Consider the following 242343-nt stretch of genomic DNA (forward strand, 5'->3'; position numbering starts at 1 on the left):
AACAAATCATGGGACATATTTTTTAAAACCTTGTGCCTTTTGCTCTTTTGAAGAGATGAGAATGCTGCTAGTCAGGAATTACTCATTAAATTTGCAAGTTGCCTTTTGGTGAGTGAGAGTAATGAAGCTGCTTCTGTTTGAAAGGGCTGTTTTGCATAATTTATGTGTTTTTTATTACCAAAAGTCATATGCTACGTTAATATTTTGTTTTCCATATTGCTGTGAAAAGATCAAGTTCTCAGAAACAAGGTGGCTCCTTGCATTTCTCATGCTATTGGGCAAAAATCCATATCTAGAGAAACCCAAGAATTTCTCTCATTCCTATTGCTTTTTGATTTGAAGAGGAGACTATAGTGAGCTGTGGGTGATTCAGGGGGTGTCAAAGGTGGCCCTTTTCAGGAAGAGCTCTTTTCTTGGCTATCCTGTTATCTGCCGGCCTTGGCCTTAGCTTTAGAGCTGATGAAATCCAGACAGTGCAAAGATCTGTTTGTCCTGTGCTGAATTTCCTAGTGTTTTGCTCTTGTCTGTGTCAGCGAAGGATGGGCTCGCTGGCTGGGGAGTGAGGAGGATGATGCTGCTTTTGTGGTCTTCAGCTCCTTTGGCCAGCAGCACTGCCCGATACCCCTGTGCAGCACCCACAGTTTCTCCTATTCTGTGGCGCTGAGTCTGTTTCTAACCCCATTTAAAATTTATACGTGAAAAATGTAACTAAGTGGAGACCTAAGATGTTCATTACTTGGCCTGGGGCTGGTTGCTGGCTGCCGTCCCCCAGAGCAGTGTTTCACTGAGCAAATGAGGTCTGTGGGGTGTGCGTGATGGATGCTTGGGGTGTGCACTGGGGGATTTCATGTGCCTCCTTTTTGGGCTGCAGGCCTTGGGCAGCAGCCTGTAAACCGGCTGCCCTTCAGCTTCGTTTGGAAATAGTCTTTTAAATCCTTCTCCGGGCTGGAAAACCACACCGCGGGTTTCACTTTGGTATAAAACAATCCTCTGAGCTCGGCGGAGCCGGCCGGGCGGTGGGGCAGCAGGAGCGGTCGCTCTGTGTGTCGCTCTCCGTGAAGAAGCCCGGTGCGCGGAGCGAAGGCCCCGCGGGCCCGCCCCGGGCCCCGTTACCCGCCCGCAGGGTGGGGCGGGCCCGGCCCGGCCCCGCTGCCCACTGGCGGCGGGCGGGGCGGGGCGGGGCGGCTCGGGGCCGGTGTGAGCGCGGGCGGCGGCGGAGCGGGCCCGGCCTGGAGGTGAGCGTGGGGCGGTGGCTCCGGGGCCGAAGCGGCGGCCGGAGCGCCGGGAGCGGGTGCGGGGAGGGGGCTGGAGCGGCGCCCCCGGGCCGGGGGCTCGGTCTGCCCCGCCTGCGCGGCCGCGCTTCCGCCGCTGCCGGGCGGTGCGGCCCCGGGCCGGGCGCTCGTGTGGGAGCCGCGCCGGGGAAGGGATCGCGGTCTGCGGCCCGCGCTCTCTTGGCCCCGGGACGAGGGCTCCGGCTCGCCGAAGTCTCCCGGCGGCTGCCGGGGCCTGCGGAACGGCTTCCTCGGGGTTCCGAGAGCGCCTTCGCTGGGGGCTGCCGTAGGTCGGGCCTGGGCGGCTTGGCCACTGCCCTCTCGGGCTGGGAGTGTGTGAGCACCCGCGGCCCGGCACAGCCCGTCCCCTGCATCCGCCTCCGTGCGAGGAACCTGGCCAGAGGAGCGCTCCTGAAGCACCGCTCACCTGGCAGGGACCGGCTGCGGACATTCCCCGCTGTCCCCGCCCATCCAGCCCCTTCCAAGCCAGCCGTGTGGCCGTGCAGCTCTGCAGGGGAGAGCCATGAAGCCCTTCCAGGCCGTAAGGAACAGCGGTGGTCGTAGGGCAGAGTGAGGTCGCAGGGGGACAAGTTGCTCCTTCTCACAGCTGGGCCCTCGGAATCTTCATCCCTCTTCATTGCGGTGGTGTATTTATTCCTGGTGCATCATTTGGTGTCAGCTCAGTGTTGCAAGGCTAAGGGGTGGCTATGGCTTAGTGGGAAAGTTAAAAAAGGAATGTTTGCTTTTTTGTACTTCCTTGCTGCTCTGTGTGTAGTGATCTCTTCCCTTGGAAGGTGGGGACCGCTTGGCAACTGGGACACTGGCTTCACTTCAGATCTGCCTTCTCCATGGGTGAGGGATGGAATACAGATCCTGCCACTGTCCAAAAGACACCGTGCTCAGAGGAGCTCCTTTGAAAGCTGCTGATATCATCCAACTGGGCAAAGCCAGATTGAATGGGGTTCGAAGTAAACTGGTCTAGTGGAAGGTGTCCCCACCCATGCAAGGGGTTGGAACATGTTTGCCTTTAAGGCCCCTTCAAACCCAAAGCACTTGATGTTTCTATGATCTTGCATATCCTCAGGTATAAGGTGCCTTTCCAGATTTGCTGGTAGCTGAGAATGCTGTCTTGCTTCTGAAGAATAAGTCTATTCCATCCATGTAGAAGATGAAACTCATGGTGACTAAAAGGCTATTTCAAAAAGTACCTGGTACAAAAAGTAAAAAAAAAAAAAAAGATTATATACAGCTACCCAAGTATTTTAAATTTTGTTTTCCTCCTTCATTTTGGACTGAGAGCAACACTCATTCAGTCACTGTGCTTCAGGGAGCAGATTTAGCTTTACTGCCTGGTCCTGGTTTGTAAGAAATTATCAGGATAAGCACAAGGTGCAAGCAAGTTCAGGGAGAGGCAATGCAGGGAAGATTTTTTTTCCCCAGAACACCAATGTTGTGGTAATACTACATTTTAGTTTTGCATTGTTGAGACCTTGTTGTGGCTCACCCATGGCAGGAGGCTCTCGGTGTAGTGGGACGCTGTGCTCTGCCTGTAGAAATTCTGTGTTCTTGGAGCTTGCAGCCTGTCTATAGTTCATTTTCCTCCTCTTTCCATGTAGTCAGCCCCTTGGACTGAAGTATTTCCTAAACCACAATGTTATGGTTTTTGTTCAGAAATGCCATATGTAGTCAGAGTACTTAAAACATGATATGTAACTCTGGTGACAAAACTGGAAATAGTGCTCGGCTTGGTTAGCTCTCCTCACACATTGGGTGTTGAAGGCAATGGGAGCAGACCGGACTGTTTGGGGGTTGTTAATAGTTGTGTTGGCATTATGGGGTGCCTTGGGAGGGAACAGGATGTGGCATGGGGGAGATGCTCCCAGCTGGCACAGCAGGCCACTGCTCTTCTGGAGCAGAGCTTCTTGCTTCTGCACATCATATGCTCTGCCTAGTGCTCGTTTCGTCTTTAAATCTGAATATTGGCTGGCGTAAATATTTTTCGGAACAAGTCATCAGTAGGACACAAGGTCAAGCCCCACTGAGTTCACTTTTCTGGTTACCACCTGTGGGGAAGGACTTTCACATGTGCAGTTTCTGTTTGATATGACTTTGGTCTCTCCTGGCTGGTGACCAAAGCTAGAGAAATACCCAGGAGCTCCTCATGAGTCTGGCCTTGGGTGGCCTGCCTGCCTTGCCCTGGGGAAGCAGCTGGCTCCAGCTGGAGGGGAGGCTGCTGAAGTCTCTGCTGCAGGGCTGTTCCTTGTGCTGCCTTGGCTGCTGCTGCTTGCATTTTTTTCCTTTTGAGTAACTGCTGTGTGTGTCTCTTCCAGGAGCTGTTTATTCAGAGGTGAATGAGTGCTCCTGTAGCACTTGTTTTAAGAGCATGTGGCTAATAAAGAGCCTCGTGAGGAGTATGGCTGATCATGGGCTGCTCCAGTTGCTCACGGGCTTCTGAATGCCAACAGCAAAAATTCACCATGTGATTACCTGATAAGGGTCACAGTATCAAGGGGATGCAGATGACCAGATCAAGCTCTGGTTTCTCTTCAGAGTAGCAGTTAGAGGTGTAACCTGGGTATCTCTTTCCCTTGAATTTTGTTGTTAGGGTGGTTTTAAAATTCTTGACCTGAAAGTTTTTCTCCTTGGCTGTGTGGCCACACGTACCAAGAAGTTTAGCCAAAGAATATGCACAAAACACCCCAAGAAAGAAACTTTCTGATTATTTGTCACCCAAAGCTGGGAGGTTGGCACTGCACACAATGTTAAGCTCATCCTTCATGCTGTGTTTGGTTTTGGGTTCCTGCATGTCCAGAGAAGGGCAGTGGAGCTGGGGAAGGGTCTGGAGAACAAGTCAGATGAGGCACAGCTTGGGGGACTCAGAGAAAAGGAGGCTCAGGGGGAACCTTCTTTCTCTCTGTAACTCCCTGACTGGAGGGTGCAGACAAGTAGGGTTTGGGCTCTGCTCCCAGGGAACAAGGGGCAGGACAAGAGGAAATGGCCTCAAGCTGTGGCAGAGGATGTTTAGAATAAATATCAGGGAAAATGTCTTCACTGAAAGGTTTGTCAGGCATTGGAACAGGCTTCCTAGGGCAGTGGTGGAGTCCCCATCCCTGGAATTGTTCAAACGTGTGGGTGGGGCACTTGGGGACATAATTTAGTGGTGGTGTTGGCCCTGCTGGGTTAGGGGTTGGACTTGATGATGTCAGAGACTTTTTCCAGTCGTCAGGATTCTGTGATTGTCGCACTTCCTCGTTGCATGTTGCCAGCTGGGAGGCTGGCAGTGTCTCTGGGTGGTCTCAGCTGTGCTGCTTGGGCAGGGCTCTGCAGAGGCTCAGAGGCTGCAAAAGTCTTGTGGTGGGTGAGATTAGTTGGGCAGGCATCTGTCTGCCCTTCTGGGATAAATTTATCTCTACAGGGATCTACAAGTATAAAAATAAAACCCCCAAAATGTTAAAAGGTAATGGGCTGCAAGCTAGGAAGACATTTGACCAGTCTTGATGTGTGTGCATAAACCACCCCCAACTACTTTGTAAGGACACATGGGGCTGGCTTCATTCAAATCCTTGGAGCAGGCTGCCTACCTCCTCTGAGCACAGAGAGACAAAGGAGTGTTTTCATGAGATGCTTCACTTCTTTTCTGACAAAACACATTTATTACAAAACAATAACCTGTCACTCCTTTGGATGTGGAGCTGTGTGAAGGCTGTCCCACCGCAGTACCCACATACTCTGGACTGCTGAGACACAGTGTGGTGTTTGGGTAATTCACCCAGGGAGCCTCCCTGTGTGTTCCTGCTGGGTGCCTTTCACCTTGCTGTCAATACGTGGTGCCAGCAGTGGGCATGGGGCAGAGGCTGTGCTGCATTTGGAGCACACAGGCCTCACCTTAGTGTACACCCCACTGTGATTCCCTGTGCAAATATCCCCACTGCTCTGGTGGCATGAGAGAGCTGGGGAGAGCTGCATGGGACTTTTTCTCCATGTCAAATGAAACATTTGCTCTGCACAGCTGCCAGCAAGCTGTGACAGCAAGACTCATGCTGTAGGAGTCAGCCTACCTTCACTAGTGTCCATCTCTGTAACTGAGATTTTTGCCCGCTGATTTAAACTGGGTGTGGATTTGCTAGTGAGGTGATGAACTGTTTCCTTGTAGCAGTGCCTGATGAAGGCTCCGAGCTGCCAGCAGTTAAGGTTTTGCATGAGTCATCATTTTAGGGATGCAGGAAGTTAATAGTTTTCGTTATCTGGGTGTGCAGTCAATGGGATGGTTGGGTATCCTGAGAGGTACCTGCCTTATCCTTCTCTGTCCCCAGTGCTCATGCTGCTGGTGGTAGGCAGCAAAACTCACCAGAAACTCAAATGTTCAAGTTGGGAGGGCAGAAGGCACAGGTTTGACTATCCCATTTCTTAACCATGCTTCAGAATTTTTAGTTTTTCTTCCTGCTTCTTCCCAGCTGTTGGATTTTAGCTATTATAGAATGGTTTGGGTTGGAAGGGACCCTAAAGCTCATTTTGTTCCAACCTCTCCCTTGGGCAGGGGCATCTTCCACTAGACCAGGTTGCTCCAAGCTCTATGTTTCATTAACCTTATTACTGTTCTTGCTAGTGGAATTAAGAGTGTTAAATAAGGATTTTGTGGTAGTGCTTCAGTGGGTAGTATTTTCATGTCTGGAAAATCTTTCAGGCTGTAACCCTAACCATCCATTTTCTTCCATATTTCTACAGACTCTGCCTGCTGTTGGAAGATGGGAGAGATAGAAGGTACATACAGAATTCTGCAGACACCAGGCTCTCGTTTGGGTGCCCAGAAGAGCTCAGGAGTGAGTACCTTGGAGCCAGGACAGAACCTCTTGACTGCCATGGCATCATCACCTGCCAAAGTGCATGAGCGTGACCTCCCCATCAAAATAAAGATGTTGGACAACACAGTAGAAGTACTTGACATTGAGGTAAGAGATATTTAAACCTGATTCCAAATACACTGAGCCTCTGATAACTTAAAGCTCACAAGGGTGTACCTCTAGAGACATTTTGAGGCACCATCTGAATGAAGATTCCTGTTGGGATTTTACCTGCTTACAAGTAGTGATGTCAATTGCATGGCTTGTTTTTTAAAATACTTTAACAGATGTTTTGTCTTTTTAAGACTTTAAATACAAGCACATACTGTAAGGAGAGTCTTTATTTGTTTTTTGTTTTGGGGAAACACCAACCATCTCCTGCCAAAATGTTCTTGTTTCCTGAACCACATGCAGCTTTGTCAATTTGGCAGCTGGGAGAGCAGAAGAGCTTTGCCTTAGTTACTGATTTATATTAATTATTTTAATGGTTTGTATCCTTTCCAAGTAAACTTGCTCCTGTTTCAAAGTCTTCGCTTGCCAGCACACCTTCAGAAGGATGCACTAAAGCAGTGTCAGTTCAGTGTTTCTGAAAATGTTTATTTAAAAGTATGCTTGGGAAAATCTGCCATAAAACATAGGAGCCATGCACAAATCAGAGAGATTCTGCTTGTAAACAATTCTTTTTTTCTTCCAATTTTTGTTACATTTTCAGCATTAACCTCAGAGTTTAATTCTAGTTCGTCTGAGATCAGTTGTTATCAGTTAATCTACATTAGTATCAAACTAATCTGTAATTTATAATTAGCACTTGGAGCCTTGATTTGTTGCATGGACTTTAAAAGGATTTTTTAAATAGAGTGAAAAATATATCTGTGGAACTCTGAGGAAATAGTGGATTTGGGGATGTCTTCTACAGATTCTCTCCAGCTGTTCAAGTCTCAGACATGGAATCTGCTTTTTTTTTTTAAGACTGAGGCCATGCCTGTATCCTTCCACTTGAGTACACAGTGTATGATACTGCAAACCCACCCATCCCTCATGTACTGCATAGAACACAAAAGCCTCTTTTTTCCCCTTTACATTATGTTAGAATATTTTTTTAGAAAATCCGCTGACTTTGGTTCTTTTGAAGTATAATTTTATTTATTTTTCCAAGTTGATGTAGATGGTGTTTTTGTGTTTTGATTCAGAGAAGAAAAAAAAACAACCAAGCAGCACCCTCAGCTCTATAATTTTGAAATTCAGTGCAAAAGCAGGTTTATGGGGCTTTCAGCTGGTTATGTTGTATGTGTTTCCCATAATTAGGAGTTATCTTAGGTTTTTTTTTTAACCTGCAAAGTTCTCTCTGATTATGGCTACCACAGAAACACCCAAATTTGGGCACCACCATGCTGCAGCCATAATTAATATTGTGCTGCTTTTCTTTATGAGATCAGTTGGAACTGAAGAACTTAGAAACCTCATGCCTGATGCTGTGAGTGATGAGGAAAAGGGGTCAGCCTTGGGTCAGCTTCAGAGCATTGAGCACAAAAAGGTCCAGAGTCAGCAGCTGTGACATTACAGTCCAGCTAACACTGCTTCCATTGCCTTTCAGTTTTGGCTAAATAAGGTAGCAAATGATAGAAAATAGTCATGAGGTATTAAACTGTGACCCTCTGCCTGATTTCTTCGGTGAGCTGTTGGGATAGCAGGATCTGCTGACTGCTGTTTATCATGGAAAATGGGAATTTTTCACTTGGGATGGAGGGCAGGACTCAGGAAATGGCATTGACATTGCTGAATAGGTGGTGTGTGCTAGCACAGTAATTTTTCAAAAAGCATTTAGAGAAACTGATGGCCAAGCAGCTATCCTAGAAGAGTGGAGGTTCAGACTGCCATGCCACTTCCCCACTTCTCTTTGCTTTGGTAATTTTTGTCACTAAATGTGGAAACAAGGTGTGATGTTGTGGGGTTTATGTTTGATTCAGGTCAGCAGTAGTTTGTCAGTGCAGTGGGACACAGCCTTTCCCATGGGGTTTTGGCACTGCCTGTTCAGGGAGATGTAGGTATCACAAAAAATGGCTTGAGGTTTTCCCCCCCACATTCAAAATATTTTCTCTTCTATCTGTAAGAACTATGGCAAGTGACTTTTTACTGGGAAAAATGGTGTATCAATGGAAGGACAGACAGACACTCTTCAGTGCCTGGAGAGAGCCTTCCCTGTGCAGTGTGGTGGGGGAACCTGATGCAGTAGCCCTGTTTATTGCCTCCCTGCCTAAAGTGAGTCAGAGTAGCATTTTTAACCATATGGGATAAACAGAGTAACCACAGTAACAACTTAATCCATGCAGCTTTACCTTGTCATCCCTTCCTTTCTCCAAGATGTGTTTAAAACAGTTGCTTCTCTCCAGGCAGGAGTTGATGGTTGCCCATTTGATTTTTCAACTTGCCAAAGAGCAAGAGACGAGACTGACAAGAGTGATGTAATGGATGGGGAGAGAACAAAATGGGAAAGGACAGTCTTTTCTTTGTGTTCCTGGTGTACCTGGAACAGTTTGCTAAAAGTTCCACATAGCTGCATCCTACCACCTTTTAAGTTCACTGTCTCTGTCCATTTTCCCCATCTGTTTCATAAGGCTTAATTTCTAAGTAAGAATTTTATTAATTACTAAGAGGGAATTATTCTTTAAAGTATGTTGGGCAGAGCCTTTCTCCAGTAAATCTGATTTGAATGTTAGGGAATGAAGAAATACTCAGCATTTTCTAGAGTTTAAAAAAGCTGAAAATGGGCTATTCATGGTTTCTCCTTTCTCTTCCAAAACAGAAGAGAGAATGAAACATATCCATTCAAAGTTAGGCTGCAATATTCATTATTTTAATGAGCTGGTTTCTTTCCCTTTTTACTGCTAGCTTGTTTAGTCAGCTCAAATCTTGCATGATTTTTATGGGGTACCTGTCCTCTTTTCCCCAAACTAAGTCTGTCCAAAGGGTGATTTTGCAGTCTATGAGATAAATGACTTTCAAATTCAATTTAGTTCAGACTGTGGGCACACTACAAAGTAATCAGAGTTTTACAGTAGTAGTTCTGCCAGCTTTCCAGATTTTCTGAAGAGATTAAACTTGGAGGCTTTTCATCAGCACAAAAATGTGGCAGACTCTTAAGTAGGAGGGTCTGGGCTGGGTTGAATTCACCAAAATGACATTTAATGGAATTGCTGCCATCATATGATGTTTAATATTTGGTCTATGTGTTGGTCCTTATGTAGGAAATACATGCCATTTGGGAAATCATTTTACATTAATTATGCTCTATGCTATGAGGAAGTGCCCCAGAAAAAGAAGTTTGCAATATTGCAATTCAAGTTTACTGAATTGTTTGGGGAGTACTTGGTGCTTCTTCAGTGGCATGTGCTTCCTCTTCTTCTGCTTGGATGGCAAATGAAATCTGGGAGTCTGCCTGCCTGCTCCACTCTAAGGGAAAATTTAACCTGGATTTTTTTTCTTTTGTGCTAATCTTTGTTGTGTTGTTTTGAGAACAGGTATTTTCTTTTAAATTTTTTTTTTAATGCAGTGAAGTGATGATGTTCTGTATCCTTGCCACACTGTCTGAGGTGTCTCTCTCCCTCTGACACTGGTGCACTGCTAGTAGGGAGATGCTCCACTCCACTGCCGTTCTTGAGAACAGACTAGTTAGATAAGTTTACACTGTAATTCCCTCCTTTATTTTCTTATTAATTAGTGCCCTCTCACTGCTCATCTACTTTGGTGTTCATTGATGTACCTTGCAAAACTATTACATTACTACAAAACCAAAGTGGCTTAGCTATACTAAGCTGAAAATTGATGATTACTCTGATAGTGATACTGTCTTTGCTGGGCACTTCCTTGGCTTATTGAAATTTATAAATTGCATTAATAAAAGTGCAAAGCTACTCTCCATCCCTGTGTTTAGAATGGAATAGAATAACTCTGATTTTTCTGGTTTCTGTGCAGTTTGCAGTTATCTGTGATTGAAAAGGTGCAGTGAAAGTGACTTCCCCTTGGATGCCCGTTGTTTTTGACCTGGCATTGGAGACCCTGAAATCAGGAGCTGGGCTGGGGCTGCAGGAGGTTTTTGGGATGGCAGAGGAAGCAATCTGACTGCAAGATCCTTTCCCATGGTTTGGAGAGAGTGTTTCCCACTCGTGCACATAGCAAAATGCTGCTCTCAGTAGCAATGTTTTGTTAGTGTTAGTGCCCCCTAGAACTTTCATGGGGGTGATGCAGAAATTATTTTAGCAGCACTTTTGACTGCTGTTATTGAGCAATTTGAAGTAAGAAATACATGTGTGTTAAAAACTGTGATAGTGCTGTGGGCACTGAAAAGCACTTGCTGTGTGCCGTGAGGAGCCTCGGGTGCCCAGTCCCAGCTCTGGCACTGCCCTTCTCTCTCTGCCTTGCTCTGCCTGTGCCTGCTTAGACCTTCCCTCCATGAAAGCTTTTCCCCTCTGTGCTGTGAAAGTATTAACAGCTTAAATATGTGAGGAGTCAAGGGATAGTCTGCTGCTGAATCCTATTAAGTGCTGTGCTGGAGGAATTGAGGTGCTGTTGGTCAGCTCAGTGTTTTTCTTCCCTAGCCAGGAAGAAATAGTCAAAATTCCAGAAAGAATCATAGCCAGATGTTTGTCATTGCTACGGTTTGAGTCTCCTAAATATGGCAAATAAGCTGCCTTAGGACTTATTTTTATCTGACCTCAGAAGAGAAAGTTAGTAATTCACTATTTTAAATTTGCAATTATTATAGGGTTTAAAAAGAAGGTAACTAAAGCTTTGCATTTTGTGTACCATTTGATTCCACTATATATTTTTTAGGTCTGTTGTGTTTGGAAGCTTGACTTTTTTTGATGCCATGTAAGAATGTGGTATTGGGTGGGGAAAGGTGAAACCACAACCATTTTATTGACAGACATTTAGGGTGTGTGTTTTGTTCATTTGAGTGTTTTTAGGTTTTGGGTTTTTTCTTTTAGGAAAAATGTGAACTTAAATTGTATAAGCAAAAGTTATACAATTATTATTTTACAAATTATTAAATACAAATATTATTTTACAGTTCTCTTGACCTTACTTGTCATATTATGTGTAAAGAAAATTGAGTTGTACTGCAGTACAGAAAAAACAGTCTGAATATCCCTGTACAAAAAGTTGATTATGTGCATATGTCTTAAAACACAGAAACCATTTAGGAAAATGGTGATCAAGTGTTATTGCAGTCATTGAAATATTAATGTAGTGGATTGAGTTAATAATAATTTGTATGGATAGGCAGGTTTTCCTTTCTGTTTTCATAATCTAGTGATGTAGGACAGTGAAAATCAGTTGAAATCAGTCTTATGCCATTCAGCAGAAATGACTGTAGGAAATGCTGTATTCCACAAAAATACCAAAAACAGGAAGTCCACTGGAAACCTTTTTAACCTTGTTTGGGTGTGGGTGACATTTAAGTTTTGGCCCACATATGGGTAATTCTATAAAATATATGAAGACTGAAAGGGAAGAAAACCAAGAATCAACCCACAGGCAGCTAAAGACAGCTACAGAAATTGTGTGGTAAGAGGCAGATCAAAGAAATTTTAGGTTTGTGCCTACTGGAAAAAGGGACTTGGATTTGAGCAAGGGTGGTGTGTCAAGGAGCTCTCAGGGTTCAGAGCAGCACAGACTTGGGGATGTGCATTTAGCTGAACAGGGTTGCAGAAGCACACCTGTGTGTCAGCCCTTTCTCCTTGCAAACAAATTCATGTTTGGAAAGGGCAGTGCTGCCTGCTTGGGTAAGAGAGAGACTGTATGCATTGAATATTTAAAAAGCTGTGCTATGGTGGCAATACCATGAGAGATTTACTGTTCAAGGCTGGAGTGTTGGTTATGGGAGGGGGGTGGGCCTCTCTCTGACAGAGCAGTCATTCATTAATAAAAACAAGAATTAGGAAAGGGAAAAAACCACAAAGCTTTGTAGAGACTCTATTAAAGCTGTCTGACAAGTCTTAAACTGAAATAATTAAAGAAAAGTGTTGCTGTGCCCTCAGGCAGATAGCCTGAAGCCAGTGGTGTAGGAAACTCCTGCTGGCAAGGGGGAAGTTAGAAAAGCTTGGCCTTATCTAATCTGGCCTGTAGGTATTTATTAACCCATCACCATGTTATCAAACCTCTGCTCAAAGTACAGTGGAGAGTGATGTTAGGACAGCTGGTACAATTTCAGTTTTGCACAAAACAAAAGGGAATTTTTGCCTTTTCTGTAAAAATTTGTATTTGTACCCAGTTTGTATTTGTCTTTTGTGCAGTCTGTCATAACTGTCTTCTAGATGTTTTAAACTATTTATTTTGGGCATATTTCCTCAAAGCAGTGTGTTAGCCTGGAGTGGCCTAACGCCTTGCAGGGCAAGTGCAGTACCTGGGTGCTGTAACACCTCTCCTAGGAGAGAAAGCTGGGAGAATTGGGATTGTGCATCCTGGAGAAAGAAAATCTCTGGGGAGACCATATCACTGTATTTGAACACCTGAAGGGGCTCCAATAAGGCTGGAGAGGGACTTGGGACAAGGTTCTGGAGTGACAGGACAAGGGGGAATGGCTGCACACTGCCAGAGGGCAGGGTAAGATGGGATACTGGGAAGAAATTGTTCCCTGTGAGGGAGGTGAGGCCCTGGCACAGGGTGCCCAGAGAAGCTGTGGCTGTCCCATCCCTGGAAGTGTTCCAGGCCAGCTTGGACAGGGCTTGGAGCAGCCTGGGACAGTGGAAGGTGTCCCTGCCCCTGGCAGGGGGTGGAATGGTATGGTCTTTCAAGTCACTTCCAATCTAAACCATTCTGTAATTCTATGAAAGCCCAGATCAAATCTGGTGAATGTGGGCATGGATGATGGTTTTGAGGCAAAAGCTTAATAAATGGAGAAAGACTTGCAATTTTAGTGAGGTGTTGCTTTTCTTTTCTATGAACAGAGGAAAACAAAGTACTTTCTGTGTTTAAAATGACTTAAAAAAAAAGTTTTATGAAATGAAGCTGTGCAAGTTGCCAGAAGCACTGACAGCCTGAGTGTGTGGAGTGGCCAGGCCTGTCTGAGGGAATGGCTGTAGAAAGGTTCAGGGGTTTGTGCAAGTAATGAAGTTCAAGGGGAAAAAACTCAGATCAGTCTCCTGACTTCTATTTCCTTCTCTTTATTAGCTTGTGTCAACAGTGGAGGTGCTTGGATTTTCTGTTATGAACCTGAATTTGGGATCAGCTAAGCAGCTCCTCTCTGTGCTACTGCCACTGTTGTCACCTGGATGTTCAGTTATTAACAAGGAGGAACCCTGGTGCCATCATCCAGCAGTACCTGTGAAACTCTGTCCAAGGATGTGGCCCACGGTGTTAATTTATGCCATTTCCTTCTTCCCCAAGTAACCTACAGCAGTTTTATTCCAAATAGTCCCGGTATTTCAGCACAGCATCATTTCTAAAAACTTAGGACCATTTTTTCTCTCTACCCAAGAGATTTTCTACATTTTCCAATCTCTTTTGTGTAATTCCCTCCCTCTTGGGAATGCTTTCCCATGTCAACCAATTGTTGTTTTCCTACTTTCAGGCACAGCAAGTCCAGGTGCTCTGGAAAAGCTTGTTTGTTGGGTAGAGCTGGTTCATTTGGCAGTGATATGCTTTGACACTGCCTTATATGATCCTTTAAATGATTGTAATTTTAAAGCTAGCCCTAATTAAATGAGCCAGAGGCTTCCATTTCTAGAATAATTTGTCTGGCTGTGGATTCTGCTAAAAAAACACCAACAAACCCACATCAAAAGCAACCACTGAAATCTTAGGACAAAAAAAAAAAAAATCATGGGGAGGGAGTCTCAGAATTTTATTTTTTTTTCCTAAACAAAAAATGTATTAAACTTCAGTATGGAGTGTAATAATGGAACTTAAAATAGCTCTGAGATTTTTATTTGGATTTGCAGCTTCTATAGTTGAGTAAATAGTATTTCAACGCTGTGTGGAAATACTATAACACAATAATTCTTCTTTCTGTAACATAATAACTTATTATTAAAAAAGAAGAACCTTCAAGAAAGTGCACTCTATCTCATTTTGTGATAATGAAGCTGCATCCTGTGCTCTGTAAGTTGTTAAATGCTCTGCAGACTATTCTTGATGTGGTTTTAGTAAAGTAACCTGAGCTGGGACCTGTCAGTATAGAAGGGTGGATAAAATAAATGTATTTAAAATACCATTTTCTTCACAAGGAGTTAACAGAAGATTTGAAGCTTGAAGTTATTGTTAAATGTTCAGGTGATTGAAATAAAATAGTATTTAAACAATTTGGCTGAGCACATGGAAACAGTGTTTGACAGAGTTGTTACCTGGTCCTTGTTTTTGTGGGGAGTATTTTCATTGGAGTTACTAGTTGCAATCAAAATTTAGAAAACTAGTGAAGTACTTTAAAGGAAGGCAGTTGTTTCTTGCTTTTCCAGTCTGCAGATTGAGTACTAGATATGGAACTGTAAGGTCATCTTGTTTCAGCCATGAAAGCACAAAGTTAATGACTGCTAGTCCTTGCCATCTTAGATTATTTCCTTCTTTCTATTAAAGATTCTAATGTCCACCCTGTATTCAGAAATGCAGTTTTGTTTATATGTGGCATTAATGATGATTATTAACAGGGAGTTTTGAGGGTGTTTTTTCTGTCTCATGCCTCATTTGGACAGAGATCTAACAGATTACAAAAGGGTTGGAGATAAACAGAGCTATAAACTCACCAAAGTGTTTGCATATTTCTGATTAAGAAAGGAAATAACAAGTCTATGTTTAGTTGCAAATTGTCTATATTTTTTTAATTTTAAAAAAAATGAAAAATCACTTTTTTATTAGGAAGACTTTTAAAGTGCCCAGAAGCAGAAAAAACAATAAAAATCTGTGTTGAAGTGGCCTTTATCTAAATCAGTTTAGTTTGCCTTGACCATTCACAGGGTGCTCCATGTTGCCTCTGTGTTGGCTGCTTGTGAGCGATGACGTCAAATCTAAACTTCTGCCTCATGCACATCCACTATTAACTAGAGAACTTGGTCTCCTGACAGTCACAGATTATTATGCCACAAAAATCCAAGGTGCTGGTGCTTGGGTCCAGTGGCTCTGGCTGCACAAGAGTTTCCATTCTATACCTCAGCTTTATAATGCTTTTTTTTCCAAACTCTTGACTTCTGGTCTGATTTTCCCTTCCAGCTTATCTGCTGCCAAAAGTGGATTTCTTTTTTGGAAAGTTGGAGCAAGGGCAGCTTGCCAGTTTTGGAAGATGAAAATACTGCTCCTTATGAAAATACTGAGGTTTTTTTTGTTTTTAAATTAAAATATGTAGAAGCAGAAAGTTAAGATGTTCTGGAAGACAAGTTTGGGAGATAGAGAGGAGGTGTTGATTTTGATAATATTGAGCTATGGTCTACTGAAAATCCTAGACTATGAGTTTGTTTTTTCTCTCTTCCTGAGCTCTGACATTATTGCAGAGGGGGAATCTGCCGTGTAGGGAGTGATATTTGAGAACATAGCAAATAACACATGGCTTGATTCTCCCCCTCTGCTCTGCTCTGGTGAGATCCCATCAGAAAGACAAGGACCTGCTGGAGTGAGTCTGGAGGAGGCCATAGAGCTGCTCCAAGGGCTGGAGCCCTTCTACTCTGGAGCCAGGCTGGGAGAGCTGGGGGTGCTCACCTGGAGAAGGTCCAGGGAGACCTTAGAGCCCTTCCAGTGCCTTAAGGGGTTCCAGGAGAGCTGGAGAGGGACTGAGGACAAGGGATGGAGGGACAGGACAAGGGGGAATGGCTGCACACTGCCAGAGGGCAGGGTTAGATGGGATAGTGGGGAAAAATTGTTCCCTCTGAGAGAGGTGAGGCCCTGGCACAGGTTTCCCAGAGAAGCTGTGGCTGCCCCATCCCTGGAAGTGTTCCAGACTCCAGGTTGGATGGGGCTTGGAGCAACCTGGAATAGTGGAAGGTGTCCCTGCCCCTGGCAGGGGGTGGAATGAGATGAACTTTAAGGTCCCTTCCTACCCAAACCATCCTTTGATTATATGGTTCCATAAAACAAAAGTAATTGCTGTTATTACTTTTTTAAAAAATTATTTATATTTCTTTCCTCTGTCTTAAGCATTCCTAATATTAAATATGTTTATTCTTCTTATAAAGTAAAAAATACAGATATCTCCTTGAAGCAAGAAGCTTCAGCTGTGAATGCTTGTTCCTGTTTGGTGCTGTCTTAGCACTGATGAGGGTCTGAAGGTGTAGCTTCTTTTGCCATACAGGGCTCTCCATGCCTTTACTGCCTGTCATGGTATCCTGCAGGCACTTTCACAGCTCTTGAGGGAAATTTTAAAGCTTGATCTCACTAGAAATCAATTTGAAATAAATCTATTCTACTGAACCGTCTCCTAATGATGACTTGTTAAAATTATCTACATTACAGGTGGAGCAGGGTTGACAAGGAAAGCTGTTGTTATCTGCCTATTTAGTATTTTTACCCTATTTTTTCTTCCTTTTTTAAAAATGTGAAATAATTCCGTAATATCAGTAGTCATTGTCTTGGCAGAAAATAAAGAGTAATTGAGAGGTTTGGAATGCAAAGTATGCCATGTTGTGAATTTGTATTGAAAGCAGGACCTTAATGAAATGCATTCATGCAGCTACTTGCCCTGATGTCAAAATTACAGTAATTTAGAAATTACTTCAAATATTTTGCTTTGTGCTGCTTTTATGCAAATTAAACAATGACATGGAACTGCCCACTATGTTACTTTCATTTCTGTCTACTTCAAAATGTTCATCTCTTTGAAAAGGATGGTTATAAATGTAATAAACAACTTGAGGAACCAAATAGTTCTAGGAGGAGTTTTTCCAAAGAATTTGAGGCATAAAAATAAAAGACTATGTTCTGTCTCAAGCTTTTGAACCCCATTTTTATTTTAAAATAAAATTAATACTGTTCTTTCAAAATGTGGTATTTATCTTTTGAAGGATGCAAAATGATACTGAGCTTAAACTGGGTTTTTTCTTTATTTTTCATTGTAAATGGCTCCCAAAATTACAGTTGGTAGCCAAAGCAAAATTACTTTTCGTTTTTAACATTTGGATGGCACCTTTATAATTTAATCGGTTGCCAAGTACTTCCAGCTTTAACCATCTAAATTTCTTCATCTCCAGATTCTCTTGGAGGAGTGTGGACTTGAGACTGGAAGGAGAGAAGTGCCTGGGATCTGTGCCATACAGCCTGTTTTTTGGGAGGGATGAAGGCAGCTAGATTGTCTTCAGGCACGGAACTTGATGGAGCCAAGAGACGTGGCTCAGTTTAAATGGAAGAAAGCTTATTACAATCCAGTTGGGATAATTTTAATGCCTGTATGGAGCTAGCCCTGCACACAGATTCTTTGATCAGTGCAGCACACAGTTTGGGCTGTAAAACATACCTGATAGTTATCAGGCATCTTTCATGAGTTAATCCAAGTGCATCAGTTCTAAAAGGAGGTGGTTGGAACCAGAATCGTTTCTTGTTTCGTGAATGAGAACTCAGGGATCTGGGTCACAGCACAGGTCCTGTTCAGAGGCTTCTAAAGGTTTATAGATGGCAAGGTTCTTGTCCCATTTTCTGCACATGAGGTTGGTCAGGGTATTGCTACCTCCCCACAAACATTGCTGGCTGAAAAGTGTTTCCTTCTTAGGTCTGTGGGGTTTGGGAAAAGGAGGTGTACAGTAACAGATGTGTGGGTATGAACCTTAAAAAACAAGGGTCCTACTATATTTGAGGATATTTTCTTCTGTTACTATTTGAAGATTTATGCACAAGTCCATAGCAGGAAATGTGTTTCAATTGGAATTAAAAAATTTAATTTCCAAAATGCTCCAATTTCTCCAGGCATTTGTGTCACCTATGGCAGAGTCTGTAACCTGCATGGGAAATGTGCAGGAGACAGCAGAGAAGGAATGTAATTTACTGGAGATGTGGCTTGCCATTACCTGTATAATTCCTTATTTCATTGTCATCACTTAAAAACCAGAACCATACCCACAGAGTCTTCTGCAAGCACAGATTTTGGCTAAAGAAGTTCAATCGTATTCTTACTAAGAAAATTCTTATTTAGACATTACAAGACTTGTTCAGAAAAGAGATGAGTACTCATGTTCATGTACCATGTCAGCACCCAGCCTGGCATCTCTGTACCATCTGCAGTCACTGAGAACTGGATCATTTCTCCTGACTTGCAGTTGTATTTGGGGGTTTCAGCATTAGTGGCCTGAGCCAGTGTGATACCAAGAAACTTTTTGAACTACTTCTGTTTGCACTAGATGAATTCACCTGTCTGAAGCTGTGGTTGCTCTTACAGGTACCATGGCTGGGGAAAGCCTGAGTGAGAGGTACAAACCCATCTTGTGTCGTTCTCTGTCCCCGCTTCTGTGCTTTTCTCTGAGGTTACAGGGTTGGATTCAGTCAGCTTTGCTCACACCATTGCAGATACCAAAGCTATTTCTCATTTCCAGTGCTGCAGGGCTGTCAGACCTTTTATCTATGAAATTTTGGGATTTTTTAAAGTAGAGGCATTTGTACAATTCTAAAAACAGCGACAGTTTATATCTTTTTCCTATAAGAGGCAATTACTTTTGAATTTTTTATGCACCTCAGTCATGTGAAACTATTTCCCCAATGTTCACCTTATTTTTTTATCTTTTAAGCTTAAAATAGCACATTCTTGCTCTCAGGTATTTTAATTTTCATTGTATTAAATTATTCTATTCTAATTATTCTAATTCTATCACTAATTTGGCTTTAAACTGAAGAAGGGTAGATTTAGATTAAATATTGGGAAGAAATTCTTCCCTGTGAGGGAGGTGAGGCCCTGGCACAGGGTGCTCAGAGAAACTGTGGTTGCCTCTGGATCCCTGGAAGTGTCCAAGGCCAGGTTGGACAAGGCTTGAAGCAACCTGGGATATAGTGGAAGGTGTCACTGCCCATGGCAGAGGGTGGAACAGGATGAGTTTTAAAGTCCCTTCCTACCCAAACCAAGCAATGATTCTGTGATAATTTATTATAATGCCTAATACTTTTATAGATGGTACTATACTGAGTGTATAGAGTCATTACAGAACACTGTGCCTGCTTTGATGGGAAAGTCATAGAGTCTTCCATCACTGGACTGTTCCAAATAGACAAAACCCTGGTGGCACCAATGGTGCCAGTGTGTTCTGCTGGATAACCTGGCCAAGCAGAATGCTGCCACACCCTGTCACCACAGCTGGGGGACTGCTTCATGGCCCAAGGTGGAGCTTGGTGGCCACACAGCCTCCCACTGCACCCTGCTAGGTTTTGCATGTTGCTGGAATGGGCTGTGCCAGCCTTTTGGATTCTTTCCTGTGTGATGCAGATGGATTGATGTGTGGGTTCATAAATGCTGTTTTTCTCCTGGTGCCTCACACAGTGAGAGATGCTTGAGAGCAAGCTGGGTGATTGAACCAGCAGCCCCAAGTGTCGCTGGTTTGGGTGTGTGTCGCACTGTATTAGGAACAGTGATAGTGATGACACAGACTCTCAAGCTTAGTTGCAAAGAGAGCCAGTTTTATTCTTCCAGATCCTCTTTATAGACAGTTCTGAGAAGGTCTGAAAAGATAAAGCTTTCATTTGCCATCAAACCAACACATCACCATCACTGGACAGTTAGGAACAGCACCCCTGGACTGCTTCTTGCAAGGAAACAACAAGGAGACAACCAACACCTGCAAAGGTTGTTTTCCTTCTCCACGGACTGTTTGAGTTCCTCCTCACAATTTCTCAGGCCAGTGTGAGAAAGTTATGTGACTTAGTTTCACACAGATGCTGTGCTACCTGCCTGATCTCTCGCATTCAGCATCCACAGGATGTGTTGTGGAAGTTTTCTGTTCTCTTCTGTGTTGCTGTTGCTGCTTTCTGCTGATGTTTGTGGCTTTGCCCCTAACTTGGCTCTCAGAAAGGGTTAATGAGTGAGTTTCTTGAGGGAGAGATTCATTGAAGGGATTCCCCAGCAAGCGTGGTGTGAGAGGAGGTTTGGTTGGGTCCACAGGCATTTCCAGCCTGGTTGATGCAAAGGCTGTGTGTGGCCCTGGGGTTCCTGCTGTGGGAAGGAGTGAGGGGTCTGTGTGGAGCAGGGATTTGGCAGCTCCTGCTCTGTGTGCTGCAGCTGAGGCAGGCCACAGCATTCAGCTACACAAACAAATGTGTGGGTTTATTGAAGGAGCCGCAAATAGCCAGCAGCTGCTGTCCTCAGCTCTCTGCTGACCCTGCTGTGAGCAGGAGACTGGATGTAGGTGACCTCCAGTGGCCCCTTGCAACTTCAGTTCCTCTGGTTCTCAGAAGGATTTTTTTATGGAGTTTTGTCTGTATGTTGGATATTTGTGTTACAGTGACAAGAACAATGTGAAAGAGCTTTGTGATATTTTTCTCCAGTTTATAAAGATGCCATTTGTTTTTGCTGTAAACTTATTCTTGTTTATTCTTATTAATCTCACTGTAACTTCTTTTTCTTACTTCCTTAGTCAAAATGTTATGGCCAGACGTTACTGACGGAAGTTTACAAGCATCTGAATTTGATTGAATCAGATTACTTTGGAATTGAGTTCCAGAATATCCAGTCATATTGGGTGCGTACAGTTCCCTGACAAATCTGCTCTAATAAAAAAGTTCGGTGAATGCAGTTCCTTGAGTGACAAAAATTTCTCAGTCTGCTGCAGTTTCCTGTAGTCTCCTGTGGGATTATCTCTTGGATTCTTGTAAATCTGTTTCACTCACCAGAATGAGGAGAGTTGTTAAAGCAGAAGGGAGGAATCAGATCCTGCTTCTTGTTAAATCTCAGAAATTGTAAAAAGCAGTTAAATAGCTGCTGATGTTACCACTTGCAGGGACAGAAATAAAATCCTACTTTACTTTGAAAGGAGAAACATGAACTCAAAGTGTACTCTGCAGAGCACTTCTAAAATCAGATTATGGTGTGTAATTTTGGTAGTGTTTATATTTATCCTGAGTTAATTCAGTCTTCAATTAATTTTCCTGAAGAGCCATTACAAACCTTTTTCTAATCAACACAAACCTCAGCAGGCACACAGGCCTGCAAGCTTTTTAAATCATTGATCTAGATCAGTGCTGACACCTTTAAGCCTCCTAGTCACTTATCCTTGCAAGGAGGACAGTGTGACTTCTAAACTAGAGAATGTTCTCCAAACTTTCCTTTTATTTTGTTTTGGTTTGGTTTTTTCAACTTATTTCAAAATTACTTTTTATATTTTTAGGACTCACATGCAGAGAATATGACTGAGAACATAGGGAATGCTAATGGCAATAATCCATGCTGCTCTCAAGCTGAGGAAATAGACTAAAGCTTGTTTTGTTTCTGTTTCTTGTGCATGGTGCCCAAACTGTTCCTGCAGCTAGTAAGGCTCTTTAAATCCTCAGCTGTCTCACAAACAGAGCAGTAACTTGTAAGGACCAAACATAATTGTCTTGTAACAATTTTCTGTTTGGAAGAGTGGAGAAAAGGTTGAGCTTCCAGAATATTTTGCATTATCTTTATGGATGCTCCTTTTACTAGATCAATAGTCTTTCTTTTAAAATATGATTGTCAAAAGAGAAAAAATGGTGGGAAGTTAATATTGAGTAAAACCCTTAAGAGTGACAGAAATAGCATGGAAGGGAAAAAAACATTGGACCTTTTCATGTTCTGCAGACTTTCTGTAATTCTGCAGCCTGGCTCCTGTCAGACTGTGAGTTTTGGCACGACTCCTGCCCTCTTGGCACTGGGGCTCTGCTTTTGCTAACTTGACTGTTCTTCTGTCCAGATGAGCTTTAAGCACAGATCAATGGCTTTTCTATTGAAGCATGAGAAATGTCAATTCAAGCAGATAAATACACTTTTTGTAAAGCAAAGGAGTTACTGCATTGAGGAAGAAATGCTACTCATAAATTACTGTTTAATTTGAATTTACTTTTGATGTTTTCATATTAAATAAGAATGTAAGTTTGTAATTTTTTTCTCTTCAATTTCAGATTTGGCTGGAACCTATGAAACCTGTTATTAAACAAGTACGGAGTAAGTAGTTTTAAAAAAGGAAGTTTTCCTTAATTTGCATCTTCTTTATGTGGGTTGCTTTCACAATTGCTACTTGATTTACTGGTTATGCTTCCCTGTAGAATACACATGGCAGGGGTGAGAGTGGTTCCTGCTGGGGCATGCTAACCTGACATTTTAATAGGTAGTATGTGGTGGGTGGAATGGAAACTTCCTGTGGGTAGGGCTCTTTCTCTGATAAATATCTGGATAGGTTGGGTCAGCTGGTGTTACTCTGAAGTGAAATATAACACTTGCTGTGTTAGCTTTTGGGAGTTGTGCTATCGTACCGTGAGAAGAAAAAGGAACATTTTGGCTGATTCCCATGTCAGCTCTTTGCACATGCTCAGGAGCAGCTTTCCTGGAAGAGCAGAGGTGGGGATCTCCCACCTGGGTGGTGGCTGCAGTGTCAGAGCCTCTGCCTTGGCTGTGAAGTGTGGTTGTGCTGCCTGGCCAGGAGGATCCTGCAATAGTGATGCTGTCTTTTCTTTATACCACCTAAAAATTGTTAATGTGGCAGGCACTTTAAAGGCCCAAATTAGTTGAAGAATGCAGGATGCTGGTTGGTTCTTCAGATGTTGAAAGATTAGATCCAACTTTTTGTTTTTTCTCTGTAGAACACAGTTAAGCAATTTGTTTGTTTTGTGGTTTTGATTGTAGAGGCTTTGTGGAAGAACAAGATCAGGATGATGTGGTGGATTCCTACTCCTTTCCAAATCTTGATTGAAATATGTTGAAAATGAATACTGGGAAGTAGCTTTTAGCTACTCTTCCATCTAAAATTGATTGCCAGAAAATATGAAGTCATCAGTTCTAATTTTCTAACTTTAAGGTCATGATTTTTGACTTTTTTTCAACATTGTTCTTTAAGCAGAAGAGCCAAATCATCTATACAATAAAGCTCCCTTAGGAGAGTACAGAATATTTTTACTCTACTTTCCCTGCCAAAAAGATGCTGGGACTGCTGTCTTTTTATATGCTCCTGGCTAGAAGGAATTAAAGATGCAGTGGATCATAGATCTGCAGTGCTGCTTGGTTATTCCTTCTGTATCCTCTCCTGCACTAGATAAACTGTGGAATCTAGACCACAAAAAGACCACAGTTCCCTGATGATACAAATACTGTTGTAAAATCATGGGGATGTACTAAGATTTATGACTGCTTTACAGTCTACCACCCATGTTGTGTTGCCAGTGAAACTGAAAGATTTACTTATTTTTTTAAATTAATATTAGTCTGTAAGAGATACCAGTTAGTTGTCTGGCAAATGTTCATGTTCTGAAATCAATTTTAAATTGACTGAAATGTCCTATTTTCTATATATTAGGGTTTTTGTTTGGTTGTTTTGGGGTTTTTTTCTGTAGAATGTAATGATTTTGAAGTTAAACTACTAACTTTTAGTCCAGTGGCAGGGAAACACAGATGTTATGGGCTTTAAGGGGATCTTACTCAAACTTGTTGGCTGATGTTGCTGGTGATTGCTGTCTACCTGCAAAAAGGCACTTCTGAGTCTTTGACATCCTCTCTAAAAATGAAAGTTCTTGTTTTACTCCCAGTTAGTTTGGGCTTTGTGACACCCATTGAACTTTGTCTTATGTGATAAGGTTTGGAGTTTTTAAATTAATTTCAAATGAATGCAATCAGTTTTACTTCTGAACCACTCCAGATGGGAAGGAGTTTGGAACCAAATTTTCAGCCTCCTAACAGGCACACAGTGTCAGGTTGACATTTGGTTACCTTCTCTGAGGTGCTACCACTTAACATAGCACAGTGTTGTATTCACCATTCCTGTCTGGGTGATTTTTCCTCAAATCCTTTTTGTTTCTTGCTTTTGCTCAGACTTGGCTGCTTAAAGTAAATTCTGCATCTTAGTTAAGAGTGGGCAAGTGTTCCTTTTCATCATTTGAGTGGAACTTGTTCACAGAGGAAAGTCAAGACTGGCCAAACAAAAAGGAAGGTTGTGCTATAGAAGCAAATATGCAGTATTATGTTTTTAATTTTTTTATATTTATTATCATTTAATGTAAGTGATGCTTAAAACACTTCCAACATTGCTCTCACATTAATACTTCCACTTGATCGGCATCAGCAATGTGCAGGACTGTTCTTAACCTTGTGAAGGTCTTCCAGAGGCTCAGGATATTTTCAAAAATTTGATGTAAAGTTTTGATCTTTTACCTGCTTTTAAACTATTTATTTTCCTCGCTTGTTCTGTCTCTAGAACTGTAGAGTCCTTAGTCACTGCCAAATGTGGGCTTTCTGTGTTATTATAGAGTGTTATTTCCAGCCTCCTTTCATTTCTAGATACTACACTGTAATTAGGATGTGGATTTTAGTTGTTTCCTTTTTTTGCTCACCAAAGCTTTGGTAATTTTGGAATTGGAGCTGCTTTTGTCACAGCTGTGATAGTCTGTGAGTTCTCCCAGCTACTTGTCAAAAAGCAAAGTTTGTTATTCTCTCATTAGCAAACGAGAGGATGAGTGAAGGAATGTTTGGCCTGTGGGAATCAGGTATTCCAGACAGCAGAAATCAGTGTACTTTGGGGCTGATGGGGTTAAATTGGACTTAGTTAAGCTTTAAGAGGTCTTGGTGCTTAAAATAAATTAAAACAGGCTGCCTGTGCTCCAACAAGTTTGATTTATTTACAATTTGGCTGTGTTTACTTTGAAACAGCAGTGACATGGGGAGTCCCAGGGGGCACTGCCTGGCTGTGGTCCAGAGGGTGCCTGTGGACATCAGGTGGAAGCTCAGCAGGCTCCTGTAAGCACAGGCTGGCCAGTGCTTTGCCTGCCTCTAGAATACTCGGCCTCATTTGCTTTCAGGCAGGAAAAACAATGGAAAAACAGTGGTGCCCAGTCCTGGCGTGGTGAGAGACTGTTGCACCCTGTAGTAATTCCTTCAGAAATCCAGGTGAAACTGGGATTGTGGTTCCACAGGCTGAGTTGTGATGCTGGAACTGTTAATTTAGAGCATTGTGAACTGTTCCAAATAGTGACCACGGGTTCTCTTTAATTTTGAAAGTTAAGTTAGTTTTCTGCCTGTTGTTGAGAGGTACAAGAATAGTGTTGAAAGTGGGAGGAAATGGGTATTACCAGGCATGCTGGGAGCAGGCTGCAAAAACCCTTTTATCTCCATGGGGAGCCAGCCAGGTCTGCTGGCATCAGTCCTGGTGGTGGAGGTGGGTGTTGGGAGCCTGTGGGATGTGTCTCCCTGCTGAGACCCTGTCCCTCAGTCACCTCTGATGGTCTTTTATGGATCCAAGTAGCTGCTTTGGTGTGTTACAGATTTCACTTTTTTTCCAGATTCCAGTCTTTTTCACAAGACTCACCTTGTCAATGGTATCCAAGTTCCTCTAGATTACAGCTGCTTTGTCTCTCTTGACATGAACAATCTACACCAGAGCCTGCTGTGGTTAGCTGGGATTTGAAATCTGGCTAGAATTTCTTTGTCTTGTTTCTCTTCCTGTTGGCAAACAGAATATGCATGTGTTTATTTAAGAACACAGGGGGTTTTTTTTGTGAAATGACCAAGTTTTCTTCTAGGACCAAAGACTACAATGCTTCGTCTGGCTGTAAAGTTTTTCCCTCCAGACCCAGGTCAGCTTCAAGAGGAATATACTAGGTAAAGTATTTTTAGAACTATTGGACTTGCTTTATGTACTGAATTAATGGAGTAGGAAGGCAGCACAGCTACTTCCAAGCAAAACTGAGGCAGAAGATGAGTGAAAGAGCACTTAGAGTGAATGTTACAGTTTCAGCAGACATGTGTTAGCAGATGAATGCTATCAGAAATAAATACTTTTCAAAAAAAGGAAACAGCACAGGTTAGGGCTTTCCAGCATCATGGTGTCAAGGGAGTCACAGTATATAGAGAATACTTATGTTTATAAGCAGTGTCTAAAAGAAAGAAATATAAAATAATCTGTATATACTTTGATAAGTGATTTAAACTTCCAAACACACTTTCATACTTGCAAACGCAATTTACTGTTCACAATTTTAACCATGCTCACTGTGGTGTTTTTTTTGTGGATTGCTAATTGATCTGTGGTCAGTTAAGCAGCCATATCCACCTGCTATCACCTGGGGACCTGGTTTGAAGTCTGTGCCTCTAACAAGGACATTGATGTTGGTGTTTAAAGAACTCATTTAGTGCTTTTCACAGCTTCACTACTTTTAATTGAAATTCCTCTTGGAGAGGTTCCTCATTGTCTTTCAGAAGTGCTTAAGAACAAACCAGCATGACAATTGTTGTGATTGTCTCTTGTAAAGAGAAGTACTATCTAGATATTTCCTTTGCACCGAATTTTCTAAAATGATGTTTCATATAGGAAATTCATTAGGAATACAGATGTTTAGAACAGGAACTGTATTTTGCCTATTTATTGAGTATTTATGGTCTGCATTTAGAACATCTAGCAGATGATGAAAGCAGAGCATACTTTTTGAGAAGCCTTTAATTCATATTTACAATACTTAAAAATTAAAAAAAAACCCCTATCATTCAAAATTTATAACTTTTAGTATATTTTACTTTAGGAATAAAGTTTTAAAATAAATCCTTCTGTTAAAAAATCTTACTGCTATCTCTCAGGGTGCAATTCAGTAAAGAAAAAGGATCAGTCAGTTTGAGGGTTTATAGTAGTGAGTTGTTGCTTGTTTACTGTAGTCCTTACTGTACCATTTTCCAAGTAAAAGGAAATGATTCCTCTTTAACAACTGAACGGGAAATATTTAAGTTAAACTAATATAGCATTGTAAGAAAAGTAAATTGAACTTCTTACTGTCTTTGTAGGCTGCTAATATAGTTCTGGAAAATACAACTGCTGAGTAGATCAGTTGAGTGCTAACAGAAACGCTTATCAGTTTTCCTAATAAAATACTGGAATCAATAATGTTCTTCCAACTTTTTCTTTCTAATAGATAATATCACTTGAAGTGTTCTTTAAGTTTCTTTCCAGCAAAATATGACAGCTGCTGTTATGTCACAGACAGAGACTGCTTAAAAAATGGTTTTCCTTCTGCTTCCTTGTTCCTTTGAGCCTTTTTGTGCTGATAAATTGCACTGGAATAGTCACAGGTTATTTTGGTTTGATTTGACACTTCTTGGTAGCCAGGCTATTGTGTTATTTGGAGAGCAGAAGGATCAGGAGATGCTGCTTTTATAACCTCCTGCTCAGTTGTTCTGTTGTCCTTTCATGTGTCAGGATGGTCTGTGTAGCTCCAGCTCTTTTACTTCTCCTCCAGGTACCTGTTTGCATTGCAAATCAAGAGAGACCTGGCAGAGGAGAGACTGACCTGCAGTGACAACACGGCTGCTCTGCTGGTCTCCCACCTTCTGCAGTGTGAGTATCCCAGCTGGGCTGACAGTGCTGATTGTGCCAGTGCTAAGCCACATTCAATCTGACATAGAAGCTTTGGTAACTAAAAGAGCTGTCTGTCTCTCACAGTATTTACTTCTACACACACTCTAAATATGTTGGTTTTCAACCCTGGGACGGTCATCAGGGCTGTCTTTGGGAGGAACAACTGGTACCTATGTATGAGCTAAATTTGTCATCGGGGGGTCAGTACTAAACCATCCCCTTGCTGTTTCCCTGGCTCTGCAAGCTCTGTTGCCAGCACTCCACATCTTCCAGACAGCTGTTCCCACCTGTCTAGGTGCTCCCTCAGCTTCACTTCTCACTTTCCCTGTACCTGGGAGGAGATGGCTGAACAGGAGCTGGGCTGAAATACAGCTAAGAACCATGCTGGAACAGGTTCTGCAGTGGGGCTGTCAGCAGCTTTCCTCTTCACTGGGACTGAAAATGGAAATGGGAAGCAGTTTATTTGGAAGCACTCCATGCTGCTGCTGGCTCAGTCTGTACATGCTTAAAGGTCTAAAATGTGGCCTTTGAGACAGGAGGAGGTTGGAAACTTTGAGTGAGTTCAGACACCAGATTGCTGGAGCAGCAGCTGAAATGTTCACAGGTCTGCATCTCAACCTGGAGACAGGGCCTTTGGTGACTCTTTGCTGGTTGGAAGCAAAAGCTGATCAATGATGCTTCTTCACATGTTACTGTTTGTCTAATTCTGCAATGCAATATAATAATACAGTTATAAAAGTATTACTTCTGGTGATTTTATTGGGAGAGCAAATCTACCTTGTGTGTGTGCCATCAGTGAGTGAGACCATTGAAACCTGCTCATGATTTTCCAGCACTGTGGAGCTGATGAGTGAATCTCACCATCAGGCCTTGCTTAGCCTGATTTTGCTCTTCTGGAAAATAGGCTGTGAGAAAGAACAGGTTTATTTTCAACAGAAATTATTTTATAAAAACACCTTTCAGTATTTTTTACTTGCTCTTTCATGTGCTGGCTAGATTTTAAACACAATTTGCTGTGTTCTTGTTAAGAGCAAGCCCTTTCTCTGACAGTAGCTGATTGCAGATGCCCTCAGACACAGAGCAAGCATATAGCAGGTCTTCCTTTGCTGCATCCATCCCATAATCACTGCACATACAGCATCACAGACTTACTCTGCAACCCTGTTTGGTTGCCCTTGTATTTGTCTAATTTTTGAATTTGCTTATATTTTTGGCATCCTTCCACAGAGATGAGCTTCACAGCATCATTTTTGGGAAGTTTTTTTGGACAACATATGTCTTTTTATATTTTAAAACCTGTTGTTTTGGAAATTTAATATTGGAACTTCATACTTTTTATCAGAAAAAGTAAATGGCTTCTTAAAATTTATTTATTCAACTTGTAATTTTGATATACATTTGCCATATGTTCTGCCTGCCTTGTGCTTTTATATTCCAAGCCAAAGACTTCTGATCATTTCGTTTTTTATCAGGTGGAAGCTGTTCTGCACTTTACAGTAATGCTTTTTTCTTCTGTAGAATCTTCTTAAATTCACAGCATTGCATCTGAAAGACATGGATATGTGGAGACAAAAATCCCAGATGTAATTTGCCATCTTCCCAAGTAGCCTTGGCTATTACTATTTTACATATATAGTGGAAACTAAATTGAAGTATGCTATTTGGTATGAGGTATCTGTAAGGAAGAAATGTTCAGACCACCTCACAGGTCTTATACAAGTCTCACACCTTGCACCCTTAAGAATTCTAAATTTTCCAGTCAATGTTCAAATACTGTTATAATCCCCAGGAAATCAGCTTGGGATAAATGTGAGTTTGGCAAAATGAATGTGCAAAGCATCATGCACAAATTTGAAGCACTTAAAGGCTTTTCTGGTCTCTCCAATTCCTTTTTAAAATTCCTTTTCTCATTCCTTATTTTCTGTTATTGTTCCTTTTCTGTTGTTTCTTCTTACTCTAACATTGTTTTGTTTTTCTTTTGTAGCTGAAATAGGGGATTTTGATGAATCAGAAGATCGAGAACACCTTAAAACAAACCGGTATTTGCCAAACCAGGAAAAACTTGAAGGAAAGATCCTAGAGTTTCACAGGAAGCATGTGTAAGTGAGGATCCTAGAGTTTCACAGGAAGCATTAAAGGTGTAAAGCACCTTTAATAAGGCACCAAAGAAAAAGCTATCATTTAATAATGGGTTAAGGCAAAATAATTCTTCAGAATTTTCCATTCTACATAGTTTAAGCTCAGTTTTGCCTGCATATGCAGAGCTCTTGCTTTTGTCCAAATAATTAGAAATCAATTGCATTGTATTCTTTTGCTACACATTAAGCATAAGGGAGATGGAGAAGGATGGAAGGAGTGGGGAAGAAATAACTTCCATCAGAATTCATGCAATACCTTACAGCTGGGTATTTTTGAAGTAAGGGAAGATTATTGGTGACAAAGAAACTCTGCCACAAATAAAAAATTAGTTCCAACATGGAGTCAGAAACTGGAGGAGCTTATTTTTCTGTAATTTTTGAGACCTTGCATATCAGGATTTGGCAATTTGAAGTTATTTTCTAAATTGTGAAAGTCCACACACACATTTTATTTCATGGTTCTGTGTTTTAATCCAAACCTAGATTTTCCTTTGCTCTCCATGGGTGAACTCGTGGATTGTTGCTGATTTCCTTTTAAGACAGAACAAAGGTTTTTCAGGGCAGCATCTGTGTTTAAAGACACATCCTGTAGTGTTGGAAAATTAATTCCTGAGAATTTCAGTAATTAACTATTTGCTGTTTATGATCAGTCATTTTGATTTGTTCTGAAATTATTGCTAATGATGAAATTTCAACTTCATCAATTCTTCATGAAATCAGGTGGGTACTTTTTTCTGCTTTTGAACCTTTGAGGTGCATGTGGAAATGATGAAGAAACAAAAAAAATGTTTTTAAGTGATGTAAAGTAATTTTGAAGCAAATTAAAATATATGCTAGGATTCTTCACCTTGGGAGAAGGTAGCTGGAGGAGGGAAACCATTAATTTCATTCTTTTTCTCTTGACTGAAGAAAAATGCTGAAATAATTAGTAATTTCAAAGCTGATTAAAAGGGGGAACCTTTTCACAGAACTTGTAGTGACATTGTGATACTGCTGCAAGGTGCTGTGGAGCCTCAAGCTGCAAATGGGTCATGCAAGGTTTTGATGACACCATGCAGGGTAGGCTGATGGCTCTCAGATTTGAGGTAAAATGTGGGGTTTTTGGATCTAACCCCCAGAGCATGGACAGAACAGCCCAGTGTTAGTCATATACCAGGGTTCTGTTGAGTTGCTTCTGCTTGTGGGGAATTTTCCTGGTTTGCTTCTCTTGATGGAAAGGTTGTGACTGTCTTCTGAGTCAGGGACTGGTAGTTTTTTTAAATAGATTTGAACTTATTTTTCAAACTAGTTACTTCTAATCATTGGCCGCAGTATGGAAAGTTTGTATTTTTGCCTGTCAGGAAGGAGTCAGAAGAAGGTTAATAGGTTAAGATTCCTTGCTTCCTAAATGTGCTTTTCAAAATTAGTTTAATGAGAATTGCATTCAATGCAGCCATATTATTAAAATGATTGTAAATCTTATTTTAAGGCAGTGTTGTAGAAAAGTACATACAAGCCACATTCAGATTAACAGCAGAGGCACAAAGTTAGAAAAGGTTACCTTTGATTGTTAGCAACACCTGGGTACCTTGAAGGCACGTTTCAAATTTCCCCTGCGCCTTTGGAAACATTTTTGTTAGAGAGATGGCATTTTGTAGGCAGTGCAGTCTTAAAATTAGCTGTGGCTTCTATGGTTTAACCCCAGCTCAGCCCCATGCTGCTGCTGGCTCCCAGTTTGTGGGTTGAAGGAGAGATTTGGAAGGGTGAAAGTGGGAAAATTCATGGCTTGAGATGGTTTAAATAGGTGAAGTAAAAGCCACACACACATGCAAAGCAAAGCAGGAATTCATTCCTTACTTCCCACTGGCAGGCAGGTGTTCAGCCATCCTCAGGAAAGCAGGATCCCATCATGGGTGACAGTGACTTGGGAGAGCAAAGACCATCACTCCAAATGTCTTCCCTTTCTCCTTCCCCCAGTTTTATATGCTGAGCACGAAGCCATACGGGATGGAATATCCTTGGGGTCAGTTGGGATCAGCTGTCCTGGCTGTGCCTCCTCCCAAGTCCTTCCTCCTTTCCCAGCCCCTCCCTGCTAGAGCTGTGTGTGGAGCAGAAAAGGCCTTGCCTCTGGCTGAGCTTTGCTGGGCAATAAGGAAAACACCCCTGGGTTATCAGCACATTCCCAGCTCAAACAGAGATCTCAGCCTGTTACCAGCTACTGTGAAGAAAATTAACCTCAGCCCAAATTAGCACACACATCCTTTCCCTCTTCCCTTCCTCGGGGAGTATTGACCACCCTTTCCCAACTTCAGCAGTTGAAGAGAGTTCTGAGTTTTCTCAGTGTAGACACATTTTTCCTCATTTCTGTTCCAATGAGCAGGCAGGAGCAGGGACCTGGACATTTGGCTTTTTCCTGGTGATGCCTAGTGCAGTTGGACAGACAAAAATGCTTCTTTCTCATATTATCCTGGTGTGTCATATTTTTCACTTTTTCCATTTAGTTTAATTTTTTATTTCCTTTAATTTACCTTATTCTTCCCCCACTTGCCTTTAGTAAACTTATATTTTTGAGGCCAGGTTGGGTGGGGCTTGGAGCAGCCTGGGGTAGTGGAAGGTGTCCTTACCCACGGTAGGTGGAGGGGACTGGATGATCTTTAAGGTGCTTTCCCACCCAAACCATCCTGGGATTCTGTGATTCTTCCACTGATGATTGCTCCTGACAGAGATTTCTTGTACAAACCAGGTGTCCAGGAAGAGAAACCCACTTCTGACAGGGTGGCTCATCTCCTCCAGATTGTTTCTGGGGCACTTTCTTTTTGCCCATTTTCCCTTTCTGTTTTTTTAAATTGCTTCACTGTAGCTATTAGAAGTGGTAGAACGTCATCACCCTCAATAAAACAGAACCTGTGTATCCAACCCATTCAGTAAATAGAGAATGTTGTAATTGGAAGGATGGCAATTGAATGCTTATTTTCTATTAAACATATTTTTTTTCTTTTACATTTGTAAATACTTTCTTTGACTTTAAAAAATAATAGGAATATGGTTTCTATACTTTGCACATGTAGTAACGGTAAACAAAATTAGTTATATTTTTGGTGTAGCACATTAGTTATTGCTCCAGCAAGAACCTGAATTAACTTATTTTATTTCTATGGTTTTTAAAAAAAAAAAGATGTATGTTTTGTAGATGGTGTATTGGTGCTGGTGCAGTTAATTCCTGACACTCAGACACTCAAAATACAATGTTTTCTGCCTTCCTGTGAGTAGTAGAATACTTGCTGTGAGGTGAGTGCAGGATTCAACATGACAAGTATTTCCTGTGTTCATGTCTGTGGTTTGTTTGTCTGTACATACATAAACCAGTAAAGAAGTAGAAAATTTAATAGATTGATATTTACATTTACTGTTATCCCTCACATCCTTTCACTCAACTAAGCTCTTGTTAGTTTAGTTGTCCATGAATTTAAATCCTTTAAATTGTGTGTAAATTAGAAAAACTCTAACTTGACACTTCATCTTTAAAGTTCTATATTAATCACTAGGTTTAAATGCTCTGTAAATCACCTGACACTTGACAGCATTTATTTTGAGTCCATTGCCATGGGAATCTTATATCACAACCAATATTTATCTATCTGGATGGCTGTAAGGAACCTCTACACTAACACCTATTGCACTGACAGCAGTTTTTGCTGGAAATACTGATATTAGTGTGTTGTCCATTGACCTGGGGAAGATTAAGTAGATTTATCTGCTTAATGGCTGAACAAAATTAGAGCAGATTGTTTTGGGGCTGGGCTGTGCAGTTAAGCCTGCAGGCAGCATCTGAGGGCAATTTCTGTAGCTGCTTCTCTTTGTACTTGTCTGTGGTAAAGGCAGAGCTGCCTGGCTCTGCTCCCAGCTCCTCCACACCAGGCTCAGCCTTTTCTGGTGGGTACAGACAGGTTGTGTGCAAGGGAATACTCTTAAAATTGGCTGGTATCTTACTTCTATTTTTTTTCCTAAGATATGCTGTGCTTTGGGTCATATCTAATGGTACACGAAATAACAGTCAGTGGTTCTACATCAGTTACACCAGACAGTTCATGAGGAATTTTTAGTACTGTAGAGCTCAAATTTTCTAGTTGCCATTTTTTGGTTTTGCCTTCCTTCCCTTCCAGCCCTCCTTCCCAACCTCAGCACCCTCTTTAAAAGACAAAGCCCTGCTTTCATTCTTAATGTCGCTGTATTCAGAAGAATTATAGCAGGAATTAGTGTGGGTGGGAGTTGCACACAGTGCTCTCAGAGTGTAACTCAGGAAGCCCTGGCCAAAAGTAGGATTTATGATCTACCTCTTTTGTCTTGTATATGTTTAATAAATAGGAACCATGGTACTCCAGCTTTTTTGACGTAGTTAAGGAATCTGTGGTGGAAATGGAAACAACAGTTAAAGTTAATATTAAAGGCACTTACTCCAGTGTTACTCATTTCAGTGAAGGGAAGACAAATCTGCTTTACCAGTTGAAGCTCTTAGACATGACTAGTACACATAGCAATAACTCTGGTAGAAATGCAGCTACAAGACTCTATGGTTTGGCATTTCTGTTTCCATTTGAAATGAGGTTTTTGTGCCTCTTATGTTCTTCCCTTTATATGACATGGTCACAGAATACTGACCTTTGGATAAGGGTGGATTACAGACTGAGCTTGTAAAGTCAGGAATGTCACTGAATCCCTGCCTTCTGCAGCTGGCAAAATAAATTTGTGATTTCCTGCTGTAGTGTTTTAGATTCTTTGTTTTCCCCTCCAGAATGAACAAGGCAACAGAATGCTGTTGTCAAACGTGTGCATTCAGGCTTTCTTTCTCAGGGCATTTTGTGTACATGTGTATTTTACACTAAAGAGAATTTTAGTAAGTATAAAAGAAGCATTGCTTTTTCTAACAACTTCAATTTTTAAAACGGTGGCATATGAAATAAGTTTCATAATTGTATTCTGAATTGTAGAGACAGTTCCTACTTGGAGTTAATTTGTATCATCCCTAGTTCTGTTAAATTCAAATGGAGTAATAATTCACTTCAATATTGTCTATTTGTATTTTAAAAAAATCTGTATGGTGCTAAACAATTGTTTAACACATTACTCTAGGTAGGTAGAAGGAGGTATTTTATAGGAGTATGACTAGAAAAGCCAATTGAGGAAGCAGGAGAATTTATTTATTACCTATGTTGTGGTTGGCAGTGTGTAGTACACAAAAATAGGTAATGCTAAAAACAGTTTGTCATCTGTTTTACTAAAATGAAATGCAGGTTTATGGAAGGAAGGCCATTATCTTCTTGAAAAAAGAGGCTTGTAAAATTTGCTTAGTCTGTGTGTGCAGGAATCTAATCCGGTTTCAGCACTGACTGTTTGTAAATAGAATAATAATTTTTTAGCAACTGTATCTTCCTTGTATCATTACATTTATCCTGGTGAACTTGCACATGAAAGTAATTTGTTATTTATTATTTCTAGTCATTGTCAGTAGTGATGTAGGGGGTCAGTTTATCCAGCTGTGGCTGATGCAGCCTCACTGCTCTGAATGCCCCAGCAGGTCCTGTGCTGTGCTGATGTTTCACAGAATTCCATCATGGTTTGGGATGGAAGGGACCTTAATCTTGCTTTGACCTGCTGCCATGGGCAGGGACATCTTCCACTATCCCAGACTGCTCCAAGCCCTGTCCCACCTGGCCTTGGACACTTCCAGGGATGGGGCAACCACAGCTTCTCTGGGTAATCTGTGCCAGGGCCTCAGCACACTCACAGGGAAGAATTTCTCCTAATGTAATCTTAATTTCATCTCTTTTAGTTTAAAACCATTCTCCCATGTCCTATCTTCTATCCATATTAAAACTCCCTCTCCCTCTTTTTAAAAAGCCCTTGCTAAGAACTGAAAGGCCACAATGAGGTCTCCCCACAGCCTTCTCCTCTCCCAGCCTGTCTCCAGAGCAGAGGGACTCCAGCCCTTGGAGCATCTCTGTGCCATCCTCTGCTCTTGACTCATCTTACAGAGTGTCCACTTATGCTGGGGACCCCAGATCTGGAGGCAGTCCTGCAGTGGAGTTTCCCTGTGGTTAGCATAGGAGAAGGTTCTCCTGCTTTTCCTGGTTCTCCTGGACCATATTATGCTTAAAACTGGGTGGCAGCATTTTCTTGCAAGGTGTTTGTAGCTCAGAGACCTACTTGGGTGACATGCTTATGTTTGTGATAAAGACTTTTTTGCTTTGTAGTGCAACTGAGGCATGATCAATAGCAATGGTTGGACTTGATCATCTTCAGTGTCTTTTTCAGCCTTAATGATTTTATGGTTCTATGATTCTAAGAATTCCTTCATTTCCACAGCACCATTTGCTCGTTCTTGGAGGATCTTGTCAGGACCCATGAACTTACAGAGTGTTTTGAATTACAGGGAAAATCTCTTGTCAGTACAAGTACCCACTGAAAATGCACTACAATCTAATACACTCCCTCTGATGGAAAAAAAACAACAAGGGGGATTGAGGAAGTAAAAGGACTGTTTTCATGGAGGAGAGCAAAATGTTAGTGAGGGCTGAAACTGATAGGTGTGTGCCAGAGTCATGACTAATCTCTCTGTTCTGGACTTTGTGCAACCTTACAGAGCAGTTACTCCTGTCTGTGTACAGCTTTCTCTTGTTTTTAGAGTAATTTTGACAGCATATGAGATTTCATTTTAAAGATCCTTCTCTGGATTCCTTGGCAGGGAGGGAATTATCCAGCCAGTGGCTGGTGGGGGAATGTGTTGCACCTGGTAGTAATAGAGTAATAATTTTGTGGTCCCAAAACCTGACCTGAAAAGGGTCATTCTGTTGCAATATTTGCATTGTTTCTCTTTTGCTGGCTATGCAACTTCACCACTTCTCACTCCTTATCTTAGTTAATGCTGATGTGTACACAAGCAAGCAGAAGGAGGAGTACTGGGTTGAATTTGGATTTGTTCAACTTTATAGTTTCTCAATTGGAAAAACTCTGAGCTAATTAATATATCTTTCAGCATCTGTCTTGGGATGCACTTGACACTGGCCATCGGCTGTGTCATTACAGAACTTTGTGTAACACATGACCTGTAGTGAAACCACCCAACTAGATGAGACAGAAAATTCTAATTTAGTGCTCAAGTTCAGACTTAAGTGTGTTAGCCATGTCAGCAGTGTTGTAGAATCAGATTGTTCTTAAAACTTTGTTTTAATTCCTCATTATAGGAGTCAAACTCCTGCTGAATCTGACTTCCAAGTGCTTGAAATTGCCCGGAAACTGGAGATGTATGGCATCAGATTCCACCTTGCCTCCGACCGTGAGGGCACCAAAATCAATCTGGCGGTTTCACACATGGGTGTGCTGGTGTTCCAGGTACGGCAGGGATGGCAGACTGTCTGTCCTTTAGCATGTCTTGGAGTAAGTCTCTCATTTTAACATCAGGTGTCTTGAAAATTTAATGTGTTCTGTGCTCAAGAAGTGTCATTTAAGCCCCCAGAGAATACTGTTTGGTGCAGCTTGTTCTTGTGCAGAGGGCAGAGCATCAAAACCAGGTGACAGTAAAGTAGAGGGGCTTTGTTTGAAGGTAGGTATGTGATCAGAGAAAAACATCAATTCATTTGGAACAGCCCTGGAACAGGTCTGTCATCCTGGAATTTTGGTTTGGTTTCTCTTCCTTTAATGTTCCAGTGGATTTTTGCTGGGATAATGTTGCTATTATTATATAGGAATGCTGATTGATTGGAGTGATTGGACCAATTGGTGTTACTTTGTTTGTTGTATTAAAGAAGCTGCTCAGAGTCCTGTTTATGAATGCAATGATAGAGTTTTTCTCTCCCCAAAACACAGAGGCTGCTGATTTACTGAAATATTTCTGTTTGGCAGCTCAGCTGTGTCTTACCTGCTCTTTGGTTACTTTGGGGCAGCTTCTTTTGGAGGTGGATCAGCCCCTGCAGTCCTGCAGTATCTCTCAGACTGCTCAGTGGCCTCTCTTGTTGAAGAGAATATTGTCACCAGAACTAAAAATCCAGCTGGATGTGTCCACATACACATCTATATACCCACAACAGAATTTTGTTTGAAACTTTTGCTAACATTTGATCATTCTCATTTTAATTCAGGGTAACACGAAAATCAATACCTTCAACTGGTCCAAGGTCCGTAAACTGAGCTTCAAGAGGAAAAGATTCCTTATTAAGCTCCACCCAGAGGTCTGTGTAACTTTTACTGTAATATAGACTGGTCTGTTGGAAAAAATACCTGTGCTTCATTTTATTATGAATGTTTCTGGAGTTTGTGATTTTATAGAATAGGCTCAGCAGGCAGGCTTGGCTGCATCATTCAAGTGTAGATCTTTCCTTTCTCTCCCCACAAATTAGGATCTTTAGGTTTTGTGTTTCAATATCAACTTATCCTTGACACAAGCTTACACATGTATAAATATAAGACAGAACCAAGTATTTGGTGCACCCTGTCTCAGTACTTCTGCTTTGAAAAAGTTGCACCCACGTTCTTGATTCAAATGAGAATTACCTGATACATCTCAGGTAGGAATAGGTGGCTGAAGCTAAATTGTTGTAGCTTAATTTTAAGGATGGTGTAATTACTCTTGCTTCATCTTTTCTATACATCTCTATAGCACAAGTGTTATTTTTCATACTTAGCTAATTTACAGTAGATGTTTTTGATTGCAAATGTCATCAAAATCATTGCTTGCACACTGACTAAATTACATTCAGTTTTTAATTTATATTAAAATAGAGGAAAAAATCAACTTTGCACATAATATAATTTCATGTATCAAGGGTACCTGAAACAGGACACACTGCTTATGTAGCAATGTGTCTCACAAAGAGACCCTCAGAAATTTAATGTGATAACTGTACTCTGACATATGCAGTATTTTCCAGCTTTGTCTAGATTTCCAGGAGACAAGCATCAGAATTCCTAAAAAAAGGAATAGTATTTTAAAACAGCTACTATTTCACTTAAATATTTAAATTTCTTTGAACTTTCTAAAGGTGGGTTATATTGAGCATGTTTCTAAATTCAAGTGATTTTTTTAAACACTTTTACAGTTTCAAGGTAAGCAAGCATTTTTGACAGCTATTAAATATTTTTTAACTGCATTCAGAATCACTCCCATTGTTTTAAGGCAGATGAGAAGTGATTTAGCAAAATCCTGCATCTTGCTGGACTTCAGCTGTTTTGTTGGCACACATTTGTGCCTTCCTGTTCTCTTTACTGTCATTTTAGGAGCCACTGAACTTCTATGTTTTTTCCCCAGGGCCCTTATCAAGATACATTGGAGTTTCTTTTGGGAAGTAGGGATGAGTGTAAAAACTTCTGGAAAATCTGTGTTGAGTATCACACGTTCTTTAGGCTCTTTGACCAGCCAAAGCCAAAGGCTAAAGCAGTGTTCTTCACCAGAGGCTCATCCTTCAGATACAGGTAGGGAGAAACAGAGCACACTCATTGTGTCTTAGAAAATGAGATAAAAAGGAAGAAGTATGCTAAAGACATTCCATCTCTGATGCTCATCCCCTGTGTTTGATAACCTTTGTACTTCTGTGGGTTCACAGTGGGCGAACACAGAAACAACTAGTGGATTATATTAAGGACAGTGGGATGAAGAGAACTCCATATGAAAGGTAAGATGAAATAGCTTTGTAAGGCAAAACATAACTGAGACTTTCACAGTGTCCTTATTGCCTAAATTTCAGTATTTTAATACTGCTTGGAGGCAGGCTCATTCTCAGGTACCTAAGGTAGCTAAACTAAAACGTTTAGCTAAAAAATAAAAGTATTATTTTGTGATGATAAAAGAAGCTTAGGAAAGTTTTGGTACCATGGTTTGATGTCTGTGGACAATGTGTGGCTTAGCTGTCTGAAAGTTCAGCATGTACTGAAGATTCCATAATGTCAGTGAGGACCTGTCTGTGCCACTGTAGCTGTGCCATCAGCAGAGCACATAGTGGAACTTGGGATCTGCAAGTTTGAAACTGTGACCTTAAATACTCAATTGTTTCTAAACATATAAATATATAAATTAAAAATATGTGTTTTCATTATAAAATTGTTTTTTCCTTACTTGACTCCAAAGCTGACCAGTCTACATGTGGGAAATTCCTCCTACTCCAAATCCTAATCCAAATGATGTGTGGGAAACTCTCACTCCTAATCCAAAAGATTATACGGATTTAATAGTAATTTAAAAATTTTTGCATTAATCTATTATTCATTTTATTAATGTCTCAGACTCCAGTTGAGCTCCTTTTCTATTTGAAAATTTGATTTTCTATGTAATTATTGACATAGAATTAATCTAACCATGAGTGTAATGAAGGATACCACTTTTTGGGGTCTAACATAAAAAATTTTATATGGTTGAGTGAATTTATAAAATTGTTGTGGATTAGCTCATTTTGGTTCTGAAACCATTCTTCTGTTGATGTTTATCATAATGATGCATTTAAATTAAAATGTGCTGTTTAATACTCAGTTAGTATTCAGCCCCAAATTGTTCTTAAAGTCTCCTTCAGTGGTACCAAGAAACCCCCACCAGCCAGGTGGGGGTCAGTCTCTACTCCCAGGTAACAAGTGACAGGACAAGAGGAAACAGCTTCAGGTTGTGCTATGAGAAGTTTAGGTTGGACACTGGGAAAAATTTCTTCTCTCTAAGGGTGGTCAGGCACTGGCACAGGCTGCCCAGGGAAGTGTTGGAGTCATATCCCTGGAGGTGGTCAAAAAACATGGAGATAAAGCACCTGGGGACATGGGTTAGTGTTGGGGGAACAGCTGGACTTGCTGATCTTAGAGGCCTTTTCCAGTCTTAATGATTCTCTGATTCTGTGAATGATCTGGATCTTTATTCCATTTTGGTACATTTCTTACTCATGCATCATTTAATTTATAACTCTTTTGACCTTTTAAAACTCAAACTAGTTATTAACAAAACCCGATAAAATAGAGCTTGAGATGTTTCTATTGGCTACTGGCTCAGCCATAAGTGGTGGGGGAAGGAATGAGGCTGATGCATGTCTTGGATGCTGACAGGCTGCTCTGTTCCACAGGAGGCACAGCAAGGTCAGAGCATCCACTCGCACCTCGAACACAGATGTGCCAAAGCAGGTCAGTTCTGCAGCACTCTTGGTGTTGTGGTCAGGGGCATGGACAAACAGCTTTCTGAGCTGATAGTGGAGGAGTCAACTCACCAGAATTGCTGCCACTGTTTGCTCTTTGTGTGGCTGCACGGTTTATTTCATTGGTGTTACTGATTTGATAGTTGTAGTCAGTGGAGTGTGAAGTTAATATTTAACTCAAAGTTCCGCTGAACTGAAAAGGAAGTGTTGGACTTTCTAGGATGTTGTTATTTCAGAGGATTCGTTTATCTCCAGGTACTCTCTGACTGCTCTCTGGCAGTCTCAGAGCTGTTGTAAGATGCCTTCTGCAGGATGGGGCAAGAAACAATCCTTTCACTGAATGCTCTTGTGTTACATGCGAGAGGTTCAGGAAGCATCACAGAATTTCACTGTCATTTTGGTTTTTTTCTTTGTGTATGCTTGTACAGTTATAAAATAAATGCTTATAACTTTCCATCCAGTTATCAGAATTAAAGGAAAAAGCCTCTGCCTTTTACATGGGCTGCTGGATCAGGTTCTGTACAGTGTCTGCTGTAAAGCGAGCTCCTGTGAAGTGTAAACTCCTTCTGCATATGGATGTAACTGGATGTTACATTTGTTTTCATGTATTCCAAAAACCTTTTTATCTGCTGTGTTTCTGCTTTTTTTTCCCCTTTTAGAGTGTCCCATTCACTGAGGGCTTGAGAACTCCAGGGTCTCCTGCCTTAACAGCTGCCCCTTTCCACTCGGTTCACTCTTTGGCCAGTCCCGCTTCTATTCTGCCCATGTTTGCTGAATCCAGCCCTTCCTCCTTGGACCCCCGAGCAGCGTACACGAGGACTCCAGACAAAAGCACTGCAGCACCAGTGGAAGAAGCGGGGAGGAAGCTGATGCAGCGGCCTGGATCTCCTGTGCTCCAAGGTGTTGGGTTTGGTAGTGTTGCAGAAAACTGTGACCCGTCTTGTCCTGTTGCTGAAAGTGGTTGCGGTGTAGATGTAGATGTAGAGAGGAGTAGTAAGGAGAGCAGGGTTGCTGGTTGTAAAAATGACAATGATGAGGATGACTTTACCACAGGTGTATTCATTGCTGAAAAAGAGCAGCAGCATGGCAGCCGAGGTGCCCCTCTTTTCACACTGACAAATTCCCCGTTACAGGTGTCAGAGGAGTTCATTGATGATGACCCAGCAGAAATGTCCTTTTTTGCTGGGGGCTCTGAGGCATTTTCCTATGTGTACAGTGGGTTAGAATTAAAAGGTTCTGAGTTTTCTAAGTGTCTGTCAGAGTCAGCTGGTTTAACTGCACATGCCCTCCAGCAAAACACAATCTCTGCTCAGTCGAGCCCTGACAGGTACTCAACCGAGGCCGTGGATATGAACATGGAAGAGTTTGAATTTGAAGAAGGGAGCGATTTCAACGGCAATGAGAGGCCATCAGATACCTCAGAGCTGTTTGAGGTGAAGGCCCAAGCCAGCAGAATGCAAAGCCTCCTGAGCCCCTCGGAAACGAGCTCCCTCATCAACAACCGCTCCGAGAGCAGCTCCCTCAACAACCTGCCGCTGAACGGGACCTCCTCGCTGCACACCTACGGCTCTGCCAACCATTCCGAGGCCAGCTCCATGCTCAACTTCCCCGCCTACTCCGTGCGCTCCGAGTCCAGCTCAGCCTTCCAGATCACGGACATTATCGACCAGCTGGAGCAGCTGAGCTGTCCACCCACCACCACAGAAGACTCCAGCAGCACCGACACCGACTCCTGGGACTCGGAAACAGCTGCGCCTCCAGATGTGAACCTTTTCTTTAGTAACCCCTTTGCTCAAACCACGGGTGACAGCTATGCCTTTGACTTTCAGAATAATTTAAAAAATCTCACGCAAGAAGACTGGACAGAGAAGACACAAATCAATTGATTAGTCTTGATTTTTTGTGATGGATCCCCCTGTATGCTTTTCAGGCTTGGAAGTCAATAGGGTGTGATATGAGTCAATCCAGTGGCTGGATTTTAAATCAGATAACATAGTTGATTTTTAAATTTTTTTAAAATTTCTGTGCCTCTTCAATGTCTCTCAAAGCATCCAAGTTTGGATGCTGTGTTTCTGCATCACACTACGTCAAGAAGGGGTTATAATAGGCTACAATGTTGGAAAATACTACATTTGGGAAAAAAACCACTGATTTCAGGGAATTGTAACTATCAACTGGCTCATGCAGACATCACAACTTACAGTCTACTAAAGGATTTCTTCAGCTGTAAATTTGTCTGTAAGAGTCTCATATAATACGCTGTTCCTCCAAAATCCAAATAAAACAGTCACTTTTGCACATGCTTGTTAACCTGCAGCTGCATCCACTAAATTGCCTGTTTTCCTGTGCTGTAGCAAGATCCTCATTTTGGGTTTCTTTTTGTTCCCATAATCAAAAAAAAGCCCTGAACAATCTTCAAATCATCTCTGAAGGACAGTTTTAAAATACCAACCTATGCAAAGGTTCAACCTTCAAAACATCTGTGGTATTCTTTGAAGAATAAATTGCCTATACCTACCTTGGAAGGTAGTTTGGAAGAGGGAATGTGTATACAACCAGATGGAAATAGCAGTTTCCAAACTTCTTGTGAAGACAAGTTTATTTGCTGACTTCCAGGTGTCTTCAGCAATCCAGCAGCAAACATTTTGCAGCACTTTGGAGATACACAGAGACTATAAAAGCACTTAATCCCCATCACATTTCCCTTCTTTCTCATTATTAATCACTCTGCATAAAAATCCTCACAAATTAATTCAGAAAAGTGTCCTGTATCTGTGGAGAACAGCTGGTGGTAAATCTGGTGTTGCCTTTAACTTTTTCTTTAAAATATGGACTGTATTCAGAAAAATACTGTAATTTTTCTGAGAAATTGAGTTGTTAGGAGAGGTAAATACTATAGACAACAGTCAGAGCTTCAGGGCTTTTGTAAATTCTTTTAGACAGAGAACTTTGATGTGAGGCTTGAGCTGTAAGTTTGGAAGTGTAATGGAAAGACAACTGAATTGTTGCTTAACTGGTCACATTTAATTTAGCAACATTTATTGAAACGAAGCAACAAAAGGTGTGAAATGACCTTCCCAACTGCCATGGATTGTGGGGGTGAAATTCTGTGCTTGTAAGAACATTTTTTACACTATACACAAGCAAGAATGGGAAATCCATAGCACCTGACCCAAATCTCGTGATGGAAAGCATCATCTCCTTCAGCCACTTGGTTCTGGGGTTCCCTTCTGCCTAGTTTTCAGTCCTGTGCAGAGAGACTGCAGTACTAATACAGCTGATGCCTCCAAAATAAGCAGCTTAGTTACAAACATAACTTTATGGTCAATATTATTGCTACCACTTTAAATATGGTCTTGATATATCATTAAAGACCTTCACTGTTTACTCAGACATTTAAAAATATACTATTGTTTCTCAAAATTCTGATCACTAAAACTTTGATGGAATACTTTTCAACATGAGGCAGAACTCGAGGAGATAAAACCTCCTTTAGTCATCCATTTCTTACAGGTTAGTTTTACCAAGGTATAACTATTCTGCACAGTGCTTGCTTTTATCTTGTGCTTGAGTGGAATGTGTGCTGTCCCATGGGAATCCTGTCCCCTTTGCCAGCAGCACAGAAAGACAAAACACATTGAGAGCAAAGTATTAGCTCAGACCTCCAGTAATGCACTACAAGGTGCTCTTTTTTTTTTGCTGTATGTTACCTCTATTTTATTTCTTTCCTGTTGAATGTGTGTTTTGGCTCTTTGTGGGACTTTATTCAGGGCTGTGGAGATGATGTTGTGGGTGTGTGGTGTGACATTTTGAAACAGGACTTGGAGGAGGTCTGCAGTGGTGTAGAGAGCCTTTAAGTATGTTTCTGTGTGATTTGTCTGATTTCTTCCCAGAATGAACTACAGTATGTAACCTAAGGAAGATAAAGAAAATCAGCAAAAAGACAGAATTTTGTCTGCAAATTCTATAACAGGTGGTAGCATCAGGGACAAGTATATAGCTAAAGATGTAGAGAAAGGCTGTTGATATCTTTGATCTTTTAAAAAAATAATCAGGATTCAGCTATGACATAGAACTGTGTCTGCCTCTGTTTCATGTCCTGTGCCCCAGTCACAAGCATTCCTTTAAATGTGTTAGAACAGGGAATAAATCCAACTAAACTCCCTTAGTTTTCAAAAGCCCTTGGGAAAAAGCTGCCTTTTTGCTGTATTTTCAATGTACAGGCTTGCCAATTTGCCTTCTTGCATCATAGTTAATTTGAAAAGGCATCTTCAGTGTTTTTCTTCCTTTGAAATTTTAAACTGTGCAGATCTTTATTGGCAGTTCTAACTCTCAGGGATTCTTTTTTTTTCCAAGAAAACAATAAGATTTCTAACATAGTGCCCTTTTTGTTTTCCAAAGGAATGGTAGTGACTAGGATTTCAATCTTCTATCTTAGGGCAAGCTGTGTGGATCTACAGGTGAGGAAGAGTTGAGAGAAGCTTTGACCCTGGTACAGATCTGTTTAGATGAAGGTTTTAGGTACAGAATGAGAGTTCAGAGCTGCTGCTGTTCCTCTGTTAGTTCTATGTGCTCTGGCTGACTGATAGCATAGAGCTCTCATGGTTTCCTTCTGTGCTTCACTTGATTTCCAAAGCCATATGGCCTCTGATGATATCTTTGCATGCTGAGCTGTGCTGTTTTGTTCAAGGTTTCCCAACAGACAGAAAAGAGCAGAAAAATTGGTTCATAAGCAGAGCTTTTATTATAGCAAGAAAGCTGTGAGCAAAGGTTCTTCATCATTTCCTTCAGAGACATAAGTTCAGATTCACTTCCCAGCGGAGATGGAGAGAAAATCTGCTGCCCTCAAGGGAGCGTGGCAGCTCAGACCTTCTCAGGGAGCTCGAGTACCATGTGTGGGTTATTTCAGTGCAGTGGAGCTGTCCTCTTCTCCCCAGGCTGTCTCCTGAGGTGGTAGAAGATGAGACAAGGAATGTCTTTCCCTGCTCTGTCCCCTTCATTTACTTTTGTGTAGCATGAGGGGAGTGATGGCCTGGAGAGCAGCGTGGAGTCCTGGCAGTGTCACTTAATCCAGTGTTATTCCCTGTGGTTTGTTTTATTTTCTTGTTATGGTGTTGATACTAAAACTTAGTTCCTGGTACTGATTTCAGTTTATTTCCTGAGAAATAGGAAAAAAAAGCTTTCCTTTCATGAGGGTGAGTGGTGAGCTGGCAGTGTGAGGGCCAGGGAGCCTTGCAGACCCTAGGCACTGACCTCTGCTGTGGGAACCACAAGGGCATGGAAAACAAGGGAAATGACTTAGGAAAAATGGCCAGATCAAGAAGATCTTTGTCAAGTATCACATGCAAGAAAGCAGCATTTGAGGAGCTGTGGTAGAGCAGATAAAACCTAGGTGTAAACTTTATGAGTCTGTGGCCAGCAAGCAGTCATCCCCCTGCCCCTCTGCAGGTACATCCTTGCACATTTGCTTTGTGCCTCCCAGCCCGTGGAGAGATGGGGACACACACAGGTACAAACATTTCTAACCAGTGCAGAGGTTTTAGTGCTGTGTTTTTCCATTAGGAGAACCACAGGGCTTTCCAGGTGTGCTTTACACAGTGCTCCCAGCAGCTGTTGCAGCGCTGGCTCAGCAAAGGGAGTGTGCCAGGAACCCACAGAGAAGCAGGACTCCTTTCCATCCTTCCATGTCTCTCTGTTCAGTTTTAGCAAACACAGGCAGCTGTAGGATGCATGCCAGTATTAGTGGCTTTTCCCAGTGAGTCAGGCTGCTGGGCTTAGCTCTCTGCAGTGCTCAGCTGAACGTTGCAGTGTGACTGAAAGAAAGCAAAATGGGTTTTGAGTGAGCAATTTAATCCCCACCTGTACTTCTCTATGTGTGTACTTACAGCCCTTCTGATGCTTAAACACGTTTATTAAATGGAAAGTGCTACATCAGAGCATTTTTGTTTGTCATCTATGCAGTTAATGAAACTTAATTTGCACAAAACATGGGTCATGGAATATTCTCTGACCTATCCACCACCTGGTTAAGCTTTGTTAAGTTTACTAACCTGTGTTATCTATTTTGCGTAGACTTTGTAATTTTAAAGTATTCATTAGTAAAGTAATACATGCTGTATATTCCCAGGACTTGCCATATTTTATCTTAGGGTGGAATAGGGCAATATATCAATCTACCCTCAACTTTCACTTTAATTTCCAGTAAATTTCAGAGTTGCTGAATAATCTGGATAATACCAAGTATTGATCTCCTTTTTCCTGTGCTTATTTGTATTGTGGTCATAGGTGATTTTGTTTAAGGGATTTTTATTTTGGTGTTTTTGGTGGCTTGGTTATGGTATTGGGTGTTTTTATTTGGTGGTGGTAGATTTTGTCTAGTTGCAAGTCTTGGTAGGAGTAAGATTTTGTGAAGACACTCTTAAAAGTTGTTATAATTTTACGGTTATTTTGGTGCAAACCTGTCGGTAAGTCATTCCCATTATTGTCATTTTACAAAATGTTCTAAGCCATAATTACTCAGTACTGAATGAGTGTAATCACAGGTCTCAACATAGTCCTTTAGCTGTCATTGGCTGTCATTTTTAGGGACTCTTACACCTCACTTGTCACAAGGGCTGTGTGTATATGTATGTCTGTACATATACATTCTCTCTCTGAAGATGGGGAGACTTTACATTTCCAAACGCAATCATTAATTACTCTTAATTAATTACCTTCCCATGGGCTCCCATAGGATTGTTCCAGTGGGTGAGCTGGAAGTTTGCAAGTTCAAATTTGGAACATGATTAATTGAACCTGGTCTGTGGGAAGGTTTCCTGTACATTTTCAAAAGTCATAATGTTCTGCAGTTGCTCGAATGCCAAATTTCCTGTTTATCGGTACATACAGGGGTACGTGTGCCTTGGTTAGAGGGACTCCCCAGTTCCATAGGTGCTACTCTTGCCAGGAAAAGATTACATTCAAACAAAGAGAGCTGGAATTTTTTAATTGATCTCTTGAACTTTTATCTTTTATATGGTAAATGTTTATTGAATTCTATGTTGGGGTTTTGAGTATCTTTGTGTCTGTTCAGATTGCCAATTATGAACCTACAGATTTGTACTAATTCATAATTTTAATTGTTTATGCAATAAAACAAGGAAAACTTTGATATAAATGACAACACGGGCTTTTTAGCTTTATTTTCATTTCCCTTACCTTTGAAATAGAATAAATACTTGTTCTCCTAGCCAAGGCATCTTATCTGTTTTATTCCCAGCTTTTTCCACACAGTTTTCCCCCCCTGTAGCACTTAGTTGAAAATAGAGCACAGTAGGCAAACACTGGTGTGTGGGTTTCAAATTCCTGGTTTGTGCAGATCGTTTGCTTGGGATACAAACAGGTCTAGAAGCTCAGATTTCTTTGTAGGAATTATATTTATTGTGGAGACCTTTTCTTTTAGACTGGATATATCCCTTGAACTCTCTTTCCTGTATATCTGATTCCATTGGAAGATTGTCCTGTTCTGCAAACATAGCATGTGAAGGTGATTGCATGTTTTCTAGCTTCAGGTGTCTGTGGCCAATGTTTAGGTAGATCCTTTCCCCTGCAAACAGGGCTTTTACAAGGTGGAAAGGTGGCAAAAGAAGGGTGGTTGGTTTGGATTGTTTCACCTGTTTTATGGGCATCACCATAAAACCAGGGCCAACCTTAGGATTCTGGTAGGTTGGAGATGTGACTTCACAGGTACACAGCACTGGGGCACACACCAAGTGCTGTAAATGTGCTTTAATTTTCACTTTTTTTTTTTTTTGAGGATAAAAAGAGACCTTTAAATTTAAAGTCTCTTGCATAGGTTCTTTAGGTTGTTAGATAATTTTTGAGATTCTCTTATCTCCCAACTACTTCTCATCTTTTTAAATGGAAGATTTTTGCAGAGGGGAAAATCTGCTAAGTTGTCATGTTTTGAAATAGGGAAAATATCCAGGATTTTACTTGTAGTACATCAGCTTGCTCATGACTTCACTCTACTGTGTATTTTCACTCTAGAAATAACCATTTGGTCTGTGCATGTGATGGATTCAGCAGGGCATTGGGTGGAAAGAAGGCTCAGAGCAGGCTCCCATTGTCCTCTAGTCAGTCTCTGCAGGGCTTTAGCCTGAAAATCATCTCAGCTTTTGAAGCAGTCATAATAGCAATGATATAATAATAAAGCTGTATCTCCAAAGGTTTTCTGTGACATGCAAGAGACACTCCATTTGATAAGGAGCTGTTGCTGACATTTGACCCTCACACAGCTTTTGTCCATCCCATAATGTTCAGTATTATTGGGGTACTATTTTACTAGTCTGAATTATTTAAAGCATCCAGGCATCAAGCTTACAGAACCTGTATTTTTTGTTTTGGCCAGCCTGTACACTCAAATCTGGCTTTCTGTGTAGGAATTGAATTTAGATTGAAGAATGGAAATACCTGCTGAAAAAATAACTGGAAAGTGATTCCAAAAGCTTTTTATCTTATTATTCTGCTTGTTATCTCAGTGAAAATTAAATGGAGCCTGCTTCTACATGACCAATATTGCACAGTAGCTGTGGAGGATATCCTCAGCATTCTCACCAGATTCTGTAGCTGTGCTCTTGCATACTACAGAGCTTTTGGAATGTTTTATTGATTAGTTTTTATTTTTTATTTCTATTAGGTGTATGCTGGTCTTTATGAAACTGTGGGTTTATTTGCTTAAGGATACATTTCTAACTGTGTGGTGTGACTAAGAAGTATTAGTATACTTGAAGATCTTTGAGTATGTGGAATATTATACCATACTGATGCATTTTTGGATGTTGCCTTAAGTGCATTTGTGTGTGATGTGGAGGCAGAAATTTCTTGTGTACAGGATTCAAGCCATGTCTGACTGTCTGGGCTACAGCACTGAATTCCCACATCATTGCATGGAGGCCTGGCTTGTGCTTACAGCATTTACAGACACCAATTTGGGACGCTTGTGTGACTTATAGAGAACAAATTTCCACTTCATGCAGAATATTGAAACACAGAAATATCCTTCTGAAAGAATAATCCATTTTAATGTAACTGGAGGATGCTGCCTGTGGGGAAGGGAGGACCTTGCAATACCAAGGTTTGATGTCAAAGGGAATCATTCACATGTTTTGATCTTCACATCAATATTTCTACCTAATTAGGAGTTTTCTACATTGAACAGCTGTTGAAATAGCTTCTCCCCTTGCCATCCTTCTCAGTGAGAATTGCTGTACATCCTACCTTCTTGCCCAGAGTCTCCCTGTGTTTCACTGGTGGAGAAAACTTGGGTTATGAGAATGAAAATTGCAGTCCTCGCTTGTAACACCATCTGCCAAGACACCATCGCACTGAGCTTACATCAAGTATTTCATTAAGCAAATGTTAGCCAAAAAGTGAACTTGAGCTGTTCTGTGACTTCTTAGAGCCTCTTCTAGAATAAAAAAAAAAAAAAAAAAGAAAGGAAGTGACAGGACAAGAGGGAATGGCCTTAAGCTGAAGGAGGGAAGTTTTAGATGGAGTAAATTCTTCCTTGTGAGGGAGGGGAGGCCCTGGCACAGTTTGCCAAGCAAAGCTGTGGCTGCTCCATCCCTGGAAGTGTTCAAGGCCAGGCTGGACAGGAATTGGAGCAGCCTGGTGCAGGGGAAGGTGGCCCTGGCCCTGGCAGGGGGTGGGACTGGGCAGCCTTTAAGGTCCCTTCACTCTCAAACCATCCTATGATTCTGTGAATGTGCCTCTCACTTCCATTAGGCACTCTGGCTTTGGGGAGGGGATCTTGCTTTCAGATTCAATGTTTGCAATTAATTTACTGGCCATCTTCTGTTGGGAGAGAAAAAAGGTAGAACAACCCAATCAAAAAAGCAGGGTGCTTTATAGCAAGTTATATTTCATTTGCTTTCAAGCTGTCTGGAAGCAATTCAAGTTACAGATTCTGGAATTTGTTGCTACTTCATGTTAAATTCCAAGAACTTAAGGAAACTCCTCACCCCTGCAAACTCATTTGTTTGGAAGCTGTTTTTTCAGCATTCCTGGCATTTAAAAGCAAAGTTGAATCCTGTGCCTGGATAGGTGAAACAAATGCTTTTTTTAGTGTTGCTTTCCTGGGGTGATGTTAAAAGCAATGTGAATGGACAAAATGCTCAGAGAGAAGCAAAAATCTGCTCCAGAAGTGGTGCTGGACTAGTGTACAAATAGTTAACTCAGCAGCCTGGATGATCTGAATCTCTTCCAGGTGACCGAGTGCAGCTCTGTTTAGCTTCCTGCGTTTGTCCATGTGGAATTACAGGCTGGGGCTGCCTCGCCCTGGGTGTGCTTTCCAAGCCTCAACAGCTGGCAATCAAAACTCCTCCTGCAGCACCCATCATGGTGTGAGGAGATACTGGATATCTGGAAGGGCTGATATTTTTTAAGCAATATTTTTTTTTTTTTTTTTTGTGATGATTTCTAAATAGTCTGGGAAATGATGATTTGGCAGTTTGGGGTTGGCTGTTGATTTCCCCATTTTTCTTTAAGTGGGCGGTTTAGCATTTGTGACACGACAAATCCTGCTGGGGAGGCTTGGGAAGGTGTTTAAGTTGTAGTTGCTTAAGTGCTGATAGCTGTTTAGTTGACTGATAGGAAAAAACTCAATTATTTATGACAGGGAATATCAGAAAAATAATATGTGAGGTTAGGAGGAATTCTGTGGGTGTAGTGTATCTGTTACCTTCCTTTGGTCCAAAAAAGCTGAAAAGAGAAGGCTTAAATTCACTGTGATGTGTCAGAAATCTGGAAAGAGTCCACAAAAAAAATAATAAAAAAAAATTAATAATAAATTAAAATATATTTCTGAATATACTTCTAACATAGTTTGTCTTCTGGAGTGACAAATCATGGAATAATTTGTCCTAGCTTTTCCCTGTGTTGAAAAGTGACTCTTACATTGAAAGCAAAAATTAAAAGCTGTATTCCTGTCCCTGCAGTATAACCCTGTGTTGTGAACTGTGCTGCTACTCAGCAGCATTTTTTCCTTGGCATTAAGCAATTTATCCTTCCCTTAGCTGTGGTTGTCGGTGTGTCTGTCCTTACTGCACTGCCCTGGGATGCAGGGAACACTCCCTGTGCTGTGAGATACACACTGAAACCTTTGGATTTTTATGCCTTTTTGCTCTTTCTCTTTTCTCTTTTTAAAAATAATTGAGATTGCAATTCTGGTTTGCTGTAACAGTGGATAATCACATTATTTGCACTGTGTTTGAAATAATTTTCTCTCCTTTTCCACTCCATTTTCTCGTTGTCTTCCCACCCAGGCCTCCCTGTGGACCAGCCCCAGCTGTCCTCCCTTGTGCTGAAGAGTCCCCTAGGCTTGACCCCAGCCTTTCAGGTGAACCTGAATGCAGCCACTCAGGGCTCATCCCCTCTGCTGAGCCCCGTCCTCAGCGATGCTGGTGGGGCCAGGATAGAAGAGGATGACGAAATGAAAAGGAAGGTAAGATCATGGAGCTGGGGAATGATTGTGCCATGTGGGAGCTGTGCTGGGCACTGAAGGTGCCAGGTGAGGAGCTGTGCTTGCTGGGTGCTGAATGCCAATTGTGTTTTATTCCGTGGCAAAACTCCAGTGCTGAAGGTTGGTTGGATGGTGTGGCAGGAATTCCCAGTGCCCTCCTGGCATCTTCTTGTGTCTTCTTGCCATGGCCACTGGGACCACCTCCCTCTGTTTTAGCAGGAGCAGTGTATCAGGCAAATGTGTTCAAAATCCACATTTTGTACCCCAGAATGGAAACGAGTTCAGGTTGGATATTTGGGAAAGGTTCTTAATCCCGAGGCTGATCCCTGGAGCAGTTCCCTAGGGCAGTGATCATGACACCAAGCCTAACAAAGATCAAGGAATATCTGGATGATGCCCCTAGTCATATTGTTTATTTTCAGGTGGGTCTGGGAGCAGTGGGGAGCTGGACCCAATGATCCTCAGAGATCCTGATTTGTTAATGTGTAAGGTGTTTGTTTCCTGGGTTCCTTCCTTCCCGTGCAGTCTCATCATGGTGTCACTGATCCATCTCACCATACATTGTTCCTGCAGGTCATGCTTTCTGATCATGGCAGGACCTTTAGAGGGGTCCTCAGGTGTTCCCCTTGAACCCCTGAGCTCAGTGTGAATTCTCTCACATACATTTCATCATTTTCATTAGCAGAGCTGCCAGTGTTGTTGAAGTTGTCCTCTCCATAGCTGACCCTTCTGTCTGGAGAGTGGTTCTGGCCTTGCAAAAGTTTGATTCTCACTTTCTGGAAAGAGGGGGACAAAAATACCCCAGACTTTTTGCAAGTCCAGTGAGTCTCAAACCAGGAACAGCTTTGGGTCTTCAAAATGTGCTTGTGTCTGGGCACTGCTCCATACCTGGGCTGCTTTCTTTCTGCCTACCAGTGAGCACTGGTTGCTTTAACCAGGCACTCCCCCACATGATGTGGGGTTTTCGTCACCCCCATGTAGAGCTCAGGATTTGCTGCATTTCTTCCACCAGGATAAAGAAGTCCACTCCAGCAGTAGATTGTTTTTTCTGGAAGACTCTCTGCTCTCCTTTCCTTGCTTGCTGAGAGGTTTGTTGGCTCTGGTGCTTGTGAGGGATCCAGGATGTTCCATTAGAGTGCAAGGAAGGCTCCACTGTCCAAACTCCGTTCCACATGGAGTCAGTAGCCACACTGGGATCTACTGTTTTCCAAATAGCCACAAAGAAGATACCACTTCGTGTGGTTTTTGCTTCAGCTCTTCTGCTTGCCCCATCCAGTGCTCTGGTTGTCCTACCTCTGTCAGGATCAGGGTCCTCAAGTAAGGAGGTCACAGGCCCCTGCTCTTTGGTGTTTTTACCATGTTCTTGGGCATCTCCAGGCACTTCTGTGATGCTGTTGAGAAACACCCATGGTGTAGACATGATCTAAGTGCCAGAGAGAGGAAGGTTTAACTAGTGAATGGGAGCTGAGCTGCAGACAACCCACCCAGCTGGCAGCTTCCCTGTCTCATTTAGACTTTTTGAAGTGGAGTTTATAGCTTTGGCTGATCACTCTACTATTAGTTTCCATAGTTATTTTAAAAATAACTCCTGTCAGTTATCCTTATAGCTTGGAAATTATGAGCAGAGACTCTGTTAGCTGACTTAAACTTGAAGCCCAGCCCTTTCTGCCACATTCTGCAAGGTCTGGTGTTTTGGCAGCTTGTGTTCTTCAGGCTGAAACTGATTTATGAAAGTGAGACTCCTTAGAAGGGAACTTCTTTTTATTATATTGATCTTAAGCTTGATCAGCTCCTGAGTATTCCAGGGCTTTGATGTCTATTCAGAGATAATGTTCTAAGTGAAAGAGATGCAGGAGGAAACCAGTGTTAAATTGGTTACATTTCACAGGAGCTTTACAGCTTTGTTGTACAAGAAAAACGTAATCTTGCACTATCTCTCTGACTAGAGCTCTGATTTGAAGGTGATACTGTTCTAGTTCCATCTGGTTAATCAGGGCATGTCCTGCAAACTCTCCAGCCCTCACAATGTGTGCTCTCTGCTCACTGCTGCCGTGCTGTTGCTGGTCCAGTACTGATACCTTGAGAAAGATGAGGTTTTTTTCTTTCTTTTTAAATCTCTGTGCTTTTCTTTCATCTTACTGGTAGATTTCTCCCTGTTCCTTTTCTAATGGAGGTTGGTTGTAGCAACCCACTTTAAAAAGGGCTTTTTGGGGGAGTTCCTCCTCTCAGAGTTATTTTTAACACTTCTGAACCCTGGTGTTTGAAGTGAAAAGTTAAACATTTTTGGCCATTACAAGTTCAGAGTAGAGCTCTTCACTCCCCACAAGCTGGGGTTGCTGCATCTGGTGAGTGTTGAAGGTTTCCAGGTGGGATTGTTTGTACATTATATGGTGAAATACCAGTTTTTCCAAATGGAAATTTGCCTTGATGCCTGCTGTGGTTGTAGAAATATTTTCTTTGCACTCTAGAAGGAGACTGCCACCTCAGAGAGTTCTTGTGTTTGGCTTGTGAGGCATGAGCGGATTTTCCTTCCCCTTGCAGAGCCTGAGCAGCAGTGAAGGTGTTTGGCAGGGCCCCTGTGCACTGACAGCCTTTCCACTCCTCTGCCCAGCAGCTGCTGCCAGCACTCAGCACAGGGGATGCAGTTAGGACTGGTGCAAGACTGAAAAAAAAAGCAAGTTAATGGCACTAAATTCCACCAGGAAGCGATTTGGAAAGAGCAGGAACTTCTGAGAATAAACAGGGCTGATGTGTTGGGGAGGGAGGAAGGAAGAGAAGGTGTCTGGGAAAAGAAAAGCCCTCTTGTACCCCAGGTTAGCACACAGTCAGCTGGAGAATGAAGCAGAAACCTGCAGAAATGCTCAGAGGTGGAGAAAAACACCATTCATGCAGGCTATGAGAAGTGACAGGTTATGACCATGGTGTGTTTTTAGCTTTTGAGAAGGTTCCCCCATCTCTACCTGCCTGTGTAAAAGTCATGCTCCCATGTTTTCACACACCTTAATGCTCTGTAAGATTTCAAAGAGGTTCAATAAGACCCTGGACATAGTCCAGAAGGGGATGTAGCCAGAGCTGTGTAAAAACATCCCTGATAGCAGAAACTCTCCTGTCATGTAAGGAACTGCTGAGGGGAAGCCCTCAGTAGCTGTGCTGACAGCACTGGAGGCATCTCAAAGTGAATCTATAAAGAGAATTTTTAATTAACTCAGAACATACAAGGAAACAGAAGAAAGAATTTTCAAAGCAGTGTTTCCCTCAAGAGGGGCAGAGATGGAGGAGACTAAATTTTGACATAGCTCAGTGGCATTTTGCATGGAACTGCAGCACAGCATAGTGAGCTAAGGAGAAAAAGCAACTCCTTACCTTGAAGAGTGACTAATTTCTTAATATTACATATTTTTTAGTAATACATGTTTTCAGGCTAATGCTGATTTTGTGTTGCAACTGCACAGCATCTCTTACCACCACTGCATTCCTTTGTTCTTCCATATCCATTCTGTCTTCTCTTTAAAGAATGGCCCAGAGCAATCAGGCAGCCAACAACTGCTGTGGTTTGATTTTCTTTTTTTCTTAGTTAATTAATATGGTCTTCAAAGGAGCAGCTTGAGTGAAAGCTGTAAGTGGAAATAAACAGTTTTGGGAAAGGGCTGTTTGCAAATCTGTTGGGCTGTGTTTGGTTAGAGAAGTGTTTAAAATCTAGGAATCTTGGGTTAAGTGTTTCCATGTTTCTGTAAAGTTCTCCCTTGATTTGAGGTGGAAGTTCATGTAATGGAAGTGTCCAAGGCCAGGTTGGACAGGGCTTGGAGCACCCTGGTGTAGTGGAAGGTGTCCCTGCCCACAGCAGGGGGTGGAATGAGATAAGCTTTAAGGTCGTTTCTAACCTAAACCATCTGTGATTATATGATAATTGACAGTAATTTTTAGTACTCTTTCAATATAAAGAATATTTTATAGTAAAGTCAGTATGTGAGAATGTGATACCGAATGAAGAGATGTCCTGTTGGTAACGAGCTGCTCCATTTGCACACAGCAAGGGGAAGTGGCTGTGAGGTTTGGGCTGATGGCCAGTAGGAAATAGAGGTTTGTGTTCCAGTATTTACTGATGGCTGTGTGTCCTTTCAGCGCTACCCCACCGACAAGGCGTACTTCATAGCAAAGGAGATCCTTGCCACAGAACGCACCTATTTAAAGGACCTGGAGGTTATTACAGTAGTAAGTGGGTTTGACTTTATTTCTTTTCCCTTTTTTAACAGATTTGTGATTGTTAGGTTGGAAAAACTTGGAATTTCTTCTTGTGATGTAGCATAATCCAGGAGCCAAGTAGCTGTCCCCTTCCTTGTTCCGTAGCTCCTTCTGTGGGAGAGCAGATGCCTCCTCTGGACTTCCATCATTTGCTCCAGCAGCTACATCCTGTGCCATGCTGATGACTTTTGGTCTAAAAACTGTGAACAAGGAAAGCCTAAAAACATTTTGCATTCAGTTTCAGTGATATTTGCCACCTCTGCTTATAACCTGGCTGTCTTCTCTGTGGTTTTCCTTGGGAAGCTTTTATCCTTGTGCCTTTGGATCTGTGAGCAGATGACAGCTGCAAAGGCCATTGAACCTGTCGGGGTTTGAAGAGATTTTTCTTTTTTGTTGCTTCTGTTTCTGCCTCCTCCTTTCACCCAGAATAGACAAGTGACTCCAGGTTTGGAGGGCAGCATGAATTTCCAGTTCATGTGCTTCTAAAAGAGCTTTTTTGTTCATGAGCTCCGTGTTTGAGCACTGTGACTGTTGCCTTTCTATAAGCTGTTGTTTTAATTTCATCAAAGAAAAGCTTGAGTCCCTTAACACTGCATGGCCTCAGTGGAGGTGTTCTCTGCAAGCTCATTGAGCACCATCTCACTCCAATTCCTCCTACAGGCTTCCCAGAACTTCTCCTAACAGAAGGGGGAATACCTCAGAAAAATCTCAGAGGATTTTTGTAATATCCCTGTCAGAAAGCGGGGAAGGAGGAGTGTGACCTGCAGCGAGATGTCTTCAGCTGAGGGACTTGCACAGGGCTCCAGGCCTCTGACAGCAGTTTTATCTGTGTGGAAGTGGAAGCAGCTGGGGCAGCCACTGGGTAACTGATTGTCACTCAGCTGTCCCCAACCATCCTATCATTGCATTCAGAAACCAGCTTGTGCCTAGAGCCAGCCATGAGCCTCATCTTCCTCATATCTTATAGATGCTAAATGCCAGCAGCATGCAGGGAGCACAGTGCCTGTGGAAAAGCAGGCTGCATAACTTTTTCAGACTCACCTGGGAAATCATAAGGAGGAATCAAAACAATCCTCAGAGATAAAAAACAGCCTTGCAAGTGTTGTTTGTCAGTTCCTTGTTTTCTTGCAAGAGAAGGTGGAGGGGTGGTGTACCCCCCTGACCAATGATAGTGATGTGTTAGTTTACTGACCAATAAGAGTTTTACCTTTCTGGATTTCGTGTATCAGTCTATAAAAGAAGATCTGAGGTAATAAACCTCAGGAGCTCTCCTGTTCAACTCACAAGAGAATCCATGTCCTAGTGCCTCACCATTCCCAATATAGTGCGACAATACCTGGCAAAGAAAAAAATCCCATCTTTTCATTTTTCACAAATTATGTCTTCCCTAAATATTTCTTCTTCCTTCCTGCTGTTTCCCCATGCATACTTTCTCATCCCCCATCACTGCAGGACTAACACTGAATTTCTGAAACAGAGAAATTGATGAGAATTTCTGGTTTTCTGGCAGTGGTTCCGCAGTGCTGTGATCAAGGAGAATGCCATGCCAGAGGGTCTGATGACACTGCTCTTCTCCAACATAGACCCCATCTATGAGTTCCATCGAGGCTTTCTGAAGGAGATTGAACAAAGGCTCTCACTCTGGTAAGCAAGCAGGGGGACCTTTTTCTACATCCTCACGTCAAAACCAGACTACAATTGGTATTTCTGCATCATTAGAAGCAAGGAGAAATCTTTCATGGTATTAATGCTATTAAAAAAGTACTAAAAAGTATTAAAGCCCATTTTCCAATATAATAATGTCCTGCAGTTGTATGACTTGTGCACCAGACCGAGGGTTTTGTAATCACAGAATCATTTAGGTTGGAAAACACCTTGAAGATCATCAATAGTTGATATAATCTGACAGTGTCTCTCAAGCCTTAGAAAAAGGAAGGAGAACAAGATCAAAAAGATGATGTGTGTGTTTTTTCCACACCTTCCACTTAATGAATGTCCAGATGAAAATCTAGGAAACATTTTTGTGATTAAGGTGGGAGTGTGGTTCTTGCAATGCAGTTTATTTCACAGATGATGTTTTTAGTCTTTTCAACTTTGTATTATTTTCTCCTGAGGTGACATGTTATATATTACAGTATAACTGCCTTTCAAAAGGAGGTGGTCAACATGAACAAAGTATGAACAAAAATAAATTCACAGAATCAGGTGGGATCATGTTATGACATTTATGTGGAGGTCTGAAACTTAAAACTCTCAAACAGACTTTCACACAAGTTCCTTTCTAGTCCTTTCTCAGTTTTTTAAGCATATCTTTGTGTTTGCTGTTTTGTAGAGCATCCATATTTAATGTACCAAATTTGCAATTTGAACAGTGAAATAGGAATGCCAAACGGCTAAAGATTATGTCCTGAATTACAAGGGAAGATGGAGGGAGAAAACAGAAATTTCTTGATCCCCCATATATGTTGCCTTCTTCTTTCCTCCCCGTGTTCCAGGGAAGGCAGAACCAATGCTCACGTGAAAGGGGAGTACCAGCGCATCGGAGATGTCATGCTCAGGAACATGCGCACTCTGAAGGTAGATACAGGATTCAAAACATGGAATTTGGGGATTATTGAGGTGTTTTGATTTGTAAAGGATCAGTGCTCAGGGTTAATATTTCCATTAATCACAGAATCCCAGGAGGATTTGGGTTGGAAGGGACCTTAAAGCCCTTCTCATTCCATCCTCTGCCATGGGCAGGGACACCTTCCACTATCCCAGGTTATTCCAAGCTCTGTCCAGCCTGGTCTTGGACATTTCCAGGGATCCAGGGACAGCCACAGCTTCTCTGGGCACCCTGTGCCAGGGCCTCACCACCTGTTACAGTCTGGTTCATAAAATTATTAGAAATTATTAGAAATGCCTCTGCTTCCATTAAGGTGCAAATGAGACTATATGCCAAAGTCAATAGTATGGGCTTTGTTTAATAATAAATATCAGAGAGAGAGAAAAGGAAGAGGAAGAAATAGAAAAGAGATGGGGGGACAGAAAGAGAGGAACAGAGACAGATTAAAGAAAATATCACCACTCCATGCATCCTACCAGCGTCCTGATGATCCTGTCCAGCTGCTCTTCTTGGTGGTGAGGGTTCCCCAAAAAAGTATGGAATCCAATGGATTAATATATGCTCAGGCCAGGTGGAATGCCCAGGAATCTCTCCTAGAGGAGATTTACACAGTCTGTTGCAGCAGACTGAATCACTTTGTATCACGTGCAGTCCTGTGGTGCAAAGCCACAGGAATAAGTCTGGGGAGCACTTTGCAGGGGTCTTTGGTGGATTATGCCACTCTCTCCCACATGCATGTCCCATGGATGTGGCCTTCCCAGGGTTGGGGGGGTTTTGCAGCTGATGCAGTTTGTGTAAGGGAGGATGGGTGTTCACTGTCTCTGACTGGAGGTTTTGCTGCACACACAAAACTCTCCTCCTCTCCCCTTTGTTCTGGGGTTCTGTGCAAACCTGGGCTCTTTGCCTATGGCCTCCCCCACCCAAACCCAGCCAGCAATGATTTTCTGTTGGGTTTGGCTATCTTGGGCATGCATTCTTTTCTCTCTGCCTTGTTTACTTCTCCCTAGACCTAAATGATTATTGAATAATAGCATTCCCTTTATCTTATCAAGGCATCTCAACTCACAGTCCAAAGTTCCAGTCAGGCATCTTCAGGAAGGGCTGGACTTCTGAGGCTGTAGCTTCTTTATACAGTTTTGCCATAAGAGGCAAAAGTTTCCTAACAATATTTAAGCCATGAGCTATCAGATTCTAGTGGCTGACATCTTCCTCACAGGGAAGAATTTCTTTCCAATATCTCATCTAAACATATCCTTTTTCAGTCAGTCTTGAAGTAACTTGCAAACAGTTATTGCTGAGAAGCAATTTAAAAGGAAAACAGTAAAATAATTGCAGGAAGGTTTTGTATCACTGTTGCTTATTTAGTAACCTACATTTACCTTGAGAAAAGGTGCTTGTTGGTTATTCAGCAGGAAACAAAACTTATTTACCTCCCCTATTGAGACCTTGATTCACAAGGTTATTTAATTTAAAAATACACATATTTTTTAAAGGCAGAATAATTTCTTCTGAAATGAAGTCAACTTTATTTGGAGCAGAGTGCCCATGTGGGACAGTTACATTAGTGCTGCAGGAGTGGAATAATTATTTAATTAAAACCAGTGGCTTGAAGGGGAGTGCAGGAGTGGGGGACTGCTGTTTCCACCACCAGCATTAGTATTCCCAGGAGGCACAATGGCACACAGACACCTACTTTGACCTTGGCTGGGAGCTGCCTGCCACTTCCTTTAATTATGAAAGACAGTTTTCCTGCGATCTAAGTGACTTTTTGTCCAATTCCACAGGAGTTCACCAGTTACCTGCAGAAGCACGACGAGGTCCTGACGGAACTGGAGAAAGCAACCAAACGCCTCAAGAAGCTGGAGATGGTTTATAAGGAGTTTGAGCTGCAGAAGGTTTGCTACCTGCCCCTCAACACCTTCCTGCTCAAACCCATCCAGAGACTGATGCACTACAAGCTGATCCTGGGGAGGCTGTGCAAGCACTACACAGCAGAGCACCACGACTTCGCCGACTGCCGGAGTGAGTGAGCGCCCAGCCACACCCCTTTCCACGGGCATCCAAAACTCTGAGCCCTGGGAAGACAAGAACTATGGAATCAGAGAAGACCAGAATGGTTTGGGTTGAAAGGGACAATAAAACTCATCTCATTCCCCTTCCACCATGGACAGGGATACTTTTACTAGACCAGGGTACTCAGAGCCTCATCCAACCTGGCCTTTGAATACTTAGGTTCACTTATGTTCAATTATGTCCATAAATTCAATGTAAGTGCTTCTTTTTCCTGGCATTCCAGGAAGTGATTTTCTCATGATAGATCCCAGTGCTTCAACCAAAGCTGGAAAATTGGTCCTTTTCTTGTCTCCTAGCAGGGGGAAATAAAAGAGTAGGTTTTTTTACAAACTTTTTGTCATTTAGATGTAAAAATGTGACCAAAAAATGCTTGATTTGTAGCAACAGAAGTGTGTGTAGTAAATTCCATTCATGACAAAATAATCTTTGGCAGAAATAGTTTGATTTTTTAAATTTACTTTCAGTTACATGGTAACACTTTTTGTTTAAGCAGAATCTGAGCTTGACAATTTCCAGAAGCATAGGAAATGCTGTGAAGTTGCTTGCTTTATTTACCCTACTCTAAAATACACTTAAAGAAGCTGGCAGTTGGACTGGGTGATTGTTTTAGTTCCCTTTCATATGAACCATTCTGTTCTAAAATTTGCTATAAATTTGAGATGTAAATTTCAGATTCAGTTTTCCAGGGGTGAAATGGGTGGCCTGGGTTGCTGTGCTCTGCTCCCATTGCTGCTGTTCTCCTCACAGATGCCCTGAAGGAAGTCACAGAAATGACCTCACAGCTACAGCACAGCCTCATCCGCCTGGAAAATTTCCAGAAGCTTACAGAGCTGCAGCATGACTTGATTGGGATAGACAATCTGACAGCACCTGGCAGGGTAAGTGCCTCTGCTTAGTGTTTAGAGACTGTATTGGTTTTATTTCCATCCTTTGAAGCATGGATTTGCCATCGCTGCCCCCCAAGTCTATGGGACAGCTGTAAAGGCTTCATGAAACTGTCTCTTAGTGAATGCCATGGATGATGGGGTCATCACCTTGGTGATATTCTGAGGAATATATCAGAAATGCTTCTGCTTAAACTCTGGCTGCAGTTTTGTGTTTCCAGTGCAGATTCTGGGTATGCTGGGGTATGAGTGGTACTCTGTGTGTGAGTGGGAACTGGTGTGTCCCACTCGAAATCCACTCCCAGCTCTACTTGTGTCTGCCTGGTGCAAACTCAGAGAATGGAGGGATGGCAAGAGCCACAGCACTGGGCTAAACTGGTGTGGGTGCCTCTGCATTACAGGAGTTTGTGCAGTTCCTGCCTGGTTTTTTGTTTCTTTGTTTTTGATAGATGTACTGGGCATAAATACAGGAGCATCACATGTGCTTTGGGGATGCTATGGCAGTCACTACAGTGGGATGTAAGTGTGATAGGTGAACTGCTGGTGTCCAAAAGGAATTCTACTCCTTTCCCTTCTCTTCCTTCACTGATTTAAATGCTGGCTGCTGCAAGGAGCTGATCCATGTCACAAAAAAAGACAGGAAAGTGTCATTGGGCCTCTGAGAAATCTGTTAGTGATCACTGCTGGGCACCAATCAACATCTGTGTACTCTGGCATGAAAATAAAATTCCCCCAAGTCAGGAAAGTCAAACATTATCTAACTTTTTCTTTTCCACTGCAGGAGTTTATCCGGGAAGGTTGCTTGTACAAGCTCACTAAGAAGGGCTTACAGCAGCGGATGTTCTTTCTGGTGGGTGCTGCTTCTGATTTTTATAAACCCAAAGTCTTCAAGAGAGAGTTGTTGAGGGAAGTGTGTTTTCATGTTCTTGCGCTGAAAATCAGCAGCTGAAACTGAAAACTCACTCTGAGCAATGCTTTTATAGAGTGTGGCTGTGGCACTACTCTCTTGGTTCTATAATGGCACAGAGTTGTAACAGAATTAAAAAAAAATAATTTCCTCTTTTATAAGTAAACAAAAGAGAGGTTTGAAGGCTAGTTGGCCAAACTGACTGAGAAATCACATTTTTCATGTATCTACGGTGGCCTTTAAACAACAGATTTTTAAGGAGATGTCAAAAAATCCTTGTCCCTGCCTGCTGCTTTCAGAACGCTGATTGTTCTCTTCCTGCCTTTCCAGTTCTCAGATATGTTACTGTACACAAGCAAAGGGGTCACAGGGACAAATCAGTTCAAAATCCACGGACACCTCTCTCTGCATGGCATGTTGGTAAGTGGCTCCATGTTGCATCACAGGGTTAAGGAAATGGCTTTGCCTAAGGCAGGTTGAGGAAATCCTTCAGGGCACAAGGACCAAGGCCACAAATTGCTCCAAGGTCAATCTCAGCAGCAATTTGACCTTGAGTGTGTCAAACAAAGCTTTCTTTATCTGCAGGTGAGGAGTTCCTTCCTTCCACATTAGCAAAACAGCTGGAGCACACCCTGTTTCCCATTCATTTTCACACTGCTGTGAGAGGCTGATCTGGAAACAGGGATTTATTTACCCTGGTGTTTTCTCCCCCTGCACACACCTCAGCATGTAATCAATCCTTCTGCCTGCCCACACCTTTTCTAACAGGATTGTTCTTTCTGTCTTTGGTTTGCAGCTGATAGTGCTCGACCCTCCGGTGAGTAAGGAGCCAAATCTGCTCCTGCCCCTTCCTTTCCTTGCCCTGTTGTGCCCCTGCAGTAGAAACACACCATAGATTTTCATATAGAGCCAAAATAGACTTGAAAGTAAGTGGTATTCATCAAAGAGTTGCTGTTCTGCACTTCCTGCTACCAGGTTGGAATCCTGTTTGCCTCAGTCCCAGCCAGCACATGACAGTTTTAGTATTTATTGGTGACTGAGCACTGATGAGAAATAATCTTTTCTTTTCCTGCAGGTGGAGGAGAGTGAGAATGAATGGTCTGTCCCACACTGCTTCACAATCTATTCTGCACAGAAAACCATAGTGGTGGCAGCCAGGTAATCCTAGTTTTCCTGTGGCTTTGATGGATTCCTTCTCCAGAAAGTTACTGCTCAAATGGTGCAGAGCCAGAGGGGTATTTCATGCATCCTCTGGACCTCAAAATAAGCCCAGGACTCTTAACAGCTCCTTTTTCAGTGTTGAATTTTGGGAAAGAATAGTTTATCTTGGGCTGATCCCCAGTGTGGGCAGCAGAAAGGGATTGGGATTCTGCCCCTGTGCTCAGGTGAGACCCCACCTGCAGAGCTGCCCCAGCCCTGGGGCCCAGCACAGGGAGGACGTGGAGCTGCTGGAGAGAGTCCAGAGGGGGCACCAGGATGAGCAGAGGGATGGAGCAGCTCTGCTGGGAGGAAAGGCTGGGAGAGTTGGGATTGTTCAGCCTGGAGAGAAGCTCTGGGGTGAGCTCAGTGTGGCGTTGCAGTGCCTGAAGGAGCCAACAAGGAAGATGGAAGAAGACTTTGGACAGGGGCCTGTAGGGATAAGACATGGGGGAATGGCTCCCCACTGCCAGAGGGCAGGGATAGATGGGATACTGGGAAGGAATTTTTCCCTGTGAGGGTGCTGAGGCCCTGGCACAGGGTGCCCAGAGGAGCAATGATGTGGCTGCCCCATCCCTGGAAATGTCCAAGGCCAGCTTGGACAGGGCCTGGAGCAAGCTGGGATAGTGGAAAGCATCCCTGCCCTCATGGGGTAGGATGAGATGAGCTTTAAGGTCTCTTCCCACCCAAACCATCCTGTGATTCTGTGTTTCTTTCTGACCCAAAATACAAACAGTAGCAATAAGGTTGCCATTGTTTTTGTTTATTTGGGAGTTGCCAGTGTCATCCTTCAAACCACTTCAGGAGACAAAATCTAAACAGAAATATTTTAGAGACCCAAAAGAATTAAAGTTCAGAACATTCAAATTGCTGTGAGGAGGGGAGAGTTCCTGCAGAATTTCATGGAGGAAGCTGGGGAGAGGAAAAATTAAAGGCTGACTTGGAAATAAAAACAATCTCTTTTCAGCCTAAATTACCCCTGTACAGTGAGTTTGGTGCCTTTTTGTAATTAGGATGTCTCCTATACCTGGTGTCAGGATCAGCTTTAGGAGTTTTTGTCTTTCTGTAAGTCTGTGAAAAGGCAGCAGGAATCAGGAATGCAAACAATGCAGGGTGGGAGCACTAAATCTCAACCTTAAATCACAGGGCTTTTTACTGCTTGATGACCTGTTCTTGAAAAATAACCACTACAGTGTATTTATAAATCAGATGTGTAATGGCACAGGAGTCAATACATTTGGTATGCAGATGTATTTTTTTTAAATTCCAACATAACACCTGAGAATGCAACTTTTTTTTAAGATCAACCACTTCTCAGCAGCTGTGAGTCATAAAGTGCTTGAAAGATTATTAAATTTGGAAAAATAAATAGAATTTTTACCTTGTCATGACTTTAAATAGCTCCAAGGTTACCTGCCAAAAATAAAAATTGCTGCTAGGCTTTAGACCACGTGTGGAATTTTCAGTCTAAATTAAAAACTTTCAGAAAAAAGAGATGGTTACCAAAACAAAGAAATGTTTTGGTGTGTCTAAAGCCAAACCTTCCACTGTTGCATCCCCATGGATACAGATACACCTTGAAGGGCTGTGAAGGTCTCACCTTGTAGTGGATCCTGGGAGGGGGAAGGAATCTTCCTGCACTCTGGGTTTTATTTGCTTGTGATGTCAGGTACATCCCAGATGCCCTTTAAAATATGGGCTCTGCTTCAGGTTGCCATTTATCCTTCAAAAAAATCATTGCTCATATCCTCCATCTCCAGAATTCCTCTTCTGAGCCCTGCCAGCTGTCTGTTCATTATATTTTCTGTAAAGTCCAAGTGTTTAATTGCTAGTTTAGTCTTGTTTCAAGGCTTGTATGTAGAGGTGGAGGCTGTAGGAGGTCAGTTTCCTCTCTGGAAAGCTCCTGCTTTGGAGGAATTCTAAATTTGTTTTTATTTATCTAATGGAAGGATTCTGTCCCTTGTTTTGGGCAGTGACCTGTGCCTCCAGCACACGGGCACAGCTCTGGGCTGGCAGATCCCCATTCCCACTGCTTCCCTTGCAGTACCCGCCTGGAGATGGGCAAGTGGATGGAAGATCTAAATGTGGCAATTGAAATGGCCAAGAAATCTACTGAGAAATCCGAGATGCTTCTGGAAAACTCCGTGTGCAACCGCTCCAACAGTAAGTGGTGTTCCCTGCCTCCTTCAAAAGCAGAAGTTGTCCTGTCCTTTCTGCTTTTCCTTTAGTGAGTTTGATGACATAAATGACATTTTTATAATTTATAATTTATAATTTATAATTTATAATTTATAATGTGATAATGGAGAATTAATTGGGCTTTGGTTTTAATCAAAAGAGATATGCTTGTCTTCCTAGACTGATGTTCAAGGTAGCTTTAAATGCAGCAGAGATTCTCCCATTGCAGAGTTGTTAATTTTATAATATAAAGTGCTTAGTCACTCTTTACATAGATTTTTCTCAGTTTAACCATGTGGTGAATTTTTTGGTCCAAATTGTAGCATCTCTGGAGGTCAGCTTTTACAGCCCAGTATTCCTGTGCCTGTCTGGTGGTTTTATGGCTGTGCTGAAACATGGAGTATTTTTTCTTGGAGAGCTCAGTTCTGTTCGTTGACTCAAGATGAAGTTTGGTCATTTTTGTTTGTTTGACACAGCACTGTCTCAAACCACTCTGTACTTTTATTCTAGTGGAAGGTGCCCCTGCCCATGGCAGGGGTTGGAACCAGATGATTTTTAAGGTCCCTTCCAACCCAAACCATCCTTTGATCCTGAGAGTCAGCTGCCCCAGGCAGAAGTGGATCATGAAATCCAGACTGATGTGCTTAGAGTGGTTGTTGGAGCTGTGTAACCAGCTGAGCTTGACGTACTTAAAACCACACCATGGCAAGAGAAAACCGCCTTTCTCAGGAATCCCAGCTTCTCTTGCATTTTTGTATTGCACGGTTTTCTTCAATCACTCCCCAATTCTCCTCCCCCAGGATCCTCTGATGAGGTCTCTGTAGAACAGGAGTCCGAAGATGACATTCACTCCTCTCGTAGCTCCCTGGACAGGCAGAGCCACCACCGTGCCAACACAACCATGCACGTGTGCTGGTACCGCAACACCAGCGTCTCCATGACCGACCACAGTGTGGCCGTCGAGGTACCGAGGGCGCAGCTCTGGCCCCACTCTGTCCATCCTGCCTTGGCCTCCATCTCCCATTTGGCCTTGGCAGTGGTTCTGTGTCCAGGGAGAGCTTGGGCCATCCAACACCACTGCATGCTGTCCTCTCTGTGCCTGTCTGTGTGTCCGTACTCACGCTCCGCTCCCCGTGCAGCAGGGCTTTGCTTCTCAGCGGGGTCAAAGCAGGGAAGGTTTAAAGGAAACCCAGGATATCCTGGGACTGAATCGCTCCTTTGGGTTTCACTTTGCTTGCTGGAGGACTGAGCATCCCCTGTGCTGGGCACTGCTGATGTGACTCAAATGCTGGGGTCAGTCTGGGGCCCCTCATGACAAGAAGGACATTGAGGGTCTGGAGTGTGTCCAGAGAGTGACAGTGGAGCTGGGGCAGGGTCTGGAGCACCTGGTGGGGCTCAGCCTGGAGAAAAGGAGGCTCAGGGGGGACCTTCTGGCTCTGCACAACTCCCTGAAAAGAGGGGGCAGCTAGGTGGGGGTCAGGCTCTGCTCCCAGGGAACAAGGGGCAGGACAAGAGGGAATGACCTTAAGCTTGCACAGTGGAGGTTCAGGTTGGGAAGCAAAAAGAATTTCTTCACAGAAAAAGTGGTTAAGCATTGAAACAGACTGCCCAGGGCAGTGGTGGGGTCACTGTCCCTGGAAATGTTCAAAGAGTATGTGGATGTAGCACTTCACCAAATTGTTCAGTGGGATTTGGTCAAAGGTTGATGATTTGGAGGTCTTTTCCAGCCTTAATGGTTCTATGATTGTAAGTTCTCTAACCATGATATTTTCCTTTCGAGGTTGGCTGTGCTGTACTGAGCTCTGGTTAGCTGCTGTACTGCACCCAGAATTAAGAGGAAATTCAGTTGGAATTTTCTGTCTTCCCCTTGCGGACAGGACTGCGCATCCAAGTGTCTTTTCATGGCAGCATCATTTTATGCTGAGCAGAGATGTTTGTTATGTGCCCATGGAGGTGTTCAAGGCCAGGCTGTGTGAGAATCTGAGCAACCTGCTTGAGTGGAAAGTGTCTCTGCCCATGGCAGAGGTTGGGACCAGATGATCTCTAAGGTCCCTTTCAACCCAGACCTTTTTGGGGTTCTATGAGCCACTGGTACCTCTGGTCTTGCTGTGACTCACAGTGCAAGGAAGCATTGGTGGCACATTTGGGCACTGAATCCTGCAGATTTCCAGACTGATCAGCTCAGCACTCCTTACACTGCTTGCACCAACTCTACAGTTTTACTTTAGGCAGTTTGGCAGGGTAGGACACCTTCCTGGAGACTGGCATGCTTAGAAGAGTTCCAGAAGCAGGAAGGACCTAAATAACATGGAGAGAAAAAGGACCTGACAAAAGCAATGGGGCAGGGGGCTGCAGCCTGTGTCTGTGCCTGCCTGTCCTGCTCTGCTCTTGAGGCACTTGCTTAACTGGAGTTAAAAGGTTGGGCACTGGAGCTCCTGTGTTTTTCTGACAGAGAGACCTTGTTGATCAGCTTGGTGAGGGAAGTGCTGTAGATGTGACCTGGGCCTGAGGTACAGACATGGGGCACTTGAGCTGGCTTCTGTTGCGATTTCTGTTGGAGGGGATGGGCCTTTCCCTGCTGACACCTTGGGAAAGACACCAGTTCACAGTTCTGTGCATGGATAACAAGCCCATCCTGCTACAGGTTCTGGGATTGAATGTGTGAGTTCTTGCACTCGCTCTCACTCTGATCTGTTCCATGTTCTAACACTATCATTTTTTTCACAATCCATTTTCCTTTGACAGCCACCTTTCTTGCATCACTCCTCTCACCCTAACGTTCTGTTTTTCTCTTTCTCTCCCCCTTTCTCTGCTCAGTTTTCTGCTCTCTTGCTGTTTCTCCAGAGCTTCCTCCTCGCTATTTGCTGGGCCAGGCCCAACGGCCCAACACAATCACCCATGTTTGTTGGTACCGGAACCAGAGCCTTTCCCTGTCTGATTACTTGTGCATGATCCAGGTAAAGATGCCTCTCACATTTTGTGCTGGTGGGGAGGAGCCATGGGATTCCCAGGAAAATGTCCTGCTTCTAACTGCTCATGTGAAGATCCTCGTCCTCAGAGGCAGACATGTACCATTGCCTTGTTAAGACAAGATTTCTTCCTATTTATGCCTCAAAAAATGGTTTTCTCTGTAAATCTGCCAAATACCTTTCTTTTTCTCAAATGTTGAATGTCATTTTCTCAAATTACAGAATTCCTGCACTGTCATGCCATAGGTTTCCCTATCCTACTGGCTGATTCCAAGGCAGTGGTGTTCCCCTCCCTGCAGCCCCCTTCCACGCCAGCTTTGCTTCGTGTAGCTGCCACGTGTTGTTTATCTCCCAGCTCTGCAGTCCTCTGTTTCCTCTCCTGCTTTATTTCCCTTCTCACACAGTGTGTTCCACGTGGGTTTCCTGCATGTGAGAAAGGGTGGCTGAAAGGGATGGGCCCTGGTGGCTGTCACCATGGCTGGGAGCAAGCGCAGGAGCAGTGCTGGGCTGCTCACCTGCAGCAGGATGGCAACCTGCGATTTCATGGCACTCCTCTTTTCCTTCTGTGCCAGAACCAGCTCTCTGGGTACTTGCTGAGGAAGTTCAAGAACAGCAATGGCTGGCAGAAACTGTGGGTCGTCTTCACCAACTTCTGCTTGTTCTTCTACAAGACACACCAGGTGGGCAGGTGTATGAGGGGATGATGGTCAGGGTGTTGGGGGGGACCTGGGGATCCTTGACTTTCAGCTCCAGGGGCAAATCCCTGCTGTGTGAAGGAGATCAGCAAGGGGAAGAGGAGGTAGTTCATAATGAAACTGGTCTCTGAAAGGCTCTGGGCACTTCTTGTGCAATTTAATCAGAATTTCCAGTTCAGACAGTACTGACCTTCTGTGGGTAAGGGGGAAACTTCTCCTCATGCAGTGACTGAAGGATGTGAGTGACACAGCAGCATTTGTATCTTCTTTGCCCACTTCTCTGTGCTGGTGCGTTCAGGAACTGCTTGATAATGAACCATGGTGCAGTGCAATCTTTTCATCTTATTAACCAAATAAACTGTGTTTATTAACCCAGTAATTGGGTTATTCTGCCTTCTTGCCTTGAGGGCACATTTCTTTTGTGAGAGTTACTTTACCTTTTTTTTGTCAGACCTGTGCTTCGAGTTCCATAGAAAGGGTGCAGAGAAGGAGGAGGGAGCCCAGGAGGCAGCGTTGGGCAGAGGAGCAGAAGCAAATAACTATAAAAGAAATGAAAGGAGGTGGGGAAAGGTTTAATTAGAAGCTGTTGGTGGCCTTGCAGAAGAGTTCTCCTGTTGTCTCCTGAACAAGAGTGCACAGCCCTCCCCTGTGCTACATGGGCTGCATGGCTGGGGTGCCTTGCACTCAGGGCTGCGCTCTTGGGTCTCTTGCAGGATGATTATCCCCTGGCCAGCCTCCCCCTGCTTGGCTACATAGTCAGCTGCCCTGTGGAGGCAGATGGGATTCAGAAGGATTATGTCTTCAAGCTGCAGTTCAAGTCCCACGTGTATTTCTTCAGGGCTGAGAGCAAATACACCTTTGAGAGGTAATTTTCTGTTTTCTGTTTCTTGGCTTATAACCTGCTCTAAACTCAGTGGTTGGTCATCCCACCCTCTCTTTCCTCCTAGTCTGAGTGATCTTCCAGCACATTTTCAGGAATAACATTCCCTCCTTCTCCCCACCGATGATATTTGGAGAACCCTCCTCTGTGTGTGGGAGAGCTGGGGATACACCTAGAGCTGTGAGCTGTGTGAGCCCCAGGAGTCTGGGGCTTCCCTGGAGCCAAGGAGGAATGAGGGAGGGGAAGGGCTGTGGCCCCACCAGCTCTTGGGAGTCACATTTCCAGGTTCTATAAAGAGTTTCTTGGTTTTCATCTTCCATCTCTGGGAGCAGAAGTTACAACACAAGGCTGAGAGTAACAAGTACAGGGTTCCCTTTCACTTGTCTGGTTTCTCTGTAATTACATTTTATTATTATCCTCTATAATTACAATTAATTGCTCTTAGGGGCTTCTGCAGAGGGTCTAAACTGTGTGTGAAATGCACCACGTACAAAACTCTGCTATGTTGAGAACCCTGCACTTGGTCCTGCCATGCAGGGTTGTATTGGTTGTTTTGGAATGTGGTTTGACTGAGGTGTCACATGTTCCCCTTCCTTGGGAGAGTGTCACGCACTTGTAAACAGCTGAGGTATCAGCTACCTGAGCCAGAAGTTGTGCTCTTTAATGCACTGGGCTCATGCAGGGATTTCAAGGGAAAAATACCCAATGCACAGTGGATTTGTCTTGCTTTTTTCACTGTTGCTTTGCTTTCTTTCACAAGAGCAAGGCTGTTACCTATTTCCTAATTTATTATTAAGAAAAGCAGTAATTATTGTCAGCTTGTCATCCTTGATAACACTGAGAACACAGTGAGCTCTCGTGAGAGTTCTCTGGAGCTCAGAGCACTGTAGACTTGGACAGGCAACCACATTCTGCAGGGTGTTTACCACATCTCAAGCTTGGAAGAGTTCATTTTCCAGAAGACGTGTTAAAGAAAGAAAATGGCTGTTTTGGGAGGTTTGGGAAAGGGGTACAGCTCATAACAAAGGATAAGATTACCTGTGAGTGAGGGTTAAGCATTTCTCATGTCTTTTCTTGGCAGGTGGATGGAGGTGATCAAAAGAGCCACCAGCTCCCCGGCCAGGTCGAGCCTGCTGCTTCCCAAGGAGAAGGACAATCACACAGACTGATGTGAGGCAGAGCTGGATCTCTGCTGGCAACACCAACAAAAGAAGCAGGTGGGAACAGGAGTCTCTGGAGTTGACAAAGCAAAGACCCAGGAGGCTCGTTTCCCCCAGTATGGGAAGTGGGAGTGAGGGGGCAGCAGACAGAGATCACATCCGTTCCCGATGGTGTGGAAGAGGGTCAAGTCTGTTCCAGCTGAACCTACTTAGAGACCCCAACAACAGCAGTGCTCCAGTGTGCACACATCGTGGAAGGGTTCCATTGTACCTGTACAGTGACACCTTCACCTGCCCTGAAGGCAGGTGCCATCCTCTTTTTACATTTTGACTGGATGATCAGCACACATGGGAGAAAACCAGCAGCTTCCAGTAGTGTAGCTGGCTGGGAGCAGCGGGTGCCAGGGCTTCCAGACACCCCCTGTCCCAGCTGCTCTGTGGGGCTGGTGGCAAAATCCATCCTGCTGCTGGAAGCATCAGCTGGCACAGCTGCCTCAGACACACAGGAACACATCATGTGTTGGCTCTTTGTGAAAAGACACTGCAGCTCTCCCAGAACAGCTCTGCTCCTCGGGAGCTGCCAAGGCAGCAGTTTTCCAGGGAAGAAGGAAGACTGAGTCTCTGCTGAGCTGTCGAGGTGTTGGTGGATTGGTGCAGAGGGGTGCATGGTTTGTCCTCTGAACTCAATCACTATTCTCATATCACAGCTCCAGTTTCTTTATCCTGTAGTAGGAGTTAAGTAAGGCACAGGATGGCAAACACTCTCCACTCTGGTGTGGGTGTTGTTTTCAAGGCATTTAAGCACTGTAGGAGAACAAGCCTCTGAAAGTCACTGTTGCTTGTGCTTTTGTCATGCAAAGACTTCTGAAAATCCCTCATCCTCTATTTCAGTTCAGGGTGGGATCCAGCTTCTGTTTCTCATGAAGGTGTAAAAGTCACTGGATTCCAGATGGAGCATTAGTGTCTGTGGACTCTATTAAATTTCTGTATTAAATCTGAAATGTTTGCAGCTTGTTCTCTTTTGTAAAGCTGTCACTTTTGGGTGCCTCCACAGAAGGACTGACAGATGCTAAGTGCCACAAGATGCTGTTGGATGTGGCTTTGATGGGCTGTGGGGACTGATTTATATTAGATAGAAAAGTGTTTGTGTACTAACAGAAGGAACAATGCAGTGAAGCAGTGAAAGCAAAAGGAAAGTGTTGCATGCTGTGAGGATGGAGCAATGTGGAGATCCCATGGAACAATGGGAAGGACAGAGGCCAGCATGGGTGTTCAGTTATGGTCTCAAGCAGATGCAGGATGAGGACTGAAGGGAGGGGGAATCCAGAGGGATTTTCTTGCTTGGCATTTGCATCCTAGAGGAGTAACTGCAGATCCAGCCTTTGCCACCGGTGACAGGAAGACCATTGTCCCAACTAAGTTAAATGTACTTAATTTATTAGTGTCTTCATTTATTATTTTTTTAATTACCTGTTGTAGGTGTATCCATGTGGATTGATTAGACATGTTATACTGAATATGACTGTTCAAAGTAAATAGCATCTTGGTATAAAACTCTCTCAGCCTCTTATTCCTGAGCTCACCATCCCTATTCCTGGGCCCACCATCCCAGGGTCAAGTTTCTCAGTTTTCCAGGACTCTGGCTCTCAGCTCACCCTGTACCAAGAGCTCTCCATCCAAAGTGGGGATAGTGTGGAGGAGGTGGCAGAGCTGCCTTTGTGGAACTTGAATGCCATTTATCCCACAATGAGCAAGAGTCTTCCCTTAAAGTTTGTGGGCTGGTGAGTGAATGATCCTTCAGCTGCTTGTGCTGAACCTGCAGCTCAGCATCTCTCTTGAAGATGCAACTGCTGAGGTGGGGACTCTAAACCAGGAGCCTCTGGAAGGACAGGTAGCAAAAGTCCCTTCTTGGATTCAGAATGCTGAGCTCAAATGTCTGTGCATTTAAAGTGCAGGAGCTCAGGCTAGAAAGGCCAAAAACATTGCTATTCCTAGCAGCTTACCTCAGTGAACTTTAAAAAAGGTGAAGATTTCAATGGTGTATCAGTTCTGTGAAATATTTTCTTTTTCCAGAACTCTCCAGGAGTATTTTTGTCTTAACTAAAGGCATAAGAAGTTTCCTTAACAGGAGCATTAGGGAAGAGCAGAATTAAAACAGGTCCTTGCACATTAGTTTCTTGCTAAGGTGTAAGGGGGAGATGCAGTTGGGACTGCACAGCTCCATAACCATGGTCTCATTATTTCAAAGACCATCCAGTTCCACCCCTTCCCCTTCCCACCATGGGCAGGGACACCTTCCACCATCCCAGGTTGCTCCAAACCCCATCCAACCTGGCCTTGGACACTTCCAGGGATGAGGCAGCCACAGCTTCTCTGGGCACCCTGTGCCAGGGCCTCCCCACCCTCAAAAGAATTTTGTTCCAGTATCCCATCTAACCCTGCCCTGTCAGTATGAAATCATTCCCACCTTGTCTCACACCCTGGAGCCTTCTCTTCTCCAGGCTGAACAACCCCTATGCTACGAGTTTGGCCTCTTCATGCGTGACCTTCATCTAGGCTAACACAGTCCTGCTTCATTGCTTAAGAAAGCAGACTTTGTGCAGTAACTCCTGACACATTTAATGTAACAGACTGGAGCTGTTCTGGTGATGGCTCCCTTCTCCTCCCTGCTCAGAGAAGTGATTCTGTTACACCAGTGAAGTCCTTAACACCCACCCCAGCTTTAGCTCTACTGAAGCAGCAGCAGGCAGGGGCTCCAGGCCTCCTGTGCCTGGCAGTGCTCACACCATGGCTGTGCCAGTGGACAAGGGCTGCTGTGCCAGGAGCCAAGGCCTCTGCTAGGCAGGGTTAGTGCCTGATTGGTAAGCAGCTGGAACCAATCCTTTTCCCCTAATAACACAGTTACACCAGCCTCATTTGTTTTGTTACTTTATTGAAAGTGGCAGATCCCTTTCAATGTTTTTGAAAACGAAACCCATTGTTGCTTTGAATATTGGACAAAGGGTGTGGGGATTGTTTCCTTTTTAAAAGTTTACTCGTTACACGGCAGAGCATGCGAGTAACGACACAGGTACCTCATCAACAGGGTTTGCTACTGCTGTGAACAGCAACTTTAAAAGCAGCAGGGGCCCTTGTGCTGGCCTACAGCCTCTGCCTTCACCCTCTCCATGCATCTTGTCTATACATGAACTTCTCCTCCTGAGGGAAAAGTGGGCTTGTTCTGTTCCTCCTAACTGCAAGCTCTGAGCTGGCTCTCACCACAGAACACTGCTCTGCATCAGAGAGCCAACAGCAGCACCTCTTCTCTACTGTACAAGTTCATAGTGTTGCTGAGCCTGCATTTATCCATCAGGATAAATAAAGCATAGTGAAACACCATACACCAGGATCAGGGAACCTATGGTCCCCCCTGAACTACTTGCAGCCCAGCACTTAAAATCTGCAGGTCTGAATTTAAGTACCAAAAATCAAGCCTTGTTTCTAACCAAGTGGCCTGTCATTAAAAAAAGTGCTGAACAGCTGTGTGGAAACCACTGCAACAGCTCCAGCCTTTGTTCTCAGTGGCTCTGGGGTGAGCCATATCATCCACATACAAACAGCCAGACAGAAAGATCTGGATACTGAGTTCTTGCTGACTTCATGGGAATCTCTTTTCAGTTAGAGAGCAGCTCTCTAAGCAACCAGCTATCAGGGGTTATTTTCCTAAATCTTGTTTTTCTAGACCTTTAAAATGTAGATTTAATATCCGTGTGCTTACCTGAATTAAAGATTTGCTTTATAAACTAGCATGATACAGAAAACCAAGCTCCTGGGGACAGCTCTTCTGGAATACCTTAAGCAGCCAACATAGCAGAAGATGCTTTACTTTCTCTGCTACCAAACAGCACTCCAGCTTGTTAACTGGAGCAGAGCCCTGGCTGCAGCAAGTCTGGATCCCAGGCTGAAAGAGGAGCCAGAAAGGGAAGATTGAGAAGGAGAGGGGGGCCTAGAGCACCTTTTGGGAATCCCCAGCCCTACAACACTGCTGTGAGCCAGCCAGTTTTTGTCTTCCTGTAGAGCACAGGTTCTTGCATCAAAAACTGCTATGTAGTGCCCCTCTGCCTTGTGAGCCAAAGCCCTGCTGATGTCTGCAGCTCTTGTGTTCCCCTCACTCCCCTTTTTAGCCCTTCTGCCCCATGTGGGCCTGCACAGCTCAGACCAGCACTGCCCAGCCTGCCTGTGGAACTGCTTCAGCTGCCAGGAGCGCCAAGGACAGGAACTCCACCAGCTCCCACAGCAAACACACACACTTTGCCTTCTGCTCCCTGGAGACCCAAGGCAAGTTCTGCTGTTGCTTGAAGTAGATGAACTAAGGCCTAATACAAAATGATATCCCAGAGCCAAAAAAAGAACAATCAGCAAAACCCATCATCCTATGGAATGACAGGCTGGGAAAGAGCAACTGTGTATCAGCTCAGTTGCTGCAGCACTGGAAAGCACTGTTACTTGTGTGTGAAGGGCTTGAAGTGATCCTCCAGAACATCTGGAGAGCTGGTCTCACTCTCCCAGAGGCCCTACATGCCTGGAGAGCTTCCCAACATCCCTGCACTCACACATGACTGCTCACAAACACTTCTTTACGAAGGGCAGGAGACTAAACCCATCAGACTTGCCTGTGAAACATATATCAGTGGAAGAGAATCTCCCTTTTTCCAGCAGCCAGGCATTTACCAGAAACAAGCTGCGAATCAAACCAAGCCAAAATGGACACATCCATTGTAGGAAAACAATTAAAAACTGCATTGATTACATTGTAAAAACAATTAGACCACCCATCTCGGGTTCTGCAAAAGGTCTAAATTGTACTTGCATTGCAAACGCCACCCTGGGTTATCATGGAAACACGGTAACATGAAGGCTCTGAAATGTCCTGGGGTCCATCACAATGTCACATCCAACGGCAGATGGTGGTCTGGATTAGAGATGTAGTTCTTATGAAGCTGGAAAAAATCCTTCCCCCCTGACAACAACAGCAGGGAATGTGAGTGTCAGCGGGCAGAGGTCAGGTGGTTCCGACTGTGTGAAAACCTGCAAGGAAGAATTAACAAGGCAGAACTGGTCAGCACTGGCTGGTTGAAACTCTCACTTGGAATGGTTTGACACTTCTTCAGGCTTTCAAGATTCAGTTTTGACCTAATAAGTTTTCAGCAGTAGTGTTTTATGGTAAGAAAGCAACCACATCTTTGAGGTTTTGCAAGCCCCTCCTCCTCCCAAACCAAGTACCTTGTGCTTCTGCCCTGTCCAGCAGTGTAATTTCTGGGCTGACAGAAGTGAATGATGCTGAAACAACTACCTGTCTGCAGTCACCCACACACATCCTCCTGCTCAGTCAGAGGCTCAGGTTTTACAGGTATCACAGGACACCTTCTGTGACCTCTATGGGTCAGCCAGAAGAATGAGTTTTTTCCTCCTGGCATTAAGTGATTATTAGGTGAGGGTTCTACTCAGTCCCACACATATTTGCTTGGAAACTCTAATGACATAGAAAGAGAAGCCCTCTAGGGTGGCCATTATTTTTGGTCCTTAATATCTACAGCTCTTCTTTCCTTTACAGCAGAATGTAGAGGCCAACCAGGGGGTCACAGAGCCAGACTCAGGGTTTAGGAAAGGTGGGTCCTGCATGACCACAATCTGATCTACTGTGACCAGGTGACCTGAATTAGTGACAGAGGGGAAGGCTCTGCATGTGATTCACTATTTCAGACAGCATTCTCCTGGAGAGGCTGCAGCCCATGGCTTGGACAGGTACACATTTTGCTGGCTTAAAAACTGGCTGGATTGGCTGAGTCCAGAGAGCGGTGGGGAATGAAGTTACATCCAGCTGGGACCAATCACTATGAGGGTTCCCCAGGGCTCAGTTTTGGGACTAGTCCAGTTTAATATCTCTATCCATTATCTGTACAAGGAGATGGAGGCCCCCCTTAAGCACATTCACAGGTGACACCAAGTTGGGTGGGCATGAAGGCTCTGCAGAGGCATCTGGACAGGCTGCCCCAAGACAAATGGTGTGAGGCTCACCAAGGCCAAGTGCCAGGCCCTGAACTGCAGTCACAACAATTAAGGTGAACAGCAACATCTTTCTGTGCCCTACAACATACATCTACACTACAGAAACCTACCCAGTGTAAGGAAAGACTTCTGAGGCAAAAGAACTGTTTCCATTAAATGAAAGCAATTAAAAGAAGTGTCATAGGAACTCATGTGCCATCAATATTCACTTTTGTCTCTCTTGACTGCTCAGCCCTGACCTTTGCACAGCAGTGGAGCACAAGAGACACATGGTTCAGTGCTGGCTCTGCCCCAGCTCACACTCAGGACACTCACTCACCTTTGGACCCGCTCCACCATGTGTGCTATCAGTTTATCAGAGATGCCTGGGCAGGACTCCTCGGCCAAGCTAAAGGCATTCTCCAGCTCCTCCATGGCTCCCACGTTGCCTCCAGTCTGCTTGTGCTTATCTTTGAGCTGCAACCCAGAAACAAGGCACTAGGTCATTTTGTTGCACAAAGCACTGGTCAATAAATGCAGCACTGACATTAAAGCCCTTTCCCTCTTATTATGACTCCACCAGGGTGTAGGAGGACACATACATTCCACTTAAATAAAGAGCTCATTTGTAGGTCAGGAAAGTTGAAGTCCAATGTCTGGGGTTCAAATCTGCCTCCAGGTACTAATGGCAATTGAAGCCCTTACCTACCGGATGTACTCTAAAACTAAACGTAATAAGAAATGGACCCACAGCCCTGAAAACTCATCAGTAGCAACAGCACAAAGAACTCCAGGTGTGTCTGAAGCAGTACAATCACCTTTGCTGCTAATGACAGCCCAGCACCCAGACACACACAGGCTCACAGGCAGGTTGGGCAGAATATATCCAACGCCAGGAGTTAGTCACCACCACTTTTAATAACCACAAAAAAAGACTTGGGTTGCTTCTAGTGACTGGGAAAGCAGACAACTGCCACACCAGAGATCCTGAGCTTCTTGGCCTCCAACACTCCTCTCTAAGAGAGCTTTACCCAGGGGAGGCAGGGGAAGAAAGTCCACACACCAAGACCTGCACACACAGCACCTGCCTCAGTTTGCATCTCTCATGGTCAGTGCACTCTGACTTGGCCTCTACTTGCACATGTTTCCAGCTGGAAATAAAGTTGAAATAGCTACAGCTCTGTTGAGAAGGAATGCCTGACAGGTGCTGAGCCTGAAAGAGTCCCTTGTTGGAAATCCTACATTTCCAGCCCCAGCAGCAGTTCCTCCCACAAGGGGCTGATATGACAGCCCCTTCCCCATCACACAAGGAGCTAACAACAATCAAGCATCCTGTTGAACAAGCAACATCTGCCAGTTTACCACTGTCCAGTTCAATTAAGCTCTCATTAGGCCCTGCTGATTAAAGGGCTTTACATCATCCCCAATTGTAGGATCAGCCCTTCCTGTTGTTGGAGCTTACCTTTTCTTGGAAAGCAGAACAATGTGAATGCTAATCCCCAGATGCAGTCATTCCTGTGCACTAAGTCCCCTGGTGGGAACAAACAGTTCCCAGCCAAAAAGGGCCACTGTCTCCTCAGTGGGGCACCCTTTCCCTACCACAAAGCTGTGGGAACAATCCATGCACAACTCTGCTCAGTCAGAAGTGGCACAGTCATGGAGGGCAACTCAGTTACACATCAAGGATATAGATTTCTTAGGCCAAAAATAGTTGTGATGCTAAAGCCAAGGATTTAATGTGTACCTACCAAAGGCTGCTTCACCTCAGAATAAGCACAGGGTCTATCCTGAAGGTAAGATGTCAGTTTATCATCAGCCTTTGATGCCAAGCCCCTGACCTTCAGCTTGCCCAGCAGCCTGTGATGGGAGCAGTGTGTGCTGGGCTGCCTCTTCCCACTGCAGAAGAGCTCTCTGGAGGCTTGCAGGAATTAGAGCACTGCACTGAGCTCAACCTTACCAGGCCTGAATGTCATTTTACCTCCCTGCTCCACCATGTTTCCAGATTTGCAGCTGTCCACACTTGCTAATGACTCCTCGTGGGCCATTTTCAGTATGAACATCCAATAACACACATGCAGGGATGGTAGATGAAAAAAGATAACAAAGAACATCTCAGTCAGACTTCCATTCACAAAGCCCAGCTTCAGCCCCTTTAGAGAAAGGGGGGATCAAGCCTAGCTGGTTTAAGATGCAATCATACAATAGTGAGGAGGACAAAGTTTTCAGTCCTACTTTTCCACCAATAGCAAAGAATAATACATTCAATCAGCAGCAAAGCAGATTTCCAACCTGAAGAAGTCTTTCAAGCCCCCTCTACTGCACACTAAAGTCAGGTTATTTCAGAGACTGCCCAGAACCCTTTCTACTCCCAATTTCATTCAGTGAGATCTGCAGAGCCAGCAAAAGTCTAATCAAAGGAAAAGGGGATCAAGAAACTGGGGCAATGGAGTCAAACTAGCAGAAATGAAATGAATGTCTGAGAAGCCACTTCCTCCCTGGAATTGGTGCAGTAAGATGAGCAAGGAAAAGCACAAAAATGCATTTATAGTCACAGCCCTAAGCACTGGAGGCCTCTAAACTGAACAGAGACCCAGGCATCAGTGATTGTGCTGCACAAACAAACTGCATCACAGACCAACATGGTTTTAATGTGGTTTCATCTCATAGCTCTGTGCCTACAAGAGCCTGGTCACTGGCCTCAGAAAGTCAAGCCCCATGGAGCACAGAAGAGGCCAGTTAGATAACCTCTCAATTTCCAAAGCAGAGTGGTCCCAAGAGCCTGCTTGTCAGCATGACCTCTGCTTCCTGCTGTGCAGCAAACCCTCTTTCCACATACTCCACGTAGCAGTAGACCTGAGAAAAGAGACTTAAGTCTGGAAACTGTCCCTGGAATAGCACAGCTCTCTGCTGGGCCATGCCATCAGGATCCAGAAGAATAACTCCTCAGGACCACAGAAAGGGTGTCTGTCACCAGCATCTCAAGAATAGAACCCTGACATGCAGCATCTAATTGATTTCTTCTAAAGCATAACCTCCTTTCCTATCCTTCTGCTGGAAAGAGCAACCAGAGCTCATAGCCAGCAGCCCCCTTATGATTATCCTCCTCTTCTCTGACATCAGCACCCAGCTGGAAAGGTGAGCTGTCACCTCTGCTGATACAGACACCATCCTATTGTTAATGGCAGCTCTTACTTCAATACCACATCCCCATCCAGACCACAAGGCAGGGGAATTAAATGTGTTTCTAAACACATATTCTCTGCCTGCCTTCCAGAAGCTAGGTGGCAGGGAATATCTTGGTCTTGGCATTCTACCAATAGCAGTCTGTACAGATCAAGACATGGCCTAGTAACCAGCAAAGGCAATTCCTGCCCTAACCCACCTACCTTCCCCTCAGTGACTCTGCTGTGGACATGCACAATGACAGGTCAGCTCAAGTACCTACCTGCTCTATCAGGAGCTGCACTTCAGCCACAGACATCAGAGTCTGGAGCTGGCATCAGCAAGCCTAAGATACAGGTAAGAGACAGATACCTCTCTATCAGATCCTCACCAGAACACAGAATACCAGAAAGATAACACCAGAATACCAGCCTTTCTTCCAACCACAAATGTTTTCAGGAGGACACACCAGGGACAAACTTACTTTCCCCATATATGGCCTAGCCTTCTGAACTGGTACAAATGCTTCAGAGTCCCTTAACCCTACTAGACACCTCACCACACCTCCCTTCTCCAAATCCTTCACATTTACTTATCTGTGTCAGGTATCTCTTCATCTCCAGTCAGCAGAGACACCAAGAAGGTTCTACTCACCTCCCCAAAAACTGGGTGAACAAGTGTGGAGAGACACTGTGACCGTGGTTGCCGCTTGATGGGCTCAGTAGGCTGGAAAACAAGGAAAGAAGTTACAAGCACAGGCACAAGCTCCCAGGGCACATGAAGCCTTTGGTGAATTCACAGCACCTCCATGGCAATCCCATCACCAGATCTTGGGTAAAACCACGAGTCACAGTACCCTGATGACGTGGAAGAGGCAGCTCTGGAGCACCAGGCCTTGGTGCCAGACTGAAGTAAATTTCAGACAGAAGACGAGTGCCTGGTGGCTTCCCCAAGACACTCAAAGCTCACGTTAGTTCAGTCCACTTCAGAAAGACCAGAGAGCACACAGACCTTCTGGGAACCATGAAGAGCCATTCCTTTGTGCAGCTTGCTCAAGGAATTGGGGCGAATGGTTGGTGGGAATGTCCAGATTGGACCCTGATCTCCATCCTCTGCATCTCCATCACTGCAAATGAAAAGTGGAAAGTCAAGACAAAGCCCCAGCTCCATACACTGGGGGTTTGCCCATACTTTCCCAGAATCACAAGTTCTCCCCACCTGACAGCTATATTGCTGCAGGCCTTCAGGCTTTTCCCTATTCCAGAAAAAGTTCTGAACAGAAACCACCCTAGTCTCTACAGCACATATACAGCATCAAAGAGATCTGAGCTAAGTACTAATCATGTTTCCAAATCACCACATTCACCTCTCTGATCCAGCCAGCTTAAAGAAGTTTCCAGTGCTAGTTAAATTTAGGAGAATTTCAAGACAACCCAAGTTCACAATGTGAGGGGCCAGTCTTAGATGTTACAAGCCAATCTCCCTAAGTCCTTGGTCACTTGAGTCGCTGCCACTACAGGTAAAGAGCAGCTCTGTGACACTATTCTGCCCATGAAGTGCCCTTTCCACACCCAAGGCCCATAACTTGACTGTCCTGCATGGCAGTGCAAAGATTTACCCCTGAGTACACATACACACCAACACAGCCTGGAGCTCTTGTAGTTAATGAAAGATGCATAAAATACAGGCAACAAGAGCCCTGTTCTACTGGTGACACACAGACTAAATGTTTTGTGTCAGTACTCTGATTCCTTACACTCAGCAAAGAGGCTCCCACAGGTTAAGACTAGAACAGAGAACTGAGTCCCACTGAACAGGAGGTAACAGCTTGGCTCTTCAGGCAGCACTCACTTGCACAAACAAAAGCTCAAAGGTAAGATCTCAGGTGGGGAAAGGACATGAGCTGTTTGCAGTAGGTTACCCTGGGGCAAGCAGGGACATCCCTCCATGTAAAACACGTACGTACATATCGGAATCACCGGAGCTGGAATCTTCTCCATGGCCCTCTGACTTCCAGCGTTTGAATCGATCGATCAGCTCCATTAGGAATGAGGTTTTCTTGGTGTAGCGTGTGATGAACTTGTGCTTTAGCAATTCTTTAGCTGTCGGCCTCTGGAGCAGATAAGGAAAAGCATGTCACATCCAACCATCTCACACAGGCAACTCACTGACTTCAACTGGAATCACAGAATATCCTGAGCTGGAAGGGATGCACAAATCCAACTCCTGACCCTGCATAGGACAGCCCCCAAAACCTACCAATCCCCAACAAAGTGCCTGAGAACGTTATCCAAATACTCCTTGAACTCCTGGCAGCCTTGGGGCCATGACCACTGCCCTTAGGAACTTGTTCCAGTGCCTGACCACCCTCTGGGGGAAAAGCCTTTTCCTAATACCCAACCTAAACCTCCCCTGCCACAGCTTCATGCCATTCCCTTAGGTCCCATTGCTGGTCATCAGAGAAAAGTGATCAGCGCTCGCCCCTCCACATCCCCTCATGAGGAAGTCCTGCCAGGCTCACGTGTCCATCCTGTAAGTTCAGCAGTTCGCTCTCTCCAGGATTCTGGAACCTTCCTGTTGAAGGAATTTTTGACCTCTGCTGATTTTTACCCAAATTCACAGGTAGGCAGCAATACTCACAAATCTAGGATCTTTATTGAGGCAGGCTTCCACAAACTCCTTGAAGGGCTTGCTGTGGTGACCCTCAAGTGTTGGGGGGTTGTTTTTGGGGATCAAGAAGAGAACCCTCATAGGATGCAAGTCAGAATTTGGAGGCTCTCCCTTTGCTAGTTCAATGGCTGTAATCCCAAGGGACCAGATGTCTGCCTGGAAAAGAGAAGAAGAACACAGAACAGCAAGGAGCAATTCTACAGCATGAAAACACAGTTTTAGGACAGCTAATCACATAAATCAAATGAGGCATTTCATGTCTGATACACAGACTTCTCCAGCAGACTCTGCATCATAACAGAAAAGAATAATTCCTGCAGTTAACAGCACTTCCAATCCCTCTTTCTGTCCTAGCACCACCTCATGTACAGTAGCCCCAAGCAGCAAGCCTCCTGCTCCCAGCTTACCTTGAAGTCATAAGCAGACTGTTTGATGACCTCTGGTGCCATCCAGAATGGAGTCCCCACAAAGGTGTTTCTCTTGATTTGGGTGTCTGTCAACTGTCCAGCCACCCCAAAGTCAGCCAGTTTCACATCCCCTTGTTCTGAGAGCAGCACGTTGGCAGCTGTACACACAGATAAGCAATTAAATCTGCTGGCCTCTGAATCACCTCCAACCCACACAGAACTGAATACTGAGAAGACCCCTCCTATGGCACTCTCCTTAAACCCAGTGATAACTCTCAGCCTGGATTTCCAGCTTCAGACTCATTCTCATGCTTTGAACTCCACTAGGTAATGCAGGAAATAGATGGGAATGGCCACACCATCAATTAGATGTGATTCCTGGCCACACAAAGAAGGACGGGTAACACAGTCTCTAATACTCTTGGTGTTTTTTTCCCAGAGTAGCATTCAGCACAGGTGAAATAGCAGTTCCTTCTAAAGAGCTCAAGTTCCACTCTTGTACTAGTTCTCACTCACTCCTAAGACTGTAACTTTGTGAAAGTCTGGGAATGGAGGTTTTCCACAGGACTGTTCCTTCTGAGACCCTACCTAACAGCTTTCAGCATTTCCCCACCACTGGCAGCCAACACCCCTACACACCTTGCAATGCTAGAATTGTGCAGTCTTACATACACAATGAAATCTTTTCTCCCAATCTTCATGAGGTTTCTGGTAGCCCTGCCTGCTCACACCCCCTCCTGCAGTGGGTTGGAGTACTGAGCACCCGGCACTGGCCCAGCTCCACAACACTGTCCTCCCATCCTCCTGCAGTACTTTGATGCTCTGGGCTTGCTGGGACATTGCTCTTTGAGAGGCAGATGCCAGCACTCTCTACAATACACGTGGCCAGTGACTATAAAAAACACCAACACGATAAGCTGACACAAGCTGCCCTAATTTTCTAGGACTGTGAACCCTGCATGAGGACAGCTCACTTCTGTGAGCTACAACCACAATAACCAGGACACACACCCTTGGAGTCTAGTAGCAAAGCAAATGTCCAGACACAAGTCAGCTAATATCTGAGCATGCCTTTCATTGACTCCTTTGCTTTAGCTCCCTGACTGTCCAAACTCCAAGTGCCAGAGGACAGCTACAAATCCTGACTGTTACTCTAAACCATACAGACATGAAAAGCATGAATTGTGATACAGTGACAAGCATCAGATTCAGGAAACAGCAACCCAACTAGAAAAGCAGCACTGAGAAACAGTCTTTGAAACCTTGAGATTACAGTGAATATAATATCTCTGAGTATTATGTTACTAACATCCCTTACAAGAAACGGAGCTGAGTTCGCCAATCTTACCTTTGATGTCTCTGTGGATCTTCCTCTCTGAATGTAAATAATCCAAACCCTTTAGGATTTCTCTCAGGATAGTAGCTATGTAAGTCTCCTCCAGCGGTCCTGGCTTCAGCTGATAAAAGGCAGAAAGATGACTTAAAAGAGGGTGACTGATGCCTTGGATTTTCCAGGCTCTCAGCTGGTTACTTGGAAACCTTGGCCAAGCAGGTCATACTCAGCAGGAAGCACCTTCTTGCACACCTGATGCATGTGCTACAAGCAGAATGCAGCTGGCAGCATTCAATGGAAAAACTTTGGGGGATTTTCTGCTAGTCTATCAGTCTGTTAAAGGCTTCCCAAACCAACAGAAGTTTATCTCTCCCTTTGGCCTGGAAATACATTGGCCAAGAGAACATTTTAACAGTTTCTCTTGTTCAGGTCTCTCTGCTGGCATGCAAGTACTAAATTTCAGCCTCTGAGAAATCAATACTCAGGCTGTGGAGTAGTGCATCAAAGCTCTTCTCCCTTCCATCAGTTCTCCTCTAACGAAGTCCTGCCTTCTCAGTGCAATAACTGAGGTTCTGACACTCAGAAAACTTCTGCTGATGACAGCCCACCACTACACCTTCCTCCAAGTCACTGCAAGCTCAGTGATGTTTCTGATGTTTTCCCTACATCATTAGTTACCTCTCTGGAAAAATGGGCATTATTGTCCTAAAGAGAAGGGAAAAATGCTGTGACAGAATACAGTGCAGCAGACCTTTGCCTGTGGGTAAATTCTGCATTTGTATTCTCTCAAAATCTGGGGTAACTTAATCACAGACCATGTCTTTACTGAGCTATGCGAGCACTGAGCAATACCATGACTGATGAGGTGAAGTCCAGATTTGCAATGCTCAAAAACAACTGCCTGTGCTCACTTTTCAGTTCATTGGCTCTTTCCATCATAGAGCCAGAACAGCATGCTGGACAACAGTGCTGGGACAGCTGAGCTCCATAAAAACATTCCCTCTGTCCTGGGATAAGCATAACCAACATGTCTGTCCTGCTTACCCCTCGGGCACAGGGCTGCCAAAATGATGGTGTGTGCCAAGTGAGTGTCTGGCTTATGAGCATTTCACAGACCAAGTCTTCAGCCAGTATTTTTCATAGTCCAAAACTTGCCACTTACCAAATCCAGGGCTGAACCTCCTCCCAGGTACTCCATGATTATCCACAGCTTAGTGCCCTGCAAGCAAAAACACAAATCAAGAGCAAAGATGGTAATAAAAGCAGACAGAAAAGTGAAACACTCATGAGGCAGCAAGACACAAGAGTACTCCTGTACACAATCCAAGAGATGCTGCACACTGCAGCTCTCAAAGGCTTAAGGAAGGAGCCCCAAGCTCCCTCTTTTCTGCTGACACAGCAATTACAGGGGTGGACCTGCCTCCAGCACATTTCTAGCTCTCAGTCTGCAGTTTTACCTGGACAAGTGCCCCTACAGGCACCAGGCTTTCCAGCCCACAGGTAAGCTTATTCCCAGGTTGGACCCCTTTAACATCCCTCCAACAGCTCATCCAGCCTAAGTCCTTCTTGGCAATGGCAGGGGAACACTGCAGCTTTTGATCTCATTAGAAGGGCTGCCAGCTTGTAGAGTACAATTGGCAAGACACTCTTACTCCTCAGAGAAGAGAGTCCATGCTGAGGCTCACAGGGTCCCAACAGAAGATAAGCAGCAGGTCCATGAAACTACAGCAGAAGGCTGAGAAAATGCATTATGGCCTTTGAAAAATAAGAGAGGAATATTCAGGATCCAAAGAGCTCAGGAGTTGTTTGCTGCAGTCCCACTGCTACATTCATCACCAGCAACCAGCATGCATAGGCCACTTCTGCTCAACACTACTTTCATTAGGGATTCCTAAACCTGTTCTCAATGGAAGCAGTACTAGTACTCCTCCACAGACTCAGTTCGTATTTTTTTCATCACTTCTGATGAAGTAGTTTCAACTTCCTCTTTTTTTCAGAGGCACATATCCCTCAGTGGTACTGCCTTAAGACTGTGCTATTCTAGAAAAGTACTCCATCAACTTCCCTTCCAGAATTGTCAGACCAGGGAAAGTTCAGTCTTCAACAAATAATTTGCTCTCCAATGAAGTGCCCTTTCCTGGTACCACAAAGTATAGGGCACTTCATCTCCATGTGCTGAGCAAGTGCCTTAAAGCCCAGTCTGCTATTAAGTGCACATCAATGCAGTGGGCAGAGACACCACTGTTCCTGCTGCCATGCTGCCACTCACACATCACTTTGTAGTGCCATGTGCCACCATCCACTGATGAGCCCTCCCCATTCCCAAACTACTGGCAAGGTACCACCACGGTTTGTCCTACCTTCAAATAGGAGCCATAGTACCGGGTAATGTAGGGACTATCACACTGGCTGAGCACTGTGATCTCCTGCTGAATGTCCTCAATCTCATCCTCAGCCTCCTCCAGATCAATGATCTTGATAGCAACCACTTCCTTGGTGCGGTTGTCGATCCCTTTATACACTTCACCGAACGATCCTTTGCCGATCCGCTCCAGCTTGGTGAACAGCTCCTCAGGATCCACCCTGGAGTGCTAAACCATGAGGCAGAGATGGGAAAATTCCATTAAGTTCCTGGGCTGCAGAGCACCACACATACTCATACAGCTCATTTTCATATCTGTGCAACTACTACATTGATAAATTCACCTGAAACTCATGTATCCTAAACAGTCTTAGAAACTTAGCACAGAATATATTCAAGATTAGAACTAAAGAAACCTTTTCCACAGGCTTTCCAACCCTGCAGACCACAGCGGGGGAAGAAAAGGAGGGAAGCCCAGCATGAGAAGGTCAGCAAATATTGCTATGGAAAGTGTCAGCTCCATGTGGGACAGGGCTGCTCAACTGCAGGCACCAACTGGCACCAAAGCAGCTCCATGAGCAAGCATCTGTTCACACTTCAATACAAACCAGCAAGGGGTACCAAAACCAGCTTTCTCTTGGAGATCTGCATGAGAAAATGGGCACAAGAAAGAGGCCATAAAAATGTTTCCCTAGTTAGCCTTCCTGCAGTCAAAGACTGAAGTGATTAGAAAGATCTTCACCCTTTCCTACTTGTCTGGAGGATGAAATATTACAGTTATATGAATTCACATTTACTGTCTTCTCTGCTGCAGCCTGATTTCCAGGCAGCACCCAGCCCAGCTCTCCTCAGACATTTGCAGATGGAGCCTCACATCTTTTGGAAGGTCAGCAGCAAGGAGGAGGCAGGAGAGCAGAAAGGACACATCCATCTACCTGACCTGCTTTTCTTTTTTTTCCTGCCTCTTCTCTGGCTGGTAGACCCAGATGCAAAGGCAAATAGCATCTCCAGTTATTAACAGAGAAATACTGACTTTTTAACAGCAGCTGCACAGTTAATTTTTTATTAAGGTGAGTATGGGTAAGAAAGGGAATAAATCACAGTCACTTTCTCATGCTACTTAATTCAGTCCACCTGCAACCAGGAGGTCCTTCATGCTACTAAAATGCTCTTCATAATTAGTTTTCCTGTTTTGTTTTTTTTTTTCTTAATAGTTTGAAAAAAAAATAAAACCCTGGAAAATATGGCCTGACCTTAGGAAGCAGCCAAGCCATTAGAAGGAATTTTCCACAACCAGAACTTCTCAGTCTCACCTCCAACACATCACCCAGTGAGAGTGCTCTCTCACAAGGGCCTTGAGTTGGCAGATTTTATCAGAGAACATGAAAGCTGCATTTTTCAATCTCACACCAGGTTCTAGCAGCAGGCCATTGTTGAGTAGCCTAAGGTGTTGCTTAATGATTAAACCAGCCTGTCATCACAGGTTGTTTGCCTTCTGTGCATTGCTCTAAGCCAGGCCCAGGTGAGCTTTACAGGCAGCTCACCCAACAGGATTTCCACACAAACTCCAGTCCAAGATACAGAAGGACAACCAAATATCCTTTTGCATCCATAGCAACATCCAAACAGCCTGTACTTTGAACAAATGAACTGAAACAGACTAGAAGGGATATTCATAGATAAAAAGAATTGGAGATACATAGCAGAGACTGGAGAGAGGGTGGTGAGGGGAAGAGGATTTGAGCTTGAGAAATATTAGGGGACAACATGAGATTGATGACTGCAGGTAGGGAGAACAGTCTGACTAGTACAGGCTCACTCCAGACCAGGAGCAGTTTCTACCTCTTGACTGACTTGGAAGAAGGAGCAAGAAAGTGACCCAGACATTACAGTGACCTACTGCACCCTAAAAATGCCTATCAACATATCAGCTACTCCCACACATCAGAGAGAAAGGAGAGAAAGAGGATCATCTCCTAGAAGCACCTGCTCAGCTCAGGAAAGAAACACTACCCAGGTGAATACTGCAGGGAAGCAAACCTTCAAGAAAACATTCCTCCCCTCCCATGTAACTTTTCCATGAGGTAAGAAACAGCAAGGTGGAAGTAACTGCTCCCCCTTCAGCTTGGTATGGCACATAAGAGAATCAGGATTGATTTCTCTAGCTCAAGACATCAAACATAAGGGCACCAGCTATGGCAGGCAGCTTTTGAGCAAACCACCACTTTATGTGGCAGGCTCTGTAATCATGGACAGCTTTGTAAACAAGCTTCCAGACTTGGATGTTGGTTTATCCTGTTTTCAGTAGAACAAAGAAGTTCAGGTAGGTTCGGTCAAGGAGACAAAGCTTCCTGACAAGCAGACAGAAATTTTGCCCGAGGGGCTCAGGAAAACAATGTAATTGATGGGCAGATGAGACAGGCCCACCCCCATTAGAGTGGAAACATTAGGACACTTCGTTTGCAGGTACTGGATTAACCTTCCCAGTCCTGACCTGGAAATGCTTTAGAGCTTACAGGTGACAGGGCAAGAGTCTGACTCTATGGAGGACCTGAGGATGAACATCCCTTGAGGCACTGGCCAAAACGACAGAAATCAGACCCAGCAACAGAAAGAACCCAGGGAGCCAGCACTGGGCCAAGGGGTACAGAGTCATTCCAGCCACAGTTACAGTCTCTGGACACTGCTGGAGGAGCATAGTTTGCTGATTAATTTCTTCCCTTTCTGTAAACAGGGAGGAGGAAACAAGCCCATCCCAAATTCAAGCAGGTCAATATCTGCTCAAGAGAACACCTTGTGAACTACCATTGTGGACACCACAGAAGAAATTGCCAGGTGGCATTTTCAGGAACTCTGAATTTCCACAACAAACTAAGATGACCTGTCTACAGGACATGGTTCAAAAGCCCTTGTACATTAAAAAAAAAATCCATTTTGAAACACCATATGGTGACCTGTGCTGACAAACAAAAATGTTCAGATCTGTGGGCATAAAAGCCTCAGCACTTATCAGAGAGCAGAACAAATGCAGTTCCACCAAGAATGGAGAACTATGGAACTACACTGCTCTGTCAGGAGAGAGAAGGATGCACTCCATGAGCCTGACTCTCCCCTTCCCCAATACACCTGTACTTGCAAAGTAACATGACAAGAGGTGTAACAAGCACCATCCCTCCCACTCCTAAATATGAATTATCTCAGTACCAGTCATCTTGTTAGAGAACCACTCTGGCTGGAAATCCATCTTCTGAAAATTGCACTGCCACAAACATCTCAAAAACTTCATTAGAAGGAAGCAACAGAATCCAGATGAAATGCTTTATACCTGCTTAAATTAGCACAGATAACCCAAAGCAGCTTATTAGGACCTGTCACCTTTGCAACTGCTCACCAGCTTGAGTTCCTCCTATTTCTCTTTCCCATTCACAGAACCCATCAGAGCTGAAAAATGGAGCCCCAGGTCAGGAGCGGCTGCTCCTTGTTCTACTACTGTATGTAAAGTCATTATGGGATGGTCACTACCTTGTAACTTTTTGCTCGACTGAATGCTTGTTACATAGCAGTTCTGATACAAAAAGCACTGAGAGCAGTCAGCCAGGCACTGGAGATGGCTCAGGCAGGCCTGGGCAGGCTTTGGAAGGAGAGCACACAATGCCCCGTCTCAGCTGTAAGTGCCGGGAGTAAGTATGAGAAGGATGATGACAATTTCCTACTAATGTGCTTCACTTCTGCCCTCCGGGATCCAATCTCACAGCACAGGAAAGAAGGATGCTCTGTCCTGACAGGTGTGGGAGTGTTTGCCATCCTGACTGATGATACCATGTTTCAAAATGGACCAATTCACTGCAGCCATCAGCAATTAGGAATCACAGCGCGTTATGAGACAAGCCTGACAGTAATACCAGCTGCTTCATGGGGAAAGAATGGTTTTGGCAGCTCTGCCACCTCCAGCTGTGGAGACATGATATCCACAGTCTTTGAGAAGATGTGCATAAGTACCAGAGAAGAAGGGTAAGTATCTGCTCTCATTTCAAAACTACTGCCTGGAAAGATAAGCTGCATATTGGGAACAGAAGCAAACACCACTTGAACTAGCTGAAGATCTTCTCTCTGGGCCGTGTCCAGCTGGATCTTACTCTCAAAATATTCAAGAGCAAGAATCATGCCTGCAGTTGTTGCATAAAACACTGAGGGGTGCTTAAACTCTTTTGGAAATGAGAAGTCCTTAATGTGGGGCAGGCTGGAATTGGAATCACTGTTCTATAAGGGAGAGGTCTATGGGAGAACATTGCCAAGGCCACCATACTTTATGAGCTGAATCTGACACAGAATGTGTTCAAAAGGTTTATGTGGAACTACAGCTATATTTAGTGTTATTTCTGACTGGAGCATTTTCCAATCAAACAAACATAGTTTTGCTCTGCCAAACACAGTGGAAGAAGGAAGTTGGTTTTAATAGAACTCTTCTGCTCTTCTCTTTCCCTAATTGCCTCCTCTGCTCCCCAACTTCCCACCCAGCATGCTGAACAGTCACCACTGGGTTATCAACAGTCTCTTTGGTGAAACCAGCTTTGTATCTGGAACCACCTGAAAGCTTCCCTGTCTATAGGAAATCTGTGAACAGCTCTCTGCAACTGCCAAAACCTGGGATAGTTTTGAATTTCTAGAGTACAGAAAAGAAGGAAATTTGTGTTCAACACTTTGAAACACACGTGTTTTTCAGACTCCCAGCTCTCTTCACAGACAGTATCTTTTGCTTCAGGAGGCGAAGCATTACTTAGCCAAAAAAACCTAAATGGCTTCTCCAAGGTCACATCAGGAACAGCAAATCTAGAAACAGAGCTCAGATCAGACCTTTAAACATAGTAACTAACACAAATACATCACCTGGCAGACAGAGCTTCAGACCAAGACCAAAGCCCTGCAGTGCTGTCTGTTCACAGCACAAGGGAGCCAAGGAAAGAGAAGAGACAACCAGCTGAGGCAGGGAAATGGAAGCACAGAGGCAGAGCAGCCTGGGCAGTGGCCTAAGGTAACTCTGCTTATCAGTACCAGAACTGAGAATTAAAAACAAGTCAAGCCTCTGACATCCCAATGCAATTCTTAGTCCCTTGATTTTCACAGCACCTTCCACTGCTCCCTAAATCCCAGTGAAGAAAACTTCAGGTCAGTTCCTACTTCTCTCCCAGTAAGCCTCAGTTACACAGATGATGAGGTTCCACCAAGGACTCCTGGAAAGACTGGAGGAATGGACAACACAGATTGGTTTCCTATTCCAAGACCAGACAAGAGAGTCAGGGGATGACAGGGTTTGAGAATGCCTAACATTTCCATAACAAATTCAGAGCTGAAACCACTAGAATGCTGATAAGCTTCATGAGGGAATGCTGTGTACAAAAAAAGCTTCAGAGCAACCTCCTCTGCAGCTACAGAACTCAGTTCTCAGCCCCAAGCAGACAGCATCCTTCCCTTTCTCTCCCTGTACAGTGACTCAGCCAGGCATTATATGTACATTTAATTCCATACACATTTTGGGGAAACAGCTGATGTGAAAGACAGCATGCAACTAAGGTGCATTGCAAATCAATTTTAAATCAGTAAAGGTTCAAAGAAAGCATTAGCTCAAACCACTGAAGCTTTTAGTAATTCTATACTTAGGAGCAGAACAGAATAATGCCCCAAAACTCACAAAACAAAGGTTTAAGAAGACCTATGTTCAGTATTGAACACTATCTGTCAATAATCAAACACACCGCACAACCGAATTCAGAGGGAAGAAGATGCAAGCCAATACTATTAAAGTGGTTTAGCTTTTAGTCACAAATCCTGGCATCATCCTTCCACTCTCCTCTTATGAAAATGTCATCACAACAGCAGCATTTAAACGCATCCATGGAGGCTGAGATCTCTTGCAAGAGTTATGACCAGGTATCAAATATCACTGCCTATTATGCAGCAAGGCTACAAGCACCATTTTTTTGAGATTAATGCCATGAACACTTTAGGAAGATGTGCCTGGCAGAGCCAGTATACACAGTTTTTCTGTTCCCATTTTTAGACCTTCCCTTCCAAAAATACTCAAAAAGCCAACAACTCCTGACTCCCTAAAAAGAATACAGTTAATCCTAGAGAAAGGATTCACAGTGGGTGAAGAATTCACTTTCTGTTTGGATGGCAACACAACACTATAAGCCCAACGCCAGGCACGGAGACATAGGTCAGTCAGCTAACAGGAGTAAGCTGAGACCTGTGCAAGAGAGATAAAGAGTGGCAAAAAGTGATTTTCTGGTTATTTGTTTGAAATCCTTGTATCAAGAACAAACACCATTATGCAAACCCTTGAAGAGAGTTTTAAAACAAATTTTTAATCACCACTTACCTGGCTAGCAAATTCTCTCAGGTGAGCCATGCCTATAGGATGTTTTTTTTTGCAGAATCAGGGAGGATTAGGATGTTGCAGCACAGCGGAAAGTGATTTCGCCACTGGTCAACTGTGATAAGCAAGAACACATAGCTCTCAAGTGAGGTTCTTGGAAGCTGGCTCATTCCCCTGAAGATGGCCTTGATCTTAAGTGCTCCTTGAACCTGCCAACACGTTTTAAGTATGCTAGGCCCTCCTTGCACAGCACATTTCTCAATTCTTTAAAGAAATGCCTTCCAGGTGTGTCAAGGAACTTCATTCTAATGTTATACACTGACCAAGTCCCAGGCTCCATTTTCCCTACCATCACCTCAGCATGCTCCCCGGTATTATAGCTAACCCCACAATTCTATTGCCTCACCACCACTCCCAGCATCTTCCCCAGCACAGCCCACAGCATCGTCCTCAGACACTCCTTTTCTCCTGCTCCTCCTCAGCAATCCTCTCTCTGAGAGCACTCCTCCGCTCCCACTGTCCCCGGTACAGCCACTAGCAAAGCTCAGATGCTCAGCACACACCTTCCTCTCCAGGGAACCCCAGCCCTGCACCACCCCGGCCGCTCCCTCTCCGCTGCTCCCCAGCTCTGTTCTCCTCAGCGGCCCTTCCCTCCACCCCAGCAACAGCTGAGCCCCAACCCAGCCCGGCCCCCTCGGCCCAGCCCTCCCCAGGGCCCCCGTCCCCAGCATCCTTCGTCGTGGTGCGGCCCCACAGCTGCCCTCTACTCCCATTCCCGTCACGGACACCTACTCCCACCTCACACCTCAGAGATCTCGCCCCTCCCGCCTTCCCCTCGCCATCATGGGCAACTCAGCGCGCCCCCCCCCGCCCCGCCCGGCACCCTCAGAGTCCCTCCGTGGCGCATCGCCGCCCCGCCCGGTCCACGCAGGCTCGCCCGGCCCTGAGAGCCACCGCACCTACGGGCAGCGCTGCGCCGCCGTCCGGAGCGCCATACCGGGCCCTGGCGCACGGAGCCGCCGCCGCTCCGGGCTGCCCCGGGACACCAGGCGAGGCGCAGGGGGAGCGCCGGGCCGGGCGCAACAACAAGGCGCGGCGGTGGGGGAGGCCGCACCGCCAGGAACGCTGGGAGATGTAGTTTTCACGATGAGCCACCCGGCAGTGGAACCTACTTCCTGGACTGCGATACCCAGAATGCCGCGCGCGCAGAGGCGGGGCGGAACCGTAGGGCGGGGCGGGAGCCCGGGGGCGGCTGGGGCGGGGAGTCCTGAGGCGCGGGCGCTGCCCGGCCCAGCGCGGCTCCACGACCGCCGGGGAGGAGGTGGTGGGACAGTCGCTTTTGTCCTCCCAGCCCAGCCTCACGGAGCTGTCCTCTCGCCAGCCCTTACGGGGCTGTGCCCGGGAGCTCTCCGCGTGAAGCCAGGCAGGCCCGCCCTCAGCTCTTCTCCTGGCCACTGCAGGGTGAGGGGCTGTCTCCGCCCCGCCGGGGCCTGCCGGTGCCCTCACCGCTGGACGCCAGGCCCTCGGGGGAGCCGGCAGAGCGGGAGGAGGAGAGGCGAGGAGACTGAAGCTCCCTCATGGCCTCGTTCTCAGCGCCGCATCTGCGGGCTTGGGTTTTCCTTCACGTGCTGTAATGTCAGTGGCTGACTCACGTTTTTCAAAGGAAGAAAAAAAACCAAAACCATTTTCTCAGCCTCTTGCCAGGCAGCCGGTCCTGCATTTCTTCCCTGAATTGAACAAACCACGCACAGCCTTTCCCTGGCGCTGACACACAACGCCTTTATCACAACCTGCTGCGTGTAATGGTGAGCTGGTGCTGCTCTGAAGCACAGGTGAGATGTAGCAAGAGGAGCAGCCCTGGGAAGTGTCTCTGCATGAACACACGGATCTGGGCAGCAGCCAGCAGCTCCCCCACATTCCTCTTCCCTCCTGCATTGCCTTCCCCATGTATCTCCCTTCCTTCTGTTTCCTTGCCCCTGATCAAATCAACCAGCACTTTGAGGTACTTGAATGAAAACATCAAATAGATAGAGTATGAAATCCTGCAATGAAATTCTGGTTTTGTATTTAAAACAACTGTACCTCACAGAGCTCTTGCCTGTAGGATCCATGGGTTGCTGTAGCTTTGAGTTGATACCTGCAGGAACAGCCTTCTAGCCCCACAAAATCAGACCGCCTTGTCTCATAACCTTATTCCAGCATGACACCTTTACTTAGGAGATCTGTGAACAGAGAAATCAAAGCTGCATGTGAAGCAGGAAAGGAAGGAGGATGACGTTCTGCTCTGGTTCCACTGTAGCAAGGACCAAGGGGTGAACTGTCTGACTTCCTGTGTATGTTACTTAATGATCATTTGTCTGTGGTGCCTCACAGACACCTATTGTCACATGAACAGTCATTAATTCAGCCACTGTCGACATGAAGCCAAAAGGCAGAAGTCTTACCAAAAAAATTGCATCTTAATTAATGTGCCAACTCTGAATATACACACAGGAACAGCAATTAGTCAGCTTAGGGTAAGTCTTTCATAAGGGTGATTGTCATGTGGGGTTAGCATGGCAATTCCTTCTGAAATTTCTAAAGCTGGCTCAGGAGCACAAGAGACAGAGGGGTTCAAATGTGGGCTGGTGTAGCTGTCAGGGGACACTGATGTCTCTGGGGCAGATAAGAGCTTTTGGAAGCCAACCTGGTTTTGCTCTGTGTCGGTGCCAGCAGGTGGCAACAGCGCTTTGCGGCCCCGGCTCCTTGCAGCAGCCGGCAGCTCCACTCGGCCCCTCGCAACAAACGGCTGCACTGCTCCTTCCCAATCCCCGCTGCTCTGTTACTGCTCATCCCTTTCCTGCGTGGGTCATGCAGCCCTTCGTGCCGGTGCATGAAGCAGTGCTCAAAGCCAGGAACTCAAAGCTGTTCGCTCAGCCTTGAAGCAAACATCTCCCTTCCAAAGGAGGGAGCAGCAGGCTGGGGAGAAGGGTGGGTTCTCCCTGTACCTGGATCTCTGTCCTAGGAGCTTTCCTGCTGTGCGAGTGGGGCTGTTATAAATGCATATTGTGATATTGGCTTTTTGCAAGTATTAAGATGAATGTTTTATGTATAATGTTAGAATAGCTTTTGCTATGTCTTTTCCTTTTTTCTCCTGCTATTAACTAGGATTTAGGCATAGGTCAAGAATTTTGGACGTTAGAGTTAGTTCCTACCTGGACAAGTGAGATAACATCCAGTGAACAGATGAATGGGGCCTAGGCTACTCAGCTTCACTATCAATGCTCACTGCCTGTAGAAGAAAGAAACCAAGCCCAAATAAAAAGATTATAAAAGAGAAATTAAAATCAAATGCACGTGCTCTAAGAAGGCGGACCTGAGGAGTGGCCATGCAGAACAGTTTGTGGTAAAGTTTGAATATGAGCAAATCCATGTGGCAGGAATGGTATATAAAGGGTGTTTCAAAGCACCAGGCGTGCTCTTGGCAGAGAGCCAAGCACCTGGATGTTTTAACCCTTTGCTTTATTATCTTTGTCTCCTACTGTCTTTTTGTTTATATGAAACCTTTTGAAATTTATCAGGCTAGTGAACATCATTTTTCACAGGGCCAAGTCTGATTCAGCTTCCTCTGTCTACCCTGGGTAACACATTAAAAATTCAGGCATGGTAAGGATAAATCAACAGAGGGTGGAGTGGATCACGGAGGGTGACAATAACTGTACAGGGAGATGGGTACAGCCATCAGGTGACTGGGGACATGGCTGGCTGATATTAGGTCTGGTACCTTAGCTTTGGAGTCACTAAGGGACGTGGCAAGGGGGTTGGAATGAGATGACTTTTAAGGTCCCTTCCAACCCAAACCATTCTATGATTCTATGATTATTTGCAGCAGCAGCTTAGGCACCTTGAGCCTAGAGAGCCCTGAGAAGTGGTAACACTTTCCTAGCATAAACAGTTGTGGAGCAGAGTGCTTAACCCAAGAGCTGGGTTTTAAGTGCTCTCCCTAAAGGTAGAATTACCTAGCAGTATAGATGAGGGTCAAAATTTCCTGTAAAATGTGCTGCAAGAACAACACTTTTAGTGCTGCAGTGCTTGTTTGGAGAGGAGTCATTTCTGGCTCCTTTTGGATACCGAGAGGCTGGAGTGGTTTGTGGCTGGAGTGGTACTGGGGAGAGCACTGATGTGGAAGAGCACTACTGCTGCATTATGCAGTTAAGCAGTACCACTACAGGAACAGAAGGCAAGTTATCTTCTTGACAAGAGGATCCTTTTGAATCTGTAATGTTCCCAGGGCATATGGTTTTGCCCAGTGCAAAGTGGAGCTTTCAGGCTGTAGGAAAGAATGCACTTGTACAGAAAGAAGCAAGAGCTGGACTCATTGGCAGTTTTACTCTTTGCTTAGGTTTAGTTTTTGTCTGGACTTGGCCCCTGAGCTTCTGTATAGCAGATGCTACTCAAGCTCATGCCAAAACAGTCTCTGCCTGAGCTTGCAAGCTACACTGACAGTTTTAAATGGGGATGTTCTTCCTAGTCACCTTTCTTTGTGGTGAAGATTTTGAAGTACAGCAGTGCTTATCTGCTCTATTTGGGTGCATGACAGCTATCGATAATAATAAAGTGATTTCTTTGTCTTGGAAGTAACATCCTTCTCCAGGCCTTAAATAGTCTTAATTTTAGGAAAGCCAGTGAGAATTCAAAGATGACCTTACAAGATCAGTCTGAGCTGATACTGTGGAAATCCACTGGTTCTGATGATGGCTCTTCAGATCTATGCTTGTATGGAAACTGTAGCAGACTGCTAAAGCTACATCAGTCTCCTTCCTGCTTTCAGATTGTATCACCAGAAATCTTGCAATATTGGCTGCACAGGGCTGATTTTCTGCTGATAGTGTGGCTCTTAAGGCTGTCTTGAGTGTTGAGCAAAGAAAAGAACCTTTATCTCTCAATCTTGCTGGCAGAGTGGAAGGAGCAAGAGTGATGCTTGCAGCTGTAAAGCTGAGAGTGCAGCTGGCACTCCTGTTGGCTCAGCAACCCCTTGCTTCCCACAGCGACTAATTCCTAAATTAAACGATGGTTCCTCCAAGCTGACAGCATGGAATGCTTGTTTTTCCAAGTCATGTTTCTGGGTAGTGGTAGCAGGCAGTTCAAGAGGATTGAGGTGAATTGTGGGCTCTTGCAGGCCTCTGTGCTGTGCAGAGGCAGGAATGGATATGGCTCATGTAATTCTGGAGTGATTATTGTTTTCCTGCTGTTTTCTTCTGGCTGTCCTGGAAGCTGTATGCAGGTGAGTGGCAAGACTCCTGTTTAATAGAGCTCCTGTTTAATAGAGCTCTAAGGGATAGTTGCTGGCATATACTTTATCTGGGCGATGGAGCTGGCACTCACTGAGTACTTCGGAGGTGGCTCCTGTCTGGTACCACGTCATACCTATGAGAATTGTTGTAAAGGCTCCTTGAAACAGAGGAAAAAATGCTCTCCTGGAACTGATAGTGAGGCATTGTGCTTCAGTGGGTCAGACTTGCTTTTAAACTGGAGCTGCTAAATGTGGTTGAATCTCCTCTGAGTGACCCTCAAAAGTAAGGAGAAAGATTGCACTATCCAGAACTGCTGAAGAAAATAAGCTTGTTTTGATTGCATGCCTATTGCCTGGGCAGATTGGCCAAACACCTATTCTTCAACTCCTGTCCCAGTTAGGAACAGGAACAGTCAGCTGTTGTAGTGTTGGGTGTAGGATTGTGCCAACAGGGGAACAGGGAAGGGAGAACTTTCTAGGGAAGGGACATACAAGGTAAAAAGGGGAGGGACAGCCAACAACCTAACTGGTTATATAAACTGGGGTACAGCAAAATGGAGGTGCAATCACTATGGGAAAAGCCCTTCCTATTAATTTAAAATGGAGGAAAATCTTACACCCTGGAGGTTCCTTCCACACCATGGTAGCTTTTCGCTCTGGAGCCTCCACAAGCTGTAACTCTGGTAAAACAACAGTGTGGTCACACGTGTGTTTACAAAGATCTCTGCAATTCAGAATAATCACCTAACACATTCTGAGGTGCTTCTGACCCCTCTGTCCCCTCTGTGTTCCAGCTTTCTCCTGTGAAAATTGCATGGCACTTTCTGTACTTCCACTGCCTTAACTGCCGCTTTGTGAGGCCAGCTCCAATATGTGAGAGCCATTTGGAGACTCCTGGAAAAGAAACTCAGGGTTTCTACTGTCTGTGGAGACCCACGGTAGTTCAGCGCCAGTATAGTGCTGATCTCTGGGTCTGAGCTCAGCATGCAAGATTTCATGGACAGAAACCTAGAGAGCTGATATTCCCCTTGCTGACAGCATTTTTTCCTACCAAAACATGTTTTTCAAGCCATTAAACTAAAATTTAACACTAAATAAAACAAATTATTCATATTCATGTACTTCAGAGGAAAGAACTGAACTAAACTGAACTGAGTCCATGCTCCCATTAACTCCCAAACACACCCTGTGAAAGGGAAAACTAGAAAAAAATGAAAGACTCCTCTTTTATTTCATGGAATAGTTAGTGTTGGATAGGACCTTTTAAAGGTCATCTAGTTCAACCCTTCTTCAAGAGCAGGGACATCTTCAACTGGATTTGTCCAGAAACATTTCGAAACAGGAAGATGCAGTTACCTGCTTGAATTAGGATTCTGAAGAGCTTTCTTTCTTCTTGTAAAGCAAGGAGGCACAAAGCTACCTGCTCTTTTATGCCTCTTTGTGTTGAGAGACTCAGTGCCAGCATCAAACTTCATTAATGAACACTTCCTTGGCCTCTGCTGTCTGGGCCAAAGCCACCATTAACAGCTCTATCCCCTGAGGTTCTGCAAGGTTCACTCATCATTTATGTAAATTGCTCCAGGCCACTGCAGTGTGAGACTGATGAACTCATGGCTTCTTCTAGAACTGAAGTCACAAAGATTATATTTCTAACAAAATACTGTGTGTATGTTAATGTCAGCAAGAAATTGTATCCTGCCTTGGCTTCTATCCAGAGAAAGTGGTCTGTGGTTTCCAGGATATGAGAAATTGATGGGAGTTGATGAGAGATGCAGACTCACGATGACCAGCATCTACTTCTTTTATATCAAGATTGTCTATTAAATTACTCATGCTATACATCCACCATACTTTGAGTCTTCTACTGGGGGCTTGAACAGCAAATACATGGCAGGAAGTGTACAAGACAGCTCAGTGGCTACTTGTCTTCCTCACAGAGGAGATATGTTTGGCTGCTTCTAGGATCTTGGTGGCAGTGAAAAGCCAACTGGGAGTGTTTCTCTCATAGCTTGCTCCTACCCAATGCAGCAGTTCTTAAATGTGGGATTTGATTGTGTGTTATTTTTCACTGTTTTTGCCACATATAATGATGCTGAACAGCACTGACTCCCCCTTAAACCACTAACACTTCACTTGCAAATACTGAAATAACTCCACACCTCAGCTGAGACTAGTCATTGGAATGAAATGCCTCTCTTCCCCAGAACTGTTGTTTTATGAGTTTATGCGTCATTCTTTGAAAACACTTCCCCTAATTCTATTTTCCTTATTAACCTCCTCCTTGCTGCTTAGAGACTTCAGATTTAACCTGGCTAGGGTATTGCTGGTTTCTCCCCCAAATCACCTGTGGGACACTGCACTCATTGACAGTTCAGGCAATCTGTGGAATGCTAAAGGGATGAATAAACTTACAGTTTATTCATGTAGGTAAGTAAATACTTCATAGAATCATTTAGGTCGGGAAAGACACTTAGAATCATCAAGTCAAATTTAAGCCCTTGCTTTGCTGTTCAACAAAAATATCAGAACTATGAGGATTTGCTGAAATTTTGAAGTGATGGAAAGCATGGCATAAAATTTGAGGGATTTTTAAAATATAAGCAACCAGCATTGCTTATGGTGAGGTGGTTCAGACTTTTTGTAAAAAGTAATCTTGCCTAATATGTAGCAGATTTTTTTATCCTCTACCTCTCTGGCTCATAGTGAAAGGACAAACTGGATTAGCTCAGTAAGAAAGGCTTCTCTGAGCTTGCAACATCTCAGAAGTCTTGAATTTGTCCTCAGAACAGGCTTTTGGTCTCCAACTGCTTATTCATTTCAACAGTTGACTCAGTTCAGTACCTGTATAAGAACAGTTGTCTTACAGTTGTTTTTGGTCTTGAGTGCTTTTCTGCATTCCAAAATGCAGAAACCTTTTTTGAATTCATGTTTGGTAGTTTAATTTAGCACTTAAAGATATAATTTTATTTCTATTTTCCTTGCATTTTAAATTGCTTTTTTTTTATTGTTCAAGGGTGCATACACTAGCAACAGGAAGTTAAAATAGCATAAGTAGAAAACACCCTGGACACATTCAGATTTCTGATCAATATCAGCTGTAAAATTGCTTAAATACACATCACTTTTCTCCTTTTTTTGCTGAGAGAGGAACCATAGCAATGAGCTGTGTTCAGATACCAGTATACAGGTGAGTCTGACTTGCCTTCTCTTAGAAACAGATAAAATTAGTGGCTTCAAACCAACATTTCCTGCTTGCTGATTCCTAAATACGATTAAGATTGATTTGAATCACTTTGACTAAAGTGGGTCCACCCTGAGCACCTTTGGCAATACTTTTTTAACATCTGGCCAGATGTTTGCTGTTGTCATGCCAGTGCGAAGTGACACACTGGAAATGTGCAGGCTGGGAAAGAAGCATAGCACCAAGAACTTCCTGGCTCTTGCTGAACTGTAGCAGTTCTTTTCCAACCAGAATGCACTAGGGAGCCTGACAGTGGTGAGGTTTTCCTTCTCCCCTGAGCATGGGTGGACATGTGGATCACCTGATCCCAAACACTTAGAGCAGCTGCTGCACCCAACTGCCTTCCAGAGTCATGGAAACACTCCAGCCCAAAGTGCAGTGAAGTAAGGGAGACAATGAATTTGTGGTCAATAAATGCAAGTTAACCCTGCTTTGTACACCTACTTGATCAAGCTCATGTTTCAGCCTGAAGGAGGGAATTGCTTTTGTCTCAGCTATTTTAAGTGCCAGATTTGGATACCTTAATGTCAGGTAACAAAATGTTGCCATCTCTTTTTATTTTTTTCTTTTTCCTTCTCTCTCCTTCTGGTTAAGGTCTCTTCCATCAGAAGCCACAAAAGCTGTCATAAATGCAGGAAAACCCAGACATGATGAGCTCACAGGAGGATCTGTGATCTTTCTCTGACATTTCTCTGTCTTCTGCAGTGGACTAGGAAGCTCCAGACCACCACAGCTGCTTTTTTATGTGGACAATCAACACCAGTGTGATTACTTTCTGGGCATTTTTCTTGATGGAAAAGTTGAATTGGTTTCCTTTTGCTTGTAACTACCTTGCTTGTACTTATGCATTTCTGCAGATGTGCTCTGAATGCAAGGTTTATCACATCCAGATGAAAAATAACCAACCAGCTCCCTGAACCAGTCCACAGTGCCAGCAATCCCTGAATTATCGCAGTGCAATTTGGAAGGATGATTTAGGAACTGGTATGAGCAGCTGGACATGAAGGTTGCTGTAGCTGACCCTGCTGCTGTGGAAAACAGCCCTATACTGCTCCACAGAGTAAGAGGGGTCACTCTTGTTAACCAGTGCAGCCTTGAAGAAAACTTTTGCCAATGTGGAGTTCCACAAAGTCTAGAGGTACATCAAGTGTTTAAAAATGTTTTGCTTCACTCAGAGTGGAACTGCATCCTAATGGATGTGATGCAAGGTATAATGCTGTGTATGAAGCAACCATGCATTCTGAATTTGATCTGTGCAGACTTGAGACATCAGTCTTACTTCCTTGTCTCAGACCTTGCAAAGACAGGGTTTTTAAGGCCATAGCTGCTGCCCTGCCCAGCAAAAGAGGCTAAGACTGAAGAGCCTGAGGAGACTTTCCAAAAGTCACCAAAGGCTTAATTACAAGTAGGGCTACATTCTGAATATGCAAAACTTGAGTCTAAATCCCTTGGAGGATGTTTAGGGCATGAAGATGTGTACAGGGTAGAGTCCTGCCCAGTGTTATCTGATCCAGCAATCCCTTTGCCTATGTAGGACATGTCTGTGTGCCAACACACGTCTTGCAGGTCCAGATAAATGTGTCAGGGCTCATAAATTCAGTTGAACCAATGCAGAAGTGCCTGTACCCACTTCAGGCTCACTGCAGGCAGAAGCACCTGCCTGTCTTTACCTGTCCATGTGTATGTATCCCATGTGTGAGTGTGAACTGATTCCCAAACCTTGGTGGTCAATTGCTTGTATGAGACAAAAGTTTACCCTCTGCCTTTGTTGATCAGAGCTTGAAAGGGAGAGAACTCTGATCTCTTGGGGACAGTGACCTTATTAGGTTTTTTTCTGCCTTCTCCCTTTTGGTGGTAAATATTTGGGTTTCAAAACAAAGCTATAGCTCTTGAATAACCTAAAACTTTTTATTTCTTTGTGTCTGCTGCCTTCTTGGCTATAAGATAATTGATCCACTCAGTAAAATGTGTCACTTGGAAGCAAATTAGGAGATAGGAGACAAACAAAGCAGTTATATTTACTGAAGTAGGTTCTGAAGCAGATGATGTAGCCTCATCAAAGTCCTAGATGTAGGTAGAAGCTGCTGTCTTTCAGTGAGCAGCTGATTGACTTCTATCTGAGCAGCAGCAGTTGGTTAAACTCTTCTCAAACAGCATTAGCAGAATAAGATTCAGGAATATAGGTATTCTATGATTCAACTCTGAAGCTAGCATTAAATTTCTGCTACAGTTTCCCCTTAACCCAGTTTGTACACCAGTTCTTGATTGCACCATATCTCTAAAAATGTATGGATAACAGAAAAGTTGTGTCTACAGTGACAGTGGGCATGGCAGTCGGTTAAGAGCTGAAACCATTGGGTATCAGTGCTAGTCTACATCAGAAACCAAAGTAATGGATTGGTTGTTAAACTTGATTCATTTAAGTCACTAGACCTCTATCCTTGTGAAGGAGAATTGTCTAAAGGCTGTGGAAAATAAGTTAACTGTGACACAGCCTCTTTGGTCTGATATGTGATACTCCAAGGTGATCCCATAAAGCATTGAATTTACTGCATGGCTTTGAGAAGGCTTTGAATCAAGGCCTTCAGAAACAAGAAAAAGGTTCACAAAGCCTCTGTGTTTTACTTGGGCCCAATTGAGCTGCTTCCATGTATTGTTTTCCTATTGCAGCTGGCAAAATATTTCTATGTAAAAAGAAATGTTTTGTCCAACCTTCCTGCCCTCCTATACAGCTTTGCAGCACAAAGCCCAGCATTGTATGTTTGCAGAGGTAAGTGATAACTTCACAAACACAGACTTGAAGTATTGCTGCAAAAATCAAATAAGATTGTACATTAAAAGTGAGAGATACAATGCAGAAGGTGGTTCAGGCTTGGTTTGGTAGAAGGAGTTGGTCTGGCTACAGAGTTTTGCCAGAGCATCTTTTCTCTGAAGGGACACTTCTTAGAGGAGGCTGGCAGGGTTGGTTCCCAGACTCTCTGAAGATTAACTGGATGTCTTTGGCAGCTGTCTGCTTCTCAAAGTTCTTGTTCTTATAACGTGGGATCTCTGTGTATAGTTTCTGCTGGAATTGTAAGCTGTGTGAAGTGGCTGGGATAGGCTCTGCAAGGTGAGACACAAGCATACCTCCTGTCAGAACCAGTCTGTGGGATCATAATGTTGAATGACCTCCTTGGCCTTTGGGTCTGTTCTCATGCTCTTGCAGGCATCTGTGTCATGCAGACCCTCTGCAGTGTGCTCACAATTCACTGGCTATTTTGCTTCAACTATAGCTGCTGAAAGGCCTTCCCAGAGACTTCCTTTAGCAGTCAAACTGTTTAATATTGAACAGAACCTGTTCACAATTAAACTATCTCTTGTTCTTGCTGATGTGGCTTCTCCAAGGTTTGTTCCTACTTGGCATGCATATAAAATATATCTTTGTGATCTCCTGGTTTTGCTAGAAGAGTTCTCCAAGCTGTTTTGGTCACCCCACCCGAGACAGGAGCTGTGGTATGGAGCCTGTTCCAGCCAGAACACTGTCATGCCAGGAACTTGAAACTGTTTTGGGGTGATAAAAACTGATTTTGCACTGTCATTGCCACAGGGGTTTTCCCATTACAGATCAAGTCCCTAAGCTTAAACATTCTGTGGAAAAAAGGGCTCTGATTACACTGACAGCATCTTGGATTGTAACACCATCTTCTTTTCTGGTCACCTGAGCACTGTAAGCTGTGGTTTCATCTGCTTTTACTTCTAGAGGCATCAATCAGTGTGAAACTGCATTTTTAGTACTAATATGTAAATAATATAAGTAGAATACCACGCACTATTGTGTGGGGGTTTTGTAATACAAAGATTAGTTTTTTATGCACAACCCCCTCATGCTTCTAGTTTTTGTGTCTTTGCTGCAGGGTGGAAGTTGAGGGGGTGCTGCATGCTGTGACAGTTGGGCAGGGAACACATGTGGGATGAGATTGGCACTCATGGGGAGCTGGGAAGTACTGTGGCACTTGCATATTTGCCAGATTTCTGGGAAAAAATATCATTATTTAAGCAATACCGATCTTTAAGCATTCCTCTTCATTTCATAGCCCTACTGAATAGGAATAGTTTAGATAGGGCCTCTGTGTCAAGCTGTCAGCTGCTGTAGGAAGCTAAGGCATAATTTTTGATGCTTTTTCAGCCATCAAGGTGGCAAAGGTAAAAATATGATTTTCCAAGACACTATCAGGTGCACTCTGCAGGGAATAGGTGGATTAAGGGTAGGCAGTAGCACAGAATCTCTGGAGTCTTGATTACAGCTTCTGTGGGACAGACCTTTGTCTATATTTAAATTTTAGTAAGGCTAGTGGATAAAAAGAAATTTCTGACAGAATTCTGGAGCAAACACATCTGGTGCTGGGGATGCACAGTCACTATTGCCATCTTACCCTGATTACACTGAGCTGAGGTCCCCAGCTGATATCACTGCATGCATTTATCTCTCCTTAACCCTAGTCCTTTCCCTGAAAAAGCCAGCTCAGAAAAAAAAAAGATCTGTTGCTGAAGGATATGAGGTACTTCAGCCCTTTTCCAAGACATCAAAGCAGGCTCCAGCAATCCAGTTAATGGCAGCCAACATGCTTTGTGTTAATCTGTGCTTGAGCTGTGTGCTGGATGCTGGCCAGGATGTTCAATCTGTCACATAATAAGAGTTTTTTTCATGCTGTTCATTTATTCCTTTTTATCCCTCGATTTGGAGACCAGCATTGGTACATGTTGTACTGGAGGGATTTATGTGCTCAATGCCTTGGAGAGGTGTACTTGTTTGTCTTTTCTTGAAGGCAACAAGATGACAACTGACCTCCTTTCAGAAAGATTGTGTCTCAAACGTACCAAATACCCAGCTGCTAATATACAAACTACTATTGGGGAGAATTTTTGTTTGGTCTGATAGAATTTCTTGGCTGCAGGAAACTTCTATTATTAAAACTTCTTTTGTTTCAAATCTTAACACAGAAAGCTAACATTTGTATGTGGTTTATTGAGGTGAAATGGTATAATAATGCACATGGAAGAAAGCTGAACATTGTGGCATCAGTATGATAATGTTGCAACAAGAAGTTGATGTTGAAATTAATTTATAAATATATTTGAACTCATTGAAATGTTTTTCATAATACATTGAGATAAAGTGGGCAAGTTCCTGCAATACACTTCACTCTGGATAAACTATTTCCTATCAACAAAGCCACTTCATTTTTTTTTTAACCAGATTACTCGTAGTTCGGGGAGAGTTGCAAGCACTGCCTTAGCCCTGAGCTGTGGCTCTCCATGTTAGTCATAAAATCATCACAGAATTACAGATTGGTTTGGGTTGAAAGGGACCTTACAGATCATCTATTTCCAACCCCCTGCATGGGCAGGGACATGATGGAGGTGATTGAATTGGTAGGATTAACCCATGGCTGAATATGACAGTGTATAATTCCCCTACTTGGCTACAGTATGAAAATGAAAAGCCAACATCAACTCTGCAAAAGCCGCTCTGGAAATCCAGCAGGAATTGTTCCTGTTTCAGCAGAGCATTCATCACTGCACGTGTGGTACCCTGGTCCCGAAATGATGCTCCCGCCCTCACCATGGAGTCCTTGAGCGAAATCCAGCGAAGAACAGCAGAGAGCCTCCTTAAGAGAGAAGAAAGGGGAGGAGAAAGCGTCTCTCTTTGGGTATAGCAACCCCACCTCCCGGTTATTTCATCTTCCTTACAAGGCTAAAGCCAGAAGCTTTCCTCTGCGCCTGGGTCCCTTAAAAGCAGGAGAGCAAACCCCAAGGATCCCGGTGGAGCGCAGCCGGCGTGTGAGGCTGACAGAGACGGGGAAGGAAGCACAGCAGAGGAGGCTGGTGCTCTCCAGAGAAGTGTGACTGTTACCTATGAATCCTAAACCATGTGTCCAGTGATGCAGATCTTCTAAAGAAACATGAAACCAAACCCAAAAAGAAATCACTGAGGGGGAAAAAGTGCAACATGAGAGGTAAATATATTTTTCCTTGGGCAAACTGAAATAACTGGCTGTATTTTGTTTGAAAATCGTCGGTGTAAGGTGTCTGAAACTGCAGGCTGAAAAATGCATTTATTAACATCTGAATAGACTGGTCTGACTTCAAAGCCAGCACTAGGTTAAGAACTCAAATCAGCAGATGAATTCAGGTGCCTCTGAAGAAATTCTGACATTTCCCTTTAGGCATTCACAACTCTAACTTTTCCAAAAATCTACTTTTCTATTTTGCTTTCTCTGCTATTGCTAGATGTTTTCAAGTGGTAATATGCACATTGCTTTGGGGAAAAAGCGTGGCACAACCAAAACCTGAGAATAAGTCTCAGAAAACCGTCACCATCAAGATATTTCAAATGCTCCCATACCCTTGTTCTTATCATAGTGTCATTTCTTCAGAAAGATGAAGCTGAGCTGGAATGTCTGTTGACATCTGGTTGAGGTTACTGTAACTTGTATACTTGTATTTGGGGTTCTTTCTTCTTTTTTTTTTTTCCAGTTTAATTGAAACAAGCTGAGATCGTCTGCACATTCTATGAAGTGTTTCCATGCTCTGGCTGTCTAGTGTCTCTGATGGGTAATTTTAGAGCTGCCATATCTGAATGGGAAAAGAGGGAACACCTTGAGAGTTCCAAACAGCAGCCCTTCTGTGGACCATGCTGCCAGGGATAGTCAGTGGCTGAAAGATGTGAGACTTTGCCCCCTGTCTGTAAGATGGATCGAGACAAATATTTTGCAAATGTGATACGACTGACTTCAGCATAACTGTATTTTTGAGCTTCTGATTTATGTCTTTGCAATGCTAGGGGACTTATAGATGCTTTTATTTACCAGCTAAAACGAAAAACTGGGCTGTGGAGAAGAGCTGCTGGGAGCTGTGACAGACCCCGAGGGCAGAGGATTACTAGGCAACTCCTGCAGATTCTCATCGAAGACTTTGGCTCAGCCCTGCAGTCAGCACATGCAGAGCTGTGGGTTCAGCAGCTGAAGATGGAGGTGCTGCGTCGTTCCTCAGTCTTTGCTGCAGAGGTGATGGAGGTTTTTGACAGGTCTCCCACTGACAAAGAGCTTGTGTCCCAAGCCAAGGCTCTCTGCAGAGACTACATAAACTCGAGGCTGATTCAGGCGGGTGTCAGCTGGAGCAAACCCGAGTACAATGCCCCAGTGCCTGGGGGTAAGCTGGCCGAGGTGTCCACCATACTGCTACGACTTGGTGAGTCCTGCTGGGATGGGGGGTGCTCACATTGCGTGGAGCGGTTCAGACCACACTAAGGCTTCTGGAAGAGGCTTTTCATGTGATGATACAGTGGTTTTTCTTTGCTTTTGGCATTTAGTTTTGGTTTTCGTGATCTTCCCTAAACTCCTCCTTTGCTTGAGTTTCCTCAGTCTCTTGGAGTACTGCTCAGCACAGGGTTTCTGTAAAGTTGCTTTTTATTGAGGACTTGCAGCAGCTCAAAATCACAAAGCACTCTAAGAAAGCCCTGCAGTAACTGATCCTGTGTGCACAGGTCTCCAGCTGTGTAACAATTCTCACAGTTCTTAGAGCAGTCTTTCTCAGCTGGGCATTTTAACCAGTCTTGCAGTGTTTTCTCCTGAGTGAGTGACTTGATTGCCACAATGCATCTGGCATCTTCTAGGGCACTGCTACCACTGGACTTGGGCTTCAGCAGTAACTCACCCAGCTTTAACTTGGAGTAGCTGCTTAGAAAATGTGTTGCTGGAGATTTTATAAAAACTGCTTTTTAATGACAGTATGTTTAATTTTCCTTTGTCTACCTTAGTCATTCAGCAAGACCTGAGTTTCCTTGCTTTTTGCTGGAGCAAGAAGGAGTTGGTTGATGTTGTGTGTGGCATACACTGCCAGTTGGTGCCACCCACAGCACAGCAACTATGGGGGCTTCAGGGAGAGCAGTTTGAAGGTCCTGCCTGGAGGCTGTGACATGAAGATTCTTTAGAGCTTGTACCAGGAGCACCCTCTAAATGTTTTGGTTTGGGTTGTGTAGCATCCTGTGTGCTCAAGTCTAGCTGTTTGTCATTTGGGAACCCAACAACTTTATTCTTGGAAGTTGCTTCCAACATCCCTCTTTGCCTGCAGGGTGGTATATTCGTTTACATCTGGTTGGAAACTACCACCAGCATTTGCATCTGATTTAATTACATCAGAGTTCAAACAGGTCTGGTGAAGTAAGCATTAGCTGGGCCTAACAAAGTCAGGACCAGGGCTGGTGTCCCCACTTTCACCCCTGTATACCAGTTTGATATTATCCCAAGTTTCTTTTTAAGGCATAGCTGTGTTTCTTTTAACTGATTTTTAAAAAAATAATAATTCTTTATCACTTTTCTATGCTGATTTTACTTCTGCTTTTGTTTCCAGTGGTTGTTTGGTCTTTGGGGGATTTTTTTTTTTGTTCTTCTGTCAATCTCACTGTCTATTTGTACTTCCTTTCTTCTCCGCCTGCGCTGGGGGTTGAGATTTTTGTCTTTTCAACCCAATTTTCTGTGGGTGGCCAGGAACATGTTAAAGGGCAAGCAGGTGGCGCACTGGATCTGAAGGCGTCTCCTGAATTGTCCAGATGGAAAGATTTGGCTGAAAGTCCCAGGAACTTGGTGCCTTCTCTGAGCAAATCTGGAGAGCACCATGTGGTACCCATGCAACCAGAAAGGTGAGCAGTCCTCCTCATTAAGACGAAGAACAGTTTCTGTCCTATTTCTTTAGAAACCCCATTTATCACATGGCCCATCCCTTTCTTTTCCTCTTTGCTGCTCTAACTAGCACAAGGCCAGCTGCCATCCAGCCACCTGCCAGGAATGGTAATCCTTAGCCACTTCCTAAGCAGTGCAACAAGCAAGACCAGTTTTTTCCTTCATTAATGCTGAGAAGCCTGTGGAGATGGGAAGTTGGAGTATTTCTTAGCCCACTTGCACACAGAGATTCTGATGAACTGCCTGGTGGGCCAGCAGAAGTCCTGGGCACAGGCAATGCTGTTGGAGATCATGAGGGAGGGAGACTCCATCAGCTCAGTAAGGCTTAGCAGCTAATTAGGGCAATTAATGAGTCAGACATGGTAAAACCTAATGGTATAGCCCAGTGAGGCTCCCCAGACCAACCTGCTGTGTCTTCACAGGCCTGGTTTATCTGAACTTGTATTTCCTCTGGCCAAGGCCCAGGGAGGTGCCCTCTGACCGCTGCAATGAGCTCCTGCACATGGAAACTGTCACTGCTGCCCTGTTAATTCCTACATAATCACTGGAGGAAGGAGGAGAAGCCCGCAAATTCCTCTAAATGTTGCAAAGTTGGGCATCAGAACAAGGACACTGGAGACCAGCACCAATGGGGTTGCTGGGCTGGGAGGCTCTCCAAGCATGGGAATGCTTTCCTGTGTTTTCCTTCCCTGGATGTTCCTGCCTGCCCTGTGTCTTGCTGCAGAACAGGGCATATGCGCCTCCAACCAAACTCTGATCTCATCTGGGGCCTCCAGGCACTGCTTGTTAGAAGCTGTAGCAGTGGCAGGCTACCAAGTGCTGATCCCAGCCTCCTGTGCCTCCCTCTCAGCTAACCAGGGCTATCCCCATTTCCTTACATTTACCAGGAAGTCTGTGTGCTGCCTGTGAGGAGAGAACGGCTGTTGAGTAGTCCAAGGAAGGTTTCCTCTTATCAGGGCTGACCATGTGTTGGCAGATTTCCTCTTGCTGTCAAACAGGGACAATCCCACACTCAGAAAGGGCTGGGAGAGCTCAGCTGTGGAATTCTGTAGAGCTGGGTTTTGCCTGTGCTGAGTGCCAGATAAATGAATTAAGGATCAGTATCTAATGGCTCTATAACAAGATCCTGATTGCAGTGACATCTTCCTTTTTACCTCTCATAAAAATGAAATTTTGAGGAAGATCAGTTGCCCTCTGGCTGGGCCAAGTCACCTGGGTCTTGCAGTGGGATATAAAGCTCTTGGAATAACTCTTTCCAGAACACCCTTGTGCAGGAGAAGAGCACAGTGTGTCCTAAATCTAAGCCATGCACAAAGGGCCTTGGTGCCATGCAGTGTTTGCATTGTGTCATGTTCCTACAGCAGCTGTGCAACCTTCATTTAATATCTATGAACATCTACAGAGAGAAATCCCTTGGAAGCTTTATTAATATGGCTTTGTTAATTCTACTACTCAAAAAATGGTTTGTTTTGCTACAAAGGAAAAGCTTTGCTGTTGTTTCCCAAGCTCCATAGCCCAGTCATTTAGGAGGAGGTTCTCTGCTTGTCCTTGGTATTTTTGTCTTGGTCTTCTTGGTCTTCTAACACCTCCTGCTATTTCCCAGCTGGGCAGAAAGCACTCTGGAGGTGAAAGCACATGTCTGTGTGTGTCAGATACCTTGCTTCTGAGCAGTCAGCCGTGCAAATGAACATCTCTTTAACCATTTGGAGGAGAGAAAGAACTCCAGATTGACTCTCAAGTGCCTGTCTGAGCATAAAATAGCTGAGAGTCTCTTTGTTTAATTAATGTTGTGCAGCTCTGGGTGGATCCTTGGCTTTCGTCAGCCTTCAGCATTCTTGAGTTGCTCTCTTGCACTTTAGGCATTTTTGTACAAGCCTGATGGGGTGCTGAGGAAGGGCGTATCTCTCAAAAGCTTACATGGATGTACATGCCTCCTTCTCACTTGTGAAACAAAATGACAAGGCTTTGCTTATCTGAGGCCTGTCTCCTGTGTTGGAGGGAAGGCAGGCAGCAAGCCTGGGAACAGCATTTATGTCAGGGATTACTGCAGCCAAACCACTGGTACAGGACCACTGCCTGCCTCTGCTCCCTTTGGGAGTCCCAGGGTACAGGTGGTAGGGAACTGCATCTAAGCAGCCCTAAGCACTCTGCTGCCTGCCTAAACTCAGGTGGAGCTGGGGTTCATCCCTGGAGTAACCCCAGCTGTAATTCCTCCATGATGAGAGCAGGGCTTGGAGCTGTGCATGCTGACTCTTGGCTGTTTATTTGCAGGGGATGAGCTGGAGTACATTCGCCCCAATGTCTACCGGAATATCGCCCGCCAGCTGAACATCTCGCTGCACTCAGAGACTGTGGTGTCAGACGCCTTCCTGGCAGTGGCTGCACAGATCTTCACTGCAGGTACAGTGCTCACAAACAGGGCTGGGTGGAAAGGATGGAGCCACCTTCTTGGAGAAGGCATCTTTCTGGGATAGCCTGCAAGGTGGGGCCTTGCTTTCTGAAAGGGCTGTGGGCAGTTTGGCAATGTGCCCTGCTTTAATGATTTAATGAGAACTCCTCTCTGCTGGCTTCTGGCAGGAAAATGTCCTGGGTTGTAATATCCTCTCAGTAGGTTCTGTCTCATTCTAGAAGCCACCTCCTGCCCTTCCTCATTACAAGGTGGTTGTTACCTCATTGTATAGGGAGGTCACTCATTCCAAGCTTCTTTGCTCACCGTTGGCAGCTGCAGAAGATTCATTGCTTGGGAGCCTCCCTTGTTCCAGCTCATGCTGCAGATGCTGAGAGCCAGAATCAACTCATCACAAGAGAGCTCCTCTCCTCCTGGCTTCCTTTCCCACAGCAACACCCAGAATTGCAATGGGACCTGCTGCTTTCTCCTTTCTCATGATGTGGGAGTCTTTGTCCTTAAGGCTGTTCCAAATGAGCAGGTGCTTTGAGATTTCTCCCTGCTTAGATGTGAGTGTTCTGCTGCTGCTGTTAGACTGGTTCCAGAAATAATGGTCAAAAGCAAAAATATATCCTGTGCTGCGTTCAGCTTTTCCTGGAAACAATCCCTGCCCACAACTGGAAAAGCAGCCTGTGGGAATTGAGGGAAGAGAAACCTTCTGGAGGGATTGCAGGTTCTGACACGGTTATAGGTTTTCTGCAATGTCTTGTTGTGTTGTGGAAGGGACAGTAGATGTTAAAGATTGGAAACAAAACCAAAAAAAGAAAAAAAAAAACAACAAAGAAAGCAACTTGATGGCAGCATAGCAACATGAAACCACTGGAAATAGTGACAATAGGATGAGAAGTGTCACAGGATACAGGGACTCTTGTCACTTTGGCAATAGTTGCTACAGGATGGAAGTCCAGGTTTCAGTTGTACTTTCAAATAGGCTACCTCATTCAAAACCTTTTCATCCTCACAATCAACTGTGCTTCTGTATCTGGAACCACTGACACTCTGGAGAAGCCCTGACATGCAGAAGGTCTGAAGAGCTGTGGTGGAGAGCACAGATCCTCCCTAGAATCATAACAGATGGCAAAATAGATCTCTGAGAGGGACTGCCCAAGCAGGGCTTCTGGCAGTTCGAGCAGGGCAGATTTTATTCCCTGGGCTAGGGAAATTGATGCTGTGTCATTGGAAATGGATGGAACTGGGCTGTGTGGCTGGTACAGCAGCCCTCAACAGCCTTTCAGAGCATGCTGGGTCACAGCTTGCCTTTGCACTGGGCTGGCTTCAGAGGGCCTGTGAGCTCAGAAAGCAAGAGCTGGGAAAGTATGGCAGGAATGTCTCAGTGTGGCTGTGTAGAAAGGGAAGGTGCCCTGTCTTGTCACTTAGTGCTGAGCTGTACTGGTGACAGAAAAAAGTCGGTCAGGTTGGGAGGCTCAGGTGCAATTCGCATTGCATGTGAGTAGGGGATCTTAGATGACTACAGGTGACTGCATTGGGATTGGCCCACCTCCAGAGCTGAAGTGACACACAGAGCTAAGCCAGGAATGCTGCAGGTGGAGCAGACTGTGTGTGCTGTGATGCTGCATAACCATGATGCTGGGGAGAAAGCCTGCTCCCTCCTGGGATTTCTGCTCTCAGTGTATATTGACAAATTCATGGAGAGCTGCATTTTTTGTTGTTCTTCAACTTCTCAGCTCAGGAGCCAATTGTGTGTGTAGTTAAAATTAAAGTAGAAATCATATGCCATAGTTCTAAACCTGGGTTTTCAGGGTTTTAGGAATAAAATCTGGACTCAGCCCTCTGAGGCTGACAATGCTGGAGACTTTGGACTCTGTTGACAGTGCTGCCACTCCTCCAGAGCCACCCTGCTGCAGAAATGGCTGGTAGTGTGCTGGTTGCACAGAGGCTGATTCAAACCTTCCCAGAGCTCTCCATTCTCTGTTCTTAATTCTTTCTCATCTGTCCTGGGAGTTGTGTATTTAATTGCTTTTATCAACTTGTTATTGTAATTTCTCCTAGGTAGAAGGTTGCTGAGTGGCAGAGGGATAGGAGTTTGCTGGTTTTTAACATTCCTGGATCTCACTGCAGTCTCAAAACTCAGCATTTAACAATAAATCCAGCAAATTGGAGTTGGCTATGGCAGCCAGACATTCATTCCTTTTTTTTTTTTTTTTTCATAGTTCAGAGGAAAGAGGCTCTTATTGAGCAAAGGAAACCAGACACTCAAGTTCAATCTGAGTTTTCATGCCAATTACCAAATTTATTAAGAAAACAGCTACTACAGTGTGTAGACAGCTTGGGGAGCCCCACTAGTCACTTACAATGCCTTTCCAGCAAGGAAGCAGGGGATTTTGACACTTTGAAACTGGAGAGGTTTTCTCCTTAATCTTTTACATGTCTGTCTTCCACGTTCTGGTCTGGTTTTGAGTCTTCACACTGTTGCTCTGTCTGTGCTCGCTTCCTGTCCACTCTGTCTACAAGTCCTGATTAAGCCCAAAACTGCCCTGAGGAGCCTGTTTCAATGTCTCTTCTTTCAGTGAAGAAATTTTTACTAATACCCAATCTAAACATCCCCTGATGCGATTTGGGGCCATTTCCTCTTGTCCCATGGCTTGTCATCTTGGAGAAGAGACTTTATTCTCAAGCTGTATTTTGTTCCCCTGTTTCCAAACAACTCATTAGTTATCCAGAGTGAGGAGAGCCCATCTGTGTGGAGACAAGCACTGCAGAGCCCTGATCTGCTTTTGATGGTAAAGGATCTGCAACAGCATCATCTCTGTGATGTTACCACTACTTCTCATGTGTGGTCCAAAGCTGCTCTGTGGGTAGCAGAAGACTTTCCCCTGACTTGAGCAAGCTTTGGTTTGGGGCCTGGCTGAGCTGATATTTACCTTAGATTTTAAAACAAATGCCAGAAGGAAGAGGTCAGTTGGTGGAAAAACAGAAGTAGAAAAGGGAGAGGCATTTTCCTTTCCTAAAGGAAGCCGTTCTGTCCTATTGGTAAAAGCTGTTAGGCATGAGGGTTTTTAAAAGCTTCCAGCCTGGTTCTTACTGGGTTTGGCTTTTAATCAAGAGTGCCTGGGCTGAAGTGAGCCCTGTGTAACAGGAGTGTAGGGTTAATGCTTTCTGAGGAGAAAGCACTTTCCCTGCAGGAGCAAATGGAGGTAGATGACACCAACCTGATTGGTGCTGTTGACACACTTGAAGGATGGGGTGACATCCAGAGGGTCCTGGACAGGCTTGAGAAGTGACCCATGAGAATCTCATGAGGTTATGCAAGGCCAAGTACTAATGCTGCATCTCCATCAGGGCAACCTCCAGGGTCAGTCCAGGCTGGGGATGAACACATCAAGAGCAACCATGGGAGAAGGACCTGGGGATGCTGTGGTGAGAGAGGGACATGCCCCAGCCCTGGGAACTGGGACCCAGAAACCACCCATGTACTGGGCTGATCCCCCAGCATGGGCAGCAGGGGAGGGAGAGATTCTGCCCCTCTGCCCCACTCAGACCTGTCTCCAGCCTGAGGGTCTCAGCACAGGAAGGACATGAAGGTACTGGAGTGAGTCCAGAGGAGGCACCAAGATGATCAGAGAAGTGATGGAGCAGCTTTGCTGAAAGGAAAGGCTGTGAGAGTTGGGATTGGTCAGCCTGGAGAAGAGAAGCTCCTGGTGACCTAACTGTGGCCTTCAAGTCCCTGAAGGAGCCAACAAGGAAGCTGGAGAGAGACTATTTACAAGGGCCTGGAGTGACAGGATGAGGGGGAATGGCTTCATGCTAACAGGGAATAGGTATAGATTAGATATTAGGAAGAAACTTTTTCCCAGGAAGGTGAGGCCCTGGCACAGGCTGCCCCCGGATCCCTGGAAGTGTTCCCAAGCTGGATGGGGCTTGGAGCAACCTGGGCTAGTGGAAGGTGTCCCTGCCTGTTAGAGACAGGAAAAAGTAATCTGTTTTGAGACATCTTAAGATGTTTGGAATATCTGGTAGGGGGGTGGGTCAGACCTTGCTCTGGTGAGATGGTACCCTGGCCCCTGTACCCCCCAACCCTGCAGTGTCTGCCAGCCATGGCACACTGAAGGGTCAGGGCCCCTAGGATTGTTTGACCCAGTACCTGAGTGTCTGAAAATCCCACCTGGGAGGAAGGCCCAGGATGGGCCAAAGTTTTCAGAAGCTTGAACACAAGGCAAGTACATTGTCCTTTAACCTTACCTTCATTTTTTGGAGTTTTACATCACTGGAACCCAGAAGTTGGTAGCTATATGTCTGTTTTTCTATATCTTTCCTGTTTTTCTGGTTTTCTCCCTTTCTTCTTCTCTTTTCTCATGGAACGTGACATTGAATGGGTTTAAAGGTTTTCTATGTTCAGTGTGGTAAGTCTATGCAATGGTAAGTGATGTTATGTTGCATTTATTCTTTTGCTAATGTTCCTTAATTTTCTGTAGTTTGCCAGCAAACTTTCATGTGTTTTTTACCTCTTGAGAATATCTGGCTGGGATTTTCTCCTTTGCATCTATCCAGAGCAAAAGAGCCTTGGTTTTAACCCTGGAATTAAGTGACTGGGGTGTAACACTGCCCGTTACAGGGGATTGGAATAAGATGAACTTTCACTTCCCTTCCAACCCAGACCATTCTGGGTTTCTCTGAAATGCTGTTAGAAATGCATCCTACTGCTCTCTCATAACTTAGGCTTTATGACTTGAGCTTCCTGCCTTGTGCACACCGCTCTCAGCTTTTCTCTCTACCAAAGCCTGTTGTGTCTGGCTGCGTTCTCCCAGCTGTTGAAGTGTAGCAGTGGATTGTGTTTCTTTAGGGTCTGATTTGTGAGTGGGACTTTGATGCTGAGTGGAGCAGAAGGAAGTTTATTTGAATAACCTCAGGTAGGTTTATTTGAATAACCCTGAGACTGCACAGTCATGTCTCATGGCTTCTTCATCACTCCCCTGGGGCAGACAAGCTCATATGAGCAGGAACACTTTCAAGAGCATTCCTCTCCTGATAATTCATTTTACCCTGAGCTCAGCAGTGTTTACATACCTTTAGCTCCATGGCTGGCCTAGAGAGTGTAACTTGTATTTCTTATATTTTATAATGTTTTCTAAGCAGCCCTTCACTTTTTCCATATCCTTTTGTTCCATGTCTGTGAGCAGAGGTTTCTCTCTTTTGACCATTCCTTTTTGGACCAGCTTTCCCTTCCCTGTTGTTGTTAGCTCCTGTGCATGTTAATCCACGCAGTGGGAAGCTGTGAATGGATTGTCTTGCTTGGTGATGAGTGCCTGTTTTACCCAGTGTGGATGACAGCCAGGCCTTTTGAGGAATTTGGAGCAAGGCAATGTGTTTTTGCTTCTCATGTTCACTGGCCAGATTCAATTCCAGCTCATGCTGAGTTGTATCACACTAGTGTCACTTTGAAGCTGGCCTGGATAGCCTGGGGGACAGAGGTACTGCCCTCTCAGTAATTGTGCTCCCCTATCAAGGGAGTCCTTGAGAGGGAAAAGATAATGGAGCTGGTGTCCTGGGAAAGTACAGAGGAGGGCTGCTGGGGTATGTTCCCCTGTCCTCTCCTGCCTGTGGCTGGATGGTTGCTGGAGCCCTCCTGGGCAGGGGGCCCAGCCACAAGCATGGCTCAGGAGTTGGAGGTGCCTGCTCTTCCCTTGCTTCCTGCAATATCTAGCGAGAAGAAGAGCATAAACTGCACCCTGCTGTTGTGAGGGAGAAGCCCAGCCTGCTGTCTCCATCTTCTCCCTCCAGCAGTGGCAAGAGGACTTCAGATCAGTGGAAATCAGGAAGGGACTTCCTCCTCTCCTGCCCCCATGGACTGACTCTCCTTGTTACAGGAAAGACAGATTGAAGGATTGGTTTGACCTTAGGGGCATGCTCTGGAGAGAGGATGTGACCCCTGAGCCCTCCACATCCATCACCATTATAAGAGTTTACCAAGAACTCGCTCTCTTTCTGCTGTGAAAGGGAGAGGGGTTCTCTCCATGTGCCAGGGAAGAACTCACCTCGTGCAAGTCCTGCAGCAGGTACTACTATGGAAAACTATGGAATCTTGGCAGGGAAGCTGGAGCTGAAAGGCTGCTTCTCCATCCTCTCTGGACCGACATGTCTTAGAGCAAACTGCTTTCCTGTGTGCTGGGGGAGTCATGGGTCTCGTGAGCCTCTATCTTTCACAGGTTGTGGATGCACTTTTCTTCTGTTGAAAAGCAAAACTCAGGTTCAAACCAAAGTTAGCCAAGACTGGAGCTGTCTTTTTGTACCAGAGTGACTTTGGTCCTGTCAGTCTTTGTTAGTGCCGTGTAAATATCTCAGAGCTAATGGACTTGCTTCAGATATTTAGAGTGCTGTCAGCAAAAGCTTGGAAATAAGCCAGTAAACTCTTCCCTGGAATTTTGGGTAACTTTTGTTATGTAACACAAGATGCAAGGAACCACATTTCTGCAGGGATGGAGAACTGTAAAACTGACTTATACTAAAGCTGAATATAAACCAGCTGAGGCTCTGGTCCTGAACATATAATCAGCAAGGAGTGTAACCCCTTAAAGGCTCTGTCATTAGGTAGAACTGTATTGACCTGCACTTGGACAGCCTCTTCCTTGCAGGGATAACCCCTCTGTCTAGTTTTCTGTGGTTTATCACAGCCTCTTCCTGGCTTACTCTGCTGGCTGTCATGGTGACACATAATGTGAGAAAGGCAGATAAATAGTGTGAATGCCAAACAGGCAGTGAACTTCCTGAGTGACAGCGCTGGTGTCAGGGACATCGCAGGGTCTGCTCAGCAAACAAAACCTAAAGAAGAAGAACAGTCATTTAGCTACATTAATAACTTCCTCTGATCTTACAGATAGTTCTGGGGAAGGACAGAGAATCACAGAGGATTTCAGCTAATGCTGTTACTGTTGCTGCAGAGCCTCACAAAAGGTCCATCTGCAGATTTTATCTTACGTTAGTAATGAAAAATGTTCTTTTTTTTTTAACACTGAATGGATTTTCTTCAGTGTAACAAGGTATTCCTGTGGCTAACCTTTGAATAGTTCCTCTAAAGTTTAGTTCTTTTTTTCTATTTAAGGAAAAGAAAAACAAGCAATTCCTAAAAGTGTTAGTGTGAATGTCCCTTTTGAAGCACCAAGTGTAAGAATTACGGAAATGCTCTGAAACCTGCATGTTTTCTAAAGAAATATAGTGCATTCTGCTGCAATGAGAACTGCTGTGAGGAGGCTGGAGCTCCATCCCAGAGCTGACACAGGCTACCTGGGGATCTGAGAGTGCAATGAAGGAAAGAGGGAGACTTTACCCCATTTAAATGGTATTTTCTCTTGCTGAGCACATCCAGTTTTCTAATGGTGTGTTTAACCCCTCTGGATCCATAGATCTAGTATTGCACACATCTTTTCATCCTCTCACCTGTTTTCATTCTTGCAGTAACCCTGTGAGAACAATTCTGTGTGGTTTTTAAATGTTAGAACTTCACCAGGCTTCCGACTATGTTCGGGAGAGCCTTTGGACAGATTCCATGGAGACCCAACACTGTAAAATACTTCACAATATGCTTGATAAATATGGGTATTAGAGATAATAAAGAATGGGGGGGATATGCCATTGTGCAGAGGTAGTTCTGCATGGGAGCGAAAGGGTTGTGTTTCCAGGTCACTGGTCCTGAGAAAAGCCTGATGAGGGGCAGCTGACTGCAGTGTTTGAGCATGAAGGATTTATGACTGCAGTGTTTGAGCATGAAGGATTTATGCCCAGTGGTGTTGGTTAAGGTGCAGAAGACCCCTGGGAGGCTGGCTGGTACCGAGACCTGAGTTCCTGTGCTTGTCACTAACACCAACAGGAAGATGACTACTGCTGGGACAAATTCTGTGGAGTGCTTGCTGCAGGCAGGTCAGCCTGGCAGGAAGGCTGTCTTCTGGGAGATTAGATAACTGACTGACTCTCCACCCCTGCACTGTCTTCAATGGGGTAGCACAGGCAGTGTTAAGTAGGCAGTGGCCAAATTCTTGAAGCTACCTTGTTTTCAGGTGGAGACTGAGGTCTAGTCCTTACATAAAGAGGACACCAGCCCTTATGAGTACAAGTGGAGGGGTAGGCACTCTGTTCTCTGGTGAGCAGCAGCATGACCCAAGGGAATGGCACAAGGCTGTCGTGGCAGTTAGATTGGATATTAGGGAAATGTTCTTCCCCAGAGGGTGCTGGGGCACTGAACGGGCATGCCAGGGAATGTCATGGCCCCAGGGCTGCCAGAGCTCCAGAAGCATTTGGACAACACTCTCAGGCACAGGGTGGGATTGTTAAGGGCCTGTGCAGGGCTAGGAGCTGGTCTCAACGATCCTTGTGAGTCTATCCAGCTCAGGATTCTATGACTTCTCTCTTCCAACTATGATTCTGTGAACCATCTTGGCCCTGTAACTTTACCTCCCTTTGCTGCTTTTGTGTCATTATAGAACTGAAGATGTTTATCTTGTATGCTTTGAGTGTCACATTTGAACAATGATTAGAAAAAAAACAAATGCTTTGTCCAAGGGTGTTTAAGCTTTATGTTGAAGGCAAAAGCCCCAGGTTGTTCAAACTATTTGAATTCTATCACCTCCTATGCAGCATCTGCATGGCTGAGAGCTAGTGGCAATACAAAACATTGTGGTGCACATCTTCCCTATCTCGATGGTGTCTTTGGGCTGCTTTTCTCCCAAAGCTGTTCAGCCAGTGCTGGGAGGCAATCAAACCATACCAAGGCCAGATTCATTCATTCTGCTTCTCTGTGTAGAGAGTTTTCCCTCATTCTGGTCCCCTACTAGTTCTTTTCCCCCATGAGGAGAGCATACAGAACCGTGGCTGCGCGCAGGCAGCATGGGCACATGTAATGAAGCAGAGTCATTTCCTTTGATTATTCAAGACTGAACTGAGTGTGTGTGTGTGTAAATATGAATGGCCTTTTTTCTTTTCACAGGCATAACGTGGGGCAAGGTGGTGTCTCTCTACGCCGTGGCAGCTGGGCTGGCAGTGGACTGCGTGCGGCACGCGCAGCCAGCCATGGTTCACACCATCGTTGACTGCCTGGGAGAGTTTGTCCGCAAGACCTTGGTGACATGGCTGAAAAGGAGAGGAGGCTGGGTAAGAAATGCTGTCTCACCGAATTTGTTTCTGCATGTCCAGACTAGAAAAGAGCCCAGTTAATGAGAGTGCGCGCTCTGCAGCTTTATGCAGAAAAAGGCTGTGGGAGATTCTCTTTCACAACGCTGTGGTCACCTCAATTCCACTTACACCTGTGCTAGACTTATATAACTCTGTTACTGCCTCGTGGTCCTATCCTCAAAAACATCAGTTATTCTTGTCCTCAGCTTCCTGCATAGCTGAGACATAATAATTCAATCCTGAGCCACCAGCACCTGTTGTGTTCCTGATCTTCTCCAGAGCTAACAGCCAGTCACAGTGGGACACTATAGAGGTCATTCCTGTGAGGATCCTGCCATAGATTTCCCAGAAAAGCTGTGGTTGCCCCATCCCTGGAAGTGTTCCAGGCCAAGTTGGATGGGGCTTGGAGCAGGCTGAATTTAGAGGAAGGTGTCCCTGCACATGGTAAGGGGTGGGACTGGATGATCTTTAAGGTCTTTTCCAACCCAAACCATTCTTTGATTCTGTGATACTCTTGGCCAGCTGTTTTCTAGAAACAGGCAAAAAATAAGGCCTGCCAGCTTAATTCTCATTTCACCTCTAAGCACTGGATTTTCAGTGTGAGCATTGGTTCCTGTGGAGGATTGTTCATAAGGAGAACTTTATTTTGGTGCTGTGGCATAGCTGGACACCTTTCCAGTGGCTTCCCCAGCTGACTGGAGAGACTGGCTGGCTGTGTTAGTGGCTGGCAGATGGGTGATGTGTGTATGTACCAGGTTCCATGTGTCTGTCTAGCAGGAACACAGGCAGTCCTTGGATCCTCTAATGTGCTGCTGGGCAGGTGCTACTTGGGCAAAATATTGCCCTATGGCACCACTCAGTTCATAGGACATCTTATTCCCAAGGCAGGCACTCTTTCCAGACTGAGCCACAGGAGCAAATTCCCTTTTCCAAGAGGTGAAATTTATTCCTAAGCCATTAGGAAATAGTCAGGCTCCTCACCCATACAGATCTGGAGAGAGGGAGGTGTCTTTTTCCAAACTGAATATTGCTCCTTTGTGCTGAGACTTCCCAACCATGTCAGTAGCTGGTTCAGTTCCCTGATTTCTTCAGGAATGTGAAGAACCAGGAAAGTGTCACTGCTCTGATTTTGGATCCCTTGCACTTAATAAGTACCAATCCTACCTTAAATCATCCCTGCCCTCTCTAAAACTGGGTCACCTTGAGGCCAGCTGACTCAGGGAACTGTTTGGTTGGGCTAAAAGGAACCTTTTATTTGAATGCCCTGATCTGTTTCATTTTGCATTCCAAAAATTAATTGTGCCAAGGCAAGTGAAGAGGATATCCTGGGATTAAGTAACACTGTTGCTGCCTGTGAATGCCAGTCCCTGCCTCAGTATCATTTGAGGCTTGCTTTAACTGCATACCTGTAGAGCTGCTTGAAATGTATTCTCTTAAACATTTTCTAAGATCTAGTTTCATTAAAACAGAAATGTTGTGTAGGAATGTATCTCTTTCTAGTTTCCAACTATTTTTTTCTTTGTTTTGGTAAAACTTGCATGCTCTGATAACTTAGCATCTTGTTTTAATTTTTGTATTGCTTCATTAGAGTTCCAAACAGAGTGTTTGGTTAATTCCAAAAGGATATTTTTGGACAATTTTTTGCATAGCAAACAAGCTGCAAAACCCATCTTCAGACCAGCACTGGTTCCATGAGGAGCTAAGTCCACCACTGACTCCTTCTGCCAGTCATCCCTTTTTAGATGGGCAGGACATTCCTACTGGAGCTGGCTAAATCCATGCTGATTGCTTTTGGGATCTGGCCCTAAGGAAGGGAAATCAACTTCACTGCCCCCAATCAAGCACAGGACTGAAGGCTGCTGGGTTCTGATACAGCCAGTTTCCAACACCCTTATTAGCAGCTCTGGGCTGTGAAAAGGAAATGCTTTCCCTCTAGAAACAAAGGAAAGTCTGGGAAAAGGCTGCTAATCCCATCTTGTGCTGTGCCTCCCTGAATGTTCTTCCTCTTGATCTAAGCACTTCAGCAAGGAATTTCCCAGCCTTGTTCACTCACAGGCCAGACCAAACAGCTCTTTGGTGGAACCCTCTCACCCACTGCCAGGCCTAGCTTGTGTTGGTTTGCCCTGGCATGCCATCCTTGTTCACATGGCACTCATCTCTTATGCATCAGCCTAGGCTGAGGCTGCCAAGAGTAACCCCCATGCCCTGAGCTGGTCCAGTAAAGACACCATGGAGGCTATGGAAAGGCATTTGAAATTCTCCATTCAGCAGCAGATTCCCATGCTGCTTCCATAGGGTGGAGAAGACCCAACACAAACCTCACAGGAAGAGCAAGAAAGAACCTTGGAGACATAATTTCTTTCTGGCAAGAGTTTGCAGCCTCAGTAGTGGCTTTACAGTAGAATAAAAAGATTTAAATTTTTTTTTGAGCAGCTTTTGCTACAAAGCAGTGTATGTGACTTGAATTTGTTTGAATAATTAACATCAAACATCAAACTGCCATTGCAACAGTTTATCAGTGCCTGACAAGGCAAAAAGCCTTAAGCAGCTTTGAAGTTTTCAATTCCACTGCCTTATCAGATAGGCTTGATTTGGATAACAACAGCTAAGACAATTATTAAACAGGTGAGCAATTTTGCTTATCTAAGCAAGCCCCATACAAATTTCTAAGTACTTCTGAGTGCAGCTCCTCTTGGTTAGAGCAGTGAGGTCGTTGCCTTTGGGAGAACATAGCAGGGCTTTAAGGAGTTCACCTTTCCTCACCTGGCAGTTAACCCTCTACAGCTGTAATCAACCCAGTGTGTATGGGCCTTGTTCTGGCTCACATGAGGCACTAAAGCCTATTAGAGCTTATATTTCTCAAGGATACGGTACCCTAACATGTGTGTTCAGACAGGCAACTGCATGCCATGACTCCTCTCAACTAAAGGGACAGTTTGACACAACTGTGTTTTAAACATGACCCCATGCAGGTTGCTAGAATCTGACAGGTTGAATCAGTTCAGACTATTTTCAAATGCAAATAGGGTGAGTGTGCTAAGCATCACTGGAAGTATTCCAGTGTAAGGAGACCCACCTTGCTTTCCTCCACAATACAGATCAAGTACCTGTAGCCACTGGGACCACCTTGCAGCACGTTCTGGTAACTGTCTTGGCTCTGCTTGCTGTTTGCTTGTGTTTTTTAGCTATAGGCAGCACTATTTCCACTCCTTGGTGCTGAGTCTACTCTCTCCTGCTATCCTGTTTCTTCCCATCATTGCATGCTCTCTATTCCTTCCTTCTGCAGTCTCATCTTGTCAGTTATTCGTGGGCTTTGCTTCTCCTGATGCTCCCAGGAGATCAGCAATGTGGTGAAGTGCACCATGCCAGCCTTCTAGACATGGTAAACAAGGAACTGCTGGAACGCATGGGAGGCTGCTGGCAGCAGAGCTTTGGTCTGTAGGTGATGATAGGGTTGGTTTGTGTGGCTGTTCTCACTAGCCAGATTCTGGGATTTGTCCCTTCAGCCCCCTTTTTCTACTAATGATGACCAAGATTGGTCAGGCAAGGCTCATGCATGTCTTGAGCACAAGCAGAAGGAATAGAGATTATTGGAGCATTCATCATCTCTTATGTTCTGTTTTGGGGAGGAACACCTCAGGGTTGAGAGTCTCACTTGTCTGTGCTTGGTCAATGAGAGACTTATGTCAGAAGGCAAATTTGGAGGATTGCTGAGCTAAGCTTGTAAAAAAAAGACTTTGGGGACTGTGAACCCTTCCTTGTGATGTGATTATTGTTCCCATTTCCACCCAAAAGCTGATTCTGAAAAACCACATGGGGTTGATGTGCCAGCAGTGCACCCTCTGTTATACAACCACAGTCCACATCTTGTGCTGGGCTTGAGTTTAAGCAAAACTCAGTTATAGCAAAACTTTTAATGTTGATTCCTGCACCAGAAAATTCATTTTTCTCTCTATCTCTGTCCTGTTCACTTCACCTTCTCAATATTTTCCATTTTCTCCTTCCCATGCCAGCTGAGAGAGAGCCTATTTCTATCAATTTGACAGGGTGGTTTTTTTGGTTTTTGATTTCTTTTAATCATCACAGGCCAGCTTCTCTTGTTGATATTTGAAACCAGCTGCCCAAGCGATATTTAAATCTGGCCCACACATCTGGGAGGCATCTCTGCTGGCATATATATTTCCACAAACAAAGCTACAAGCATGCATTGCTTTAGATTTAAATTGGGGGATGGCTTGCTTGAATGTCTTCCAAAGAAAGCATTAAGTCAAGAGAAAACGTACAAGCAACCTGAGCTGATATTAAACAGGACAACCTCTGGGAAGCATCTGGCTTTACAGAGAAGGATGGGAATGCTGATAACTGCTAAGGCTTCCTAGACCTTTTAAACAGGGAAAGAAAGTTGTATTTAGCTATCCAAAATGGAAAGTGCTGGATAATCTTCCTGTAGCTTTTCTTTTCCCAGGGGTGGATGAAGAGGGGACACTTTTCCTCATTGGTGGGAAATTAAGAAAGTGTATTCTGCAGGGCTCTGGAGCCTGATTTAATAGCTTTCAGAGTGTGGAAGTGTCAGAGCCAACATCTGGTGCTGCAGCAGCGGTGATGTTTGTGGGGCTGGGACATCCTGCAGAAGTGGCTGACATGGGCATCTCTCTCTGACAATCTCTCTTCCCTCCTCATTAGGCAGACATCACAAAATGTGTGGTGAATACTGATCCCAGCCTTCGCTCCCACTGGCTCGTGGCTGCTGTTTGCAGTTTTGGTCACTTCCTCAAGGCCATCTTCTTCGTCCTGCTGCCTGAGAGATGAGTCTGAGTTGTCAAACACAACTCCCTTGCCCCATCTTCTCTCCCACTCCAGAATCAACCAGAAGCAACTGGAGAAGTAATTCCAGACTGGTAATGAAAATCTCTGAAGAGGAGGAAGAGAAGAACTGGGACAAAAAAATAAAAAGGCTCCTCTCCCATCAAGTGGGAGCAGATGATCAACCATGGTCTCCTATTTGCAGCCACACGAGCCTCTCTCACCATTAATCCTTCCAAGAATCTTGTTTCCCTGGGTAACTTGCATGTGTGGCCTAGATGTAGCTGGTCCCTGGGCACGCTGATGGCAGCTGTGTGCAGTGTGGGACTGTCAGATGGCTGCTCCTTACGGCTGTGTTGCATGCTTATGCTAGCACCAGGCAGAGGGGAGGAGGAAGGGAATATTATTTGAAATGGGATTAGAAAGTAGGAGAGGGGAAGAGTCCCTCCTTCACTCCATGTGATTTCCCTTTCAGTCCTCAGACTTGCCTTGTGTTGATTCTTGTTGTTACATTTGTGCTTAAACTTCATCTCCTCCTTTATCCCTAACTCGCTTGCTGGGCTCTGCCCCAGCAGAGCATGGTGGGTTTTTTATTAAGATAAAACCAAATAATCTGTCAACAGTTGCTTCTCCCTGACATGTCTTGGAGATTGGTCTGAGTAGCTGTGAGGGGCAGGATGAGAGGGCAAAGTGTGTTTTGTTGACCCCTCTCACTGCCCTCACCCAGTCAAACAGGAGAGCAAGGGGCAATCCCTTCAAGCAACAACTTGAGATGGAATTTCATCATGAAAAAAACTGGTTTTGCCCCTGAGATTCTGTCAGAGCTAAGCATGTAAGTAGGAAAGGCTGAAATAGAGAAGCAGTAAGTGAACTGACTGGCATGGTAAAAGCAGTGAGCTGTGCTGAAAATAGCTGATGTATGTTTCTCCTTTAATCTCTTTCAAGTACAATTCCTAGTCTTCTTTGTGGCAAACAATAAAGGAAAACAAGTGGTATTTCACTACTGCAAAGGTTATTGTATTTGTTTCCAGACCAGAGTTAACAATTCCAAAAAAGGCCAGAACAGTGCAGAGACAAACACTCCAACCATGCTAAAAATACTTCAGCTTTTCCCCTGGTAGAGCATGTTAACATGTTAAAAGTACAACTTGCCTGGTTCATGCCTGGAATTTAACCCATGTTGTTGCCATGTCAGAAACATGCTGTTTCTACCAACAGATGCAGGGCCTCCCTGACATCATCAGGGAAAGGCTGTGGAGCTTCTGCTCTGCCAAGCCTCCTGGAGACTCCCTGCTCAGTGCCCTGCTCCCTAAAGTGTGGCACTAGGCACAGGAAAAAAAAAAAAAAAAACAAAAAAACGAGGATTAAGAACATATGGCACTCTAAGGGTTTTTTTTGTATTTTTTCCCTGATTTCCCTCCCAAACATTTAGAGGGGCTTTTACTCTCCCTCCAGGAGTTACAAAGGGGTCTGAGAATAAAGCAAAACCTCTACTTTTGGGTACTATCTGTGGGCCAGGTCTGTACTTACAGTTAGTGCTGTGCTCTGACCAGCAGAAACCTTAGCAGAGGATGTGTAGGAGTTAGATCCTTGCACATTCCTGTTTTTTCTGCTCTAGCCTTTTGCACTTTGGCTGATGCCTTGGCATGTAGGGGCCGGGCCCAGCTTTACCCCTAGTGCTACACCCCCAGTTAAGAGTGCTGTGCCAGTTTGGTCTAGGAGTACATTTTCAGTAATAAATCAATTCTTGTGGATTAAAGCCCTTCAAGTGCAACCTCTCCCATTCCCAGTCTTTCAGCAGAAACAGTCACTGGGAAGGAGAGAGCCTCCCATTCCACATCAGAGCTGTGTGCTGCTTTGGACAGTGGCTGGGGAGACTTTGGGCTGGGTTATAGTGATGAGGTTGCCAATGTAGATGCAGCTGATGGTGCCATGAAGTTGGGGCATTTTTATGTGAGTAAAGCTTGCATCAGTTCCCCAGATAAAACCAAATTGTCAGAGGAATGTTTAATTTTTTTTAAAATTTCCTGATATATTGACATTAGGGGTTTTGCTGGCATCACTTACTGTTAGGATTTTCTTCCTTAGATTCTTGGTAGATCTGGCTATGGAAATTTAGAGCAGGTACAGAACACAGGGGGAACTACACTAACCACCTTTGAGCAGCAGGGAGAGGATCCCTTCCAGTCTGCAACAGAGGCACTAAAAGCTTTATAATCCATAGCAGGGGGGGTACAGATTTGTTGTCCTAAAGGAGCTGGTGGAAAAGAAGACTTTGGATTTCTGGAAATACCCTGGCTGTGTGCAGACTTTGACTTGGACAGTTTCACAGGTCATCAAGTCCAGCTTGCCTTGTATCTCATGGAGTGAATGGGAGTTACTGGAGCAGCAGAGTTTGACACTGGGACTGGCAAGACCTGTCTCAATTTAGATGCTGTTTTGAAATTTAATACTTAAGGCTATGGTTGTTGGGGTTTTTTTCAGTAAACAAGTGATATCAGAGGATCTATTAAGGAACATGAAGAGTTAAATGCACCAATTAAGTGGATTTAACAAGAAGATAATGACAAGCCAAATAAAGCAGCATTGCTGGAAAGGAATGTGTGTGGGTGGGAAGGGGGTTACAAGAGGCAGACAAAGGCTCAGCCTGGAAACTGCTGATAATGAAGAGATGGTGGAGCTCCCCTCGAATAGGTTTCAGACTTCTCTGGCTTCTGTCTGTCTTCTTGCATTTAGTAGTCTCTGCAAAATCAATACCAGATCTGAAGTGTGCTGCTCACCTTGCACTTGGTGTTAAAGGAGGGTCCTTCAACCCTCCTCACTTCTGTAATAACCACATCAACACCAGCCTCGTCACCAAAATAAACAACAAAGCAAAAAGAATTGCACACACCGCGGCGCATTTAGGAACTGACAGTATTGAGCATGATACAGACAAGAGTTTATGTCATGTTCAGTCCTATCTGTAATATTTCGTCATTTTGGAGTACTTCCAGGGGTCCTTTACAATCTCAGCTATTCTGGGGCTCTGTGATTTTTCTATTCCCTCTTCTCTTTTCACCAGTCCTACCTGATGGGAGACATCAGGGTTGGTTGTTTATCACCCTAATAAACATTTTCCTTTTAAATGATTGCTGAAGGTCCTAGGAGTAGATCTAATTCATTTAGTTGTTAAAGAAAACCAAGAGAAAAACAAGTACCAAGGTTATTACCATTGTGCTCCTCCATACCAAAAGCCTGTCTGTTGTTCCTCTTCTAGCATCAAAAACTGAAAACCCCCAAACTATCCACCTCATTCTTTTCCCCCAATGTTCCCAGCTATCTGCTTGAGAAATCTGCTTGTAGTAAAAGCTGCCTTCATTTTTTTTAAGCTGTTTTCCACACACTGAATGTTCTAAGTGAGACTTACAAGCTGTCTTGAGGGGGCTGCTCCCTGTCCATAGTGACCTTTCAATCCACTGCCCAGTTTCATCCCCTTCTGCTGAAGGTCAACAGTCACGGTGGCAGGGGACAAACTTCCTCTCAGCACAGAGAGACTACTGCTCACCCTGTTAGGCACTCACAGAATCCAGCCAAGCTTTAGCTGTCTCCTGCCTTTCTGTCCCACCAGAAAAACTGGAGGTTCAGGGAAAAGGTGAGAAAAGGTCATGTGGTGCCATGGGAGGTGCTTTGGAGGAGGAGGAGGAAGAAAGGGTTGGATGGAGGTGGGAAAACGGCATCTTAAGTATTTTTGCAGCTGTGGAGTGTTTTGCAGAGGAGAGTTTTGCCTGTGGTTACAGCAGAGCCTGGAGGAACCTGAGCCTCATTTTGCCTTTGTTCACTTGCTCCACTAAGGATTATCCCACCATCCTCCCCCTCCAACACCAACCTCATTCTGTGTTTCTTTGTAGTGACCCTACATTCAGTCAACAGAAATATCTTTATCACAAAGGAGGGAAGCAGAAAAGCCCACTTGGCTTGGGAGTTTCAGTGATAAGCCTTTGAGAAATGCTTATCATTTCCTAGACATGGCCTTGCCCCAGCCACAGCCTGACTTGTGCCTCTCCCATATCAGACACCCACAGCAGGTTCACCTTCTTCAAAGCAACTATAGAAAGTGATTTCAGTCTCAAAGCCAATGTCACCTTTGTTCCTGCACTGCTTTTTCTCCTGCAAATGGAAAGAAAACAGTCTGTGAAGCCCGTAATTTATCAAACTTGCATCTGTATTATAGACCAAAGTACAGAACAATAGTGATAGGGAGTGAGATTTAAGGTTTCCCAAGAAATTGCAACACCAAACTTCCTCATTTCCAGACTAATTTTATAGACCCTGAGAAAAAGCTCTATCTTTTTTTCTAATTCTCCTTTTAATGTGCAAAGTCTGCAAGTGGGAGTTTTTTTGTGCACAGTTAAACTGAATATGAAGCAGATTGCAAGTCCCTTAGATGGGTTTCTGAAAAGATCAGACCCTGAAGGCATTCCAAGAGCTTTGTCATGAGCCTTCTTGATCAGGCTCTCATCAGTATTTGTCCCCTTGAATTTCTTCACTGTCTTTTTTTAATTTTTTTTCAGGCTTGCTATTTATAGTTTTATAGACATAAATTTGCCATAGATTAATTATTCTCTTATGGCAATGGGAAAACAATGCATGCTACTAGATTAATGACAAGAAAACAGCAATTTAATGTACTGCTGGCTGAGTCTACAGATTTCTTCTATGCAAAGATTTGACAGCTGGAGTTTAAATACTCCCTCAGAAAAGCCTGTAACCTCTTTAACTCTAAATATTTTGACCCACTGGGATTATGAGCCCCCAGCACAGCTAAACAGAGCAATCCTCAATTGAACTTTACACTGTCACCAGGACCTGGAAAGGCATTGCATGTTCAAGCAGAGTCTGTGGGAAATGGAGTGCCCTGGGTCAATCACATCACATGCAGACCATGTCCAGGCAAGGTCAGATGAAAAAAAATCTTTGCCTCTCACAGAAGGAAGAAAATAAGGAGTTGTGTAGGGAATTTCCAGCTTCCTTACAAGCATATTTATTTCAGAGCTTTAACTGAGGAGGAATGTCCTCTCTTTGCCCATAGACCAGCAGACAGGATTGGAGTCTTCTCCATCACCACAGCAAGACTTGCTTGTCCTTCCCTACTGGTGTCAAATACAATCCCCTGTTGTTTCAAATTTCCACCTATCTTGTGACCTTCTCTCTTGCTTTTGTTGAGCTCTGTGTTTAAGCAAGATAAACTTTTATTCCCCATTCCCTGCTGGAGTGTGACTCGCACTGGGCTTGCTCTTGAGCCCCTTTCAGGCACCTCAAGGGCAACTGGTTTGGATTTTGGAGGACTATGGGCAGCACCAAGGACCTTCAGCACCACTACTCTGATGGGAACTGAGGATGGGCTGCTTTGTAGGACCAGCCCTCACATTGTCTCACCCAACTCTCATTAGGCAGGAGCTGGAGATCCTGCACTGGTCCTTGCATTCACCCAGCTCTGTGTCACTGTCCAATGAACATAAAACCACCTGAAAGTTGATCTTGAAGCCCTCTCAACATGGTGGTGTTTACATTTTACTCCTGTTGTGGAGGTGTGAGTTGGGAGCTGTGCAGTGGTGACTGGGTACAGCTTGTACCTGTTTCCCACCAGAGCTGAGCCAGGATTTTCTGGTAATCTAAGAAGGAGATTTAAAAAAAAACCAAAATAGTCTTTTATTTTGATCTCCTTGTCACTTCAAAAGAACAATTCAATCACCGCTAAGCTGCTAGAACATACTTTGCTCTCAGTTCCTCAGCCAGAAGTGGCCAGACTGCCCTTTTTAAGCCTGGCAAGTTTCTGCCAGCTAACTCCCTTGCCTTATGCTGTCAGCTTTCCCTCTCAGCTCGCTGGCATTGGACCTGGGTAAAGGTGTCTGATCCCCAGGGCCACCTGACCCAGTAGGTTGTTTTCTCCCCCAGACAAAGCAACCCTGTCCAAACCATCTGGGGGCTGCAGCAGGGCTGGGATCTGCTCTGAATGGCATTGTGCCCACCCCATTGCCTGGTGTGTTTTCCCTTTTGTTAGGACTGGCACATGGTGTTTCTACAGAGTGGAAAAAGAGAGAGCACAACTGGCTTTTGAAAGGGAGCAAACTCCAGGGATTGTGTTCAAAGCCTCTCCTGCTGCTGCCTTCAAGGTTTGGGCACACACAGCAGTGGCTGGTGCATGCCATGAGCCTGTAATCTGTGCCTAATGGTAGATTACTTGAAGCTGGGAAAAGATGCTTGGAATATCTGTGCCCTTGGGTTTTACGGCTGAAGTGGAGGAGGAGAACAGCACTACTAAAAATACTTACGTGTTCAAGATAGTGTTTTGTCCCTGAGGGGGAGCAATGAATTTGCAGAGTCAAGCCCAGGCTGTGTATTATTACAAGCAATAAACCTACTGGAGGTTGGAACTAGCTTGAGCAAAATTATGAGGCACCTTTCCCAAACCCTGCAGCACATCAGGGGGAAGATTGGAAAACTTGAACAGCAGCTTTGCTTAAATTTCAGCGGTTTAATAAAAGTAAAAAGTTAGCAGAACTTGTGTTAGCTTGTGTTGACATCGGATTCACAGCCTTGAGAGGGTTTCTGTAGGGAAGAAGACTGGATGGAGCAAGAATGTGTGAGGCAGCTGAGTGGGATGTTCTGCCACCAGAAGCTGGCAGAAAGGTTTTCCTGTCAGTTCTAGGCTTCAGGTCTGGTTTCAGAACTGGAGCTGGAGGAGAAGGAGCACACAGACATCCAGGAATGGGTGAGGGACAGCAGCTGGGAAAAGGCAGCCTGGCCCCCACACCAGGGGGTGTGACACTCTGGCCCTTTGGAGCACTGCTGTTTCTCATGACAGAGGGCTGTTTCTATTTGCTGTCTCCTGCAGCAGACACAGTTCTAGGGCTGAGCAGAAACAAAGTCTTGAGGACACCAGGAGCCTGAACTGTCTGCATGCCAAGATTAATGTGCAGTGGCTTAAATCAGCTCATTTAGGAGTTCATAAAATGTAAAGCACTTAAGGAAAAGAGACAGGAAAGCTGTAAGGAGAGCATGTGATCCAGGAGTATCCCATGGATTCTCAGTGTACTTTCCAAAACCCAGTTATCTTGTGGAGACAGCTTCCTAGCAAGAAGCATTTGTTGACTGCATATATTTCTGTCTGCAGACATAAAAATTTCACTCAGCCCTGCATTTAAAGGGAAGAAGAGCAGCTGAGAAAACATTTGCCCTTTTTCTAAGAGCTTTATTTACTTTGGGATCAGAGTGATTCAGCATGGAGGCACCAGCCAGAGCTGGAGGCAAAGCTGCACTTCCCTTGAAGAGAGAGTTAAGGATTATATCAAAAGTGGAATTTAATCCTGCTATCTTTCACTTGAAAGATTTAGCGAAGTGCCTCCAATTTACTCCAGAAACTTCTCAAAGTGATGTCCTCAGGCAGTGAGGGAGTGAAATACTGGGTGTCTGGTCTGAAGGAAGCAAGACATGTGCATGACCCTCCCTGCCCTGTTACCATGTGTAGAACTAGATGTTCCCATCCCATGACCAGAAACCAAAGGCAGAAGGAAGACTGGAGCAACCAAGGGACTGAACAGGGTGATTTAACATCCTAGACCCAGCCTCTTGGGATAACACAGGACAGCACAGCTGGCCACTGCATTTGCAGGGCATCACTCTCAGGCTGACTCTGTAGAGGGAGGCTCTTCCTTCCCCAAGGGCTTGGTGCTCACGGTGATGACTTTGGCATAGGCTGGCACTGGGAGAGGGGCTCCTGACAGTGCCAGCTCTACAGGAAGGCAGGCAGGATCCTGAGCTGCTGCAGGGGCATTGCCAGTGCCAAAGTGGGACAACAGCATCTAAGCACAAACCAGTTGCTTTCTCCCCCACCCTAGCAGACTTAAAGTTTGACTTGTGGAACACAATTCTGGTTTTCAATGCTTGGGGAAAAATAGTGAATCTCCAGCCCAGGCTCTCAGTGCCAGATTGCATGGGTCCATCTGAGTTTGTATGTCCCTTGGGTGGCCAGGAGCCTCAGACCAAGGGGTTGGACCAGGCCTGTGTTGAAGCTGCTCAGAGGAGAGTGAGAATGAGAAGATGCTGGCACTCACTGGTGCTATCACTGTGAGATAACAAAAGACAACTCAGCCAGAGCCAGTCCAAAACTCCATGGCTGTGCTGTGTGATGAAAATTAGATGAAGCTGGGGCTGTAGTGAGGCAGTGGCAGGCACAGAGCTGTGTAGGGGGGTCAAGCACACAAGTTTTAAAGTGCAGGGGAGCATCACTGCGTGTGGTTGCAGCAATTCTGTACAAAAACAATAGCACAAAATGGCCTTTCTGATTAATCCTGGATATAAAGGCCAGGTTGGATATGGTTTGGAGCAACCTGGTCTAGTGGAAGGTGACCCTGCCCTTGGCTGGGGGTGTGGAGTGAAGTGGGCTTTAAGGTCCTTTCTAACCAATCCATGATTCTGTGATTCTGTAAATTGGTAAAATGGTAAAATATGGGAAGGACACCTAACCCCCAACATATGCATGGGTTCTTCCATGCTGATTTTTCATCCCTCTACAGAAGACAATCTCCCCTGGGTGCTTTGAGGGAGCTGCTTTCTCCACCACCTATTGCTGTGCAGGGGAGATGTGAGGCTCACAGGAGGATGGACATGCTGCAGGGACATGCCTGTGTTAAATCTCCAGGTGATGCTGACCAATCTGTTCTTCTGTCTTACTGCTGTTGAGTGCCCTGGGCTGGGATTGCCTTGGCAAACAGGGATCTCTGGGCTCAGATGGGCACTTTGGGAATAGTCACCTATCCAGGTAAACCAACCAAACTCATGTTGGATGGGGTGAGACCAAACAGCCTATTCCTCAGTGAATCATCAGGGAGATGTTTAGGTTGGACATTAGGAAAAATTTCTTCACTGCTGTTCAAGCATTGAAACAGGCTGCCCAGAGCAGTGGTGAAGTCACCATTCCTGGAGGGATCTGAAACAGGAGTAGATACAGCACTTGGAGACACAGGTCAGGGGTGGCCTTGGCAGTGCTGGGCTACCAGTTAGACTCAGTGATATCAGAGGGCTTTTCCAGCCTTAATCATTCCATGACTCCATGATTAATCCCATTTTGCATGGTTGACAGCTCCTGGAAGTGGCCATTGCCAGATCATGAGAGGCAGAGAAAGCAGAGCAGTTAACCTGGCCCCTGAGAATGTGCAGGTTAAGGGGACAGGCCTTTGGCTGCTCTAAGAGCCCTCTCCTGGGGAGGCTGTGGGCAGCCTCCAGTGCTGATTCCCACAGTCTGGAGCTTGAGGAGGTGGTGAAAATCCCAGAGTCATGTGCCTGCAGACCTCTCATGCACATCCCCATCTCAAGGGGCCCCTGGGTCTCAGACAGAGGTGTATATACACAGCACAGACAAATGGAATTTACAAGTGCCAGTTTCCTGGCCTTATTTTCCAGGAGCAGGAGTGTGCATGGAAGACTGAGAAAAAACAGCTCTAAAAGGGGTAAAATATTTGCAAATGTGCCTGCTCTCCAGGCATTCCTGGGAGAACATAAGGAGTAGGTTTGGAAAAAAAACCTGACACCTTCATCTCCTCCTTTAGTAACAGTTCAACCTGCTGAAAATACATTGTTTGACTCAAAAACAGTCTGGGAACTTCAACATTGCCCTTATCCCTGTAGCTCCAGCCTCTCCCAGCCAGCTCTAATGCACACAGGTAGGAAGGCCTCCAAGGCAGCCACATGATGCTGAGGAGACCCACCACACAGTGAGATGGTCCATTTTCTGCTGAAATGTTTGTAATTAAGAGCTTTGGCTCCCTGATGATGTGTGTCCTATAAAGTACTAAAAATAAAGCCATTAAATAAAGGAGGCACTGTTGTGACTCTTGAAAAATGAAAGAAACCAGAGAAAAAAGGCACTTTAGAAGGAAGGAGAGTTTGGACTGCCTTTCCAGGCCTGGGATGCTGCTTCTGCAGGTACCAACATGGATTTGTGAATGCAACTGAAGCCATGGGGTGGAGTTATCCACACAAACTCTAAATGAAATCTGGTGTTTGTGCCCTTTGGATGCAACCACACTGCTTTCCCAGCCAGGACCATGCTGGGAAAGTGGATGTGAGAACATATTTGTGTCCATTTTTGATAATTCTCGCTTAGGCTTTTCTTCCAGTTTTTCTCTGCCACCACTCAGCCAGCACAGCCTCAGGAGTGGCTGCTGATCCTCCAGCTATGTTCTCTACTTCTGCCCTCTTCCCACCCCACTGGGACACTGGGATGTTGGGATATTGGGATGCTGGAATACTGAGATGTTTGGATGCTGGGATATTGGGATGCTGCGATGCCAGCAGTGGTGTTGCCATGGTAGCAGCCACTGTCCCAGGTTGCTCCAAGCTCCATCCATCCTGGCCTTGAACACTTCCAGGGATGGGGCAGCCACAGCTTCTTTGGGCAATCTGTGCCACTGCCTCACCACCCTCCTAACATCAAATCTAAACCCACCCTCTAAGTGATCCTTTTCCATCCTGTAATCCATGAAATATCTTCTGAAGACTGCTACAGAGAAGATAAGCAAGGGTGCTATGCAATATTTCCTCATGAAGGCAACGTAATTAGACCCAAACCTTGTCAGCTGGATCTTAAAGTTCTTTCACTTGCAGTAATACTAAATCCATTTAAATCCATCCACTACTTCATTTGAGGTATTACTTCCAGACAAAGGAAGATCCTCCTAGTTTAGGAGACAAAAAAAATATTCCAGCCTATATTTAATTTTAATTCCTACTGCATGCTGAGTTCCACCAGGGAGGGAAGAATGGATGGATGGATGGATGGATGGATGGATGGATGGATGGATGGATGGATGATGGATGGATGGATGGATGGATGGATGGATGGATGGATGGATGGAAAAAGACTACCCTGACTGGCTGAATAGTTTTCTGAATGAGAGATCTATTTTGCAGGAGTTGTGCACACAGTGGTAGCTCCCCTAACAAGCTGCTAGCTTGGTACAAAACAAAATGTTACCACACCATGCAGAGCTTCACCCAAAAATGGGGCACAAAGGGCTGGTGGTCTGAAGAGGTGGGAATAATGCAGGAGAATAATGCAGGTGGGAATAATTCTCTCTCTGGATGCAGGTGGGTTGAAGCCCAAAGGGAGGAACAAGCTGTTCTCTGGTGCCATTCAATTTAGAGAAGCAGTCAGGCTGTCTGGCAGAGTGACAAAGCTCCTTGTTTCATGACTCATTTCAGGAGGACAGCTTTGGTAAGCAATAATTTTGCACTTCTGTGATTTCAGAGGGTGTGAACTAAAAAAAAAACAAAAAATAAAACAAAATTAAAAAAAAAACCACCACCAAAAAAACCCATGAGCTGAGCCCTACTGAGAACAGAGGCCACACAGCTGAGGGTTTAGCTGTGTGCTCTGAGCCAGGAGTGGGGCACACTGCTGCCTGTGTGCCTCGGGGCAGGCCAACCCAGGCAGAAATGGAACTGCCTCAGCAAAACCCAGGCTGGCTGTTGTCAAAGCAGGTGGTTAGGAATGCACTGTAGGAATTCGGTGTAAGGATGTCCTCCTCCCACTCACCTGCTCTGTGATTCATGCCGGTGAGCTCATCAGGAAAGGCAGGAGGATGCTGCCAGCCTGGCTGGGTGGAAATGCCACAGCTGCCCCAGGAGATGCTGACCTACCCCTGTAATGCTACCAGTGGAAATGGGGAGCCCAAATTTCAGTGTTCAGCAGTGCACCGAGCTGGGGAGGGAGCCCTTGTGTGGGGTGCCAAGGTGGACAAGTAGAAAATTTCCCTATTTCCAGCCTTCCCTTTCCTGTTCCTTCAGGCACAACAAAATCAGCAAAGGCAAGCCAGCATGCCTGTGCAGCACTGGTAATCTTGTTTTATCCCCCTGGAGTGCTCTGAGTGAAGCCATAAGTGTGAATCTCATGGGCTTTTAGCATCTCTGCAGCAGTGTGATGGGCACACACTGCACATACTTTCCTCCCACCTCTATTGGGAACATTCCCAGTAGCACCACCTTACTTTTTGGTGCCATGACAGGCATCCCTAGGGATGATTGATACCAAAAGAAAGAAAGACTGCTATGGAAAGCCCTGGCACTCTAATATGTTTTCAAAGAAAGATAGTTTTCTTTCCACTTCCATCTTGAAATCAAACAATTTTGAAGCCCAGGAGGGTACCACTAGCCCACCCACTGGATTTTTGCTCTTCACTGCTCCCTCTATACACTGCTTTTCTTTATCAGCTGAGCAGCCTAGGAGATGAAGAGGAGCTTTGGAAAGGGTAGCTGAGGCTGCAGCCTGGGCTGCTGCTGCCCTCTCCTGGGTCCAAGGTGGCCAAGAAACCAAGAGATGATTTTTTTAAAGGAGATTCCTGCAAGCCTGGGTTCATGTCACGCTTGGCAGATCCTCTTTCAACCTTGCAGGGAGCAGCACTCAGAGGGTGCCAGGCCCAGGGATACTGCCCAGGCTGGTACAGGGCTGGCCTGGCTGTGCCATTTGAAGGCCTGTTATCAGGTCCCTTCAGGAATCCCAGCAAAATTTATGGCAGGAGAGTGGATGATCAGCTTGGAGTGCAGGGGTACAGCTGCGCTGACCCAGTATTGTGGGAGCTCAGGGTTTCTTGCCTCATTTGCTGCCTGCTCTGCCCAGGGTGGTTTTATTTATATTAAACTAAAAAGCCTTCTAAATAAGATGCTATGGCTGATTCCTTGTACTGCAGATGAGCTCCCAGCTCTGCCCCTCACCTTGGCTCCACTGTCAGCTGAAACAGAACCTCATATTGCATCTTTTGCCCTATCTTACCCCTGCCACCTGCAGAGGGCTGCCACCAGCCAGGTGAGCACCCAACCCTCCAATGCAGGAAGGATCTCCTGCTTCTGCAAGGAAGTGGGGACACCCTCCTTCCAAAATATGAGTTTTCTGGGGTCCTACTGCTTGCCTCTCTAAAAGGTGGCCAAGAAATCATAGAATGTTAGAATGATTTGGGCTGGAAGAGACTTTAAAGAGCATCTAGTTCCACCCTCCTGCCATGGGCAGGGACACCTTCCTCTAGGTAGGAAGCCTGCCTCAGGATTTCAGGTGTCTCAGGTTCCCCAGACAGAAGAACCCATGTAGATGACCTATGGTTGGGAATAGTCCATGGGGCACCTACAGAACACAGGAATAACACAATTACTGCCATAGTTAATGATAAGAGGATGATGGAGCCTCCCCTGTAGCTCTGAGAGCCTTTAATTCAGCAATTGGCTCATGGTCTCAGAAGCTTCTTAGAGGCTTATTCCAGTGTTAGTGCCTTCTGAGAGGCTGGGAGCTCAGTGTTGGAGGGCTCTGAGGCTCTGGGGTGTTAGTGGAGCCCTGGCTCTCTTCTCAGTACAGCACAGAAGGTGTGGTCAGTGGTCTCCCTACAGCCTTCCGAGCAGTAGGAGGCTTGAAGTCAGTAATACAGACCCACAGCTCCCAGGAAAGTCAGCACAAAGCAGAGAGAAGCCCTGGAAAACAAGCTGTGGCTGAAATTCTCCCTGGCACAGTGTCCAGCCTGCAGGTATGAACCACATTTGGATACCAAAGACCTGTGCAGATGTGCTACCACAAAACCCTGAGGTGGCCAGAAGCAGCAGATGGACATCCACGAGGTGGTGCCAGACCAGTGTGAAGGGAGCTGGGTTGTCCTGAACACCCCCGGGTGGAAGTTCCTTACTCTTCCTTCCTCACCAGCCCAGATCTTTGCTTGTTTTATGTTTTGTTTTTTTTTTTTTTTTGGTTGTTGTTTTGTTTTGTTTTGCTGTGGTTGTTTTTGGGATTTTTTTTCTGGAGCTGACTCATATTGAAGTTGTCTCTGCACGTGGAGCCACTCATGTTGCTCCAGTTGTTTAAGAGCCAAGTCATCCCACTTATTGAAAACACTGAGTGTTTGAAGAGCTGTTTGAGGAGCTGCTGTGATGTGACCTCCCTCCCCCTGGCAGAACCAGCTGCCAAGCACAGGCACGAGGCCACCACGATGGGCAGTGGGACATGGGCCAGGGGGGAGCTGTGTCTCACTGCCCATGGTGGGCCATGCAGCACCTCTGGTCTCCAGTGCTGGGCTTGTCAGTCCTGCCAGAACAAGTTGCGTGGGCAGTAATTCTTCCCCAAAATGCTCTTCCAGGCAGCAATGGAAAACTCCGTCATGGGCTATTAAATATGAAGCCCCTGAGCCACAAATCCTGCCCCAGTCGGAAGTGCCAGACTATTTATACACTCCCATGTAAGAGCCATAGCAGGCCCTTGGCTGCCTCTGTTGCTTTTTGAACATTTTCCAGTCCTGCTATATGCTTCCGAGACAGGGGGAGCAGAAATGCAGTCCATGAATTATGGATGTGTAAAGGGTTGTAATGGTGCTCTCCCTTTTACAGGCTCCTCTTTTCCAAATGATTTTTAACCTGTGCCTCTTGGACCATCTGCTAACTCCAAACTCTCATTCCAGGGAGGGGGTAACGTGGGGCACGTTATAAAGACTGTGAAAAGAAGAAAATAGGAAAAACCACATTTTTCCCCATTCAATACCAGCTGCCATTTTATTGTCTGCTTACCCAGTGTCACAGATTGTTGTTCACCCTGAACTACTGATGGGCTTTTTACCTCAACAGCCACTCAGAGGTAGAAGCTGTGAGCTGGAGGATTGGAGACAGGCTTGGACACCAGCACCAAGGTTTTCTCCCAGTATGGAAAGCTGAATCCTCCCCAAAATTGTGCTTCATCCTTCACCAGCCTCTCTGCTTGCTCCTCTTCATCCTCCCCAGTTCCACTGTTCCACACTGACAAACTGGAATGGAGAAACACCTCTTCCTAACCTGTCCCGTGGGTAAGAGCAGCATGAGAAAGGCCCTTGGGTCCCCAGCCCTGCTCACAGTAAGATTTGCAGGGTCAGGGTTGTGGTGTGACAAGATGCTCGATGAAGGCTTTGAAAGGCTTTGCCTTATCTGCTCATCCTCATCCTCGCCGTCCATAACTGGTCCCACATCTTTGCACGGGGTAGAATCCCAGCACCCTTGGCCATCTGCTGCCGGCCCCGCTACCGGTGGCCCCATTTTCCCCATCTTGAGCACCAGGACTCAGCCTGCTGAAATCCCCAGCGAGGTGGGATTACCAGGCACTGTCTGGAGCTCAGATCACCTGGGTTTTGCAGTCTTGGGCAGGGGACAGAGCTTTGTGGAAAATAAAAATGGGATGGGATTGGGAGTGCAAGATGGCTCTTGAGGCTTAAACAGCTGATACAGCTCCTGGAAGGCTTCAGGCCAGATGAATTGGTTGTACTGGATGTTTTAGATCCTGCTTTTCCCTGCCTGGGCTGGGAGACAGCCACACTTCTCCATGCAGCTTAATACATCAGGCATGAGGGAAGAGCAGCTTAAGGACCCATTAGCAATGTGGCTGGCAGCCAAGAGTGGACCCAGGTGAGGTGGGGTGGATGTGTAAAAAGCATTGTGGCACCTAAGAACCTTTCATCTCTCCACTGCCACATCTAGGGATGTAGTTTGGCTGGGCACTGAAAATAAGCTGAAAGAGAACATGTGTCAGAGTATCTGACATCACACCAACCCCCTGCACAGGATGGGCTGGAGGTCCGTGGACACCCTGGCTCAGTTCAGCTATAATTGAGGCAGTTCTGGGTGTTTGAGTTTTTCTCCAGCCTGTCAGGAGAAACGCAGATCCTTCAGCTGAATCAAGTCCTCACAGAACAGTCCTTGTCCTCCACCCACCTCCATCTTTTTACAAATCCTGAGTTTTTCCCAGCCTGGAAATGGAGACAATGGGAAGAGCACTACAAGTAGCTTGTAGACAGGCTTTCCTGAGAGGTCCCCACCAGCTTTAGCCCTGCTTGATGGTAGGTGCTTGGGTTTCTGGGGGAGTGGAAGACTCACTGAGAAACCCTAGGAAGAAGCAATATTAAATTGCACCTACTGGGCAGAAGAGACCCACATTCCAAAGGATCCTCTCACAGGATGTGGCTTTATGAAAGCCATGGCAGTATCCACACCCAGGAGCAAGAAATCCAGAACCGGGGAGAGGGCAGGACTGGGGAGAGAGCAGCCCTGGTTACTTGGTCCCAGCTCCAGACACACCATGCTGCAGGCCCCAAATGATGGCCTGGACTACTACAGACCTCACAAGCACATCCAAGGGCTCCTCCCAGCCCAGGCAGCATCCCATGGTGCAGGCAAAGCAGGAGCCCAGGTACTCAGGGAGGAACAGGAAGCAAGATCCTTTATTGTACACAGTACAGAATGTAATGCAGCTTTGCAGGAGATACATAGCCCTGCTTGAATACAGATATTTCAAATCAGTCCTCAGATTAACTCCTTCTGCACTGCAGACCTGCCACACCAAGCAAATGGTTAAAAGCCTGTCCCCAGGTTGGGGTTCCCAAAACCAAATGCTCCCCATGGGTATTGGCCACTGCAGCCACCATGGGGAGAGCAACCAAGTCATCGTAGAGTTAATCTTCATACTTCCCAAAAAAAAAAAAAAAAAAAAAAAAAAAAAGAGACAGAAAAAAAAAAGAAAAAAATCACCAACCCCAAAAAAACCCCAAACAAACAAAAAATTCCAACCAAAGCTAACTAAAGAAGAGAAAAAATACCTATACAGCATTTACAACAAAACATGTAGCCTGGTGCAGGGGAGGCAGGTATGGATATATGAGTGGTGGAGGAGTGTTAGGAGGTACAGCGAGGGGTGGGAGGAGCTGGAGGGAAGTGGGGTATTGAGGAAGGGACCCCCATCCCTGCCCACCTCAGCCTTACAGCCCAGCTCCGAGGCCATGCCAAGCAAGGGGAGCACAGCTGAGCCAGCATCAGGATTCAGCCCTGGCTCCCCTGGGAAAGAGGACTGGAGCAGTGAAATGGAGTGGACCAGATCCTTCGGCAGCCATCCCAGGAAGCCGTGGCCATTGAGGGCTCCCCCTGCCACCAGGAAAGCCATGGCGGCGTCCCCAGAGGCTCCAGGGACAGCAGCCGAGCTGCAAAAAATAGCCTTGCCTTAAAATACAAAAAATCTACAAAAATCAGTTTAGAAACCTTTAGTATTTTCCTAAAACATCCCAAAAAAAAAAAAAAAAAACAAAACCAAAAAAAAACAAACCCAAAGAGCCCAAAGAGGGAGTTAGTGTCAGGGTCTCCTCCCCCAAAATGCAACCCATGGCCCGTAGCCAGAGCTGGGGAGGATTGAGGGCACGGAGAGGATGCAGGAGGGTTCTATGGGAACAACAGCTTATATGGGGAGGGGGCTCAGGAAGAAGGCAGAAGACTCCTCAGGGTTGGGGTAGGATGCTGCGCACATCAGCCCCGGGGTGCTGGCCCAGGCGGCCCCCCCGCATTCCTCCTCTCTGTGCAAATCAAAGCCCTTTCCACCACACAAGGCAGCTACGCGGATTGTGCTCGATGCAAAGCAGATTGTCGTGACAATTGGCTCGGTAGCCACGCAGCCCAGCCCTGGGGCACTGCCAGAGCTGGGGCCTGGGGAAGAGACTGCAACTTTAGGCTCCCGGCGCCCCAAGACCTCACACCGATGCATGGCAGGAGGTGCCAGCCACGGGCAGTCCTGTGCACTAGCCCTTGGAAAGGAAGGGTGGGAATTCGGCAGCAACACACGTGGGGCGTTTTAAATTCCTCAAATTTGTGTGTGCACCCATGCTGTTTGTCGTTGGGTTTTGGTTTGGTTTTTTTTTTTTTTTTTCCTCCTCCTCACGGACAGCCAAAAATATTCTTTAGAAAACCGTGCTTGCCCCAGGTGGATGCGCTAGTGCCAATGGCTCTGCCAGCCGGCCGAGTCAGTAGGCAAAGCCTTCCGCGTAGGGAAGGCTGCTGCAGGGATCCATCTCCAGGAGGAACGCTGGGCTGTCCTCAAAGTGTGTCAGTGGCACTGTCTCCTCCTCCGGCACTGGACAGTCCGGCTCCGTCTTCAGGAAGGGGCGCTGGTTGTCTGGATAGGCCATGGAAAAGAGGGCGTCGGGGTCACAGACGAATTTATAGACGTACCGCTCGCCGGCGACCTGCAGGGAGGAGGGAGGGCGTGAGAGGTGCCCTGAATGTTACCCCTGCCCTGGGGAAGTACCACACAGCTCACATCAGACTTAATCCCCTCTCCTGCTTGCACCCTGGGACAGCAGGGGATGGTCACACCCTGCTGTGTGGGGTCACTCACCTTCTGCATGATGCCCTTCTCATAGTAGTAGCGCAGGGAGCGGCTGAGCTTGTCATAGTTCATGGCTGGTCGGTTCTTCTGGATGCCCCAGCGCCGTGCTACCTATGGGGAGAGAGGTGGCAGCCATCAGGGCTCCAGCCAGGGCTTGAACAGGGATCCTCAAAGGAAATCACAACTGAAATACAGGCTAGAGGCTTGTCTGAGGGGGCTGGGGCAGCTGGAGCGATGGTGTCACCGTGGTCTGGGAGTGGTTCCCCACCTCCTATGATAAATACTCCGTCTGCAACCACACAGCCACCGCCAGATCAAGGGCCAAATCAGAAGCCATTTCATTAGGGAGAGCCTGCCAAAAAAGTGGCTTCAAAATACTACAATTTCCATGCACGGCACAAGAGATCTCGTGGGTAATTACCCACAGTGCGCAGCTCAGTGATGGCTACAGCTGCTCCCAATTACTCCCCAAACAGCTTCTTCCTCTGTGTCACCCTCCTGTGGAGCCGCGTGGTTCTGGCACGGAGCCGCTGCTGGAAACCCATGGCAAAGGATGGGAGCAGCTTGGGAAGGAGGGAGCCATGGTGGAGCAGCAGAACTCAGCCAGGCACAGCACAGAGAGCAACACCACCACAGCTGGTGACCACTGCCAGCTTCAGGAGCCAGCACATGTCATGCCAAGAGACAGTGGAAGGTACTAAAAGCAAATTTCTACAGCTGCCTGGTTAGCAGAGATACGTGTCCTGCCTCAAGGGCGAAGGGGAAGGCTTGTTGCACGGGAAGGATCCAGCCTGCTCCTGCATCCCCACAGGCACTGCCCAGCTCCAGGGCAGGACCTCTCATACCTCTTCAGGCTCGATCAGCTTGAACTCCATGCCCCGGCCGGTCCAGGCGATGAAGTGGGCGTTGGCAGGGTCATCCAGGAGGGTGACCAGGAACTGCCAGAGCTGCAGAGACCCGCGCCGTTGGTAGGGAGGGCCCTCACGGTACAGGGTGGGCTCCTGCTTCACTTTACCTGCTCGCACAAAGACACCTGGTTAAACACTCTGCCCCTCTCTCAGGCTGTGTCACCAGCAGGAGACATGTACAACAACAGGGGTGATCCCTGTGCTGAGACACCTGAGCAGGATCAGGCCATGGGATGGGAGGGGAGAGGTGCTGGGGAGGGTGCTGCAGGCGGGTAGGCATCAGAGGCAGAGATGGAGCACAGCAGTGATGGCCAAGTTGCCACGTGGGATGATGCTCAGCAGCTCTCAAGAGCACTGTGCCAGCACTGCTTGGCTTTATCAGATCCCAGACTGCAGCATTCCCACATCTTCCTCTCCATGAGCCCCAGTTCCCCTGCAGGCCTCCTGTGGGGCCAGATTCTTACCCTCCAGCCTCTCGGGTACCACGCATGTGTCATCAAAATACAATCTTGTGTCCTTTTCATATGAAAATCCTGCGGGGAAAAGACCCTTCATGAGCATAGGACCCCTCCACTACCCTGGCTGGACCCCAAAGAACCCTGGTTTGGCTGAATCCAGCACAGGACCCCATCCACAGCTCTGGGAGCAGCCCGGTTCCCACTTATTTCAGTGGCTGAGCCCTGTGCAGCTCTGCCCCCCCTCACTGCTCCCAAACCCTATTAGCAGCTCTGTCGGGAGCATTATCCCAGATTACACGGTGCTGCCGTGCCCTTACGGCACGCTCACAGGGGCTGCTGGCTGCTTCTGGGGCCGGTGCCGGCACATGTGGCTCTCCCGGGCCCCACGGTGCCCCCATGGGTGTTTTCTGGGTGCCCAGGGAGTGCTGCCTGCCACAAGTGAGGGGTGGGATGGGGCCACGACACAGGGAGAGTGGGAGAGTCACTCACCGTCATGGCTGTTGGGGAAGACGTTCCCCCGTAGGTACGAGGACTGGCAGTTAGGCACTTCTGAGGGAGAAATGAAATGACATTAAAGTTGTAAACCCTGTGGGTGCCACCATGGATTTGGCAGCATATTCTTTACCCCGAGCATGTCCTGGAATCTTCCCCCCTCCCTACACTCCCTGGTCCACTACATACACCCTGAATATCAGAGAGAAAAAAAAAACTCAGTATGATATGGGGTGGCACTGGAATTTAGAATGGAGCATGGGCTAAAGTCAGCTTGAGTTTTCACATGAAGGGAGGCACTGCTGCACCTCCCCTACCATCTGCTTGGCCGTGCCACCCTCCATCCCGAGGCTGGGGTATTTTTAGGTGCTAAGGCGATTAGAGGATTTTTCCGTGATGCTGGTAGGGTCCAGCAGCCAGCAATCACAGCTGGCCCTAAGCCAGAGCCATGGGGGGTCCCACCAGGCACTGTGGGGCACCCCAGCCTGTGGCTATGGCACTGACCACACCACTGGCATCAGGGGAACATTTGCTTTATCCCCTGGCTTTGCAAAAGGAGAAAAGGGAGGAAAGAAAAAGGCAAAGCAACACCTCAGCCCCAGAGGGGCTCCAGGGTGATACAGCATCCACCACCTGAGGCTCAACCCTGCCCCTGCCATGCTGATGGGTGGAGATGCTCTGCTCCTTGGAGTGGCACTGGTGTAACCCCAGCTGGCAGCTGGCTGTCCCCTGACCCACACCCACCTGAGTCAATGCAGTAGTCCCGGGGCTCCTGTTTGATGCCCATGGGGGGCTGGAAGCTGTGGCCGGGGGGACCGGGCAGGCCAGGGCCGCCATGCTCATAGAGAGGGTCATGGTACTCCTGCTTGAATCCCTGAGGGGGGCGGGGGGCAGCAGGGCCCAGGGGCTCCGACAGCTGCCGGTGGTAGATGGGGCGGCTGTCCCCCGGAACCCCGGCCTGCGGTGGGAAGGGGTGGCAGGGCTCGGACAGCTGCCTCTGAAACCTGGGGGAGAAGGACGCGGCATTACTGAGGAGCGAGGGTCAGCCCTGCCGCCGGCTCCCACCCCAAAGCAGAACTGCTTGACAGCTGGGTGCCTTCAGCCTCAAGTGCTCCCAGGGTTTACCCACAGGAGGCTGGGATGGTTCCTCAGAAGTCCAGCCACCTGTGGGGCTCATCCCACGGGGACACAGTGAGGTGCTGAGAAGCCCTGTGCCCCTCTATGCCTCGAGCACCCCAAGATGGAACTGCAGGATAACACACGGGCCATCACAGGAAAGCACTCAGGCCTTCAGGTATCTGGAAAGGAATGAAAAAAGGAACAAAAAACACCCCACAACACTCACATCTCTGTAAACCAGTAAAATCTGTCCCCAGCGTGGGGGGCAGGGGCCAGGGATGCTGCGCATGGGTGGGTGCTTACGCAAAGCCAAATCCACTCCGCAGCCTCAGCCGGCTGCTAATCCGCCTGCGCAGCTGGGATTAAACCTTGAACTCGACAGCAGGGAGCACTATTTTCGGCTCCATGGCGCTGCCACCGCTGCTCTGAGAGCACGGTTTCTGCTGGTGCCCATGCACGAGGGACCATCTCGAGGGGGTGCTGCCACATCCCCTCGTCCTCCGGCACCTTGAAAGGTGATCTTGGATCTCCGTGCCGGCTCCTCTCAGCCGGCCTTGCACCATTTGGCTTTGTAACCGGAGCTCTCCCAGCTGCCGGGCTGGGATTACTCCATTTCCGAGCCGTGTCCCTCTGCCCTTCCTGAATGAAACCCAAGCCCCATGCTGGCACAGTGCTCCCCCAAGGGGTCGCAGCCAGCCCCCTGCGCAGCCTGAAGGTCACACGGAGCCCCGCTTTGATGGGGAAGGATGCTTGCCTGCTGTGGGCACATTCCAAGGGCTTCCCTGGCCCCACTGCATGGCCTTTGCCAGGCTGCCACATCTTGTCCCATGCCCACAGGGGTGACACAGTGGCTGTCACAGCAAAGGACATCCGGATGCCATAAGCAGAGCATCTGCTGAGAGCACCCATAGGAGCAAACCCAGGGTGAGGGAAGAGACTGGCAGAGCCTCCAGGGACACGGGAGTGATGGGGAATGGAGCCACAGCTTGCAGAGGAAGGAGGGAACAGGGGTCTCCCCCCACAGCCCACAAAACCGTGGTGATGCCATGCAGTGCATGGGGGAGCTCAGGACCACCCCCAGCACATGGGCAGGTCAGAGATGGCCACAGCTCCACAGACCAGTGGGGTGTGGCTTGGGAGGCAGCGCTACAGCAGGTGGGAATGAGGAGAGCAGAGCCCTGACTCAGGACCATCACCTGTTGGAACATGGGTGGATGCAGGAGTCAGCCTCTGCCTCCCTTGCCTTTCCCAGGAGGGAGGCAAAGGCTCTGCACAATGTTCAGGGACTGGAAGGAGCAAGTTCCCTGTTAGCAGGAGAAAGAGCCACAAAATCCCAGTAGGAAGTGTCAAGTTTTGCCACACGGGACCCCAGGCAATGACATTTGGCCCCCCAACTGCAACCGCAGCACGGGGACGAAGGCAGGAGCATTTCTCTTTCTCCCCCACCCTTTGGGACCACCCACCCACGCCAGGAGGCCCCATAAAGCCCCCGAGGAGTCCTGTGTTTGCTGCTGGGGTGGGGGCTGCCTTACCTGTGCTCTGCGGGGTACTGGTTCTCAGACATCATCTTTGGCATGTGAACGGGCGGCTGCGGCGGCCGCGGCACGGCGAAGGGCGGCTGCTGCCGCTGCTCCTGCAGCGTGTGGGGGCCCGGGGCAGCCCCATGGGCAGCTGGCACGGCCGGGGCCGGCAGTGGCAGGGCCGCTCCGGGGGACACCGGCGTGGCGGGCGGCGTTAATGGCTTGAACCCGGCGGGGGGTTTCCTGTCGTAGGCACTGCCGGGGGAGACGGGCCATGGGCTGACGGTGGTGACACCGACGGGGACAGCACCGCGTGGCGCAGAGTCCCTGAGGGCTCTGCAGGCAGCAGTGTCCCCCCGCTACCTACCAGCAATTGTAGAGGCACTTGTCCCCATAGCTGGCACAGAGAGCCTGCTCGTGGCTGCAGGATGACAGCTCCGAGGACGGGCTGGGCAGCTCCCGCTTGATCTTTGCCGGAGGTGGGGCGTGCAGAACCACTGCAAGGACACCGAGGAGGACACAGGCTCACCCAAAGGGGAGATGGCAACATCACCACTGCAAGCATCGGCTCTTCGCTTGGGAATAAGGTGCTGAATTATGCCCTGGGAGCACTCAGCAGCTGAACCAGGGTCATACGGTGCCCTGCCAGACCCCAACACTGGTGCAGAAGTGAGGCAGGGGAGGGCAGAGTGGGGACAGATACAGCAGCCCAGGAGATTGTTCTCAGAAGGGGAATGGCTCCTGTCTGGGATCCAAGAGGGCCAGAGCAAGGGCTGTGAGAGGGGCACAGGTAGCTCGACAGCAGCCTTAGATGAGACATGTGCTGTCCACCAGCTCCTCAGCGACAGAACAGAGCCCAGGTACCAGTGGCTGCCTCCCTGAGACATGGAGCAGGGGGTGAAGGGGCTTGACAGACTGGAGCTCCAAGACCTCATAACAGCAACCCACTCACCCCCACAGGGCCATACCCACTTCCAGAGTTTTTAAGTGGGATCCACTTTCCCATAGCCAAGGTGGCCCAATGGGATCTAGTCCTAGGGTCCCACAATTGTACGAGTTCAAGTGACAAACATCCCATTAAACCCAAATCCTCTCCACCCACTCCCAAGCTCACTTGCTATATATAATTATAAACTGAGTAATATACACTTAAGCTAATTAATTTCTAAAAGCAGGCGCCCTAGGAAAGGGAAAGCGCCTCAGAGATCTGTACCTAAATAGTGCCTCAGAGGAGAGCCAAGACTAATCGGAAGTGGAGTATTAGCTTCATGCGAAGTCTAAACACAGCCCAGCTACACTGGAGAGGAGCAAATAGCTCCAGGACAACTGTTCACAGCTTGCCAGGTAATTAGCTGCTCCCCTAATTTGTCAAAACCTTTAAAGAGCTGCTGACTCCCCTTTCTACCCATCCCCCCTCGAACGGCCTCAGTACAGCTGGTACCAAGGGCACAAACCCCTCCTAGGAGAAGGATTTGAAACACAAAGCCCAGCGCTGAGCCAGCACAGCCCCCCCACACGCCTTCCACCCGCTCCCAAGCCGGATTTATCCCACTCCTCCTTCCCCCCTCCCCAGCGAGCTTTTGCCACTCTCAGCATTTCCAGCCTTAAAAGGGGGCCACAGCACGGTGGCGGCAGAGCACAGGCACCCCATGAGCCATGGGAAAGCAAAGGGGAACTGGCTTTGGAAGGGTTCCAGCTGCCTAGTGCGGGCACGGCTCTCCCGAACAGGCTCCGTGTTGTTGGAGCGAGTTGTTTTTCCACCAGTCGTACAATGGGGTCTGGTTATTCATTGAAGAGAAAAAAAAAAAAAAAAAACAAAACAAAACAACAACAAAAAAAAAACCTCCAGTCCCTGAGCAGGCACCACCCTCCATTCACTAACACTTCGTAGTGCTCCATTCATGTGGCTGAGGGAGGGAAAAAAAAAAAAAGAAAGGAAAAATTTCCCCAGAGCTTAGCACTGCCATTCAAAAAAAAAGGGAAATGAGCCTTAAGATCCTAACAGAGACCAGCTGTCCAAGCCTGGACTCCGTGCAACGTTTGGATTCCTTGCACAAACACCACGGGGCCGGCCGGCACTGCTCAGCGTGATGTGCTCCTCTGCCAGGCTCACAGCCAGCGGGGCTGGAGGAGTCTGGGGGGCACCAAGGCCAGCAGTGCAGTTTCTGGGGGAAAAGACGCTGGGTTTGGGTCCAAGCAGCGAGCAGCCAGGTTGGAGGAGCTTTCCCGACCTAGCACCCAACACCTCAAAGGAGCACTGGGTGCACAAGCACTTTTACCCTTTCCGGTCCTGCCCTCGGCACTATAATTAAAAGCTAAAAAAATATATAAAAACACTCAGAAGGAGCAGCTCAGCTACAGACAGGGCTGGAGAAGATGCGTTGGCAGATCCACAGCAACAGTGAGGACACCCATGGGTGCCTGACAGCCCCTCTGGGATGCTCCAGCCTCTAGAGATGGAGGGACCGTGGGGAGGCTGGGCAGGGGACCAGCCACACGTGTCACTGCTGTGCCCAGCCAGGAGGGGAGGTAGGGGAGACTCAGACAAACCCTCCAGTGCCATACAAGCAGTCAAACTGGAAATGCCCCTAATGCCAACCATCAGATGTCTCCCATGGAAAAGGGTGACACCACAAAGCCACTCGAGGCCTTGAATTCCCAGTGAATCCCTTGGTGGAGAACAGGGCAGGTTACTCCCATTCACCAGCATGACTGGGCCTCCATGAGACTAAGCTTGGAGAGCACTGGCTTCCAGTGAATGAGGCAAGGGGAAGGCGACCAAATCACCACTCCCAGCCCAGAGTCACTGGCACCCACTCAAGCTGTCACCTGGGAGCCGAGCTCTGCGCCTGCCCCTCCATCCCCCAGCGCTACAGGACACACCCAAGGTCACAGCAGGAGAGGAGTCAGAAATAGAAGCCAGGATCTTACTTTCTTTTGTTTAAACAACTCTTCCTCACAAACAAACCTCCCTCTTTCATTTTGGTGTGTAAGAAACTCCCATGCCCTGCCTGTGGCTGCTGCCACGCACTGCCTGAGCAGGGAGGCCACTGGGAAAAAAATAAAAATCACTTCTTGTGGTGTTTGATCTCCTCAGCATGATCCCATCACTCCCCAGGTACTTAATCAACCGGTGGAAACATAGCACTGTATGTACACCCTTGGCCACAGGGCCACATGGCTGGTGAATTCACACCCATGCCCAGCCAGGGGTGCAGTGTGAGAGCCAGCATGGTGAGCTCTGGGGAGTCACCACAGCCTCCTCACTCTCATGGATGGAACCACCACGTCCCTGGGCAACTTAAAAGCACCAAATCTGGCCTCTTGCCACTTGGTCCAGGGCACCAAGAACAATGCATCCCTCATCTGGAGTAGCCTTGCTTTCCTTACAGTGGGATTTCCTCCCCAGCACAGTGAACCACTGCCCTCCAAATTATTTTGCTACCAAGTCCCAACTTTAAGACCCTGTCTGCCAGGGATCTTGGCTACAGAATTGGGAACAGAGAGTGGGCAGCAGCAGAGTTGCAGGCAGCTTTGAGGGGGTTTTAGCAAGGCAAGAAAGAAGCTGCAGTTCTGAACATCTCCAAGACTCCACGTGGCACATGCGGCAATGCTCCCCATTGCAGCGGGGTCCAAACTGAGCTTGCTTTGTCCCTTTTTGCTGCTGTGCCTGGGAATGCAAGATGGGGCACAAGACTGAGGCTTGCTCAGGATAAGAGAGCAGCAGTTTCCTCAGGGAAAAGGCGTGTAGCCACACAGCTGCAGAAACACAGTCCAACACGGGTCCACAAACATCCGCAGGGACTAAGAAGGGATTTACCTTTCCCCAGGAGCCAACGGATGCTGAAGTCCAAAGTGACTGCCAGCCCAGGAAAGGCAGCATGTCCCTGCTAGTGAAAGCAGGATGCAGACTGCAGCTGCACCAGAGACATTCTTCTCTCCCTCTCTACGTGGCACAAGGTTCAACACCGGAGTTTCTCTCCTTTGGAAACTCTTTCTCTAGTGCCGGGTTGCAAGAGCTGTGCTTCCCATTCCCCCCTGCTCAGTCTGAGTCCCCCCACAGCCAGCACTGCAGTAGCAAGAGAAACCTTTGCTTTCTCTCCCCAGGAAAGTTAAGGAAGGTTATTGCTGCAGGGAGTCATGCAGGCAGATCTTTCAAGTGACAAAGTTGTTCCAACACCAAGTCCACGGGCCGAGCAGATCAGTACATTTTAAGAGTCCTGACCAAATAAACGCCTTTTTCTTCTCCTCTTTTTTCCCTGCATCACCCAGAAAAGTTTGTCTCTCCTCTCTAAGCTCTTCAGGTTACAAGGAAAAAGAGACTGCCAAAAGGCACTGGAAACAGCTTCAGCTTCAAGAGCCACCCTCCCACGCACACTGCAGTTTCTACTGCTCCGAGCAAGAGCTGCTGGGCTGTGCTGGGGATGTCAACAGACCCTTGTGTTTCTGACTCCGGGCTTGCCTTTCATCTCAGGGGAGACAGGGGAAAAAACACATCTGAAACTTGGGCTGTCTGGACCAGCTTAATGGCAAGTTTCCCACTCCGAAGTAACTAAAGAGCAATAATTAACATGCATTTGCTGTCGGAGGAGATACCCCGCTGCATGCTGTGACAAAGCTGGAATGAAAAATCTGTTCGACTGCAGGCTAAATTTGATTTCCTTCGAGTTCTGTAGCTGTCTGGCTCAGCAGCAAAACCCAGCCACTGACACCAAGCTACTACTTGCGTTTGCCAGGTAACAACTCAAAACATCCTGATTCCGCCCCCGTTCTGCTCCAGCCGACCCTTCGACGCCCCGGAGCAGCTCCCGGAGCTGCACAAGCCCCACACCCCATTTCCCAGCCCCTGCCCTCGCCACTAACCCCAACACAGCGCGGCTCAGAACCAACTCTCGCTCTTATGCAATTCACCAGGGACTGCATTTTCACTGGCCTCCTTTTAAAGAGGCTCGCTTGCCAGTGATTAATGCTGCTTAAAGCGGCTCAAGTTTCACTGCTCAGGCTTGCTCCTGCCAGTAGTGCTGGGCCAGGACTCTAAAAAGCTCTAGAAACTGCAGAGATTGTGGCTAACCAAGCAGCCCACCACGGGTTATCTCTTCCACTTGAAAAGGAAAAGGAGTATTTAGAAGCTAACTAATCCACCTCACTGCGAACAGGCATCACGTCTCAGAGGAACCCAGAGAGCAGTTTAGAGATATTTCCATGCATTTGGCCATAATCTTCCCCATTAACAAAAGACAGAACATGGCACATTTCACCTCGATGAACCCAAACCACACATGCTTTCTCCCAAAAGCCCATGATTTCACGTTTCAGCCCCGGGAACTGCTGCTTTCCCAAGGAAGCAACTCCAAAGCCAGTGCAAATGTTTGCACAGGCACCCAAACATCTACCCCCAGAGAACAAAAACCCGGAACAATCACTTACAGTTGTCAGACTGGAAATCTGGGACAAACTGTTCATCATCGGGGACCTGAGCTAAAAAAAACAAATAAACAAACAAAAAAGTGGGCTTATGGTGTTTTCAGTTCTCAAAAGGATGCTCAAAGAGAGATTTTACATGCCAAAAGGTGGAGGTGAAGACTTGCCTTCAGCTAGCCAGGCCTCTTGGAGCTGGCTGAGATCCTGGAAGAGCTCTGGAACAGAGTGAAAGACTTATGCACTCCACCGAAGAGTAAATAGAACTGCCATTATTTGCAGGATTATTTCTAAAACAACGAGCTCGAGGCAAGTGATCTCACAGGGTCATAGAGGCCACGGCTGCCCGGGCCAGCCCTGCCTACCTTCCGAGTCATGAGCCAGGTCAGTCTCCAAAAATTTCCTTTTCCTATCGGACCCCGGCCGTCCTCGGCCCTCCTCTGTGCAGGACTTCTGCAAGGAACAGGGTGACAGCGGCCCGTGAGGGTGGCAGCCCCAAAGGCTGGGGGTGTCCCCAAGGACAAGGGGGGCAATCCCAAGGGTAAGGGGTGCCCCCAAGGTCAGGGAGGACGGAATCAACAGGGATCACGGTGGGCAAACTTACCCTGGGGCCCATGAAGGGAACCTGCTGGTCGTAGAAGCCGTCCATGGTGCGGGCGAAGTGGGCAGTGCCCCCGGCCCGCTCAGCATCGACGCCGGCCCGGGAAGGGGGGTCCCGCCCGGGCTCCGGCAGGTGCGCGGCTGGGGGGCGGAGGGGAGGGGGTCAAACTCCGGCCCCTGCCACCCCCGGGGCTGGCTCGGTGCGGGGCCGCCACGCCTCCCCGGGGAGCCAGCCCGCTCCTGCCGTGGCGGGTCGCCGACCCCCGGCTCGTGATGTCACCTAATTACTATAGAAACAGCCGTGACATCACGCGCCGTGGGAGCGGGAGAAGGCAGCGGGGCGGGAGGGCTTCCCTTCCCTTCCCTTCCCTTCCCCTTCCCCTTCCCTCTCCTCTCACCGCGCTCGGCGCTGCGCCGCAGCCGGGCTCGTTCCCACGCCACCCCGCGCGCCCCATTCATAAACTCCGCCCCCCCTCCCCCCCAGCTTCTCCCCCGAGCGCGCGCGCTCTCGAGAGCCAGCTCGCGCGCGCCCCCCGCCATTCACACCGCGCGGCCCGCGCCATTCATAAACACCGCCCCCGCCCCAGGCCCGGGCCCCGGCCGCGCTGCGCCCCGCCGCCAGGCCCCCACGTACCCGGCCGGGGCGCCGCAGCCTCAGCGGCAGCGGGGCAAGCCGGGAGCGGGGCCGGGGATGGCGCGGCGCCTCTCCGAGCCCGGGCACCGCGCTGCCGCTCTGCGCCGGCCCGCAGCCCCCGAGCCAGCGGCCTCCGCCGCGCCCCGCCCCGCGCCGCTTGTTTACCCTCCGCGCTGGCCAATGGGGTGCCGCCTCTCTGCCGCCTGCGCCGTCTGATTGGCTGCAGGGTCGCTCCGCGCCCGCCCGCGCGCCGCTCCGCCGAGCACCATTGACACCGGCTGAGAGGGCGGGGGCGGAGGCGACCAATGGGCGAGCCGGGATTTGCCTGGCTCCGCCCGGAACGTTTTTCATTCATAAAAAAATAGAAGGGGGAAAAGACTGACGGGTGGGGCCGGGGCAGCGCAGGATTTAAAGGGGCCGCGGCCCTTTGCAGGAGCAGGGATGGGGGTTTAACGGGCGGCCTTGGGGCGGGGGAGGGAACAACCCTCGGATCCGAGTCCAGGGTGGCGAGCAAGGACCGGGTCCAAGCACGACGTGCCCAAGAACCTGCCACACAGCAAGCCGTGCGGATCGCACGGACCTTGGGCCTCACAGGCCGTGGGGTCCCCTCTGCTTTCTTGCGAGGTGGTTTCACACAGGCAAGGCAGCGTCACACGAGACCCCCTGCAAGCCCAGGGTTAACCCATGCCTGAGTACTGATTTTGGCAGCCTTCCCCTGCAGGCACCCTGGAGCCAGGGTTGCCTTTAAAAAGGGGAATGGGAAAAATAATTCCCACCTACAAGGGCTTTGGGGCCACATATCCCTCCAAGCAGATTCATGCACGCACAGCCTTGAAGGACACCAAACATCCCAGAGGTTTGGGAATGAATTTAGCACACGATGGTGCTGCTGGGTGCCTGCCAGGCCCCCCATTTCCCTGCTAAGTGCCTCAGTTTCCCTACCTGTAACAAAGTGGTGAGACCTGCCATGGGGGCCTGGCAGTGGCTGCTCAGGGAGGACGCAGCAGTTTGCACAAAACAAATGGGCTGCGTGGAGGCCTCACATTGTTTTGTTGTGGAGAGACACTAGGAAGTTATTGCTGGGAAGGCAAAAACAAGGTGTTTGGTTACATACTGCACATCTCACTTCAGGAAGGAGAGGAACCTTCTGCTTGGATCCTGGGAAGCTGCCCAGGGATTAGGAAGCCTGTCGGTACAGAGATGTCCTGGCCAGCTTGAAATCCTCAGGTTTGTCGATGTCCTAGGCGAGCTGCCCAGCGTGCCTTTGGGCTGCTGGTAGGAACTCCTCTGCCCATGCTGGGTTCCTAAGGAGCTGTCAGAGTCCTCCAGGACCACCTCCACCCCCGGGGCATGGCAGGCTGCTCATCTGGATCGTGTCCCGGCTGGAATGAGGGGGGGCTGGGACACCCCTCGTGCTGGGGGCAGGAAGCACAGGGGGCACGGGGTGTCCTTGCTGCCCAAAGCCGGGGGGGCTCTGCGGGTACTCGTGTTCTCGCTTCCCCTCTGCACAAAGGCAGCCGGGATTAAATCACCGCAGGTAAAATTAGCAGGTGACACATGGGCGGGTGGGTGCAAAACGCGGGCCGGGGGAGATGAGGGGGGGTCACTGCAGAGCTGGGGGCACAATGGACAACCAGGGTCAGCTGCAGGACTGCACCGTCTGGGGGCTGCTCAGCACCCCGGGGACACAGAGAGGTGATGAGGCTGAGCATGGCCACAGGACAGGCTGGTGGGAGATGACAGAAAGAAACAAAACCCCTGGAGAGCCAGGGCTGGGAGGGGGGGACGGTGACCGGTGCCTGCTAAATTTAGACCTCACTGATGAAAAAAACAAAAAGAAAGAGAGAAAAAAAAAAAATAAAAAATGCAGGCTCCAAATTTAGCCGGATGCAGCTCCCACTGAACACCGCTCCATTGTGCTGCTGCTGCCAGCACCCCTTCAGCCCCAGCATCCTGGAGTGGGCACCACCTCTTTTAGTCCTCATGGGTGGGGATGCCACACGTGGCCAAGAATCACCCCCATGCACCCCAGGAGTTAATTAGCATCTTTATTGGAGGCAAGCTCACGGCGGTCCAGGTGTACACGGCAACACGTGCTACGCTACGGACACCATTCCATGCAGGCAACCACAGCTACACACACAGAGAGGAGCGGGCTGAGGCTCCCGTGGCACTGGGATTCCCCAGCTCTCAGGGGTCCCCCAGTGCAGCGCTGGCACCAGTGCCTAAGGGCTTGTTTGGGGATTTGGTTCCATCCCACGCACTTGGGATGAACTGGGAGACACTGGGGAATGGGGGGGATCAAGGCCTTGAGTGCCCCTCAGCTGCATGGCTTATTCCTGCCTGGAGCCAGGAACAGCTGGGCTGAAGTCCCAGCTTCTGTGGGTTCCTCTTGGGCTCAGGACCTTTGCACCATCAGACAAAGGAGGTCAGGAGCTGGCAGGCCCATTGAACCATGCCTTTGGCAGTGTGGGAGCAGATTGGAGCTGGGTCCCCTGGCACAGGTGGCAGGGATCATCTCCCTGGCCATCAGTCTGGGTTGGAGCCTGGCAGCATGGTGCTGGTCCATCACCATCCCACTGGCCCAGAGCAGTGGCCCTGGGCTCCCTGTGCCCTGCAGGACGTGGCTGAGTGTTCACCCCTGGATTTCAGCTGCTCTGGCACTGCCAGACCCAAAGATGCAGGCACAGGCACAATGCCCTCCTGCTCCCCTGGCTCCACCACCACTGACAGCAAACCACAGCAGAGACCCCAGTGCTGCTCTTTGCCCAGAGCCCAGCAAACTGTGAAGGGGGCAAGGAGCAGGAAAACCACTGCTGATCCCATGCAGGCTCTGAGACAAAACCCTGGGTTGAGGCTGAGTGGGCAGGGAAATGGAACCAAACCTGTTGACCTCGTGTGCTGCCATCCCACGGAACAACCCTGTCACCCTCCTGCTGGCAAAGCTCTGGAGATGGCAGAGGTGGTTTTTCCACCCTCCCTGAGTGTGGGGCTGAGAGGCACTGCTGCAACTGGCAATGGACTGGGGAAATGGAGGCAGCTGGTTCTTGGGACCTGGGGTTTGTTGGGGGACACCTTAGGGGACAAGGAGGAGGAAGAGGAGGAGGAGGAGGAGGGTGGATTTATGCCCTGCTGGTGGCACGTGCCTGTGTACACAGGTCACAAACAGTTCCCTTCCAGCTCACTGTTCACTCTGGAACAGGGATGGCAGCACCCTCTGCCAGGGCAATGCTATTGAATGGGGACCTGCAGCATCAGGAGGGACTGGGTGGGCTCTGGGAAACTGGGGAGGACAGGGTGACTTGTCCCAGCCCTGTGGCAAGGACACAGTGGGGACAAGCAACAGTTTCCCTGCCTGTGGTGACATCCATGGGGCACACACTGCTCCCAGCCTGCTCCCAGCAGCAGAGGAGCCTCCACTAGCCCCAAGGAAGCTGCCTGGGAGCAGGGCTGATTCAGGGTGTGGTGGTATCCTGCATGCAGGCCCACTGCTGGAGGCAGGGGGTGACTGCAGAAACAACCAGCAGTGCTTCCCATGGGCCAGTCTTGCCAACTCCTGGCTCCTGGGAGTACATTCAGACCATCAGAAACTCCTTGCATTCATCTGTTTTCTGGTCCCTGTGCATTCTGGAGAGAAGCTGCATCCCCCCCATATGTCCATCCATGCCACCAAAACCTGTGCATCCCCGTGGGCCCCAGCAGCCATGCAGACAGCAGATTCTGTGAGGCTCCTTGGATTTGGAGAGGGTTGTGGGGAGAGCTGGCCATACAGAAACCGAGGTGCAGTCACTCCCTGCAGCCCAGGAGCGTCAGAGGCAGCAGCTGTCACACAGGGAGAGCACCAGCCTGGCAGAGCACCTCAGGAGATGTGTAAAATTGCTGGGGACACTTCCAAGTGAGAAAAGCTTCTGGATGTCTGTCCCCAGGGTCTCCAGCCCCCAGCACAGGCTGGCAGGCTTTAGGAGAGAGGAAAAGTCCATGTGGAAGGAGGTGCCATGGAAGACAGCCAGCAGAGAAGGGAGGTGATGTCTGTGTCCAACCTGGGCTCTTAAAAAGGTGACATCCAGAGTCCCTTTTTCGTCTAAAGTTTGCTAAATAAATACATAAATATGAACACAAAGCCCAGAGCTTGGGCTGCTCCCCCAAAAATCCCTTTTTTTTTTTTCCCTTTCCCTGTAAAAACACAGTCTCCTCCCATCCACCCCACGCTTGTTCCTGTGCACTCTCTGTCCCCAGCCTGTCCCACACCTCGTGGCTCACTGGGCTGGCAGCAGTGGTTCTTTGCATCTCTCTTGAACCCCTCAGCACAGAGGTGAGTGGCTGAGATGGCTTCTCTAGGCTAAGGAAATAAATAATTTCTCCCATTGCAAGGATTGGGGGGCAGAAAACCAGTGCAGTGAGTCATCAAGTGGTCTTCAGGAGAATGATAAATAAATAAGTGGAGCTTAGCGCTGCCTCAGGAGCACATTGACTGGCACCTTGGCTGGAGGGTATTTAAATAAAGGGGGAAAAAAATTCCCAGTCCTAGTGCTGCTCCAGCAAATGTGCTCACGGCATGCCAGCCTCCCTTCTACCCCTTCTTCCATCCCAACTTGAGAGGATGCTTCTGGTGATCAGGAAGGAGCCTGCAAGACCTTCCCAGGATAAATAATCCCCACTGGGCATGGAGGGGGAGTTTGTGTCCCCACCACAGGATGGGGATTTGGGGACCCCTGCATCAGGCAGGTGGCTGGGATGCTGAGTGCCTCCAGGTTGTGGATCCTGGGATGATGCTTTAATCCCGAGCTCGGTTTCTCCTCCTCAGGAAAAAGAAGCTGCTCTTCTGGGGGGGGCCCAGCAGCATGGGCACCTGGCTTTTATGTGTAATTTTGACCTAAAAAGAAGTAGAAAACCCCAGCTCAGTAAGAGGGTCCTGAGCCCTCCCAGGCACCCTCCAGCCCCAGGACCCTCAGGAGTGACCCTGTGGAGCTGGGAGCACCAGGGTGAAGAGCTCTGGAATCATGTCCAGGTAGTGCTGGGATGGGAAGAGGATTTCTCCTTTGTGCAAGAGGAGAAATGGCAGGGGACTCTCCTGCAGCTCCCCCCGGGGGGAATGCTGCCATGCCCACCCATCAAGAAATGGGCACGTCATGACTCCAGGGCCCTCACAGGCACAGAGGCACAGCTGGTGGGGCTCTGTGGCCACCCACCAGCGAGCACAGCTCCTCCTTTGCCACCAGGAGCCAAGGCTGTCCCACCCTGCTGCGCTGCCAGCCCCTGCTGCCCCATCCCGACATCCTGCCAGCCCCAGCCCAGCTTCCTGCCCCCTCCCTGGGCACTCACGGTGCAGGATGGCTGCATCCAGGGCTCCCCATCCACCTGCATGGGCAGCAGCTTGGATGTCCTGCAAGGCACGGAGAAGAGAAGGTGACACAGGTGTCAGGTTTTGCTGCTGGTCGGGCACTCAGCTGTGAAGGGGACAAATACCTGATGATGACAGAGGAACACTGGGCCAGTCTCTTCCCTGCACTCTTCAGCCCCGTGTAGATCTGCCCCATTTCCATGGCGCCTTCCAGCCCCACCACCTCCAGGAGATGATCGCTGAGGTCTGCAAGAGAGAGGAATCTGAGCTGGTCCCCCATCCCCCTGCCTTCTGCCCCCATTTGAAACCTCAGGGCCAGCACACAGGGCTGCTGGCTGTCCTGAGCAGATTCATCCAGAGGGGATTTATCCTGGTGTCCCAAGACCACCAAGCTGTGTGTTTCCAGCGCTGGGCAATGCTGCTATCCAAGGAGCAAAAGTACTCCTGGTCTGAAACAGCACCTACACAGTGCCAGCAGCAGATCCCCACCAGCCCTTGGACTGTTTGCAGTGTATGAAATGATGACACCCCTTGCCTGGGTGCCCTGGCGTGCTGCAGCTCCCCAGAGGCCAGCACATGTGGCAGAATATCTGGTCAAATCCCAGGGTATTGCCTTTTCCACAGCTCATCCTGCTCTTCCGGACCACCAGCGAGGACACCTGACAGTGGCACAGCTCTCTGCTTCAGGGTCCCCTCTCACATACACCCCCTGCTACCTCTGAGAAATTCTCTGAGCCTCCCATGCCCTCTTACCCACCCACAAGTGGGGATGTCCCCAGGGTACCAACCCCGCTGTCCCCTGCAGCCCCTTTGGGACTGCCTGGCACTCCAGCCCTCTCCCCACTGCCTGCTGCCACTGGCTCACACAGCAAGGGACAGACAGTGACAGTCTGGGATGTGACACTGCTGTTCTGGCAGCCACATCACAGGGGGCTGATTCCCACCCCAGCCCCAGGCTGGGTGAAACACCCAGGCACCCAGCGTATTTTGCCGGCTGCTTTCTACCCCGCTACTTCCCACTGGGGAACGCTGCAGCACTTTGGGCTGTCCCCACCAGTGGAGGTGAGGTACCAGCTGGGCTCAGCGTGGGTCCTGCTGCTCCCAAACCCCACATCCAGCCTGGCAGCGCTGTGCTGGAGCCTGGGAAGGTCCTTACAAAAGCCCTTGGCGCCAGCTCTGCGGTTGGGTTCCAGCTCTTCCTCTGCCGTACTGTGGGCTCACCCCGGCACACCAAAAACACAGAGCTGGTAACAACCCCTCCAGTGCTGTTGCTGCAGAGCTGGTGAGTGCCCAGTGCCCCGTGCTGACCCTGCACTCCCCCCTTGCCCTCTGCTCACCCTGCACACAGAACTTCAGCTCCTTGGCGTCGGTGACCACTGTGCCGGGCGGCTTCTCCGGCGCCTTCTTGCCCAGCCGGTTGTACCCACGCTGCTTCTTGGTCTCGCCCCACAGGTTGGAGCCCCCGTACATGCTGGGGATGTTGAGGACGGCGATGCCCTCCAGGGATGTGGTGCTCAGGTCTAGCAGGGTCCCGTCACACTGCCGGGCACAGGGGCGGTGTCAGGGGGGCTGTGCCCACCACATGGAGCTCCCCTCGTCTCCCCACCAAAGCAGCGCGGGTCCCTGAGCACAGAGTGACGCTGCATGGTCTCCAGGGGGCACGGGCAGCTCCAGAGTGGCTGGCACTGCTCTCTCCCCTCTATTTCCATAGGAGTTTTACTACAGGTCCAAAATGGCAGTTTCAAAAAAGCAAATCCCTGGGGGACCACATAAAACCTTGGCTAGACTCGGTGCTGTGACCCAAAAAGGGAGGCAACACCACCTTGACCCTAAAGCAACTTCCACCCAAGGAGCTCCAACACTTGCTTTTCCCCTCTGTCCTTATCCAGACTGACTCCAAAGGACTGGAAAGTTTGGCTGCCCAAAAAGTAGCTCAAAGCAGTTTGTCTTCAAGTGCCATTTGGAAACTAGAAATAAGGCTGGAAGGAAGTTAGGGGAAGGTGTCAGAGGGAAAAATGTTGGGTTTTGGAGAGCAAACCACAGTGCAGCACACAGAACTGGCATTCCAAGCTTTGCTGTCATGCAGCAGGACTGTCTCAGATGAAAATTCCCTGTAAAAGTTAAAATATCCATTGCCTGCAGCTTTCCCACAGGATTGAAAGCAACAGCCATGGAAATGGATTTCTTAACTTCAGATCTTCTCACGCTACCCAGACATGGATCCCCTTCCTCAATACATCTGGTGAAAGCAGCCACTTTTCCACCCAACTTGAATTTCTATATAGCATTCCTATTTTCCTTGAGGCATCTGCTCCTTACTTGCCACTCTGTGCTTCAGCAAATCCCAGCACAGCCTTTTCCTTGCATTTTGGTGATGCAAAAGCATCTCTGCCCTCGCTTCTTGTGCTGAGAGGAATGAAATGGGCTAATAAGCCCCTTCTGTTGCTCCAGTTCTGGTTGTTTTCCTTTAACAAAGGTCTAGAGCTTGTTTTTACCCCCCCTTGGTCTGTGCTGAGGACACCAAGCCCGGATATGTGGGGCTGGGCGCTCACACGAGCGAACGCCTCAGTGTGTCAGATCCTTTCTGCCTCCCTGGTGCTGCGAGATCTTATTTTTAGCCTCACATTGAAAGCAAAAAAGCAGGAATCTTCTGGTTTGGGAGGGAAGAGCTGCCTCTCCAAGGCTTGGAAAGGATGTTAATCCTCTCGTTCTCAATACGCCTTAATGATATTGTGATTTGTAGGAGGAGAAAAGACCTTAATGCTCTGAGCAGTGATACCAAGCCAGAGGGCTCTGATTCCCTGTGGGATGGACACAACACACCTCGAGCACCATCCCCAACCACAGGCACCTTTCCCACCTGCCAGCAAGGCAGCGGGTGCCAAGCCAGCCACAGTGGGATGGGAGTGAGCTGGCTGCCAGGAGTGCAGGATGCTGGGATGCTGCAGGAGCCCGTTCCTGCCCACAGCCGCCCACGCCTGCCCACAGCCGCGGGCAGGAGCCATTCTCCCCCCAGAGCCCTCCCCAGTCCATGCCAGGGAGCTACAAAGGGCCCTTTGAGCAGGGGCAGCTGACGGCGTGCTGGCAGCGAGGCTGGAAGGAGAAATTTGCAGCTGGGGGAAAAAGCAAATTCATTTCCAGGAGTTGTAAGGGGAACGAGTGCCAATTTCCAAAACAAAACTGCTATTTCTCTGCAAGGCTGACAGTTGCCTGGGAGCTGGAGGGAGGACAGGCGGCTGCTTTCAACTTCAAATGCTGCGGGATTAACGCTTTCTTGGCACTGGGCTCAGCTGGTGGGGACACACACTTGGTGGGGAGCGCCCTGAGAAGGAATGGGGGACACCTCATGCCCATCTCCAGCAGCATTCAGTTCCACAAACATGGACTTTTATCCACCCTGGGACACTGCTGCACGGATGGGGAAGGAGGTGAGACGGTTGTGATGCTGGTCCTGCCCCTTCCCACAAGTTTCCAAGGGTGCAGCTACCCACTCCAACCTTTGGGAAGGGAAGAAACTCCCTGTATAGAAACAGGCATCAAAATCCCTCTGCCCGTGGCCACATGCCTGCAGGGCCAGCTCTGCTCCCTGCCCACCACCCCTCACCCACCACCTGCTCCGACTCCCACCACCTCTTGCAGCAAGTGCTCTTTTCTCCCCTCACCCTCCAGCCTAAGTTATGAAAGGGTGGATTATCCAGAAATAGGGAGAGACGGAAGTTTACAGCCCAAATCCCCAGCGCAGAGAAGTGACAGCGCTCTTAGCAACCACGGGCCCTCCTCCCAGCTCTAATTAAAGGCTGTTTCCATGTCATCCAATGAGGGCTGGGAGCAGAGCAGAATTTACAGGGACAATGTTCCAGGCATGCTCTCAAATGCAGCTGGAGGTGGGGAATACAAGGTTATTCTTCTGCCCACAGCTGGCTGGCTTTGTAGCAAGAGCCCTGTGGTGGAGTAGGGGGCACCATGCCCTCCTGCCACAGTGAGGGGTCACAGCCACGTGGTGGTGGCACCCTCTCCCTCAGACAGCTGAGGGATCCATGGGCAACGGCTCCAGAAAGCCTTTGTGCCATGGCTAGAGCCAGGGACCATCCCAGGAAACCCACCTCAACCTCAACATAGTCATGAAGCTTCTTGCAGGTGGCTGCAAAGGTCTCTGATGTCCCGAACTCGAAGTACCACAGCTTGTTCTTCATCCTGGGGTACAGAGACGTGTCAGTGTCCCCCTTGGACACAGCCTCTTGCCCCAGTCAGCAGCAGGATGGGCTGCCAGAGACTGTCTGGAGCTGCTGTGATGGGGACACGAGCCATGGATGAGGCACAAGCCATTGTGGAGAGGGACCTAGGGAGCTGTGTGGTGGGTCAGGGGTGTGTCTGGGGGTTGGGGGGGTGTCAGAGGGTGGCTCAAGCAGACCTGGCTCCAACACCCATCAGAGGGGGAGGATGGGGGTGCTGGGTGCTCCCCAGGCATGGCATGAGCTGTAAAGAGACAGGACACCCTACGGAGGGGATGTTTCATACCTCAGCAGCCTCCCAGCACCCTGCTAAGCAGCCCCTGACCACAGCACATTCCCTGCATCGGCTGCTGAGCCAGGCTTTGAGGGGGAGCTGTAAGCTGTGAGAGGCTGGAAGCCAAGAGGAGCTGAGCTTGAGGGCAGAGCCAGACGCTCTGGCCCACTCAGGGATTTTTCTAGCAGGTATTTCTAAACCTGGGGATGAGGGTCACAGGCCACAGCTCCTGCTGCCATTTCCATGCATCCTGAGCACAGTGGGAACGAGCTGCGACCTGCTGTCTGCCCTGCCCTCCCTGCCTGGCCTGCTCCTGCCCGTCCTGGAATTCCATACTAATTATAAAGCATGAATGAACCTAACTGGGTGTGTGGCCAAGTTTAAACAGCCTGATGCACCACGTGGGACTTGAAGAAGCCTCCCAAACCCCCACCATGCCTGGTCCCGGACCCCCACCACACCAGGTTCGTGCCCTGCCTGTCCCCTGAGGTTGGCCAAACACCAAACCCTCCTGGTGTGATGCACAGCAGTGGCAGGGAGTCCCCCACACCCAGCTCTTGGGGGGCCCTTGGGAAGCCCTCACCTGCTGTTGAATTTCTCAGGGTGTTTTTCTCGCATGATGTGAAAGCGGTGGGCGATGGAGGCGTCCTGTGGGGGGCACAGAGACATCAGGGGCACAGCAGAGAAACAGAATCCCCACCTTGTGCCCCCCTGTGCCCCGTGGGGTGCTCAGCTCTTCATGCTTGTCCCTGTGGCACAATTACACGTTGGTGTCATTGATGATGACATTGATGGTCCAAGGTGATGGAGGGACCCTCAGACAGGCTCTTCCCAAAGCTTGTTAGGTGAGACATAATTAGTGCACTTGGCCTCCTTCCCTCAGCACAGGGGCTCTGCATGGAGGGGATGATGAGAGGGGAGGAAAGGCAGCCAGTGGAGCAGTGGGGTTCTGGGGACACCCCAAGACCCTGCACCCTGACAGCTCCCCTGGCAGGATGGCAGCTCTCCTGAAACTCATCACAACCTCTGCTTATGCAGAGTGGGGGTGTTTAAGGCCGACTTAGAAGCTGTCACCAAATGCCACCTGCATTAGCAGGAGCCTCTGTGAACCCAGAAGAATCCTGAAGTGCTGCAGGTGAGTGACCCGGGCCATGGTGGCACCCCTGGCACAGGACAAAAATGCTGTGAGCTCCTGGGAAGAGAAGGGCTTTCCCCAATACACTCCTGCACTCAGGACTGACCCCCAGCACTGGGAGAAACCCCCATGGCACAGGGCTGTCACCCTCCCCAAGCTCCCTAACCTCTGTAGGCCAGGAAATCATGGGGGAACATGGGTCCAAACACCAAAGCAAGGCTTTGCTGATGTCTTGGCAGGTGGGGTGTCCTTGTCTTTGGGATCCCAAACTTCCCTGAATTCTGTTCAAGCTCCTTTCACATTTGCTCTTGCAACATTCCCATTGGGAAGACAGAGATCTCATGCCTGCTTATGTATCTTGGTGCTGCCTTTACAAATGACAATAAAACCAGAAAAAAAAAGTCCAGGAGATGGAGGGAGGTTGGGAGTGTGAGCAAGGAGGAACAGGAAGGGAGAAACCAACTCCTGCCCCATGGGACTCACCACCCCAATGGAGAAGTAGTTGTTGATGATAGTGGATGGGATGGGATCTCCGTTGGCCTCCCTGTCAGTAGGGATGATGTCTATGTGCCAGCGGTCCAGCATCACCTCTGTGCTGTGCTCTATGTCCTTCAGCACCTTCATCAGGTTGCCTCCTTCATAGCCTGGAAGGGAAAGAGGATGAAAGAGGACCAAGGGGAGCACAGCCATATCATAGCCAGGTGCCAAGCACTTGGGGGCTGCTGCTATGGCACATTCTTACAGCAGTGGCAGAGATTTTGGCTAATGGCAGGGCTCTCCAAATGGAAAAGCTTGGGCAGGACTTGGCTGCAGAGAAAAAGCAGTGGCTGCTCTTTTTGGAAGGAGTTAAGAGTTAGAGTTTTTGGAAGGAGTTAGAGGTACTTGAGCTCTGAACTGCACCCCAGGAGTCCTCCCTGCCCTGGGGGTGGCCACACTGAAGGGTTCCCAAGGCCAGCCAGCCCCGGGGCGATGTCACCTGTCCTCACCTCCTCCCCAGCGCAGGCACCGTGCGAGGTCATTGCCCGTTCCCAGGGGCAGGATGGCCACCGGTGGGTGCTTCACCAGGTTTGCCTTATCTGCAGTTCAAGGGAGAAGAGAAGTTTGGGGCTGATAAGGCTCATTCCCTGCTCCTCTCCATGTCCCTCCTCAACCAGCAGCCTGGAATGATGCTGCTGGCAGGATCACCACCCCACTGTCACTGGGGGGATATGAGGAATCTCTGGCAGACCACCAAGGATGAAGGTGGATGATGCTCTGCAGGAACACAGCTGTCCCTTGCTCACCTATGCAGTCCAGGATCCAACCCACCGTGCCGTCCCCTCCGCAGGCCAGCACACGGAAATCTGGAGTGTCCCGAAAGAAGTTCAGCCTGGAGAAAGCCAGGAGGGACAGGGGGTGATGTGGGACAGCAGGGCCCGGTGGGAAGGGGCAGAGGATCACCCGCAGCAACTCCATACCCTGGCGTGGGCCCGCCGCGGTCCAGGTTGTACACTTGGCGTGGGTTGAGCAGGTAGTGAAACTTCCTCAGGACCCTGGGAAGAGACAGACATGAGGAATGCCATGAAGGTGATTCCCACACCAGGAGTGATGCCCAAGGGACCAGCAGCCCCCAGCCCCAGGAGAAGCTGTTCCCAGGCAGGACCCCACCTACCTCTCCCCTTGCCTTCCTCCACTCTTGGGGTTCACAAACACGAGGAGTGGGTGTGTCCCGGGCTGAGGGCTGATCTGCAAGGCAGAAAACACAGCTGTGAGTTCCTGCCTACTGCTGAGGTCAGTGGCAGAGGTCACCTGCAGCCCAGTGCAGGAACCTACCTGCAGCACTTGCCCATCCACTGTGGTGGAGTTGAACTTGAAGCCCTGGCTGTCCTCGGGGCTGGTGCTGGCAGGGGAGTCACTCTCCGACCGTCGGCAGTGGGACTGCCTGTCCTTTGGGGAACCGAGGCATGGATGCCCAACAGTGCCTAAGAGGCAGTGCCAGCATCCAGGGGAGGCAGAGCAGCCTCAGCAATGCCCTGCTGGGTCCTCAACACTGGCAGTGAGGAGGGGGACACTTACCAGGACAAGGGGGACACTTACCAGGACAACTGGGCAGATGTAGGATGGGAGCAAGATGTGGTCCTGCAGTGGGCCCCCATCACACTCTGGCTTCACATGGGAGGCACACTTGTTGTGGAGCTGGAGGGGTGGGAGGAAGGCATGTGGAACAGAGGACACCTGCCCTCTCCTGCTCAGGAGCCCAGAGCTGGCCGTGCAGGTGCTGTGGATGTGCCCCAGCCCCGGTACTCACCGTGACTTGGCACCAGACACAGTGCAGGCCAGTGATGCCCTGGTAGCACTTGATGCTCTTGTGACACCTGTCACACTTGGCAGGTGAATTGCCCTCGATCCAGGTGTGCTGCATCACCTGCAAGGCACGGGGACACTGTGGCACAGCAGCCACTGACCCGCAGGCATCTCCCTCCTGCCAAGGGTGTCCATCAGGATTTTGGAAGCTTGTCCTGCAGGGATGCTGTTGATCCAATCCAGCCCCTTGCACAGGCTTTTGCAGAGCCACAGCAAATCTTGGAGCTGGGGGTTATGTGGGTGCCTGGGGACTGGGATGGGGTGCATCCTACAAGGCTTTGGATGCTGGGAATGCCCGTGAGCTGCTGCCCAGGATGTGAGGAGCAAAACTCAAAGGAAGAAGCTGTAGGGAAGCAGAGCAGGAGACCAAGGGGCCTGGACACCCACTGGCTCAGAAATGCACCAGCTGCCTACTCACACTTGTGTTTCTCTTGGATTTGACATAGGTGCTGATGCAGGAAGCAATGTCTTTGGACACACACCTCTCATGGACCGTGTACTTGCAGACTGGTGAGAGAGAAAAACCATAGAGCCACATTTAGGTTTGAAAAGCCCTGTCACACCCTCGAGTCCAGCTGTAACCCCAGCACTAGCAGGGCACCACTAACCCAAGTGACACCGAGAAGAGGGCATCACTCCCCAGCATGGGAGCTGCCCCCTCCCCACTCAGCCTGCAGCACCCACAGGGCTCAGCACTAACAGGGACCAGTCCTCCCTCCCCAGGGCACCACTGGATGTGGCAAGAGCTATCAGTCTGTGAGTAGAGCATTCTGGCAAGGGTCCAGGACTCACAGGAGCAGCAGAGGCCCTGCTTGCGGACCCCCAGCAGCATGGTGCGGCAGAAGTTGCAGTAGGCGGGTTTCTTGAAGTGCTTCAGCCTCCAGGCATGTTGCCCATCATCTTTCACGTTCTGCAAGGCAGGAGAGTGGAGGGTCAGGGGGTCACTCCTCTGCTGCCAAGAGTCCCCTCAGCCCATCATTTCTATCAACTTTTCATCCCCTAAAAACTCCATGGTGTTTCTGGGACTTTGCTCCCAGCAGGATCATGGGCTCCCCCTCTTCCCCTTCTCCCTTGGTGCTCCCCAGAGCATCCCTGCCACCTCATCCCCCTGGCCATGTCCCAGCTCCCACGGACCCTTTGCACCGCCCAGCCACGGAGAGGATCTTGGCAGCTGACAGCAAAGTGACTCCACATTTGGGGCCGCCACTGCCACCATGGGGTGACAAAAGCACAAACCTCTTCATGGTATGAGTGCTTTGCAGGAGCCAGTTAAAATTCCCTGCTTTCTTGATTTTTTTTTTCTGCCAGAAAGCCTGTCCCCCACCCCACCTCTGCCAGGGAACCATGGTTACCATAAGCAAAACCATCTTTCCTTGCAAATTATTACCTGATGGCCAGGGATGCACTTGAAAGAAATGAAGGCCAAAAGGATTAAAAAACAAGACAGAGAAAAAAAAAGGAGGTCCCAACAAGCTCACCTTTGCTCTTTAAACCTCACTCTACAAGAGGAGATGCCATTTTAGGTACTCGGGTTTTGATTAAATGTTCATTGAACTGGAGTGTGCTGTGATAGCAAGGGGCAAGCCCAGCCTGCTTGGGCACAGCAGCTGGCAGTGACTGCAGCTCAAAAATGAGCTTGGAATGGTTTGGGGGGTGAAGGGGGCAGGGTGGAGGTGTCAGCAGGGGCTGGGGGCCAGTGTGGGGCTGTGTGGTGCCATAGGAGTGCGTGGTCTGTTGGATAGGCTGGAGCAGGTGCCTGCAGGGACACTCACTGTCTCCATCCCCAGAAGGACCAGCAAGGGGATGGTGGTCATGCCACCCCGGATCCACTCCTCCAGCGTCACAGTCCCATCGTGGTTGTAATCGATCTCCTCCATCATAGCCTTCAAGATCTGGGGGAGGGACGAAATGTGGTGACACAGAGGTGCCAGCCAGGGCTCTGGCTGAGAGCCCCTGCAGCTGCCCCAGCTGCCTCCAGCCCCAGCACTCACAGGCTTCAGCTCAGTGGAGTCCCACTCCAGGTACTCGGCCACGTGCACCATCTGGTTGATGATCCGATCCAGCTCCTAAGCACAAAGCAGTGGCCGACGTCAGAGACAGCTCCAGGCACGAGCAGAGTGCACAGCCCCAAAACCCCAAGGTCTACATTCCCAAGTGCCTATGGCTACCCCAGTCCCTACCCACATGGGAACACCCCAGTCCTCAATGGGTGCTCCTTCTTTTGTCAGGCAAAAAGAAAATCTGAATTTCTATCCTGAAAATCTGCAAGAAAATCTGTAATGGGCTTTCCTTGGGAAAAATTATTCTGATAAACCAGATTTTATTTGCAACGGGTTTCAAGGACAATACCCAAAGAACAAAGAGAAAACATCAATAGGAGAAGGAGCTGTGCACGATTTCTTTTCTTCCCTGAAATACCATGACCTGATGCAGAGCTACAATTCTTGGTGGGTGGATTTTTTTCTTGCTCCTGCTGGATGCATGTGATCCCCAACTCTGCAATCCAGCTGCTGCTTTCCTCCTCCCTTCCCATATCCCTGCCCCTTTTTGGAGCACCTCACCAGGGCAGTGGGCACCCTAACAGTGCCCTGCACGTTTCCAGCCCTCTGAGCACCCCCTGATTTCTGTCCCGAGGGGAGGCTCACCGAGCTGTCAAGAAGGCCATTTCCATCGGTGTCATAGAGGCGAAACATAACTGGAGGGAAGAGAGAAGCTGCTGATAATTAGAGCCCAGCCCCAGGGCACTCTGGGGTGCTCCAGGCTGCTGGAGCTTCAGGGTGGGAGCAGCACTGCGCTGGCTCAGCCAGGGTGAGATGTGACCCCAGGCCTGTGGAGTATCAAGGCCCCTTGGCCAGACACAGGCAGGAGCAGAAGGGGAAGACAGGTGGTTTTCCCAAGGAGCATCCAGCCCTGCACCCGGGCAAAGCCCCCTGAGCCCCTGGTCTCCCTCTCCACACAGCATGGTCACACTTACACTCCAGCTTGTCTTCTGCTCGTCCCCTCTCCAGCAGGGACAGGTAGCAGACAATGTCCTTCAGGTGCACCACCTGGGCCAAGGGGGTGGGAGGAGGAGGTGGGGTGGCTTTCAGGGAGCTGGGGCCTTTCCGCAGGCTGAAGGGTAACCTCTTCTCCACGCCCCTCGTGCCTGTGGGCAGGGAGAGACCACACACAGGGATGACTTTGGACCAGGAATTGTCATCAGGTGGGACATGGGAACCCTGGGGCAGGGACCCATCCGGCATGGGACCGGGTGACACCTCAGGGCCAGGGCTGGGACCCAGAAGGGACACAGGAATGGGCATTAAAAGGGCACTTGGGGCTGGAGGCACGAAGCAGATGTGGGGCTGGTGCCATCACAGGCACAGGGCTGGACACTGAGGCCACTCAGTCCTCGGGGTGCAGACTCCCACACCTCCATCACTGCAGCCACGGGCGGGGTGAGCAGTAGGAGCCCACAGAATCGTGTCCTGCTGGGAACAAGCACCGACCCAGAAGGAGGGAGAAGCTCAGTGGGCAGCAAGGCAGCTTGCCAGGGTGCCAGGACAGCCCATGCTCACTGATGGCCGTGCTAATAGCAGGAGGGATGGTCCTGGCAGAGGGGCCCTTCCTCGGGGGCTGGCACAGCCATGACTCATGGGCCCATTTCCCCCTCCCTACAAAATGCTGCCAGGTAATTAAGACATTGACTGATGGGGGCTCTGTGGGATGGGATCAGTAGCTTCAGGTTGGCCAAGCAAAGGTGTCGAGATGCCAGGAACCCAGCAAGTTTGGGAGGTCACTGCCACCATGCTGGGGACCTGAGCAGAAAATGGGAGGACTTGTCACTGCCTGTGTCTCCCTGTGGAGCCCCAGCCAAGCTCACCTGGTGACTGAGGGCTGAGCAGAGACCCAGAGGAGATCTTGGAGGAGCCTGAGGAGTTGTGAGCAGAGGTGGTGCCAGTGGTGGATTTCTGGGAGGATGATCTGGACCAGCTGGGGGAGGCATTGGGGATCGATGCCAGGGTGAGGGATGCTGGCTGTGGCTCAGCTGTGTTGCTGTGGCCGCTCTTGGGCTCGGGGGTGTGTCGTCCCAGAGCAGTCCGAAGGGTTTTCCCATTGATCCCTGCAAAGCAGACGTGCCCAAGGGCAGTGTGACACAAGGGTGTGTCTGTGCCCCTTTCTCCAGGAAGTTCCTCCAGAAACTGGGGCTGGGTGCTTGCCCTGGGTCTTCTCTGCTAGCCCCACGCCTCTCCACTCTGGCATCCCAGCCCCAGGGCTCCCTGAGGGGCACCACACCCTCCTGCCTGGCCCAGGAGCTCCCAGCAGTGCTCACACCCCTGGATGATGGACACCACAGTGCTCAGGACCAGACAGGGAGGATGTGGTCCTCCATCAGCAGCCAGAGCTGGAGGAGGTTCTCTCCCTTTCCCTTTGCAATTTATAGTCCTTTCAGCAGATGTCTCCACAAGCCATGAATCCACCCAGGAAGGGCTGGGGGAGGCAGAGCTGGGTGCCTGGCACACACAGCCTGCTCTGGGTGGAGCTGAGCGCTTACACCAGTACCTGTGACAGAGGCACAGGCCACCTCAGCCTGCCTGGAGCTGCTGCCACAGAGTGACTCTGGCTAAAGGGCATCTGCCACTGCATCCTGGAGAAATCCCTGCCTGGAGCAGCACAGGGCTTGGGAACCCATCTGACAGACGGGTGGCCCCGATGCCACCCCCTCCAGGTGCCACCCCCCACCCTTCACTCCTGTGAGCAGCGTGGGAGCAAGCCCATGGTGCCACACTCCCCTGGTGTGCCTGGCTGGGTGGCAGGGCTGGCTCACCGAGGGTGCTGTGCTGTGGCACACTGGGGCTCTGGTGCTGGCTCTCAGGGGAGGCTTGGCATATCTTACGCTTGAAGGAAGTGAAGAGGTGCTGGCAAAGCTCCTCGGGCACATCTGCCTCCAGGTAGGTCTTCATGAAGAGGCAGAAGCCCTCGTAGTCGATGGGCTGGGGAGAGGACAGAGGAGGAGGAGGATGGAGGTGCCCCAGGCCAGCATGAGAGTTCATGCCCTGGGCCCCCCTCACTGGGTACATCAGCTGCACAGCCCTCCCCAAAACCAAATCCCAATGGTTGGAGGTAACCTAAAGGGACCCAGAGGCAGCAGGGCCAGAAATCCCCAGGGCCAGTGAGGCTGAGCCAGGTGAGCAGTGCTGGGAGCAGGGACAGCAGCTGGGGGAGCAGCAGGAAAGGGCAGAGCAGTGGGACCTTCCAGCCCAGCCTCAGCCCTATGGGGACTGTCTTCCTCCTGAGGACTCAGTGCCTCCTCCTTCCCTGCTGGGCATTGTCACTGTGTGAGGACAACATCTTCTCAATGGCTTCTGTGGCCCCAGCTGGAGTGAGGGTCCTGTGGTGCCCTGGAATAACAGGGTACCTTTGTGCCCCTCCTTGCTGTGTTCAGCACACTGATTTTTCTCATTTTGCCTTGATTCTACTGATTACAGCCCCATGGAAAGGCTCTGTCCTGCTGGCACACTAATAGATGCCTCTGGAAGCACCGCTTGGAAAATATAATCCCAGCCTTCTTTGGAGGAGAGTGAGAGGGCACAGAGATGTCCCATCCCCATGCTGGCCAAGTCACTTGCTTTTAGGGGGAGAGTAAATTGCTCCCAGATTCTGCCTGGCAAGGCAATGCCCCAAAAAGCTCTCAGCAGGACAAGGTGGGATGGCCATGCGGTGGGCACAGGCCGGGGATGGCCAGGGAATCAAGTCCTGGGAGCAAAACCATGGGGAGAGACGGGGGCCAGGCAGGCAGCCCTGCCTTCTCCTGGCTGCTTCCAGCTGGGGGAGTTGGGCTGGGGGAGCCTGCAGGGGGCTGGCAGCTGGCAGCAGCACAGAGGGACAGCGGCGGGCACAGGGCCGTACCTGTTCGGGGTTGTACCTCGAGAGGACGCCGTCCCCATTGAACTCCTCCAGAACATCCTTGAGCTTCTTGGTGGAGTCTGGGGAGACAAAGGCGCCCTGTTGAGCATGGCCCCACCGGGCTGCCCTCATCATCCACCAGCAGGATGGTGCAGAGGGGTTTATCTGCTGGATATACAGTTTCTGGATCCTTCTGTGCCTGAAAGAGGCCACCCACGCCCTGCTTCCCCTTCCACATTCAGAGGGCAGGGCAGATATGGAAAAGTGGCCTGGGAGTTTTACATATATAGAGAACTTCCTCCTACCAGCATGAAAATAAACACAGACCCAGAGCAAAGCAAGGAAAGCATGGAGCACACTCCAGTCCCAGCTGCTCTGGTGTGCTGAGCACACCCCTGCAGGGCCAGCCATCCCAGAGGATGCTTTAGGCTGCCCACTGGTATCTCCAGGAGGTGCCAGGAAGGAGAAATAGAACTGGATTCATAGAATCATGGAATCATTTAGGTTGGAAAAGCTCTCTAAGATCATCAGGTCCAACCATTAATGAGCACAATCGTGTTCACCACTAAGATAGAAATGTCTCACATCTCCATGGCTTTTAAATACCTCCAGGGATGCTGACTTCACCACTGCTCTGGACAGCCTGTTTCACATCTTGACTACCCTTTTGGGGGAAGAAATTTGCCTGAATATCCAATCTGATCCGCCCCTAGTGTAGCTTGTGGCCATTCCTTCTTGTCCTATCACTGGACTGGTCCATGCAAACTTCCACACAGGTGGTAAAGACTTTCCCTGGCTGAGAGTCCTTAGGACTGGAGTGTCTGGAGGGACATTCATCCTTTCAAAATAGATAAAAAAGGGAGAAGCAGAAAGAAAGATTAAGGTGGGTGAATATTCATCCCTCAACTTCACACACATCTCTGGGTGTGTGCATTTAAAAGGTTCTCAGACACAGCAGCCCTGTTAATTACTGTGAAATCCTCTCTCCACATGGGGGCTGTGCTGGCTCTGATGCCCCCAGCCCTCTCCTGGGGACAGAACTTGTCACTGGACCACAACTGTCTGGGATGTCTGGGGCACTCAAGGAGAGGGATCCTGGCCTTCCTCACAGGATACCCAAATCCTGTTCCACAGGGAACATCCTACAGGGGAGGAGGCAGCTGCCCATGCTGCAGCCTTGCTGGCCACACTTTGATTAACAAAACAGAGATGCCATCAGTGTTCTGAGTCCAGCATTACAGATGGTGTTTTATGGTCTGTGATTCAGGAAAGCAAAGCCCATCATCCTCCAGAGATGAGATACTGCACACACACACCTCTGCCTGCTGCCTTGCCTGAGGTCTCTGGCTGGTGGGCAGGAGCACAACCCCACTGGGGAACATGAGGAACTTGTCCCCAGCCTCACCCTTTTGATGTACAGTGTCCCTAAGCACGACCTCAGAGAGCTTCATGATGTCCCCTTTGCCTCTCAGCCACCTCCCATCCAGCCTGCTCACCCCAGGGTTGTGCAGAACAGCACTCTACACCCTTTCTCTCTTCTCCCTTCTCCCTTCATCCTGCGGCTTTCCTGCCCCACCCTGCCCTGCCCTCAGCACCTCCATGGGCTGCACCGCTTCTCCATCAACTCCATCAAAAAGCACACCGACACTCCAGCTCTCAGGACCTCAAGGACCTGGTTTTAGACCCCTGGCCTTTGCCCAGGCTCTCTCTCCAGCTTCTCCCAGCTCCAGGACCCCTTCGGTGCTGCTGCAAATCTCCTTTTCTCGGCAGGAGCTGCAACAGAGTGTTGCTCTGCAAAAGCACTAAGGAAAATTACTGCAGAGGGCTGGCAGCCCAAAGCACGCTGTGGAGCAGCTCCGAGTGTTTGGGAAAAGCCAGTCTGTTTTCCTGGTTGGCATTTCACTCTGCTAAGGAACGTGGGAGCCGGCCGCCTTCAGACGGACTGAGCCGTGCTCACGTGTCCGGCCCCCGGAGCTCAGCTAAATCCTCCTGGGCAGGCAGGCGTGGGGACCCCAACAGCTGGGGGTAGAGGCCAGGGACTTTTCCAGCCTCTCCACCCAAAATCTAAGGGATCACCAGGTTTTCCAGGAGGACACTAAGGAAAGGTAGGATACCAGTCCAGCACAGATCATCAGGACTTTTCAACCTGCTCTTCCAGTCCCAGAAGGGCGCACGGGGTACTCACAGTCCGTGTACTGCTGGAGCTGGGCAAACTCGGTGGGGCTGAGCGAGATCCACGTGCCATCACTCATCTTTAGGCAGCAGGGATGAGGCACCAGCCGCTGCCTCCGTGCCAGGCTCGGTGCCACAGGTCCCAGAGAGAGCTCGGTCACGTCGGCACGGCCCGGGGCACCGGGGGCTCTCCCACTGCTGGCATCACACCGCTGAGCCTGTGAGAAGCCAGCCCCAGAGCTTCAGGGCACCTGGTCAGCACCTTTCTCCCTGGAGGGGACAGAAAGAGAGGAGGGGGTCAACAACATGGCCCTGCTGCCATGGGGGCATTCACCTTCAGTAGCGGGGTTCTGTGGGAATTTCCCCACTTGGAAATGGGGTGCCAGGGTGCTCTCCCATCCCTGCTCCAGGGAACAGAGTGTGTGGGCTGCAGTGGAACAAAGGAAGAGCACAGGGCACTTCACAGTGTGAGCATTCTCAGGGCTTGGTGTCCCTGGGGAAGCTCCCACAGCCTGGTGGCACCCACAGCAGCCACAACTCTCGCTGGCCAGAGGATGGGGCTGACAGAGGTCAAGCAAACACCTTGGGCAGGGAAGGGAACTTGTCATCCTCAGCATTTCCCAGGGGAACCCAGCAAGGGGAGCAGAAGGAAGAGCACGATTATTTAAAGAAGATCCAAAAACTGAGGCAGGGAATACAAGAGAGTAGAAACTTCCAGCTTACTCCTGCACCTTCAAAGCTGGTGTTTACTTCCAGAGAATCACTGTAAATGAAAATCTGCAGTCAAAACTGGATGCAAGGGAAAAATCTGTGCCACAGAAACACCCTGACCAAAGGGCCCTCTCCAGCCCACCCATTCATAGGCTTCAAAATGTATTAGATTTTTTCATTTAACTGAGTTGGTCATCAAGCAAAGGGCAGTATTTGGAGGAGGTGGTTTTTCTCCAAGAAGTTTGATCTCCATTTTAGGGTTGTTTCCCTGATAAATGTTGGCTCCCAGTTTCCACCAGGCTGAGCTGATGGACTGGAGAAAGCAGAGCAAGGATGAGCTGGAAGAGATCACAGGACTTGGGGTGATGCTTGGGGAGCACCCACATCCCCCAGGCAGCTGCACCTTTCCATTCACAGAAAAACAACTTTGATTAAGATGAACAACTAATTTTGGGGAGCCATCGGGTCCCACATGACACACCAACCCCACTCAGGATCTCCAGGGACATGCACATATGATGGGGGTGCACCAGGAGCAGTCACTTAACCCCTCATCCTCAGCACTTTGCTCACATTTCTGTACTAATGCTATTTTGGCTTTATGTTCAGCTGCTGAAAATGCTCCAGGAAGAGATGTGGTCCCGGGGGCAAAGCCTGGTGTTGGCAGAGGAAGGAGCAAACCCTCTTTGGGGCTGTGGGGAGGATGGTGACCCTTGAGGAAACAGCACAGGGCTGAGCACCTGCCCAGAAGGTTGCCAAAGGGTTTTCCAGCTGCAAGGAGTGACTGCACCCCAAGAGAGGAGCCCACCAAACAAACCCTGGCTATGCATTTGCTAGAGCTGAATGTCACAGCTCTCCTTAGTCCTGTTCAGGCCTTTCCCCCCAGGAGAACAAAGTCACTGGGGTCTTGTTCCACCCCTCCATGGGACTTCCTGGCTGCTTCTGAGGCTGCCTGAAGGGCTGTGGGGCTTGGGGAACCCACAGGATGCTGTTCCTGCCCAGGGGTTGAGCAATGGCAGTGCCAGGACAGGGAGCTCTGTCCCAGGGCACTCATGGTGGGCCAACATACAATCCTGGGGAAAATCTCACCTTCCCACCCTCACTGGGGCCCTGCAGCCCCAAGACTACTCATCTCCAGCCTGTGACTATCCCAGCTCATCCCAGCAGCTCTCTGTCCCCATGCCACCACCTGGGGACAGGCTGGAGGCAGCAGTGGTACGGCGAAGGAAGAACTACCCAATGTCTTCCCACACTGGCACTGGTTTTGTGGGGATCTTCATCCTGATGAAAGCACAAGAACATGGTGTTTGCTCCTATCCTGATGGGTTTGTCCCAAAGTACCCCCTAGGCTGGTCCAGAAGAACTCAGTCTGTAGGAAATGCCCAGGAACACACACAGACTTCATGTTTCCTGGCAAACAAGGCAGGATCAGATCAGAACCTCTTTTTTATCCTAAACTTATCCAAGGAGAGACTGAGACTACAAAACTATCTAGAAGAAAAGGCAAAGGGGGGGACCTGTCTGGCTCCAGCTCCCTGAAGGAGTTTGGGGAAACTGAGCCCTCTCACTACAGAGGAGAGGGAAACAAAAATATCCCTCATTTCTTTTAATGGCAGGTGACAGGGCAGCACAAAGCACCAAAAGGAAAGCAAAGCAGAGCTAATTGGGCCATCCCAAGGGGCTTTCCCCCAGCAATTGCTGGAATAACACATGCCACTTCTGGCACATCAGCCTTGGATTTCAGGAAGGGCAGGAAAAATCCTCCTCAGGAATCCAGCTGCTCCTTGTTTGGCCGCCCTCTGAATTGTCAGCGGCAAATTATGTTCTATTAAATCAAATTTGCCTCTCGCTAAAAATAGCTCCCTACTAGTGTTACAAATAACACCGGGTTACCCTGCCTGAAGGCGCTCACCGGGACACGGCCCCTCTTCCCTGCCACGCCTGGGCACCGGCCTGGGCACGGCCTGGGCATGGTGTGGGCATGGCCTGGGCACGGCCTGGGCACGGCCTGGGCATGGCATGGGCATGGCGTGGGCATGGCGTGGGCATGGCCTGGGCACCGGCCTGGGCACGGCCTGGGCACGGCCTGGGCACGGCCTGGGCATGGTGTGGGCACGGCCTGGGCACGGCCTGGGCATGGCGTGGGCACCGGCCTGGGCACGGCCTGGGCATGGTGTGGGCATGGCATGGACATGGCCTGGGCACGGCCTGGGCATGGCATGGACATGGCATGGACATGGCGTGGGCACCGGCCTGGGCACGGCCTGGGCACGGCCTGGGCATGGCGTGGGCATGGCCTGGGCATGGCGTGGGCATGGCATGGGCACCGGCCTGGGCACGGCCTGGGCATGGCGTGGGCACGGCCTGGGCATGGCCTGGGCATGGTGTGGGCACGGCCTGGGCATGGCGTGGGCATGGTGTGGGCACGGCCTGGGCATGGCATGGGCATGGCCTGGGCATGGCCTGGGCATGGCCTGGGCATGGCATGGGCATGGCGTGGGCACCGGCCTGAGCACGGCCTGGGCACGGCCTGGGCACGGCCTGGGCATGGCGTGGGCACGGCCTGGGCATGGCGTGGGCATGGCGTGGGCACCGGCCTGGGCATGGCGTGGGCACCACCATGGGCACCGGTGTGGGCACGGCCTGGGCACGGCCTGGGCATGGCCTGGGCATGGCGTGGGCACCGGCCTGGGCACCGGCGTGGCTCAGGGAGGCTGGCAAAGGATGGACTCTGGGGGCACCTCGGAGCCTCCCAAACCTTCCTTGGGGGAATAAGCAGTGCTGGAGCCCTTGGGAAGCTGCAGGGAACGTGCTGCCAGCCGCAGTGAGGACAGAGGTGCTGCCGGGAGCATCGATGGGTGCAGCTCCGTGGGAGCCAGGGCTGAACCATGCAGGGTCTGATATGCACCAACAAGGGAAATGCCAGGCAGGAGTTAACCATGGGCCACCTCCCAGTGGGAAGCAGAGCCTGGATGTGTGGCAGGATCAAGGCACAGGCAGTGGAATGCGTCGATATCCCTAAGAAAGGGCTGTCCGTGGGCACCACCAGTATTCAGGGATGGGGGGACTCCTGGAAGCAGCAATGGGATGGCAGAGGAGTTGTTTTTCCAGCCAGACATCCCTGTCAGGTCCCAGCTCCTCCATCCTACAGCACAGTGCTCTGGGGATCACTGTGGGGTTGGGAGGGCTTGTTCCACTGCCACCCAGACCCCCAGGACCACAGCTGATGGGGACCTAAATGTCCACACTGGGGCAGGAAACCAGAGACAACGGGTTGGCAGCTTCCAGGTGCCTCCAGCCTCAACTGGCTTCACAGGAACGTGTGGATGGGACTGCAGCACATGCCCCGCAGGAGATTTCTGCTTCAGATGCCCTTTGGGAAGGAAAAACACCAACTCCTTGAGCTGCAGGAGGTGGCACGAGGAGGCAACACTCCTGCTGAGCGCACACACACACGTGCAGAGGCTGTGGCTCCCTGGCAGCAGAGGGACACAGCACGGCAGGATGCTGCGCTCTTCCCTGCATCCCTGCCCGGGCCTGCAGAAGCCACAGTCACGTGCAGCATCTCCTGGGGCAGAAGCATGGGCAGGTCCCTGCAGGAATGGCATTTTCCAGGCCTCCCCCATCATCTTTTGGAAAGATCAGCCTATTTTTGTGTTGGATGGGGAGAGGCCCCTGAGGCGGTGGGTGGAGTATAAATCCCTCCTGTCCCACTGCAGCAAACAAACCCCAACCAAGTCACGCTCAAACTATTTTCTGCAGCAACAGGAGAAGGCGCTTTTCTGCATTTTGCCAGCCCAAGAGGACACTCAGGCTCGGCTTTTTCCATTCTCCAAACCTGTTGCTGACTAGACATTTCCCCTGACCCTTTGACCACCCACCCTCACGGAGCAAGGCACGCTGTCCAGGTACATCCCCCCAATTTTGCTCAGGATACTGAGCACCCTCGTGGCACGAGGGCGATGAAAGGCGCTGGCAGGGATGCCCGGAGCATCCGTGCTCTCCCCAACAGTGACACAGGGACAGGTGGGTGGCTGTAGCCAGCCCTCCAGCCCCAGGGCTGGCTTGTGGCTGTACCAACTCTCAGATGGGTGCTGGGAGAGCTTGGCTCAACCTTGTGACAGCAGGGACCCGGCACAGCCTCCCTTGGAACTCCTGCACCTGCCAGGGCCAGGAGAGCTCGGCTCATACCCCAGAGACACCAACAACTTCCTCACTTACTCCTGCTGGATTTTTAGAGAATAATTGTGCTGGCTGAGTTCAGAGCAGACTGGATCTGAGCTAGGATACCTTCAGAGCAAGACCCTTTCAAACCAGACCTTGTCACACGGAAAAACCCTTTCCCACACCAGACAGGGAAGCAAATGCTGGCCCTGCAGCCCAAGGACCGGAATCCTCCTCAGCATCCCACCTCCAGCACCCTGCACCTATAAGCCCAGGGCTTCAGGACACCCAGCAGCCTGTCAGACGGAAGCCCTGGCTCTGTCTCTGCAGGAACCCTGTGGCCACGGGTCCCGTGGGTTATAACCACACCTTGTGTGAGCCAGCGCTGCTTCCTGGTAGCTTTGAAATGCGTTCTTCCCTTTCGTTCCCCAACACAACCTGCACAACAAGTCACATCCAGCCCCCTTTCACAGACCAGCCACACCGAGCACCGCCTCGGTCCTCCCGTATTCCAAAGCCAACGACCCCGGCAATTTTTACTTAACTAGAAAGACACTTAACGAGCTTTTCCGGCTTGGCAACACACAGGAACAGCTGGATTGGGCTGTTCTGCCCGGCCAAAGGACGGGTGGTTTCACAGCCGGGCTGAGAACCAACACATGCTGAGACACCAGTGAAGGCGGTGTAGCCCCCTGGGCTGCTTTAGGGGCTGCTTGCCATCCTCCTCACGCTGGGGACAAGGGTATGCTGCCCTGTCCTTTTCCCACCCTTCGGGAAGCTTTTCTCAGGAGTGGAGACACGCCTGGGATCCCCGATTCCCCATCCTCAGCGCTGCCCCGGTCCTGCAGAGCCCGCAGCGCTCCCCGACCCGCTGGGGAAGGGCTCAGGGCTGGCCCGGGAGGAGGTCGGGGACTCCGGCGGAGCAGACGGGCTCCTGTCCCGCCTGTGGGCTGGGAGATCCCGCGTGGATCGGGGGGGTTTTCCCACTGACTGGAAGAGGCGAACCCCCAGGCATCCCCGCCCAGCCCCGCGTTCCCCCCGGCCGCTGTCCCCTTACTTGGCGGCGGCAGCGCGGTGCCATGGGGCGCTCCGGCGGCTCCGGGGCTGGCGGTGCCCGCAGCGCTGCACAGCCCGCCGGCTCCGGGCGGGGATGGGGGGATGCGAACGGGCCCGGCCCGCCCCGCCGCTCCGCCCGCCTCCGCCGGCACCGCGAGGAGGACGAGGAGGAGGAGGAGGAGGAGTTGGAAGGAAGAGCCCGGCGGCCCCGACCGCGCCTCCGCCCCTCCCCGGGCCCGGGGCAGCGCCGGGCAGCACCGGGGCGGGAGCGGCCCGCTGCGGGGGCGCTGGGAGACGTGTTTCTACGCTGAAACTCATTTATGATGAGTTCCCACCTCCCCACAGCTGCAGGGTTTTCCCCGCTTTCCGATGACCACGCACTCTGCCCCGCTCACCGTCCTTGTCCCCGTGCCTATCTCCATCCCCAGCCTTAACCCCATCCCTGTCCCCATCCCCTCCCACTTCCCCATCTGCGTTCTCGTTCGTGTTCCAATCCCCTTTCATGTCCCCATCCCTGTCCCCATCCGTATCTTCATGCCATCCTCGTCCCCATCCCGGTCCCCATTTTACTCTTCCTTGGGCCTTCCCTCCCCCTACACCTCGATGTCTCTGTTTCAAACAGTTTCACCCACAGCAAAGGTTGCTCTTTCCTCAGGAACAGAACAAACCACTGAAAACAAACAAACAAAAAATGCCAAAACAGATAAAAAGCGTTTTTATTTTCTTTCCATGACGCGTCTGCCTGCCTGCTTGGGAGTGACACTATTTCAGGCATGTCTATTATTTATGTTTCGCTATATTTATATTAATTAGAGACGTGATCCATGCACGTAGTTCTCCAGCTTCAAAAAAAAGCAGGAGAAGGGGACTGACAGCTGGGACTGAACTTGCTGGAGAGAAGCAGGAGCAGGTTCTGCAGCTGTAGCTGACTGTGCACCGGTCCTAGATGATGTTCCTGCTCTACACAGGGGATCTCTCCAGTCCCAGATCCACTTTCCCTCCCTCTCTTATGGCTGGGACCCCAGAGAGATGGGTTGGGGCTCTTGGCTGGGATGCTGAGAATGACTGAGTCCCCGGAGCCACACCAGTTTTAGGGAAGACAGAATCATGGAATAATTTAGGTGGGAAAAGACCTCTAAAGACTGAGTCCAACCATTAACTTTTGATGGTGGCACTTGTCATCTGTGCCTGGGAAAGAGGAGCATCCTTTCAAGGAACCAGCTGGTCTCTGATGAAGCACAGAGAAGTCTCACATTCCAGAGCAGTGGGGAAGGACCCTGAGCTCCCTGCTCCCACCCATGCCAACCATCTCCCTCAGTAACCTGTGTCAGCCCCGAGACAAAGCAGGTGACATCTCCTCTCCCCTGAGTGTCCCAGCCCTGCCCTCGTCCTGTCTGGCTTACTTCTCCATCCCAGGGATGGGGATTGGGTTGGGGACCAGGATGAGGATGGGGAAGTGTGGCCTCAGAGCACAGTGCAGGGCTGGCACGTAGGAAAAGCCCAGCCACCATGAGGGAGGCAGGGCAGGAAATTCATAATAAATGACTTTTATCAACTATTGCATGGAGGCAACAGTTTGTCAAGCACATGGGTGAGAGGAGGAGGAGGATGAGGATGAAGAAGTCTCCTGGCTTGTTGCTGTCTGCATCCAGGGTGCCAGGGCACATGGTCTGTGAGCTGGGCAGGAAGAGACCTGGCCAGGCCTGGTGAAATTCCTCCTGCAAGGGCTCAGCTGGTAGATACAGAGCCCTTTTCCCAAAAGAAAACTCACATCTGATGATGCCTTTGCCAGCTCAGGGTTGATCCCGGCCCTCACAGGAGCAGCAGTCTCAGAATGCATTATTACCTCCTGCCATAATTGCCAGCCAGCAGCAGTCTCCCAGGGCTTTCCAGATGGCCAGGAGTTCTCACAGGTTTTCCAGCCATTGGAATGGCCCCACAGGAGTGGGGCATGAATAGTTTTTACAGTCAGAGTGGCTGGCTCAGTCATGAGAAGCTGCTGGCCCAGTGAGATACTGGATTCCTCTGCTCTGCCTTTGCTAGTGCTATTCACCAAGGCTATTGGTGAAATTCTCAGCACTCCCAGACAAGAGAGTTTAATTCTTTCCCTGCATCCGAGTAAGTATCCCTTCCAGGGATTAATTAGTAAATTAAAAGGGTAGAAAGACCAAATTATTATGGTTAGGCACAAGCCCTGGAGATGATGTCTCTCTTGCAGCTCTGTATGCTGTGTCCTGACACACTCCCATTCCCTAAAAGGGCTGAAGCTGCAGATTCACACCCCAGACTGATTCCCTTAGTGGGACACTGGGGTCAGCTTTGGGAGGAGGAGAGCCACTGATATCACTGATATCCGAGCCTGAAAGCCCTGACTATGCAATCCACAGTGCTCCACACCCAAGGGAGGAGCAGGATCCCTTTGCTGGTGGCAGTGACCACGGGCCAGGGGTGCTGGCAGGAGCTGTGAAGCCTCTGAGCACTGCCTCATGCAGGAGGAAAAACAGCTTGGAGAAGCAGGAAGGACAAGGTGCCAGAATGGAGTTGCCACCCTGGGGATTTGTAATGCCTCCCTGGTCCCTGCCAGTTTCCCAATATTCTCTCTGCTCTGCCAGTGGCTCCCTGGGATGACCCACCAGGCACCAAACACCCCACAGGTGTTTCTGCAGGTGCCCCTTGGCACAACACCTCTGCCAAGCCATGTGCCTCAAGGCCAGGTCTGTCCCAGCCTCACTCTCCAGATTAAGGTAAGTGATGGGTTAATGAAAGCTGCAGCCCCATTTTCTATCCCTGTCCAAAAAAGCCATTACATTTTGCCTGACAAAAACTGTTGTTCTTAAGCCTGAGTCACTTATGATTCTTTGTTCTGACGCTCAGTGATTTCTTCTTTTTCTTTTTCTTTTTCTGGTTGCTCCTGGCAGAGCCCAAACCCAGCAGGGATCAGCAGAGAAGGGGCTGAACCTCCCCTGACCTCCCTGGACACACAGGTTCCCACAGAGGTGATTGCTCTGCAAAGGATGGGCACAGATCCAGCCTTATTTTGAGGGTACTCAAAGGGAAAAAGATGCTTTCTTCAGGGTGACAAGAGAAGGAGAGGTTAAAAATGTCTTTTCATCACCTGGGCAGACTGGGGAGATTTTTATCAGCTCTCTTCTTGGTTTAACTCTGGTTCATTTTCTCTTGAAATGTTGGCCCAAGGCAATGCCAAGGCTGGCTGCTGACTCAGATGTAGCACTGCTTCCCCTCCTGGGCTCTGTGACGTAGGAGAGAAGGAATCCCAAGCAATTATAACTTGATTATTTTACTGAACGTGTGATTACAAATTGGAGCTGCAGAGCAATGAGCACTGCAGTCAAGATAAAAATCAAAATGAGCCCAGGCTCCCCCAGTCCCAGCTCTTGCTCCAAAGACAAACAGCTGCTTGGGAAGCCCTTCACAGCCCAGTTATTTCTCAGCGACCACAGGAAAGGTGATAAAAACCCCACAAACCCAGAAGAAATTTCCAGGATGATTTTTTGTACTAGTTCTGCTCCCTGGGAGAAGGATGAGCTCGTGGGTGGTTGCCAGTGTTATATTAATTCTCAGTGAGCCTGGAGAGAGGTAGATTAGGTTGGAAATTAGAAAACGCTGCAGGGATGGGATGTCCCCTGAGAGGGACCTGACTGAAGGGTCAGGAGATGCCAGCAGGGCTGAACTGGCCCCTTCCCAGCTGTCAGTCATGGTGACAAGGGTGTCCCTGGGCACCGTGCTGAGGCTCCTGCACTCAGTGAGATGAGCCAGCGGCAGGGCAGGGCAGACACTCGCGCTCTCACTGTCGTGGATTTTCCCAGAGAACTTGGTGTCAACCCAGAAGACTTTTCCCAAAAGTCTGGGGGTGCTGAGCATCACAGAGGAAACAACAACTTGGCTGCTGGCTGCCAGCTGACTCCATCCCTGCCTCTGCACCTGGGAACAGCCTGCATGGCTCTCCCACAGAACACCACTTCTAGGTAGGGTGGCTTTCTGGAGGGTGAAATAATTCTGATATGGGAATGGGAAACCATGGGGCTGGCAGGAAGCAAGTGAGAGTTGCAGCAGCAGTGTTGGAGGGAACATCTGCAGCAGTGCCAGCAGCAGCTCTCCAGAGCTGTGTGGCTCTTGCCCAAGCCCAGCTCTGCTGCAGAGCCAGCCTGCTGTCAGGGAAAGACGGTGTGAGTTAGGGATTTTGGTGAAGCAGCATCTTCCTGAGGCTGGAGGAGGACTCCATGCTGGGAGCATGCATGCAAGGCATGGAACTCAGTACAGGCTGGGGAAACCCAGGAGAGAGGGAGGGAGCTGGGAGACTGAGAGTGGTGTTATGGGGTGAGTCAGAGCACCCATGGGTACTTTTCATTTCACCCCTGCCCTATTTCCCCTCGAGTGACCTTGAGCCAGTAGAAGGTGGTTGTAGAATTGTGGAATTGCTGAATGGTTTGTGTTTTAAGAGACCTTAAAAGTCATCCAGTCCCCACATCTCATCCTCACAGGTGGAGACACCTTCCACTAGACCAGTTTGTTCCAAGCCCCATCCAAACTGGCCTGAAACAAAAGAATTACTTCCCCAAATCCAGTCTGCCCTCAGTCAGTGTAAAGCCATTCTGCCCTGCCCTATCACCACACCTAGCCTTGTCCTTGTCCAAAGTCCTTTTCCAGCTCTCTTGGAGACTCTTTAGGTACTGAAAAAGCACAATAAGGTCTCCCTGGAGCCTTCTCTTCCTCAGACTGAACAGTCCTCAGTATTTCCTTATAAGAGGGGGATTCCATCCCTCCAACCAAATCTGTGGCCTGTTCTAGACTTGAGATTGCCACAGTGATAAAGCAACAGCTCAGAACGTGAGGCTGTCACAGCATCAAGACATCAGAACCCATTGGCAGAGAGCACCAGGACCTCTTAGCCTAGTGAAAAAAAAATCCCAAATGTAACAAAATATATGGAAAACCCCCTCCTGTACAGAGATCCTGATGCATCTTCTACAACCTCAAGCATCCAGTGCTGGGGTGACCCCTCACTGCACACCCATGGGTACATCTGGGTGCCTCCATCTCCAAGAAGGGAAGTGGCAGGAGGAGGGCAAGGGAAGAGCAGGGAGCAAATTTGGGGTGCAGGAATCCACTCAGAGCCCCAGCTCTGTGCCCTCGGGGCAGGCATGGGAACAGAGGGATCCTGCCTCCTGCTGCTGCCTCGCTCACAGGCTGAGGAGAAGAGCAGGGAAGGGAGCATAGGAGCTGTCAGGTGTGGTTAGTGGTGTGACACCTCTTAATAAGGCCCATCTGTCTGGAAGGCAGCAGATCCAGCAGATTCCTGCAGACCTGATTGTGAGTGCTACTGCCAGGGTTTTACAATCAGCACTAATAAACACGCTGGGGCAGCATTTGGCACCACGAGCTCAAATATCCCAGGATGAGAACGAGAAAATCAGGATTGCAACAAAAAATCCTCACTGCAGCACAGAGCTCCTGGGAAACTCGTGGCATCTTCTGGGGTGTATTGATCCAGCTGTGGGTCACTTCTGGTGGTGTACCTGGTTCCCACAGACACCCATCTTACCTGGGAGTCTACAGGGGGATCCTTAATCGAAAAACTAAATAGGTTTTCCCCTGACCTTTCAACCGTGAAAAGGCACAAGACCTTTATCCAAATCTCCATCCTTCTTGTCCTGCATTGCTGCACCTCAAGGGATGCAGGCAGTGAGACAATGACTGCCAGAAGGAAATCCCTGTCTGTGGGAAGAAGGATTGTGGGGAGAGTGTGGGGATAAAACCTGCTGTGGCAGACCCCTGTGTCATCTCAGGGCAGCATGTGTCGTCAGGCAGCGGGCACTCAGAGCGTGTCTGGGAGGGAGCAGCTGGGCCTGTAGGTGTGGAATAGCAGCAGCAAGAGCCCATGTGATTTGGGAAATGCCAGATTTGGGGATGATGAAAGGGTAGAGCTGAGTCAAGTGGCTATCGATGAATCACAGGGCTGTAGGGAACACGCCGGTGGGTGTTGGAAACACTCTGTAAAGCTTGGCTCGGCTGCGCAGACATTTGGGCATGCAGGAACGTGCTCTGCTGCCTCTTCCCAGGATTTTCCCACCAGGGCTGGGGATACCTTGTGGGATCGAGGGGAACCAAACAGCATGGTGTTCATGGGGGTCCCCTGCACACTGCCACCCCTGGAGCAGGGGAAGGGAGCTGTGGATGGGTGCTTTGGGATGGAGAACGTGATTCCAGCGTGGTGCATTAGTGAGAACTGTGCTTTGCCATGACAGCCCTGCCCAGGGAATGTTTGGTGCCACCTGCAGCTCCTGGGCCCTGCAGAGCTCTCAGTGCTCCCTCAGATGATTTGGTCTCTCCTGAGTGAGTAAAATTAAACAAACTTCTTTAGAAACCCCATCATGTTGAGCAGTCTGGAGCACCAGGCTGCAGGGGACCATGAGTATTCCCTCTGCCAGGTACGGAGGTGGGGGTCCCCAAATCCAGGGGGCTGATCCTGTGCATCTCCACAGACTTTGCCCTTTATGTTATTGCCACAGCCTGTTGTCCCCACTGAGGCTCCTCTTCCCCAGGAAGGGAAGGTTTGTCCCTAAGCCTGCCCCACTGTCTGGGAGGGCTGGCTGAAGAGCTCCTCACTGCCAGCGATAAGAATCGCTCTAAGTATATACTTCCTTAAATCCCTTGAACTCCTGAATTAAAATACGGATGTGGGATTTAACTTGGAAGGTTTTTGAAGGAGATATTTTTGTTATACATCATCACGCATGTCACGAGCCTCAAATATTTGGAAGGGCTGTATAAATAAGTGTGTGATCACCTTTTCTCATCTGGCTTCTGCCTCTCCCTATCCCACAGCTGCCAAGGAGTGGGGAAATGTGCACAGCACTCAGCAACCTGCAAGTTTACTCTCGGTTACTTTCATGAGAGGTTTCTCGAGTTTTTCTCATGAGATGTGTTGTCACAAGACTTCTTCCATCTGAAAGGGAGGAGAGGAGAGGAGAGGAGAGGAGAGGAGAGGAGAGGAGAGGAGAGGAGAGGAGAGGAGAGGAGAGGAGAGGAGAGGAGAGGAGAGGAGAGGAGAGGAGAGGAGAGGAGAGGAGAGGAGAGGAGAGGAGAGGAGAGGAGAGGAGAGGAGAGGAGAGGAGAGGAGCAGGAGAGGAGAGGAGCAGGACCAGGGTTCATGAGGATGCTGCTTCCTCAAACGTCTGTCAGACACCTGCAAACTGTCAGGACAAAATTGTTGACACTGAAACACTGTCTGGGACAAAACACATATTGGGAACTACAGCGTGCACTGGGCAACAGGTGAGTCAATCCCAGAAGTACTGGCATGTGAAATCATAGAATAATGGATGTGATTTTTTTTTTACATTTTTCAGTGGAGAGAGAGGCAAAATAAGCCAGAAACTGTTTCCCAACTTGACAGCTGAACCAGCCAGGGACACCTGGAGACGTGACTTGGCATGTCTCACATCTTCATCCCCATCACCCCAGACCAGCAGCCAGAAATGCCTCAAGGCCTGCACACCAAAAATGCCCTCCTGGCCCTGAGGCCTGGGGTAGGGAGCACCCTGAGTGATTTTTTTCCCAAAGCTACACCAAGAAGATGTTGCTATTAAAAGACTTTCTGGGTCTACAATGTGAATCCTCAGCCAGCCAGCTTATCTTGGGTTCAGCTTAAACCCCTCCATGCCAGGCTGCCTGCCGCAGTCACTGGGAGAGGAGAAACGTTTGCCATATGCTGAGGGATTACTGTATAAAACTGAGATGCTTGGCTGCATGCCAAGGCACAGGGCTTCCAAATAGAGTCTGAATCCTGGACAGAAAAGTTCCAACTAAATATAGACATGACAGCCTCAGAGTTGACTTCTTTTTTTTTTTTTTTTGGTTTGAGATCACTTAAAATAGCATGTTGAGGGTTTTGTTTTGCCCTGCTGAGGGGGCAGGTAGAGGCATGTTTACAAACACAGTTACAAACCCAAGGACATGGTGAGATGGGAACCTCACCCTTCCTCCTGCACAGCCTTGAATGGTCCTGAGGGTGGAGCGGATGCGGGCGCAGAGCTGTCGGCATTCCTTGGGGAGGAACCAGGCGAGGTGTCCTCTTCCTCACACCCTGCCCAGCAAGGTCTATCAGCCCAAAAAACATTGCAGGGAGCCAAAAACTTTGGGGCCCGTGATGACATGGGACAAGATAAGTGGGTGGCACCTGTGGAAACTCGCTCGCACACAGCTCAGCGAGGAGAAGATTTGCTGGGTGGTTTCAGACGAGCCAGTCCTGCTGCTGGGAGTCTGCAGTGATGGAAAGCTGAGAAAATCTCAGCAAGGAGATGGTGCTTTCACTTGGAAAAGGCAGTGTGGATTTTCTGAGCTGCCAGCCCTGCTCACACCTTTTGGAGATGTGGGCTGGATTACTCAGCCATAGAACTACTGGCAAGTGCAGCAAAAAAATTGAAGCCCAGAACCAGGATGAAGCAAGAGATCTCAGTGGCTTTGGGATGCAGCTGCTCTGGGTGCAGTTAGTGAAATACTTTTGCAAAAGCCCATAGAAAAAGCAACGAAGCCTGAATATCTGGGATGGGCAAGCAGGTGTTGGATGTGCTCCTCACAGCTGGCATGAAGTGCTGGGAAAAAGCACTGGAGGGGAATTGGAGAAAACCCATCCTCATGAGCTGGCCACGTGTGCTTGAGGCAGTGGGATGCTGGAAGCTCTTTAAATGTTTGGAGAAGAAAACTCCCAGAAAGCTGTAAGTCACTGGCTGTCCAACATCATATATGTGTAAAATATAATATGAGAAAATATTGTTAATAGGCTTGATGACACAAAGGAGGTGAGGCAAGCCCCTGCACGCATGTTGGCTTGCACAGTTTCCACAAAGGGCTGCCCAATACTTTTACATTCCAAGCAGGAATTTATTTAAGGATCCACAGCTCCCAGGACAGCTGGTGAGGATAAAAATTAAGCAGATGTCTGAGACAGGCCTTAAATGAGGGTGGCCCTACAAAACATAGGCTGTCTTAGTATCAAATAATCAGTTGCCCAAAAGGGAAAAAAATGGTTTAAAGTAATATAAAAAGGCAGGAAAGTGGCTGAGGTGAGATTCCTCCTGAAGAGGAGCTTCCAGGAGGAAGAAGTCTGGCTCTGTAAAATCCTGTTCCTAAACAATGGTGCTGGGAAGGTCGGTGACACGGGGGAGGTAGGGCTAATAATAACAAATACCATTAGAGTTATACCTTACATAGAGAAAACTGCACTGGAACTGGCTTTCCAAGAGCCCAGCAAAAAGCTTTTGTTTAATTTATGGGGCTCAGGCTATTTTTAGCTGGCAGATCCTTGGGGTTTTATCTGGGATCATTGCTCTGAGCCAGCAGCTGGAACATTTTAATTGTTTGCTCTGGATTTAGGGTGGGTTTTTTTCTAAAGGGAGAAAGAGAAAAGCAGGTGCTGAGGTCTGACCTTGCTGGTCTCCAGATTTCCTTGGCAGCACCTTCCGGAGTGGGGAGAGTAAGTGGGTCTTGGAGCAAACTCTCTGCCTCCTGGGAGACTTTTTGGGGTGGTGCTGGGGGGGCATCAGGTGGAAGCCCTACCCTCCAGTCCAGCCGGGACCCCGCATTCATCCCCAGCCCCTGCCAAAGGCCAGCAGCCAGCAGGTGAGAGGGTGGCAAGGGGACACCGTGTCTCCCCATCCTCTGGTTGCTATGGAGGTCTAAAAATAGCCTGGGCAGTCCAACAAGGAGGGAGCATCTCCTCCTTCCAGGAAAGCCACAAGTGCTCCAGGCCTGTGTGCGGCTGTGCTTTATTTGTCAGGAAAGCCCTTTGGTATCTGCCTGGAGCGTGGATGTGAGAGGAGCCATCTGCTCAGGGACAGGAGGTGTTTATGCCAGCCTGGGCAGAGACAGCCTCTGTGGAGCCTCGTCCCAGCTCCTGCTGGCACCTGTGCCCTGCTCGGAGCTTGGCCCCAGTGACGAAGGCAGACGTCTCTGTTTAGGAAAACACCGGCTCCTCCACTCTGGGAGCTCCCAGGGCAGCTCAGAAATCCACCCTGGCTGGTGGCTGCCGAGAGCAGGGGTGACAGTGGGACTGCCACGTGCTGGGGTGGTGTCCCTGCCTAGAGCTGTGCCCTAGGGCTGAGCACAGTGCAGCCAGAGGACCCTGGGTGGGCAGGGGCTGCAGGGGCTGCTGGGCTTCAGCCGATGGCAGAACCACTGGGCCTGTAGAGAGTCCCAGTGTGGGGACACCACAGCACGAGGTTTTGGGGTATTTTGGGGTTTCCTGTTCCACTGCCTACGCTCAGGGCTGCAGGCAGACACCTCTGCCTGTGCTTGTGTGAATGTGTCAGTGAGCTGATGAGACAGAAAGGAGACAATTAAAAGCAAAGCAAATCCCCTTGGCCTTGAATATGCTCATAGGAGAGGGTGAAGTACTTCAAGACCCCCATCTGCCTGCACTGACCCAAGAGGATGTGATTAAAGGGAAAACTTTAAAAAGTTTTTTTGAAGAACAGCAAAAAAACCCACAGTTTTCAACTTTACTTCCCCCTCAACTTTACTTCCCCCCCACTTGTTTTTTTATTTCATTTTTGTCTCCCTACAGAGTAAGTCTTTTTCATTTGGATCCCGCTGATACAAATAACCACAGGTTTTGGGCTGAAACATCAGCAGTCACCTCTTTCCCTTGCCAGCTGGCATGGCAAGCTAATTTTAACCTCCCAAGCTCCCTCCCATCTCCTGGAGGTTGCCCTGTTGCAGCCAGGGAGTGCTAGAAAATAGTGCATCGCCCACTCATCCAGCCTCCTTCAAGGGAAATATTTATATGATGCCAAAGAGAGGGTTTCCATGGCAGTGATGACTCTAGCACCGTCGCCTTGGAAACCACTTGAGGCCATCTTGAAGGGTTTGAAAATCCCCTTCAGAGACAAATAAGGAGAGGGAGAAGAAAGGCCACTGAGATCAGAGTGGCGTTCTGGTCTCCCCTGACTTCCCTGTCAGCTCCTTGCCTGCTCCTGCTGCCTGGGTCCCTGCCCATGCCACTGGGATGATTTGTAGTCCAGGTGTTGCTTCACGGATAGACCCAGGACAAAGAAATGAAGTGCTTTGCAAACATAAATGGTTCAGTTGATGCCTCCTCCTGCTTCCCAAACCATCCTGCAGTGACTCTGGTGTCAGGGCACTGCTCAGCCCCAGAGGAGGCTCCAGGGAGACTCCCCTGCACCAGCGAAAGCCGGGGAGATTATTAGTGCCTGCCCAACTTCAAGCACCAGCTGCTTTTAGAGCAGCAAATACACAGGTTCTTTGCCAGCCTAAGTCCCCATCCCACGTGTAGAGCCCCGTGTTTCTCCTGAGGAGCTGCCAAAATCCGAACCACAAGCAAGAGGCGGCTGCTGGCACCAGAGCGCTCGCCTGTAGTGGTGGAAGGAGTGCACCTCTGTGTCACACACACACACCCCAGGCTCAGCCCCTGCACCCCGCGGCTCAGCTCCCATAGCCGTGGCTCAGATGACCGAGTGCCTCTGGCCACTTTGGCTCCCAGCCTGCAGGAGCTCTGTCACCGGCAGCCAGTCCATCTGGCTCTCAAGGACACCAAGAAGACGGCAAGGAAAGCAAAGCTTTCGGAGCAGATGGATGATGAGCTCTACGATGCAGCTGGCAGCAGCAGGGTTGGCCAGTGTTGCTGCTTGTTCAAGCTATGGGACTGCCTTCTTTGGGGTTTTGCTGAAAAATATTAGTTATCTCCTTTATTTTATGGTAATCTAAAAGATTTTCTTCCTTGTCCCTGAGCTGCCTCCATGCTGAGGAGTCAGTGACTTTCCAAGCCACAGCTCTTCCCTGGCACCCACACTTTGCTCTGCAGAGCCGCCTCCCACCCCCACCTATGGGTACCTTCACACCACCTCACCCTCCAACACCCAGACAGCTTCACCACACAGAAACACCTGTGCAGCGCTTAGTCCCTCCACCAAAACCCAAGGGAGGGTCTGGCCACAGTGCCAGTACCAGGTTAACTCACTTCTCTCCATCCCATTGCCTGTGCCAGGCTGCCTGCTCCTGCCTGCACCTCGAGGGAGCATTTAGGGGTGCAAGGGAGCGCCTACTTCACTCTTGACCTACAGTGCGTGAAAATCCAGGTTTATACTGATGCAACTTCTCGTGTGTTGAATATTGAAACACATGGGTATGAGGCCAGGGGTGTTTGGCTTTGCCCAGGAGGGAGCTCATAGCACACTATGTGTCACAAAATTCATGCCTGGCCAGTGCTGACCCAGGTGCCAGGTAAATAATATTTATTCATGGGCATGAGATGTCCTAGCCAAAGGGGGGCACCCAGGTATGGTTTTTATGATGTTCTTACGTGCATCAAGCGTTCAGGTAAAACAGAACTTGACTGAGCACTGACACCCACACTAACAGATCTCCAGTCACAGTAAAACTTGGCAAAGCCGCTCTGTTTCTGCTTGGTGATCGATCCAGGAGTCCTGGAGTCCCTCTGGCTGCAGTGACTGACCTGTGACACCAGCCGGGGCTGGGAGGGTCTCAGAGCCTGGGGTGCTGTGCTACCTTGCTCATCCCAGGGATAAAGCTGTTCTTTATCCCTCGGGGACTGCTCTAAACCTCCCAAAAGCAAAGTGCTTCTCTCCAGGGCCGGGCTGTTTGTTTTACTTCAGCACGAACAATATCGGAGTCTGCAATAAAACTCCACTACCTCATCACATCGCGGTGTGCCATGAGAACTAATAAGTATTGTATCATTACCGTGCTCCCATGCTATAAAGAGTGATGAACCGATGCGGGAAGGGATGCGGGACCCTTTGAGGAGGGTTTGCTCGGAGGCAGGCGGTGGGTCTCCTGGGGAGATTAACCCGGGGAGGTTGTGGAAAGGCCGGTTCTCTCCCCTGCTCCTGCTGCTCCTGCTCCTGCTGCTGGTGCTGCTGCGGGGGTCTGGCCCCCTCCTGCGGGCGGCCGCGGTGCCCGTGGGCTCCGGCAGCCCCGGGGCTCTCTCCGCCGGCCACAGCTCCCGCAGCCGCCGCCCCCCGGCTCTTGTCCCTCCGGCGGGTGGGGACGGCAGCCCCGCTGTCCCCCCGAGGGGCCGCCCCCGGCCCGCCCCCGGCCCGGCCCTACAATAGCGGCGGAGCCGCCCCCGCCGTGTCCCGGCCCCGCTCCGCCATGGCCCCGGCGCTCCGGCTCTGCGCCCTGGCCCTGGCCCTGCTGCCCGCCGCCGCCGCGCAGGACGTGGCCGGAGGTAAGCGGTGACTGCGGCTCCGCCAAGGCCTGGGGAGGTCCAGCTGCTCCTCGCACGGCACCCCGAAATCCCGGCCGGGTTGCTTTGGAGCCCATTTCTGTGGGATGTCCGGTGCTGCGTGCCGGGGTCGCTGGCCCGGCGCTGTGGGCAGTGAGAGCTGTGAGGGAGTTCCGCAGGGTGGGACCCGGGACAGCCTGCTGTGTCCCTCAGAGTTCGCGAAACTTGAGTGCGTGCTGGAAGTGGAGCTTTGCGAGCCCCTTTTCCAGCTTCCACTGCAATGGAACTTCCATGCCCAGAGGAGCTGTGGCTGCCCCATCCCCCGAAGTGTTCCAGGCCAGGTTGGACGGGGCTTGGAGCAGCCTGGGATAGTGGAAGGTGTCCCTGCCTATGGTGGGACAAGATGGGCGTAAAAACCCTTCCTGTGCAAACCATTCTATGATTCCATGATTTAGTGGTGATAGCAGCTCGGGTGAGAGAGCTGCTTACCTTCCCTGAGCAGGGGGCAGTCACTGGGCAGCCAGGCTCTCGCTGATGGCCCTTTGGAGGGTGGGGGAGACTGGCAGACCGGGAAGAGGATGGGTGTTGTCGGGTATGGATGGGTGGGGAGCAGCAGATGTCTAGCTGCTCCTCCTTAGTGAGTGGGGGATGGAGCATAGCCCCCAGAGGTTCTGCACCAGATGGAGGAGAAGCTGTAGCAAAGGGTGGGGATGAGTGCCTTCAGAGTGCACTAAGAAGTCTTCCCCCTCTTCCAAGCCAGTTCTCTGTGTGATGACTCTTGCATGGTGGCTCTGGCAGGGTGGAAGTTGAGGACCAGCATGTTTCTGCTCTTTTTTCCACCCCAAGCCATTCACTTCACTCCTCTTGTAGCACAGCAAGAGCTGCTGTCCTATCTCTGTCCCTGAGGAGTGCAGTGCTTCCTGTGACATCCCATGTGAGCTTTCTGGTCACCTGAAATGGGACATTTGGACAAACCAAACCCTGAAGGGCTGTGGTGTCCTTGAAGCAGCCCATTCCCAAACAGCTGTAAGTGGGTGGCTTTGACTGAATGACTTGGAGGATGATCTCCAGCTGTGGATGCCAGGAGAGGGGATACCCCAGGGAAAAGCAAAGCCCAGGTTCTATTTTGCCCACCCTTGCCTCCTGTGGTGTGGGAGGGATGTCTTGTGACTCCTGGTAAAGAACAGTCCCAGGGCAGCACAGGCGCTGTTGTGCTTTTCCAGCCTCAGTTGAAGAAATGGAGAAGATGCAGCTTCAGACTGTTTAAAATCTGCAATCTCAGCCTCTCCGGGTGTGTAAACACCCTTATCTGAGCTATGTTAATCAATTGCCCAGTTGTTTGGAGGGCTGCGCAGAGCATGTGACTGCTGACAATGGGTCATAGCTGAGGGTTCCTGCCAGCTGGAGGGAGAAAATACAGCTTTGCTGATTGTGAGACTAGAAAGCAGGCACCTCTGGGATTGATTTTTTCCTGATTATGACACTGCAAAGCCGTGATCCTTCATCCAGCAGTGAGTGGTCAGGCAAATTGATTTGAGTTTTCCTTTTAAACCTCTGTCAAACAAGCTGCTGCTTAGACTCTTAAGCAGGAGTCAGTTTTAAATGGCTCATTCTTGAGGGCTTGGCAAACCACCCTTCCTGAAGATCTGGGGAAGCACACCAGTGAATTGCAGGTGAATATCCTGTAGGAAGATGTTTTCCAAGAGCACTGCTAGGAGCTGTAGCTAAGCTCAGAATGGGGGCTGGACTGAGCCAGCTTGTCCTCTGTTCAGGTTCAGATCTGCCCAGCTGGATGTGTCCCGCGGGGATGCCATCAGCCATGGTGGCACTGGTCCTGAGAGCCACCTGTGGGGCCTTCCTCTCCTAAATAGGGGTGGAAACGGGTTCTGAACACGTGCACAGGTTTTGGCTGCAGTGCTGCTCCCACTGCCTGGACTGTGTCCTGCTGAAGGAAGATTTGGGTGAACTGGCTGGGGTAGGGTATGGCCCTGATGTACAGCAGGAGCCCTCCTGCAGGATCTGTAGCTCTGTGTGTCCCTGTGCGCTCCTCTGCTTCTCCTAGTAGCAACTTCTGTGTCTGGGGCTTGTTTGCTTGAGCTGCTCCATCATCTGGTGCTGCAGGACTGTACCAACCACCCAGTGCTTGCTCTCATCCTCATAGGGTTCCTCCAGATTGTCCCCTGGCTGCCCTGCTGCCATAGCAGATGCTCAGGCTTTTAGGGAAATAAAACCCAAGAGAGGAACTCACAGCTTCGGGCTTTGTCAGCAGGGCAAGGCAGATGAACTTCCATTTGCGTTTGGGTCTCCTGCTTGACATGGAGCACGGGCTGAAGCTGGTGGCTGTTACAGCAGCATGCATTGCTGCTGGTCCAGTGCTGGGTAGGAGCAGGCTTGGAGGAGCCCAGAGTTTTAAACCACTGAAGCTCTTCAAAGTCCTGAGGTGTCTTTTTTCCTTCCTGCAGATTGTCGCCAGTACACGAACAGGAGCTGTGAAGAGTGCCTGAAAAATGTCACTGTGAGTAGCAGCATGAGTTGAGACTCGCAGAGTTGAGACTCCCAACCTCTCACCATGCCTGAAAACGTTTCCTTCTTGGAAAGGGGGCTGGTCCCCTGCCCTTGTCCCAGACATGTTGCAAATTCCACCCACTTATGAGGGTGAGAGGGCAGTCTCTCTCTGGTGCTCTGGAAGGAGGTTGCTAGAAACTGGGTGGGTTTTGTTGTGTGCTTTTTGATTAGAGTAATGGAATTGCTGAGCTGCTTCCTCATGGATGGGTGATGTGCTTGGAGAAGGGACTGAGTGGGCTGGACAGGCTGGTCAAGTTCCCCTCCACCAGTCTGTGCCATGGCACTGGGTGGATGCAGGATGTGAACTGGTGTCCTGCCAGTCTCCTCTGCCTTATCGCAGATATCAGCAAACTTGAACTTGAGTCAGATCATGCAGCTGATGTCGCCAGAACCAGTTTGACCAAACCCTGCTGAATGCTGGGGTTGGAGTAGTGGCTGGGCAGACACACACACCCACCAGCTCATCAGCTCTGTGTGTGTAGAGTGCTTTGTCTCAAAGGCTTTCTTCTTATTCCAAAAATAAAGATAAAGGATTTGTGTTATTAATTATGCAAGGCATGGTGGGATTCTTAAGGCTGTCCTGGGCAGGGCCAGTAGTTGGCTCAATGATCCTTGTGAGTCCCTTCCAACTCAGGATAGTCTACAATTCTAAGCCAGGAGAAGGATTGTCAGCATCTTTACTTGTTTTAGAATTCTGCACTCCCCTCGCCTTCCTCTTCTGGTGTGATCTGCACTGACGCAGCTCTTACTCCTGAGCACCCTGTTGCTGCTGGGTGCTATCAGCTTGTGAGCTGGCAGCAGTGGCCCTGTGCTGTGGCTGCCAAAGCAAAGCGTGGGTCACTGGCAGTGCACCAGTAACACTGTGGTGCCTGGTTCCTGTGTTCTAGTGCCTGTGGTGTGCCAGCAGCAAGAGGTGCATGGAATACCCCGTCCGAAGAATCCTTCCTCCGGCCGACCTGTGTGAGCTCCCCTCTGCACGCTGGGGAGTCTGCTGGGGTAAGTGCCAGCCTGGGGTGATGATTGTGTGAGTGCCTGCTGCTGGTGGGAGGTTCTCCTGCCTCCCCATCTCTCTGCCAGTGTAGTAATGACAGGCTGAAGTCAGTCAAGGTTCTGCAAACTTCCTGAAGTGTGGGTGGGGAAGCGGAGTATGAGCAGTTCCCTGCCTTCTGGCAAGTAGGACCCGTGAGGATTTAGCTAGTCCAAAATACATCCCTTATGCTTTGGTGTGATGGAGGCTCCAGACATGGCTAGCGCCTGGGAACAGGAGTGGAAGGTTCTCTGTGGGCCTGTGAAGCCCTTCCTGGTGTCTGAATCCCAGAAGATCTCTCCACTGCAGCTGGCACATCATTCTGTGCACTGCTTCTGGCTTTTCATGTGGCTGCTGTCCCAGGTGGGCTCCTGGAGCCAGAGGTGTGGTGACTGCTCTGGAAAACCTGTGAATGCTCCGAGTGTACCATAGCCCTGCTCAGCTCTTACCCACCTAAGATAAAAATCTCTTCTGAAACTACCGCTGCATGTGCAGGGCTGCTCTGGGAGGTTTTTCTGGTGGACAGCTGGCTCTTGGCTGTTTCTCCTCCCTGTTGTTCTGTCTTCTGAAGGATTTCTGGAGAAATTGGTGCCTTGTTTAGACCAAGCTTAGTGCATGTTCATTCTCAGACAGGAGCCAGCTTTTGGGGGCTGGAGCAGGAAGGAATCAAGCTGGGGCTTAGTTGCTCTCACCCACCCCCTTGATGAGGAGCCTGGAGCTGAACTGTCATTGCCTGTCATCTGTTGTGCTCGAGGCTGGGCTCTCTTGTCTGCCCACAAGAGTTCAAACTGCTCTTATGCTTGTAGAGGAAGAATCTCCTCTTTGTGAGCCCTGTGGTATGCTTTTCTGAAACTTCTGTAAGACCTTGAAATACTAATTTTAATGTGAGTAACTTCACAAAAGGCTTCATTATTGAAGAACACATTCCTTAGCTTGCAAAGCTTGCTATAGAGGAGATTAGTCCTGTGGGAGATTAGCTCTTACGTGAGTCTGCATGTTTGATGTGTGTGACTTAGCCTCTGTCATCAACTGGAGGAGTGCCTGGTGCTCTGCCACAGACCTCTCCATGTGGGAAAGGGGGAGCTGAACCCCAGGCTCATCCTGGAACCCCAGAAGGGTTTCAGAAGCACTGATGCTGCTGCAGGCTTTGAAAACAATTTCAGTGGTGGAGTCAGCTCAGCCTGGAGTACCTAAAAGAGGATCTATTTAGAACAGATAAAAGGAAGAATTTTCTTACAGTGAGGGTAATGAGGCACTGGCATAGGCTGCCCAGAGAGGTGCTGAATGCCCCATCCCTGGAAACATTCAAGGTCAGGTTAGATAGGACTGTGAGTAGCCTGGTCTAGTGAAAGATGTCCCTGTCCACGGCAGGGAGTTGGACTAAATGATCTTCAAAAGTGCTCTGAGCAGGTTCAGGCACTCTGATATTTCCGTAACCTGGCTGTTGTGTGCAAAGTGGCTCCTAAACAAATATTTTCACAGGCTCAAGTCTCTGAACAGCCTGATTCATACTTGGAAGAAACTCCTCTTTGTTGTCGCCTGAAATCCTTGGCATCTAGATGTGTCAGTTTTGGCTGCTGTCTCTACTGCCATTACTGCAGGAGCTCAGTAGGATGAACAGAGACCAGGGCTCATGGCTGCTGCTTTACCATATTCCAGCAGGTTTTGTTCTGTGTGTGGGCAAGCAGATCCCCCCAACCCTGGGGAGACATGGCAGTCAGGTGTTGGAAGCAGGACCTGGCCTTCAGCTGCCTGAGCAGCACTGCTGGCCCCAAGCTGATAAATCCCAACAGATCTTGTTTCAGTTTATCTCTTGCCCAAGGTCTTCAGACACCTGTAAGTGCTCTTCTCATCAGAGATTACTTCTGAGGCTTGCTCCCATGGACAGTAACTGCTCTCTGTCAGAGGTTGTTCCTTAGCCCTGAAGCCTTCAGTTGCTGGGATTTTTCCCTTGATGGTTACTTTTTACCTGGATTAGTGATTAAGATAGCTTTGCTCCTGTTTCTGCCAGAGGAGTTTGACCTGTGTGTGTTTGTCCTCACCTTTCTTCATGGCCAGTAACTGAGCACTCCTATTAGCAGATACATGTACTCAAGCTGGTGTTTATTTGTGGGTACCAACACTTGGTATATCTACAGCTAACAATGTCCACTTGCTTTCCCAGGTGGTTATACATCTCCAGCCCAGTGACTGAAGCTGCTGGTGACAGTAGTTGTATTTTCATAAACAGGACAAGAGAAAATGGCTGTAGGATAAGAGGAAATGGCCTCAAGTTGCACCAGGGGAAGTTTAGGTGGGATATTAGGAAAAAATTCTTCACTCAGAGGGTGGTCAGACAATGAAACAGGCTGCCCAGGGCAGTGGTAGGTAGAGTCACCATCCCTGGAAGCATTCAAAAAACACAGAGCTGTTGTTCTCAGGGGGACATGGTTTACCAGTGGTAGTGCTGGGGGAGCAGTTGGACTTGATGATCTTAGAGTGCTTTCCCAACATTAATGATTCTGTGATCCTGTGATACTGTATTGTAACTCCAGGCAGCTGTGTCTGTTGTGCTAAACACATTTTTTTCAAATCCTTCAGTGAACTTTGAAGCCCTGATCATTGCAATGTCTGTGGTGGGAGGAACACTTCTGATCATGTTGGGAGTCTGCTGCTGCTGCTGCTGTTGTAAGAAAAAGAGCAAAAAGTAAGTATTGGGGGGGGTCCCCTGATTGTGTGGAGCCATGTGCTGCTGCAGAACTGAGTGCTGAGAGGGGCTTTTCTGTTAACCAGGCCAGACAAGGATGACGAGAGAGCAGCCAGGGAGCGGGAGAAGAGACGGGTGCGGCAAGAGGAGAGGTGAGTTTGTACCACAGGCCCTGAGGCTGCAGAATGATTTGGCTTCTGCCAGGAGGCACGTGGGGCTCAACATGTGCAGTCAGTGGCTGCTTCAACCCTAGCTCACACACAAGCCCCATGAGGAATGTCATGCTGGGCTGACTCGTGGATGTAGTATCACGAGTATCGTGTATGCAACTCCCTGAGGGCTGCTGACGTGTGTGGGCTCTGGTGGTCCCCAGAGCCTCCAGGAGGTTGAGCAAACCTGCCAGCCTGGAGCTCCCTTGGTTGGGAACAAGCAAGGAGCTCTGGCTCCTCTTGTTCCGTTTTGTATCACCAGTTACTGACTCACAGCTTTTCTGTTTGCTTCTTGCAGGAGAGCAGAGATGAAATCACGGCATGATGAAATCCGAAGAAAATATGGTACAGTGCTGACATGAGTGATTCAAACTGAGCTTTAGATGAAGCAGCCTCAGTAACTATGCTCCTTGCCATGGTTACAGCTGTAGATGAGACCTGGCCAGCAGAGAAAACATGGTCCCTGCTTCTCTTGGCTCAGAGCAAGTGTAGAGATGCTGGGGTCATGGTATATGAGCCCACACAAGGGCTGTTTTTCCTGGGCAGGGAGGAGGAAGTGTATAATGTTGCCCAGAATGTGTCCTACAAGTTTACCATGTGGGAGAAGCAGACAGAGCCTGGCTGGAGGGGAGAACCAGAAGCTGGCAGACACAGCACCATCATAATGCTGTTACCCTTCAGGCACAGCCCTCCAGTAGCCCTGTGGTGAGCAAGTGGGAGGGGAGCCAGCAGCCTGGGGAGTGAGGGCAGGTAGGAATCAGAATGCCCACAGCTGCAGGAGCACAGCACAGGCACCAATCCCACCCCAATCCCCCGTGCTGGTAGCAGTTCCCCAGGAGGTGTGTCTGTCCCCTGGGGATGGGAGTGCACAGCCTCTCTCCTGGGGCTGGACTGTCCCTCAGGTGAGTCCCATGGACCTGAGCCAGGTCTGGACCTACCTGAGGGGAACATCAGCTTGGAAGGAAGCAGGGAACAACCAGTTGCTCTGTGCAGGGGAGGGTCCCTCCAGCCTGCCCATTGTGGCTTCCAGGGGCTCTGCCAGAGTCTGGCTGTGGAGTAGGTGGGTTTGTGCATGCTGCACTTGGTGGTCTCTGGTTTTGAGGGGGCTGTAGGGAAAGCTAGAGACCTTTCCTCTGCCTGCAGCTGCTGCCTGCTGCAGATCCAGGTTAGGCAGGAGATCCCAGGGCCTCTGAATGGGCTGGGTCCTTTGGGGAATAAAGAGCAGGCAAAGGTGTGCCTGAAGAAGCCCTTGGTAGGGGAAGCACCTGCCTGTGGAAGAGCTGTCCTCTGGGACTGTCTTGGTGTGTCAGGGCTGTCTTGCTGCAGCCTGGCCCCAGAGTTTGCAGTCTTGTCCTTTGTGGCTGTTCTCTGTTCTTCAAAAGTGTTGAGCTGGGAAAGCAGCAAACACCATGGTACATGGCTTGTTGCTAGCCCAAAAGTCAGCCCGTGCCTTGCTGTTTCCCAGTCTCAATGCAGGAGCAGGGAAGCAAATCTAAGAACAGTTCTAGTTTATTTTGGGTCTGGGCTCTCAGCTTTCAAGTCCAGTCTGACAGAAGGGGTGTACAGAGGGAGCACTCTGGAAGATTAGCTGGGCTGTACATGGACTGCCTGGGAGAGGAGTTTGCCATCAGGTCAAACTTCTCAATGGATGTCTCTTCTTGTGCAGAAGGGGTGAGTGAAACAGAGCTGACTATGGGCACTGCTCAAGTAAGAGCAGGTGTTCTGGGAGAACTGCAGCCAGGAGGCTTGAGGATGCTCAAATGACAAAGAGTTGTTTCCCAGGACTGGTTTTATTGCTGGCTGTGACCAGTGTGGGAGCTGCTGTCTGAACAAATCTCTCCTCTCTTTTAGGCCTGTTCAAGGAAGAGAATCCTTATGCAAAATTTGAGAATTAGCATCTCCAGACCCACCCACCCACCCTGGTGAACAGTGCCTTCTGCAAAGCCAAAAGTCTCCAGGCTTCCCCCCAACACCCTGGTGCCACTTCAACTGCCACAGAAGATGACCCAAATGCTTGGTGACACCATTGTCCCCACTCCAGGTGCTTGGTTTAGCCAGAGCTTTGCTCTTGCCCTGCTGGTGTAAGAAATGATTATGGCAGTACTGGAGGATGGTGCATTTCTTCTCACTTGCCCCTGGGGTGGCTGTGGTGTCCAAAGCAGTGCACATAACAGTCCTTGTCCCAGCCAAGGGCAAAAACAATGTCACTTGTCTTCCTCACTCCTGCCTCACCAAGAGCACTTAATGCACACAGAGCTCTTCTGCTCTGCCTCCCCCTTTTTTTTTTTTTTTTTTCTTTTAGTATATGCAAAAGCCAGCAAGAGTTTTCTGACATATGTGTCAGCAGGAGGCTTTGGCTGTCACTCCAGGTGCCTGCACTTATCCCAGCACATTAACAGTCCTCTCAAAGAGCACAAGTTTCTGGTGATCTGGTGCTTCCAGGAGGAAGGTCTTATGTGCACCTTCTCACTTGCAACTAATCTGGGGAAATGCCCCAACTCTCCTACCTCTCTGTGCCTTTCTAGAAAGGTGGTCTTGGGCTCAATGGCCACATCTCTTAGCAATACTGTAAGTTTCAAGTGCATTTACAATATGCAAACTGTATATTAAACTGATTCAATTACTGTTCTAGTCTGAAGGAGTTTAATTCTGAACCCTTTCACAGCAGGCACAGGTTGGCAGTAGTGGCTGATGGAGCTGTCGCTGTTACATGGCTCTGACTCATTGAGGGTAGCTGTGGGAGACAGAAGCAAGGCTGCCTCAGGCTCTCGCTGGGTTTGAAAGGAGTCATCTGTTCCCAGAGATGTTCAGGTGTTAGGAGGAGCTTGGGAAGGAAGGCTGCTCTCTAAGCGAGGAGCTGGGTGTTCTGGCAAGAGTTTGGCCTTTTGTCCCCCGGCATCTCCAGGAGAGCCCTTGGGGGCTCGGCTGCAGCCCGAGCTGTGTCAGGGAGCCGGGCTGGGCAGGAGGCCGGAGCCTGCCCGGGGCTGCCCACACCGCAGCCGCGGATTCTGGGCTGAGGAAAGCTGCCTGTGGCCTCCTGCCCGCCGGGAGGGCTCCCCGGGCTGGGCTCGGAGGAAACGCTGTCTCTGCACGGCCGAGCCTGTGGAGCTCAGCGCAAGCTGCTGCAGCTGAGGCCGAGGAGCCGAAGCGGCCGGGAGGCCTCGCTGCTGCCGCTGCCCGGGCTGTGCCGGCTGCCGGGCCCCGGCTGCTGCCAGCCCGCTGCCAGGGCAGGACTCGCAGGTGACTGTCCCTGCCCGAAGAGACTCGGGTGCGAGAACAAAGGCACTGACCCTGCCGAGCTCTCGGCGTGGCCGCTCTCCACCTTCTGTCCGAGGCAGCTGCGCCGGCCGGGCCCGGGCTGCGGGCGGTGCTGCCGGGCAGGGCCGCGGGCGGTGCTGCCAGCGCCGTGTCCGCCTGTGCGAGGCAGGGAGGTGATGATTCAGAGAGATCCCCGTGTGGCTGGAATCTCCTTGAGCATGGAAGATGAACTGCCGAGCCCAGTAGCGAGAAGGGAAGGTGCCGATAGGGGTCCTGCTTGTGCCCTGGGCTTTCCTGTGAGCGCTGGCCTGAAGGGGGCCAGCCAAAGGCCCAGGGAAAGCTGTGGGAAGCTTTGAGAGCCAGCAACGTCCAGGGCCAGCTGGTGCTAAAGCCTTCTGAGCTGCCTTTCCCCTGCTGGGCTGCACCAGGCTCCAGTGTCCCTCCTGCCCTGGCACTGGGACCAGTAAATTCATTTGGGCTTCCCTGAGCACTTCCACTGGCCCCACACCCAGCACTAAGGGCTGGTGCCTCCAAAGCCATCAGGGATGGGGATCCCTGCAAGCAAGTTCCTCTTCCTGAGCCCTCACTTGTGACTGGCTCTGTCCTCTGCTGAGCCAGGGCAGCAGAGACCTGCTGGGAGCCAGGCCCTGCCCGGGTGGAACGTGGCCGTGCCCTGGGGACAAGCAGAGGCCATGCCATGCTGCCAGGGCAGCACCCAGTGTCCCTGACACAGGCACTGTGTCCTCTGCTCTCATCCTGAGCTCCTCCTGGCCTTCAGCATCCTCATCCCAGGGGCTGCCTCCCATAGCCTGGGATGGAGCTACTCCTGATGTTTCTAATTCCCCCTGTGAAGGTTGCTGTGTGCAGGGATCATGTAGCTGATGCACTGGAAAGCTGATGAACCCTTTGGCTTGGCTGGGCCGTGGTGGGGAGGTGAAGCTGTGTCCTTGGGTAGCCAAGGTGCCTGCTCAGGTCTGAGAAGAAGCATCTGCAGTGTAGCCTAGAGCAAAGCCCAGTAGCTAAAAAGACAATTCATGAGAATTAACTGGTCCTTTGCAAGCCTGTTGCAATGGGAAGCTGTCCTGACTGAGATGGGGAACCAGATATGATGGGACACCATAGCTGAGGAGTGGGACAGTGCCCCACCACCTGCAGTGAGTACTAGGAAGATGCAGAAGGGAACTTGGAAAGGAGGGGTTAACAAGATGTAACGGGGAACTTGGCTTTAGGCCGCAGGAGAGCTCAACAGCCATGCACATAAAGGCTACAAAAAGCTGGCACTAGGCCAATTCTAACCACATGATAGGAAAGGTGGGACAAACAGCCAACCCTGTGAGGTGAAATCCTGGGGATAGATTGAGCAGTGATCACAGGCTTCCCAGCTGCAGGTGCATGAGTGTGCTGGGGAGGTCTGCTGTCATGACAGCCTCTTCCATTCCAGTCACAGCAGGGCTATGGTGGCAGCAGCAGGAGGGCCCTGGAGTGCCTGGTGCTGGAAAGTCTCTGCCAAACAACCTCAGTCTCTTTGCAAGAGTGCACAAAATGATTCTAAGAGGTGGCTTCAGTGTGTAGTGCTACAATAGTATTTTTAGTAAAAGTGGTGGAAGAAGCAAACAATTCAACAGATCCTATGTTGTATTCCAGAGCTGCTATTTTTGAAGGGGAAAATGCTCACTGGGGCTATAAATGATATATAAATGATATATAAATGATCACCCAGACGTTTCTCATGAGTTTGGAGAAAGCAGGAGGCTTGGGGGAGGTGGAACTTTTCAAATAAACTCTGCCCTGCGAGGAAGTGATTTTAACTGTTGATACTGTTTTTTAAGTAGAGGTTGTTGATCAGCAGTATGAAGCTGAGATAGAGGCTGGTTATCAGCAGTGTAGCCCATGCATCAGTACTGGGATCAGTCCTCTTCCTTCTTGATAGTGGCCTGAATAATGGGGCCCAAGGCACCCTCAGCCAAGTTTGCTGAATTTCCTACAGTGGGAGGAGCTGCTGAGACACCAGAGGGTGACTCTGCACCCACAAGGACCGCAATGAGCTGGAGAAATGGGGCGGCAGAACTTCCTGAAGTTCAACCAAGGGCCAAGCAGAATCCTCCCCCTGGGGAGGTGCAGCCCCAGGCACCTGGACATGCCATGGAAAGCAGCTCTGCAGAGCAGATCCTGGCACATGTGACTGGCACAGCCTCACCCCAGCAGGGACCTGGAAGGGAGCTGGGCAAACACTGAGGTGTGCAGCCCACTGCCAGATGGGCTTGGTGCCACAGCATGGGTGTCTGTGGATGGGGGAGTTCCTGGGTGTGCCCCTCAGAGCCCTGTGATGTCACCGCTCGGCATCATTGTGACACCACTCTTGTAACCATAAACAGCAGCCCTGGGTAGTGGCGCAGCGCTCAGACTGGCACACTAGCAGCCGAGGAGCTTCCGAGTGCTGCAGCGTCCGAGGAGCCTCTGTGCTACCGGTGTCCGAGGATTGTCCCAGTGTCGTCAGTGACCAAGGAGCCCGAGTCCTGCCAGTGACAGAGGAGCCTCCAAGTACTCCCAGTGAGTGAGGAGCCTCCAAGTCCTGCCAGTGACCGAGGCACCTCTGAGTGATTCCAGTGAGTGAAGAGGAACCTCCGAGTCCTGCCAGTGAGTGAAAGGGAACCTCCAAGTCCTTCCAGTGACTGAGGAACCTGTGAGTGCTGCCAGTGACCGAGGAGCCTCTGAGTCGCACGAGAGGTCAAGAAACCTCTGAGTGCCACAAGTGGAAGCCAAGCCTTCGAGTGCCGCCAGCAGCTGAGTCAAGTCCGGGAGCAGCAATGGCAGAGGTCAGGCAAGAGCCATCAGCGCCACGGCCCGTCAGGTTCTGCCGCATCTGCGTGGATTTCCTCCAAAGGCCCGCTGCCGTGCAGCCCTGCGGGCACGTGTTCTGCCACGCCTGCATCCAGCCCCAGGCTGCCCCCGACGCCAATGCCACCTGCCCGGTCTGCCAAGGGCCCATCGAGTCCATCCGCCTGCTGCAGGGGCAGGAGAACCGTGCCGGGGTGGCCCCGCGTCGGCGCCGCCGCCTCCATCCCTTTGTGGTGCGGTGGAGGCAGCGGCAGCAGCAGGAGGCGCAGGAGGATGCAGCTCCTGGAGGTGGCCGGCGCCGAAGACTCGCCGATGGGGACAGGCCACCGAGCCCCGTGCCTCGCCAGCGTCCCCGGAGAGAGCTGGATGACCTGCAGAGAAACGGGCTGGGGCAGCGTCCGCCGAGGGGTCATGAAGCAATGGCCGCAGGCGACAACCAGCACCGCCCCCCCGTGATCTGATGTGATGAGCAGCCTCCGTGGCTGAACTGAAAACCAGGACGCCGAGAAGGGCCTTGCCTGGTTTCTTCTGCCCTTTTGCACATGAATGCAATGTGCAATGGGGGAGTGGGAGTTGTGGGAGGGAAAGCATATAGTTGTAGAAAGTTGGGGAGAGGGTAGGATATTGATAGTGATATTAGCTATAGAATAAAAGTTGTTTTTTTTCAAGTTCAAGAATTAAAGAGCAGGCATTCTTTATTACATAGGCTGGTCACACGGAAGAATACCTCCTTTAATCTGATGGGTGTGGTGAAACTTCACAACGGGGTATTTATTCCATCCTGATCATATTCATTACAATGTGCCTCCTAGCTAATACACAAACCACCACTTTCCTTGAACTAATTTCCATGCATTTGCCTTCTACTGGAAGTCCTTTTTTGGTCCTGGAGGTCATCTAAATGGGTGTCTGGTGGTGATATTCACTGAATGCTTCATGTGAAAAACGAGGTTCACATAATTTTTATAGAATTTAAAAGTTTAATAAAAAAGACAATTAGGAGAAAAAAATAAAGTATACAAATATGGCCAGGTGTCTCTGCATTCAGCCAAGAGAGCACACCTTACTGACACAGGATTGTCCCTTAAAAACAGAACCCTACTACATACCCATGAATTCTCATTCATACATTCTTCTTAGGATCTTTGGTGTTCTTCTGTTTAGTTTTCTCTTGCCCCCTTCCCAATAGATCAATCTTCTTGGCACCATCGAGATTTACATTCCCTGATACCAGAAATGCAATAAATTCCTCCCCCAGAGTTCTGGTCACTGCTGTCTTCATGTGGATAAGATAGTTTACAAATGCAGGAGTTCTCTAGCTATTTTTTTTCCTCAGTCTTTGGGTTATACAAACAAAAGCAGTTTTTATTTTAATACTATGCCATAGCCTAACATATATGTATTATACTACTATTTCTAAATTTCATCAATAACAGAAATAAAATTATATTAATACAACAAAATTTCTCATTCTTATACACATAACATTCATTTTAATATTTGCAAAAAGCCAACAATATAAAATGTATCTATAACACTTTAATATTACAGGTGACTTTTATTTGAATTTCTTCTTCTTAGGCATGCACTTTTGTTTGTTGTTACGTAACTTAAATCTCTGTAGTCCTCTTTATCTGTTTCTTCACTGGTTCCAGCTATGTTAATCCTCCTTTGTGTATACCTTTACATCCTTTTATCTTTTTTTTGCTAGTTAGTCGTAAAGCTCTATTTAGCAACTTCAGGGGAACTGAAAATTTCTATTCTCTGTGTTATTTATCAAGTCCCCCCTTTTCTTGAGACTCTTTTAGACAAGTCTCAATAGTTCTTTTCCATCACGAAGTGCTACAACAACTGTAACAGTTAATACAAGCAAGTACACACAATGATTAGTGATTGTCACGAATGCATAACAAGACATATAAACAACCAGTAGCCATGGCAGGAATCACAGAGCAGAAGCAGGAACGCAATGACAGCCTTCTCTTGGCTGTCAGGCACCTTCCCCTTCCGTGCAGTTCCGGGCACGGCCGGCAGGGGCGCTGGTGACTGCGCTGGGCCGGGCAGGGCCGGTGCCGTGATTCCCCCGCGGCTGCAGGGGGCGCTCCGGTGCCAGCTCGGGAAACACGCGGAAATGGTGGCTTGACCGAGACGGGCAGGGATGGAATAAAGATTTCCTTTAAAAAAAGCGGTAGAGGAGATGTATCAAATTCCACAGCTGTAGCGGGGACCGCGGGACGTCTCGGCATGCAGGGAACGAAGAGATGTAGTGCAGCGAAGGCTCGGAGCAGTGCTGAAGAAGCGGCGGGGACAGGGCACTGGAGACCCGGCTCCGGGCAGAGCAGGAAAGGCGGGCTCGCGATCCCGGGGTCATCCCCTGAGGCACCCGAGAAGGTGGTGAAAAGTCCCTCTTTTAGTGAGGACAAGTGTTGATAAGGTCCCAATGCAACGCTCTTAGGAGCAGAACTTCACTCACGGTAGAAGAAAGGCAGCAGGAGGCAGAACCCTGCAGTGGTGAGGATTCCTCCTCAAAGCAATCGCAGCTTCTCTCCTCTCCCCTCTTGTATCGAGAACACAAGAGAGGCTGCACCCAGCGCCGTTTTCCCAGCCCAAATCTTGAGGTATCTCTGCCCTCCACGAGAAATATCAGGTAAAGAGAGAGTAGCCAGCTGCACCCCTCCATTGAGCTGGTAACTTCTGTCGTCTCTCTTGAGTATCCAGTCATTATTTTGTCCTAGCAACACGTATTGGGGAAAAGTCCTAAACAGAAAAAAAACCCCAACCTGTGGATGCTAAATGCAAAAAGAAGTGAACAGAACCTGTGTGAAAGTAAATCACAGGCTTCTCATTTTAGCCTGAGAAAGCACGAGAAAAAATCCAAACAGAAAACAGTCAAGCGGTGATGTTACGCTTAACCAATGATGGTAATGTGTTAGTTTACTAACCAGTAAGAGTTTTACCTTTCTGTACTTTCGTGTGTCGGTCTATAAAAGAAGATCTGAAGTCATAAACTTTGCTCTCCTGTTCAACACACAAGAGAGTCTGTGTTGTTTTTCTCACTGTTCCCAATAGAACAACAGCACCCCAACTCCTGAGACCCCTAAATGGGCCCTTCCTGCTTAGCTCATCTCTGAGGGGGCATAGCCAGGAAAGGGAGTGGAAAAGGGAAAATCCTTTAAGACTGAGCATATTCTGAAGGGACCAGTATCTGCTTTCCTCACGGCCAGGCTGAGATGGAGGTTTTGGGGCAGAACCTCCTCCTCCCCTCTCCTGGCCCCACAACACCCCCAGGCTGGAGGAGGCAGCCTTGGCCACCGGCTCAAGGGCACTGCCTGTGGGAGAAGTGGACTCAGCAGGGATGGACCTCATATTTAGGGAGTTTCCTCTAAAGAAGCCCAGAACCCGTTCTGCCTCTCCCTTGCAGGGACATCTCCGTCAGCACTAACCTCCTGTCCTGCTGTCACCTGCCCCCGTGTAGTGAATGAGTAAAAAGTAAGGAATATTTTTCTTCATTGCCTCTTCGAAGAGTCAAATTTGAAAATTAAAGTGTTACTCTGCCTCTAACAAAAACTTTAGTTCCTGCTGTATTTTGGAAAATAACCCCTGTTTATTAACCCTGCACTCTATGAACCAGCACTGGACCCATGGTGGTGGTAACTCATTCCCCTGTGCTTCACGTAAGTATTCTTGGCCTTTTCCCACTTCTTTATCTTCTTTACTTTCTCTTTAATGAGAAATCAAATAATTAAATATCGCTTTGGATCCCAAAATTTAACCTCGTTTGTGTTTTAATCTCACTTCTGGGTATGTTTAGAATCTAATAATTTCCTCAACTGTGGATCGAGGCAAACTTGCCTCTCCTCCCCTTAAGAGGATCCGGACACCCCAGCACCGGTCTGGACTGGGCGGGCTGTGCTTTGAGGGAAGGCTTCTCGTCCCTCGTTTCCCCTCACGCAGGAACTGCCGTGCGACCAGGAAGGTGCGGTCCCGAGGGTGTCCCGGCGTGTCCAGAGCAGGGGTCCCGGGGTGTCCAGGGGCTGTTCCGGGGTGTCCAGGACAGGTGTCGCGGGTTGCCCGGGGGCTGTTCTGGAGTGACCCGTGCTCTCCCCTCACGCCGGCCCCCGCGCCGGAGCACAGCGCCCCCGTGCGGCTCAGCGGGGACCCGCCTGCACGCGGCCCCGCCACGCCCCGTGGCCGTTAGCCACGCCCCCAGCGCGGAGGCCCTGCGACCCCCCCGCCATGTCGGAGGAGAAGCCCAGTGTGAGGCGGGGAGAGGAGCGGGAGGAGCCGGCGGGAGGGGAGGGGCTGGGATGAGGGAGGGAACGAGGAGCAGCGTCCCCTCCGCGTCCCGGGGCACGGCAGCGGTGCGGCCCCGCCCGCGGAGGGGTGTCCCGGCCGCGGGGAACATGAGCGGGGTGTCCGGCCCGAGCGGGACCTGGGGGCTCACCCTACCGGGCTCTAAATCCGCCGCATCCTGCACTTTCCCGTCCAGGAAGGCGTGAAAACGGAGAACGAGCACATCGACGTGAAAGTTACCGGGCAGGACGGCTCCGTGGTGCAGTTCAGAATAAAGCGGCACACTCCGCTGAGCAAGCTCATGAAGGTGTACTGCTGCCGGCAGGTAGGCGCGGCCACGGCCCGGGGGCTCCTGCGGCCCCGGGGGGCTCCCACGAACCCCGGGGAAGCCTCCCCGTGCTGGTGGAAGCCTCGTTGCTTCTCTGCCCGCATCGTGGAACATGCTTGTGGGCAGGGCGAGGGTGTTCAGGTGTGTGGGAGAATGAGGAGCTGGGATGCTGGCAGCTCCTTGGTGCGGAGCTCTTCTCAATCGGTGAATGGAAGCCGCCTCTTCCTCCTCAGGTGCTCCCTAGTGTTCCGCGGGATTTACAGAAATTCCTCCGCTTCCGATCCTGTCTCTGAAACAATTCACTGACCCTCAGTCCTGTCATCTCCTGAACTGAACAGGATGTATCCCCACAGCTCAGTTCCTGATTCTGGAGCTCACAATGCCTCTGCTTTACGCATGCGAATGGCTTTGGAAACAGAGTTGGATTTTGTTTGCCCTTATCTGTTACTTGCAGGATCCTTTCTTCACTTATTCAGACTCTGCCCTGCTCTGTGCCTGCTGCACCCTCACACCTCTCTGGGTTTTTTGAGAGGTACAGGGAATTTTAGCATTCCTGTGTGTGGATCATACGGATTTTGAAGGATTTTAGAGGGCAGAGCAAGGTTGTTAATCCCTGATGCAGGGAATAAAGGCATCCTCATGTGATTAAGTTGTCAGAACACAATTCAGTAGTGTGGTAATTCAGGTTGTAAGGGCAGCACAGTTACCAGCATTTGACCATCCTTAGTGTAGACAGCAAGACAGGTGTGCTCAGCGTCCTGGTGGTTAAATCTTAATCAGAGAATCACAGAATGGTTTGGGGTTAGAAGGGAATTTAAAGCCCATCTCGTTCCACCCCCTGCCATGGGCAGGGACACCTTCCACTATCCCAGCTTGCTCCAAGCCCTGTTCAACCTGGCCTTGGACACTTCCAGGGATGAGGCAGCCACATCATTGCTCCTCTGGGCAACCTGTGCCAGGGCCTCACCTCCCTCAAAGGGAAGAATTTCTTCCTAATACCTAATCTAAACCTATTTTCTTGTTATCCCCTTTATCTTTTGAGTGTTAATTTTGTTAACATGTTCTGACAGTAAATCCATGAATACTTAGTTTGGATTCAGAAACACAAGAGTGGTTTCTCCTATAGAACTTTGAATTTGCAGGGCTTGTCAATGAGGCACATTATGTTCCTGTTTGATGGACAGCCAATTAAAGAAGAAGACACACCTGCACAGGTATGAAAAACACTCTTACTGCAAATTGCTACACAGATATTTGGATGTCTGAGTGATGATCAAAGGGGCTTGAAATCAAAATGATACTGAAATAGTTGCTGTGAGTTTAGCATGTTCCAACAAATTTGTTCAAGGTGACTGATGAAAAGTGTTTCATGTCTTAGTTAATTAAAGCTATTCCTGAAATGCTGTATTGCTGATTAGGAGCAGGGAGCCAAGTGCTTTCCTCACCACGTGTTTTTCAAGTTTTCTGTATTATTTATAAATTTCATATTTTTAAAATGTTAAAATAATTCCTGTGTTACTCCCACAGCTGGAGATGGAACACGAAGACACGATCGAAGTGTACCAGCAGCAGACAGGCGGAGGGTGCTAAGACACAGCATCTTTTGGAGAACAGTTTGAGGGTCCTCATCACACCTCACTCTCTTGTCTGCGTGCACAAGTCAAAATAGTATCTGCAGGGATTGAGCTGTGTCTGAATTTAAGCATTTGAAGTTCAGATTGTGTGTTGTCTGTTGTTAGCCTTTCTTTAATTTTTTTTTTTTCTTTCTTTAAACTTGTGGTCTAAGCATTCATCCGTGTGTTGGGACACTGAGTGTTCATTCCTGGCTCTGGTTGGTCTTGCCCTTCTGTTTCAACTCAAGTTATATAAATAGTTCAATGTATTTTCATGCTAAGTGTGAGTGTAAAAGTTTCCTTTTAAGATGCACCCAAGAGAAGGAACAGAGATACAGGTTTTAAGTTTTTGGCTCATATTAAAAATTTAGTCAGTCCCTTGGGCAGCATCACACCTTTGACTGGGGCTAGAACACAATACAATGCAGAGTTTAAATACTCCAGGTTTACATGTGTTGTTTTCATATTATGATAAAGGAGGCCAAAATGTACTTTTTAAATGCAGAAATGGTATTTTTTTTGTCCTGCACTATTGCAGAACTGGAGGTAGCAGGGCAGCTGGTCCAAAAACTCAATGCTTGTGATAGAGTAGCTGTGCTTTTTTGTTGTGCAGCTTTATAAAAATCCCATCACTGAAATTCCAGCTGTTTGCTGAGGGCTGGGTGGCATCTGTCACTTTGCCCTGCTCCCTTGACTCTTTCTCTGTGGATATTGGAAGTCTGTGGCCTCAGGTTTCTTTTTAATACTTCTTTTTGGTAGATAAATTTGGTAAATGAGGAGGGCAGGGGAAATGCCTTTTAATGTCACCAAACTGTGCAGAAGAGCTAGTAAGTGAGGGGAGACATTTAGGTGTCTTCAAAATAATAAAGATAATAATAAACTGTTCTCCTGCCTCTCCAGCCTTACTGAGGTTTAATTATTTGTGTGGTGGTTTGGGTTCCATGAATCCTGTTCCAAAGGAGTTTTAACTCAGGTTGTCCTGCTGCTCCACGGAATCATAACCAGCCTTTTTTTTTTTTTTTTTTTTCCCATTTGTTCGCATTAGCTGTGCTGAAATCTGGCTGGAAAGGCCCCTGTTCCCTTTTCCATGTTGGTGGCGAGCTGGGGTGCGCTATCCCGCGGCTCCCGTTGTGCGTTCCCGGATTTCCACATTAACGTGCGGCCCTTTGCTGTCACCCACAGCAAATCCAGTCTGGGGCCGCGCTCCTGCCTCTCGCTCTCTGCGCCCCATCCCGGGGGAAACGCCGTGTGGAGGCTGCTCCAGGGAATGCGCAGGGCGTGCCCAGCCACCAACCCCCGCGTGGGGCATTTTGCGTATTCTCCTGTGTCCTCCCAGCGCAGCGGAGCAGCTGCCGCGCTCCCGGCGCTTCCCACAGGGAATTCCCGGTGCGCTCCCGCACCCCGCCGCACCCCGGCAGGAGGACTGAGCGCTACCATAGAGGCGACACCGCGGGATAGAGCGCCGCCCCCACCCCGCCCAGCCGGCGGCCGCTCTGGCCGCGCACCCGGAAGCGGCGGCGGGGCCGCGCCATGGCGGGGACGGCGCTGAAGCGGCTCATGGCCGAGTACAAGCGTGAGTGGAGCTCCCTGGGCCCCTCGCGCTGCCTTCCTGCCGGGATCGCTCCCAAAGGCCGGGAGGACCCGCGGGCCGGGCGGGGCCGTGACGGCCGCGGGGCAGGCCAGGCCGCGGGCCTCCCGCTGGGCGCCCGGGGCAGCTGCCCGTGTCCCGCCGGCCGCTGTTTCACCTCCTCCCCTCCGCCGGCTGCGGGATCCTCCCTGCGGCCGTACAGAGCTCCCGGGGCGGGGGTGAGGGTCAGCGGACGGGTACGGGGCACTGCCGGCTTTCAGGAGGCGGTGGGAAGGGGGACACCTCTGGGATTCCGTGGCTCCAGGATCTTAGGCAGGGTGAGGCTGCGAACCCTGGGCAAGTGGCCAGTTATTATAATGTTTTTCCCTGTTCAGTTTTCCAGATGGAAGGGAATACAGGTATGGAAATATCTGTTGTGGAACTCTGTTACATCAAGGGTAATTAGAGGTGTTTGTCAGGGCAAATACCTTCTGGTTGTGGCTGCCCTATCCTTGGAAGTGTCCAGGGCCAGGTTGGATGGGGCTTGGACTAGCTGGGCTAGTGGAGGGTGTCCCTGTCCATGGGAGGGGGTGGAATGAGATGAGCTTTAAGGTCTCTCCCAACACAAACAATTCTGTAATTCTGTGAAGTCCTTAATGGAAGCAGAGTGGTTAGTAAAATGATTTAAACTCGAATTTAGTAATGAAAGACATAGACCTGTTTATTTAAAAATCGGTGTGGGATGTGACTACAGGGGGTGGCAAGGAATGATCCTCAGCACAGGGACCAGAGACCTGCTACAGTGGTCTGGGGCCCTCTGGAAATCCCAGTTCTTCTGGGATGGCTCATCTTCTCCCTGATGAGTTTGAGAGGTGTCCAAAGGTGCCTTTTGTCGGCAAGAAGTATTTGTTTACCTAGGTGCTTTTGGGCTTTAAATGCTCTGGCTTTTATTCATGGCAAGGAAGTAGAATGGAGAAAAGAAATGTTGGTGAGGATGGAGGGAGCTGGGCTGTAAACGGGGAGGTGTTTCTGTCCTTATTTAGTGGAAGACTCCAGCCTGTGTGAAAGAGAGTATTTACAGACACTCATTTTCTGCCAACAGTGTGCCTGTTCTCAGGCTGCTCTGCAGAGCACAGGTCTCTAAGCTGAATTGTCACACAGGTTTTTTGGGCAGCCAGGGCTCCCCACCCAGCTTGGGCTTCTGGCACTGACAGCAGGGGGTGGTGAGCTGTGTGGGTGAAGTTTGTGCTGACAGTGTGTCCTAGAAATCTACATTTTCCCATTGTAATCCAGAGGCAGTGACCTGAAAAACAACCACTGAAAGTCTTGGCACTGTTTCTGTCTTCTCTTATCTATCCCTTAGGTCTCAAAGCATTTATGATCCTTTGGTTTTGAGGAGCACAGAGATCTTACTGCAGTGTCTTGTATGAATGAAATCTTTAGGAGAAACAATATTAAATGATCTCAGAAAGATTTTTGACTTAATGCCACAGGCAGACATGAGGTGAATCTTCTCTGCCTAGCTTCCCAGGGTAACACTAGTCGTGACCAGAGATAACCTTTTGTCTGTGATCTGCCTTTACAAGCACTTTCCCATGCCCAATAAAACACAGTATTGGAAAAAAAGGAGTGTAACTCACAGTGGCTGACTGCACAGTGCTTTCTGGAAACCTGAGTTGCAGCAGTGCAGTAAGCCAGACATTTCTGTGTCTGTGGATTCCCCTCTGCTGCATGTCCAGGTTTGTTATTTTCCTTTAGCACAAATCCCAGAATCAAGCCTGACTTACAACCTTTCCCTAGTGTTTATCTGAAGACTGACAATTAATTGTAGCTCTTCAGAAGCTCTTAGCCCTATAGAGATTTTCAGCAAAAGTTATTTTGAAAAATAAAAAAACCTTCTGGTTGTAGGTAGTTCTGCTGCTTCTTTTTGCAAAAAAAAGAAAGCAAGTCCTACCTTGGGACAGGGCTGGAGTCTGAGGCTCAGCTCAGTGTGAAGCTTCTCCCTCCTGATGATGTGTGGTGCTGGTGTGGATGTGGGTGCTGTGAGGCCCTGGGTGAATGTGGGAATGGAAATGGTTTTCATGATTCTCCTGACTCCTCTCCTGACTGCTCACCTCGGATGAAATCTTGTAAATGTTATGTACAAAGTTGTGGACACAATATTTTTTTTTTACTTTCCCTCTTCTCCTCCATCTTTTCACTTTAGTTACTTCTAGTCATGACAGTTGTGTTTGGCAGCCAGTGCTGTGCTGGTGGGTGTGTTTCCCTTACCAAACTTCTAATTCTTTCCATTTCTTCCTTTTCCAATTTTTGTCTTTCATCTTTCTCTGTGCACATGCGCACACACATTTAAGTCGTAATTTAAAGATTTATCGTTTCCTTCTGTGAAAAATTCTTGACATTGTGAGGAGTGACCTGTTGGAGCTCAGATATATTACTGCATTTTGGGAGAGGCTGTGGAACAGCACTGGTTTTCTTTCCTTTTGAGGAGGGAAGGGAAAGTGGCTGTAGACATCCAGATGACACAGAATGGGTTTTTTATCCTCATTTAGATCTTTTAATGTTTGACTTTTTGCTTTCTCAGATTAACTACTCTGCCAGAACTAGTTTGGTTAAAGCATAAAAAAAAAAAATCAGATGTAAAAAAGGGCATAATTTTTATTAGAGCATGTGTCTGTTGCTAATTCTAGATGTATAATAGTATTAAGGCCTGACCTAAGTCTCTCAGTAGCTTATATCAATTAAGAAATGGAAACCTTCTTTTTTCTGTGTTTACTGTTTCTTGATGCCAGATTTGGAGATGTCCTATGCTGGCTGAAATTTCAAGTCTAAAATGGATTACTCTGGAAGAATTATATCTCTATAGACCTGAGAATTGTAGTGCCCAATTGTATGCACTGGATTTCCTTCCTGGTATAAACAGACAACAGAGCATGGGATTGTAATGCCAGCAGGTTTCTTTGGAAGTGCTGTCAGGTTGAAACTAAGAGATTTATGTTAATTGTGAGATTTGGGAAATCACAGAAATAATAAACCTTCTGATCCTGGCAGTGCTGCAGTGGATACTTCCCATCCTTACTGCTTGGGGAGAGTTGTGTGGAGTCAGAAGAGAACTGACTGTTTTCAAACATCTCAGTCCAGATGTGTCAGATACTGCAGGGAGCACATGCCCATGATATTTCTTGAGTCCTAGGTTTTTAATCCCCTTGCAGTTTGCTAAACAGCTGCAGTTTTTAGGAAACATACTGTTGAACTTCTCTTTTAAGGATGATCTTCTCAGTCTCTTTAGTGCTTTAACAAGAAGATGTGTTTTCAGCTCTCCTGAGAACCATCTCCAAGGTGTAATTGGCTGATAATGACTCCACAAAGAGCAGTGAAATGAAAAGGAAGGCACTGATTCTGTGTGCAGCAAATCTGCCCCGAATTCCTAATAGAAGCACCACACTTGTCTAGTATCAGCTCTGTTTTAAGCTTACAAGGTTTGGCTCTGCTCCAGTTGTACCTGGGGAGGTTCAGATGGGCTGTTGGGGAAAATTTCTACACTGAGTGGGGCTGTTTGGCCTAGCTGGTCTGTCAGAGTCCTGCTGTATGTGATCAGAGCATTGGTTTTAGCCTTTCACTGCTTTCTGCTGCTCATCTATAAAGAATTGGAAACCCTGCTCCCCCCACCAACATTCCATTAAAGTGACCCTGTTTTGGAGGCTCTGGTGAGCTGATATTGTGTCAGCTCCTGGTGGTTCATGTTGTACCTCTCTGAAAACTGCGCTTGCAGTTTTCTTTTGAACAACTCTGGAGAAATCACAGGGTAGGGTGTCACCATCCCCGTCGAAAAGGGGTTTTTCCTTTCTCAATGATCAGGTGCAGCAGCAGCCACTCAAAATCAAAGCTCCTGTGCCCCTGAATGCCCAGTTTCTACTTTATCTGATCCTTAAGGATGGAAACCTTTCTTCGAGGAGGGAGCTGATGAAGAAAGTGGAAAATTGAACCTCTGTCCTGATGAACACCATTTGCTCTGCAGGCTTTGGCTGTTTCTTCCCTTTGCCCCTCTTCTCTTTAGAGTGCTGTATGACACAATTCTGTGTGGCTGCCCACCCCAAGGTCTGCTGCCAGCTTTTCCAGGGAAATAGCCTGAAACATCAGAGGGATTTTCTTAGAACCACAAGATGGAGTGTCGCTAAAGGACACAGGATGATTCACACAAACACGTCTCAGTGGCATGACAGGAAAAAGAAGTGACTTTATTTTCTGACTCCAGTATTTATAGACTCTTGACTATGACCAGGGATTGGATAACTAAGTTACCACCTTCCCAATCACACTGATCATGCAAAACGTCCATCAAAAGGTGTTTCTTGGAAGGAAAGTGTAAACAACTTATGTTTATAGTTATTTTCCTGGGGAAAGTAACTAAAACTATGAAAACAAGATCAGAAGGTTTAGTTTTCAGGGTGACAATGGAGCAAAATGATTCCAGGAGCTCTTGCATTTGACATTTCCCCCTTTCTGTCTGAAAACATCAACAAGAAAAGCTATTGGAGACCCACTGTGAAGCTGGAAAAGCCTGCCATGGAATGCCAGGACGTGTGGAAAACCTTAAGGCTGAGTTTCAATCTGCTGCTGGGCTTTGGAACTTCAGAGAGGGCTGTGCCAAGATTAAGGGCACTCTGAGCAAACAGAAGAGTTCCGTGATCTCTCCTGGCAATGCATCTCAGCATCTTCTTCGAATTCTGCAGTAAAGGAGCTGTTTGTAGCACCAGCATATAGTTTTCACCTACAGGCTAAACAGAAACTAGGTCAAGTGTCTCATTTATTGGTTTGTGAGTTCACATATTCCCTGGGTCAGTGTTCCTGTTTGTTTTCCTGGTGTGAATGCGTGTGGCAGTTCTTGTGGCTCTGTTCTGTGTTACTGGCCCCTGGTATTCCAGAGGCCGTTGATTGGGAAAAACTGGGCTGGATAAGCAGCTGGAGGTGTCAGCTCCTGCCACCAGCTCCAGCAGCTGCCCCATGGCTCACTGGAAGCCTTGGGGCTGGTGTTGAGCCCCTGGGACTGCTGGCCCATTGGTTGCCTGTTTGTTGCTGAGCTGTGTCTCAGCTGCTGCTGCCTCCCTGCAGAACATCAGAAACTAGAAACTGATTGTCAGTCCAATAGATAGGAGAAAATCTGCTTGTTATTTTATCAGCACATGGTGTACTGGCCTTCACCAGCTTGAAGTAAGGGGCTGATGCCAAAGATTGTTTCATGAATTTGGAATTGTATCAGTTTCCTAGAGAAAGTGAGGACTGATGGATCCAAACTTGCCTGTGCAGCCATGGCTGTTTTACTGATGCTTCTTTTTTTTTTTTTTTAACCCACATTTTTCAGGCCATGCAGGAGGAATTGGATTGAATTTAGGGAGCAGAGCTATTTGTCAAATCTCTCATGTGTCTGCTTCTCCTGATTTGGTGGTGTTATGGGTTTTGCACTGAGGTGCATCAAACCTGAGTGGGTGCAGAGAGGTTACAGGAATACAAACTTCAGGCTGTTAAGGTATTTAGCAGATACCACAGAGGTGCAAGAGAACAGTGTTTCCCAAGCTTTGTGAAACGTTTTTGTCTTCCTTCTCAGGTTTAAATTATTGCCTCTGTGAATATGGGGGACTCCATGATCCTAGAGGTCTTCTCCAACCTAAACAATTCCGTGGTCCCAAGGCTAGTTTTAGGAGCCTGAAAAAATCCAAAATGCCAAATAATTTTGTCTAGAACACTGTTCTGCATTAAGCAATGGTGGTGGGGCCCACATGGCCACTGAAATACCCCCTGAAATGCTTGGGCTTGCAAGTCACCTCAATCTTCCTTGTGTTTCTGTTTTTGCAGAGCTGACCCTGAACCCACCAGAAGGGATTGTGGCAGGTGAGGAGCTGAGCAGGGTTTGTGCACTCTGGAGCTGTAATCTTGCATTCAGGTAGCCCTGAGCATCGTTCTGTTCTATTTCACAGGTCCCATGAATGAAGAGAACTTCTTCGAATGGGAAGCCCTGATCATGTGAGTTATTACTGTTTGGTGTCTGAAATCAGCAGTTGCTGTGATGACCTTCTAGGAGAGCAAGAATGCAAAAAAGTACAATCAGTTCTGTATGACATCAGCATTGGCCTGCCTTGGGCTGGAAACTCCTCTCATCCAAACAGGGAGTTACATTTGGACTTTAAACAGAGTGACAGAGGCAGCACTGGTGATGTGTACAACTTGTTATGATAACTTCTTGTACAGGTGTCATAATAATAAGCTTGCAAATTGGTCAGTAATCCTCATTTGGGCTCACTTGGATATATGTTAAATTTACAAACACTGTAGGAAACTAACAGTTGCTTGTAGATCACACATACTTCTTGAAACATTGCCTAACTACAAATGCAGGACAAGTTTTGAGTGGAGCAAAATACACAGGTTATTAGTGACAGGAGGAAAAAAATCGATGTCTAAAATTAGTTTACTTACTATTCAAATTTTTTCTTGAAATATTGGAAGGTTTTTATCAGAAAAAGTATTAAAATTTAAGTAAAAATGCTTTTGAAGTTCTTTACACTTCATGAATTGGTTGGTGCTGGCGAGAGTTGGGTGCAGTGGTTTTGTGTAGAAGAAGATTCACTCTTCTGTTGGTGAATAGCTCTGACCATGACCTGCTGTGTTTTGGGGGTGATGGAGACTCCTTTACCAAGCTGTGTTCTTTCTCTTCCACTCCCCAGCTGATGGGTGTGATTGTTGATAGCAAAATTTGCCATGAAAAGACAAAATCTTTTTGCCCAACATCTTACAGGTTGTCTTCTCTCTTGTACTCCTACCCATGCTATACCTTCTTTGGGAACTTTGAGTACATGGGATAACTGGTGACTTTTACAAAATAAAGTTCTAAAACGCTAGAGGAGAGGGGAAAAATACTTTTGTCACTCACATCTGACAATTCATGCAAATACTGCACAATTAAAAGAAGAAACTTCAGACCACTGAGTCCATCTTTAAGCTGGTGGTCTCTTGTTAGGGTAGATCCTGGCTCTGTACTTGAGGATTCCTTTGGTAAGAATTGGTGATTTCCTTCAGGCAGGGCTGGGCTGTCCCGGAGGACTGGGGGCAGCAGGCAGTGGCTGTGGCACCACTCGCTCCGTGCCCACTGCCATCTGGGCAGGTTTTCCCTGCAACCACTAGTGCTGACTGATGAGATTCTCAGCTGGTGTGGGTAGCAGAGTTTCCCTAGCTCAGTTTGCTTGGAATGTGTTGTCTAGGGATGAAAAAAGATTTCTGTCTCTTGGGCTCAGGCGTGCAACCGATACAAAAGCATCATGAGCCACAGTGAGTTCCCTATTCCACACAAGCTGGCTGTGTGGGTGATCCTGCTGCATGGCAAGCCAGAGCCCCCGAGTTATTTTAGACCTTGGTGAGTGGAGGTTTGGATTGCCACTGCTTGTTTTTGCTCATTGATGGCAAGAGTTGGCAAATGCCTCTGCTTATGTGCAGTGATTTCTTCTGGGATAACAGGTTGTGCTTCCTGGTAGTTCAGTCTCCTGAAAATAAACACTTAGCATGGAAATAGTTTGTTTTGCTGCCTGACACCAGATTTTGGCTGCAGGGTCTTATGCTTTCTCTGAGAGGCATAGTCAGCACATCTGCTTCGTAATGGGCCAGATTTCAGGTCAGACAGCTGTGATTGCAGGGAGTGTGGAAATCCCAGAGGGTTTAATGCTCTTCTTGGAACATGGAAGGAAATTCCTGCTTGTTGGTACTTCCTCCTAGCAGAGGTGGTGTGGCTGAGTGGAGGTTTCCTGAGAGACACTCAGAAGTACTTCTGAATTGCCTAGAAAATACCTTTTCTGATGTCTTCTGTCACATCCTTAAAGGACAGAGGAGCTGCTTGCAGACTTGAAAGCCCTTTAAAGTGCTGAGTGTTGAGCTTCAGGTCTTTGTCAGCGTAAAATGAGAGGCGGAGGTGCTTTAATTTTGGTTTCTGTATTGTGTGTGTGTCATAATAAAGTTATATTTTAAGATCTGCTCAATTTTGAAGCTGTGATACAATAGAAACATGTTTACCCCAAACACATTTGGTTACTTTAATCTCTTTACAAACCTTGTTAGTAGCAGTGTTTGCTCTACCTTTGGAAAGTAAGTTACATGACTTGTTTGTATTTGTCTGTGGTGATCTCCTCCAGTGTTTTGTAATCTCAAATGTGCTGTGTGGGATTCAGGGAATGAGGTGTGCAGATTAAAGCTGCCTGCAGATTTTTAGACAGATGAAGTGCAAACACTAAGAAACATAATTGTGAAAAGAACAGAATACTTTTTTTCCTTCACCCAGTTTATATAAAGCTAGAGCACATATAATGGCACATAACTTAAAAAAAATAGAGACCTAAGAGAGAAAAGCCATCTCTCATTTATCAGTTCAAAGGTAGGCTGGGTAATGTTACACAGATTGATGTAAGAGCTTGGCTTGGAGATAAAATAATGGATTTTTAAATAATGGAAATAATAATTTGTATCTCCAGTGTTCTTGTCTGCAGCAGCAATGCTGGAAGAATGTGAAGCATATAAATGTTAAGACCATAATAAAATAAAGGAGAGAACATATCTTACACTCCCAAAATGAGTGTGATGGGCACAGAACTGAAAACACCCATGTGAAAAAACCTTTCTGAAGACCAGAGGTGCATTGTTGAAAGTCAGATCTTTGCCACATCATTTCAGGAGAGTTTGCCTTATGTTGCTCAGTTCCCTGGCGCTGTGTGAGGTCCTTCAGGCTGTGTTGTGTTCATGGATTTAACATTTCAAGGCCAAGTTTTGCCCTCTTTGGTTGGCATGTACAAGTGTGTGTTGCTATTCAGGTTTATCCCCAAAAGACACAAAAGCACGCGATGGTTAAGAACTTTATTAGCCTAAAGATTGCTTGAAAACTAAACAGTATAAATTGAAGTCAACTTATCACAAAGCTGTGTAGAAAGGTAATTAGATCCATAATTAGGCTTATGACTTCTGTTTCCATTCCCCTTTTGGGCATCTGATGATTGTGGGGTTTGGTGTTTTTCCAGCATCCTTTTACAAATATGCCATTTGCAAATTTGTATGAAGCTGTGATTATAGAATTAGAATCACGGAATCATTAAGGGTGGAAAAGACCTCCGAGACCATCGAATCCAACCATTCCTCAAGCACAGACAAATCCACCACTAAACCATGTCCCCAAGTGCCACATTCACATGTTTTTTGAATTCTTTCAGGGATGGTGACTCAACCACTGCCCTGGCCAGCCTGTGCCAAGGTTGAACAACCCATTCAGGGAAGAAATTTTTCCCAATATCCAGCCTAAATTTCCCTTGTTGCAACTTGAGGCTGTTTCCTCTTGACCTGTCTCTTGTCCTCTGGGAGCAGAGCCTGAGCCCCACCTGGCTGAACTCTCCTGTCAGGGAGTTGTGGAAGGATCCCTGAGGAGCCTTTTCTCCAAACTAATCAATTCCCATTAGCTGTCCTCCTCAAGGTCCTTCTCTCTCCTGTTTTGAAGATACCTACCTCTCTTCTCTGCCCCTTGCATGAGTAACAGGCAGCTCCTGGAGGTCAGAGCTTCTCATTTTCATGCTTTGTCTTCTGTCAGCTTTGGAATCACTGCAGAACAGGGGGGTGATAGCAGCAGTTGCCATGCTCTCACCTCCCTGGCCCTGCCAGTGTCCTTTGTGAGCTAAAATGATGCTGTCAAGTCCAAATGCTGAGTGTTTTGTAGTTGCAAATGCTGTCTTGGATTAACTTTCATAATTTCTTTGAAGTTGATCCTGGCAGCGCTGAGTGGCTAAAACAAAAGCATTTTGCTCACATAATGCAGGGCCTAAAATGGAGTGTGTTGGGTTGAGTGTATTTGACAGAAGAGCCCTTAAGGCTGTGGGTTTGCTCTCAAAACAGAACATAGACACCCACCAGCTTTTCAATGCCTGTATGTACATACCCTCAGAAGTTCAACAATAAGCCTTTAAAATGCAGATGGAATTAAAATGGTCAGGAAAAATGCATTCAGTTTACTCTCAGATGTGAATTGAATCCCAACGAAATTTAGGGAAAAGGCCAGAAAGGGAGCAAAGTGGTTGAGACAGTTTAGCTTTCATTCTTGCAGGATGTTGATGCATTTCTCTTACCTTACCTGCCAGTGTCAATATTCATGTTTAAATCACATAGTTCTTGTATTTAGCAGCCAAGTCTTTTGAATTCCAAAGTTTGCAACAGTCTTCTAGGGCTTTAGGATTTGCTGCTTTCCAACTTTAATGTTCTTTCTGGCTTGGAGAATGTGTATTGGGAGGAGGAGGTATAAATATATTCCTAACCCTTATTTCCCAGACAGTGAAACCTTTGTTTGAATGGCTTTTTACTAAATACATGAGGTTTCCTTGGCGACAATTTTCAGTGCTGAAGCTTTTTTTGTCATCTTTCCAATCAAGGGAAATCATGTTTGTGTTACAACTTCCAGATGGTTCATCAGGTTTGAATAAATCATGGCTAACAAACTTGTTTTCTGCTCACTTTCCACAAGTGTTTTATGTAGGCAGGGTAAAATAGTTGTCTTTATGTTCTCAACTTGATTGCACTTTGAACTAGATTCTGAACGCAATAAGGAAATGTTTCTACAAGAACCCTGATGAAGCCATTTGTTCTCCAGCTGCACTGGAGGCAGGGCAGACTCAATACCTGAAGTCTGCAAAGACACATTGTTGTCCTGCATCTCTTCTGATAATTAAGGCCTCTGAGCTGTGTTTTTATTTTTACAAACCTTTGCTGTGCTTTCTGCATCAGACAGTGATAAGTGTTTGTGTGGTTGTGCTAGATACTGCTAGTTGGGATCTCTGTGGCATTTATAAATTAATTTTGAGCTCCAGCATTTGACATCTCTGTCTTGTAGAGCATAACAGTATCTTCAAAGGCACAGGAGTCCCACACCTGCCTCTGCTTTCGCTTGACGTGCAGACACTCAAATCCTGGAACATGCCTTGGAGCCAGATACTCCAATTATATCCAGACACACCCTGCTAATTAAACAGTGTTGTGACCTTCCTAGTAATTTAGCGTGCAAGCTTTGATTTCCCCCTTGCCTCCCAAGCCTCATATTTGGATTTAAGTTCATGAGGTGTGGGGTAAGAGCACCTTAACTCTTTGTTTCCTGGAGAAGATGATATAACCCATGCCTCACACATCTCTATTAGACAAGAATTTGGGGGAAAGAGCTGTTTAAAACTTTGGTGAATAACATTTTATCTGTTTCTAGGGGTCCTGAAGACACCTGTTTTGAGTATGGGGTTTTCCCTGCTATCCTGAGTTTCCCGCTCGATTACCCGTTGAGTCCTCCGAAGATGAGGTTCACGTGTGAGATGTTCCATCCCAACAGTGAGTCTGATGCAGCAGGATGCAGGGGGAGGGGGTTTCTTGTACAGCTTAAAAAGAAACTTTTGCAGCAGGAGAGCTGGCATCCTTCCCAAGGGTGTTTCTCTCCCTTTCCAACCTTGAGCAAGCAGCACGAGCATTCAGCTGCCCAGTGGTTTTGCTCTGTCTTAGGGTCCTTTTCTCTTCATCCCATTATTCCTCATAAAACTTCTTCTTATAAACAGTCCAACAAGGATTCCAGCAAATTCCATGCCTTTAAATCTTCTGTACAGGATGTGAGACTTAGTGAAATAATACAGGCTCTTTCCAGAATCATAGAGTATGCTGAGTTTGGAGGGACCCATCAGGATCATGGTGTTCAACCCCTGGCCCTATGCAGGACACCTCAAGAATCCCACCATGTGCCTGAGAGCATTGTCCAAACACAACATAAATTCAGTCTTGTTCTATGGCTCCTATATAGGTATTTTGGTGTTATTTTAATGACTGAAAAGTTGTTCATGGGTGCAGCTTTATTAGGCAGCATGGCTTTTGCCCTGTGAAATCACAGGTTTAACATTTCTGATGGGATCTCTGAAATACAGAGTGCTCTGTCCAAGCAGACAACACATTTACAGGTGTTTAATATTAAGACTTTGCTGGCCTTTGCTCTGTGATACTGATTGAGTTAGAGATCTTCTCCAACCTTAGTGAATCTGTGATGGTGACAATATTATCTGAAGACTCTTCAGGGGGAGTAATTGCAGTGACAAGAAGTACAGCTAACAAGTTTGAGCCCTGGACATGAAAAACACTTTAAAGCCTCTGTTTGCAGCCTGAACCGCTGCTGTCTGGAATCAGCCTTGGAATTCTGTGTAAAATCATTGCTTTTGACATCTGATGAATCAACATGGATTCTGCAGAGGTTGTTTATTACTGCCCAGGTTTGATGGGCTGGATCTGTGTTCAGGCTCTCAGGTCTCTGACTCTCAAGAGCAGGAAAAAGAGCAGGTGCTGTGCTCCTGCCTAGCGCTTCCTTCAGCTGACATTCTTGCACTTGGAAAGCACAGGATATAATCTCAGCTGGGAAGAGATTTATTTCACTCTATATACAAGGAATTCTGCCATTTCTTGAAGTTTCTCGGTTATTCTCTTCTGGAAGCACCACCTGTGCAGGTTCTTTCCCATTTAATCCACATCTTTCTGTTCTCCTGTGGAAGACACACCTGCACAGAGCTGTGGATGTGCCCAAGGCAGTGTAGCATCACCTCTGGAGCTCTGATGTCCACAGCTTTGGCACTTGGAAGCAGTGTAGCCATGTCAGCACCTTGGTCCAGCTGGACTAATTTACCCAAACTTCTTGCCAGGACTGGTGTCTGTGAGCAAATCCTTGTCCCTGCAGTTCCAGCTGTGGCCTTGGCTTGAGGTTCACTGCTTGCAGCTGTGTTGCATGCAGCACTGCCAGGAGGAGTGGGGTGTGGAGAAGCACAAGTTGCCTGATTCCTCTGTTAAAGAGTGGCTTTACACATGGGTGTTTCTTCCATGGGATAATTTGAACACACTGGATGGTCAGCTCAGCTCTTTAAAGCCCTGTGACTTGCAGTCTTCTTAATTTGAAGCTGAGATCACCTTGAATCTTGAATCTTGCTTCTCAGCTGGGGTTCTGGTGGGCTGCTTCTACCCAGAAAGGCTGCAGAAAGGGGTGGCTGGGCTGTGCTTTTTCTGTTTATTCCTTCCCCTGTGAGAAAGGAAAATGTTTAAAAAGTCTGGTGTGTCCCCTCATCTTTGCAGCTTATGGTATGTGGAGGGAACTTGAGATACCACAGGACTGTGTTCTCTTACATTAAAATGACCTCCTTGGGTACTTTGGCAAAAGTAACTGGGTAGTGATCAATGGCATTGCACTGGCACTGAGCATCAATGTGGGGAGATGACAGGATCATAGGTGGTTTGGGAAGGATTGTTGGAAGGGACATTAAAACCCATCTTGTTCCACCCCCTGCCATGGACAAGGACACATCCCACTGTCCCAGGTTGTTCCAAGCCCTGTCCAACCTGGTCTTGGACACCACAAGGGATCGGCAACCACAGCTTCTCCAGGCAGTCTGTGCCAGGTTCCCACCACTTTCTCAGGGAACAATTCCTTCCACACCCTCTGGCAGTGTCCAGCTATTGCCCTTTGTCCCAAGTCCTTCTCCAGCTCTCTTGGAGCCCCTTTGGCCACTGGAAGGGGTTCTGAAGTCTCCCTGGAGCTTTCTCTTCGCCAGGCTGAGCACTCCCATCTCTCCCAGCCTGTTTCCAGAGCATCTCTCTGGCCTCCTTTGGACTCGTTCCAGCAGCTCCATGTCCTTAGGTTGGGGGCCCCACAGCTGGACTGGGGCAGGTCTCACCTGAACAGAGGGATTGAAGATCCATACGTCTTCCTGGAATCAGCCTTTGATGTCTTGACTGTGCTGCTGTGTTCCAGCTGTTTTAAATGAGGCATTGCACAGAAACAGGAGACTCCCTCACCAGTGAAATCTCTTCTACCAGTGGGTTCCTGACTTGCAAGAAGTGCTGATTCAGCATCTGCTGTTCTCACCTCTGCCAGCTATGGTTAGACCAGCTCCAGTCCCCAGCCTGGGGCTGCAGGAAGGACTGTAAATAAAAGTCCTCCACAGTGCTTACGTGCTTGGGCAGACATAGCTGGGTGAATGGAAGGAGCTGGAAGAAGCACAGCTGTTTCCAGCAGTCATTCCCACCTTGTTTTGTCTTGCTTTCCTGGCAATGGCACCAGTTTGGTCACCTGAGGAATAGAAGCCCTGAAATTATTTCACTAAAGTTTTCATTCCTCAGCAGCCTGCCACACAGGAGAATTAGGCCATGTTGGTAGAGCAGTGTTTTCTTTTGTGGTGCCTCTTCAACCTTTGGTTTCATTACCAAGTCAGTAGAGTCCAGTTTCTGTGAAGACAACTTGTACAGCTGCAGACACTGTGCTAAAGGTGGGAGGGGAAGCACCTGGATCCTTAATTCATAGGTTTCCTTGTTTCCAGGTGCTTTAATGCAGCTGAGCTTTAAGAAAAAAAAAAAAAAAAAAAGAAAAAGAGAATTCTTCTGATTGCACTTCAGTAATGTTCAAAAAAAGATCAGTTCTATTGCTCATAATATATTTAACATAACACTTCATTTTTTCTCATGTTTATGATATATATAAAACATAACACTTTTCTCTCCTTTGTGTAATCCTTTTCATGGTCACAGTCCAGTGGAGGACTCCAGTGTGCATTCAGTGCACTCATTTCCATTTAAGTAGGACTGGTTACCTGCTTGGAGCTGTGTCTGTGCCTAAACTCTTGCCTTATTCCACCAGGCTGCCTTCTTCATTTTTAGCCTGTCACTGATTATTAAATGACACAAGTGCTCCCAGCAGGTTTCTGCTGGGGAAGGAGTTTGTTAGATTTGCTTAAAGAAGATTTGTCCTAGGTTTTTGTCTTTCAGATTTTGTGCCCTCTTGCCTAAAGAGGAAATTTAAACCTGGATTTAGTTTTAATCATAGAAAAGCCAAGTCTCAAGGCTGATCTGGAGGATGCTGAACATTTCCACTAAGTAACAACCAATCCTCTGTATTTTTTGTGCAGTTTATCCAGATGGGAGAGTCTGCATCTCTATCCTTCATGCTCCTGGGGATGATCCCATGGGGTACGAGAGCAGCGCGGAGCGGTGGAGCCCCGTGCAGAGTGTGGAGAAGATCCTCTTGTCAGTCGTTAGCATGCTGGCAGGTGAGCACTGACTCCTTCAGCCTTTCCTGAGTGAGCTGGAGCTGCCTCTTGCTCTTTGTTCACTGAGCAAAGCACATGAAAGCTGCTCAGCAGCAACCACAGCTCTTAAAGCCCTGGCATTTATTAGTAAACCAGTGCTCTGAGAAGGGTTGGTAAAAATGCAGCTGAATTAGTAACAGGTGTTCCTGTTTGGGGGTTACTGCACGGCTTTCTGTGCAGGGTGGTAGCAACTGAGACAGTAGTGATGGGTCGGGTGGTCCCAGAGGCTCAGCTGGTTCCTTTGCTGCTGGACAAAGCCCTCTCTGTGTTTGCTATGCTGTCCATTCAGCTTTTAAAGCTGTGGATTACAGCCTGTGTTGGATTTGGCTTTGGCAGCTGAAGGATTATCAAAACTAACCAGTACAGTAAACTGGAGTCCATGGCCTCTGGTGTAGAAGCCAGCACACTCTGTTTCTCTTTGTTATTCCTAGCCTGAGAATGTGTCCCACTCTGCCATCTCTGGTACAAAAGAAGGCTTCTTGAGAAGAGACCTGGGGCAAAAAACTTTTTGTGAAGACTTTCAAAGGGTTTTCCCTAAATCTGACAAGAACTATGGATCAGCTCTGTCATGTACAGATTTCTGAAAGATGGATCATTTTCCACACAGTGGACAGAGCCACTGAGCTGCCTGAAGAGGGCAGAGTCATGTCCCTTAGAACTGGTTTTGAAGGATAAATGGGTTTAGAAGCTGCAAATTTGACCAAAGAGCAAGCAACAGATTCCTACATGTGACTGTTTTAGCTTTGGAATAGTAACCTGCATTTGGGAAGCTGTGCAGACAAATAGTACCCATGGGATTCCTGTGGCTTCCAAGAGCTTGGTTTGTGGTGCAGCCTCACCTGGACTGGGAAGTGTGGGAGTCACCTGGACTTGTTCTCTGCCTGTGCATCCTGTTTTCCCATGGCTTTTGGAGGAATTAGGCTAAAACACCAGTGGTCAGCTTCTTTCAGGGTACTGGAAAACTCAGTCCTGGCTCTGCAGGTAGTGTAAGGCCAGGTTCACCAGGCTGGGTGACCTGCACACCTGCTGGTTTTCAGGGTCCTGTGGAGAAGGATTGGAGCCTGAGATACTGGCATGAACTGGGGCAGGGTGGGTGTGGACTGGTGTGTCAGAGGAAGTGAGCAGAGTATGTTAGTGCCTTCTGGAAGCCCAGGACAGTGTCCTGCTGTATGCTGCCCACAGACCTGATAAATCCTGGGTCTCAACTCAACTCCATACAAAATGGGGAGCCCCTGGGACTTCAGGACTCCATGTGCTTTGTAAAGTGTTCTGAAATCATCAGATGAAAGATGTTGCAGAAATGAAAGCATGTTCTATGGGTTTCCTTGGATTGTTTTGTTAGGTTTTAGTAGAACAAGCCATCCCAACAAGTGACAGCCTGTTTGGGTGGCCTGCTTGGAGGGGCTTTGTGTCTGGGAGGCTGGAGAACAAGAAAAAAAAGGTTCTGCAGGGAGAAACATGTGGTTTTAAAAGCCCTTGACAGTACTGGGGGTGCCACATTGTGTTTGCCACGTGCATGGTGGGGCTCCACTGCTGAAAGCACAAACAAAATAAAGTCCTGCTCCTGTGCCACTTGTTTCTTGCCTAAACTCGAATTTGTTGTGATATCCTTTCTCTTGTGGTCAGTTAAATCAGAGTCTCTTGGGAATCCAGGAGCTGTCATTGGATTTGCTTTAGTGTTGTTTCTGCAGTCTCCAGGAGGAGAAGTGTTTCAAAGCCTTGGTGAAGTGGGATTCTTGAAGAAGCAAGAAGCTCCATTGCCCACATAGCTTTGTGTTTCTTGTTTCAGAGCCAAATGATGAAAGTGGAGCCAATGTAGATGCCTCCAAGATGTGGCGGGAAGACAGAGAACAATTCAACAAAATTGCCAAGCAGATTGTGCAGAAGTCACTTGGACTTTAAGCTCACAGAGAGACTGAAGTGTTTTGTATTTCTCTCCACCTGGAAATGAGCAGTGCTCAGTGCTGGTACCAAAAAGGAAAACTTTGTAAAACTATTGGCCTAGTTCTTATGATTTGTTATTTATTTACCATCTCTTCTCTTCCGCTGCTCCAGAGAAGCCTCTAGTTCACTCACTAAATTGTGTGGAAAAGGGATTTAATGGTACAGAAAAATACAGAAACAATGCTGTTTCAAAGGCTGCTTGTTGCTACCTTGCTTTGTGGTATGGAAAGCCTGGAGACTTGGCAATCTGCAGCCTTCCCTCACCCATCTGCTGTTGGAGAGCAGTGCTGGTTTGGATCGTCTGCTGGCAGAATTAGCTGTGTTTTTATAGGTAGCATTGCATCTGGAGAAGCAGTAGACAGGAATTACTCTATCCACTCTGTACTTGTTAGGTTGTTAAGGGCAGCATTGCAGTCAGATCTGATTTGAAGATTATAGTTAGCAGGAGGGGCTGTAAAGCAGGGCTGTAGTCAGGGTGTGTTAGTAAGGAAAGGAACTTGAGGGAGTGAGCTGTGAGGACTGGCTGGGGATCTGGAATAGCCTGGTGTTCCCATGTAATGCTGTGAGTTTGTGCTGAGCCTTTGAGTCAGTGTTGGCTTGGCAGAAATCCCAAGAGCTGCTTTATTAGTCCTTGAAGGCATTCTGTAAGCTTTACACTCAGTTAGAGGCACAAGGTAAAAAGGCTGGATTGTCCAACTTCCTGGCTGAGGTAGGCCATTGGCATTTGGAAAATCCAGTGAGGTTGTGTTTGCTCTGCTGGGCATGTTCATAGCTCTGCAGAAATATCAGCTTGCTCTGGTGACACCTGAGTGTTGAGAGGATCTGGCACTGCTTGCCATTACAGCCCTGTTACCCATTTTCAGGTGAACGAGCCAAGATGAGCATGACAGACTTGTAAAAATGACCTGTGACCCTCTACACTGAGTGCTCTTGTGTAATTAAATAGGAGCCAGAGAGGATGAGTTGTTTGCTGAGGACGGTAGGACATGTTTTGGACTGCAGTGTTGTAGCCAGTGTGAAGGGTGCAGGAAATACCAGCTGGTCACTTCCTAAAACTGCTGAGGGGCCTCTGTGGACCTTTCTGCTTTGCAAGCCAAAATGTGTATGTCCAAATTTCTCCAATTTACTACAAGCAATAACATGCCCATTGATAGCACATGGAATCCAATTTTGCTGGCAGCTTTAAACGGGCTAAATTTGACAAGGGCTGTTTTTGGGTTTTTTTTTTAAATGTGAAAAATGAGTGGAAGGAGTCACACCATGAAGAAATCTTTACAGAGGTGATCGTGTGCATGTGCGTGGTACAAGTGTTCAGCATTTCTGTCTTGCTGTCTGTGCTGCAGGTCGCACTTTGCCATGGTTCTGCACCTCTGAAGAGTTGTATTGCTACAACCTGCTGATTTTACCTCCTTGTAGAAGTAATTGTGGCTTTGATGTCAGGGTGGAAGTGGGACTGGACATAGCTTGGGAGCAGAGATGATGAAATAGTGTTGTACCTAACTAGTATTTCAAGGCATACAGGAAAATGTAGCACTTTATGCAAACTGGGAGTGTTTTGTTGGAGTAGAGGGAGGAATTCTCCTGGGAGCACTGCAGCCACCTTCGGGAACAACGCCGGAGAGCCCTGAGAGCCACTGCAGAAACAGACACGGCAAAAGTGGGGTTTGCTTAAGTGCTGAGTGTTTTATTCATGTGTGCTTGCTCATTATCTTGATTTTATGGTGGGATTTAGTCTGTATACTGAAAATAAAGTGATTATATTTTCTCCTTTTTATAGTTGTACACAAATGTATTGCAGTGGGTGTTGTGTATGAGTAACTGCATGGCCAAGAGACTTGCTCCAATGGAGTGGAAGGGTTCATTCTAACACAGTTAAAACATGACATACTTCAGGAGTGAAAGAGCTGACATGATTGCATGGACTTTCCAGGCAAATGTCTCTAATGCTGGCACTGGCTGGGTAATTCAAAGAAAATGATAAAAATCTGATGGTGGGCAGGTGTGGTGTAGTTTGCTCCTTACAAATATTGTTACATGTGTGTTTCTGGCCTAGGAAGTTGTTGTGAGCATACAGCAGCTGAATTAATTCAGAATGTGCTGGTACCAGCACTTGGATTTGAGGAGGACACATAGATCATAGAATCACTGAATGGTTTGGGTGGGAACAGACTTTAAAGACCATCTAGTTCCAACCTCCTGCCATGGACAGGGACAACTTCCACTCAAGAAGGTTTCTCGGATGCCCAGTTCCTACTCAGAGTTTCCATAGTCCCCAAATCTCTTTCCTAAAAGTAAAACTTTTTTTTTAAGTGACTGACATGCATTAGGCTTGCTGATGGGTATTTGAAGCCACCCAGTGCCCATATCTACCTCTCAGTCTTAAAGGTGACAAAATGTAGGCAGAAGTTCAGCTCAAAGGACTAAAACTTGGTCTCGAGGTGAGAACTGTCCTAGCTGGTGGCTGTTTACTCAGCTGAAGCCAGTGGGTGAGCATTTGTGTTCATGAAAAGAAATTAGTTGTTCATTGTGTTCATTTAGGAAGAAATTGATCCCTGGAAGTGTCCAAGGCCAGGTTGGACAGGGCTTGGAGCAACCTGGGACAGTGGAAGGTTGTCCCTGCCCATGGTAGGGGGGGGAATGGGATGAGTTTGAAGGTCCCTTCTAACCCAAACCATTCTGGGATTCTACTAAAGGTTTAAATGTGGCAGTGTGGCTGGCATGTTAGATTCAGCAAACTGAATCCTTGCATAGAGCATGAGGATTCAACTCACACAGCAGAGGTGTGTGGGCTTCTGCTGTGATGGGCTGTGATGTCTGCCTCATGGCACAGACACCTTCCTGCAGGTGGGGAACACCTGAAGGTTAAAGCTTGTAAAGCTGGTGTGTAGCTCCTGGGATAGACTTCCCTAAAAGACTATTGTGTCCCTGAATGAACACTCATGTTGGCAGGATATGCAGTACTGGCAAGTAGCAATGTTTTTTCTGAGCAGTTGTCTTTTTTCAGCCTGAAACACTTACTATTAAAAACGTTCCTTGGGGAATTCTACAGGTGTTATGCATGTAGGTAAAGTATTAAAGATTTTTTAAAAAATCCTATTCTCTGGATTATATTTGCTTTAGGCTTTTATATTAAAAAAAGAACCCAAACCAAACCCTTCAACAAAGCTATAAAAATGCAAGCAACGTCCTCTTTAAAGCCTTTGTATATACACACATCCACACACGCTCACTGTTGTTTTTCCTTGGCAGAGGGGCTGTGTCAGAACACACACAGTGGGCTGGGAGACATCCATTAACTGGGTTGGTGTGTCTTTGAAAGTGTGAGAGGCGTTGGAGCCACATGAAACGGCTGCAGCTCGGGGGCAGAGCGAGCCCCGGGCTCCCTGCCAGCTTTTTTTAGCCTTTCTGGAGCGGTATCTGGGATGGAAGGTGTGTTCTGCACTGGGGTGGATGCAGCAGGGAAGCTGTGTGCCTTGGTGTCCTCCTGAAGCTGTGCCTTGGTGAGGATGCCCTGTGTGATTGAGCCCTGTGAGAATGGAAAGGAGAAGCAGCACGGATCTGAAATGTCCCTTCCCAGCGCCGGCCGCGCTGCTGATACTGGAATTGTCTCGGATGTGGGATTGCAGCCAGGGCAGGGGCAGGGACAGAGGCTGAGCACAGGAGGTCCTAACAGTGCCCTGGCAAAGGCAGCACGGGTCACATGTCCCATGTGCCTTCCATTCCAAATTTCCCTGACTCGGGGGAAGAAGAAAATCTCTGTGCTTCAGGAAGCCCAGAGGCTGGAGGAGTGTGAGGGAAGGGATGCTGGGGGTCTTGCTGCCAGCTGGAGATAGGGCTGGGGGTAGCAGAGGAAGGAGAAGGCGCAGGAATCTGGAGAATTCCTCTAGTATCTGAGGGCCTGAGCTGCCAGCCCCAGCGAGGGCTCTTGATGTCCGCTCTCCTGCTTCCAGGTGCCACCTGATGTCTTGGGCACCAAAAGTGCTGTGCCAGGCTCCCTGGTGCTGCAGGGATGAACTCCTCCATCACTGAGGAGGGAATTGTCCAAGCCATTTAACATTTGGTGGTCCTGCTTGGTGCTCTCATGGCCCCATGGGAGTGTGGGAGCTGGGAGGTCTGTGCCATCCCTGTGACTCCAGTCCTGGTGATCTTCCTGCCTACCCCAGCCTGCTCTGATGGGTCTTCTCCCAGGGTGTAGGAGCCCCAGGAGAGCCAGCCAGGTGGCTTTTGAAGGTGTCTCACACCCCCTGAGATGGGACTGGGCAGTAGGTGAGATGATGGGGTGTGTTAATGGATAATTGATGGCAGTGACATGGCCGTGGGTTATTATGGGGGAGCCGCCCATGTGAGCAGCGTGTGTGTGAGAGTTCTCAGGAGGGATCTGGGAGCGGGTCTGTCTGGTCATGTCCCTGGCATGAGCCAAGTCCTGGCCTGAGTCCCCTTCCTCCGTGCATGGGGCATCCTGAGTGGGGGATGAGGCTGTGTCCTGGGACAGAGCTCTCTGAGGAGTGAGGGCAAATGCCCCCACTGCGGCCAGGGGTGCAGGGGGATGCAGGAGGTGGGTTCAAAGCAGCAGAAATGCAGGATGCAACATGCACCCACGTGCTTGGGTGCAGAGCCCAGCATGGGGAGGCTCTCCACCCACAGCTGAGATGGAAGTTTGGGCCCAAAACAGTTTTCCCCATGCCAAAATAATTTGGCAGATTGAACCCAGCTGGAGTGGCATGGGGATGTTGAATGAATCGGGGTTTCTTTGCTAAGTCTGCCTGGGATGGGCTCACACAGACTCCTCTCCTGGTGTGGTGCTTCATCAGGATCCCTGTCTTCTTCTATCAGTCAGAGGAAGACCCCTCAGAGATCTGATCAGACCCAGTCCCAGTCAGATCCCTCCAAGCTTGGTCAGCAGCTCAGGTGCTGGGGTGTCTCCCTCTGTGAGACAGAGATGTGGACATGCCCACATCTCCAATCTGAAATTGAACAGCAGAGCTCATGCTTTGCTTCCCCTTGCCATTCATTCATCCTTCTGGGAGCTAGGAAATGATGAAATACCGAGTATATTGGATCAGGTGAACTTGTTCTGAAGCAAAAACCTCTGGGGCTGGAGATCCTTCCTTGGTATCTAATAGGCTTGCTGCAAGGGTGGCTCCAGAGGGGCCTCACTCAGCCAGAGCTCATCTTTTCTTACCAGTTCTTGTCAATGGAGGACGCCAGACAGGCAGGCTGGAGTCCAGGTGTTTTCAAACTCATTTTGTCTGGAAAGGCAGTTAGAAGTTGAGCTTTGTCCTTGGCCAGATCCTGCTTTGATATGGGATCTTCTTGGAGCCTAAGCATGGCCTTGGTGGGAGGGCTGGGGTTTGTGGGCTGTAGGAAGCTCCTAAGGCTCTATAGGAAGTGTGGCTTTACAAAAACATCAATGTTACTGGAGAAGCCACTTGTCCAAAGTGTCCCCATCAAGCCTCACTTAGCATTTGAAACTTTCAGCATCTGTCCCTGGAACACCCAGTCAGTGACCAGGGGGCATTTTATTTATTTTATCCATTCATCCCCATCCAGCAAGACTCATAGGTTGAATTCTGTCTCACACATTAGATGCCATCTTTCCTAGAGAAGCTGTGGCTGCCCCATCCCTGGAAGTGTCCAAGGCCAGGTTAAACAAGGTGTAGAGCAGCCTGGGATAGTGGAAGGTGTCCCTGCCCATGGCAGGAGGTAGAATGAGATGGGCTTTAAGGTCTCTTCCAACCCAAATCCCAACAGGGATTCTTCTGTAGATGCTTCTGTTCCCCCTTGTAGACCCACAGAAGTGATCAGGGTGATCTCCTTCACTTCGAGCCTGTGCTGATCTCACCCCTTCCTCACCACAGGCGTTGTGCCTTGGCTGGTTACAGGAATCTGGGTATCATCATAGAATCATTTAGCTGGAAAATCTAAGATCACGGAGTCAAACCATTAACCCAGCACTTCCCATTCCTGAGCATCTCCGGAATGCCCAGTGGTGCTGTGGAGCAGGACAGGAGCTGTGGTGGGGGGATACCCCTGCTGAGAGCACTGTCTCTGTGCTGGTGGAGAGAAGGCTCCGAGGGTCCATGGCAGGAGCCTGGGCACGGGAACCGCGTCCCCAGCGGCATCTGCCCAGCTCCGAGCGCGGGGAGCGGCGCTGCAGCCGGAGTGACTGGGCAGCAGCGTTGCGCTGGAAGAGCTGCCCTGAAGAAAGTCATGGAAAACAATAGGAATTGTTCTCTGCCTTTGTTCCCTTTCCTTGCCGGATGTCGGAGGAGATGGAGCCGCGCTCGGCTGCCGGCGGGTGGGCAGAGTGAGCGTGGCTGCCTGCGCTCCCGCCTTGGCAGCCCCCCAGCTCCTCCAGAGCCCGAATCATCGCTCGGAGAATAACCAAAGATTGACATCGGCATACAAGCGAGCGATAAATGTGGCCAGAGAGTCTCTGTGTCTTTGGGCAGGAGGTTTTTAGAGCACAGCGATGCTGAAGCTGCTGTTTGCTGCAGGGGCCTCAGCCCATGGGCTCAGCCCAGATTTGCTGCTAGCGCTGGGGTGGGGCTCCTGGCACCCACACTTTCCCGGGGCACCAGTGTGAGGCAGACTTGTGGCAGAAAAGTTGCTGACTGGTCCCTAAGCTGGGAGCCATGGGATCATTTCAGTCCAACCAGCACTGTGCTTCCCATTTTCTATCCCTGCCAGTCCTCAATGGGCCCAAGCACGTGGGGGCGAATCCTTGGGTTTCCCTGCTGCAGCTCTCTGTGCTGCTCACCACCATCTGCCTGTCGAGAGCTGGCGTGTGTGGTCACTGCCCAGATCAAAGGACTACAAGCAAAGGCGGAGGAGGGTTTCCTCCTGCACTGCCAAGGGAGATTCCTCTCCCCATGCCAGAGCCAGCCCTGGGGCTCAGGTGTTACTCCAAGGCAGC

General features: G+C 48.0%; 8 protein-coding genes and 2 long non-coding RNA genes across 59 annotated transcripts; 6 read left to right on the forward strand and 4 right to left on the reverse strand.

The window, feature by feature from the left end:
- The first annotated feature begins 1147 nt into the window (after positions 1 to 1147).
- Positions 1148 to 73687, forward strand: FARP2 (FERM, ARH/RhoGEF and pleckstrin domain protein 2). Of its 21 annotated transcripts, none has more exons than XR_015274350.1 (28): positions 1148 to 1235; positions 5997 to 6220; positions 20638 to 20742; positions 22142 to 22184; positions 25745 to 25823; positions 27449 to 27546; positions 29552 to 29666; positions 36926 to 37073; positions 37820 to 37909; positions 38986 to 39149; positions 39281 to 39349; positions 40772 to 40829; positions 41500 to 41740; positions 52144 to 52322; positions 56463 to 56552; positions 58093 to 58226; positions 59078 to 59159; positions 60975 to 61212; positions 62011 to 62141; positions 62929 to 62997; positions 63385 to 63474; positions 64130 to 64212; positions 66296 to 66414; positions 67230 to 67393; positions 69247 to 69386; positions 69971 to 70078; positions 70807 to 70958; positions 72055 to 73687. XR_015274350.1 is itself a non-coding variant. In XM_086843498.1 (27 exons), the coding sequence occupies exons 2-27, from the start codon at positions 6017 to 6019 to the stop codon at positions 72140 to 72142; spliced, it is 3141 nt and encodes a 1046-aa protein (XP_086699624.1). In that variant the 5' UTR covers positions 1148 to 1235; positions 5997 to 6016; the 3' UTR covers positions 72143 to 73687. The 21 variants fall into 21 exon arrangements, 12 of the variants coding, with proteins under 12 accessions (XP_086699624.1, XP_086699625.1, XP_086699626.1 ...); XR_015274352.1 differs by having other exon boundaries at positions 69274 to 69386; XR_015274353.1 differs by lacking the exon at positions 1148 to 1235 and adding an exon at positions 1306 to 1812 and having other exon boundaries at positions 69274 to 69386.
- Positions 73688 to 75048: 1361 nt separating this feature from the next.
- Positions 75049 to 95752, reverse strand: STK25 (serine/threonine kinase 25). Of its 4 annotated transcripts, none has more exons than XM_086843510.1 (12): positions 95434 to 95752; positions 94474 to 94585; positions 88093 to 88323; positions 86895 to 86951; positions 85748 to 85856; positions 84400 to 84557; positions 83963 to 84148; positions 83289 to 83434; positions 82334 to 82448; positions 81977 to 82048; positions 78501 to 78637; positions 75049 to 77200 (listed from the first exon to the last, which is right to left on the reverse strand). In XM_086843510.1, exons 2-12 carry the CDS (start codon positions 94501 to 94503, stop codon positions 77161 to 77163), a joined length of 1281 nt encoding a protein of 426 aa, XP_086699636.1. In that variant the 5' UTR covers positions 94504 to 94585; positions 95434 to 95752; the 3' UTR covers positions 75049 to 77160. The 4 variants fall into 4 exon arrangements, with proteins under 4 accessions (XP_086699636.1, XP_086699635.1, XP_086699638.1 ...); XM_086843509.1 differs by having other exon boundaries at positions 95430 to 95752; XM_086843512.1 differs by lacking the exon at positions 95434 to 95752 and adding an exon at positions 95276 to 95351.
- Positions 95662 to 148222, forward strand: BOK (BCL2 family apoptosis regulator BOK). Of its 11 annotated transcripts, none has more exons than XM_086843514.1 (6): positions 95692 to 96986; positions 108529 to 108979; positions 109835 to 110213; positions 113975 to 114103; positions 123085 to 123248; positions 127953 to 129072. In XM_086843514.1, the coding sequence occupies exons 3-6, from the start codon at positions 109991 to 109993 to the stop codon at positions 128076 to 128078; spliced, it is 642 nt and encodes a 213-aa protein (XP_086699640.1). In that variant the 5' UTR covers positions 95692 to 96986; positions 108529 to 108979; positions 109835 to 109990; the 3' UTR covers positions 128079 to 129072. The 11 variants fall into 11 exon arrangements, 7 of the variants coding, with proteins under 7 accessions (XP_023789257.1, XP_086699640.1, XP_086699641.1 ...); XR_015274361.1 differs by lacking the exons at positions 108529 to 108979; positions 127953 to 129072 and adding exons at positions 139203 to 139329; positions 142707 to 144403 and having other exon boundaries at positions 95715 to 96986; XM_086843515.1 differs by having other exon boundaries at positions 95738 to 96986; positions 109500 to 110213.
- On the reverse strand, positions 144570 to 157528 carry ETV5 (ETS variant transcription factor 5). 2 transcript variants are annotated; one of them, XM_086843507.1, is made up of 13 exons: positions 157167 to 157234; positions 156773 to 156909; positions 156534 to 156621; positions 156339 to 156386; positions 156178 to 156228; positions 151118 to 151247; positions 150763 to 151005; positions 148856 to 149115; positions 148109 to 148168; positions 147626 to 147694; positions 147099 to 147268; positions 146263 to 146364; positions 144570 to 146110 (listed from the first exon to the last, which is right to left on the reverse strand). In XM_086843507.1, exons 1-13 carry the CDS (start codon positions 157225 to 157227, stop codon positions 145889 to 145891), a joined length of 1641 nt encoding a protein of 546 aa, XP_086699633.1. In that variant the 5' UTR covers positions 157228 to 157234; the 3' UTR covers positions 144570 to 145888. The 2 variants fall into 2 exon arrangements, with proteins under 2 accessions (XP_086699633.1, XP_086699634.1); XM_086843508.1 differs by lacking the exon at positions 157167 to 157234 and adding an exon at positions 157403 to 157528 and having other exon boundaries at positions 145374 to 146110.
- Positions 157529 to 159436: 1908 nt separating this feature from the next.
- Positions 159437 to 184886, reverse strand: LOC111933739 (diacylglycerol kinase beta-like). Of its 14 annotated transcripts, none has more exons than XM_086843521.1 (27): positions 181924 to 181954; positions 181750 to 181860; positions 181409 to 181504; positions 178799 to 179055; positions 176617 to 176693; positions 175535 to 175700; positions 174590 to 174829; positions 173702 to 173872; positions 173373 to 173422; positions 172719 to 172793; positions 172500 to 172619; positions 171520 to 171637; positions 171146 to 171234; positions 170672 to 170788; positions 170461 to 170559; positions 170197 to 170310; positions 170036 to 170109; positions 169842 to 169916; positions 169668 to 169753; positions 169371 to 169460; positions 168868 to 169028; positions 167833 to 167897; positions 166847 to 166937; positions 164081 to 164282; positions 162869 to 162989; positions 162725 to 162785; positions 159437 to 162275 (listed from the first exon to the last, which is right to left on the reverse strand). In XM_086843521.1, exons 4-27 carry the CDS (start codon positions 178863 to 178865, stop codon positions 162177 to 162179), a joined length of 2628 nt encoding a protein of 875 aa, XP_086699647.1. In that variant the 5' UTR covers positions 178866 to 179055; positions 181409 to 181504; positions 181750 to 181860; positions 181924 to 181954; the 3' UTR covers positions 159437 to 162176. The 14 variants fall into 14 exon arrangements, with proteins under 14 accessions (XP_086699647.1, XP_086699651.1, XP_086699652.1 ...); XM_086843525.1 differs by having other exon boundaries at positions 181390 to 181460; positions 181727 to 181838; positions 181891 to 181944; XM_086843526.1 differs by lacking the exons at positions 181750 to 181860; positions 181924 to 181954 and adding an exon at positions 182094 to 182190 and having other exon boundaries at positions 181390 to 181460.
- Positions 184887 to 192086: 7200 nt separating this feature from the next.
- On the forward strand, positions 192087 to 197414 carry LOC147651198 (uncharacterized). Its single transcript, XR_015274364.1, has 2 exons — positions 192087 to 193454; positions 195302 to 197414. It is a non-coding gene; the product is annotated as an uncharacterized LOC147651198 (long non-coding RNA).
- On the reverse strand, positions 192540 to 197721 carry LOC147651199 (uncharacterized). The gene is made up of 3 exons (XR_015274362.1): positions 197458 to 197721; positions 196715 to 196811; positions 192540 to 196419 (listed from the first exon to the last, which is right to left on the reverse strand). It is a non-coding gene; the product is annotated as an uncharacterized LOC147651199 (long non-coding RNA).
- An 89-nt stretch (positions 197722 to 197810) lies between these two features.
- PTTG1IP (PTTG1 interacting protein) lies at positions 197811 to 207052 on the forward strand. The gene is made up of 7 exons (XM_023933483.2): positions 197811 to 197944; positions 200404 to 200456; positions 201394 to 201502; positions 204114 to 204219; positions 204306 to 204371; positions 204727 to 204773; positions 206280 to 207052. The coding sequence occupies exons 1-7, from the start codon at positions 197869 to 197871 to the stop codon at positions 206321 to 206323; spliced, it is 501 nt and encodes a 166-aa protein (XP_023789251.2). The 5' UTR covers positions 197811 to 197868; the 3' UTR covers positions 206324 to 207052.
- Positions 207053 to 214677: 7625 nt separating this feature from the next.
- On the forward strand, positions 214678 to 217657 carry LOC111945988 (small ubiquitin-related modifier 3-like). Its single transcript, XM_086843535.1, has 4 exons — positions 214678 to 214781; positions 215014 to 215142; positions 216288 to 216359; positions 216673 to 217657. Exons 1-4 carry the CDS (start codon positions 214761 to 214763, stop codon positions 216733 to 216735), a joined length of 285 nt encoding a protein of 94 aa, XP_086699661.1. The 5' UTR covers positions 214678 to 214760; the 3' UTR covers positions 216736 to 217657.
- A 375-nt stretch (positions 217658 to 218032) lies between these two features.
- On the forward strand, positions 218033 to 237199 carry UBE2G2 (ubiquitin conjugating enzyme E2 G2). Of its 3 annotated transcripts, none has more exons than XM_086843533.1 (6): positions 218033 to 218331; positions 224179 to 224214; positions 224301 to 224346; positions 229592 to 229710; positions 233304 to 233444; positions 235273 to 237199. In XM_086843533.1, exons 1-6 carry the CDS (start codon positions 218289 to 218291, stop codon positions 235383 to 235385), a joined length of 498 nt encoding a protein of 165 aa, XP_086699659.1. In that variant the 5' UTR covers positions 218033 to 218288; the 3' UTR covers positions 235386 to 237199. The 3 variants fall into 3 exon arrangements, with proteins under 3 accessions (XP_086699659.1, XP_086699660.1, XP_023789248.2); XM_086843534.1 differs by lacking the exon at positions 218033 to 218331 and adding an exon at positions 218413 to 218744; XM_023933480.2 differs by lacking the exon at positions 218033 to 218331 and having other exon boundaries at positions 224088 to 224214.
- Positions 237200 to 242343: the final 5144 nt, after the last annotated feature.

Source organism: Cyanistes caeruleus, chromosome 10, assembly GCF_971803275.1.
Source record: "Cyanistes caeruleus chromosome 10, bCyaCae1.hap1.1, whole genome shotgun sequence".
NCBI classification, from domain to species: Eukaryota; Metazoa; Chordata; class Aves; order Passeriformes; family Paridae; genus Cyanistes; species Cyanistes caeruleus.

What these genes read in the sequence shown, in the direction of transcription:
- ETV5 (XM_086843507.1), bottom strand. Translation starts at nt 157,227, where the DNA reads ATGAATGGGGCGCGCGGGGTGGCGTGGGAACGAGCCCGGCTGCGGCGC. An exon ending in CTTCCCCAACAGCCATGACG is followed by an intron (nt 147,695 to 148,108) that starts GTGAGTGACTCT and finishes TTTTCCCCGCAG; the next exon opens with GATTTTCATATGAAAAGGAC. An exon ending in AGAAGGGCATCATGCAGAAG is followed by an intron (nt 146,111 to 146,262) that starts GTGAGTGACCCC and finishes TCCTCCCTGCAG; the next exon opens with GTCGCCGGCGAGCGGTACGT.
- BOK (XM_023933489.2), top strand. Translation starts at nt 109,991, where the DNA reads ATGGAGGTGCTGCGTCGTTCCTCAGTCTTTGCTGCAGAGGTGATGGAG. An exon ending in TGCACAGATCTTCACTGCAG is followed by an intron (nt 114,104 to 123,084) that starts GTACAGTGCTCA and finishes TTCTTTTCACAG; the next exon opens with GCATAACGTGGGGCAAGGTG. An exon ending in TGAAAAGGAGAGGAGGCTGG is followed by an intron (nt 123,249 to 127,952) that starts GTAAGAAATGCT and finishes CCTCCTCATTAG; the next exon opens with GCAGACATCACAAAATGTGT.
- LOC111945988 (XM_086843535.1), top strand. Translation starts at nt 214,761, where the DNA reads ATGTCGGAGGAGAAGCCCAGT. An exon ending in AGGTGTACTGCTGCCGGCAG is followed by an intron (nt 215,143 to 216,287) that starts GTAGGCGCGGCC and finishes TTGAATTTGCAG; the next exon opens with GGCTTGTCAATGAGGCACAT. An exon ending in AAGAAGACACACCTGCACAG is followed by an intron (nt 216,360 to 216,672) that starts GTATGAAAAACA and finishes TTACTCCCACAG; the next exon opens with CTGGAGATGGAACACGAAGA.
- STK25 (XM_086843510.1), bottom strand. Translation starts at nt 94,503, where the DNA reads ATGGCTCACCTGAGAGAATTTGCTAGCCAG. An exon ending in GATCCACAGAGACATCAAAG is followed by an intron (nt 84,558 to 85,747) that starts GTAAGATTGGCG and finishes CTGTGTGTACAG; the next exon opens with CTGCCAACGTGCTGCTCTCA. An exon ending in ATGGTGGAGCGGGTCCAAAG is followed by an intron (nt 77,201 to 78,500) that starts GTGAGTGAGTGT and finishes TCTTCCTTGCAG; the next exon opens with GTTTTCACACAGTCGGAACC.
- LOC111933739 (XM_023933484.2), bottom strand. Translation starts at nt 178,865, where the DNA reads ATGAGTGATGGCACGTGGATCTCGCTCAGCCCCACCGAGTTTGCCCAG. An exon ending in GCTCCAGCAGTACACGGACT is followed by an intron (nt 176,694 to 178,798) that starts GTGAGTACCCCG and finishes TTGTCTCCCCAG; the next exon opens with ACTCCACCAAGAAGCTCAAG. An exon ending in ATGGCCTTCTTGACAGCTCG is followed by an intron (nt 172,794 to 173,372) that starts GTGAGCCTCCCC and finishes CTTTGTGCTTAG; the next exon opens with GAGCTGGATCGGATCATCAA.
- PTTG1IP (XM_023933483.2), top strand. Translation starts at nt 197,869, where the DNA reads ATGGCCCCGGCGCTCCGGCTCTGCGCCCTGGCCCTGGCCCTGCTGCCC. An exon ending in CGCGCAGGACGTGGCCGGAG is followed by an intron (nt 197,945 to 200,403) that starts GTAAGCGGTGAC and finishes TCCTTCCTGCAG; the next exon opens with ATTGTCGCCAGTACACGAAC. An exon ending in TGAAATCCGAAGAAAATATG is followed by an intron (nt 204,774 to 206,279) that starts GTACAGTGCTGA and finishes CCTCTCTTTTAG; the next exon opens with GCCTGTTCAAGGAAGAGAAT.
- FARP2 (XM_086843498.1), top strand. Translation starts at nt 6,017, where the DNA reads ATGGGAGAGATAGAAGGTACATACAGAATTCTGCAGACACCAGGCTCT. An exon ending in TGGATCTCCTGTGCTCCAAG is followed by an intron (nt 41,741 to 52,143) that starts GTGTTGGGTTTG and finishes CTTCCCACCCAG; the next exon opens with GCCTCCCTGTGGACCAGCCC. An exon ending in CGACTTCGCCGACTGCCGGA is followed by an intron (nt 61,213 to 62,010) that starts GTGAGTGAGCGC and finishes TTCTCCTCACAG; the next exon opens with ATGCCCTGAAGGAAGTCACA.
- UBE2G2 (XM_023933480.2), top strand. Translation starts at nt 224,103, where the DNA reads ATGGCCACTGAAATACCCCCTGAAATGCTTGGGCTTGCAAGTCACCTC. An exon ending in TGAGATGTTCCATCCCAACA is followed by an intron (nt 229,711 to 233,303) that starts GTGAGTCTGATG and finishes TTTTTTGTGCAG; the next exon opens with TTTATCCAGATGGGAGAGTC. An exon ending in AGTCGTTAGCATGCTGGCAG is followed by an intron (nt 233,445 to 235,272) that starts GTGAGCACTGAC and finishes TTCTTGTTTCAG; the next exon opens with AGCCAAATGATGAAAGTGGA.